Source organism: Vidua chalybeata, chromosome 12 (genome assembly GCF_026979565.1).
Source record: "Vidua chalybeata isolate OUT-0048 chromosome 12, bVidCha1 merged haplotype, whole genome shotgun sequence".
Taxonomy (NCBI): Eukaryota; Metazoa; Chordata; class Aves; order Passeriformes; family Viduidae; genus Vidua; species Vidua chalybeata.
The window spans coordinates 11,995,366-12,274,410 of NC_071541.1; the positions used below are offsets into that span (position 1 = coordinate 11,995,366).

A 279,045-nucleotide genomic window follows, 5' to 3' on the forward strand; every position below is an offset into this window, starting at 1 on the left:
TGCAGGAGAGAGAGGGGACAAGAACGGCAGCCCAGCCCCGTGCAGCAGGGATGGGAAGCGGGGCACGGAGGGCAGGAGGGGGTGGAGGTGCCAGGCCGGCTGTGGGTAAGCCCCTGGCTGCGCTGCCATCGCCCCAGCTCTCAGCCCCACAGCAGGGCCCTGCCGCACGGCCTCCACCAGCCAGGGAGAGCTTCTGGCAGCAGCATTGCCCAAGAGCTGCTCCAGCCCTGGCGAGCTGCTGTGCTGGAGCATCAACATGATCCCTGTGCCTAGGGAACACAGCATGGATCAGGCCCTTATCCAGCATCCCCCAGGAGGAGGTGGCAGGGACAGCAGCCAGTGGGGCCTAGGGACTGTCACACCAAGCGATGGCAGGGCCTTTCAGCACTCCTGGAAAGGAACAGCCCCTTCCTCCAGGGCCCCAGTCAGACCTGGGGCAACTCTTTTATGCCTTTGTCCCCTGGAGAGCAAGCAGGGAGAAGGGAAGCAAGTTTTACTCCCTGAAGAAATGTCCATTTGCTACATCCAGCAAGAGAAGCCAGCCATGCTCCTGGAAGAGACCAGCACTGGTGTGCTACAGGAGGCTGCAGCCTCCCTCCAGGTCTGTATTTAGAAGCAGTCACGATCCTGCTGGCCCACACCAAGAGAGGAGAGATCTGCTGCATCAACTGACCTGCAGTTGTGTCCTTAGTCAATAGCTGCAGGTTTGGGAGGGTCAGAGGGGATGCCCTCACCAAGGGCTGGGACACAGGGAACAGAGGGGCCACCCTGCTCCTCAGGAGGGGGAGGTTAAACCAACCCCATCTCAGGGCTCAGCTCTCCTTGGCACTCACCCGCATGGCAAACTGTAAGCACCTCTCCAGGCAGACCAGCAGGCACACTCCCGTGGGCAGATAAAAGCAGAATGAAGGCAGTGACCCTCCGGCTGCCCAGCACAGGGAAGGCAGCAGGGTGACACTGCGCCAATCCAGCTGGAGCTGTCTTACCTCACAGGCTGAGCCTGCCAGGAGCCATGAGGCTGGGGCATCCCTGAGTGAGCTCCCTTGAGTGCTGCCAACCATGAGGGCCAGGCTCTGGAGAGAAACCCAAGCCCTGGGGACTTTCAAGAGCCAGTGACTCATCTCATCAAACTGCCAGAGCTGAGGGACACAGCTGGCAGAGACTGTGCTGCACGTGGTGATGCACAGCAGCCTCCCACAGCAGGCAGCTTTCAGCTCCCAGTCTGTGCTCATCCCATCTTCAGGTACCCAAGAGACAAGGGAAGAATCCTGCAGCCTCCCAGCCCTCTCCTTAAGGGAAGCACAGACCAACAGACACCCTTCCATGCTCACCTGACCTCTGGGGAAGGCTCTGCTCAGCCAAGGCCTTCACATTTTGTATGCTCGGCTGTTCTGGTGCTATGAAGCATTCAGAAGAGCCAGGACCAGTAACACTCCTCCAGAAAGGACAAGACCTGTCCCTGAAGCTGCAGGGTTCACAGTGACCACATTTACTCCAGCTTTATAATGAAGACTAAGACTTCCAAATCTCCTGGTCACAACGATGTTCAGCTGTGAAGTTTATGAGGTGATAAAGGCCACGCACTTCAGCAATGCTTGCTGTGACACAGGATTTCCTTTGGTCTGGCTTGCACCATCCCAGCTTTCCCAGCTGGTCTGTGACATGCCAGCAGAGGAAGTTCAGAACCCAGCTGGAGCTCAGTGTCGAGGGCACTGCAGTCACTGCACCCTCACCACTCCACAGCCCCAGCAGAGGCACACAACATCCAGGGTGGCTGCAGCTCCTGGCAGCAGCCCCCCGTGCTTGTTGCTGCCCTGTGCTGGCAGTGCAGCAGGTGACACTGCCCTGCAGGGACCTGCCCAGCACCCCCAGCCTGCACCCACACCTCCTGCAGCCCTGCACAGACCAACCAGCACCCAACCCCAACACCACTGGGAGTCGTCCAAGCTTCCCACAACCCTTCCTCCCCAGAACTCAAACAGGGTGCAATACTGGTTTGTAGAGTAGCCTCCAGAACAGCCAGCTGGGAACGTCCAACAAAGGAGAGGGTGTGAGAGTAACAAACAGCCTTGCATCTCCAGGTTCTTCCCTTCCCTTCAGGATGGCTTTTCTCATCCCTGCCTACTTGCCTGCAAGGTCATCCAAAGGCTCCTGGAGCAGCCCATGGGGCACCTTCAGCACTGGGGGAGGGTCCTGGGTCCAGCCTCATTCCTCCTCCACTGCACCCAGCCAGGAGCAGCTGAAGCCTCTTGGCACTCGTGACAGAACAAGCAGGCAGCGTGGCATTCCCACAGCAGGGAGAAGAACCTGACAGCAGTATTATCTTCTCCCAGGGCAGGAAAAGACTCTATAAGTGAAGGGCAAACACACAGTCTAGCAGTGGTCCTGTCTGGTGTTTTACTAGTCCTTCCCCTTGGAGAACATAGAGCCCAGACACCACAGAGCCTGAGAGATTCCTTGAGTTTGGTGAGGTGACAAGACACGGCACATTTAAGAGCATTCAACAGGGAACCAGTTTAATCAGATATCAGGTTTGCACCATTCTTTTCAGAATCACAAGTTCTGCATTTTTCTAAGAAATACAAAGCACTCTCAGGTTTACAGAATGCTGGTCCTGGAGAAAACAGGGAGAGAACAAGACACTAGGATACAGACACTAGGATACTGGGCCACAGAAAGGAAACTGCTCATGCCCACCTCGCCGATGGTAACAGCCCCTGCAGGAGGCAGGGAGATCCCAGGGGGTCTGTGCTGCTGCAGTGGGGCTGTGCCCTGCTGTCCCCACCCACCGAGGTCAGGATACCCCAGTGGGATTGTAGGATACCTCCACACCCCCATCAGCACAACACGGCTCCCACATACCAGAATGAAAAACCCCTGCATAAAGCCAGCTGACAAGCATCCAGGTTCATCTACTCTAGGTAACATTAAACTCAGATCCAGGGTAAGTTACTTCATCCACAAGATTAACAGCTGATTCAATAGATTGAACACATGCTACTTACAGCACATAAATAGAAGATACTTTTTTTTTTTTTTTTTAAACTTAAAAAACGTGTGATGAAGGTCTAGGTCTGACTGCCTCAACACTGCTGCATGCACACAACTATCGGCCTCACAGAAGCGGCTGCGCTGGGCAGCAGGAAAGCTGTCTCTGCATCACCTATTCCAGGGGTCACGGGACAGCTATCCTGCCCCCATGTCAGGAAATAAATATGGCACTAGCCAGGAGTGGGCTTTAATACAAACCATAGTGGTTTTCAAAAGAAATATTAATCCATAAAGGGTTACAGTTAACAGATATCATCATCACTTTATTTCTCAGAGCCAGAAATAGTGCTGAACAAACAAACAACAACAAAAAAGAGACAGAGTATGTAATTTCCAGAAGTGCAACCAGGGTACAGCGTGGCTCTCAGCGAGACGAAGGGCTTGTGCAGCTGGGAGAGGGGAGCCATGGCAGAAGATGGCAGCTCCCGCTCCCGGCGGGCGCCTGACCTTGCGACGCTCTCCGAGGGGATTTGTCACCGCAGCCTCCACCCCACCCCGCTACCAGGACCCACGGCATGCGGGAACACCGAGTACCCCAGCACCCACCCAGCCAGGGAGCTGCAAAGAGGCGACTTCACAGGGATGTACCCAAAAATAGAGACCTTAAAATAAATAGGACCAAAGCTTCTTTACAGTAGGCAATGCACTAGTTTTACCATGAACAAAAAACTAAGACTAACAGCCACTTCTTGCCAATGGAGAAACTTTTTCTCCTCTTCACGTTTTCCAGCCCCCTTCCCTCGCAGCTGCAGTGCGGCCAGGATGGCATTGCTGAGGATGGAGGCGGGGGCACGGCAGCAGCGAGTACACACCAGGGCGAGCAGGGCCAGCTGGGGGGGCCCTGCACCGTCCCAGGGCTGGCGGAGGGGAGAGGCAGCCGGGGGTGCCTGCGTCCATCCCTTTGCCAGCTACAACAATCCTCGGCAGCTACCAGCAGCTCTGCACCGTGACCTAACCACGCGGCTCCAGATGTCACCACTGCCAACAGCTGTGATCCAACTGCCTCCTCCAAAACCAATTCTTCCAGAGGGAAGAGAGGCAGAGCAGGGGCACAAGCAGGGCCTGACCTCACCCATGCTCACCCAGCCACAGCCCAGGCCAGAGGGGCTAGTGAAGGGCTGGTGGGGTGCTGCCAGGGCTCACCACCCGGCCCGGGCTGAGGGGCAGGACGGGGAACCCCAGCCCCATTGGGAGGAGAGGTGAGGCAGTGGTGAGAAGGGAGCTGGGGGCAGGGGGACGGGGGGCAGCGCTCACTTCTTGGAGCTCTGCGTCTTCTTGGGCAGCAGCACGGCCTGGATGTTGGGCAGGACGCCGCCCTGGGCGATGGTCACGCCGCCCAGCAGCTTGTTGAGCTCCTCGTCGTTGCGGATGGCGAGCTGCAGGTGCCGCGGGATGATGCGCGTCTTCTTGTTGTCGCGGGCCGCGTTGCCCGCCAGCTCCAGGATCTCAGCCGACAGATACTCCAGCACGGCCGCCAGGTACACCGGCGCCCCGGCGCCCACCCGCTCCGCGTAGTTACCCTTTCGCAGCAGCCGGTGCACCCGCCCCACGGGGAACTGCAGCCCGGCCCGCGACGAGCGCGACTTGGCCTTGGCCCGCGCCTTTCCGCCGGACTTCCCCCGGCCCGACATGGCCGGCAGGCAGCGGCCCCTCGCCCCCGCCTCTCGAGCAGCGCCGCGCACAGAGGGTCCCGGCGCCTGCGGGGAGACAAACGCCGTTACACCGCGCGGGGGCCGCGCCGTCCCCGCCCGCGCCGCGCCGCCCTTACCGCAGGAGCCCCCGCCGCTCCGCGCCGCGCGCCGCCCGCCGCCGCACTGCCCGGCCCGCCGCCGCCGCGCCGCGGATATCGCCGCCCGCCCGCCGCACGCCTCGTCCCATTGGCTACCGCCGCTGCCGCCACGGCGCTGATTGGTTACCGTGCCAATCCCTGATTTGCATAGGGCTCCCAGCGCCGCGGCCCCGCCGCGGGCCGGCGCCCAGGGCGGGCAGCGAGGCGGCTCTGCCGGCGCTCCGGCCGCTCCCGGGTGCCGCCGGTGCTCCCTGCGCCCCGGTGGCTGCTTCTGGCTGCGTCGGGGCCGAGGATGGGGGGAGGGGTGTTGGCCCGAGCGCCCGTGGGTGTCTCGGCTGCGCTGTGCCCCTTTGCCTTGCCCAAACCCGTGGCCCCTTCCTCGGCCAGCGGGACGTCTCTCCCGGAAGGACAGCAAAGTCTGAGGGCGAGGGCGATGCTATGGGGAAAGAACCCCAGATAGGGAGGGCAACCCCCAGCCAGTACTACCCTCCCTTGTCTCCTCACGTATCAAAGGGGAAAGTTTCTCCCAAACCAGTTTCCGTGGACAGGCAGGGTTGACTGTGGTCATCTCTGCACCAGGTTAGAGGAACTGCCTCAAATAGCCTTGGGCGAGCAGCCAGACTCCAGTTTAAAGGTGATGTAGCTCAGCAATAACATATCCTCATTAAACACTCAGCGTAGGGGTTTGGGTTTTTTTTTTTTTTTTTTTGGTAATGCTGCTGGTGCTCACAGTCTGGAGGGAGATAACCTGTACCCTGTGCCTTTGCATCACCCCTGCATCCCCAGGGGAAGGATTATATTCCCCAGAGCTGGGAAAGTTGAGCATCCCCCCACTCGTGCTCAGCATCTTCACTCCCTCCACAGCAACTGGAGACCTGAAATGAATTCGAGATGAGCTGGTGACCTTTAGAAAAGCTTCATGTGCAGTTCCCACTGACTAGGCTGGGGCAGCTGAGCAGCTCATCCTGGAACAAGAAGGGGCAGGCAGGGAGAGAAACTTCCCATTGTGGCTCCTGCAAGGACAGGCATCAAGGTGATAGTGCCAGCAGCCAAAAATCTATTCTGCCAGGAGCTGCTAATACAGTGATTCTCTTGCCTCAAGTCATGGTGACAGCAATGAGGAGCCAGCTAGCAACAGGCTTTCTGGATAGAAATCCTAATCCCAGCCCAGCTTCCTGTAAATCATGAAACCTGCACTCAGCTGCCTCTGTAGCACACGATGGATTCAGAGGAGGATATCATTCCAAGAGCACTTGGGTCTCCCCAGGTGTCCACCCTGTGGCTCCTGCCCTGGCTCTGCTGTCCCTCCCCAGGGATAAAGCTCAGCTACAGCCACCCTTGCAGCTCCCCAGGGATAGATGACTCTAGAGGAGCCCCAGAATCAATCCCAGGGAATATTTACCACTGGCAAATGGACATGATCCACCAACACGGCCTTGCAGAGCTCAGACCCTGAGAGCTCAGCAGTGGGTAGGTGGTTTGCTCCTCAGCAGATGGAGAGGAGGTACAAGCTCTGCCTGCAAAACAGGAGCACTGGGGCTGCAGTGGGCAAGAGGGACACAGACACGCACATGGACAAGGGCACGGCGCAGCCAGCCAGTGAAGCCCATTTTATTGTTTCCAACACAAAAGAAGTACTGATTACTAGCAAGGAATTCAAAATGTAAGGCTTTTGGTCTGTAACATCTGGCTCTGTTTACAAAATCCCTGACCTCAAAAACAACGGCCCTATGCTGTTCTGCAATGGCACTTAGGTTATCTGGGTTTTAATGACTGGCCTTTTCAAATAAGGCAGAGTGCATCCCTACCCAGATCAAGGAAATCCTCTCTAAATCTTCAAATCCCATTAACAAAATGATTGTACAAACAACGTGACAGACACACTGTTCCACAGCAGGGAAACCAAAGCCAAGCCCAGTTCCTCCCAGGTGCCACTTGACCATCTCCCTGTTTAGGAGCCATGAATGCACATAGCAATGCTGGTGCAGAACAGGGTGGATCTGGCAGATCTTCCCAGCCTAGGGTTTCCTCTTAATATTTACTGCTTGCTCCTCAGTACGGCAGCCATCTTTTGAGAGCAAAAGTATTGGAAAGGAATTTGTACAGAATCAGTGTGGAATTAAGTGGAAAAGAGGTATAAGTTTAACATCAAAAAAAGGGAAGGGAAAACCAAACAGAAAGAGACATGAACTATGGACATTGTCAGGAGGCAGAAGCTATTCCTCCCTAGCAGGCTGAGATACTTCTCAGGGTTCTCAGGGCTTTATCTTCGCTCACCTGCCAGCATGACTGGCAGGGAGGGAGGTCAACATGTTATATTCACTCCCATCAGCACAAGACAAAGCCAAAATCTTTACAGACATCAACCTTTAACAAAACACAAAGAAGAGAGACAACAACCTAGAGCAGCAGATCAACAGCTGAAAGGCTTGGACAATTTCAACACCAGTCTGTAAAGCCTTCCAATAATACCATTTCTCACTCTGCTTAGGAAAATCAGGGTAAAAGAGATGGCCAGCCATCTCAGCTGGTGCCTAAGCCTTGTGCTTCTTCGCAGCTGGCTGTCCCTGCTTCCCCAGCCACTGCTGCAGGACATCTGCGCTGGTTTTCTTGGGCGAAGGGCTGTGGATGAACTGACTTTTCCACTTGGGCAAATCGTTTTCTTTCTTCTGGGGAGAGCTCTCTTGGGAGCTTTTTAACCAGCCCAGCATCACTTTGTTGCTTGGGGTGGCTTTCACCTCCTGAATAAACAAAAGACAGTGTGAGAGAAGTCAGAACCACAGAGAGAGCAGGGCAGCCAGCAGCTGCAAGAGCTGTCCAGAGCGGGATGCGGAGGCTGGAGCAATGGCCTTGCCTGCAACCAGGCTCATCTGTGGGAGGTTCCCCAGACTGCTGTGAACAGGCTTGTTCCAAGACCCATTTCACATGGAATTTGCCTCATTTGGCAGCAAAGTCCTGGCATGGGCTGACAGTTTTATTTCTGGAAGCAGAGGGAAGGGAATCTGTCCAGGGCTCAGCACTCCAGCATCAAGCATGGGCATGCTCTGCAGACACTGCCTACTGCCACTCCTCCTGCAGCCTGGCAGCTCTGACCCAGCTCAGAGACATCATCGTGGCTGAGCTCCCCCCTGCCAAGCCCCCACCAGCACCCACCTTCTTGGCTCCCAGCTCAATGGGTGCAACACACTCAGGTGTGTTGTTGCGGATGTTGTTGACAAAGGTGGACACTGGGTGGAAAACAATGTTCTCTGTGGGCTGGATGAGTTTAACAGCTTCTTGGGTTGGCACTTCAGCAAAGTCCAGCCATTTCCTGACGGCTTCATCCCCATCCAGGATGGCTGGCATCCTAAGGGATAAGATAGTTGGAGCCAAAGCTCAGCAGCAATATGTCAGTGTGGTGGCAAAAGCCAGACTTGTAAGCTAGCAAGGAGTTGGCATCTTGGGGAAAACAGGGAAAACTGAAGCAGCAGAATGCTCTTCTGCAAGGCAGAGTGTGCATTCACTTCATGCAGGTAGCTGATTTGCTGGAAGAGGCAGAGGGGTTGACTGCCAGGCCCTGGTCAGGCAGGGAGACCAATTCCAGAAAGTGATCCAATTCCAACTGCCATCCACAGAGCACAAAGATGGTGATTTATGGAAAGGGCATGAGCAGTCGGTAATGTTGTAGCACTTCTGCCCGAGAGCCGGAGGAGGCTGCTGCACTCTGTGCCTGCGTGCTGCCAGACTGGTGTCTAGCGGTGCAGTTCTCCTACTTCATCCCCCTCCACCCTGCAACCCCCTTGCCTGCTCTCACTTGCCTGTGATGGATGAAGCTCACATCCTTGGAAGCATCCACAGTGATGATGGTGTAAGTGTACAGCATTTCTTCTCCCCCTGGTGGCTCCCAGCAGTCAAAAATCCCAGCCATAGTAAGCAACCTCCATCCTTTCCATTCTTCATCTCCCTCCATCTCCTTGTCCTGCAGGAGAGAGGCCCCACTGTCCTGGTCACCATGGTCAGCCAAAGCAGCACAGGTTTGCCAGTGCTGAGGCAGGTCAGCAACTCAGATCTGAGTCATGAACAGAACTAATCTGAGGCTCTCCAGGAGTCTTTCTACTGATTTGAGGTAACTCCAGGAGAGGTACCAAGATTCTCCTCTTCCCACAGGCAAGCCAGTGTTCTCCTCCCCATCTGAATATTCCAGCCACTGGTTCAGCCAAATGAAAGAGGTAGTGAAACTCCCAGCCCAGTCCCCTGTGAGCCACACTGCCCACCCATGCAAATATCTGGCACGTGGGGAGCAGTGACCGTGACAGCAGGGACGCTGTGTCACCTTTCACAGCCTGGAGACCGCTGCGATGGGGACCGCCAGCCGCACAGGGGTGACAGAGTGCCGAGCCCAGCACAGAACTCAGCCCTACTGGGTAACAGACTCCCAGGGATGGGCAGGGTAGGAGGGAAGTGGGCTTTTCCCCAGGCAGCTGAAGGGAGCAGGGGCCCAGAGCTGGGTGCAAGTGCTGAGACACAGCAAGGGACTCCATACCACGGCATCCTTGGTCTGGGGGAAGTAAATGAAATAGGGTTGCTTCCCCCCACTGTGCTGCTGCCACTCATAGAAGCCATCTGCCAGGACCACGCAGCGCTTGCCCTTGAGGAGAGCACCCTGGGGAGAGACAGCACAAGTGAGCAGTGAATAGCAGCCTCAGGCAGCCTGCAATGCCAGAAGGGCTCCTGCAAACACCCAGCCCTCTCACTCCCTCCCAGGACTTTCCTGAATTGCCCCTGGGACACACACAAATGCCACCACTAGTGTGATGTTGAGCTTTACCAGTAACTGCCTTTCCAGTTCTGTTTTAGTGAAACCTCCCAGCTTTGCAGTACAGGGACTTGCTCTTCTGTGCAATGGCAAGTGGTGACCAATACTGGCCTAGCAGATGTTTCTGCCCTGGTTTTGCTGACTACAAGATTTCTTGTAGCAGGACACAAAGGTGGCAGCAGCTCACCTTGTAGGAGGACTTGCTCAGCATGGTATCACTGCGGCAGTTGGAGGTGTTGAACTGCAGTTTGGAAGGGTTGTCCTGTTTGAACCAGGAGGGCACCAGGCCCCAGCGCATGTCCATGAGGACCCGCTCGGAGGAGTCAGCATCCTTTTGAATGAACAGAGAAACACCTCAGGTCAGAGCAATGTCACAGAGACCCACAAGCATCCCCACAGCTTCACAGAGGTGTTTTGGGAAGTCCTGTGGAGGTGGCATTGCCCCTAAAAGAGGGGATCTGGCCAGCATCTCTGCCAAGAGAAGCTGGGGCTCACTGCACCTCCAAGCCATGCAGAAATAGCCACTAAATTATAACCCTTTGCATATTCTTAACAGCCTTCATGTAAGAATTAATCTTCAGCAGAAAGCACATGAGTATTTTGCAGGAATAAAGAACTGTCTCTCTGTGGCTCACCCAACTCACTGGAAGAATTAACACAGCTTCTTTTTAGTGGAAATGGCTGGAGACATGAACTCCCAAGCTGTTGAGTAAATAGCCATGTCAGGCTGGTGTCAAAGTCCTCAAAGCCTCCCCTGGTGACACCGAACATCCCAAAGGGGCAAACCCCTCACTTTCATTTTAATAATGTAATTTCTGCTAACCTGGTGCACTTTCACTGCTTGTGCTTTGCATATTACCTGCCTTTGGACAATGGAAACAGTTTGTGGTTTTCGATTCTCCCCCAGCTTGCTCTCACTTTCTGCCCACAGCTGCCGGTGCTGGCAGTGCCTGCTGGGCCATTTGCTCCCAAAGGACTGCAGCAGACAGACACACAAATACACCTACTCTAGGTGTGGGTACACAGGGACATGTACGTGTGCAGTTCTGTGAAGTCTTTCAGAGCCTCCCTCAGGGCAGGAGTGGCAAAAAGGGACACCCTGCACCCCACCAGCATCCCAACAACTTCAACAGTGATGGACAACTAAGCAAGCATCTGCCTGTGACCTGTACCACACTCCCTGCCCCATATTCCTCTGCTCCATCAGCTCCACTGCCTACTCTCAGGGGGATGTGGGACCCCTAAAGTAGGAAAGGAGGGCATGAGGCTGATGGCATTGCCCACCGAGGGTCCCACCTGATCACCTGTACCAGTAACGGCTGCAAAGTGCAGCTGCCTCAGCAGCTGGGGAGGGAGAGCACAGCGGGTTCGGATCGGGGGGTTCCGATTGAGCACACCCCGTTTCACCCCGCTGAGCGCCAAAGAGCAGCAGTTGGCCGGGCACCCTTTCTGTGTGAAACCAAATGAGCAGCACCAACAGCCCTAGAGGATGCCCAGGTCGGCCGGGGGAGGTCGTGTGAGGCTTAAATTATGCGGGACAACAGTCACCACAGGTGTACAGCTACTGTCCTGCTCCGGAGCTGATTTTTTTTTTTTTCTCTCTACTCTTTCCTAATACCAACATGACATGGACACACGCCGCAAAGTTATGAATTAAAAAAAAAAAAAAAAAAAAAAAAAAAAAGAAAAAAGAAAAAAAAAGGTGCCTCAGGAAAGCCAATTAAAACCAGCAGAGCAATTACAGACATTTGCAAAAAACTCTACCAAGGCTAAGCACTTACACACATTTTTGCAGAAAACATAAACACTGTGGTGGAAGCACTGTACCGATTCCCCTCCTCCTTCTGAACATGTAAATATTAACAAGAAGCGACATTTTAGCAATTAGAAAATTCAATACCTGCCACGTACAGCAAAGCGAAACGAAACAAACCGCGGCCGTTCGGAGCGAGTCCCTCGCCCCCCGGGGAGCACGGTCTCCTTCCCTCCGCTCCGATTTGAGCCGCAAGATGCCCAGCACCCGCCCCCCGCCGGAGCCGGGACGCGGCCCTGCCGCCCGCGGTCCGCGAAGCCAGGGAGGGGGTACCTGGTGGAGGTGGCGGCGGGAGAGCAGCACGGGGCCGCTGGACTGCGGGCCCTTGTTGTAGGAGGGCTGGTAGCGCTCCTGCCGCACCCACTCGGGCTGCCGGTGCTGGCCCCGGCGGTCGCGGTAGGCGCAGGCCCGGCGGAGGTTGTCGGCGGCCAGCGAGCAGGCGGTGCGCCCGCACATCCCGCCGGCTCTGCGGGGCACCGGGCGCCGCGCTCCGCTCCCGCCCGCCGCGGGGAGGGGCTGCGGCCGGGGGCAGGGCCGGCCCCCGCCGCGGAAACGCCGGTCCCGCCCCCGACACAGCCAGGAAGAGCCACAACACTGCTTTATTGGAACGACAGCGGGAGGACAGGGAGCGGCGGCCACGACGCTCCGGTGCGGGGACAGAGCGCGGCGTAGCCGGAGATTAAAAACACGGTAATTTTATAGACAAAGCCCCAAGTACAGTTGTACTGCAGAGAACACAAAAGCTGCTGTAGTGATCGTGATCCTTATTCTGCTGTCAGTGGGGGCTCGGAGTTAGGACAGTCCCGGAAAGGGGGTTTATCCGACGGAGGCCATGATCACATCCACAGGGAGCTCCTCTGCACTGCGGGCCGTGACCTGCATCGTCACCGTGTCAGTGAGAACAAGACGAGACCGCACCAGGAGGTCATGGCCACCCCGGAACACACCTGGAGAGGAGGTGGAGAGGAAGGGGTGAGCACATTGCAGGCTGCTTTCCCCTACTAGTCTGAAGATGACCACTGCTGCAAAATCTGGCAAGTCCTAGTACTGGGCCAGGAGAGACCCTAAAGCAGCTCAGTTCCTATTCATTATAACATGCCTAGGACTCCTGCTACTGTAAAACCCATGAAACCAAAGTGTAAAATAAACTCCAGGTGAGAAGAGATCCAGGATTGTCTAAGAGCTCCGGTACTCATCTGTTCTGGTGGATAAGGCTGCTGTCTTTCCCACACCAGGCTCACTCCAAAGCAGGATGCCACAGACAGCAAAGACAGCAAATTCCACCTAGCTGAGCCTGAGGCTGATCCCAACATCCCTTCCACCACAGCACCCTCCCTGATCCCAAGACCAGTTGCTCTGCACTGCAGAGATGGAAATCATGTCAGGAACAAACCTCAAAATCCAACCCAGAGCACAGTGGACTCCATCAGGAACTCCTGTCCTGATTTTCAACAGGCAGCTGTGTGCAACCTCCCAGAGCTGCTCCTCAAGCAGAACCTCACCCCATAGCTCACCTGCCAGGTACAGTGTGTGGGAGTTCTTGTTATCTGGCACTTTATCTGACCGCTCACAGGGCTGCATCCCCAGGAACTTCACAATATTGCTCACTGCCTCTGTTAGAAAAAAATCAATAAAATGGGCTCTGTGTCACAGATGTCTTAACAGGGGTACATAAAGAGCACCTAAAAGTGACTCAATCTCTCCCTACATGTTAGAGTTCACGTTCCTTGTCCTGAGGGACACACACCACTGGTCAGAACTGTGGTTTTGGAGGCCACAAGGACTACAAAGACAACACACAAAAACCCTTACCACCATGGGAGAGTTCTGTTATCTGATGTAGCAAATGTGCAACAGAAAGAAGAGGGGGAACAAGGGCAGAAGGAGAATTCAGCTGGCTGCACTTACTGCACAGCCCTATCAGCCTGCTCGCTTCTCTGGAGACCTGAAAAGGGAGGAGATGTCTTGCAGGAGACACAAGTCTTCAGAAGAAATATGGAAAAGCCTCAGGGAGACTATTTCAAACCCCAAGGGGCTGTTCAAGGGAGCACAGAAATGGCTACAGGACAAGGACACCCTGTAAGGCATCAAAAGAACTGAGCTTTCACAGGCTTTTGAGTAAAATAGAGGACTCTGATACATGATGAAAGAGAAGAGGGTTTACCCCACCAGCCTGCTCACCAGCCTCATGTCTTCTGATGTTTTCATTTTTTATTACTGGTCTCAAGAACGGTGGAAATTCATAACATGGTGTATTCTGCTTGGCAGGGTTAAGTACAAGAGGAAAGCAAGATATTCTCTTGCCTCCACAATTCAGCCTGGTCTCTACTGGTCACAAAACACTCATTAGTTTTTTTGAAACCTGAACTAACTTATTATGATAGTAACTGCAGCTCCCTATTTAACAGCTGTGGTGTAAAGCTTGTGAGGGGTTTTTCCCCATTAGCCTTTCTGTGACAGATCTAAAGAGAGCCAGACTGGGCCTCTGGACTCTGCCTGCAAGAGAGAAAATAAGAGCTATACTGTGCTCACACACCCTTCCTTACCTTCAAGGGTTTTAATAGCAGATAAAGTAAAGGTTTCTTCCTTTTCAAACTCATCACCCACTTCATCCCAGGCTGCTCCAAAGTTTGGCTTCAGAACTCGCTGGATGTGATCAGCCACTGTGACCTCCAGGTCTTCAAGCTGGTGGTAGAAGAGGTTCAAGTGAAATATGGTTGTTCTTAACCCTGTTATCCTCAGAGTGAACTTTAGACTGGATTCCCTGAGATCAGGTGAATGTAGGAGACTGCCTCCACTTCCACTTCTGGTTTGCTACTGAGCAACTGCTAGGTCTGAGAAAGGCACAGAGATGCCATTTCCAGGGCTTACAAACCCCATTCCTGCTCTGAGCACAGCCCATTGGTCTGAGAGAGTTCAAAGCACTGGACAAATGGCCAAAACAGAGGGAAAAACAAAAGCTTATAAATAGCTGCTTGTGCATTTGTTTCCCTGAAATGCATGTAAGCTTGTGTTTTGCTTTTCTGGCTTATAATTTTGTAGGCTGGTACAGCAAAACACTGTCAGACATGTGTGATCACCTAACACTGGCACCAGGGTAGCTGAGCAGCTGCTGTGACTGCACCTGTGCAAGGCAGAACCAGGCTTGTCCCACCAGAGTATGTAATGAAGGACAGGCAATGCCCTGCAGGACACCAGCCTGCATTAATTCCAACAGTTGCTGCAGAAAAGAATCTCCTCCTGATTCTAGTTGAAATACATGGAAAAGTTTAAGTATCATTCAATTGCCTTGGTGACTGGTAGGAAGCTGAAAGAAGTGTTAACCTTGTATGTTCCATTGTGAAAAACTCTCCCCACTCTTTCTGGAAAGACAGTGACTCACTGCACAGCAGTGCCTCTAATCAGATTCACAGCAGTGACAGGCAACACACAGAAAACAGTCTCTGGAGCTAACAGGCCAAGCTGAGGCTGTGAACAACATCCCTTCCTCTCCAAGGAAGAGAGGTGCTTCTGCAGTAGCACTGCTTTCAGCAGTGTCAGTGCTGGGGAGGGAAGAGCTCCACCTTCCCCAGAATAAGAACAAGGATGGCAACTTTCCTGTGCCAGACAAGCCTCTACACAATTAACCGTGCCACCACAGGAGCAACTTGTGGAGAAAAGATGCCTGATAGCCCTCTGTCTCCACAACCCTGAGCGTGCCATTGCTGGAGCCCATAGGGCACAGTCAGCCAAACCTGGAGGATGCACCATGGCCTCCCAAAACATACATATCCTGTACAGTCAGGTGCCCATCTACAGTGCAAAAGGAGAATACTCCAAATGAGACAAAGTAAGCTCTGCAAACTCCTATCTGCATCAGAGACAGCAAGAGCTCCCTCTACATGATGCTGCCCACTTCGGTGATGGTGATCACATCACTGCTTGCAGGGATCTGAGTTCAGATTGCAAAACCCCACAAAATGACAGCAGTTTCCATGAACAGGTACATGCCCAGCTTCTTACCACATATTCATCCTCATAACCCTCGTCGTCCGTCTCACCCGTGTTGGGATCACAGTCCTTGACAGTGAACTTCATCATGCAGCTGAACGTGCAGGCCACTGGAGACAAGAAAGCAAAGGCAAAGCTCACGTTTCCACCATATCCACACTCCCCTGAGGTAGAATGGGGCTGGGAGGTTTGGGGCAGCCAGGCTCTCCCTGTCACTGCCAGCAGCACAGGCTTAGCCACTGACCTAGAGAGAGCTCTCCAACAATTTCTGTCTCTCAAGGACAAGCTATTTATTTATAATATTAAGCAAACAGTGATAAAGACAGGCTCATACAAGACATATGTACAAGACCATAATCCTCAGATCAAGTGCTATTACTAATGAACCTCACATTGTGTTGGGAATACTAACTAAACATGTCCCACCAGCACCTTGTGAAGAAGCAAGATCCACATACAGGGATCAGTTCATGTGCCTCTGAAATGAAAGCCCCGTGCACTGCAATGCTGCAGCTCATTAATCCCACTCAGCTGGGAGAGGAAACGATGAGTCATCCCTAGAAGATGGGCACTGCTGAGTGAACAGCAGCAACACGACAGGAGAGCAGTTCCAGAGCACAAACCAGGGAGGCCAAAGCACAGGTAAAGCCTTACTCATGTTCTGGACAGTGGCAAACAGGGAGGGGGATGTTCAATTCAAACAGACATCCCATAAATTCTAGTGGTTTGTCTGAAATACCCCTTTGCTACTCAGAGCATCTGGGCACTCTCAGCACTTTACAGGCATCAGCCTTCCTACGTTTAACACAAAGAAAGGCTGAAGGACATGCCAGGGTGCACAAAAGACAACTCATCTGCCAGCTCTCACAGCCCAGCTTGGCAGTACTACAGCAGAAGGGAACCAGCAGAGGAGAATAAAGGCTTGACAGCCCCCAAAACAGCAAAGACAGGTCATGCTCAGCATCACTCATGGCTGCACCCATACACAGGCTATAAATATCTGGCTGGGATGTAAGGTAGTATGTGTAGAAGCAATACAGGAAAAAAGAGTGCAGATTGTTTACCTGCTGTCGGATCCTCTTCAGACAGTGCCACCAGCGTGTAGCAGGTACTTGGCTGGTTGTACACCAGGGTTTTGGCAGGTACGTAGCCAATGACCTCATAGCCCTCTGTTGGCTCCATCTGCACTGTGACATTCTCCAGGATCTGATCATTCAGGGTGTTCGTGCAGTCAAACTAAACAGGAGAGGGGAAAGCAGCAACAGCTTGAAGCTGCTCACTATTCATTGCAGAGCAGACTTAGCTTAGGCACGGTGGGAGCCTGGTGTCAGCCCGTGAACCCCCAGCTCTCTGTGCTTCCATGGTGCACCCCGCTATCAGCTGGCTCATTACAGAGCAACTTGACTAAAGAGTGCTTATTTAAATGCTTTAGGGGAGAAACTAAAACCCTGCTGGGGAGCCCAGTGCTCCAGCAAGCTTTTTTTTTAAGGAAACAAGACTTAAAATGAAACAGTACACACCAATCCAAGGCATGCCCTCTGCAGGATCACAAATTCAGTGAGGGCAGGGATGTGTCAGATTTTGCCTGTTTCAGTTCCACCAGTTAGTATGGAACTTCTTCCTCCAATTTCCAGTAATTCCTGGCTTAATTCTTTGCTCTACCAAAATGTAAGTACTGTGTTGCCTATGTCATCCCACTTGAAGCTACAGGGACACAGTGCCTTCACAACAGATGGAAAGATGATTGTTTGCATGGCCTGAACAAGGTACAGCTTGAGCAAGTTTCAGCAAGCTTGAGGTTTTCAGCAAGTCTTGAACTTGCTGATTAGACTTTGTCCCAGCTGCAATGCCAAATCTCTTAAGCTCACACAATTGCATCTGGTGGATGGACAACAGAAATAAAGGTCAACCCCTGTGAGGGCTGTGTAAGCAGTTCTGAGCTTTGAGGAAGGAGCTGGCTAAGGACAAAACGCTGCTGCTCACAAGCTAGCAAAGGACTCACTGTGCCTCAGACTTCCTGAAGCCCAGGCAAGGGGACTGGCACATCAATCCTAACATCTCACATGCAGCAGCAGTGTGGTACAGCCAAAGCCAGGATGTACAGAAGAAAGCACCTGTGCCACAGGCTAAAACAAAACATAGCAGATGAAGAGTTCTACCCTACTGGATCCCTTTCTTGGGTACCCTTTTCAGCTTCTCAGATGTAGTAAGCTTCACTCTTTCATGCCCAAACCATAGGCTTGGGGACTCTGAAGAAAGAACACAGATCCCCTTGCCAACTCCTCAGTGAGAACAGCCCCACCTAGTGCTTGTTGGATTTGACTGTACCTGTAAGCATTGCTCAGACACACCTCCCCAACCTTATTAATTTTCTTTGGGGTTCTGCTACCATGGATAAGAAACTAAGGACTACTCATTGCAATGTCGTTCTTTGAAAACAGACTGTGGGTGCTGCATCTCTGGAAGTGTTCAAGGCAAGGTTGGAGGGAGTTCTGAGAAACCTGGTCCAGTGAAAGGTGTCCCTGTCCATGGCAGGGGGTTGACACTAGATTATCTTTAAAGTCACTTCCAACTCAGGCCATTCTATGATTCCATGATATCCCTGAGAGATGTCTTCACAATGAAGCTTTTAGCCAGTCAGGAGCTTATCTTCTAAGAGTCTTCAGCACCACACCCCATAGCTACCCACCTGGAACACCATGTGGTTGACAAAGGTATGCTTCGTGCAACGAACCACATATTCTGTCTCCAGCTCTGTCAGGGCCACAGGCTCTGGGGAAGACTTGAAGAGTGGGCCCAGCCCCCGAAACTCTGGGATGGCCCCCAGTTGCTCTGAAATAGAGGACACAAATTACTGCCTTCCTCAAGACACAAGGAGGTGTTAGCAGTTTCAACCCCCTTGTTTCAGCTGCAAGAAGCTGCTACAGCAAGGAACTATCAATCAAATACTCATAAACATTCCCTAGAGACTTTTAAAATTAAAAGGAGTCATCCTTTGCTCATAACTACTGGAAGACAGAAAAAAGAGGACTGCAGGCACCCCCACCCTCCAGGAGTGAACAGCTGACCTTAAGTTGGGAGCCCATGTCACTCCCTGCAAGAAGGTAAGAAGAAGCCAGAGGGGCTAAGGCAGGCTCAGCAAGAGGTAGCTACAGAGTTCTCACACATGGACAGAGAAGAGGCCTTGCATCAATTTACCTTGGAATATTTCTTGCCGTGTTGCTGCCACTTTCTCCGGCTGTTTCACTACAGCAACAGGGGCATTTTCTGCAAATGAAAAAGAAAACAATCAAACAAAAACAAAGCCAAAAGATTTGAAGGAGAAGAGTAAGAAATTACTAAATCAGAAAACAGATTAATGTCTGTAGAGGGATTTGACTAAGGAAAGCAAGGGAGCTCATTCTCATTTGATATAGAGCAGACACCTGTACTTGGCTTCCAAAGCAGCTTTAGAACTGCAGCAGCTCCAGTGAGGATTGCCAGCTACTACTATTATTAGCAGCTGGACTAAACTGAAACATTAATGTGGGAGCAACCAGATTTGCAGGCCTTAGTCCTTCCAGGAGATGCAATCCCACAAAATTCAAATAGGATGGAGCTTAGCAATTCTCAGCAAGCCCAATGCAGGGAATCACTAGCATGCAGGGGACCTGATTCCTCACCTGCTCTTTGCTCGATGATAGGAGCTGTTGCCAAAGGAACAGATTTCAAGTCAAAAGGTTTCTCAGAGGGCTCCAGGGTGTACTGATGTAGAGCCCTCTCCAGGCCAGGGATGGACACCGTCAACCCTGGGGACAGAAGGGACAAGTCACTGAAACCACAACAATGCCAGGTCTTTAGTTTAACTCTTGTTAAACCAGGGAAGAGGCGCAGACTTGTTTTAAGGCCTTCCTGTAGTACCATTCAGGATGTAGCCAGCATTGAGGGCCTTCTGCTTCTGCTCCAGAACATTCAGGTAGAAGGTGGCTCTGTCTCTCACTTCATTGTCATCATCCATCACACACCTGAGGGGAAAGTGGAAAACTTTCTTCAGAATCCACATGACTAAGAATCCACATGATGTTTTCACAGGGCCAGAAAAAACATGCCATAGGGGAGATCCAGCAATCTCCTAGTAATTATATTAGAAAAGCAGTAATCTGACACACATGGCTTCTGTCCACTTTGTGGTGCTGAATGCACTGGTGATCCCATCACAGGATCACGGGTATGCCCCTGCACCTTCTCAGACCCACAGGTAGAAGAGACTAGACAAGCTCTCAAGCAAACAGGGTATTTCACCCAGGATGCTGAAAAACTCTGAGGCCCAACTGACCTTCTCAGTAACACCAAGATACTGGGTAACATCTCCTCATTCTGAGCTCCAAACTTGGCAAGGGCACTTACAGCACCTGTAGCAAAAGTTATGAAAACAGAATTAGAAAGCAAAGGAATCAGCTGAAGTTTCCTCCATTTCTTGGCCTTGATCAAACATCATGTCAGAGATGCTACACCAGTAAACTGTGTACATTAGTAAAACTGTGACTAGAAAGAAGCAGAGGTGAGGTGCCTGCAAACCTTTGTCTAGTTTCAGAACCAGTGCATATTCCTTCCCACTTCTCAGCCACAGGCCGCCTCTTCCATCAATACTACTGCAGGATCTTTGCTGTACAAAATGATCTGCTCAGGCCTAGAGCAAATCACAACCCTCAAAAGCAGAGGCATTCACACACTATGGTTCCCTGAACATCTGTCCAAGGGCAGAGAACTTTTCAGGTCTGTCACTTACCTGCCCGGACTTCTTCATGCTCCAAAACAACCCTGTTGTAGATGAAGCGAATATATTTGGAGGGGTTGTTGGTTTTGGGCCCTTCCTGCCCCAAGAGGTGGAGGATACGAGTGGCCAGCACAGTGAACTCGCAGTCCTCAATGAATTCACAGAGGTGAGACAGGCCTGTCTCTTTGCTCTCTGAGTTCTCCTCAATAATGCTGATGATGCAGTCCACGATGGCTCTCTTGTATTCAAAGCCACCCTGAGGAGCAAAAGGGAAATCAGCTGGAAATCTCAAAGTATTTTAGAGACTCTGAGCTAGCCAGACAGGGGAAACATTCCTTTGAAAGGTCACTCACACTCAGTGCTTTTAATGTGTGCTTGAAAGGGCAAGGGCACTAATTCTGCTGTCACTTTTGACCCTCTTTATACCCAGAGGGCCAGCTAATATTCAAGCTCTCTTGCCAGCTCCCTTCAGACTGGCTGCCCTGGAGAAAAAATCCTAAGTCCTAACCCAAGAGTAAAAGGATTCATCTGGCTGAAGGGTTTTTAGCTCCATCAAAATCCTCTGTTGCTAGAATTAGTGCTTAAAAACATCCATATGGAAGGAGAAAAAACCCAACCCTCTCCCCTTTAGCACAAGATATCTGAGGATGAATCACAAGAGAAATATATGAAGGATTGTATCTGCCACAGCAGGACACAGTAAATAGCTCCATTAGTGTGGGATGATAGGCAATCAATACCTCCCCAGGTACAGCCACAACCTGACATGCCAGTAATGCTTGGCTATCTTCAGACATTATTTACTAATGCCCTCAATACACATCAGGGGATTAAACTGCACACTACCCTCTGCCAATTACATGCACAGTGCCGGGCATTTGGATCTTTCTAGAGCTACTTCAGATTAAAAAAACTTTAAAACAGAATGGTTTGAAGTACAAAACCACATTCAAAATTATATCATCCATGTACAGACAATCTGGGAAAGGAGAATGGTCCATTTTTCACAGGAGCAAAATGAGATGCTCCAGTTTGTTCCCAACTGAGAGGCTGTAATTGGCAGGAATGGAGGTCAGAGCAAGCAGTGGTGCCAGCTGTGCTGCAGGCATGTTGGATCATTTAGAAACAGCCTCAGCAAACCTCTGTAAAGCTGTCTTTCTGCAATTTTTGTCTGACTAAATGCAGAGAATGGTTAGAGGTACTTGTGATCTCTTCACTGCCAGAGCACAGACACCAGAACAAAAGTGGTCCTGTGTCATCAATAAATACGTTGTTACTGAATCTTTGTGTACAAGACAAAACTTCTTGGAATTTGCTGTCAAAGTATAAAAGAAAGCTGGTTCAAATGTGAAACACACATGGACTGCCAACAGATCTGCTGTTGCTTGCATTTGCTTTGAGAGTTAATAAACTCCCATAAAAAAAAATCACAGAATGAAAGCCACACTAAAAATACACCTAGCAGTATGCTTATAACTATTGTGCACAGCTGGGCATTTCTGCAGTTAGACTGCAAGCCTTTTAGAGAGAGGCTTTCACTGCACAGCCTTATCAGTAAAAGCTTGACACTCACAGGAAGTCCTGTTCATGCACACAAGCAAGGCAGGCACAGTTGTCCTGCAAAGTTACCTCCTCCCGAAGCATAGTGAAGAGGAAGTTCATGAGGACGGCGTGTTTGCGAGGGTACTTCTGACACAGAGCGTTGATGGCCTGCACCACTACCACCTGCAGGAAAAGGGAGCAAGGAAAAAACAATTCTGTTTCACCCTGCAGGAAAAAATAGCTGAATTGTATCAATTTTCTGCTGGCCTCCCTAGCCTGGAAATCATGTTTTTGTCTTTATTTATTCAACAAATGCAGTTCCAGGAGGTACAATCCTAAGAATTGGAGGAGATAGATCTTTATGCACTGGCCAGCCCCTAAAGAAAGCCTATACCCACTGGAAAGAAGAAGGAGATCTGATTTTCAGAAGGAATCTCTCCAGAAGAGAGTATGTGACTTTAGAGATGTAGGACTGAGGCATGGCTTAGGCAGACAGCCTCAGATACTTTCTCCTCCCTGCAAATATTCTGCTGCTTCTGGAAGCAGCTCCATGCAGGTTTAGAGTACACACACAAACATGGACAAAGACCATGAGGTTTCTTCAGGAATCTGGGTGTCCCTCCTCCTCCCACTTCCTTACTTTGAACTCATCTGAGATTTCTGACATGAAAGAAGAGATCTGCTTCATGAGCCGGTCAATGCTGCTCTCACTGCCAGTTTTCAGCAGCGTGGTGATGGCCAGGGTGGCTATGCTGCGGTTGGAGTCTGTCACAAGGTTCTCCAGGTCCAGATTACAGGCAGTCACAGCAGATGGGTGCTTCATGGCCACCTGCAGCACAAAGGAAGAATGAAAATCCCTCAAGAGGTGCGAAACACCCAGCTGGCAAAACCCAGCAAAACTCACTCCTTCTCATAGAAATAAGTGGTATAGACTTTGTCTGAGACACATGAGGGACATCTCAGACAAACAGCTAATCTGGAGTTAAGGTAACAAGCTCTTGTTTCCTGCAGAATTGCACCCCTTGATGAAGAAAAGCAGTAGCAACAAACCGTCTTTTATTATTTTTAACTCTCTGATTTTGCTCTATATAGTAAGAAAAGAAAGCTATGAATTCCCAACAAAAATTCAGCTAGACTAGCTGTGCAAAACAGCTCTGTAGGCAGAGGCACAGCAGTTACCAGATACTGCCATTCTCTCTTTTTCTTTTATAGTGTTTATAAGGAGAAGGGAAAAGCTGGAGCAAAAACTACCAGAGAGCAGCAAGAAGCATCATCAAGGTTTGATCCCTGTTTTACAAGGAGCTTCCTCACCATGGGAAGCTCAGAAGGGAAAGCAGTAACACTAAGACCAGTGACACTCTAGGAGTCCAGTGAAAATTATCAGGGCTTTTTTTTTTTTTTCCTTCTGTAGACTGTTCTTTGAGGTTTTATTCCAGACAGAAAGCAATGAAATGCAAGGCTGTAGCACAAGACAGAGGTTATTCACACAAAATCATCACATAATCTGACTGCCTTCTTCTGAAGTCTGCACCTCCCTGCACATGAGACACTATTGGAGCTCCCAAGAGACTGGCTCCTACCTTGTTGAGGGTACGGACGGCTGCGTATCTTAGTGCTGCTTTCGGAGAGCTGCAGAACAGCTGCAGAACTGCAAGGTGGGAAAACCAACAAAGGCAGATGTTTAGGCACTCTATTATTGAGAAGCATTTCACACCTGAAGCAAGAGCTTCAGCAAAGAGACAGTTGCAAGCATAAGGTAACTAGAAAAACACTTAAGAAGCAATTGTACCTTTAACAGATTACTCCCTTCTTCTTGTCCCCTTTGCCTTTGTCACATCCCTGCTGATAACTAACTCTTACCTACCTCCCTCTTCTTCCACAGTGCTGCTATCCTCTGCTCCTTGTGAAACTCACGTTCATCACCTTGTCATCTTTCCTATTAAGTTAATTTGAACTGCTGTTCTCACGCAAACCCTGCTCCTTTCCCAGAACTGACCCATGAAGTAACCACATTGAACACACCTTTACAAGAACAAAGCCATTCACACACACCATAGGCTGTCAGCAGCAGCACAAAGAAACAAAGGATAGAGCAGCATAAAAAGCTGAAAGTACACAAGGCCCTTGTTTCTTGAGACAATCAGCAGGGTCACCACTGGAGGCTCATAATTCCCTCACCATGACCATGAGCACCACACTTACCTGAGACAGCTGGAGCCAACTCCTTGGCAGTGCAGTTGGGCAGGTTAACAATGGCAGACGCCGCTTCATACACCACCATCTCATGCTTGTTTCTCAGGCAGCTCTCGATGAAATCAAACAGAGGGCTATCGCGGCTAAGGGACAAAAAACCCCACAAGACTGAATTAAAGCAAAGGTACTAACAGAAGTTAAGAATTCAGGAGCAGAAATGGGCAGGTCCCACAGCCCATGGAAAGGTAAAAGTAGCCATAAACTCAGATTTTTTGTCCCCAGATTTTGCAGTGGTCATTATACTGTACTTCCAGCATGCTTGACAGGCTGCCTTCTGAGAACACACCCTCTGCCTTACAGGCAAAGGGAATCTCCCTCAACTCTCACACAGGAAATGACTGTACACACCACAACTCTTATCCATCAGGAAGCCACACTGCATACATGCTAGATAAACAATTACAGAAGAGAGAGAAAATTAAGCAAAACAAAGGACAGCTATGCAAAACAGTCCAGAGAAACAAGATAGTATTTGATGTGCAAGAAAGACTCACAGAAGTCATCTCAAAACAACAATGAAGACATCCTATATTTTCTCTGCTTTTATCTAACAATAAGAGGGTAGAAGCTGCATGCTGTTCTTCAAAGACAGAACTAATGAGATGGCAAGTGAGTCTGTAAGAGGAGATGGAAGCAGAAACAGGAAGTTCTTTCAGCAGGGCAAAGGAACCTGCTCACCTGCCAGCCTCCTCCTCTAGCAGCTTGCTGGCTATTCGGATCATCAAGCAGTAGGCAAACGGGGACTTGAGGCCGTGGCGTGTGAACTTGCTGAGCATCTTGTTGACTGCCAGGCGGTCGTTCTTCCGCACATGGTACAGCAGGCCCAGAGCGTGATACTGTGCAGGGAAAGAACGTCACAAACCCACAGTGGGCTCTTTCCCCTTTTGTCCCCTCTGTCACCCAGAGGTGCCCAGCTGAGCTCCAGCAATTTGCTCCATGCCCAGCTGCTGCTGGCTATTCCCCTGGTGGAGGTGGCTGTCCTACCTGCACCATGATATTGTCACTGGAAGCTGCCTCCTGAGCCTCATTCACCCAGCGCTTTACCACATCATAACTGGTCTTCAGCAAGTGCTGAAAGGAGAGAAGCAACAAAAACCCATGAGATAAGAATGGAGGAAGCTTTGGGAATTTCAGCTTATATTAAGAAGCAATGAGCCTTCCCCATGAGCGTGCTGGCAGCAGCAACTTATAGAAGAACAAAGGATCAGCATGCAGAGATCTGGCTGTGACAGCCGCAGCCTCAGAGGTAGATGATCTCTAGCAAAGTCAGTGCCTGTCCCTCACTTCACAAAGACAGGAATAGCAACAAAATCCTGAAGCTCCCAAGATATCCAGTCCCACCACAGATGACTGCTTCCTTGCTTGATTGTCCCTCAGGCCCGTGCTGCAGGGAGTACATACCAAAGAAGACACGAGAGCAGAGCTGGACACACTCGGTACTTTGTCAACAATCGCCTGCTTCATGTAGCGCTCGATGGCCTGCAACATGGTACTCTGCAGGGAGAGGGAAACAACAGCTGATAAGGGAAAGCCATTCCGAGTGTGAAAGGGAATGCAAAGGCAAGAAAAGCAGAGTGAAAAGTGGGATGGGGTAAAGTAGGAAAAAGTGAAGGGCACAGAGCTGCCCCATGGGAAAAGCAGCACTTACATCAGTGATCTGACAGAGTGCTCTCACAGCAGGGCCTCGGTAATTGTCATCCTTCCCAGTCATGTCTTTGGTTAAGCTGGGAAAACAGGAAGCTCTCAATATGGCACTCCTGAGCCAGCAGCTCTCAAGTGCACACACAGTGCACACAGACCAGCAGGCAGCCAGCATCACAGCTGAATGCCAAGCAGGCAGCTGCAGGTCTCAGGCAAATCCCACTGGGGTGGGGAGGCAAGAGGAAAAGATCAGTATTCAGATCCTAAGCCCATCAATGAGTTTCCTGGGCTCCTGTTCACCAAGTCAGGCTGGAGCACATACATTTATCCCTGAGGCATTTGTCCTTCCTACTGAGCACTCATTCCTGCCCTTTCCCAGGGTCCTGGTCAGTGTGAGACCATCTGTGAAGAGCCAGGAGTTCATCATATTGCAGCACTTGAGAGTGGCTTCTGCCTCAGCCCTCTACAGACCCTGTACCGGCAGGCTCCTGACTCCCTGACAGGGCATTTCACTGGCATGATCAGCAATTCAGGAATGACTCACAGAGGGAATTTTGTTCCCTGGTGAAGTCATATTCTGTGCTGCTACAGAAGTAAATCCTCATCTACCTGTTGAAAGCCTTGGGATTTATGCCAGAATTCTTCAAAACATTTCAAGGCATTCAGACAGGAGTTAATGAAAAAGCCTTTGCAAAAGGGGAAAAAACAGCAGTGCTACTATATCATGTAACCAAGAGACACTCCAAACATCCATGGGCATGGGATATGGGGACACGGCATATTCTGCATATGTCACTATGAGTTTATTGTCTGTGTTATATTGGTCTTTTATAAAGGAAAGCTTTTTCCTCACCAAGGGCATTCCCTGTCATCACCCTTCTCAGGGACTACTTCAAGAAGCTGGGCAGACATTACTGAAGGGCATGTCAATATTACAGCAGGAAAAGTGAAGTGACTGACCTGCTAGTAACAATGATCACATCTTCAGCAATAGAAGACATCTCTTTGATAGTGAGGTAACACATCCTGCGAAGAGTTGGCTGGCAAGGAAATAAGCAAGAAGAACATCAGCTGAGATGAGCCCAGATAGGAAGGGATCTCAGTTTTCCCTGCTTACATAATTTTATCATGAAGATCACAAGAACTTGATACCTTCAGAGTGCCTCACTCCCTGCGCGTAAAATATGTACAAAATCCAGATTTATTAACAAAACACCTCTTCCTCTTCTAAACTCCTCAGTCTTAGGATAAGGCCATAGAGATACCAGATTTAGCTGGATCTACAGTTTCATCTTCTACTTGTCATTCACATGAAAAAGGAGAAAGCCTTGAAACTATTTGATGGTTTGGTGGTTGAAAGCCTCATGTTGCTTCAAAAGCAAGAAAGAAAACAATTTATATTCCTGAGTCTGGGGATTTCTGCACTGGTCTCACGATTTTAATGCCTTGCAGTTTGGAGGACAACTAATGACAGTGCTACTGCTGTGAGTAGGTACTAACTCCCAGCCTCCTCCAAACACACAATTGTTGACTCTCAGCAGGATATTTTAATGCTGGGCACAAAGCACAGTAAAATCCACCTGCCTACCACAATCTCATTAGTTAAATGGCAATTCAGAGAGAGGAATCTCTGCCTCAAGAGCAGTGCATACTTCAGTTAAGCTGCTACAAGATCTGGGAAGGACTAAGAAGCTGATTACCATTTCTAAACTTTCACCCTACTCTTCCCACTCAGATCAGGTAGCTTCAGACAGGACAGAAAAGCTGATTGTATAAAAATGTGTATCTCAAGGGACAACCCGTCCCACCAGGTAAATACAGAAAACCAAAGGCAGACTTACATCATTGGACTGAAACAGCTTGGTCATAGCAAAGAAGGATTCGGTAGCTTCCATGACACCAAGGTGCTCTCCCTAGTTGCATGGAAAGAAGAAAGGAAATCCCAATTATCACAACCAGCTTTGGGCCTGAGGCACATGTCTATATAGGTGTATATTTTCCCTCTCTTACCTGGTTTATGAGATACAAGATCTTGGTGAGGATGTGGGCACTTTTTCGTGGGTTTATGGGAGTCTCGTTAAACACTCGAGCCTGGAGACAAAGCACAGACAAGGACTGACCCCCCTTGCAAAAGTGTCCTGCTTGTCCCAACAACACATTGTGAGTGAGGTATGGCAAGATACTTAATGACTTTGGATCAGACTTCACTTTAATTCCTGTTAAGCATGGACCCCTTTAAACAGCTGGTTTTGCAGTCTGGGATTACAAATCCAAAAGCAATAGAGGTTTAAAGGCTGAATTGTCATCACACTTTCACCCACACTGGTCTGCACTTTGTGCTAGCTAAAACACCACTCTTCTGACAGACGAACTTGAGCTCGCTGAGGCTACAGGAGCCAACACCATTCCCAACCTCACAAGCAAACAGAGAATGCTGAACCAACAGGGGCTGGGAATTGACAGGTTCACCTGCTCTTGAAAAGAATGGCATTTCTTCAGAGAAAATTCATAAAACTGTTTAATAACTGTTTAATAACTGTTTTTAACGCACGCCCCTCTCACTAATATTGTCGTCCAAAAGAAATTTGGGGTGTCCAAGGCCAATTTCCCAATCTTCCTGGTTTGGGGTGAGCTTTCCCAGATAATTGTATTCCTCTTATTACTATTTATAGTTCACAGTCTTTAATTTGTTACAGAGACCATTTCAACCTTCTCCCTTCATCTGTCCAATAATAAAGTAAGAACTGTCGCCCATTTCTTTCAGAGCAAGCAGGACTGTTAACAAACCCTCATTTCCCTGCTGAAGTTCTCCAGTGACCTACTCAAGAGAGGGAGAGACTCTATCCAGTGGGATACACAAAGGAGATGGTCTGAAGATTTACCTCTTGCAAGACTGCACTCTTCTCCAGGTGCTGGAATGGGTTGGAATTCCCACCTGCAAAACAGAGAGAGTAAAAGTCTCTCCAAGGATAGTGCCATGGGAAAGCAAGTTTTTAACCATGCCCATACTTTAAAAACAGTCTGAGCATTTTGGGGTGATTTTTTTTTTTTCATGAACACCAAGCAATGAGAGCACCCTCTTTTAAGTAATATTAATTGGATGTCTTCATGGCAGTCAGGGAAGCCAGACATAGACTGATTAGCTGTGAAATAACTGTGCTCCACTCTATCCCCAAAGAACTATTTCCACCCCTGGGCTGGGAGCTTGCTGGCAGTTAGAGCATCAATAGGGCAGGCCTAGAAACAAAAGCTTAGACAGAAAGAGGTATCGCTTGCCAGACTGGTGAGTCAGGAGTGTTTTATCATCCCATATAAACCAATCAAAAATCCACCAGTATTTTTGGCTCTATCACTAATCAAGAGAACAAGACAGCAGACTAGATAGGCTGGACACAAAGTAACTTTAATTGTTCCACTTAACAAAGTAAACTATGCTAAATAATTAGAACCCCCAGCAATTAAGGATGAAATAATCAGAGGGAAAAGCACTATCATTCTGCATGGTCTCTATTAGATTGCTTCCCAAGCATTGAGTGACCTGCAGCTTTTCAAAAGCTGCTAGTTATTTATAAGCAGGTTTTAATTAGAACCTATGTTCAGCCTGGCCCTGGGACAGAATGCAGCCTTTTTCAGGGCTGTTCTAGCGTTTGTTCCAAAGCCTGGTCCACTAGAGAGAACATCTCCTGGGCCAAAATCTGACCTGACCCAAGCTTGAAGCATCCTAGGCTGGTGCCAGGAGACCTTTCTAGAGTAAGCCTTACATACAAAAGAAAACACATCTGCACTCTGGCTCCTTCCTGGTTCATAAAATGCCCTCCTCTGGCTCAGGAGAAGTTTGCAAAGGCAGCAGATGGCTGAACAAAACACAGACACTTATGTGAGATTGAAGAGGTAGAACAAAAGGGGAAAGAGCAAAAATGTCTCTAGTATGAGTATGAAACAGTTCTAGGATAAATATGCTCATGTGTTCCAAAAAACCTGCCCAGCAGCCCAGTATTTCCATGGTCCAGCATGTCTACAGTCCTTAAATCAGCCATGAACAATGCTGAATCACCTCTTTATCCTTCATAGCACTAAGGATCTTGAAGTACATTGTACATGGGGTCTCAGTCCTCACAGCACCCTGCATCAGTTTTCTTCCATGGAGAGGGAGAAAGATGCAGGGAGGGCAGAAGTTATGTGTTCATAAAGTTCCTAATATTGGATAACTAACAACAAGTTATTCTGTTTTGTAGAGAAACGTAATTTTGTGGCCAAAATGACATGTCACAGGGAGTGGGAGCAGGTCATCCAAGGCTAGCAAAACCATACAAGAAAAGCAAAGACACAGAAGCAAATTAACTGGATATGTGCATCTCCTGCCAGCCCTAGCCATAGGTAATGTCAATACCTTGATGGGTGTGGCAGGTGCAAATGAAGAACAGCCCCCAAAACTAAAGCCAAGAGCAATTCCCCTTCAACAGTTGCCTCACTAAATTCTCTGCTTATCAAGATGTCACTGGAGGCCTTGGAAAAGGGAAACAAGGGCAAAGCATTTCATGTCCATTAAGATAAAAAGAAAGCACAGTAACACAGAACAATCACCAAGATGTAAGCTGAATCAATTTGCTTCAGGACACACTGATTTGTTATGCAGAGCAAGATGTATAGAAAGCTTCATAGGAAGATGAAAAATATACTACAAAGCTAAACCATGAAAGGAAACACTGTCTTACGATGCATCGTTTCCACCTGAATTACACACCACATAAAATATCAACCTCTTCCTTACTAATCGGCCTAAAGTTTTGAAAAGTCACGCAACCACTTCATGTTCCCTTGGTGCTCTCAGATTTTCTGATCCATTGAAATTAGCAGTGATTGTGGGGCCAGAAACGATGAACTGGATTCTACCTGGCTATAGCACCTGGTTCCAGAGCTGGGCAACTGTGAACAGGGCTAATGTGCTCAATATTTAGTCTCAGGCTCTGCACCTGGTGATGTGGCAGTAACCTCGATGTGCTGTGCCGACGCAACCAGTTTAGCCTCCGGCTGCAGCTGCGAGAAGGAGGCAGCAGACTGCTCTAGTGCTCCCACAGTGCTCCCCACTGCGTTCCATGCGCACCAGCAAGCCCCCGCTGCCAAGCTGGCACCGAGCCTCCCCTCCCAGCTCCCTGTGTCCCCCACAGATCCCCTCATTTCCACAGGAGGGGTCTCTTCCCTCACAGCTCTCCCCGTAGCCACGAAGGGGTCCCCCTCACCAATGCCCTCCGTACCCACAGAGGGGTCTCTCCCCTCACAGCGCCCCCGGCCTCCCCTCACCCGACTCCTCGTCCTTCTTGTCGAACTTCTTCAGCATGGTGCTACCGAGCGGCCTGTCGCTGCAGCCCTCCGGTCCCGTGGCAGTGGCAGTCACAGTCTAAGTCTAGGTCTAGATCTCGGTCCTGGTCCCGATCCTGGTCCCACTCCCGGCACCGCCCCCGCCCCTTCCTGCCCCCGCCCTTTCTGCCCCCGCCCTTTCCTGCCAGCCTGTCACTGTCACTGCGGCCGCCACACTGCGCAGGCGCAGAGCCGCCCCCCGGCGGGTGCAGGGCGTGGCGCGGAGCCGTGACTGACAGGGAGGGGGCGGGGCCAGTCGGCAGCGGCGCGGTCTGATTGGCGGAGGGCGGGGGCGGGGCTGGCGGCTCGGGGTTGGGGTCGGCAATGGAGGGAGCTGGGGCAGGGGGGCCTGGGGACACTGGGACTGCAGGGGACACTGGGACACCGCTCGGTACGTGGGCTGGGACAACCCTGGGGACACTGGGACTGCAGGGGACACTGGGACACCGCTCGGTACGCTGGGCTGGGATAACCCTGGGGACACTGGGACTGCAGGGGACACTGGGACACCGCTCGGTACGCTGGGCAGGGACAACCCTGGGGACACTGGGACTGCAGGGGACACTGGGACACCGCTCGGTACGCTGGGCTGGGACAACCCTGGGGACACTGGGACTGCAGGGGACACTGGGACACCGCTCGGTACGCTGGGCTGGGACAACCCTGGGGACACTGGGACTGCAGGGGACACTGGGACACCGCTCGGTACGCCGGGCTGGGGCAGCCTGGGGACACTGGGACTGCTGGGGGCACTGGGACACCGCTCGGTACGCTGGGCTGGGGCAGCCTGGGGACACTGGGACTGCAGGGGACACTGGGACACCGCTCGGTACGCTGGGCTGGGATAACCCTGGGGACACTGGGACTGCTGGGGACACTGGGACACCGCTCGGTACGCTGGGCTGGGACAACCCTGGGGACACTGGGACTGCTGGGGACACTGGGACACCGCTCGGTACGCTGGGCTGGGACAACCCTGGGGACACTGGGACTGCAGGGGACACTGGGACACCGCTCGGTACGCTGGGCTGGGGAGAGCACACGGCCTGCGGCAGGAGGTACCGGGGAAACACTGGTGATGGGGGTCCCGGAGCTGGGCGGGGGAAGGGCACTGGGGAGATGAGGGGGCACTAGGGGCAGAGGGGGCTGAAGTGTAGGGACACACTGGGTCTCGGGGAGGACAGATGAGACACTGTGGCAGGACATGGAAAGGAGGAGATCCTTGCAGGCTCAGCATCCCAGGAACAATTGGGAGTGGCAGGGGAGAACTCCCTTCTGCGAGATGGACAGTTGTCACTCAGGCTGCCTGCCCTGGAGTGTCCCACTTGGATGCACCAGCTCTGGCAGGTCTTCCTATAACTCCTGTCCCCCACTGTTACCGGCACCCTGTCTCTACCCTGGCCCACAAACTCAGGCTCAGCCCCACAGCACACACCCAGGGGGTGCAGGGGGGTATCTCAAGGGGGCAGGCACTGCCTGGGCATCACATAAGCCTCAGGTCAGGCAGGGATGGCAAAAAAACTTTTATCCACCTTGCCACCTCACCCCAACCCACCATCTGCTGGCACATCCCTTCCTGAAATCTGTCCCTTCCATGGAATGTGGGGTCACCCCAGTTGCTTCTGCCCCTTTCCCAAAGCCAGTGCCCACTCCACAGTGCAAGGGCTCACTCACCCTGCAGCAGGTAGTCTTCGAAGAGCATGGCTGTGTCCCCCACCAGCTCCAGTGGCCCCCCTGCAGGTGTCTCCCGGCCTCAGCCTCGCTTGCACCACCCTGTACTTTGCACGGGGCGGCCGCACTCTGCTCTGCACTGCTCTTATCTCCCAGCTGTGCTCAAAGCAGCAGCTCCAGTGGCACAACACGGTCTCCTTGTTGCCCCTGGGCTCCCTGGGCCCGCTCCACCGTTGGTGCAAGGTCTGACACCCCTCATGTGGAATTTAATGACCTCCCGTGCTGGCCCTGGCCGAGCACGTGCCCTCACAGCATCTCTGGGGGAAGGGAACACAAAATGGGAGTGTAAAGGGGTGCAGAACAGGTAAAAAGCACAAGTTGTGTTTGATGCCACATTTTATTGTGCACACTCGCTCAAAACTCCAGCTTTGAGGCTTGGCCAAGCTTTGTGGAGGATTTTGTGTGCTTCAGTCACCCGAGAGAGAAGCAGCACCCAGGAAAAGCTGCTTGGCTGGATCCAGCCCCTTTGGAGACATGCAGGTGGTGGATGAGCAGGGAGCAAAGCCAAGCATAGAAATTCCTGTAGTGCCTTAGGGCTGGGACCAGCTGTGCTCACGCACTGGCCAAGGTAAACCCAGCTGTGTCTTCTCCAGTGGTGCTGAGGTGAGAGTTATTAAACCAAATCCTCCCATGGCTGCTGCTTGTGCCATGAGCACTGGGACCATGGGGATGAGGTGCCATGTCCAGTCCCCTGCACACCAATGCTGCTCCACGCCTCCCTCTGCCAGCGCCCCGGGCAGCCCCGCTGCCCTCTCCAGCCCTGCTAGATGCCAGCCAGGACAGTTTATCTCCTGCGCCCGAGGCGGGCCATCAGCTCGGCATTGGCAGCCGCCTTGGCCTGCAGTTCCTTCTCTCTGGCCAGGTCGAGCAGGATTTTCAGTAAGTGAGTGTGGACATCGAGTGACAGGGACACCTTCCTCCCCTTTTTCCTGGGAGCCGCTCTCTTGGTGGCTGGGCTCATCAGCCAGGGCAGTGCTTGTCTTTCTGATCCCTCTAGCAGAGGCAGGCTGGCTTCGTCTGGATGAGACCCTGCCCCAGAGCCATCGTCACCCCTCCTCATGTTGGAGGGATCTGGCAGCATCTTGTTATGGCTGGTGCTTTCCTGCCTCATCAGCTTCCCTCCATCCACAGTCTGGGGGGCTGGCGGGAGCCACTCACGGCTCGGTCCCTTCCAGGCTCTTGCTGGTGTTCCCAGGAGCACCAGGAAGGAGAGCAGCATGGCCGGGGGTGCCTGCGGGGAGCACGTGGCTTGGCATCACCCCCATCACCCTGCCACGGCCCCACAGCCCCCCTGGCAGGACACGTCCCCACCAGGGTGTCACCCACAGAGCCCCTCCACTCCCTGCACCAGCTGGTGGGGCTTCACCCTCCTTTCAGGAGCCCTTCATTATTCCACCCTGATTTTAACCCTCTTGAACAGAATGGGGAGTTTTGGGGAGGCTGAAGGGGAAATGGGAAGCAAATCACCTGGCTGTCCTTGTCCTTTCACACAGCCCCTGGCCAGATGCTAGCCATGCCCTCAATTTCACACCCTTCATACCTTTGTCACCCAGGGAAGGAGACAATCCTGCTCAGGAGGGTGCCTGCCAGGGTACTGTGGCTGCTCCCCAACCCATTCCTGCCCTTTGGCTAGGGAAATGCCTGGGGTTTCAGGGCTGGGCGGGCAGTGGAGCTTTCTTCCTCCCACGCCTCCCCTGGCAGATGCCATTCCCCACTGCGTTGCTGGGCTCTTTGGGGCAAAAGCCACCCACCAAGGAGGGACACGAGCCACTTGGACTAAAATACACAGCATAGTGATGGCGCTGGGGTGACGGGGCAGGAGACTGGCCACAGGTCCTGAGTTGTGTCAAGCTTCAGCAACTTTCTCCACCCCATCCCTGGTCACAGGGAGGGCCCCAGGGATTGCAGGATGCTGTGCTACAGGGTGGGGGTCAGGGTGCTGGGATGTGGGGTGGGGGTCAGAGCAGGTGCACGGACACTGCTGCACAAATCCTGCTATATAGCTGCCTCTCTCCAAAATCAGTCACCCAGCAGAGTATCTCTGGGGTGAAACCCTTTGGAGAGTACCAGAATAGTCAGCCAGAGGTGGTTAACTCACTGCAAAATTAGGAATGAAAAGCATCTAACCCCCTGCAACCTATTGCCCACTAAAAGCCCCTGAAAAGCACCACTGAGGGCACAGCCTCACCATTTGCAGCAGGTCCTCGTCCCCTCGATGTTCAGGCAGTGCTCCCAGGGTGCAGGGACCACAAGCTGGGCATTTGCTCTGCTCCCTGCCAAGCCCTGGCTCTTATCCTGTCCCAGCTCCACCTCTGACCCGCAGAGGGGGTGACGGTGACAGGGGGAAGGTGGGGGGGGTGGTGTGTGGAAATGTTTTTAATACATTTTGCCTAATGGCAGATGAAATCATCCCAGGATGTGGGTGGGTGTGTGCCCCCTTGCAGCTCCACCAGCTGCATTTGGAGGGGGTTCCGGGAACCTGGGACAGCTCAGTTGTTTCATGTTTGACTTGCAAGATGTTTTTTCTCCATCTAATTAGGCCTCCCTGCTCCTGTCAGGCTTGGTAATCACTTAAGGGAGGGAGAGAACATGCATACTGCTGGGACCATGGGCAGACCTCTGGGCATTGTGCCTCACAAGGCCCCTGGACAGCTCCTGGTACCAGTTTGGCACCGTGTCCTGACAGACTCCCTGGCCATGTGGAGGACATATCTAGAGACATGTCACCTCCTGCTGTGCCAAACCCAAGCACTGCTTTGGCCACTGGATTGCAGGACACCAGTGGCTTGCAGCTCACCTTAATGCATTCCAACTGGGACACCAGTGGTTTGCAGGCACCTGCACCAGCAGCCTGTAGGCATTGCTGTGGGGTGAGCCCCATATACAAGGGTTTGGCTCCAAAGTTCCCCCCTTAGGGAGTGTGGGAGCACTCCAAGGCTCTTGGGCTGGGTGGGCACTGCATGGGGTGAGTTGTGGGTGCTCAGCCCCAGGGGCTGGCCAGGGCCAGGAGTCAGGGTGCCCAGGGTTCAGACCACTGGTCTGCCCACCCCCGTGGTCTGAACCGATGGGTGACCCATCTTATGCCACCCTCCCCAGGACAGCAGAGAACAGAAATAATGCCAGCTTTGTTCCTCCTCCCAGGAACAGCCAGGAACTCACACCCAGAAGCCAAAATTAGCTGGCAGCACTGATTCACACAGTACATCATGCAGCACCACAGACCCACGTGCTGACACGTCAGGGCCTGGACAGGGGGTCACGGCCTGGCTTGCATCAGCTGGGCACGTGCTGGGCACAGGGATGGGGCACTGGGCAGCTGGAAGGGGAGAGGAACCCCAGCCAGCACTGCCAGCAGTGGGCAGCTGAAAGGGCAGCCCAGCTGGGGGGGTCAGGGACCATGCCTGAGTCAAGAGCTGCCCCCAAACTCCACAGCATCTCCAGCAACACGCCAAGAAGTGTGACATCTCCCTGTGAGCACAGCTTTAATACACACCCCCCCTGCATTGGTACACATAGTCATTTGCTGTATATAGATACACACAGAGAACAGCAGTACGTGTGGGGCCACAAAGCCCACCCGGCAGCCCTGGGGCTCTGGGGCAGTGAAGGGCACGTCCCTACTCAGCCCTGGGGATGGGGGGAGGCAGGGGCTGCAACATCACTTTCACAAAGCCTTTGAGAGTAACTGTGGGTGAGCAGGAACCTCTTCTAACATAGCACCATCCTCAGGGTTTCCCTGACAGGCCAGGGGGTGCAGGTGAGATCCCCCAGATTAAGGCCAGAAGTGCTGCTGGCAGGCGTGTGAGCTGGAGGGTTGCACATGGCAAGAGACTCCAGTCTCCCCACAGGTCATTGCCAAACCATCACAGCCACAAAAGGGGAACTGGGCCCTAGTTGAGGTTAAGGTGAAATTTATTCAGATGGAGCTCATTGCAGGTGGGGGTGAGGGATGTTGTGCAGGGAGGCACTGCCTGGTACAAGGATGTGGGCAGCTCTCCAGCAGGGAGCGAAGAACAGAGAGGGAGTCTGGGGGTCTATGGGGGGCAGGAAAGGATACAAGGCTATTATGGGAGGGGAGGGAGCCCAACTATGCCAAGTCCTACCTCTGCTTCCAGAGAGAGGGAACAGGGCTAAGAACCATTCTGTTGGCAACAAATAATTTAAAAATCAAACTGAGAACGGCCCAGTGGGAAAGGGGGTTCAGAGGCTTGGTGGGAGGCAGTTTCCCATTTGACATAAATTTCACCTTAATGACAATAAACTGATATGAAATGAAAAACCCACGAGCAGCATAAAGACAGGTTAGAAATAGCACCAGGTTCCTGCTGGGGCTGGTGGGTACATGGCTGCTGCCACCATGGGCAGCCCAGCCCCGGCCAGGGCAGCAGCTGGGCCCCAGTTCCAGGCAGCCCTGCCTGCCCAGACACTGCCTGCACCTACACCTTTGGCTGCCCTCCCACCTTGCTGCCGGCACTGCCACGGGAATCTGTGGAGAGAAGCAAGGTGCTGTCAGAGCTGAGGCGGGGGACCAGCACTGTCCCCCCAGCTCTGCGTTGCTGAGCCCACGGCACAAGGTGGAGATGCTGCTGGTGCCAGTAGCTGTGCCAAGCTCTGCCTACCTGCCCCTGGGCGCTGCCCACAGTGCAGCTCACACTCCTCCTTGCTGTCGAAGCGGTTGAGGTTGCCCTGGCAGCCGCTGTAGACGAAGGGCCGGCACTCGGTGACTCTTTGGTTGTAGTACCACCGCAGGGTGTAGCGCTGGCACTGCCCCTCGTCCAGCGGCAGCCTGCAGGGCTCAGCTGTGGGGCAAGCAGCTGGTGAGGGCAGGCAGGGGCTGGCAGCACACCGGCGGTGGAGGCTGCCAGACCCACGTGGCAGAGGAGGGGAAACCCCAGAAGGGCAAGACTGAGCATGGGAAGGGTTTGGCTGGAGGAGACTCTCTATGCTCTGCCCAAGTGCTGGAATCGAGGGCAGGAGACACCACTCTGGGCAAGCTGTACCCCGGGACAGCTCTCAACAAAGAGCTGGGAGGTAGGTGGTGTGGGGACATGATGGCCACAGCACCCCTTGAAAGGATTATAGAGAGACTTTCCAAAGGCTGCTGCCACTGGGGCTTCCCTGATCTCCTGGGGCCTTTGGCATCCATCCTGTGGCTTATGACCAGAGCACAGGAAACCCGGCAGGGCAGCAGGTCCCACCAGCCCAGAACACCACCCATAACTGCTGGTGACAGGGATAGAGCACAAGGTCTGCATGGTGTAGGCAGCACAGTGATAGGAAAGGTGCAACCCTCCCAAGTACCAGTGAGAGGGCAGGAAATCCCAAATCCCCCCATACAGGTGGCACAGGAGCCCACTGCCCAGCTGGATGTGAAGACACCACCCAAGCCAAACCTGGGGCAGCTCCATGGTTTCCCCCAGTAGCTTAGCTCTCAGTACCAGGTGAGTGCAGGGAAGCTCACCATCCACTGTGGGCTGCTCCAAGCTGTCCATCTCTGGGACCTCATCGTAGTCATCCTCCTCTCCATCCATGCTGTCATATGTGAGGTCATCATTGTCGAGCACGATCTGCCTGTCCTGCCCTGGGAGACAGCACCACACATGAGCAGTCCTCACCACACACATGGAGCACAGAAAAAGGGGGACAAGGACTAAAAGCACACGGATGACACACCCTCATCCTCCTCAGTGTGTGACAACTTCAGCACAGGGACTATGTGAGCGCTGCCAGCAAGGAATGGCTGAGTGGAGAAGGACCCTGTGAAGGGGATATGGGCATCAGGGAAAAAGCAAAGGAGTCTGGGCTGCTTTCCCCTTATTTCCCAAGGGAAAACCACCCCTTTCAGGTATGGAGCAGTCTAGCACTACCCAACCCTGTTGCAGCCTGACAGGGTACGTGAACAGGGATGGTGGACCTGGAGATACCCCCTCCTCTCTCTGCACCACAGATCAGGGCTGCCATGGGGGCTTCTGGAGGAGGGACAGGCAGGGGAGGCCGAGAGAGACAGCACCCACTTGGAGCCCAGCAGGATAGGGACAGGGGAGGGCACAGGGAGGCACACGTGCCCATGTCACCAGATCTCACAGATCCTCCAGACTCTCCATCACCTGTTTGGTCATGCTCTTTCTCCTGGCGGACGATTCTTCCTACTCCCTGGGCAGAGTGGAAGCTGCTCCTGGCCTGAGCCCCCCAGCCTCCTTGGAGAGAAAGCACCCTCCTCATCCCAGCCCACCCCTTGCCTCTGGCCCTCCAATCCCACTCCTCCAGCCTACCCTTCCCTCCAGCACTGCTGAGCCCTGCAAGACCCCTGCCCCAGTTCTGACACCCAAGAATAGATGGGATACAGTTCCTGTGATCCCCTCAGTTGACCAGACCCTGGCAGGACCCAGACCCCACTGGCACCATCCTGAGCCAGCTGTCCCTGGGGATCCCTGTGCCATCACTTCTGCCACACACCATCCTTTCTCCCTGTGCAGGGTCCTACACTGATGCAGACCCTTACTGAAGGGTCATGGAGGGTGCCAGCCACCTCCAGCTCCCCAAAACCAGCGGCACACCTGGGTGCCAGGGCTCCTTTTGTGCCACATGTGTAGGGCAGGGGGATAGGAAGGAAGAGCTGCAACCTGAGTGCTCACGTGAATCCTGGTGCCGTGGGAAGTGGCCACCACAGGCTGTAGGAGAGACAGGATGGGGGTCAGGGGCAGCAGGTCCAGACCCCCAGCCCCAGGGCAGCAGCAGGGGATGCTCACCACAGTGCTGGCTCATCTCCTGCCTGACGAAGGCACGGATCTCCTCCTCCTGCCGGGCACATGAAGGGGCAAGGGTAGTAATGGGGGATGGTGCAATTCAAGACCCCCCTTTCCCCAGGGTCTAGCAGAGCACTGAGGTGAGGGCAGCCCCTACATCAGTGGCAGTGGGATGGATCCAGCACCCCTTCTCACCCCAGTGACCTGAATGCCACCAGCCTATGCTGTCTCCCTTCTGGCTCCTTACCGTCATGCCTGGCTCCCCCTTCTCCCCACGGAGCCCGTGGGTGCCAGGACTGCCCTGGGGACAGCAGAAAGGAGGTGGGAAGCTGGCCCTGGCTGGAGCTCATCCAGGCAGGGCCAGGCACCCACACACTTACCTGCTCCCCTCTCTCGCCAGGGATGCCAGGCATGCCACGTGCTCCTGGCACTGACTGCCCAGGGGGGCCTCTCTCCCCCTGCAAAGGACACGTGCTCAGGATCTGGCTGCTGGGTGCTGGAGTCTCTCTGCTCTCCCCAGCACCATGCAGGTGCTCCTTTCCCCACGCCTGCACCCCAGGGATACCAGTGCAGGTGGGCATGGGGACAGGTCCAGCTCAACTCAAGGACAAACAGGGTTGCAGACTCCTCCCCTCAGACTCCATCCCCTGGGCAGGGGGACACAAGGGAGGAACCCAAAGCTAGCAAGCTGGCAGGGCAGGACAGAGCTGGGACATGACTCCAGATGCCACCCACCCCTCACCCACTAAGGGGACTGGGCCCTCCCATCCTCACAGCCCCAGATGGGACCAGTCACCTGTGGTGAGGACTTACCTTCTGGCCCTGCATGCCCTCAGGACCTCGTGGGCCGACGCTCCCTGAGGGCCCGGGGGGACCAGGAGCACCGTCACTGCCCCGGGGACCAGGGCCACCCATAACACCCGGGGCACCCTGGAGGAGAACAGAGGGTGAGGCCAGGGGTGTCAGAGCCCCCAGCTTCAGAGCAGATGCCATGGGCATCCTCTGACCGCACAGCTGGGCATCCCTGAAAAACCAGCACTGGTGCCTTCTTATAAAGAGCAGGGAATTGTTGTCATTCATTGTTTAGTGACATAATTTAGAGCAGCACTGAATGACTCTTCTGGGAGCATCAGGCATATGCTTCCAACTAAGGCTGTATCCTGGTACAAGCAATGTGGTGCAATGCATCCCATCCCTTTCCAGCCTGCTCACCCGGTCTCCTTTCTCCCCCTGGTCTCCTTTGGCTCCCTGCTGCCCATCAAATCCCCGGTCACCCTGCAAAGAGGAAGGGACAGGCAGCAGGGGACACACGGTGGGGGGGCAGGCAGCGAGGGGATGAAGTGCCAGCACAGCTTTTCCCAGCACTGCTGTAACCTACCTTGGGTCCCATGAGCCCTTCTTTTCCAGGAATGCCTGGTGGTCCTGACAGACCCAGTTCTCCCTGGGGGACAAAGCAGATGTCCATCAGCCACCAGCCATGCTTTCCTGTCCCACTCTGGTGTCAGCGTGGTGCTTACCGGCTCGCCTTTCCTCCCTGGCAGTCCTGAGCGCCCTGGGATCCCTGGCTCTCCCTACAGCAGGCAGGAGAGAGGCAGGGCAGTCAGTCCTTCACCCCTCAGTGCTCACCCCAGAGCCACAGGCAGAGGAGGGGATGTCTGGCCGCAGCCATCTCCCCACTCCGCTGGCTGATGGAGGGGATGCAAAGGGCCACAGCCTCCAGGCACCATCCAGGCTCCTGCAGCACCCTACAGGCACTCACTCACCTTCTCGCCCTTGTCCCCATTGAGGCCACAGGCGCCTTTCATGCCCCGGTCACCCTGCAAGCATGGGAAGTCAGAGCCATGCCAAGCCAGGACTAGTCCTGGCCAGGAGAGCACTGACAGCCAGGGAAGCCAACTCACCTTGAGGCCACGCATGCCCAGGGGTCCCATGTCCCCCTTCTCCCCCCGGCCCCCGGGGATCCCATCGCGGCCAGGCTGACCCTGTGAGAGAGCACACAGCGTGACCAGGGTCTGCTCCTGCCCTGCAGTGGGGTGCCAGAGGCACAAAGACACAGCTCCTCACCGGCTCGCCAGGCTCTCCCGGCGCTCCAACCTCTCCCTGGGGAAGGCAAAGGCATCAGTCAGGGCAGGTGCTGGTGCCACCAGCATCCCTCAGTGGAGGGGCTGCACAGCTTCGTACCTTCTGCCCGCTAGGGCCACGTGCCCCAGGGAAACCCATGGAGCCCTTCTCTCCTTGTTCACCCCTCGTGCCCTGCAAGCAGAAACCCAGATCAGCACAGGGCAGGAGGGAGAGCTCCAGCCACTGCATGGCCACAGCACAGCCACGGTCACCTCCAAGGTCTGGCAGGTCCCCTTGCACCATGTCCCTGCTAGCACCAGCACACAGGGCACAGGGATGCCATCGTGCCCTGCTTCTTCTGTCCCTTGCCCTGTCAATAGCCCTCCATGATCCCCAACCCAGCAGCTCCCAGCCCTGCACAAGTTCCCCCCAGTCCTGTACCTTCTCTCCGAGCATGCCTTGCTCTCCCTTGTCCCCCTTGTCCCCTTCTGTGCCCTTCAGGCCACGCTCTCCCTGCAAAGGAGGAAACACACGGAGGGGTCAGGGAATGAGAAGAAGCTCAGACACACATCAGGGAGAGAGACTCCCGTGGGAGGAGGAATATGGGGGTTGTAAGGGGGGCTGAAGGAGAGGGAACAATATGCTCTGCAAGGGAGTGTCCCCCAGCAGGAAAAAGCTCCTCCAGCTCTTCCCGGAGGGACAGGAAGGATGGGGAGAGGGAGGATAGGGACAGCTCTCACCGGCTCCCCCTTGCTGCCCCGTGCTCCAGGCGGTCCCTCCACCACCACAGTATCGCCCTGTACACCCAAAGCAGAGAGAGAGGTGGGGGTGAGAAGGGGGGCCAGGGCTGCTGCCTGCCTTCCCATTGCCCCCCACCCCAAGGACTCACCTTGTCGCCTTTGGGTCCTGGGGCCCCAAGGTCTCCCTGTGAGGATGAGGTGAGATGCTGCAGAGATGCACAGCAGGGAGCAGGCAGCACCTCCCTGGACACCCCAGTACCTGGAGGTGCATCATTCTCCCCCCAGCTCCTCAGCCTGCAGAGTCCCTTACCTTGTCCCCACGCTCCCCACGGTTCCCAGGCACGCCCTGAGGGGGAGCAGAGAGGTGTGGTCAGGAAGGGGCCCGGATCGGGGTGCAGCTGAGGAAGAGGGGTACTTACTGCAGGCCCACGATCCCCTTCTGGCCCTGGGCGCCCATCCTCACCCTGCAAGAAGGAAGGGATACGAGAAGGGGGTTTTAGGATGGGGGCACCCCAGCATCACCCCACCCCAGGGACAGCTGCAGCTCTGGCTCAGAGACCTGTCAGGGCTGGCACCGTGAGCCTTCCTGTCGCCAGCTGTGGGGACATGGGGGGGACTGTGGCAGTACCTACCCGTGGTCCTGGGTCACCACGTTCACCTCTGGCTCCTGGCAGCCCGGCCCCTGGAGCACCCTGCCAGAAGAAGGCAAGAACTCACCCCCATCCTCACTGCCCACAGCTCCTGCCAGCCCTGCCAGGTACCCCCCATGCCAGAGGACACCCCACAGTCCCCACCACCTCTCTGGTTGCCTGGCGCACAGGAGGCTCCCATGTGCCACCATCCAGAGTGGGCTCAGCACCCTCAGGGGTGAGGGGGCTGCAGGGACACTCCACAAGAGAAGCAGCCTCCCACCTCTCATGCTATAGGGCTGCCCCTGGTCCTACCTTGTCACCCTTCAGGCCAGGGGCCCCTTGTATGCCCTAAAAGAAAGCAGAAGGGTGAGCAAGCCACAGGAGGAAAGCAATGCCAGACACCCTGCAAAACATCGCTGAGAGTCCCACCGTGGTACTGCACACTCCAGCAACAGCCTGCCCCAGGGGCCAGGGAGGTGCCAGCTGGTCCCTGTCAGCCTGTCTGAGCCAGCAGGGAAGCCAGGGCAGAGCCCACATGCCCAGGAATGCTGTGGCACCATACTCACGGCCGGCCCTGGGGGCCCCACAGGTCCCGGTGGTCCAGCGGCGCCATCCCTGCCTGGAAAGCCAATCAAACCCTGGCAGGGAGAAAGCAGGGAATGGGCAGAGGCTGTGGCTGGGAAGCAATGGGCTTGCAGGGACCTCGCTGACACTGCACAAGGGCCCAGGGTCGCAGGACCAGTGATGCCGTGTTCTGTTGTAGTCTTTACCCTCTCTCCTGGGGGACCTGGAGGGCCAGGTTGTCCATTGTCCCCTCTCAGGCCTGGCTGTCCTGGCATCCCGACAGTGCCTGCTAAGCCTGGGGGTCCTGGTAATCCTGGCAAGCCAGTGTCACCCTGAAGTAGGGACGTAAAAGATTAAGCTCCTCAGGAGTGTGCTTTTCCTTCAGCCAGCCAAGCTAGAGCATCACTGGGGCATTAGGGACATGATCAGAGCCAGGGTGACGTGGGGACAGGGGTTACCTTCAAACCTGGAGGCCCATCCTGTCCTGGTGGTCCCTGTGCACCGACACCCACTGATCCCTGCAAGGTGACAGAGAGTGTGTGGCACATCACATGGCTGGTGGGCACAGGGGTGCCAGGGCCATCATGCCACCCAGAGCATCCCCCAGGGTGGGGGATCCTCCTGGGAGCAGGGGACACGTACCTTCTCCCCTTTGGCTCCAGAGGATCCCTTGGCTCCCTGTGAAGACACCAAGCCCCCAGGAAGACCTGGGCAGTAGGTGGCAGGGGCACAGATCCCAGCCCCCACCAGCATCCACTGTCCTCAATATCCACCCACCACCCCAATATGCCTCCTACTCACATCTTCCCCAGGATCTCCTGGCTCTCCAAGCCTTCCCGGCTCCCCCTGGCAGGGAAAAACAAGTAAAAAGAAGATGTGTGGGATTATGAGCTGGGGGAGCAGCTGCAGCTGGATCCCCACACTGTGGCCAAGCAGCCAGGGAGCTGGGGACCACACAGCCCCTCCCCACTGACCCCCAGAGCAGCGCTCACCTTCTCACCCTTGGGGCCTGGCAAGCCTCGGTCACCCTTGGAGCCCTGTCAGGGACAGCAATGTTAGGGGAGAGGGGCAGCCACGGGGCTGGCTTGCCCCTCAGAAGGTGGTGGGAGGGAATAAGGTTAATGGTAGGAAAAGGCTAATGAGGGGAGATGAGGGTAATGGGAGTGTCAAGGTTTGTGGGGTGACTCACGGGCTCTCCCAGCAGCACACCCTCCAGCAGTGCTGGCTCACCCTGCAGGGGACACACGGGGGCTCAGATGTGCCCACTGCAGATGCCAGCGCCCAGCAGACCCTTGCCCACCCCAGCCTGGCTCCTTACCTTCTCTCCCTTGGCTCCAGGGGGGCCAGCGATGGCCTGGGGCAGAGGACAGAGTGGGCAGGTGAGCAGGGCTGCATGGGGATGCTCCCCCTCATCCTGAACAAGGCATCTCGTGATGCCTTGAGAGCTCTGCACTCACCTGCCCTGGGGCTCCAGCATCCCCTGGCTCTCCCTTGGGACCAGCAGGCCCCGAAGGTCCCGGTAAGCCCTGGCACAAGTGGCACAGCCCTCAGCCTTAGCTGCAGACAAGCCAGGCTGAGCTGTGTGAGGGTCCCCCTGGGATGGGGCAGGGTGAGCACCAACGTACCATCTTCCCAGGCACTCCTGCCTCGCCGTCCTTCCCTGGCACACCATCCCTGCCCGGCACGCCTGGCTTCCCGCTCTCCCCCTGCAGGCAGTGAGAGTGGGGGTGGGGTGTGGGGGCCCTACAGCCCCCCAGGCAGCCCCAAGCACCCACACTGATGGCAGCCAGATGTGGGGGCAACACACTCACCACTTGTCCCGGCAGCCCAGGGACACCCGGTGGGCCCTGCAATGGAGACATGAGCAGAAATCAAGCAGCATCCCAGGCACCACGAACAGCCAAGGGGTGGGTTTGGGGTGCTGCAAATACCTACCCCTGGGCCGGGGGGGCCAAGGGGTCCTGGCAGGCCCATGTTGCCCTGGGGGCCAGGCAAGCCCTGCAATGGAAACAGACACATCAGAGAGGGGATGGAACAGCCAGGACCTTGGCTGCCCCTGTGGGAAGATGTGTTGGGGTGGGACTGGCTGATTTTGGGGAGGCTGGATGGTTTTGGGCAGCCAGGTGGGCACAAGCATGGAGGGTATGAGTACTCACACGGATGCTGGAGCCAGGTTCCCCCGGATCACCCTGGGAAGAACATGCTGCATCAGCCCCACCACCCCAATGGACCAGCTACTTTGGTCACAGACATATCTTCATAGCTGGATCCAGGGGGGGTTCCAGCCAAATGTCTCTCCCTCCAGCCCAAAACTTCCTGAAATGTGGTCCTCCCTCCAGTCCCCAAATCTGGCAAGGCACCCTTTCCTTCTGCCAGGCTGGACACGGCAATGCTGATGCAGATGCCAACACCACTGGCTTACCTTGGCACCAGCCGGGCCCTGGGTCCCTGGTGGGCCAGTGCTGCCCTGCAGGGGACAAGGGGACATTATTGGGGTGGTGCTTGCTGGTGGCACAGAACAGGGAGGGGGCAGCAGGACCACTCAGTCCTAGCAGTGCCACCGCACCTCTGCTCTGTGGGGGAATGCCCACCCTGGCTGACATCGCCCTTGCATGACAGTCCCCTGCACGTGGTGCAAGGTGGCTCCTTACCGGAGGTCCTGGGGGTCCTGGGTCTCCCTGATTGCCCTGAAGGGAGGAAGAAATGGGATCACTGCAGAAGTGGGTTTTCCCCAGTGGGAGCAGGGGGTGTCCCCAGGGAGAGCAGACCCAGACAGTGCCAGCAGCTCTTGTAAGCACCAAGTAAGACAAGCCTGGACAGGTCCTGCTAAGATGCAGAGGGCCAAGGACCCAGCCCAGCAGCAGGGTGACCCCCACGGTTTCACCAAGCATTCACAGCCAGGAGCCCCCGGCTGTGTGCTGAGGTGGTGGGGCACAGGGACATGGGAGACACACAGACACCTACCGGGCGTCCCAGCACGCCAGGAAAGCCTGGCAAGCCCTGCAAAGAACCACATCAGAGTCAGTGGACAAGGGAAAACCCAGCACCTCCACACAGCCCTGCCTGCCCCCCAGGGATGCTCCCCATTCCCAGTGTGTGGTACCCAGCCAGGGCACTCAGGAGGGGCAGGAACAGGAAGAGATATGGGGAGAAGGAGGTGAATGAGGCATAAACGCTCCTGCTGGTGCTGGTGGTGGCTAGTGTGAGACCACAGGAGCTCCCGCAGTCCCAGCCTGCATCTCTCCATCATGTCCCTACTCACCGGCTTCCCCTCGGGGCCTGCCAGCCCTCTCTCACCCGGGAGACCCTGGAGCAAAGGATGGAGACAGGGATGGGATCAGTGCCAGGCAGGGTCCGGGTCAGCGCCAGGCAGGGGAGCAGTGCGGTACTCACGGGGTTGCCATCCCTGCCCTTCTCGCCAGGCTCCCCTCGGTCACCCCTCAAGCCACCTTCACCCTGCAGTGGGGACAGGCACAGGGTCACAAGATAGGCAGGGACCTTCCCATGACCTCCCAGGGCCTGCCAAGGGGTGTGCCTAGCAGTGCCCTCACCCAGGGCTTTTGACATGGGACACTTAGAACCTCAGACCTTATCTCCTTTGGGTCCCCGCTCGCCCTCAGCTCCTGGCTCACCCTGTGTTGGGAAGAAGACAGATGCCATCAGCCCTTGCTGCCCCCCTGCCCCACCACCATCCTCAGCCCCAGCTCATGATGTTGCCCCAGCTCAGCTGTCTCGGCTGCCCTTCTCCTTTCAGACCAGCCACACACCTTGGCTCCTTTGGGTCCGATGGGGCCGCGTTCGCCTGGGAGGCCCATCAGGCTGCCCTCCACCACGTCCACCTGTGGGCAGGGCACAGTCAGGGCCAGCACCCTGGGGACCTCAGGAAGGGCTCCTCAGGGGCAAAGCCCTCCCCAGGCCCCTGAGCCAAGGAAGTGGATGTGGCCATTCATCCCCAGAGGGGCAGACTGGCACCTTGATGATGGTCCCCAGCAGCAGCCATCACCACCTACCTTGGGCCCTGGGGGCCCTGGGGGTCCAGGCAAGCCATCCCTTCCCTGAGAAGGGCAGAGAAATAGGTTGAGTGTCAAAGGGCATGGGAGAGATGGGAGAGCAGGGCCTTCCTGGTATGGCCACTCCTGGCCTCCACAGGGCATCTGCCTGCCCCACAGAGAGCCCTGCATCCCCTCAAGAGTGGCACAAGACAAGAGGGGATGAGGGCACCATGTCCCTGTCCCAGCTCACCTGCTCACCTCGGTCGCCCTTCTCTCCTCGGTCACCCTGTGGAAACACCGTGGTGGCTGTCACGGGGCTATCCCCAAGCCCCTAGACCAGGTCCCCCAGACTTCACCTCGCACCTCCACACACACTCACCTTCTCTCCGGACCTCCCGGATTCCCCCAGCTCCCCAGCCCGGCCCGGCACCCCAGGAATGCCTGGCTTGCCAGGCTCCCCTGGCTGCCCAGGCGGGCCCTCGGGACCCCGCTCACCCACGGCCCGGCCCATGGGGCCCTGGGGGCCGGGGGTACCTGGGTCTCCCTTGTCACCTTTGGGTCCTCGCTCGCCAGGGAAGCCTAAGGAGCCCTGCAAAACAAAAGCTGCGCTGCCAGAGCCAGCCCTGAGGCGGGGCTGTGAGCCCTCCCCGAGCACCCCAGGGCTGAGCTGGCTGCATGAACCCCCAGCCAGCCCAGAAAACAGGAGTGGGGCAGTGTTGGGGGCTTGGCATCGAGCCTGGCTCCACTCACCTCTCGGCCTGGGGGCCCCCTTTCTCCTGGATCCCCCCGACTGCCCTTCTGGCCCCGCAGCCGCTCGACCACCGGCGGAAACGAGTCTGAGCTCCCATCGTAGGCACCCGTGAGCTCCTTCAGGGATGAAACCTGGGAGAGAGGAGAGAGCCACCAGTCAGAGCATAAGTGGAACCCAGCTACAGCAGCACTCCACAGTCCTGCTAACCCGTCCTAAATTGCTCAGATCCCCCACCACCTCCCATGCCCTCTTCCTGCTGCCATGTGTCAGGAAAAAGCCCCAGTCTGACAGCCAGGAAATACATACCTTGATGCCAAGTGCTTCCAGGCTACGTTCCACGTTCTGCAATAAAAAGACATTAAAAACAAAATAAGTTCCCACCACAGAGGCTGTGGATGGTTCTCTGTCCCTCAGGGCTCATGCTGCTGTTCCAGCACAGCAGGTCAGGGTAGGGACTCACCACTGTAGTCCCAGGGTCTCCACGGGCTCCAGGGTTGCCAGGTCGCCCCTAGGTTTAGAGAAAAAGAGGGAATGAGAAGATGTACACAGGTGCAGCAAGAGGGGTGAGCAGTGCTCACCCTTGGTAGGTTTCAGAGTTAACCCTTTGGTGCTGCCTGGGCAGGGGCTGTGGCTGTGGCTGGGGTGCTCGTAGCTTGTCAGGCTCGGTGCTGGGTACTCACCGGCTCCCCTCGCAGTCCAGGCTCCCCTGGGTCCCCCTGAAACACAGCAAAGGGATCAAGGGGAGCAGTCAGGCTGCCCAGCACCAACTGCAGCACCAGGGTCCAGCCCTGTTATCTTGGGGGTGGGGACTCCTGCCAGGGACTTATTCCCTCTGGCATGTGGTCCTCCCCAGACCTTTGCCTTGGGGGACTGGGGGGCAGGAGCACACTTACCTTTGGTCCAGCCACCCCACGGAGGCCTGGGGTGCCCTAGAAGACACGGAGGTGACACAATAGCACCCGGCCCCCATGGACACAGGGCAGTGCCCTGAGGGAGCCAGGGATGGGGGTCCTGCCTGCCTTGGAGCAGTCTGGACTCCAGGGCACCATGGGGGAGAACTACACACCTGGCCTGGGGGGCCAACCTGCCCTGGGACACCAGGAAGGCCAGGGGGCCCGAGGGGGCCTGGCACACCTCTGTCCCCCTGCTCGCCCTTGGCACCGCTGCGGCCCTGCCGAGAGAGCAGTGTCACTCCCAGAGTCTGGGACCCAGGTCTGTGCCTGATGGGGCATGTACCCAGCACCCCCATCACACACTCCTCTTTGGGGACTACTCACCTCTCTCCCAGGTAGTCCTGCATCACCTTTGTCTCCCTAACCAGGAGAGAAAGGAGTTGGAGGGATGCTGGCATGCCCCAAAATGGTGCTCCTGCTCCGGGCAGGGTGGAGCCACCGGGCTTGTGGGTTTCACATGGGGACGACACAGGAACTATCTGTGGGTCACCTCCTTACCTTTCTCCCATCCTCTCCTGGTGTCCCATCTTCTCCCTGGGAACAAAGGCTGCCTGTCAACTATCTCAGCATGGGTACAAACCCGAGGATGGCTCAGAGCATGGGGGTTCTTTGCCACATCCTCCCCTTATGTTGTACTGGGATCACCATCCCTCAGCATCCTGGGAGAGCCCCAAAGTCAAGCCCTGTTTCCCCTACTCACATTCTTGCCATTCAGGCCAGGTTTGCCATCCTCACCGGGTTTGCCCTGGGAGGAAAAGGAAGGCAGTGAGGGAGCCCCCCAGGCTCTCCACCAGCCAGAGGCACCAGCAGCCAGGGGTGCCTGGGCCCCACTGGACCCTCAAGGTGCATGGAAGGGGGAGCTGGGCTCAGGGCGAGCCCCACCAGACAGATCCAGCTGAGATCCACAGAGGGCATGGGACCCTAGGATGTGTCCCTAGGGTGCAGGGTGGCTGGTACTTACAGGCACGCCAGGTGGTCCCAGGGGACCCACAGGGCCAGGTGGTCCCTGCTCCCCACGCAGCCCAGGCAGCCCCTGTAGGGAAAGGAGATGGTGGGAGCACAAGGCAGCAGGGCACCCATCTGCCACAGCCAGCCCTGGGAGCAGGGAGTGTGACTGGCAGTGGCACTCTGCTGGGGACAGGGGAGGGTCTTGCTGCTCTGCCCTGGACCAAGAAGCATGGGACAGGACACTGGTCCTTTGCAAGCCTGATGGCCAAGCTGGAACACAACCTAAACCCGCCCTCTCCAGAGGTACTTACATCCCGGCCAGGATCTCCCTGCTTTCCCGGGTCCCCCTGCAGACAAGGAGGAGGTGAGGACAGGGACATTCCCATCCTGCCAAAGGCCCCCCCTCCAGAGCATCCCCAGCCTGGAGCAGAGGGTATCCAGGGGCACAGCTCCTCCCACCCCATCATCCCTCTGTCCCACAGCTCCCACCCGTGGCACCCAGGCACAGACATTCCCCCCACCTGGGACCACACTCACCCGCAGCCCAGCAGGCCCTGGGGGCCCAGGTTTGCCTTCCAGCCCATTGCGGCCATCCAGGCCTGGTGGGCCACGGTCCCCCTGTAAGAGAGCAGGGAAGGATGGTTGGAGCTTTGGGGTGGGATGGGAGTGCTGTGGGGAAGCCCTCAGCCCCCAGTCCTCTCACCTTCTCTCCTGGCAGGCCTCGGTCCCCAGGGTCACCCTACGGGCCAGAAGAGAAGTGAGCCTCATGTCCCATTAACATGAGCTGCACAGGGCACGGGTGCCCCATTCAGACCCCCATGGGAAAGGGGACACTTACCCGTGTGCCAGGGGGGCCACGGGGGCCCTCCACACCCTGCAAGAAAGAGACACGCTCAGCAGTGGGGCATGGGGGGAAAGGAGGGCATCCTGGGTGCTCAGCAGGCAGTCCCTGCACACCAGGACCCCCGGCTCTCCTGCAGAGCATCACCCATCACGCTGCCCCAGTGCCTCCCACACCAGGGACCCAGCACCTACCCTCTCTCCAGGCAGTCCAGGGGAGCCGGCATCACCCCGGGCCCCCTTGGCACCGTCCTCGCCCGGGTCCCCAGGGTCGCCCTGCCAGGGAAGGGCACGCTGGTCAGAGGGTACTGTGCTCTACCAAGCCTGTGCCAGAGTACACAGTGCTGGTGCTGTGTGGTTTAGGGCTGGGGTGAGAGGAATGGTCTCAAAATAAGAGGGACAGGCTAAAAAAGACGTGTCTGGGCTCAGTGCAGCTCCCACTGGGGGAGTGGGGGCCAGAGTGTGGTTGCAGAAGAAAGGCACCGAGCAGCACTGCTGAGCCAGGAGGCAGCTTGGCCACAGCTGGGACCACAGTGCCGCCCAGCACAGGGCACACCCGTGGCCAAAACTGTCCTGAGCCTAAGCTGGGCTGTAAAAGCAGAATGCCCAGAGTGTTGGGTTCTGCCACAGGACCCCTGTGGGGCTGGGGAGCCAGGAGCATGCCAGTTCCTTTGGAAACCTCAGTCCTACAGTGCCTCCTCCCATTACAGGGCATGAGTGTCAGCCCCTGTGCTCCCCATGTGCCTCTCAGTCGTGGTGCACATCAGCTGCACGTGGCAGAGGCATTTTTGGGCAGGGATCAACAATGATGCCAGTGGCCAGCAGAGGGTATCCCACCAGCAGCATCCCAAGGACTCGTTCATTACCTTCTCACCCTTTCCCCCCACTCCTCCGAGCCCAACATCGACCTGTGAGGCAGAAAGGAGCTGTTGGAGCACACGGGGCTGGACAGCAGCCCATGGGCAGGAAGAGGGAGGCAGAACTTACAGTTCGTCCTGGGGGTCCGGGAGGCCCCTGAAAGAAGGGCAAGGGAAGCAGATTAAGGGGAGCTGGCGCAGCCCTGGGGAGGGCACAGCTAGCTCTGGGGTGGGGGGGCCACATGTGGCCCTGCCATCACTCACTGGGTCCCCACGGTCACCCTTGCTCCCTGGTGCTCCAGGGCTGCCCTGCAGGAAAGAGGGATGGAGTCAGAGAGGGAGGGAATGGGGGACCCGTGGGGTGTGGGTCCTGTGGGATGGGGGGGGTACCCCTGGGGTAAGGGTGGGTGTGGGGCAGTGAGGTGTGAGAGGTGGTGGGTGTCCATGGAGCAGTGGGCACATACAAGGGGCTACTTACATTCCTGCCTTCAGGTCCTGGGTCCCCCAAGTCACCCTTCTCCCCAGGGGGGCCACGGTAGCCAGGAAGGCCCTGGATGGAGGGCAAAGGGAAGATGTGCATTAGCAGGAGCCACCCCGAGGCCATGAGTCTCTCCTGTGCCAGGGTGCCCAGCAGCCCTGCACTTACCCGGGGACCCCTGTCACCAGGCTTGCCAGGCAGACCCGCTTCACCCTGTGGGGAAAGAGGGGGTGAGTGGGGGGCAGTAGGATCAGAGGCAGTGGGAAGAGGGGCAGTGGTCCTGGGGACCCTCACTTACCGGGGTGCCTTCGTCACCTTTCTCTCCTCGCTCTCCCTGAGGCACAAATCAGTGGGCACCGGCCAAGAGAGAAAGGTACAAGTCACCAGCATCCCCCTGCTCCCTGCCAGCCCCCCACCTCCTCAGGGCCACGGTGCCCCACAGCCCCTTGTGCCACACTACCTCCTTGCCTCGCAGCCCGATCTGCCCAGGGGTGCCCGCTCGGCCCGGCTCCCCCTTCTCCCCTGGCTCTCCTGGGTCACCCTAGGCAAGGGAAGGGGCAACAGTCAGGGCAGAGTCTGGACAGCTGGGGAGAGAAGGGGCACAGGCTGCAGGAGCAGCCCCTCTAGAGCCAGACAGACAGACAGATGGATGGACATATGAATGGAAGGGCACTGACATCACCTTTGGGCCACTCCTGCCTGGGAGGCCAACGATACCCTGGTTGTTGGAGAGGAAGAGCAGGTGTCACTGGGAACCTCGGTGACCCCTTGCCAGGGGAGGGACCAGGGCCATGAGCTGCTGCCCCCAGGGTGCCCCCAGACTCACCCGATCGCCCTGCTCGCCTTTGGGGCCAGCTGGCCCTGGGATGCTCAGGCCAGGGGGGCCCTAGACATGAAAGGACATAGCATGGAACAACAGCACAGGCACCATGAGTCTGGGGAGGGCTGTGCCATGTGCCCTGTGCTTCCTATCCTCAAGGCGGTACTCACACGGGCACCTTTATCTCCTGTTTCACCCTTGGGGCCAGGAGGTCCTTCTGGTCCTGGGAAACCTCTGTCACCCTGGAGCAGACAAAATCAGCACCCCAAACCACCCATTTTTTTCCCCCACTGCAGCTATGGACCAGGCCTGGGACCAGGATGAGCCCAACTGTGCAATCCCCCTCCCCAGCCCACAGCCGTGCCCAGAGGGTGGAGGGCACAGCTGGGCCAGGGTTACCTTCTCTCCAGCACCAGCCACGCTGGGAGCCTGGAGGGGAAGCAGAGGAGACCATGCTGGGCACTGCCCATGGCTCCCTGTCCTGGGGCTGGGGCAGGCAGAGTTGGGCAGCGTCACTTACTGGCCTGCCAGGTGGTCCTGGATCACCCTGCAGAGAGACAGGTGTCACTGCCAGCCCCTTCCCTAACAGACCCCTGCCACCCCACTGGGACCCCACTTTGCCCTCACCTTCTCCCCCCGCGGGCCAGTCGGTCCTGGAGCTCCCTGTGGCAAGATTAGAGACCTCAGGGGGCTGGCAGAGCCTGGGAAGGTGCACCCAGGGCATGGCAGCTCCTGGATCCACACACCCACTACCCTGGCTCACCTCTCTGCCTGATGGCCCTGGGTGCCCTGGGGCTCCCATCTCACCCTGCAGGAGAGGAGGAAGAGGAAGGTGTGTGGGCATCCTGCCACCCCCTGCCAGGGTGGCTGCTCCAGGGCAGAATAGGCATCACTCCACCATGCCACAGCTGCCCCAGTGCACCTACCTTCTCACCCCCTGGGCCTGGCACACCACGGTCTCCCTGCAGAGCAAAGCAGAGGAGGCTTTCAGGGAGCCTTCCTCCCTCTCCATCACACTGCCCCCACCCCACGCACTGCCCCAGAGCTCTTCACGAGTCAGTCCTTAATCCCATCCAAGACCACTGGGTTGTGACAGCCATCCCCAGGCATTGCCACCGCCAGGTCTCAGGGACACCAGGACCGGCCAATGCCAGTCTGCTTTGGCACCCTCTCACCTTCTCGCCCGTCTCTCCCAGCTCGCCCGGTGCCCCACGGTCTCCCTGGTATAGGAGAAACGAAGGGTCAGGGGCAGCAGGACCTTTGGGGGACATCCTGGGTCCTGGCACAGAACCCAGAACCCCCTTCTCTCTGCCAAAGGCATGGCAAGAGCATCTCTTCGGTCCCTGCACCGCTCACCTTCCTGCCCTGCTCCCCCGGTGGTCCCCGAGGACCCTGCAGAGGAGAATGGAGACATTGTCACCTTTGGTGTGACAAGGCAAATGCCCAGGCTGTTCAAAGCAGGAGTGCCCTCGGGGTTTGGCTCTTGGCATGGCCAGCTCCTGCCTGCCTTACCTTCTCTCAGGAAACTCACCCTGTCTCCTGGGTCTCCGGGGCGGCCAGGTGGCCCTGGGAAACCTTCTGTGCCATCACCCTGGGGATTTGGAAAGGTGACAGCCATGCTCATGACATGGGGATGCCCATTAGATGGGAATCCTCACTGGAGAGTGGTGTGAGGTCCAGCCTCAGTGGGGAGCATTCCTGCCACCTTCTTACCTTCTCTCCCTTCAGACCAGGGGGCCCAGCAGGTCCCCGAGGCCCGGGGTCCCCAGGCAGGCCCTGCAAGAGAGAAAATCTCAGCCCCTGGGATGTGACTCAGCCCTGGGCACACATAGCCACTGCAGCCCTGATCCCCTCTGCCAACCCTGTTGGCCAAGGGGCTCAACTCACTGGGGGTCCAGGGTCCCCTCGAGGTACTGCCCCATCTACGAATCCAGGAGGGCCCTACAGAGAGAAGGGTCAGCTCCCGTGTGGTTGCGCTGAGGGCTCAGTCCTCCCCAGCAGCCTGAGGGGCTGCAGTGCCCTTGGACACTCAAGGGACCTCCATCCAGCAGGGTGGAGGAGTCAGGGAAATGCACAGCCACTCACCCTTTCTCCACGGTCACCCTTTTCTCCCTGCAAGGGTGAAAAAAGCAAATAAGGGCAGTTCTGGGCTGTTCCCATGCCCTCCTTGAACAGAAGAGGAACATGCTGGGTAGAGCCCATCATCAGTGGCATTAGGGTATGTGCATGCCAAGTGCCTCTCCCCACACTGCCCAGTGCCAGCAACAGCTCAGGCACGAGCATCTGTGTGCAGGCACAGCTGGTGAGGGCACAGCCCAGGAGCAGGGCCAGGAGGAGTCCACGGGGGAGCAGCTCCAAGCAGCTGCCTGTTCCCCCATCCCTCTGCCCACACATCCCCCAGCCATCCCCATGCAGCATCGGGGACTGTACCTTCACAAACTCCCCAGGAGGTCCCGGTAGCCCCATGGGTCCGAGTGGACCAGGGGGGCCTGGATCTCCAGGAGGCCCCCGTGGGCCAGGGATCCCAGGTGAGCCGGGGCTGCCCTGGAGGACAGAGGTGCTCCATCAGCTGAGGCTGAGGTGTGGGCTGGGGGTGCTGGCAGAGACCCCTTCCCATCCGTATTGCCACACCTACCGGCACACCCGGCTCCCCCTTCTGGCCTGGCAACCCCTGCACTCCATCCGGGATCACCCTGGGCTCTCCCTGCACGAGCAGGGGGAGGAAAAATCAGTGACCGCATGTGCCCTGTTGTGGCCACAGTGCCACAAGGCCAGGAGTCTGGCAGGGAGATGGGGACAGCCTGGGGCCAGGAGATGCCAGGCACCAAGCTGTGCCCACCAGGGTCCCCAGTGCTCCCCAGGGACCCCTGTGGGGCAGCCCCCTGTCCATCACATACCGGTTCACCTTTCTCCCCCTTTGGGCCAGTAAGTCCCATGGGCCCACGTGTCCCCTGGGAAGGAAAGATGATTATGAGAGGGGGTGTTGGGTGTGAGAAGGGTTGGGGAGGGCTGGGGCCATACTCACAGGATCCCCTCGGGGACCAGGGATGCCCTGGATGCCCTAGAAAACAACAGCTCAGGAGGTGAACACATCCCTGCCAGCCAGGGGAGTGAGGATGGGATGAGATGGAATGGGGTGGGGTGGCATGGCATGGCATGGCATGGCATGGCATGGCATGGCATGGCATGGCATCTCCAGCCAAAGCAAGCCTAGACAGTACACTTTGCCTGGGATACACACACAGGAGATAGCAGTGACCCTGCCAGCTCCTGAGACTCCCCCAGTACAGGGAACAGGGAAGCAGAGGCTGGCTCAGGGAGCAGGCAGGGCCATGGGAAGAGCCCATTGTGCAGCAGCAAAGCCAAGGGACACCCTTACTCACTGGCTGCCCAGGTGATCCAGGATTCCCAGGGCGCCCAGGGCTTCCTGGTCTCCCCTCAGCTCCAGGAAATCCCTGCAGGACAGAGGAGCATCATGCCAGCATCTGGTGTACCCCAGCACTGCCAGACTCCTTCAGTGCCCCAGGCAGTGCTGGTCCCAGCCCTGGCAGCTCAGGGCAGCCCCAAGGCAGAGCTGGGTTGCAGGGTGCCTTTCCCCATGTGCTGAGCTGGGCTGTGAGGGTGCAGTGTGGGGCTGGGCTAGTGTTCTTCAGCAGGATTTCCCCTCCAGCGTGGGTGTGGAGACCAAAGGGACAAGGGGCAGTGAGAGGCCCCATGGAGCCAGGTCACTGTGTCCAGGGATCCTGGGGTGCCTAGGTGAGGGACCAGAGGTACTCACTCTGTCACCCTTCTTGCCCGGACCCTCGGCACTCTCTCCTGGTGGACCCTGTGGCCCTGGTGGTCCTGGAGAGCCAGGAAGCCCGTGGCGACCCTGGAGACACAGTGGAGAGGACAGGCTGGGTGGCAGGTGGTGGTCAAGAGGTATTGCCTGTCTATCCCTATAGCAAGGGCTGGACATGTCCTTGCCCCACACCCACCCACTGGCAGGACAAAGGGACAAGGCAACATGAGGACATGGGGACCATGACACTGCCCTCTCCAGGGAGCTGCCCCTCTTCTTCCCCCCTCCATCAGGTTATTACCGGCTGCCCAGGGAGACCTGGTGGTCCCATACGTCCTTGCAGTCCCTGCAGAGACAAAGCCAGTAGTGAGCATCCCCTGTGAGCTGATGTTAGCATGGTTTGGGAGATGCAAACCTCCCAAAGCCACCAGCTGGTGGCGGGGTGTCACCAAAGCACTCACTGCTTCACCGCGGTCTCCCTTCTCGCCCTGCAAGGGGACAGAGGGAAGGCGTTAGAGGCCGGCACTCTTGAACTTAACTCCCCACTTGGCTTCGGCTGTCAGCAACTAGGGGTCCATGACCCACGCTGAGTATCTGTGGCACGGCACAGCATGGCACAGCCTTGAGAAGCTCACCTTGGGGCACTTCACAGTGCAGGGCTTTGGCTTCGGCGCCGGCTGGCAAGAAAAGACAAGCCTGTGTGAACCCAGGGATCAGAGATCCTCTGGCTTACATGGGACTGCTCCCCCTCCACACCCCCCCGAAGTACTCAGGCCCTTACCCTGGTGGAGATGATGGTGCAGAGGTCATCAGTGAGCTCTCCCTCCAGCTCTGCCAGGTTGCCATGGTAGATGTACCGTGGGTCCTCACTGGTGACCATGCGCTGGAGCTGCTCCCGGTCTGCCCCCTCCATGCCCACTGCCAGCACCTGGACCCCTGAGCAGAGAGCACCCTCAGCACCCCACAGAAGTCCCTGCACATCCTGATGAGACCCTATTAATCCTCACCCCCAGCCTTGACATCCCTGGCCACAGTGATGGCATCATCCCCAGAGGGGCTGTCAGCCAGAATCACCAGCACTGCTGGCACCCCGGGACGGCGCCCTGCGCCAGGACTCAGCAGGTAGGTCCTGGCAAAGGTGATGGCTGCCCCTAGAGAGGGAGAAGGAAGAAGGGACAGTCAGCAGGATCCTGGAAACCACTTCCCCAGCTCCGAGTGCCGCCCCTCACCGATGGCGTTGCCGCTGGGCTCCTCATAGCGCATGGCACGGATCTGCTCCAGCACGGTCGCCAGGTCACTGGAGCGGTTGAGGAGCAGCCAGGGTAGGCTGCGGTAGCTGTATGTGGCCAGGGCCACCTGCAAGGGTGCAGGGCAGCAAGTGGGCACCACAGCCCACCCATGACCCCCCCGTGCCCCCAGTGCTGTGGCAGCAGCCTACCTGTGTGCCCTCAGGGCCCAGGCGCCCCAGGGCGGACACGGTGTTGGAGAGGAGGGTGCGGACAGCGTTGGCACCAGAGGAGCTGTTGCGGGTGCCGTGTACTAGAAAGACCACGTCACCAAGGGCATCCCTGCAGACTGCAGGACAGGAAGGGGTGAAGCCACCACCAGAGTGGAGACAAGCTCAGCCCACCCCTGCAGGGACTCCGCAGTACCTGTGCGCTCACTGACGGACACCTCGGTACCTGGCGCGCTCCCCACGAGTGGCCGGAGGGTGAAGGTGTAGCGCTGGCCCAGGCGCAGCCCAGAGACCTGCTGGGAGCTGGCAGTGCTGGGCAGCGTCCGCCCCTTCTCCCCACCAGCTGCCATCCAGGGGACAGTCAGAGGGATCAGCAAGCCCCTGCGGGGATGTTGCCCACTGTCCTGGGGCCACCCACTCATCTCACCTGCAGGAGGGCTCCAGGAGAGGACATAGCCAGAGGCACCAGGGACTGGGGTCCAGGTGAGAGTCAGCGAATCCCTCTGCACCTCTGTCACCCGCAGGCTGGTGATGTGGCTTGGGGCAGCTACCAAGGGGGAGGAAAGGGTGTCCCAGCTTCATGGGGAAGCTCCCAACATGCTCCCTACCCAGTCCAATGCTGGGACAGTCCAGTCCCAGGATGCCCCTCTGGGCTCAAGCCATGTGTCAGGGGGCTTATGCTGCCTTGGCTGCAGGCAGTCCCTTACTGGTGATGGCAGTGATGGTGGCTGGCTCGCTCTCCCGGCTGCCTGCCAGGCTGGTGATGCTGATATGGTAGTGCCGGCCCGGTTCCAGTCCCGACAGGGCATAAGAGCTGGAGGTGGCTGGGAGCTGCTGGCTATGCTGGGGCCCCCCTGGCAGGGGCAGAGAGGGGTGAGGGGGTGCGGGTGGGGGCTGGCAGGGATGCAGGGCTCCAGCCAGCTGTGCTTACCTTCAGCCAGACGCCAGAACAGACGGTACCCACTGCTGCCAGCCACTGGCAGCCAGGTCAGGCGCAGGTGGTGCTCCGAGGCCTCGGTCACTTGGAAGCCACTGACAGGGCGTAGGGGGACTGCCTCAGCTGTGGAGTAGAGGGGCAGGCGTCAGGGGCAGGAGTGCCCAGTGCCACCCTGGGGTGATGCCCCCTGCCCCAGCACTCACGGGTGGTGACGACAACGGAGACGGGGTTGCCTTCCCGGTTGCCAATGAGTGCCGTCACCTTCACAGTGTAGGAGACGCCTCCCTCCAGGTTGGGGATGTCAAAGGAGTTGGTGTGGCCAGGAACTTGCCGGCTATTCTCCGAACCCCCTGCCAAGGACTGTGGCATCAGGACCCCCACTCTGCTGCCCTCACAGCCCGCCCCCATCCCCGTCCCACAGTACCGTCCCTGCGGCTCCACACCACACGGTAGGCAGTGGCTCCCGGCACACCGACCCAAGTGACACGGGCAACGTTGCTCCTGGCTGCCTGCACCTCCAGCTGGGTCACCTTCCCCACCTGCTCCGGCACTGTGACACCAAGAGGGCCACTGTCACCCCTGGTCACAGCCACTGTCACCAGACAGCACTGTCAGGCAGGGGTTACCTCACCTATCCGTCCCGTGGCAGTGACAGGGCTGCCCTCACGGCCATCCACAATGGCTGAGATACTGATGGTGTAGACGATGTTGGCGTGCAGCCCCTCGATGGTGAAGGTGGTGGGGTCAGCAGGGAGGAAGCGGGATTTCTTCAGACCTAAGAAATGGCTGGGATAGGAAGGGCTCCAGCACTGCTGCCACAGCACCCTGTGGTCCATACACTCACCGTCACTGCTTTGCCATGTCAGCAGGTAGCCCCCGGCACCTGGTAGCCCTCGCCAGGTGACCCGCAGCTGGCTGGGACCGGCCTCCATCACCCGCAGATCCGAAATGCTGCCCACATCTGGATACTCTGCACCACCCCATAGCACCACAGCATCACCTTGGGGAATCCAAAGGGACCCCACAGCCAAGCTGCCATCCCAAGGGGTTGCAGGGGGATAGAGACAGCTGCGTGCCACAGTGGGAACATCAATACCAGAACTCCTGGTTCTGAACCCTGACGTGGACTTACTGAGGCGGACGGTAAGCATGGCAGCACTGCCCTCCCGGCTGCCTGCTAGTGCCGAGACACGCACCAGGTAGGTGATGCCCTCCCGGAGGTCACCAAGCTCCAGCCCCGTCTGGCTGCCTGGGATGCGCCTCGTCCTCTCCGTGCCATCTGCCGGAGTAGGGCAGTGCAGTGGCTCGGTGTCAGCTGGTCAGGATCCCCCAGGTGCCACCCGTGGCCCTGCCCACAGACTCACCCTGGTTGTTGCGCACCACCACTTTGTACTCGGTGGCACCGGGGACACCGGTCCAGCTCAGCCGTACCCACCTGCCCGATTCCTCAACGAGCCGCAGGTCTGACACAGCACCCACGGGTGCCTCCACGCCTGTGAGGGGACATGTGTGGCACAGCTGGAGCGGCACAGCCTGGAGAGCACAACCCCCATACTCATCCTGGGCTGTGACCAGACAGCTGGGGGTTCTCATGGCCAAGGCAGTCCTCAGGCTGAGCAATGCCCATTGGGACATCCCTCCATGCCAAAGGCTTGGAACAACTCAGGGGACCCACAGCAACACTCACCTGTCTGAAAGGTGGTGACAGGGGTGGCCACCTCCCCACCATCATAGAGTGTGTAGAGGGTGATGCGGTACTCGGTGCCCGGCTTCAGCCCCATCAGCTGGTAAGTATTGGTGCTGCTGGGGAGAGACACTGTTCTGGGGGGCTCTGGTCCTGCAGGAAGGGAAGAATCACAGCCAGTTGCTGGCAATGGAGGGCCCACAGGGGCAACAGGCACCCCGAGCCTACCTGTGGCTCTCTTCCACTCCAGACGGTAGCCACGAGCATCACGGGCACTGGTCCAGAGCACTTGGATGGATGTGGGGCCCAGGATGTTGGTCTGCAGCATCTGGTCTGTACCTGCCTCTGCAAGAGGGACCCCATGGGCCAGGGTACCTTGTGCCACTCTGCTGCCAGCCACCAAGCCCATGTCTCTGGTCCCCGCACATGGCAAGGATAGGGGCTATGAGGGCTGGTCCCTGCCCCCTCCCATGCACAGCAGCAGGATGGCATCACCTGTACCCAACACCTACCTGTCCTCTGCTGCACAGTGGCTGTGGGCCCCTCCAGCTGCCTGAAGAGTGGGGCCACCGTCACCACATAGTCGGTGTTGGGCTGCAGCCCCACCAATGCATGCGACATCTGCCTGGCATCCAGGTCCACCCTGTGCCGGTCCTGCCCTGTGTGGGAGCCAGTGCAGCAGTCCCTTGGGGAGTTCAAGCAGCAGGCACCACCAGCTCCCTCCTGTCCTTCCTCACAGGGGCCACCAGCAGAAGGGCCACAAGCTCTGGGAGAGGCGCCTACCTGTGCGGGTTGCCCAGGAGAGCCGGTAGCCGGTCGCACCACTGACAGACTGCCAGGCCAGCAGCATACTCTGTGCTGAGACGTTGTGGACAGTCAAGTGCTGCACGCCCACCAGGTGCCCTGTGGAAGTGAGGTGACTGTCCATCTCCCACGTGAGAGTGGGGCAGGGGGCAGCGGGAAGCACCTTCACCTGCAAACTGCTGTCTTCAGGAAGCCCCCTTGCCCCTGCTCACGGATGCTAACCACACTGAGGTCACTGAGTGCAGCCCGTGCCCAGGCGGCTCCTTCAAAGCATCAAACTCGTGCAAAAGGGAGCTCAAATGTTTTCCTCTTAATGCCTTAAATACTTTCTGTGGGTTAAGACTGCCTGGGGCTGCTGAAGGAATTGGTTTGCCAAAATCTGATGCTTGCAAAGGTGTTGCCCTGGGGCCTCACCCCCACTCCTGCCCGAAGATGCTTTCCAACAGCCTCTGCCCTGGTGGAAACCACACTTTCCTCCCACAGACCACTGTACTCAAACCCTGCATTTTTTCAGTCAACATTTTCTACGTCATGGGAGGAAAGCTCCAGTGGAAACACTCCCAGAAGGCTGCAAAGGAAATTGGGAGCACACAGTGCTGCATCCTGCCCTGGGAGCAACTTTTGGGGCCCAGAGCATCGCCTTGTAGCCATGCTCACCTGCATCCCCATCCCACCCCCACAGGCAGCCAGTAGAGCACAGTGATTGGAGGAGGGCATCCCTGTGCTGGGAACCCATTCCTAACCCTGGCTGGGCCCAGGGCTGGGCACAGTACTCACGTGTCCGGGCAGTGAGGGTGGCAGGGACAGCGGGCTGCTGTGCATAGTGGGGCTGGAGCATCACCACGTACTCAGTATCGGGCTGCAGGTCGCTGAGTGTGGCTGACTGTGCGCTGCCTGTCAGGCTCTTCTCCTCTCTTTGAGGTGCTCCTGGAAGGGTGTGGGGGGCACAGGGACATAGCACACACCAGGCCCAGCAGGGAAGGGGTGTCTGTGGGCCTGCACCCTGCCCTGAGGATGCCAGTCAGTGCCAGGGGTGGGGAGCACCGGGAAGAGGCTGGGACGTGGGCCAGGGCAGGGGCACCCCCTGGAGCGCCCGAGGCCAGGGTGAGGCTGCCAGGTGTGTGGCTCCAACCCCGTCCCTGGCTGGGACGGGGGTCTGCTGCCTGCCCCCCATGTGCAGCAGTCATGGGGGCACATGCCAGGCCCCCAGCCATTGTGCACGCCCAAGCACACACCCTGAACCTTGCACAGGAAGCCTCTGGGTGTAGGAATACACAGGCTGCCTCCACACCTCTGCACACGCGCGCGCCCCACACCCAGCGCACGCGTGCCGGCTGCCGTGCTGAAGGTGGGTGGATACACACCCACAGCGCTCATCCATGCATCCCTCTGCCCAGGGGGCTGCACAAAGACAGGGGTGCCCAGGCAGCACCGACCCTCGCACGGACCATCCCCTCACCTTGCACAGTATAGCTGAGGCTGTAGCCCTGGGGAGGCTCGGGGCCAGGCTGCCAGGCCAGCCGCAGAAAGGTTGGTCCAGTCTCCACCACACGAAAATCCAGCACGGAGCCAGCACGGCTTTCTGGAGGCACACAGAAGCAGAGATGAGTCCCCAGCCCCATATGCTGTGGCACCCAATGCCTGCACTCACCCCTCCCTATGGACGCGGACACTCACGGGTTCGTGCTCGGCCAGACACTGACTCGCCGATGCTGTTGGCGTACTGGGCAGTGACAGTGACCAGGTACTCTGTCCCAACACGCAGTCCCCGTAGCACAGTGTTTGTCTCCCGTGGCCCCACGCTCACCTGGGCAGGAACAATGTTACCCCCTCATCTTCCCCAGGTCACACATGGAGCCCCCAGGAACCCCCAGGAACTCTGAGCAGTCAGGTGGGGGCACTCACCTCCTGCCTCTCTGCCATGATGGGCTGCCCTAGCCCTGTCAGTGGCACGTACTGCACCCGGTAGCCGGTGATGGGGCCACTGGCTGCTCTCCAGCGGATCTGCAGATGGTCGAGGCCCCGCTCTGGGATCTCCAGGTTGGAGGGGCCAGTGTGGTTTGGCCCACCTGTGGGGTAGCACAGAGGCTGTTAGCTCCACAGTGCATGAAGCAGAGAGGAGATATTGCTGTGGCAGCACAGATGTGTGCCTAATGGGATGGGATAGCCAGGAGGTCATTTTGGGGGTGGGTCGGGTGCTAAGGGTGCACAGTCTGGCACCCAGCAGTGTCAACACCTGTGCCCCTCAGGGAGGAGGATGGGGGCCCATACCCAGCAGGCGCAGGGTGCCCCCAACAGTCGTGCACACCCTTCGTGTTATCAGTGGCACCAGCGTGTCCAGCAGCTTGAAATCACCGACGTAGAAGAAGAAGGCCTCCGTAGGCATCGAGGCCACACGGATCAGCTCCTTGCGGTCAGCATTCTTAATACCTGTGACAGAGGGAGATGATGGGTGAAGAAAGAACCTGAACTAAGCAGAAGACTCTTTCATGTGGTGCAGAAGCCTCACTCACCCACAGCAAAGACCTTGATGCCCTGGCTCTTCAGCTTCGCTGCTGGGCCCTCGGCATCATCCTGGGACTTGCCATCCGTGATGAGAATGCAGATCTGCAGGGCCAGGAAAGAACTGTGGGATCCAGCATGGGGTCCATGGACCTGACACTTCTCCCCATGTTGCCAGGGGCATTGCTCTGCACATACCTGGGGGACCCCAGGCCGTCGCTGCGTGGGGCCAAAGAAGTTGTCAGCAATGTAGCGGAAGCCAGCGCCTGTCCGCGTATTGCCACCCTTGTAGCTGAGCTGCTGGATGGCCCTCCGGACACTTATGCCATCAGTGTACTGGGAGAATGAGAACTCCACCCTGGGGAGTGCAGGGGGACACTGTCACTTCCCAGCTCTGCCACCCTGCACCCCACATGCCCCCTCCTTTGAGCTCACCGTGGGTCATCACTGTACTGTGCCATGGCAAAGCGCACTGCCTTCTCACCCACCACCTGCACAAAGGGCCCCACCAGCTCCTCCATGAAGGTGCGGACAGCACGGAAGTTGTTCCTTCCGATGCTGGATGAGCCATCCACCAGGAAGGCGATGTCAGCCTCCAGCACATCCTCACACACTGTTGTGGAGCAGTGACAGCACTCAGGGCACAGACTGGCACTGTGGCACATTGGTGCTGAAGCACGATCTTACTGTCCCACCCAACCGTGTGGACCCAGTGCTCAGCACCTACCTTGGCTCCTCTTCTGTGCCAAGGCAGCTGGAGGATGCAGGAGCGCCGGGAGCACAGCCAGGAGCAGGAGTTGGCTGCTCATCGTGGGAGCCTGCAGGATAGGATGCTGCCACCACAGTCTCACACCAGCCCCAAGCCTTGGGGACAGCAGTTCGGGAGGTTCCCAGCATCACCCGTGCCAGAACGCCTGGCAGCGTTGGGAGAGCAGGGTGCCAGTACCGTCCCAGGTACCCCACGGCGCAGGGAGAGCCCCGCTTCGGGCCGGGACAGGCGCGCAGTAGCTGGCCCGTGAACAGCCGGTGGGGCTGTCCGCGGTGCGGGGGATACAGAGAGCGTCTGGCCCGGCTACAGCCCGGGTTCTGCCTCCGCCACCCCTTCCCCTGCCCCACGCCACGGCATCGGCAGCGGCGCACCCCGGCCGCTGCTGCACTTGGCCCCCGGCCCGCAGGGGCTCCTCCCGCCCCAGGAAGGTGCTCTAGGGCAGCGGGGAGCCAGCGTGGGCAGCCCTGCCTGCCAGCCCCCTGCCCCGCCGCTTCCACGCGCGCGGCGGCGGAGGGCGCCCGGCCCGGTACCCCCGCGATGGCTGCGCCGGCTCCCAGCCCAAGCACAGCCCGGCCCGGGCGGTGCGAGCCCCGCCGCGGGAGGGTGGGCGAGTGCCCACGGGTGCCCGCGCGGAGGCTCGGACCTGCCCCGCAGTGCCCCCCACCCGCGGCGGGACCCCCGCCACAGCTCCACGCTCACCCACCGCCCCCGCGGGGCCGCTCCGTCCCGCACCGCTCCGAGCCGTTCCGTGCCGAGCCGTGCCGGGCGCAGGCGGTGCCGGCGCGCACCGGCCCCCGGCGCTCCCGCCCCTTTATGGAGGGCGGCCCGGAGCACGGTCCGGGGGGGAGCGGAGCGGCGCGGCCCCCGCCCAGCCCGGCCGCCCAAAGGGCTTTTCCCACCCGCTCCCCTGAGAGGGAAGGAAGGAAAGAAAGCAGCTCCTCAGGCTCTTCCCGCTCCAGTGCCACCTCGAGCTGCCCCGCGGCTGCACGGCGTGCAGCGGCTCCGGGATGGGAACGAAGCAGGAGAGGGCTGGACACCTGGGAACAGTTGCTGCTGGATTTGCCACCGAGACCTCTGTGAGGGGCTGAGTGGGCTCCAGTAAGGCTCAAGGTAGTTTCCCCTCCAGCATCTGCATCTTTCAGGAAGGTGAGCAGCTCTGGCACCTGCCAGCTAGGAGCTGGCCACCCACTTCCACCAACTTCCTTCCGTCCATCCATCCATCCATCCATCCATCCATCCATCCATCCATCCATCCATCCATCCATCCATCTCAGGGGAATGTGTCCTGGAGACTTGGAGCCTGGATCCAGGCAGACCTGGATGGAGCTGCCACAGGGACTTGAGCCCCTGGCACCATCTGGGTTAAAGCCTGGCTCTGAGCACTAGCCCCGGGAAGGACACTGGTGGTGAAGAGCTGCTCCCCATGCCAGTACAGCTCCTACGAGGCTGCAGGACAGCCAGGCCTCGTCCAGGATCTTTCCTGCACACACAGCTGGGGGTACCCTAGCACCCATGGTTTAGTACGGGATCTGTGCTGGAGTCAGCTGTGGGAACATCATCCTGCCCTGCTCAAAACACTGTCTCACAGCAGACTTGTGCCTGAGACCTATCCCAGAGCTGGAGAAACTTGGTGGAAAGCCACTGGTGATGTGGCTGCAGTTGCTGGGAGGAGGCGAAAGGGAGAAGATGCCCAACAAGGCAGGCAAGGACCTTGTGTCGCCCTGGTCTCACTTTCTGCCCCTCCTGTGACTATGAAACAGTCCCCTGAGGCTCCTCCTCAGCCCAGGGTGCACCCTTGACCCTCAGGGTGCTCCTCACCCCCAGGGCACCTGTGGGACCACACTGCTCCTTGGGGCACATCACACAGCACCTCATCCTCCCCAGTGGTGCCTGTGCTCACCTGGGGTTGACCCTGGCTCAAGGAACCTGCCATGCACCCCGTGCCACCTACCCTCTGTCCCCTCGGTCAGCCCGCATTCCCTGTCCCCAGCACCCCACGTACCTGTGCCCTGCTGGGCACTGCCCCAGGGGCTCCCCTCCGGCTCCTGGCAGGGCAATGGACAGACAGGTCCAAGGGCATCTTCTTGTGGGCAGCAAGAGGAGCAAGAGTGGGGATCTCTGGGGCCCAGGGCCACCTCACAGCTGGGGGCCGGGGGCAGGGCCACCGGCCACCGAGCAAAGATGCTCCAGGGTCGGCTACAGGCAACTTTCCCAGGCACAAGCTGTTCCCAGGCAGGGGAGGAGCGGCGTTGCCCTCGCTCTTCTTAAAGGTACAGCAAACAGCGCATCCCCTCCTCTTCATTAGCCTTCCTCTCCTTAGACCTCAGCCCTGGCCCCCGAAGCTGGCGGGCGGGTTCTGAAGCTCGCCGTGCCCGCAGGTTTGCCCCTGCCTGCCCCAGCCCTGTGGGTCCGGCCGTGAGTCCAGCATCCTCAGGTCAGGACCATCCCTAAACCCTCCTCCCGCCAGAGCCCGTTTAATGAAGACAGGGCGGCCTGTCCCAATTAGACAAGGGGCTTCGTTAAACAGGGAGCGGAGGGGCCTGCCAAGGGCTCTGTGGCTGGCCCCGGGCCCGGAGCTGGTGGAGCAGCCCCACGGCGCGGTGCCGGCGACAGGGCACGGGCGCCTGGGGGTCACCCCGGCGAACGGGGGCAGCGCGGGGGCCAGCATCGCCCAGCGGGCACCGTAGGCAGCGGCACCGGGGCAGCGACATTTCACAGCCATGCCAGGGGCTCTGCCCACCACCTCGGCCCCCACGACCGGGGCAGGCACTGGTTTGGAGTGGTCCCCAAACCCCAGTCGCCCACGGAGGGCCCGGCACCATCTTGTCAGCAGTATTCCCCTTGCATGTGCACTGGCGTGGGGCACGCAGGGCTGCTGGGTCCCCAAAACCAGAGTGTCTCCGCCTCCGCGGTGTTTCCCAGCTTCCCTCCGCATACCAGGACCAGGGAAGGAATCTGCGGCCCCCGGCGCGGGACGGTCCTGCCTCTGCAGACGGAGAGCGCCAGGTGTGAGTGACTCACGGGCACCCCCGCGCCGCTGCACGCCAGTCCCTCCGGGAACATCCTGAAAGGCTGTAATCCCTTCTCAAAGCCTGGAAGGCTGGCAGCCCAGCCACTAGTCATTGCCACAGCCCAGATCTGGGGTTCCCCATCTCCCACCCAGCTTGGCCCCAGAGCATGCTGATTCCTCTACATAGACACTGAACAAAGTTTGTAGGGCTGACCCTGACCCCAGCTCCTCACCTGTACGTGCCAACCTGGTTCCCAAATGACACTCAACAGCTGGCCACATCATGAGACATTCCAGGACAGCTCCAGAGGTGGTCTTTGCAGGGCACTGCCAAGGCAAGCACTAACCCTGAGCCTCACAGGGGTCTTGACACCCCCATGGAAGGGAAGCCCCTGGTTTGAGAGTGTGGACAAGGGAAGCACAGGAGCTGAGCTTCTCCCCGCCCCAGCTTGCCAGGCATGAGGCCTCACTGCTGCCTTAGTGAGAAACAAGAAAATCTTCAGCCCCAGGTGAGGTTTCAGCTCTCTGGGACGGGATGAGTCACGCATCACGCTGAGGTACAGAGCCTGCTCACTCGTGCTGCTGTGGGGCTTTTTGCCCCCATCCTCTGCCCACCCTCTCCACCCACTGCAGCCACTGCCTCTGGTGCTGATCTGACATGGGCTGGGATTCAGCACAACCCTTACAGGATTTTAGTTTTCTGGCCCTACTGTGGTCCTGCAGAGCTCCTCACTCCAGCATGACATAAGCATTCCTAGCCTGTGGGGATGCATGGGACAGCTCTGGGGCTGCTGGGAGGGAGAAGCCACCTCTCCCAGCACTTTTACATTGGGGAGGGGAGCAGCACGGGGCTAATGCCGAGGCAGGGGAGGAGTGGAGGAGCTGGCCAGAGCCTGGAGGGGGAACCTTGTCTGCCACAGAGGCCAGTTGAGACATGCTCCAGGAATGTCTTCCAGCACCAGCCACCGCCAGCTCCATGATGTGGCACCCAGCCCAGCATGCCAGGAAAGGGGCTCCTGGCTATCACCAGTCAGCTTGGGGAGAGCCCAGAGGGACAGGGTGACACAGTGCAGCCTTAGGGAACGCTTGTGTCACCCCATGGGACAACCCAGCAACCCAAGAGACCACAAAATAGACCAGGTTGGGATATGGCCAGCCCTTACCACCTATCCTGATGGGTCTGGGGTGGGAAAAAAAGCCACGCCAGCCCTCCAGGCTGCACTTCACAAGGGAAACAGACAAAAACCTCCCAGTTCCTCTGTGCCAGAGGGGATAGCTTAGAGCACCCTCTATCCTGCTGCTACCCAAGGCCACATCCCTGTGGCAAAAGGAATCAAAGTATAATATCAGGATGAAGTCGTGACCAACGAGCTGCTCTCTCTGCCCAGCAGCTCTTGTAATGTCCAAAGTGAAGGGGATGCTCCTGGTTGTGGGAGACCTCAGCTGCTGTGGAGGCAGCAGCAGTCTGGTGACTGAAGGATGATGGAGGCAAGGTGTCCCACTGTAGCTGACCCCCAAGCTTGGGGTCAGGCTGAGCCTGCTGTGCCCCCCCACCAGGGCTCCCCATGGGGTGGGTGCCTGTCCTGGCTCTCCCACAACTGCTGTGGAGGGATGGAAAGTTTTTTCTGCCTGTAAACTGTTGTGTCTGGAGGCTGCTGCCAGCACAGCTGCACATCAGCATCGCACGAACCTGTGCTGGACTGTGGCCAGGTCCCACTGGCCATGCAAAATGGGCTCAGGAGGGAATGGTGACACCACGGGGATGTGACCCTCCCTTTGGCCAAGTAGTGCAGGAGAAGGCAGCCCTGGTCAGCGTGACTGCAGAGGCCAGACTGCTTCTCAGGAACAGCAAGTCAGGGGAGAGCCAGGCTCCACCAGGGCTCTGCCAAGGGCTGGCAGTGCTTTGCAATGGCATGGGGCCAGCATGCCAGAAAGGGAAGGTGACAATGGGGATGATGGAAGCAGGATAAGGAGCCAGCACCAGTGAATGGGGCTCTAGAGTCCCTAGTTAAAAAGCTGCCCTCAGCTGCATCCTGTGGCTGGGCTTTGGGTGATGCTGGGGATACCCAGGGAGGCTTGGACTGGGTGTCAGGGACCCAGGGGGAGGCAGGGGGAAGGCGTAAGCAGAATGCAGGCAGGGGCTGAAGTGTCCCATGCTGCAGGTGGCCACACACACAGTCTGGCTCTTCTGCAGGAATCCAGCTCCTCGACTGACTGAGGCACGAGCTGCTGCCCTTCACTTCTGGCCCTGCAGTCCCCACTTGCGGGTGGGTCCAGGCTCAGTAAAATCAACCTGCCTTGCCCTTGAGAATGGGCATGTAGGAGATGGTAGAAATGCAGGAACCAGGTGCAGCAAAGCTCCCCCCAGCACCTCTTCATGGGACCAGTGCTGCCTTTTCCTCAAGCTGACAGCCCCATGGGGTGCTTATTTCCCCGGAGATGCCCAGCCAGCCCAGCACATGCAGCTATGGAAAGGAAACTCCTGCTTCTTTGTAGGGGCAGATAAAAATTCCCTGCCTTGGGGTTATGAGGATTGAGGAGCTCCCAGCGCAGTCCTGGCTGCAGGGTTTGCAGGAAGCAGCAGGCAGTGGCTGGCAGCATCTGGGGCACAGCCGGGCGTGGAGTGCATGAAGAGACCCAGGGACCCATTGCAATGCAGGAGCGGGGACCGGCAGGGCAGAGGGAGCGGTTTCCTCTCGGATGCCTGCAGGAAGGAGGAGATGAAGGGAAGCCGAAGGAGAGCTGCCAGCCCACGTCACACACACTCGGGGCATGTGCGGGCTGGGTCGAGGTGCGCAGAGCGTGACTCGACACGCTGGGTGGCTGAGCCAGCCCGTGCCCGCCTGCCCAGCCCTGCACTCTGCGGGGCTCCCCAGGGACCGGTATTGTCGGCAGCCCAGCGCCTCGGGCCAGGCGAGAGATGCAGAGGTGAAAGGTGGCATTCCTGCAGCCGGAGCCTGGGAGAGCAGCTCGGGGCAAGGCCAGGTCACTGGTGCTTCCCTGCAGCGCCGGAGAAAGCAAGGAAATCATCTTACCTGCAAACACCAAGGTGCCACGCCTCTGACCGCCTCGAGCCCTCACCAGCATCCCTCCAAGAAGGTGTGTGGCAGATGGGACAGGTCAGGCCCTGCTGGGTGCTGGGGGGCTGTCACAGCAGGGGCTGCTCCTGGCCTTGCAAAGTGCTCTGCCCCAAATTTGGCTTCCAGGGGCACCATGGCTTCAGGGGACTGGAGGGGCACACAGGAGCAGCAAAGCAGGTGTGTCTGCAGGAGGCCAGGACAGAGCCCAGACCTGCAGAGCCAGGGCACTTGCAGGAGGAACACAGCAGCCCCTGTCACATGTGGGGACAAGCTGCCCATGAGTTCCCAAATCTTTGTCCCCCATAAGAGTGGGACAAGCACCATGAAGCCATGGCTGCCCCATCCCTCCTTCGTAACACATGCTGGGAGCAGATGGTACAGGGGTAGATGGGCAAGGCAGCACCACCTTCCCTGCACATGGAATCTGTTCTGCTGCCTAATCTTGAGCTTCTCTGGGAAATGTTGCCCAGCTCCCAGCACAGCACCAAGGACACAAGGTCAGCTGAAGGCTAACCCAGCTATGGGAGCCCCCATGGACACTGGAGAACCTGCAGGAGAAGGCAGCAGCATGGTATGGAGTGCTGGGAGGGAGTAGGGTGGTGACAGAGGCTCACAGCAACTGCCAAGCAGGGGGGAAGAAAGGCAGAGAGGCAGCATGTGGGCCTAGGCAGCTGGAGCTGTTCCAGGGATGCTGCCAGCTATGCTGCAAGAATCTGCTCCTTGCAGGAGCTTTGCACAGCTTGATGGGGCTGGGTATATTTGTTCTTTTCAATAGCAACAACAGATGCCTCCCTGGCTGCAGGAGCTCAGGATAGGTGTATTCCCAGGGGAGAAGTGTTGCCATGAGGAATACCTTGGCTATTCCTTGTGAGTGCCAGTCCTCAGGGGCCTCTATCCCAATTCCCAAGGATGGATATGCTGGACCTCTGTCCTAGGACCCTGCTGCTGCACCACAGCTCACAGAGGACTGACACTGCCTTCCCAAGACATGGAAATAACAAGCCACTAATGCCTTATGCTCCGTCCCTCCTGCTGCCAGCCCACAGGCACTGGTACCACTGGCCCTGGCAGAGCAGCACGCCAGCTTGTGCTCACAATGACAGCAAGAGACTCACACTCTGGAGCTGCACAAGAAGGAGTTTGCCCACCTCATCTCACCAAATCCAGATTTCTCACAGCCCCTGTACCAGGGAAAGGCTGTCTCTCTCTCACTCCTCTTTTGCATGATCCTGCTCTCACTTTCCCACTCCTGCATCTGGGATGCAGGCCTGATGGCTGGGATGACAGGGCGGTTGCTCAATGCTTCCTCTCTGCCTCTATTGAAGTGTTTCACAACCTGCACCAACCCTCATAAAAACTACCTGCAGCTCTATATAAATTTCTGGCAGGACTCATGAAAGAGCCCCTGTCCCACTTTTCTGGGGCTTGGCTGCTCCTTGCTTGCGCAAGGGGAGCCCGGCAGAGCCGTGTGGAGCATCACCCGCAGCTGGAGGGCAGGTGGGAGACGTGCAGCCCAGCAAGGACCTGCAGGCACGTGCTCCTAGGGAGGGGATGGCACAGCTCACACCTGGGTGTGGCAGGGGCCTTGCCTGGGACAGGCAGGGGCTCAGGAAGGGTTTCTTACCACTAGAGAGTTTGGGCCATGCTGCAGCCTCTGGCAAGGGGCTTTGGCAGGCCTTGGGCTCTGATAAAGGCATGTGGATAGCACAGAGCTCTTTTACCCACACTTGCCAATAGCAGGGGTATGTTGGCTAACAGTGTTGGGTCCCCAGCAGCTGCAGGATACTGCCCTGAATGTTTCACACATGACCAACAATCCATGGGAAGGAGGATTAAGATCTGTTTATCAGTCTGTTAGGGTGGTGAGGAAACTGCAGGGAGCCAGCACCCAGGGAATCAATGCTGCAGGAAGGGTCAGGCTCACCCCTACGTGTGGGGCAGCAGCCAGGCTGCAGGGGAAACTGCTCCAGAGGGATTAATGCAGTTCACGAGACCAGACTTGCCCTGTGTCTCTCCCCCACGAGGCTGTGCCATTGCTCCTTCAGCTCTTTGGCTGGGTGCCCGACTCCAGAAGAAAGGAATAAAAAGGACGAAGTACCCGCCCTGCCCTGTCGGGTGAATCGCTGTCTGTCACCATGGGAACTCCTCCCTCCCCAGACCTCCCCAGGATGATTTCACATCTCGTCGAGCAGGAGGGTGCGTCCCCAGGATGGCACAGGGCGGGTGGACACGTACATCCCACACAAGGACCCCACAGCTGTGGGGCAGGATGCTGGGGAGCTCCAGGGCGATGACTGAGCAGCAGGGTGAGGGTCCCAATGGCGATGGGGGTACGATCTGCATCCACATAATGCATCCCCAGAGCAGTGACAACTTAGGGGCTCTCAAGAGCTCCAGGTCCTTGCAGAAACCACATCACCAGCACTTCTGCACCCCTCTGTATTGTCACTAAGAAGGGAAGAGCACAGCATCCTGTCTCTGCCCCCCTCACCACCTTAAGGACTCACCTTGAACCATGAGGACCTCATCCTGCATCCCCCTCAGCAGAGCTGGGGCAAGGTCACCTGTGAGTCACTGCTGCGCGTGTGAGGCAGGAACAGGAGATACTTGTGTTCCCACGTCATAGGGGCTCCTGCCAAGTGCTGCACATCTGGAACAGCAATAAACAAAGCAGGGGAAGCCGCAGAACCAGAGTGGACAGCAGCCGAGAGAAGCAGGGACCTCCAGCCTTGCAGCAGCCAGCGGGGGGAAGGGGTGGAAAAAGCAGAACAGCCACATGGAGTTGAGATGCTCAAGATTCAAGCACACTTACCTGCCATCTCCTCCCCCTGACAGCCTCTTGGTGTGCCAGGGCATCCTTCATGCCAGGGGAGCAGAGGCAGGAACTTGCCACAGACACATGCTGCTCCAGTTCCTAGAGCCACTCTTCACCAAGCTTCCTGTGAGAGACCCCGGGACATGGGCAATTATCCCCTCCTGGAAATCCCACCCTCAGTGTTTCATGGGGAACACCAAGCCTGTTTCTCCACCACTACGAGCTTTGCTCAAGAGTGACATGACCTGAATCAGGGGCCATGGGTTTGGTACACAGGAATCTGTACAATGCTGAGCTCTACAGTGCACCCCGATAAACTCAGAGTGCACTTTCCTGAAGCTGAAATACATCCACTGCTAAATCGTGAAGCAACATCACTGAAGTTTCCTAGATTAAACATTCAAATGAGGAAGAAAAAAATCCCCTCCAGAAGAGCCAACTCATTCTTCCCTAAATAAAACAAATCAAAGATAAGCAGCAGGTTCCCTTTATAGCATTATCCAAAAGCCTACTCGGGATAAAAGTCACATGCAAAGCAGAAAGCAGTGCACAGTACTGCGGCTGCTTTACAAAATGCTTTGCACACCTGAGTCGCTGTGTGCTGAGGGCAGGGCAGGGGGAGCAGCTTTATTTCTGTGCATTGCACCTGGTGTCAGCACCTACCTTAACGCAGTGCCCCGAAAACCTGAATGCTCCATGTCACACTGCAGGCTCTTGGCAGAACCAGGAACAGCACTCAGATATTCAGGCTCCTGTTTCAGTATCTTAAACCGTGCTCAAACCTTGCTTCAGGCATTTAATCCAGCTTCCTTCGTCATCCTCATGCTGTCTCTGCTGTGCAGCTCTCGCACTACAGCAGGATATGGAGCCTTAAATAACCCCAGACCATGGCAGAGGCTCAGCAGTGGATGGTGGGGCACTGAGCAGGAGCAGTGTCTCCAGGGCACCTGGCAGGTGATCCAGCACAGGTACTGTTGACACCTCTTTGCACAGAAAAAAATCCCTCTTGCTCTCACAGATCAAGGCTGGGAGCTCCTCAGGCTGCCATCCCAGCATCTCCATTTTCCATTCCTGGTCAGATCCTTCTCCATGCCTCACACTTCAAATGACTTTTCTGGGCATCCCCAGTTATGGTCTGAATGGGCAACAAAGCCAAACGTCAGCCTGGCAGCCCCACTAAAAACCTCACAGCCCCGAGGAAGGAAAATGTGTAAGGGGAAAGCACAGGGAAGCAGAGACTTGCATGGAAAAGTGAGAACCATCCAATCTCTTTGGATGGCGTGTGGGGTAAAGCAGCTTTTAATGAGGGTGTTCAGGGCTCCAGCTCACCCCTTCCAGGCACACCAGTGCAGACAAAGCCAGCTCCTGCCGCCATGCCTCGTGCCTCACAGCAGCCCGGGATGGCTGTTGCTGGCAGTCAGGCCTGGATGGGCCTTTTGTCCACCGCTTTTCCACGCAATGAATACACTAAAGCTTTACACAAGGCATTTCCTTTCCTAAATAGGAAACAGGATTGCTGGATATGTGTCCAGATACCACTGCTCACTGTTGCTCTCTCGTAGTGTACAAAGTCTGAGCAGTGAAGTGCAGGAGTCCTGGTCAGGACTACCAAGCGCCAGGTACCTCCCTCAGCCTGGCAATCCTGCAGCCCCACTGAGTGACACTTCACCACCGGGAGAACCCACCCCTTTCCTGAGCAAACCACACTATACAGGGGCTGGATGGGGGAGAAAGTCCCTGGTCACAGCCACACCAACACCTCAGTCAATCCCTGCACCAGGGGTCTGAGCAGAGAAGGCTCCAGCAACACAAGACACTACAGAGCTGCACTGCTGCCCTGTCTTCTAAACCCCACTCACCTATGGTTCCCACTGCCATTTTTCACCAGCCTTGGCAGGACAGCAGGTAGAGAAGCAGGCCCAGAGGGCTGTGGGCTCCCCTCCCAAAAGTTCTCTGGCACCAAATAGTGGCACAGCTCCAAGCTTCTCATTTCTGTGAAAGCCTCCCTGCAGCTCCCTGCTTCCCCAGGACAGGCTTGGCTCAGCACCCATGATGAGTATCAACTGTACTTTCCAGGGTGGGTAATTAGCTCAGGTGAGGCAACTCTTGACAATTGGCTGCTGTGGCCCCTCTCTTGGCAAGCACCCGAATCACAAACAAGCATCTCACATATCAAAGGGGCTGCCTGCTCCACAGGCAGATCCACCCTGTACATCTGCTGGGCCCTGCAGCCCTGCACTGGGGGTACCAGCAGCTCTCCCTGCAGAGACCAGGACAACATGGAGCACTCAGCACAGGGCTCCAGTGAGCACTCACCATTTTCACTGCTAGAGTTTACATTCCTGGAATAGTTCTGTGTAGTGGAGACAAGCCACTGAAGTCCTGTGCAGGAAACTGCAGAGCCTTGCACAGGGTGCACACAGCAATGCACAGTATTATCCTTTCTAAATCCTCTCCTTTAGCAGCCAACAGATGGAATGCCAAGGTGTCATGGAGTAAAAGCAACCACAATAGCTTGAAAGAGAGGACTTAATGTGGAGAGGGTAAGACCATGCAGAAGGGGAGGGATCAAAGGCCAATCCATATACCAGGCTAAATTTATCAGCACAGACTAATGGGATCCCAAGTAACCTTCCAAGTAGCAAAATAAAACACTTAAGCCATTGAAAACTAAACTGGTCAAAGAGCCCCACTGAACAATCCTGCATTGTCCATGGAGCCAGGAAACAGATTTATTAGGTCACCCAGGCCATCTCCAGTTTCAGTGTACTTGGGATGCTTCTAGGGATGGTTCCAACTCCATCCTCTGGCACTGTCCTTCACTGGGCAGCGGAAACTGCGGGGAGGGAAGGGGAGGGGAGGGGGAGACGTCCAGCAAAAGATCTCTTTTTCAAGGTTCAGGAAAAGCTGAGATAGGACACTTCTGTCATGCCAGACATTTCCCAGTTTGGATTCCCTTGGACTGAGGCTACTCTGATGGAGGAACAGAAACACCCCTATACAGCTCCAACAGCAAGAGACCTGCCAATGAGACTAGAGCTTCTGTTCCTCTAGTATCAAAGCATTTGGCTGCCAAATGCTTAATGACACTGCACTAATTCCAGGTTACACTTCCCAAGCCCCTGATAAGGCTCAGATCATGGGTGTCTTTGCCAAGCAGGAACACTTGACTCCTGAATGGACTTCCCTTCCCCACCTTTTACATCCCCAGTTGTTGTTTACCAAGGAAAAAAATAATATGGCAAACCTTTCAATCCTTGGAGCTGGTGAGATGCTCATGTTTCTGGAGGCATGGACTGCCACAGCACACAAACACAACAGGCACTACAAGGCACAGTGCCACCACAACTGCAGCTTGAAAGTGCCAACATCCTGGGCACAGCTCAGCCTTAACTCTTAACAGGCACCCAACAGTCCTCTGCATCCAGTGCCACTCACCAGGGCATGGCTCCTCGTCCAGATCAGCCCAGATACTCAGTTCTACATGGAAAAAGCATCTAAAAAATCAATTTAAGGCTGCATAAGCCAGGCAGTCTAGCAGAGCTGCAGCCTTTAGTCAGGAGTTGGTCCTTGCTAAAGCGCTGGGAGCAAGGCTCAGCACAGCCAGCCAGCTGCTTTTCCAGAAAAACGGAGCAACTTGGAAAGCATCCATTGTTGAGGGGTTTGAATGTGTTCCTAGAATAAACTAGTAGAGAAGAGCCTGAGGAATTAATTACTCAAGGAAAACATACATTTCCATAGAGATACCTCCAAAGAAGCAAACTTGTAGGAAATGCTAAGCAAGGATCTCTTTCCTTGTATTTCTCACCAACTGCATAACGCTTTGGAAAATTAACCAGGAGGGGAAAATATATAGCAATGGAAGATAAAAGAGGATTACAGTCTGACTGCAGTCACAAAACCAAGACAGAACCATTTACTGGTTCCATAAGGCTGGAGGCGTAAGTGAGCTTGTTTAGTTGTTCAGCCCTCAGTGCACTTGTAACAAGCCAGAGCTTGTGACAATAGTTAAACCCAAATTGCATCAAGAGCATTTAACAGTTTCAAACTTGCCTAGTATACGCAATGGGTTCAGACACACTGACTCTCTGAACAAGAATCCAGATTCAGCACAAATGATTTAGTACACTGGATTAGTCTCAAGTGTAATGACTAACTCTGAGAAACTTTTACACTATTTTTAAATCTCCCTTGTCAGGGCAGAACCTGGAAATTAAATGAGAACCTCAGAGACATTTATCCCAAAGAGAAAAATCAAACAGGAATACCTTGCAGCTTCCAAGGGTAGCTGTGACAGGCTAGTGCCACCTGGTGGGAAACTTTTCTCCATCCCCCTTGCTCAGCTTTCTGTTCCATGTTCCAACTTCCCGGAGGCAAGACAACAGAGCAACAACCAGTTTAACACCAAAAAGGCACGGCTGGGTAGCTCTTCCAACTACTCAGACCTAGAGATTATCTTATGGGTATAGGCCAGTAAGAAGCTTCTCAGTTATTGCCTAGCTGAGCCTGACTACATGGAGTGTAAAAGAAGAATGTGCAGACCAACACCACCACTACACAATAATCTCTGCTCATTACTGAGCTGGTTTACAGATAATCAGGAAGCTTAAGATGAGAGGCAACACATCTCCATATAGAAACATATGGGTTATTATAACATAGCCCCTCTGGACAGATGTTTGCCTATCAACAGCTCCAGCTCCTCACATTCTATCTCCCCAATCTGGCAAGATTAGCAATGTCTACACACACCACCCAGGAAGAAGAGTTGACTACCAGCAGAACCAACTCCACATAGGACGTATTTATTTTTATACATTTAACACAGAGAAGACAGCTGCTTTGAATGGACTCAGCTTGCCCATGGTGCCCATGACATTCAGTGCCAGAGGGAACCTGTCACAGTCCACAGCTTCATTACTTCCAACCTGCAGGCAACACATCCTAGAGGCGGACCCAGTACATGCCACTGCGGATGCGGTTGTAATCCAAGAGCTGTTCAATGGGACCTGAGTGAACAGGAGTAAAGTTACTTGGAGACAGTTAAAAATCCTTGTACAGTTTCTTATGCTCTTTAAAGCAAATGGTGGCAGGGCAGCCTGTGCTTGTAATCCATAGCAGCTCTACACAAAACCAGGCAGCAAACAAACTCTGTTTGAGCAAACAGCTCAAAAAAGCTGATTGAGCAAACAGCTCAAACCTGCATCAGGAAAACTAGCAGATACCAGCTCCTGACAGAATAAGGTGTTTTCTCACACTGCCCCACAATACTCAGTACAGCTCCCATACAGGTATCAAATACAGGGAGCCACCAAGTCATTTCAACATTTCAACTTCCTGCTCAAATACTGTCTGCCTTTTCCAACCTGCTTCACTTTGAAGGCCAGAGGAAACAGCTGCAAGGAGGAGGGGAATTCTCAACACACAGGAAGGAGGCAGCAGAGCTGAGCTGCTTAGGCAGGTTTTCTGAAAGGAATTTGTCCTTGGCCAGACAGACATGCCAGAGCAGCACAGGAGAATCAGGTCCCTTCACTTCCCTTACATAAACCACCTTGACCCCAGGGTAAGGACACCTGGCAGACGTGCTGAGCCCGCACCCAGCTACAGGACTCCCAGTCTTAGTCATAGCTCCACAGCAGGCAAAGGTGGGAGGACAGCCAGCAGCTCACTGCCACTGCATCTCCATCACCTGCAAGTCTGATCTCGTGGCAAATGTGCCTTGGCACACCCCATGTGCAGAGGCAGGAGGGTATCAGTGAAGAACCAGAGTGGCATAACGAATCAGGACAGACACATGAGGACTGCCTGCAACTCACTTCCACTCAGCTCTTGGCCCTGCCTTGTTTTTTAAGTGTGTACTGATTGTCACCTACTACTCACCAACTGCAGCAAGTGCCGGGCATTTGTCATAAAGGTATTTACTGCACACATCTCTCACCGTTCTTGCATCAACAGCCTAATAAAAGATCAAACAAGCAATTAATGACTCTTCCAGCAGACCTACATTTCTCAAAGTTGCAACTAACTGTTACCATTACATATCAAGATCATTAAAAGATACTATCAGACCTTTGAGGCCATCTGTACCAACTGCCCAGCTCTGCCTGCAAGGATGGCCAATGTCCCTACACAGTGCATTCTCCTGTGGATACAGAAGACAAGGCCAAAATCGGAAGTCTTCTAAGGAATAGAGTGGCTGCAGAAATTCCACATAGTGGGACACCACTAGGAGAACTGTTACAGGAATTTTAGGTTGTGCCGCTTAGCACAGTTGTATGCCCTCTTTTTGGGAGGGACTGACTCCAGTCACAGGGACACAGGATACACTGTGTCTAAGCCAGAGATTCTGACGGTTACATCAGTGTCAGCAGGATAACCACTGGACTCCACGCAGTCTGATTAAAGGATAAGCAAGCCACGTGTTACTGCAGCAGACTAAGGCCAGACAATGCTGACACCAACCATGCTCAGGTATCCCAGCCAAAACAAATGGATACCTACAGAAATCCTGGCATCCCACTCCTCCAGAGGGATACGGCGTCCGTAGTGCAAGAGGTGGCTTGCAATATTCTCACACACTCGTGTGGTACCTGGATGTAGAAGATATTGCATGATCAGTGCACCAAGAAGCCTTCCAGAATTGCACAGCCTGATCATCGGCCAAAGCAAAGAGTAGAAACTCTAAGCATGAAATCCTCTGCTAACAAAGTACAGTCCTGATTCCCACTCTATGCAGCTCCAGCAGGAGCTACGTGATACACAGATTTCTTTACTCTTCTCCAAAGTGTTACAACCAAGGCAGACCAGTTTGAGTGTCTCAGTTCTTAGGTCACCAGCAGTAGGTCACTGCTGGGAGCACAGAAGGCTAGGGTCAGTGGCTTTGACAACATGACAGGAGGAGGGTGGAGCAGGAAAAGGAAGTTTTGCCCAGTGCCTGCCAGCAGAACTGCAATCTTTAGCACAGGTCCTGTTCCCCAGGAGAACCTCAAGCAGAAACCCTCTGAAAGCTGCACAGTGGTCAATCCATAAACCAGCACATACCATCCAGCTGAGCCACCATGGCATTTCGGAGATAGTTCTTGGCTCTTGTTACTTCTGACTCTGTGGTACTAGTGCACAAACGCATCCTGGAGAAGACATGGAAGACAACTAAAGCTCTTAAAGATGTTTGTCTGCTCAGACAGAAAGTGAATTCCTCCCTTTCCCCAGCCTCCTCAAAAATAAGCTGTTATCAACACCGCTTGTCTTGCAGGCTGACATTCATCCTTGATCTCCACAGAGCAGCAGGAGGCAAGAGCTCCAGCACATAGGCAGGGGATTCAGCAGCAGGATACATGCTGAGTTCAGCAGCCCTGGTGCTGGCTCTGGCTTGCCCAGCAGGCACAGCAGCACGTGCTGTGCACTGCCCTATCACAGGAGAGGGAAGGCGTGTCAGCCATTCCCATGCATGGCAAGCTGCTATGGAAACTGATGCTGAAAGAACAAGACAGCTCCACAGTCACTCTGGACTCCAGCTGCTACATCCCTTCTTCTCCTGCCAATGGGCCACGTCTCTGGGGCAAGGGCTCACTCCACCTGCCCCACACAGAATGGCTTGTAGCTTAGATGTAGCCTTGAACTGGTTCATGGACACAATAAGATGGACAGCCAGAAGGCTCCCAAATGCTGGCATGATTCCAGCAGCAGGTCATTCATCAGCCACAAGACAAGAGCCTGAGCAGCCGGAACTCTGCCTGCTTTGCTCAGGCTTAACAAGACAATGGAGATAAGTCTCTTGGGCACCTAGGAAAGCCTTGTCTAAGGAATGATCTCACTTGTATATAAAAAGCCCCAAAGCCTCAGTGCTAATACTTGAAAGCATGAACAAAAGACCAGAGAAACCCTAAGGGACTAAAACAGCTCCTCAAAAGCCATTCTTAGAGATTTACAGAAACAACTTACAGGATCACTTAACCAGAATGCAAGTTACCAAGAAGTTCATAAAAAGACACAGCTCTCTGTAAACTTAATATGCTCCCTTAGCAGCTCAGTCTCACACAGGAGGCTCAGATCTTGAACAGTAACTTGTGCCAAAGTTGTACTTACCACTCTCCCTGAGCACAAAACATCATATCATCTACGGACAGAGGATCAGAAACAAAATGGAAACCGAAGAGGCCGGTGTCAGAGTAGGTGGTGTTGAATGGCTCGAAACTGTGACAGAGATTATGCTTCACAGCAAGCGTAGCCAGCTTGCTAGACTGATCCTGTAAATAAGGAGATGCTGTCAGCCATTTAATTTTCAGCTTCCTCACAGCTCAAATTCTTTCCCACTGAGTTGTTTTCACAAAGACCATAGACAAGACAGAGCGGAACACTTTGCTGAAGGAGAGCTTAATTCAGAGCCTTCATGTGGTCAACAGATGAGAATCACTGCTGGAAAAGCCACAGACAATGGCCTAGGAGTCCATCCAGCAGAACCATTTCCTTTCCCAGCTGCAGATGAAAAGCTGGTATGCACACCACCGCAGGAGTGGGAAAAAAATGAGAAGGACAAGGTCTCCCAGCAGCAGGGGTTAGCACAGATATACAGGCTAGACAGATTCCAGACAATAATGGATGCAATACTGAGGTTTTAAACAAGTTCCATTTGCTCTGCAGTGGTAAGACAAGCTTACTTCATGAGACTGTATTCTGTCCTGCTTCCATCACCACCCCCACCGAATGGTTAGCTGTGAGGGTGGGAATAAGCTGCTGCAAATTCACCAGCTATACCTCTTCCACAAAAGGCTCAGTTCATTTGCCAGCATCACCTCTCAAAAACTGTCCCAGATTAGCCTCGATTACACACTTTTATTCTACTTTCCGTGCTCCTAACCCCTTCACAGTTGGAAGCTAACCACAACAGCCTCTCCTAAAGCACATCCACCTAGGGTCTCCATAATACTTCACATGAAGGATTGCTCCAGGCTTTCCCTGTTGCACTCCCAAGACTCTTACCTTGCCACCTCCAAAAGTGCGGTCGTAGCGCCCTATGATAGCATTAGCCACATTGAGGACCACGTTGTCTGGATCAGCCCACCCTGGCCCCTCCACGGCAAGAGCAATATGGGCAAGGGGCAGAGCATCATCTCTGGCACGGATCTGGAAAATCATCAAAGAGTCGGGGAGAACTGCATCAACACTGTGATCTGTCTGCAGTCTGCTGCAATGCCAGGCTGACAAACTGGGACACTTGATGTTAGTCCAGTAAAATGAAAGAATCCCAGGCAGAACTCAACACAAACCAGCTGTTCTGATGTGAGTTTTGCAGTAGATCATATGAGAACAGCCTCACACTCCTAATGAATTTGGGACCCATCTAAAACCCAACACGTGGCAGTAAGCCCCAAGAACAGAACATGGGAGCACTACCAAGATGGTGCATCATCAGCTTCTCCAACGCACACGAACAGACTTTTCCACTGAGAAGCAGCTGTAATTGGTTTCACATTCATTCCACAGTTGGGCAACAACTGCTCATTTTGATGGGGACCAAAACAACTTTACCTCACTCCCTGTGAAACGACAGCGCTTGAGGATAGGCACAGACTCCCCCTTGTGTGTAAGAGGCGCCCCAGTGAAGTGTTGCTTAGCTGCATCTACCAGTTCTCTGTGGGAAATACCTGGAAATGATAAAGGCAGAGATCTCCAGTCTCAAAACAGACTAATTTAACAAAATTGTCTGATTTTACATTAGTGATGTGAGACAAGTCTGATCACATGCTTGAAAACACTGAGGCTTACAAGAATCTAGAACTTACCTCCAGCAGCTGCCAGGACCATACGAGGTGCCTTGAAGTGAGTATCAACATATGAAGCCAGATCTGCTCGAGTCAGCCTCCTGGAAAGAACATAGAGATCCAGAATGTCAGCATCTCCAACTCTGGCGGAATGAGAGCCTTAGAAGAAGCAAGTTCACAGTGCAGAGACAGCAGTGATTGTCTTTGTTGTGGGGTAACAATGCTCTTTAGAAACAAGTCTGCACTGTGTACTGTGTTTGCCCTGTGTTCTAATTCTAGAACACAAAGAACAGGAGCCAGCAGCTAAGATGGAGAATTGAAGGTAGACTTCAATACAGACTGAAGAGTACTGAACCCAGTCACTGAGCTAACACAAAGCCATTGCTTTAATGAGCATCCCTAGCTCTCTAATTTTTCTAACAAACTGAGAAGTACAGGAGAAGGCTCAACCTGTCCCTTCCTACCTCAGGAAAGGCTTGTATGGGGTGGTTCTAAGGAATGTGTGCAGCATTACACTTTCACCAGCACCAATGGGGAAAACACAGTCAGGGCACAAGGAGAAGCCCATGGGCTCAGATCACCTCCACGTACACACTGTGCAGTCATCATGCCCAGGAAGCAGCAGCCATGCACCCCAAGGACTGCACCCCTAGACTGTGCACCACATCCAGCCAGTTGCTCACTTGATGTTCTCTGTGGTCCCTTCAACGGTGTGGGCCAGCGAAGTCCCCTGGTAAGCAGTGGCATGAAGGTAATCAAAGGTGACATCTGCCAGGTTGCTGTCCATTTCCTTCAACTCCTGAAGGATGACGCCACGCTCCTTCTCAATCTGAGAATCCTCCAGTGCACAGTTCTGCACAAGGTCACTCAGAAGCTCTACAACTGCAACGCAATTCGTATGTTAGCATGCCACTGCCTGCTACCCAGTGCTGCTGAAAGGAGACACACAGGAGTGAGCAAAAACCATGCTAGGGGAGGGCATGCAATATAACAGAGCTGAGTGCTACCCATTCCCAAAGCATCTGGGAGGAACAAACATCTGGGAGGAACACTGGTTTAGCAAGAAGGCTCCGAATCAGTTTGCCAAGCACCTTCACCAGCAGAGTGCAGGCAACATCTGCAGAAGGTGAAGTATGTCAGAAGCATGTTCTCTTCCAAATACACACTGAATCCTCACAGACAGTTTGTGATGCTTACAGCAAGGCCCCTACTCAAATCACTGCCTCTGCCCAAAACCACCCCAGAGAAGGCAGCAAGTGTCAGTACAGAGCATGAGGAGCACCTGCAAGAGCTGCACCGAGGACTCCTCACACAGCAGCTGTTGCTGACCTCAGTTGCTAAGCTCCATAAAACAACCACAAACTAGTGAATCCCTCCTGGCAATGCAGTGCAGCCTGACATAACTAGAACTCTTGGTTTAGGGACACATGAACACACAGCCTTGAAGCACCAAATCACTGCACTGCTCTCTTCAACTACCACCCAGAACCTCCAATTTACTGCTCAGCTTCAACTTCCGTCCCTGGTCTGAAGAAAAGATGCTTGGGGGTAAGAAACAGAAGCACATGCACTTACTTAACTTCCCAAACAGACTTTGCCCCGGCCATCCTACCTTTGGGCATGTCCTTGGACAAGGCTTTTATGTAGAAGGCAGTGTGCTCGCGGGAGGTGTACCCGTTCAGGTGAGCTCCCAGACTCTCCACTTCCTTCTCAAAGGCTGAGCCAGGACGCTTCTTTGTGCCCTAAAGGAAACCAGATATACTCAGTTATGAAATGAACAAACTTCCCTTTAGGTCAAAACTAAAGCAATGAAAATAACAATAAAGACTGTCCTGTGATTCGTAAAAGCCAAGGGCGGGTGCGTAAGACAGGAGATGTAATACTTGGCTTATTTCCTCTAGATAAAGAATGGCTGAGATGTATTTCGAAAGACCAACACAAACTGTCAGTAAAGTTTGTGTTTATTGAAACACAATAAAGCTGCCCAAAAAAATAAAGGCTGTCATCACCACTAATCAACACAAAATCAGCAGGAAAGGAGACAACCTATGCTGAGAAAACAGTGTTTGAACAGCACATCCCTGGAATTAAACTAAGAATAAGCCCAAACCAAAAAGAAGCAGGTTTCTAGCTATCCAAGCAGAGTCATACAGAAGAAGACAAATAGAAACAAAAGACTATTTCTAATACAGGGCCCATCTCTTAAGAAGCTAGCTAGATGCTGTAGTTGCCTATGAAGTCCCAGGCTTAGATGTCTTCTGCCCTGTTCAGCAGACACCTGCATAATTTAAAAAGCAAGAATTATAGCCTCTGAGCTTTGCTGGACCAGTAAGAAAAGCAAAGTAAAATAAATTGCAACAGGAAATGCTGCTTTGAACTCTCTGTGCTAACCTAAGAAAAAATGCTTCATAACAGTGCTCTCTGTGTGCTACGTTTTTTAATTATATTTTTTCCTTTAAGAGAAAAATCAGCAAATAGTAAATAAGAGTTACTTTTAATTTATGCATGCTTGCAAGTTGCTGCACATTCAACCAATAAGCACCACATAGGCTAGATGCTTTTTTTAGACTTATTTTCATACTGTGTGCAAAGACTCCAGGACTCAGATGACCTGATTTACACCCTCTTTCAACAGCCACAGCCTCCAAAACGAGAGGCCAATGCATGGACAGAATAGTCAGAGCAGCTCTGTGCAGACCTAGCACACATCCTCACCTTAAGGGCCATGTGTTCCATAAAGAAAGCAGCCCCGTTGGTCTTCGTGTCCTCATAGCGGCTCCCAGCCTCGATCCACAAACCCACCTGGCAGCAAAACCAGCGAGTACCAACATCAGAGAAGAAAACAACCAGCATCCTAATGGCACAAACACAACAGCAGGGACAAGAAGTCTGGTCCACAGACATTACACTACAAGAACCAAAATAAGAACAAACTAGCAACTGCTCCCTGCACATATTTTGGCTTTTTCTCTCTCAGCTTCACCACATCTGGTTTTGCCAGAGAGATAGCTTTTACTGCTCACTTACTGCTCATACAAAAACTGTAAGGCTGAGCAAATTTGTAAAGCATGAAAATTTGTCTAAAGGTGATACAACACCAGTCTGGGGCTCCTGCTGCTGTATTAATCCCACCTGCTCACAAAGAGAAGCAGTGGGGTCTCGGTCAAAAGCACTGGTTCCGACAGGGGTCAGTCCGTTTTGGAAGACCAGCTGCAGGCTAGGCAAGACCGATTGTTTCAAATAAGCCCCTAACTTATGTTAAACTTACCGTGCAGGTTGGCTGATTGGACTCCTCTGAGGCTACACGGAGGCCGTTCTCCAGAGTGGTGACCTGGGTCTCAGGGATATTCTGGAGTGTCTGGGCATAGGTGGCAGCACCTCGCTTCCTTGTCAAAGTCAGAAAAGCCGCCTGTAAAAATAAAGGCTGTCATCACAACTAACAGACTATTCCCCTCGGCAGGGCCGGGAACTCAGAGGTTTGAAGATGTGGGAAACCCCAAGGGAAAAGCCGCACGAACCGGTCGCACCCCAGTACCGGGGCAGAGAGCGGACAGCGGCTCGGTGGCAAGCCCCGCACTGGGTGACAGTGACAGCCGCCGCTGCTCCCCCCCGCCCAGCCCCGCTCCGGGGCCCGGGGGCTCCCACAGCCACCGCCGCCCGGCCCGCACCGCCCGCCGCGTCCCCATGACCTTCCCGGCCGGGGCACAGGCGGGGCCCGGCAGCCGCTCCGCACCGCGGGGCCGCCCGCGGCCCGGCCGGGCTCCCCCCCGCGCTGCCCCCGCGGGGCGCGGTGACTCACGGAGGGGCGCGGGCCCCACAGCAGCGCCCGCCCAGCCGCGCTGCCCGCCCGGCACACCGAGCGCGCCGCCATCTTCTTCTTCCGCAGGCCGACAGCCCGAGCGCGCCGCGCCTGCGCAGGGCGGGGCCGGGGCGGTGCGGGAGGCGGCCATGAGCGCGCGCACACCGGGCGGGCAGGCGGCCGCGCCCCCTGGTGGCCGGAGGACGCGGACGGGGCAGCCCGGGAATGGGAATATCGGGAATGGGGATATCGGGAATGGGGGGGTGCCGGGAATGGGAATATCGGGAATGGGGGTTCCGGGAATGGGGATATCGGGAATGGGAATATCGGGAATGGGGGTCCCGGGAATGGGGATATCGGAAATGGGAATATCTGGAATGGGAATATCAGGAATGGGGGTTCCGGGAATGGGGATATCGGGAATGGGGGTCCCGGGAATGGGGATATCGGAAATGGGGATATCTGGAATGGGAATATCAGGAATGGGGGTTCCGGGAATGGGGATATCAGGAATGGGGGTGCCGGGAATGGGGATATTGGGAATGGGAATATCGGGAATGGGGGTCCCGGGAATGGGGATATCGGAATTGGGGATATCGGGAATGGGAATATCAGGAATGGGGATCCCGGGAATGGGAATATCGGGAATGGGGGGTGCCGGGAATGGGGATATCAGAAATGGGGATATCGGGAATGGGGGTCCCGGGAATGGGAATATCGGAAATGGGGATATCGGGAATGGGGGTCCCTGGGACGGGGATCCCGGGAATGGGGGTGCCGGGAATGGGGGTCGCAGGAATGGGGATATCGGGAATGGAGATATCGGGAATGGGGGTGCCAGGAATGGGGGTCCCGGGAATGGGGATATCGGGGATGGGGGTCCCGGGGATAGGGGTCCTGGGATGGGGGTCCTGGAAAATGTGAGGCCAGCTCCTGGGGCCTGTGGGTCCCGCGGTATGGAAGAGGTTTTACAGCGACTTCTGTGAGCCAGAGAGAAGTTTGGTAAGAGGATCCATGTTAACCCCTGAAAGAATTTTCTACCATGGTCGTTGACACAGAAACCAAGAAAGAAGGATAAATAAGAGAGACCTGCAACTGTCTGTTCCAATAAGCACTTTGTTTGTCTTTCCTGACCAATGAGTAAAGTGTAAACTTATGAATTTTTTAGGAATGTATAAAAATCATGCATGCTATAATAAAACCAGGTTTGAAGCCTTCTGAAAATGGAGTGTTGCTTTTTATTGTGACCGTCTTAACTATAACACTGTGGAATGAGCATTCCAGGAATAGGGATCCAATAGAATAGATACCCTAAAATGGGCATCCTGGGCATTCTCAGAGGGAGGAATGACAGCACAGGAGTGCACAATCTTTTTTCGGTTCTTACGCAGCAGTGAAACCAGCAACAGGGCTAACACCTTAAAAATCAAAATTAACACAAGTCATCCAAGGGGTAATTCTTGCAAAAGACAAAGACTTCCTTTTGTGTTCAAAGGCCTGGAATATTTAGCTTTGGAAAATCAATTCATTTACAAATGTAACTGCAGGAGGGAGCCACCATTCTTAGAATTACCAGTATAACCTTTAGTGGGGATCCATACTTGTGATGCACATTTCAGTCTTGTTTCGTAAGAAAACAGGCATTGTTGAGTGGCTTTGGTGAAAAACATCTTAAATGTGCTTGGAATAGAATTAGAATCCAAAAGAGCAAGTTTTTAAGGAAAGCCTGAGATATTGCCTGTGATGAGATCCCTTCTAAGAGGTTCACTTAAAGGACTCAATGCTCCATCCAAATACTGGCAGATTAGTCAGAGGAGAAAAACAATCTTTTTAAATGGTCCTTTGGGAAGACAGGGATTGCAGGGGATTTGGTACTTTCTGGTCTATTGCTTACATTCCAAGAAAGAGTATTAAATACTGAAACAACCTATGGAAGGTGAAGTGATTGTAAATGTGAAAGTCCAGTGCATGGCCATCTCAGAAAGGAACCCATCAAAGCCCTTGAAATCCCAACACACAATTTGTGAGTTGGCCGTGTATGCCAGCTTTTACCAAATCACAGCAAATTGCAGATCACAGAAAGTGGCCATTAGGTCAGACACAGAATGAAACGATATGCATCAGCATCAACCCTGGTAAGTGGTATTAGAAATGACAGTATTCTTATTGACTTAGCAGAAATTTGCAATGAGTCTGTGAAAATTACAAACCAGGTAAAAGAAAAGGGGACTGATGACTACTCTGGCACAGTGTTTCTTAACAGGGATTTTCAAAATGTAAAGATTGTATCATCCGTTAATCTGAAGGAAGGTATTAAAATGACAGTAAGGAAATGGCATCAGATGCTAGAAAACCTAGACAACATACTTATAGACAGAAATGCCACTGATACACTGAGGAAATGGACACCAATGCAGCAGCATGCTACTAAACCCCAGAAATGTCCACTGCTTCACTGTCTGGCATTTCATTAATATGCACATAGCAGCTCTGCAACATTTCTACTGATCCCCTTCTTGGCAAACCATTAGTTTCTTCAGTGCCAAGATTTTAGGTACATGATCTTAGCGATACATATCTATGCCCTTCAAGTGAAACAAATTGTGGAGAGAAAATCCTGTCTGAGATGTTCAGTCATTCCATTTTCTAGACAGACTAAATAAAAAGAAAACCAAGCTATAAGATTGTGTACTTGCTATTACAAAACACCTGCTGGCATCTGAAAATAAGCTAGCAAAAATCAGCATAAATGACACTTGGGGCAAACAACCCTTTGAGGAGAATAATGGTGATAAATAAATGGTGATAAATAAAACCAATAGATTTCCAGGCTATTGAGGTACTTCAGAAAAGGCTTGAGAGCAGAGGCTGAACTAGTGGGGAAAGATTAGAGGAATCCCAAGAAAAACATGACCAAAAATCCTGAAAGATATGGGTAACTGACCTGTTTAAACCTTCAGGAAATCAGTGGCCGGTGATTTAGATAGATGATTAAAGTAACTTGCAGGTAATTTGCACCTTCTGCTCCTTTTTCACCTGTCAACATCACAGGGTGAATTGTGACCATGGAGTCAAGATTATTTGGATTGTATTTTTAGCTTTAGGAGAGAAGTATAGCAGCTGAATTACTTATTACTGATATGATACCCAAGAGCACAGATTTGACACATTTCATTCAAGTCCAGTTACAAATATTAATACTAAGAGGATAGGATTGGTCTTTTGCATTACACTCTTCTTGTTTTACAGCCTGCTCTGATCCTGGTGAAACTTTTTAATTAGCTTCTCCCTAAAAAGGAGGAAGTCAAATTAAATATCCCTCCCTTTTGGTGCAGGTTTCACATTTTGTTTGTTGAGCCTAAAATAGTCACAAATAGCAGGAAGAATTATTTCACCATTTAGGGAACCAACCTTCTCACCCTCTTTTGGGGTGAGCATCATCTGGTAGCTGAACTAACAAACTTGAGAACATAAATCTCCCTACTACTGAGAAGCTGCTGACACAGGAACCACTGAAGTTCTGTGACTTTCTCCTTTACGTTCACTAGTCAAGCTTAGAAGCATAAAATTGACTGGGTCAATCAAAGACTAATGCTAACCTAGACAGAGGTCTATGAAAAGTCCAAAAATAATCTGAGTTCTTCTTAGACAATGAGAAATGGAACCAGAACTACCAATCTGGTTACTTGCAACATATCCCTAAAACTTATTCCCTTCCATTCATCCTTAATGTATATAGCCACTGGTACAATCAGGAAAAGATGAAAGTTATTAATGTCAGCAAGGGAAGGATTATAAAGAACTATTCCTATTAATCATCATATAGGCAGTAACTCTATAATTAAAGGCACAGAAGCAGAAAAAAAATTGAATAAATTCTAGATATTGAAATTGTGGAACCAACCTTACCCCCCAAAACCCAGTATCAGCCTTCTCTTGGCTGCGAGCACTTTCCCCTCTGGTGTAGGTATGACTGCAGCCACCAGGTGCTGGTGGCTCCCCAGTCAGGCAGAGAGGGTGCTGTGACCCTTCTGAGGATGGGGAATCCTGCCCATATTGCTTCCTTGGCCACAGCCCCATGGGCCCAGAGCAGGTCATGGCGAGAAGTGGCAGAAAAGAGCCAGAGGGAGGGTGCTGGGGAGCCCACCCGCAGGGAGGCCGTCCCCAGCAGCGCCGGGGTGCAGCTGGGTGGTCTGGCCCAAAAGTACTGTTATTGAGGAAAGGGCATTGAAACCAACCCTGGGGAACACCACGGAGCTTTATTCATGATGCCAGCCCGCTGCTGGGAGCAGGAAGCCTTTGGCCCCTCCACCACCCCCCAGCCACATCCTGGCCAGATGGGGCAGGTCCATGCTGGGGCAGTGTGGAGGCAGCAGGCGGCCCCTCGGCATGACAGCCAACAGCAGCTCCGTCCAGCAGCAGCCCCATCACGGCAGCGCTCATGGGCAGGGCAGGGCCCCGGCACTCAGAGTCCAGAGGGGCTGGTGGGAATCAGGGCATCTGGGCGAGTTGGTGCCATCAGGGTGGCAAAGCCTTCCTTGCCTGCCCATCTCCTGGGGGAGACGTCTTCCTCCTGAGGGGCTACATTCTGGTGCTGCGGTCCACCTAAGGGGAGCAGATAGGGAGGGGTTGGTGTGGCTTGCCCTCTCCACCACCATGCTGGGGACAGCAGGGCTGGGTGCTCACCGAGGCCTGGTGCCGCTCCCTGCTGATGTGCACCACGGCATCATGCACCGAGGGGAAGAAGGAGTGCTTGGTGATGGCTGAACTGAAGAAGTTGCCCTGCTCCAGCTGGGCCAGGACAGATACTGTGTGGAGGGATAAGTATCTAAAGTGATGGCACCTAGCTGAGCCCCCTGCCACCCACCCGGAGCAGCCTCCTCCCGCCTCCTGTGTTGTGGGGGACACCAGGGTCACCACCAGGGACCCAGCTTCGAGGCTCAAATTGGATCCTCAGATTGGATTGGACAACCTGCAGCACCCGTTCCCTGGGGAAACCCTGGGATGGGAGCACCATGGAGGGACCCCCCAGGCTATCAGCTGTGTGCCAAAGGGCTGGCCATGCCCGGCCAGGGCTCATGACTCTGCAGATCCCCCTCACCCGGGCAGCTGGCAATGAAGACGTCCACTTCTATCTCACGGAAATCCCTGAAGATCTGCAAACGGGAAAAAACATTTTACCCAGGAAAATAAATGGGCAGCAGCCATCGGGGCACCCCAAAGGGCCCCAGAGACACTATCAGTGAGGCTGCTGTCCTGCCTGCTCCCCAGCCCCTTACATTCTTCAGGATCTTGATGGAGACGGTGTCCACAAAGTTGACGGGGCTGAAGTCCAAGATAACAGCGTAGAAGCTGGGCTGGGGCAGCCCTAGGCTGTGCAGGGTGGGCTCTGAGGGTGCACTGCTCTCTCCCGCACTCAACTCAATCACTGCTAGGCCTGGACCGTCCCCTGCATTCTGGGGAAGGGAAGGAGACCTGGTGTTATTGCTCCAGGGATGGCAGCACCCTGGTCATGGCAGTGTTCCCCTGGGCTCACCTTGGTGAGGCTCTTTGGCTGTATGAGGGCACAGGAAGTGGGTGGCCCCAGGAGAGGGTGTCCCTCTCACATCTTCACCAACTTTTGGGCTCTTTTCAGATGTGTCAAAATCCACCCCTCTCCCCAGCACTACTCTGCAGAGCTGGGCTCATTAGCTGGCACCAGGCCACCCTTTGCCCTTGCTCTTAATTCTGATTAACTTGCAAAAGGTTAATGACTTGGCAGCTCCAACACATAATCATTAACAGCCCAGCTTTCCTACCAACCTTGGGTGGTGTGACTCAGATCAGCCCCAGTGCCTTTCTCACCCATTGGCCCTAAAGGGAACTGGGGACTGTGTGGGCCACCAGGCCCATCCAGCGCACTGACAGAAGCGTCAGAGCCAGGGAGGGAAGAGGTGCAGGATGTCACTGGAGGGGTGGTCCCCTGCATCAAGGAAGCACCTTTTTCTTCTTTGCCTTTTCCTTCTCCAGTTTCTTCTGCTGTTTCTTCAGCTTCTTGAGGGCCTTCTTCTTCTTCTCAATCAGGCGGTCCACATCAATGCCGCTCTGCAAAGCAATGTGGCCCTGTGTCCCCAGCTGCCCCAACACCACTCTGTTGCTGGCAGGCAGGAGATATAGGAAGCACTCTGAGGCTGGTGGCTCTCCTACCTTTTTCTTCAGGGCCTCGGCATACATCTCCACATTGGCAAAATAGATGGTCGAGGAAGAGCGGAAGATCTTCACACCAGGGACCTCCTGCGCCTGGGGGCAGATGGGGAGGGTGCTACCCCAGGGATGGAGCCACCTGTTCCCCTCCCCTCCCCACCACCAAAATGCCCCCAGCCCCTCTTTCCAGTGAGCCACTACTGGAGATGCTTTGAACTGCCCCCCATCGCAGGCAGCTCTTCCCCCACCCCTGGTGCTGTTACCATCTCGTATTCCACCACATCCCTGTAGACATCGGTGTCAGAGATGCGCCCCAGGATGGAGTAGTGTGGGCTGCAGGGAGGAGAGCAAGGGGCTGAGGTCACCACAGGCTCCTCCTGTCCTTGGGATGTGGCACCGGCCCCAGCCCCGGGGTACTCACAGCTGGGTACGGAAGATGACCGTGAGCAACCCAAATGCCACCGAGGCCGCCAGGCCGATGTCCAAGTTCAGCAGGAGGGTGGCTATGAATGTCACAACCCAGACCAGCTGGAGAGGGGACACAGTCAGCTGCAGCACAGCCTCTCCACTGGCACCCACAAGCCTCAGGGAGGGTGGAGAAATCCTCTCCAGGAACAGGAGCACAGCCCCAGGGCTGGCCAGCACCTTACCAGGTCCACCTTGTTGGACTTCCAGAGAGTGCTGAGGTCCTTGAACTGCTTGAACATGCCCTTGAGGTTGACAATGATGATGGCAGCTAAGATGGCCTAGGAGAGAAATCTCTACAGCTATGAGGAAGCTGAGGGCAAATCTCTTTGCTGTTCCCCTACCATATCACCACACTATGGGACAGGCACAGGTGTGGGATGTGACACTGAGGCTGTGGGACTGGATGTACCTTGGGCAGGTCCCGGAAGAGTTCTCCAATCTTCAGAATGGTCACCAGGATGACCAGGGATGCGATGACACCAGCTACCTGCGCAGAAGGAGAGCGGGAGGCCAGGGGTGAGTCCCCACTGCTTGCTGTGCTTCCTGCCCCCGGTTCAGCCCCGGAGATGGAGGCAGCACTGCCCAGACCTACCTGGCTGTTGCACCCTGTGCTCTCCTGTACCAGGCTCCTCGACATGGAGCAGCTGATGGCAAAACACTGGAAGAAGCCTCCTAGGAAGTTGCAGAGGCCCAGTGCAATCAGCTCCTGCAGGGACAGAGCAGTGGCAGGGGAGCACCATGCTTTCATCTGGCTGCAAGAAGGGCAAGATTAGCTTTCACCAAGGGTGGGGGCCCTGTGCCTCAGAGCATCACCTGGTTGCTGTCCACTTTGTAGCCATGTTTCAGGGCAAAGATTTTGCCCAGGGAGATGCAGATGGCGTAGCCTACCACAGCAATGGCAAAGGCATTGCCTACCACCTGCCCAAAGTAGCTCATGTTAGGGACCACAGGTGGCTTCAACCTACATTCAAGACAGAGATGGGGCTCAAACAGGGGTGCTGTGGGCAGCACGGTGCCCTGGCACAGCCCCCTTCACCGTCAGGCCCTGCTCACCCGCTGGGGATGTTGCCCACCACAGAGATGCCAAACTTGTCTTTCAGGTTGACCCCATAGGAGATGCCGGTGGAAACGATGATCTGGGGGAGAATGACTGCAGTGAGGCAGGGTCTTCCTGCACAGGGACTGTGGTGGAGGAACACATGCCCTGGAGCTGCACTTGCCAAGTAACCCAATCCCACTGCTCCCCACCCTGAAGGGGACAGGGATACACCAAGGATTCCTGGATGCATCCCCACAGGAGGCTGGGGCAGCTCTGGGTACCGTGATAAGCTCGATGGGGATGGGCATGGGCAATTTGGCAGCAAACTTGTGGTTGAGCTCCTTCACAATCAAGATGGCCACCATGGCAATGATAGCAGTCACCAGGGTGCCCACATTGGTGTCTGGCAGCTTCTTGCAGAGATCGATGACAGTCTAGAAAACACAGGAGGAGAGAATGTGCTCAGGAAAGCAGATGCGTCCCCAGTAGATTTTTGGAGGCCTCTATGTGCCCCACAGTGAGCACCAGGGGTCCTTGGGTGCCAGCAAGCCCCCACTCACCACAAACAGCGAGAGCGGCCCTGAGTGCTCGCCTTGGGAGACTCCAAAAACATTTTTGAGCTGGGAGATGAGCACGTGCACAGAGGCAGCAGTGGTGTAGCCACGCACCAGCGGGTCTGAGAGGTAGGTCACCACAAATCCAAACTGCAGGAGGCCCAGGGCCACCTGGAAGAACAGATGGCAGAAATAACTCACAGGTTAAGGTCTCCTGTTCTCTGCTAGACTAGGCTGGGACCACCTTACCTGGAAGATACCTGTCAGGACAGTGATGGTGGCCACCAGCTCCACCCTGGCAGCGTCGCGCAATTCCTCATTGACTGTTGCATTGCTGCCATTGACAGACTCCAGGAAGTTCTCGCTGGGCATCAGGGAGTCTGTCAAGCTCCCGATCATGACAGAGATGACGGCAAAGGGACCTGAGAACAGGCAGAGTGTGGGCAGGGAGCCCAGTGTGGGCACCAGGACCTCTCTGAGAGGACCTCCTAAGGGGTCATCTCCTCTCTCCTTAGGCCAGGCTTAAAGCACACACACTATACTTTGGCTCTGGCTTGGCCAACCCCCTTCTTGGTGGAGCAAAGAAAAAGCAAGAAAGATTCCCCCAGCTGTTGATGTGGTAATGCAGTACCATGGACCTCCTTGCTCCCTCCCCACCATTGCTGTGCAAGCACATGGTCCCTCAGCTCACCCACAGAGTTGTGCCTTGACGTTCCGAAGAAGAAGTAGAGGAATACGGGGTAAAAGGAGGAGTAGAGACCCGTGACCGGCGGCAGCCCAGCCAGCAGCGCATAGGCAAGCCCTAGAAGGGAGAAATGTCACCAATGGCCAACCCCTGACCACCCCACCTGCAGGGGGCCCCTGGTAGCCGGGGCATGGCATCACTCACCCTGGGGCAGGTGCATGATGCCCACACTGAAGCCCGAAACAATGTCCCCCAGGAGCCAGTCCTTGATGGGGTAGCGGGGCAGCCAGCGCAGGAATGGCAGGAACCGGAACAGCAGGGACTTGGCAGCAGAGCCCGAACATCTGGTGGGGAGGGAGCAGGAGCTGAAGTTGAGCACGAGTGCAGGGGGCTTGGGGACATCAGTGAGCGTGGATGAGGCCCCATGGGAGGCAATGGGACCTGTGGAACCATCAGCTCCATCCACTGGAGCCTGGTGTCCTCAGCAGGGCAGGAGGAAGGGCAGGAGGCAGGGAACAGTGTCTCAAAGATCACTGGCTGGTTTTAATAAATAGGAGGAAGCAGAGCACGCACCTGACTGGTGGCTCCAGGCAGGAGGACAGAGTGGGGACATGGGTATCTGGGCAAAGGGAAATGAACCCCCAGGTCTGCAGCTCCGTGTGGTGGTGGGGCTGGGGTGCAGAATGGGGCAAGGTGGGGCACACCTTTGTGTGGGGCAAGGTCCAGGCTGGCCACATGGTCTTACCTGGTCTTGTGGAGACAGCCACGCAGAGAGGGTTTGGTGGGAGGTTTCCTCTGTGCCACCTCCTCCAGTTCAGCCTCACTCAGCACCTCACGGGGCGCTCTGTGGCTCAGGGCCATCTCTGCTGCCATGGCCACCTGGCTCTCTGGAACGCCAGTCCACTGCAAGGACACAAGGGACAGCTCAGCTGCATTCCCACGGCCAGAGGCAGCCAGCATCCCACCCACCCTGAAGCCCCTCCTCCAGCTCCACTTGGCTACAGAACCATCCCATCCTGTCCAGGTGGGCAGGAATGGCCCTGAGGAAAGGCACTAGCCGAGTTTTGGGAGTCCTGAAGCAACAGCACTGGCTCAAAACGGAGAGCAGTAGGCAGTCAGCAGGTGGGCAGGGAAGGCTCGGCAATCAGTGCTGCCCACTCCTGCCCCACAGCAGCCCCATCCACCCCATCCACTGAAATGCACGAGTGGGGTCTGCCAGCAGAGCTGCCTCGGCGGGGCTCCCTCTCCACCTGCCCATGCAGGACCCACCTCGGTGCCAACCACCTTCCCCTCCGTGTACTGCAGCAAGGCAGGGCAGTGGGCCAGCACAGCTGCTGAGCAGAGCCCCATCCATCCCACAGCCCCATCTGCAGACTTTGTCCTTTCCCTTTACACATGAGGGAAGCAGGAATGTGAAACCCCGGCAAATGTCACGGCTCACCATCCCTCCAACAGTGCCCTCCCTTGACCCCTGCAGTGCAGGGATGAGCCTGTGAGCAGAGGAGCTGGGCTGAGGTCTCACCCTTCACAGAGCTGGGATGGTGGGTCTGAGGAATCCCTGTACAAATCTACAGTTTGTACTTGCACAGGGATCACTCTAAGAGCTGCACCATCATGCTGGGCCCACCCAGCTGGTGGCCTGATCAGTCTTAAGGTGTTCATCCATTTGCAGCTGGACCCACAATCCCCTCCCTGAGTGCCTGGGGCTGTGCCAGCCTGAGTCCCTGTGTTACCCCCAGCCCTCCTACCTGCTGTGCTCAAATTGGTCAGGAGCCACCAGTCAGGTGCGTGCTCTGCTTCTTCCTATTTATTAAAACCAGCCAGTGATCTTTGAGACACTGTTCCCTGCCTCCTGCCCTTCCTCCTGCCCTGCCGAGAAGCTGCCCCGCTTCCCAGCCCCATGGTTGCAGAGCACCCACCATGCTCCCCTTGGTGCCCTGGTGTGCTGGCTTCCCCAGCTGTAGCACACCCAGCACTGTTACCACTGTGCCCAGAGCCATCCCGTTCTGGGGACTGTCTACTACAGTCTCAGCTCCTGGTCTCCAGCTACATCCAGGATGCTGCCATGCCTGACCACCCACGTCATGTGCAAGGCAGGGAGCTTCTTGCCACTGGGCACAACCTGGTGCCAACCTCCTGCCAAGAGCTGCCTCCCCAGGGCACTGCTGTGCCCCTGTGGCTCCCACAGATGTCCACTCCCCAGCCCATGCCCTGGAGCAGGAGTTGTGACCAGGACAAGAAGGGTTACCCGCAGCCTCTGGTCATGGCATCCAGGGTATTTTCCCCAGACCCTTGCTTACCTGCTGGAAACAGGTGTGCTATGCTCTGTGGACTACCCTGGTCTCACACAATTCGCACAGACCCAGCCGTTATCTTGTTCCAAAGGTCCCCCGCGGGCGCTATAGTCCCACTGAACCCATCACACCTCCCTGGGCTGTATCACAACCTAGAGTTGGTTGCAGGGAATTTCTGAGTCACATTTGGCCCAGGCCCATGGGGATACGACAGCGGAACTCCAGGCTCAAATTTCTGACTGTTAGTAAGGTGTGCACAAAGGCAGTGGGCAGGGCCAGGCATTAGACAATCCTGGGTTCCCTGGATGGTGGGATGGGGCTGAGAAGCAGCAGGAACGGTGACATCCAGGACCACAATCTCCAGAGTTGGAGCAACTTGTCTCCATCCCTGGTGCCTTGTGGGGACAGCCTGTGGCCACCTTGGCTCTCTCTGTGGTGAGCACAACCCAAGTCCCACAGCTTTCAGTGAGGCTGAGCCTCTTCCCTCAACCCATCCGTGGCCCTCCCTGTCCACCCTCATGTCCATCAGCTGTCAGGTAAAGGCATGTCCAACAGAGGCACCCACATATGACTGCTGCCTCGTTTATCCACTCCCCATCATTTATTCACTCCCCCAGCACGGAATGAGGGGCCATCACAGGGCTCCTGCTCCAAAGCAGATAACACCCCATGTCATTTATTGCCTCTTTATCACTGCTCCCTGTCCCCGCCCATGCCATTCCTTCCCTCACTCCAGCCTCCAGCCCCGCACGTGCACCCCAGGCTGGTCACTCTGCCTGTGGCACCTCCTCGCCACTCCAGCCCCCACAACAGCTCTCCCTGGCCCTCACCCCCCAGCCAGCCTCTGGAAGGGCTGCAGGACAGGACCACAGCTCCTGGCACTGACAGTGCAACTCCTGAAGGCTGCCCTGAACTCACTCCCAGCAGCTCAGGTGACAGAGCTCTTAAGGGACAAAGGGATGACAATTGATGGTGACCTTTGCTCAGGGCGCTGTGGATCAATGCTGCCCTTTGCTCACCTGCTATTTCCTCTTCAACAAGAGGGGAGGGACGGAGGGCACCAGGATCACGCTCAGCCTTCTCTCCCCACACTTCCTTCTCCTTGCTGGCAGCTAGCTTGACCCTGCTGAGGTCACGCAGCCTTTGGAAAATGGATCTTCTTCCCTTAGCCTAGGTCAGGCTGGCGGTGCTGGCAGCTGCCAGGAACGAACCCCACAGCTCACCACGGCCACTGTGGCATTGCAGCTCTGCCAGCCAGGCCTGGAGCCACCGCACACCACCACAGCCAATCCCATCTCTGGGTGAAGCAGCCTGGACACAGCCCAGTTCAATCACCTCACCTGAAGTCCCCGTCCCCTGGTCACCTTGCCTCAGGCCACAGTGACTCCCAGGTAGCCTAGGAACTGGCTGTGAGCTCCTGCCCAAGCCCCCTCCCAACATCACCTCGAGCTCAGGTGCTGCATCCATAGCCCCAGCCATGAATCCCCAGCAGAGGGAGAGACAGCACAGAGGCCAACACCATTTTATAGACTTTTATTTCCAAATCTGGCGCTTCCATTATACACTTTTACACAGCCAAAGGGGGGTGTGGGCATCTCCCCACTCCCTGCCAACAGAGTCAGGAGACAGAGAGAGGAAAAAAAAACCCAACCAAATCCCCCAAAGGAAAAAATCCAAACTCAAGGAGGATGCTCCCTAGAGCCCAGGTCACAGCACTACAATCAGGGACCAAGCTGCAGACTGGTCTGCAAGAAGCAGATTTCTGCTTCTTGACTGGCCCAGCTCCACAGGGATGGCCACCAGCTCTGCAGGGATGGCCACCGTCTCTGCTGCTCTCTTCTTTTTGGCACTTGACACTTGCTCTCCATTTGGCAGCAGCACAAAGAGCCCTTGTGCCCAACTTGGCAGAAACATGGGCCCTACAGCGCAGCAGGGACAGGATCCCAGGACTCTGGTGCTGGCACTGCACAGCCGGAGAGAAACTTGTAAACGAGCTTGTTTCCAAAGGCAAAGATGGGCAGCATGGAGGTGCCTGGCTGCTCCCAGCATGTGGGGCCAGCAGGCTTTCCCTCTGCACACTGGTCCCAAATGGCATGTAAACATGTCAGCAGGCCTTTCTCTCATCCTTGGGAAAAGGATGACAGTGAGCCTGCCTCATCAGGGCTGTGCTGGGGAGCCAGGGCACCCCCAGTCACCAGCCCTTCTGTTCCCTCCATACTCTCCCCACTGACTCGGGGAGACAGCCAAGAGGCCTTGGTCTCCCTAGAGGCATGAGGACAGCAGCATGGGTCCTCTCCTGTAAACATGTCAGGCTGGGCTACAGTAAGATGCCACGGCAGTGTGGTAGTAAGGCAGTAAAGAGCACATGGTCATGCAGCCCTGAGAGCACCTGGGGGGTGAAAAAGGGAACATGCTGGCCCTGCTGAGCCGAATGCCCTGGCCTGAGGCTGAGGTAGGCACAGAGGAGTGCCATCTCACAGCACAGCCAGGGGTAAGGCCCCAGACCATTTGGGTAGCCTGAATTTCTAGAGAGGGCAAAGTGCTGTTTATCTCCATCTCCCAAAATTCAGGCCACTCTGAGCTGGAGTCCTTTGCTACTCAGCAGAGAGCAGGTGTATACAGAGCTCCCAGGAAACCAGCTATATACAACTCTTGAGGGCAATGCTGGACCCTAAAACTGGAGCCACATGATGCTCCTGTGGATGTTAGTCCTCTGCAGAGTGAGGACTGGCTCTGGGAAAAGCCAAGCTTGCTGCTAAGCAGGGCAAGGGTCATCCAGCTCCTTTACCAGACCCACAAACCAACAGAAGTTTGTTCTGTAACATGCAGGTTAAAGAGCACAACACCCAGTGGGTAAAAACACAGTGCTCACTTGCTGAGCCAAGGAAACCAGCGCTGACGAGAGTGGGACCATCCTGGTACAGGACAGGACTGCACAGCAGAGCTTGTCTCCTTCCCAGCAGGTTCCTAGTGCCGAATTTGCTGCCCCGTTCACACGTGCTCTCGCTGGCACACAGCCCCAGCTCACAGACGGGGCAGCCCCAAGGGGTGGTCCCATGACAGGGCAGAGGGAGGCCTGGCTGCAGGGGGCTGAGGGACACCAGGCAGGAAGAGACAGAGTTTGGAGCTGCACAGTGGGAGGGCAGGGGGGGCAACAGGGCCAGCTGCCCTGCAGGGGGGATGGGACAAAGCAGTGCCAGCAAAGCCTTAAGGACTGCCTGGCACTGTTTCTCCAGTCCACTGGGATTATGGTTCTAGTAGCCCCAGGGAAACTGGCATGGGGCTGTTGGTGAAACAAATGCTCCAGGTCCTGGGAACATACCATCCGTAAAAATAACCATAGAAATTTCTCTTCTCTCTGATTACAAAGATACAAAAGGATAGAAAACCCTCCCTGCCCCCATATCCTAGGCTCCATTTCTGTCCCTCTGCCACTGCCCACCCTTCACACACACACAGGCACACCCCACACACAAAGAGCTCGCAGAGAAAGAGCTTGGCCCCAATGGGTTGGAGATGCCACCCTTGCCCAGTACTACCTGTCACACCAGGCAGGTGATGGAGAGCACAGTGGCAGCTGAGAGCCTGGAGGCTCCTGACAGTGGGTGGTGTGGGCTGCTGGCCCCTGAGCCCACAGGGCAGGGGAAAGCAGGGTTGGTTTTGGGCCTCTGGCAACCATCAGTTCTGGCCCCTGCTCCATGGGGATACCAAACCTCAGCTGGCAGTGCCTGGTGAAGAGCCCTGCTTCTTCCATCTCTTTTGTGATCAGATTTGGCCCCTCAGGAATGGCCGTCGTTTCTCATTATTCTTCTCAGAGGAAAGAAAAACAGTGTTAAGCCATGGCATCTCTCCTGGGGTCCAGCACCCTTTCCCACTATGCCTGATGAGGACAGGGCAGAAAACCTCTCCTGTGCCAGGGCAGGAACAACTGTCTCCGAGTCCCTGAGATGAGGGAAGAGGGAAGGAGGGAAGGAGGGATGGGGTGGGGTAGGGTGGGGTGGGGTGGGAGCAGTACCAGCAGGGAGCAGAGCTAGAAAGAAAAAGTGACATACTGGAACGGGATGCCTGGGGAGAAATGTGGCTGGGGAAGGCAGGGCTTCCCTAGGACTTGGGCTCCCTCCTCTCCAGCCAGCCTGGCCCTTGCATACATCCGTTGGGACTTAGAGCCAGCACTGACCAAGGGATCAGCCCGGAGGCCAGCCTAGCTGCACAGAGCATCTTCCCTGAGTACCCACAGGCCACAAGCAAGGGCCATCAACTCTTGGGCAGAGAGGACAGACTCACATACACAGAGGCTTTTGCTTGTGCTGCGGTACAAGCATCTGGAGCTGTCACACCTGAGGCTTCTCCCTGCCCAGTCACTCTTCAGTCCAGGAGACACCTGCCACTCACCCAGGGAGCTCACCCTTACTCAGCCCTCTCCCTCCAAACTAAACACCTTTGGGAAGAAGCCAGGCAGGTGGACAATGCACAAGATCAGCTGAACAAGACCCAGCTGAGGAAGGAAGGAAACTACTTACTCTGAGTCTGGTGACAGCTCTGAAATGCTGTGGGAGGTGACAGAATGAGGTGTTGAGGGACACACTGCAGAGGGCGTTGAGGTCTGCATGGCGGAGGGGGTGGCGGTGGTCTGGGGGCCTGAAGGTGTGCTGGAAGATTGCACCGAGGACAGGACGGAGGAGTTAAAAGAAGCAAGGATGGAAGAAAGGATATCTAACTGTTCAGTGGAAGGATGTCGGCTGGGAATGGCCTCCAGGTTCTCCCTAGAATGCTGTCTCCTTGACAGCGGTTCTAGGCTTTCCCTAGACAGCTGCCTCCGAGGGAGACTCCCCAGGTTGTCCTGCGAGGGCTGCCTGCTAGGCACTGTGTCCAGAGGCTCTCTGGAATTAGATCTTCTGGACAAAAAGTCCAGCTGCTCCCTTGAAGCTTGTCTAGCTGATGCTAGCAGATCCCTTGAAGGCTGTTTTCTAGAAAGCAAATCCAATTGCTCTCGAGAAGTATCGCGACTTGGCAACATGTCTATTTGGTCTCTGGACACTTGCCTACTTGGCAATGTGTTTAGCCACTCTCTAGAGACTTCTCTTACTGGCCCACAGTCTAGCTGCTCTCTTGACCCAAATCTGCAGGGTAAAGTGTCAAGGCAGTCTCTGGAGCCCTGCCTCCGGGGCAGTGTGTTCCCATGATCTCTCTGACTGGGCCTAGCAGCAAGTAGATCCAAGTTTTCCCTAGATGCATGTCTGCTTGGAATACTTTCCAGGTGTTCAGTAGATCCATGCCTGCTGAGGATAGTGTCCAGCTCCTCTCTGGACCCATGCCGACTGGGCACAGCTTCCAAGCACTCTCCTGAGTTGTGCCTGCTCAGCTGCTCCCGGGACATCTGTCTCCTCATCAGCATGTCAAGCTGCTCCCGGGATGAGTATCGGCTGGCTGGCTGTGACAGACTGCCGGCCCCAGAGTAGATCCTGCCATAGGAGGCAGCGGGGACAGCCCTGTGACCCAGCGTGGATGTCTTGTACCACGTCAGCTCGTTGGTCATCCTGCCAACGGATGGCAAGCCCTGGAGAGTTGGAGGGTACTGGAGGCGGTTCTTCAAAATCCCTGCACCGGACAGAAAGAGAAGTCAAATATTTGCACAACAGCAAGAAGAGCAGGAAAACCAGGGAGACATCTCCCCAAGGGCATGGCCACACAGATCTGATGCTGAGCTTTCAGTGTCACGTCAACCTGAGACAGGCAAGGTCACCCTTGCCCACTTGCTCCAGATTGTTACCTTTTCTCTGCCGTTGGGTCTGGGTGAGGGAGTTCTCATCCCCACTGGTCAAAGCCAGGTCTGGCTGATTATTGTTGGCTGCATCCTTATTGATGTCAAATCCCAGCTTCCGCTCAGAGCCCCACTTCTGCAGGGAGCAGGGATGAACCTCGCACTCGCCCAGAGCCGGCCAATACGACATGAGGTCATTGCCATCCACATCTGATGAAGGACACAGCAAATCAGGCCCCAGAGAAGAGGGAGAGAATATCTCCATGAGCAGCAATTGAGCCATCACAAGACAGGCATGGCCTGACCCCCAGGGAGCTGAGCTCATTCTTTTCCCTGCCAGAGGCCCGGGACTTGCCTTTGGGAGTGGTGTTGGCAGGGTTAGTGAGGAGGCGTTCGCTGTGTGCCGCCCGCTTGAGCTGGCGCTGGAAGCGGCCCCGCAGGCGAACGTTCTCCTCGCTCTCTGAGGACGGGATGGAGAGGCTGCGCTCTTCATCCAGAGACAGGTCACTGTCCGAGTCCGAGTCCTGGTCTTTAGGAACATGGTGTGTCAGGGAGACATTTGGAATGAAGGTGGGAGAGGTTCCTGCTGATGGCACCAGGAAGGCAGAACCACCCCAGGGTGACCACGCTTGTGAGTGTGCCTTACCCTTTGCTGCCCCTCCCTCAGCAGCAGCCTGCGCCAGCTCCCTCGGCCCTATCACCAGGTATTTGTGAGAAGAGCCCCACTCCATCTCATTGCACCTTCCTGTAAGGCAGCTGCAAATAGCACTAAGACCCCCTCCGCCTCTCTTCCAGGTTGAGTAAACCCACGTCCCTTAGCCTTTGCTTGCCTGTCCCACACGCCAGCCCCAGCTGGTCTAGCTCCAGTGAGTCAAATGTCTGTGCTGTACTGGAGAGCCCAGTGTCCCCAGAGATCCCACAACAGCCCATGTCCCCTCTGTTTCCTCCCCCATTTCTACCCCCTTGGGGACCAGCTATGCCCTTTGCCATCTGTCCAGGAGGAAGCTGTGCTAAATGACACAATGGCTGCCTCTCTCTCCTATCTACCATGTGTTTGGAAGTCGCAGCTGAACATGGGGTCCAAGATGTAACCATACAGCCAGAGCCTGCACCAGGCTATCTCAGGAACAGGGCTGAGCCTTACCTCCCCCAGCATCACGGTGGAACATTGCCATGTCAATGTCCGTGGGGCCGGCGTGAGCCAACAGGCTGTGATCCAGGGCTGAGCCCTGACGTACTGCTACGTTGTCTCTGAAAGAGAGGAGGCTCAAACTGTCACAGTGGCAGGAGCCTCTGGCTCTGCCCAGGCACTGCTGGCCCCCAGAACCCTGGCTGCTCCCTACCTGAGGTAAGCTCGCTGGCTGGAGTGGGTGCGGGCAGAGCGCACGCTGCTCACTGAGGACACCGTGGAGGCCCCCAGGGTGATGCGGATGAGCCCGCTCTCCTCAAACAGTGCTGTGTTGTTGTAGGCGTTGGGGCCCTGGGGAGGAGGAGAGGGCATGTGCCCTGTTAAGGAGCTGCCATGGCAGGCCAGGGAAAGTGGGGATATCCCTGTCAGCTCCTGTCCCAGACATGCAGGCTGAGCCCAGCACCCGGGGCTGCTCTGCTCTCACCCACCTGTGTGCTCCTCGTGGCCTCCTCGCTCTGCCCCTTCTTGCTGAGGCAGGCCAGCTGCCATGCCTCCCGCACCTCCTCATTCAGTACACAGAACAGGACCAGCACTGCCAGGCCCTGTGGGGAGACATGCCATGAGAGACAGCCCATCACTGCCAGCTGACCTGCTTGCCTAAAGTGCCAGCAGTGGGACAGTCCCTGTGTGGCCACTGGACTGGGATGCACCAAAAACCCCCAAATACCAATGACAGCTAACACCTATAGTGGTCATGGATAAGAGAGGAACAGGTGGGGTGTCCAGCTGTCTGGCAATGGCCAAGGAGCAAATGGCAAGGTCCCCCGCAGCAACATTAGCCCCAGCGGTGGGAGAAGGTTGGCAGGGTGCTGCCATGGATCATATTTTGAGTGTCCAACACCTCCATCACATTCTCTTACTCTGCCCTCTCAGGACATGGAGGTGCCTTCCCTCCAGATGGTACTTGTTATCCTTTGGATGTTACCTCTAAACCAAATGCCTTGCAGCCACCTCCTGCTCTGTGTGACTGCTCACCACAGGCACAGCAGCAAGGAGTGGCAGGAGTCACTCAATGCCACAAGGGTGACAGCACAAGGGACAAGGAGCTCAGCGAGATGTTGGGAGCTCAGCACAGGGCACCCATTCTCCACAGATGGCCGTGGGGACCACAGGGATGCTCTCCTGGGCTGACCCATGCCCTCCCCAGCAGAGGCTGGGCAGTTACCTGGAGGCTGCAGAGGACAGTGTAGAAGTAGTGGAAAGCCAGGACACTGTTGTTGACAGCCAAGAGGCCAAAGAGCCAGGTAGTGCTAATAACTAGAAGCAGAACAAAGGAGCTCCGTAACGTCATGCTGGAGAGAGAGAGACAGACAGGGACATAGACACACACCGAGAGGTTAGTGTGTACTGTTAACCTACAGTCTAGTGCTCACAGAGATCCAGAGGGGAAAGCTCCTGCAGAGACCTCCCTGCTGTGCCCAGCACTGCAGGCACATCCTGCACAGTGGCCCAGCTTCCCCTGACTCCCAGGCCTTCCCTTCTGGATCACACATGGCAAACACAGGAGCCAAAATGACACAGGTCATTTCAAGCCACAGAGAGCTCAGCCATGCTCCAGGGCTGGCTCAAGAGGGAGTGGGGAAAAGGTCTCAGAAGCATGTAGGAGAGGAAGAAATAGGTGTTCATAGTTGATAAGGGCTGAGTGCTGAATCCAAGCAGACACAAGAGGTGGCTGTGAGGGCAGGTGGTGAAAAAGGACCAGTTGGGAGGTCACTGTGGAGATGGGGACATAGGAACCAGAAAGGATGAAGTTCAGGAAGGATTAATGTGGCTGGCAGGTGCGGGAAAGGAGAGTGGCTGCAAGGCTGACACTGATGCACAGAAGGGCCCTCTGCGATGGTAGAAGGAGGAGGATGGTCACTGAAAATGCTAAAATCCACCAGCTGCCAGAGCTCTGCTGGGAGTTTGGCCACTAATACTCACAGAACCGATTTCTTCTTGGTCTCCTTTTGGCCTGGGGAACAGGACATCTTGGCCACAAGCAGGAACATGACCCCATTCATCTGAAAGTGTTGGCACTGATTAGAAGCTGTGCCAAGGGCTGGCTCTGACCTGACCTCCCCAGTGCAGACTCCAGGTTCGCCAGGCCCTGCAAACATCCCCTCCTTTCCCCTTCATGCCCAAGCTGTGGCCTCCCCCAGGTTTGGCTAGAGTGAGGAGGGACAAAAAGAGGGCCTCTAATTGAGGGAGAGGGACACAGAGAATGGGACAGGCAGTGGGCAGCCAAGGAGGGTTGAGTGCCCATGGTGCAGAGAAGGGAGGCAGGAGAGGGTTGTGGGTGAAACAGGACAGGGTTTTACCACAATGACGACAGTAATGGGGCCTGCAAAGCTCCAGACCAGCTTATCATGAATGGAAATCCAGCAGAAGTCAGGGTTCCCGTAGCCCTCAGGATCCAGGCCAACGGCCAGCCCTGCAGGAGGAAGGGAGAGGTCAGGTCCAGACCCAGCAGCCTTGGATTTGTCCAAACCATGTCAATCTCATGCCAGCACTGTCAGCAGTGAAGGGGCTTTCTCCTTTCTCCTTGCTCCTTGCCCTGTGCATAGGCTTTCCCACCACAGGGGGAAGGAGCCAGGACTGTGAGTCTCAGCAATAGCGATTTTATTTCCTTTTCCTCAGGTGTCCCTGACACAGCCCAGTCCAGGAGACATTCACTGCCAGCAACAGGTCACCCAAGTATGCAGGCTTGGGAAACCAAGAGACTTTAACTACAAGAACTGAGGAGATGTGCTGAGAAATTACTTCTCCTTAGGAGGCAAGATGATAGCCCTTGATACGTGATCCCCTGACCACCACAGCACTGCTTGCTGCCAGTACTGCTGACCATGGCAGGCCCACCCTCAGCTCTCCACCCTAGATGAGCTGGGCAACACCAGGTGGTCAGGAGACTGCTGAGAAGCAGCACAGCTGGTTTGGGTGTGGCTGTAGCACAAGCAGCTCTTACCAGTGATGATGGCAGGCACTCCCCAGCCGATGGCGTAGTAGAAGCGCATGGCCCCGAAGTTGACGTTGCGGGCTTCGGTCTGCATGCGGTAGATGTGGAGGCCCTGGACGAAGAGCCAGGCGAAGGTGGAGAGGAAGAAACAGTGGAGGAGGATGGCAATCACAGTGCAGAGAAACTGGGGAGACAAAACTGACTTAGAGGTGGTGCTGCTGTGCCAACGCTAATGGCATCATTCACACGTCACCCCCATGGGTGAGCTTGTTCAAGCCCACAAACCTGGTTCTCAGTGCGGTCGATACCCAGGAGAAAGAGCAGCTCAGAGAAGAAAAGGGTGACTGATATGTTGGAGTGGATGCCACGTGTGTTGGACTTGAGGCCTTTGAGGCAGGTCAGAAAGGAGAAGGTCAGCAGCAGAGACACCAAGGAGAGAGACACCAAGGAATAGGTGACAATTGCCAATGTCTCCAGATCACCTTCCAGTTGCTGCAGCAGCAGAGAACCAAAGGCAAATAGCAGTGTTAGGGGCAAACACAGGAAGCTTGCAGAACTCTCAAACTGTGTTTGTGTCCCACATGGAATTTTTTGCCTTTGCTGGGACCCAGCTGCTAACAGTCCCCACCATCACCCACAGTCCCACAGGCTGAGGTTACCTCTCGGTGCGAGCTGTCCATCAAAACTCCAAAGGTGCCAAACTGGGAGCACTGGCAGTGGACATGGGTGGTATTTCGGTACACAAGCTCGCAGTCCCTGGCTGTCCAGAAGCCAGAGTGGTTGGTCCTGCAGCCACCAAAAAGCAGAGTGCACTTAGGAGAGAAGACACACAAATCATGAAGAGGGGTGACTGACAAGGCTCTTCTGCCAGCAGATACAACTGCACTCCTAAAGCAGAAATACTGGAGCCAGAGTGTGGATGTGGCACTGAGGAAAATGGATTAGTGGTGGACTTGGCTGGGTTAATGGTTGGACTCAATGATCTTAAAGGTCTTTTCCAAACAAAATGATTTTGACCCTGCTATGCCCTCCCAAAAGAAACAAATCCCATTGGAGAGGGCGGAAATCCCCACGTCCCACTGCTGCTCAGGGAAACTTGGGGAACGAGGAGGTGTGCGGGGAAAGCAGCTCAGAGAGAGTGGCCCAGTCATGCTCAACTCACAGGTTGGAGTGGTTCCACTGGACACAGAGAGGTTTGCTCCTGTTGGCTGTCTCCAGCAGGTAAAATTCCAGCACAAGAGGGGTGTCCAGGGGTCCTTGCAGGAAGGTGTGATTGCTGAACACAGACACACTCACAATGGGGGAGTTCATCACAGGATTCTTGGGGAGCCTGCAAGGAGCAACAGAGCTCTACCATCACTATTACTGCATGGCAGCTACAGACCCCCAGAGACTTCTCAGGTGTCCTGTTCTGACATCTCAGAAGGAGGAGCTCTGCTCAGTCTACAACATGGAGCTGGGAAACGTGGCACAGAGCAGCACCAAGGCTGGGAATCAAACCCTCACCATTGCAGACAGACTTGGCAACTGCCAGAGGGAACAGAGTAGAGTCCAGCCAGCCCCTCTCCACTGGTGCTGCTGGGGGCAAAGGGGAGGAGGATGTACCTGACACTGCGGCGATCCACTTGGTAGCGTGCAGGCAGCAGCCCCCCAAGGGTGCGGTACATGATGAGGATGACCACAGTGAGAGTGGGCTCGGGCTCTGGCAGCGCCTGCCTCGGGGAGGAGTTCTCCACAGTGTAGTTCCCTTCACCCCCAGCCAGCGTGGGCACTGCTGTGGGGACAGCTGGGGCACACAAGGGGGTGGTGAGAACACACAAACACACACACACACACACAAGAAACCACACACACACCAGTGTGTGCCACTCTGAAGACAATTTGCAAGGTCATCAGGAGCCTTTGGGACCTGGTGAATACGTGTAAAGCTCAGGATCTCAAGGTTGGCTCTTGGACCCCTGACAAAGACATGTTTTAGTAGGGTATATGCAAACTAAATGGCTTTCAAAGGTCCATTCCAACCCAAACCTTTTTATGATTCTACATCTTTCCTGCCAGCTGAACCCACCCATGTTGTTTCTTGAGTGATGCTCTTGTGCTCACCTTCAGCTTTGGGAGGGCTCAGCACCGACAGTGGCAGCACCACGTGGGTGTGGGGGTCCCAGGCGGGCTGGCCCCGGAAAAGGCTGCTGTGGTAGCGAGGATAGCGCCGGCGGATGTGGGAGTGGTTCTCCATGCGATCGATGCTCAGCACTGTGGAGGAGCAAGGCAGTGAAAGTCACCTCTAGGGTGGGCACCTGGAGAGCAACACAGTGCACCCCAGGATTCAAGTCCCTGGCAAAGGGACCATACAAAACACAGGCTGAGTTGGGGCTATGACCTCTATTTGGGCATGACACTAAATCTCAGTACCCACAGTGCTCCTTCCCAGCCCAGATCCTTGCTCTGCCATAGGGCAGACTACTCTGGCCACCAAGGCCAGCTGCTTTTCCACTGGAGACTGGAAAGTATCTGTGAGCAGGGAGCACATTCTGGGCTCTGCTAGCTCTTGGAGGTCAGCTAGTCCAGGCAGGGATGGGACCAGGACATCTCTCAGAAATGCCTCCCCATGTTAGAGAGAGCCATTAAGGGCATTATCAGCACACTCCCTGAGATGCAGTGAGATGAGAAAGGAACAAGGTGTGAAGGAGGAGTGTCCCTACACCACCTCAGCCAGCTCCTACTCACTGATGTTGGGGGTGACGACGCCGACGGGGTTGAGGTAGGTGAGTTTCATGTTGCTGGCCAGCGTGCCCGAGTAGTCCCGCAGCTGCTCCATGAGGCTGGCGCTGCCGTGCTCCCCGTGTGGCAGCATGGCCCAGTGCTCCCGGTTCTCGGGCGCCAGCACAGAGCTGCCTGCACGCAGCAGGTTCTGAATGGGAGAGATGTGAGAACAGAGGGTGAGCATGGCCTTTGGGCCTCTCCTGACCACCCCCAGACTGCAGCACTGTGCTCTCTGCACAAGGGCTCCGGGAGAGAGGTACTTTCTACTATCATGGGCTTCCCCGCTCAATTCTCATCAACCAGTGCCCTGTGGAGACATCTTTCCTCCATCCTTGCCATGAGGGACCTGCCAGTAGCAGTATGACCTCCCTTTGCCTTCCCAGGCTGAGCAAACCCAGTTCTCTGCTTCTCCTCAACCACTCTTTGCTCCAGCCCTGACCACGCAGGTCTTGCTTCCCACACTGCTGATGTGAACTGAGGAGCCCAGTGCTCCTGACAGGGTCCCACCGCATCCTCAATCCCCTCAGAAACACAGTGGCTGCTAAGACAAGCAGCAACAGAAGCCACTCTGGTCTGGGGAAGGACTCACCTCGTTGAAGTGGGCATCCTGTGTGGCTGTCAGGCCAAAGCCGCGCTGCTGGCTCTCGAAGGCCATGAGGCGGGACAGCAGGCGGAAAGCAATGTGCACGTCATTGCCAAAGTAGTGGTCCATGTGGTCTGTCACAGCCCGCAGCCGGTGGGCCAGCTTCTTGGCTTCAATTGTGTTGAGCTCAGTCTTGTTCCTCTCCAAGCCCTCTAGCTGTCAGTGGGGAGAAAAGAGAGGGTTAAACAATTCAGCAGGCTCCTTACCAGGAAACTGGGATGCTGCAGGCCCTGCTGGACACAGAGATTATTTCTGAAGCCACGGCAGAAGCCATGGACACTCACAGTGGTGGTCTCTATAACAGGGAGAACATCTGGCAGAAAACCAGCCCCCAGCAACACACCAGGGTCTGCACTGGCCTGGCTAACCCAGTGCCATTCATGACAGAGGCCAAGCAGATGAAAGGACAGGGCAAGGCCCTGGCAATACTTCCCTGGAAACTCTCCTGGCTTCCCTTTCAATTCAGCATGATTAGATGACATGATGACATTCAGCCTAGGTGACACAAATGTTGAATACACTTGCCTGGATATTTCAAAGGGATTTGTCCCTGACAAAATCAAGGGGGCTACAGAGGTCTCATGGAGCAGACAACCCACCTACTCAGGGTTATTAATTTTCCCCTCAAATACTCTGGCAGGACACACATAATTTCTGAGGGGGACACAGATTAAGTGAAGCCATATGAACCAGCTCAGACCACTGCTCCCACAGGAGGGATTTGGGGGAAGGAGGTGAGAAGAGAAAGGCACTGAGCACTGTAGCAAGGTCCTCTCATACCCCAGGCACCCCTGGAGAGCTGAGTGCTTTGAATTCTGGCTGTGAGCCCTTGTTCAGAGGGCTCCTGCTCTGTCAGGGCTGCAGAGCTGAGAGGATTACCAGCACGGACAGCTCCTTGAAGGCAGGTGAAGTGCAGTTGAAGAGATCTGGCTCCAGCCAGCCCTTCTCCTCATCACAGTGTCTGATGGCTGCACCTAAAACAAGAAGAAAGGGCTTGTTGAAAATTCAGCACAGGAGACATGGCTGCCCTGCTGCATCCTCCCTGCAGGGATCCTTTGCACCAGCTAATCCCAAAGAGTGGCACTGACAAGTGATGGGGAGGGCCTGTAACACCTCAGGGCCATCATCCTGCTTTGCACCAGTGCAACCCATTCTACTCTTGGTTTGTAAAACCTCAGCAAGCTGCTGCCATCCCCTCCCTCCAGGAGCTGGGTGCCTATGTGTGTTTTGGGGCTGCACCACGCCAGATGCCATCACACAGGATTGCAAAAAGGCCTGACTTGGCAGGACCCAGGCTGGAAAAGCCCAAGGGGACATGACTGTGTCCTTAGGCACATCTGACCCCAAGTTATGAAAGCCCAACCAGCTCTAGGCATCCCCCAGCTGACAGCCTGCAATGCCTGCTGAGGTCCTGCTCTCCCTACAGGGCAAAGCCACCCCAGGAGCACAACAGCCCTGCTGTTGGGCTGGAAAATCAGCCCCTGAGATGAGCCCCTTCAGCCAAGGGGGATGGAGGAGTGGGACCCCAGTGTGGAGGATCCAGCACTGTGGGTTCAGTATGCAGTACCAGCCCCCAGTCCCTGGTTGGAGCTCAAGCATTTGTGTACAGCAAGGGAGTTTCCAAAACTGAATGGGATGAGATGTTAACCACCATGAAAAACACTGCTAAAGCCAACACGGAGAAGAATGTTCTCAGCTGGGTGTGTCACCACAAACACTTTGAGCAAGAGAAACCAGACAACCCCAGTGTACCCAGCAGGACTGTGGAGCAGGTCCTCCTGGGCACAGCATCAGGGCACAGGAGCCCAGCCAGGTGCCCATGGCTGGGAGAGGGTAGCAGGGGAGGGCAGGGAGAGGAAGCTTAGAGCAGACTCCAGCTGCTGCTCAGAAAAGCCTCAGGGACAAGCATACCCCCTTCCACCACCTCCAGCTCCTAGCAGTCCTCCCAGCTGCAGAAGCACAGAGACCAGTGCCATTGCAGCAGGGAGCAGGAAGAACAGGAAATCTCCATACTGATGGCATTCCCCTTGCACAGAACAGAGACTGACTCAGATGCAGATCTAGGCAGAATCTGACCCCCAGGTCCCTGTGCCTTCCCCTTCCAGCCAGGCAAAAGGAACAGGACCTTGTGCTGTGCCTGTCCATCAGTCCCTGCTCCTGTCCTACCACTCCCCACTCAAGTAACTTCCCCTTCTTCCACCCCACAGCCATTCCTCCTGGCCTCACCACCCACTGTTCACCACCAGCTCCTTCCCCGCCCAGCCTAAGCAAGCGAGTACCATCCAGGAGAGCCAGCATCCATCCCAGCCAGGGAGCAGAGCACAGACCTGCCCAGAGCCAACACTGCAGGCTAGGCACAGAGGGTGGCAAGGGCTGCATGCAGCTGCAGCTGGGCTTGTGCTGGTTAGTGAGCTGGGAGCAGGGAACACTGTGTAGGAGCAGTGAGACCAGGCAAAGCATTGGGAAGACCCTTGGCAGCTCCAGAAGCAGTGGGGAAAGCGCAGGGGTGTGCAGGGTGTCAGGCAGGGAGCAGGGAGGGAAAGCCATGTGTTGCAGCCCTTAGAGCACAGGGGGAAGGAGATGGGAACAACCTTACCTGCACCCCTCAAGCCTGTGCACGGAGGGCGAGAGAACCGGGGAGAGAAGCGACAACAGTTAGGAGCCAAACCTGCCTCCTCCGGGGGCGAACGGCTGGGGAAGGACAGGGTTTGTATTGTCCCCTGGAGCTTGCACTGCCCTACACTCCCAGACACCCTGCTGACACCTTTTCTGTCACTGAGGACAGCTTTGCCTCCTCCAGCTCAGGATGCTGACTCCTACCCAACATTCACCTGACAGCACACTGTGCCCCGCTTCTCTTGCGGGGCACACAGGGATAAGGCTGGTAGAGCCACAGCAAGGCACTGTGCCAGGCCTGACCTCAGCCTCAAGCCTGGTGAACCCAAAGAGCAGCAGGAAGAAGACAGGGATCAAGACTGAGGGAACAGCACAACCCCGTGGCTGGGTGATGGGTCTTACACCCCATAGCTTTTATCCAACCCCAGTCCTATGGCCAGCACCCTCTGCTCTCTGCTCTTCCCCAGGCTGTGGCATTTCCTCTTCCAACTTCCTTCTCCCAAACTTCAGGCCCAGCTGAACAGGACTGGGATAGTGCAAGAAGAGAGTGATATTGCCAGGGCTGCTACAGGACAGCCAGGCTGCCCCCTCCCCTCTCCATCACATCCCCACTCACCCAAGGAGCCTTTGGGACACAGCACTGCAGCCGAGAAGCCAAACTTGGTCTGGGGCCACCACACACCTGCCTTCAGGCTTTTGGGGCAGCCGTCATAGAGCACTGTGGAGACACAATGGTCACAGGGCCAGGCCACTGACACCAAGCCCCGTGGCACAGCTGCCCACACTCCTGTGCCCACACTCACCCTCGCAGCCGCTGGGCGTCACCTCAGCAAAAGGGCTGTCACAGCTGTTGCACTGGCGGCCAATGACCCCGGGCCGGCAGTGGCACCGGCCAGTCTCCCTGTCACAGGAGCGCGACGTGGAGCCCACGGGGTAGCAGTCGCAGGGCAGGCAGGTGTCACTGCCTCTGGGGCGGTAGTGGAAGTCCTGGGAGGAGATGGGGACAATCATCAGAGAGCCCAACAGGACAGCAGCCAAGGCTGGCTGGGGAACCCCTGGAGCCAGAGAAGGTCAAGGCATTCCTGATTTTCAAGCACCCCACTGCCCCCATCATCACCATGCTGGTCCAGGAAGGCTGTACAGAGGAGCTGAGCAGGGATCCAGCCCAGATATGGGCACACAAAGCAGGACCTGGGCAACTGCCAGGCCTTTGTGGGGGGACAAGGAACAGCATCAAGAACAAGCAGGGTTTCAGAGAAGCCATGATCCATGTCCCCATTGGCACAGCTGTCCCTCACCTTGCAGTGGCACTGCCCGTTGGTTTTATTGCAGTCGGGGTCAAAGCCCTTGTTCACATCACAGTTACAGGGCCCACAGGTGGGGTTTCCCCACCAGCCCTTTGGACACTGCTGGTCTATCCTAGGGAGAGAAATATCTTTGATATTACAACAACCAAATTCCCCAGGCCTTGTTCTGCCACCAGTCAGCAGCTCCAAGGAGGAAGATGGCACTGAAAAGTCCCTGGTCACATATCCAGGATGGGAGGCCAGCATGGAGCCAGGCCCAAAGGCCATGGTCCTGCCCTGTATCTCACCTGTGCTCACAGTACTGCCCAAAGAAGTTCCCACTGCACTCGCACACGTAGCCCAGGCGTGAGCCCGGCTTGCGGCGACACACCGACTTGTTCTTGCAGGGGTTGAGATGACACGCATCCACACAGTCCCCTCCGTAGTACCCTGAGTGTGGACAGAGACCACCGTGTAAAACAAATACCTTCTCCCTGAGAGGTGTCGGAGTACCTCTCCAGAGGAGTGAATTCAGGGGGCTCAGGAGGGATTCTGCCCTCCAGAAAAATTGATGAGTGTCTGACAGGGATGTGACTTGCCCAAGGCATGGACAGGAGAGCTGTCACAGGCCAGGAGGGAGTCACAGGGGGAGAGGAGAAGATAAGCAGGCACGAAGAGCAGAGGAGTGGCAGGGTGCTGCAGGTCCTACCTGGCTGGCAGACACAGGAGTAGCTCTGCCACTCATCCTTGCAGACACTGTTGGCTGGGCAGGGGTTGGAGTCACAGGGGCTTGGTACACTGCAGCCAGCCTCCACCCGCAGGGCATGGTTGGGCTTGGGCAGCACGATCCCGGTGACGCTGTCACCCAGTCGCACACCCTGCAGTGCAGGTGACAAACTCACAGTGAAGCCAGGACAGACACACGGGGCTCCAGCTTCCACAAACCCCCAGCAGCAGCCACTCGCCATCCTCCCTATTTAACGCTACCCCATGGCACCTCAGAGCCTTGAATGCCCAGAGGAAGAGTGACAGCAGCAGGATGGATGCTGGCAGCAGCTGCCAGACTTGCGTTTCCAACTATCCACATAAGAGACCTGCTGAAAAGGGAAGGCTCAGAGCAATGGACTCACCTGTATGCAGCCCCTCAGCCCATTCTGCACCTCGCCAGAGCCCAGGACTCCCCCCACATGCAGGTGTTTCACCTTCAGGCCATGCAGTTCATTTCCCACAACCACCGTGTCCTGCAGAAGGGAGCAACATGAGGCAATGGGCACCAGCCCTGGCCCAGCCCTCTCAGGGGGTGCAGAGGCACAGCTCTGCCTGCGTTTACCAAGCATTCCCCACAGTTCCTGCCCTGGTGCCAGGGTCTTAAGCAACACCTACCTGGTAGAGCCCAAAGTCCAGGGTGAGGGTGATGACGTAGCGTGAGTCTCGCCCGCTGTGGACGTCCCGCAGCTCCAGCTGGAGGTCGTGCCATTTCCCATCACTGAGCTGCAGCTGGTCCAGGAGGAGGCTGGTGCTGCGCCCCGACCCCCTGCTCACCATGAAGGAGAGCAGGCCCCCAGCCAGCTGCAGAAAGGGAACAGCAAAGACCTCATCAACTCTGGCTGCTTCCAGCCGACCATCCATCAAAGCATGGGCAAGGAAATCCATGCCTGCTAAATGCCTCTCCCCTCAACTACCCTCTGCTTGGGATGGAACCAGCAGGGAGAACAAGGTCCCCACGCTCTCCTGGGGCAGACAGCAGCAGAGGCTGGACCACAGTGCTGTGGTTGAGGCTGTGGCCATACCTGGCAGAGCAGGGTGGTGTACTGGCCTGCGTGGGCCTGCAGAAGCACCCCATCCTGCTGGCGCGTCCGAAACGCCAGCCCCAGGTACCACGGCACTGAGATCTTCACATCTGCCTTGAAGTCCCAGGTCAGGACACTGTTGCCCTGAAAATAGTGGGCATGGTGCATGGCTGGAAAGGAAAGTGGCAGTGAGGAGAAGGGAAGGGCACTTCACAGGGAGCACTATGCAGGGACAGCAGAGTTAGTTCATCTCACATGGATCCATTATTCTGCTTCCACAGCAACCCCAGCACAGCCTTGCACCCCACCCTGCCTGTGCCCAGCACTGCCCACTCTCACCATGGCGACAGTCTTTGCCCCCAAAGCCAACAGGACACAGGCAGGAGTAAGTCCCCCAGCTGACAGAGCAGGTGCCGCCGTTCTTGCAAGGGCTGGAGTCGCAGAACGTGTGCTTGGCATGACAACCTGGAGGTACCAAAGCCACCTGTATCAGCCTCAACCAGTTCACCACCTCCCCCCAGCCCACATGGAAAGGCACTGCTGGCTGCTGGCCTTTTCCCAGGCTGTCAGAGGGGCAAGCCCTGCTGCTCAGTGTCTCCACACAAACCCTGCCTGCTCAGCTCTAAGGGTTAAGGCTGTTGGTGCTCCTTATGCCAGAACAAAGATACTGTAGAGCTAGACTGATGATCTGGCATCTCCCAGGTCAGCCAGCTCAACGGGCTCTGGACTTGGGATCAGGAGACATTCCCAGAATGTTAGTTGAGGTGGGCATTGGATCATTTAGAGGGATCTGAAGGCTTTGTTCTCCAGTAAGAATCTGCTCAACTCCAGCTGTGGTGTCACCATGCTGCTACAGCCCAGCAGCACTGCTGTGTGAGAAGGAGAATCCATTCCCTGGGCAGGGCTGGCAGGAGCAGGGGCAGCAGTACCTGCAGCAGTTCCATTGTTGGCAATGTAGGAGGCCAGGTCGATGCGTTTGCTGTCGATGAATAGGTCTCTCATGCATCCCACGAAGTCCCGGTGAGTGATGGGGAAGTTTTCTGGCAGGTTGGGGACCCCTCCAAGGAGCAAGGGACCTGTGAGGTCCAGGGACCTGCAGGATCAGAAGCCCAGGGCTGTAAGAGGTACAGTGACCTCACCTCAGTGAGCTCCCCAGTGCACAGGGCTGGGAAGCAGATCTCCTTAGGGACAGGCACACACAGCCAAAGTCCTGGATGTGAAGGCCTGGCTCCACAGGGGACCACCTCTCCCCACCACAGCAGTTCCAAGGAACTCACTTTTTTGAGCTGGTCTGCACACCTTCTGCAGCACAGGAGTAGTTTCCAATCTCGCTGCCAAATTGCAGGGCCACTGAAGCATCACATTCATCTATTGTCAAGATGGCCACCTTGTCCTTGGAGGGGCCCTGCACCACGCCCAGGGTGCTGACCTTGGGCTGAAAGCAAATGAAGAGCGTCAGCAGCACACATGCCTAAGACCCAAGCACCCAAGAGTTCACACAACAGCAAGGAAAGGCCTGAGCACAGCCCAGGCTCAGCTGTGCTCCTGGACGGAAACCTCCAGCTGAGCCCAGCGAGCAGCACCAGAGAGGGACATGGGCAAGGACAATGCATGCAGCACATTCCTGCAGCCTCCAAGTGAGGTCCTAAGTGTCAATCTGTCCCTGTACCCAGCTGTCTGCTCCACTGCATCCATCCCTCTACCTTCTCTCCTGAGCCCCTGCCATGGGACAGAGCCAGAGAACAGGAGAGCCAGAGCTGCTCACTTGTGGGGAGAGAGAGCCATGAGTGTTGGGGACAGCTGGGGCACACGTACCTTGTTGTAGTAGCGGAGCTGCAGCGTGTGCCACTGCCCATCGCTCACACCCCCTGGCAGGTAGGGGCTCACTACCGTGCTGGACTCTCCTGAGGAGACAGGGGTGATGGCAGGCTGAGGGAAGCCAGACAGCCTTCAGATGTTCCCACCCTTCCTAAGGCACCAAACCCACTGTGCTGCTGACGGACTTGTGAAGCTCACAGTGACACAACAGGACAGAACAGCAGCAAAGAGACAAACACCAAAAGGGTTTGTCCTGGTTTGTGCTCACCGCACTCCTAAGCCCAGGGAGAGTCCTGATAGACACAACTCATCTCCTGTGCTATCCACTGATGCTCACCAATACCTCTTAACCCTGCTTCCCTTAGCACAGGTTCCATCCAGGGCAGCATTTTTCCCTTCCCACTCAGGACAGACCTTCTCACAGCTCCCATGACACAAATCCCACAACAGGCAGGGCCAAGTGTACCTGTGGAGTATTTCAGCTGGACCTGCCCCTGGATGATCTCCACTGCCAGGAAGTCGTGCCTCTCATTCAAACGCCCATTGTAGAGCAGGAGGCCGCCGGGCTCCACAGTGCTGAACCTGGGGCAGGGTAAGAAGAAGGAGGGCAGGGTGTGTGCAAGGAACACGTGGAGACCTCTCTCCCATGGCATGCACCAGCATCCCAGCACAGGGACACTAAGACCTGAGCATGGGGGCCAGGCATGGAGGCAGAGAGCTGGCAGCAGCAAAGGGCAGCAGCACTGCAGGAAGGCATAAGCTGATGCCAGTGCAGATTCAGAGCCCTTTGGCTAAAGGTGCCAGGGCAGCCCTGTGGGGAAGCAAGCCAGTAACACAGGGGTGTGGAGAGCATCAGGCAGTTCCTGGATTGGCCCAGCGTGCTGTGCACAAGAGCCACCAGAGCAGGGCCAGCTGAACCAAGGATGCTGGTGCACAGTGGAGGAGAGAGAGAACTCACGAGAGGGCAAGGGTGAGGTGGAAGCGCTGGCGCAGGCCCCGGAACATGATGAAGGATCGTGGTGGGAAGGAGCGCGTGGACACCTCGCAGAAGGGCGTCTCAAAGCCGCCCGCTGGGCACTGGCAGCGGAAGCCGCCGTCGGCGCCGTTGGTGCAGGTGCCACCGTTGCGGCACACGCCGGGCACGCACCGCCCCGCGCGGCTGTCCACTTCACAGTTCTCGCCTGCAGGAGCAAGGCCACAGGCTTGGGACGCGTACACAGCAGCCACCCACGTGCCCCTTGTCTTGGGAATGCAGACTTCAGCCTGGATTCAGGGCAGGGCAGCTGAGGGGAAGGAGTCTGTGGGGCAGCTAGGGGCCAGTGAAGGATATGATACCCCAAGTGTTACCCAGGCGTTCCCCACAGTAGCCACTGAGCTAGCAATGACTGCCAGCCCAGCACAAGCCACTGGGCTGGATGTGATGCCAGGTCTGGCTGAAGGGACAACTTTGGATCCAGTACAGCATGGGAATGAGACAGGAGGGCACTGGCCACAGCTGGGCTGCACAGTCCTAAGAATGGAGAAACAAGCCAGAGAAGTCCTGGTAATGCTGAGGGTGCCTCCTTGGGCCCTGCCACCACACAAACCTTGGACAGGCATCTTAGTCCTGTCTGTGGGGTGTGGGGACAGCCCAGTGCCACTGAGCTCCTGTCAATAGCTATAGAAGTATCACCCATGGCACCGGGAGCTTCCAAACACTGCATGCAAGTGGGAACCACATGGGGAACAACAAATACCCTGGCACCTTGCTGGCATGGCTAACAGGGATGCCCCATGCCAACTCAACAGTGCAGTGCAGGGCATCTGTCAGCCCCTTTTCCTGTGCTATTCCCACAGAACCCAGGGAACCGCTCAGCTGAAGTCCTACGCCCCAGGCCCTGCTCCATTACTTGCTCCGTGATACACAAGGAGGATGAGGAGACAGCATGAAGTGACAGGCAAATGAGCTCATTAACCCTTCTGCTAATGGCTGTTCACGCTTCAAATGCCGGAGGTTAATTACCACTGACTCTGCTTATCTCACCAGGAGCCACCTACAGAAGAACTCCAGGCAGCCATCTGCTGCCATGCTCCCTCCCAACAGCGAGAGCAAGGCAGGGGATCCATCCTCAGTAGCCAGAGGCCACCTCCCCACATCCCCCAGTTGCCAGTTCTCGACAGCCTGTAGGGAACTTGCGGCAACCAGACTCTGGCTGGACTGTGAACTCCTCTGCCAGCTCCCCCCAGCTAGGACCAGATCTGCCTGGATCAGATCCTGCCTGGTGGGGCACCTAGGCCCAGCCTCCCCTTCTGTTCTGGGTGGGTTGCAGCTTAACCACTGCACATGGGGCCAGTGTGGCTCCACACCTCTGCCAGACCAGCTGAAGACTGGCACAGGCTGAAACCACAGACGGACTCCAACGGTCCCAGAGCCCATCACCCTCCTAGCATGGGGCACAGCCAAGAAACCTCCTGTGCTCCAGCCTAGCATAGTCTAGCTTAGTCCTCCTGCTCTGTGAGAAGGGGTGGAAAGTGATGGCCAAGGTCCCCAAGAGTCCTCCATGCCAACTCCCTACAAGACAGATTTCTATGGCAACCTCAGCCCTGCACATGCAGCACCATGGAAACACAGAGCTGGGAGCAGAGCTGGACCTCTGCAGGCACAGAGAGGCTCTGACATTCACTGCACTGGTGGGAAGAGCACCTGCCACGGTGACAGCAATGCCAAGGGACGTTCCCACCCTTCCCCCAGGGCCCCAGCCCCAGCACTCACCGCTGAAGTGCTGGCGGCAAACGCAGGTGTATCCCCCCTCCTTGCGGGTGCAGATGCCCCCGTTCAGGCAGGGGTTGGAGTAGCACAGGTTGATCTCCGTTTCACAGTAGTCCCCGGTGAAGCCCTGGGGGCAGCGGCACCGCAGGCCTGCGATGGGGTGGATGGGCCGAAAGAGGGTGGAGTGAGAGGCGATGAAGGGGGCGGAGCTGTCAAACTTGAGGACGGAGATGCACTTCATGTAGTTCTGGCAGGGCTCCCGCAGGCACACGTTGTCGTCGAAGGGCAGCACCTCCAGCATGGAGGTGCCCGTCAGCACCATGCGCTTCATGTACAGCTGCTCCTGCAGCTCCTCCGAGCTGAAGTAGCGCCCGCCCCACGGTGCCAGGGCTGAGAAACTGACGTTGAGTACCGTGCCCCCCACGTCCGTGTCGTTCTGGATGTTGAAGATGAAGATGTCCTCCTTGGGCGTCGCAAGCACGGTGGCCACTCCTTCCAGAAAGGTGGACAGCAGCGGGGAGAGGAAGCGCTCCTGCCACATGTTCTCCAGCCGCACCGTGATGCTGTTGGCCAGCATGTCCTCCGTGATGATGATCACGCGCAGGACACACTGAGCTGTCACGCTGTGGATCCCGTCTGTTGGAAGGAACAGGAACACGCTGCAGGTCTCTGCCTGCTGCTTGGAGGGTCTCCTCCCTCCCAGCCCAGGGCAGAGCCCTGCACCCCAGTGTGGCCCCCCACAGGTCCGAGTCCTTGGTAAGGAAGCTTGGAGCCACAGCCTCAGAGGCTAGCGGAGGGCCACCTGGGATGGAGGGGGAGTGGCCGGTGTGGCTGCACCTTCTCCCCCCCATCAGACTCTCCACTGAAAGAACTCTCAGGTTTTCTCCTTGTCCTGCATCTCGGCAGCAAACTGAGCTCTCAGGAACAAAGGTGCTCAGGAACAGAAGGAAGTCCCAGCAGGAGGTTTGGCAAACACAGGAGCTGATGCCAGGGCCTGGGGTGTTTTGCTTCCCTGCTGTGCCCTGTCTGCCTTCCCCATGCTGCCTTTTCCTGTGCTCTCCTGCCATTTCCTTCCTCTCTCCTTCAGGCTCTCCCAAGCTTTTGTGCTGGTCTCCTTGCTTCCCCCCTTCTCACCATCTGCTCTGCATCTCTTCCTCTCTCAGCCCATCTCTGGTTTGTTTAATTCTCTTTAATCTCCATTTTCCTTGGAAACAAACTCCTTCCCTTTGGGATCGCGCACCACATGAGCAATCTCCCAGGCAGGAGCAGAGGAGCACGCAGGGACACGGGAGCACGCCTGCCTGCTCTCTCTCAGGACCTTGGCCAGCAGCAGCAGCAGCTCACCCACCGCACATCGGGTGCACTGCAGGGGCACGGGCAGCACAGCACAGCCCAAATGGGCAATCGTGCAGCGTCCATGCTGGCAGATCTGTGGTCACGGGCAGTCCCCGCCCCACCCCACCTACCCAATTCCCAGAGACCCAATGGATCCTGACACCCCAGGATACCCCAGACACCTCTGCTAGCAGCTTTGGCTGGGAGAACCAGGTGGGAGAAGCCTGTCTGCTGACACCCAGGAGAATGCCTCCAGGTGATAACCTGGTCCCCTCCTTCTGGGCCTCCAGCACAGGCTCCAGCAGGCAGACCCAGACTTCAGCATGGCAAGGCAAGACTGTGCCAACCTTGGTGGCCCCAGAAATGCTCGATGGGGCTCATCAAGAGCCTCACTGCTCTTGAAATGAAGCAATCCATCTTGCAGCCCATTGCCAGCACCCCAACGCTGGTGCCCCATGGGCATTAGCAGCACACAGCTGTCACCTGTTGTTCCCATCACCGACCCCACATTCACCTGAGAGCCTTAAACCCCCACGTTTCCCTGGAAAACTGGCTCTCCATCACCATACCAACACAACAGTTACCTCGGCACATCTCAACAGTGACTCCCACGACTAATCCTGGACCCCAAGCCTTGCTGTAACCTCCCCTGTGTGCTTCACCTCCTCAACCCAGTGCAAGGAGGCACGAGGAGCAGCAGGATTCCTGGCACCCCAGTCAGCTCCATCCCTGCTGAGGACCAGGTGTGCAAATGCCAGCCGCTTGTCCCTCATCCATGCCCCAGCTCCAAGCCTCACGTACAAAGCTGCCTTTCCTGTTCTTCTCTTCCCATGGCTGCTGTGCTGCAAAGCCTTTTGATTTCCCTCAGCCCCGTTTGAAGTTTGCAGTGCAGAAGGATTTACAAATTGAAACATCTCTCTTTCTTTCACCTCTCTCTACTCTTCAGAAGGTGAAAGATTTCAAGTGACCCTGCAAATTCCTGCACAAGCAGCAGCCTGCACACAGGGACTGGTGCTCTGGAGATAAGGCTGACTCCAGGCTGGGGGAGCAGCAAGCCAGGAGCTGATCTCCTGGAGGAAAGGGGGGTTGCTTCTCTCTGAAGTCAAACTGCTCCCATCCCATATGGAAGCAAGGTAAGAAAGCACCCTCTGTGTGACACCCTGCCTGCTCTGGCACGGAGGGCAGCATGAGCAGCAGCAACAAAATAATTCCATTCAGCATCTGGTTGGACATGCCAGGGTATCTAGATCTGTCTGGGCTCAGGCAAGGAACTGGCATCATCACCTCCATTGCCCAAGGCACGTTCTCTTTGCAAGAGGCTCATGGGGTACTGAGACCACCCAGGCCCTGGGAGGCAGGAGTGTGAGGAAAGCCACAAGTCACACTTGGCACAAGATGCTCCCCAAGCCACCATCAGCCTGGCAGCTCTCCCTGAGGAACCACCTGGTGAGACAGTATCCCAGGATGCCATCACTTCTCCACACAGCTGGGTCGTGTCCCAGCTCACTCTCGTCCCCTCCCCTCCCCTCTCCCTTTGTCCCCTCCTCGTAGTTGGCCTCTCTGGTCAAGGCAAGCTCCCTCCCCTCTCCTCTCCAGCTCACCCAGAAGCAGCCACAAGGCCTGGGGACAGCTCTTGCTCCCCCCAGCAGATATCTGCCTGATTTATGGCCGTTATTAAGCCTTGGCTCACACGATGCTGAGGGCATCCTGAGGCAGGCTGGAGGCCAGTAATGCCTCACAGGAGCAAGGAGCCTGTGCCTGGGGAAGAAAGCGAGTTGGAGGGTACCTGATACCTTTGGCATCAGCCAGGCCACATCAGGAAAGCCAAGCATCCCTTTCCCAGTTCCCCACAGTAATGTGGAGCCAGGCCTGGCCCCACAGCTCTCCTCAGTAAGCCCCCCTATAACACTGTCCCACCCAAGGCTGCTTCCCCCCTCCAAACAGAGGGAAGCAGATGGTTAAGAGAATGACCCACTGCAAATGGGGAAAGAAAAAAAAAAAATAAAGCTACCAGAAGAAAGCCCAAAGCTGGCTGGAGGCACTGACCCCCCATGGGAGGCATTTTAATCACGAATGCTCAGCCTTTCTGATTAAATCCTGTGGCTGGAGCACTGGTGCCTGGTGAATATTCATGCAGCAGAGTGAGGAGTCCTAGAAACACAGCTACAGGGAATGGAGCAAGGAAAAGGGACAAGGGTCTCTAACCCTAGTGCTCAACAGCATTGAGCCATTGTGTTTGCAATTCCAAGACTGACAATTACCAGCTTCAAAAGTAACGAAGCTAAAGAAGAGCTCCATGTCCTCTTCTGCTGAGTGGCAGCAACAGTGTCCAAGAGAGCAAAAAGCCACTATTCTGACTGCAATGGCAACTCCAGAGGTACACACAAGGATGCTCTGGGGACAGGCAGGGTGACTTTCATGTTTGCAGGTGAGGAACAGTAAACACTTCCAGATAGAGAAGGCAGGAAAAGAGACGGGTATCAGTACAGCCAACATTCCTCACCGCTGCTGAAGGGTTTTGGCAGACCTCTCAACATTTTGATAATACTTTACCAGTTAAGAGATCTTAAAAGTAAATCAGGCTCCCATCACCCAGCACAGAAGATGAATGCCATTCTCCTGCAGCTGAGCCTCCTCACTTACCACCAAGCCCAGAGAAACCAGTCTGAAATGGTTTGAAGTCAATATGATGTCAGTCTCTCACACTGCCCCGATTTCACAGTGCTGCTGGCCATGGACAGCCCCTCCATCCCACTGTCCTGCATCCTCAGCAGCCAAGAACAGATTTTAGTAGCCAGAAGTGTCCACACGTCTATGAGAAGCTGAGGTCAGTTTTGAGGCTATCAGCCCTGCTGGAAAGGCACTAGTTTCTGATGGCCCAAGTCTTCTGCCTCCTACAAGGGGCTGAGCTAAGAATACACACAGCTCACAGGCAGGCAAAATGGCCCCTTGCCCTGTGTTTTCGGGGGATTCAGCCTCCCTCTAATGCACCATAAAGGCAAGGAAGCTACGTCCTCCTAGGATGCTGACCCTTGGGGCACCCACGTAGGTGCTACTGCTGCTCCCAGCAGCAGGAAGGTGCTCTGTCAGGCACAGTGTCCGGGGCAGACAATGCAGCCAGGTCTGAATGTCCTGGCTGCCAGCTCTGCAAACCCACCCTCTCTCTGCACACAGCAACAGCATGGGGCCGGCGGAGCTGCCAGCTGGGCGGGGGGCTTCCAACAACAAAGACTGAAAAACCAAACTAGACCTCCACCTCCACAGCCAATATAAAAGCCAACAAAAGGCCTATTTCCCAGCATCTCACTTCCCTCGCCAGAACAGCTCTTCCCCTTCCATCTTCTCCCCTCCTTGAGCACACCTCTCCCATTCTCCCTTCCCGCTGGAAGATGACGACATTCTAATTGCAAGGGCCCCCTTGCCACGAGGCGGCTCGATACAGGACTTCAGGATGTGATTGTCTCCTGCCTTTGTGCAGGGTTAAGTGTGTGAGGAGGCAGGGCTTGCATAAACATACTGGGGCAGAAGCTGGAAAGGTCAAAACCACCCCCACCTCCAGCAACGGGCATGTGTTCGCCTGCAGCCGCTCTCGGCCAGCCCTGCGGCTACAATTAGCCCCCACGGAGCCCCAGCCCACTGCCAGGCTGGTGCTGCTCATGCAGGATTGCCTTGAACAGGTCTCCTTTTAAAGCCCTCGCTCCATCTTTTGAAAGAGATCCTCCTCTCACAGAATAAGCCAGACTGAGAGAGCTAAAAGGGAAGGCAGCTGGTAGCCGATGGTCAGGGGAGCATCACAATTTACAGTACGGCTCCCCAGGCACTCCTGACAATTCAGTGCTTGGCCCCTCCAGAGCACTGGAGCTCTTGCCCTCCCTCCTGCAGCCGCTCCATGGTTCAGCAATGGACAGATGCCTCCATTTCAGATCATGCATCCACCAGCTAAGAAAGGCTAGTGGTGAAGGCAAAGCTCAGGCTCTGGGAGCCCCAGCTCCAAACCCTGGTTGCCCACAGGCAAGCCTCATGGTATATCTTTGTCCTGTCCTCAGCTGGGCTAGAGAGCACCCCAACACCCCACAAAGCCACCCCTAGCTACAGCTAGCATCTGCATTTGGATACCCCAACAACAAACACTATGCAAGAGTTCCAGGCACTGCACTCAGGCTTGTCACAGCTGTCCCCTGAACACTAAGCTGGCTGCATAAAGGTGGTATTAGGCTTTAGGAGCCACCCTGCAACGCAAGTGTTGGCAGGTGCCACAGCCAGAATCTGGACTGAACTGTATGCTACCGGCAGATGGGTGTTTAAGCAGGCTCCTTCTGCACTGAGCTCAATCCCTCCCTCCTGTGCAGAGCCAGGGAAGCATTCAGTCCTGGCAGAGAGAAGGGTCACCTGGGCTTGGGAGCAAAACAGTGTACCAGCCCCTGGGCCAGCAGCCTGGCCATCCTGGGAACTGCCTCCTTCCTGGGCCAGCACCCTATGGCACACAACGCAGTCTGGCTGGCCACAACACCTCCAAAGGTGCCTGACTAGCAGTCAGAAGTGATCTCACAGCTCAGTAACGATGCTTTGTTCTTGCAGACCATTTCCAGCCTCGGCCCCTTTACAGAGCACTGCTCAACAGTCTGCCTCCCATGGCACCTTTCACACCACTCCAGTAGTGTTCTCTGACCGGAATGTACTCCCAGTCCAAATCTTGTTACCAGCCCCCAACCCCCACTGCAAAATGGGCTTCCCCAGAGGAACCTCACAGAGCCCTCCAAAGGTACTGTACCAAAGATTTAATGATTTTCACTACCTACCTGTGACAGTCATCAGCATGGAGGCCACAAGTGGACGGTTGTTGTCCAGCTTACGGCTCAGTCTCAGCTCCCCGCTCGATTGATTTACAATCAACAAGTGTAGTTCATTTCCCCGCTCAAAGGTGTAGAAGAGATGGTCAGATGCATCTGGGTCATACGCTGGGACCTTCCCTATGACCCCCGAGGGGAAGGTGTTGGATTTATTGGACACGTAGTTATTGAAGAGGATTTGGAAGTTCTTCAGAACAGGGCTGTTGTCATTCTGGTCAATAAGTTTGATGTGGACTGTAGCTCTGCTGACCAGAGGGGCAGAGGTGGCCTGCACTACAATCACATATTCCGATTTTGTCTCATAATCCAAGTCTATCAAGGCTGTGAGCTCCCCAGAAAAGATGTCCATCTGGAATATCTCAGGGATGTTGCCTTCCACAATTTGGTACATGATCTGGGCATTGGGTCCCTCATCCGGGTCAACAGCTGTGATTTGGGCCACCACAGAGCCTACAATGCTGTTCTCCTTAACCAGGACCTCAAACTCTTCAGCAGGAAAGACAGGGGCATTGTCATTCACATCCTGAATGGTGACCTGGATGTGCACAGGAGTTCGCTGAGGAGGGATGCCCCTGTCCACAGCGTAGGCAGTCAGTTCATAGACAGGAACGTTCTCGCGGTCCAGCCTACGCACAGTGCGAATGATCCCCGAGGTGGGCTCTATGGTGAAGTCTCCATCCCCATCCTCCCCGTTCTGGAAGGTGTACTGCACTCGCCCGTTGGTGTGGGCATCCCGGTCGGTGGCAGAGATCTGGAGCACGCTGGTGAAGGGAGGTGCGTCCTCAGAGATCATGCCCTGGTAATGAGGGCTGACAAACTGGGGGGCATTGTCATTAACGTCATTCACCATGATTTCAACATATGTGGTGTCTGCCTTCTGGGGGATCCCATTGTCCTTGGCAGTGATAGCCAATGTATACGTGACCTGGTCCTCATAGTCCAGTTCTGCCTGGAGAGTGATGGCCCCAGAGTCTGGATCAATACGAAACTGAGGGACATTGTCTTCTAGGTAGTACGTGATGCGGGCGTTTTCCCCCACGTCATCGTCCGTGGCACTGATCACCACCACGGTGCTGCCCACAGGCCGGTCCTCGTTGATGCTCACGGAGTAGTGGGCACTCTGGAACACAGGCCGGTGTGTGTTGGCATCGGTGATGTTGATGTGAACGTGGCAGTTGTCACGCAGGGTGCGATCAGAGGCTGTCACGGTGAGCACATAGCGCCTCTCCTGCTTGTAGTCCAGTGGCAGAGACAGAGTGATGAGCCCCAGCCCACCTTGCGTGCTGATGGAGAAGCGGTTCCGTGTGTTGCCTCCTGTGATCTGGTATGTGATGGCACTGTTCACGTCCCGGTCAACTGCCGTGACGCTGAGCACGCTGGTCCCCACAGCTGCATCCTCGTTCAGGCGGATGAAGTACTCCTTCTGGGTAAACTCAGGCCGGTTGTCGTTGACATCCATGACAGTAATGGTGACGCTGGCCGAGGCGGATAAAGATGGAGAGCCATGGTCATGAGCCTCTACCCCAAAAAAATAGTGCTCGACCGATTCCCGGTCCAAGGGCCCACTGACTGTGATCCACCCCGTGGCACTGTTCACCACAAAGGGCGTGTCAGCCGAGACCCCTGTCAGTTTGTACTCCAGGCGCGAGTTCTCGCCGTAGTCTGCATCCACGGCCTGGATGTGGATGACAGAGTGGCCAAGGGGAGCATTCTCCAGGACGGAGATTTGAAAAGGGGTGCTGACAAAAATGGGGGCATGGTCATTGATGTCCACCACCTGGATGCTCGCCATGCCAGTGTTGTTAGAAAGAGGAGGACGCCCTGCATCCTGAGCCCGGATCCTCAGGGCGTACTCCCGCTCCACCTCAAAATCCAGGGGGGCCACCACCTGTATTTCCCCAGTGACACTGTCAATGGAGAACTGGCCCCGACTGTTCCCACTGATGATGTTGTAGTGCACCAGCGCGTTGTTGTCCTTGTCCAGGTCCGTGGCGGTGACACGCAGGATCTCGGTGTGGGGCCGTATGTCCTCCCTCACTTGGACAATGTAGCGCTTCTCACTGAACTGAGGGATGTTGTCATTCTCATCGAGGACCGTGATGTAGACCTTGACAGTGGCGGAGCGGGGCCCCGGCTCCCTGCCCTGGTCGTTGGCTTCCACCACCAGGGAGTACTTCTCCATCTTCTCCCTGTCCACCGGCCCGCTGGTGGTGATGAGGCCGGAGCGGGGATCAATCTCAAAGATGTCGTAGGCAGCCCGTTCGTTGACAAAGCGGTAACGGATGTTGGCATTGGGCAGGGAGTCGACGTCGGTGGCCCGCAGCTGCAGGATGGGGTATCCCTCCTCAACGTTCTCCCGGATGGTCTCCCGGTACTCGCCCTGCTCGAAGACGGGGTCGTGGTCGTTGCGGTCAGCCACAGTGATGGCCACCATGGCGGTGGCGGAGAGCCGCGGTGCCCCGTGGTCAGTGGCCGTCACTCGGAAGTAGTGCAGGTCCATGCTCTCGCGGTCCAGGGCCTGGGTGGTGGAGATGAGCCCGGCCCGCGGGTCGATGCTGAACAGATCCCGCGAGCGGCTGTTCATCAGCGCGTCCATGGAGTACACCAGCCGCCCCGCCTCGCCCCCGTCGGGGTCCTGGGCCGTCACCGTCACCACCGCCGTCCCGGCCGGCTGGTTCTCCGCCACCTCCGCCTGGTAGTTGTACTGGGGGAACAGCGGGTGGCGGTTCGGTGCTGCGCGCCGGCCCCGCCGCCCCGGGGCCGGCGCCGAGACCAAGGGCAGCGGGCGCGGCTGGGCGGCGCGGGGCGCGCAGCGCGGCGGGGACCGGCGGCGCGGCGCCGGGGGCAGCCCCGGGGGCACGGCCGCCGCCCGGCACGGCACGGCGGCGGGACAGCCCCAGCGAGCCGCCGGCCCCCAGCCCGCCGGCGGCGGCGGCGCGGTGGCCCCCAGCCCGGAGGGGAACAAAGGGAGCAGCAGGAGCGGCAGCAGCACCAGCAGGAGCGGCGGCGGCTCCCGGCGCCGGCGGCGGCAGGAGCGGCTCGGGGCGGCCACCGGCTCCTCCGCCGCTGCCATGGTGCCTCGGCGGCCGCCGCCCGGCCCGGGCGCACGGCGATGGGCTCGGCGCCGCCCCCGCTCGCGCCGGCGATGGCCGCCCCCTGCCCCGCCGCCGCCGCCGCCGCTGCTGCTGCCGGGGGTGGCGGCGGCTCCTCCCGCAGCCCCAACATGGCTCCCGCCGCCCCGCCCCGCCGCGCCCCCGCCCGCCCTGCGCCGCCATCTTGAGCGCGGGCGGACGGGCCGCGGGCGCTCCGGGCACGGCGGGGTGGCCGCTGCCGGCCCGGGAGCGGCGTGTGCCGCCCGCCAGCAAGCCCCGCGGGCTCAGCGCTGCCGGCCAGGTCTTCGCGAGGGGCTGCACCGGCCGGCCCCGGGTGAGGGGCTCCCGGAGCGTCCCTGCCAAAGCTGCAGGGCCCGCGGACGCCGGAACGCCGTGCACACAACGCGCACCTGCTGAGCCCGCCGACCCGCTGCTGCGGCACTGCCGGTGCACCAGGTGCCAGAACGGTGTCCGTGCCCGAGGAGAGCCCGCGGGGACAGCTGCCCTGCCGTCGACACAAAGGGCGAAGCAGGAAAGTGCCGGCGGTTAGGCGGGAGGCACTGCCATGCCTTGGCAGCCCCACGGGCCCCTTCCACTCCCCCATGCCCATCTGGAAGCAGCACCACGCTGGGCATCTGCAAGGATGTGTGTTACTGTGTGAATGAGGACAGGCTTCCCCGTGTCCCGCTCCTCCAGGCGCTGCAAGTGGTGTCACAGCCCCTGCCACCCACTCCCCACCCATGGGCACCCGAGTGTGTGGCACAAACTTAACTGTCCCACTCTGCTTCCCTGACACAGACCCCAGCTACCAACACCCACAAGCTGTGGCATAATCACCAGATGGAAAGTTTCAGATTTTGCTTCCTGCATCCCCGATATATTAAAAAAAAAACAACAACCAACCTTATATTTTTCCAAGGAAAATTCAGTTTGAGGCCCTTGCGTTACGGTGATTCATTAATGCATCAGCCTCGTAATTTAGCTATTGGTTTGATTCAATCAACTCAATCTCACCCTAATCCACTGGAGCTCATAACAGGGTTTAGGTCCTCATTAGTGTTTCATGTGCCATGGTAGAGGGACATCCTTGGCCATGTCCTGCTGAAGGAGAGGGCACAATGGGGCAAATGCTAGGGAAGAAAGAACTGTGTCAGAGAGGAAAATAGAGCAAATCTGGGAGATGGGGGGAGTTTGGGATGGGGCAGGGCATACATGGGACGCACTGTGCCTCCATGCACATCCTAGCTCCAAAGGGGCCCTCCCACCACCTGCAGAAGCCAAGGCCTGGCCACCACTGGGGAAGCCACAGGGTGGGCAGAGCAGGCAGGGCTTGTCCTTGACCGGTTTGCTTGTGCTAACCATGTGTTCTAGGACCATGACCAGAAGTACCAGGCAGGCCCTAAAGCGGTGGCCAGTGCAGCTCAGCATTGCCACAGAGAAGTGCCCCTGGTGCTTACACAATGCTCAGGGCTGACATCCAGTGAATGTGGATGTCTAACCCCTGGAGAAGCCAGCATGTTAATTTATGAACTCCATAGGATGGGTAATCTGCTGTGATTAACTCCTCAACCACCACATAACACCTTTGGCTTGGGTGGTCCAGCACCAGCACTGACAGGGCTATGGCCATACATGGCATAGTGCGCTCTCAGGGGATTTACGTTCTCCCCTACAGACCCTTAAGTATCCACTTGAGTCCTCCCAGTACTGTTAGGATAATGCCAGAGCAGCCCTGGCCCTGCACACAGCTCACCCAAGAAACCTCATTTAACATAGGGCAGCTCATCACTCACGTGCAACAGGAATATGCTGGCTGGATCATACATCACACCTCCTCAAACTGGGGATGTGCCATCAGGAAACCAAATCAGGAGAGAGGCAATACTTTTTAAAAGTAATGAAGGCTTTCAAGTTTATTTGTTCTAATTACCCAGCTGACAGCTCAGGGGAGGAGAAGAAAATTATCAGGGTATTACTGCCACAAAGTAGTTGTGATTGAATCATTCCAGACAATAAGCAGAAGCACAGGTCACAGGCAACGTATCACTCCCTTCATGCCAGCCCCCAACACCCCTCAGTGTTGCACCACAATAAAAACACCAATACGAGGAGACACTGCTCTAATTGTACATTATTACAGCAAACAATCTTGAGTGTCTCGCCTACATGGAGAGCAGGACCTGCTGAGCAGGCTGGGGACAGTGAGTGTACATGCTGCAGTTTGATTCCCTGTGATGTGTGAAGGCCCCTCCTGTGCAGCAGGTGCATCTCTCTGCCTGCAGCCCACAGCCAGCTGCCCCCCAGCTCTTCCAGCCCTCGGCTGTGGTGGCAGCAGGGTAGTGGGACAGAGGGTGTTATGCTACTGTGCAGTTGGGATAGGGTGAACAACCCCATGGACAGCAATGGCTCTGGGATCCCAATGGGAGCCACCAGCTCCGTGGTCTGGGCTCCTGGCAAGCAGAGCCACAGGTCACCACTGCTGGGTTTGGCTGGCACAGCAAAGCCTGTGCTGTGTCACTGAGGGCAAGTGCCAGATGAACATCTCACCACAGCAGCACGTCATGGGCCAGCATCAAGCCCCAGCAGCACTTGGAAGCAAGCCAAGGTTGGCACAGGGGCACATGCAACCATGTGCTGCACAGGAGAGCCACCTTGGGGGACACCCCAATGAGCACTGGCAGCCCTTATGTGTCATGACTGACCCCAGGTGTGCAAATTGCACACTTCAAGGCCACACGCCTGGGGACTTTGGAGACACGGGCCAAAGAGGCAGGAGCTGGGACAGTCCTGGCCCTGATTCTGCAGGTAGCTGTGCTTGATGCCATGGCTACGTTTGGAGTGGCACAGCTTGCATCTGGCATTTACACCCCTGGCCTAGCAGGGCTATGCCCATGGCCTGGCTGGCTCTATTGGCACAGAGTCAGAGCAGAGACCAGCTTCCTGCTGCCAATGCAGTGCTCTGCCCAGTGGCTGCTGTCCTCCCACTGCAGAACCCCTGCCATCCCAGGCACCCCAGAGCTGCAGGCACGGGCTGGGGTTTGGGAGCACACGTCTGCAGCCACAGCACGATTCATTGCACTCGATACACACCATGAAACCCTTCCTTGCCTGGGCTCGCTGCTGTGGCAGCTCCGCTGGGAGCCAGCTGAGGCTGCACGTACCTTGTGCAAGTGAACTGTGAGTCCAGCTCTGCCAAACCCTTAATGTGCAGCAGCGATGCTGGGCAGGCCCCAGGAATGACGGCTGTGCCCCTTACAAGGGCTGCTGCCCTCCACCCTTCCATGTCAGCCAGCAACATGGTAGAAAAAGACAAGGCAAGAATCTGAATGAGGGAAAACCCACAGCATTACCCCTATTTGGAGATCAGCACCCAGTGCTTTGCCTCTGTGGGCAGCAGGCATCCAACCACTCCTGATGTTTTGGTGCCCCCACGACAGGATTGGGCAGGCAGGGCTATACTCACAGAAGTCCAGTTTAAGACATTTTTATTCTTTTGCAGGTTACACTTAGTGCTTAAGAAAATACAGGATCCCTTTTGACATTCATACATTTTTACAGGGAAAAAATAGGTTTCTCTACTAGGGTGATTATTAAGCTTGGGCATTCCCAGGCTGACTTTCTTGCCCCCCTTGGCTGCCAGGCCAACACCCTCTGTTCTCAAAGCATCACTGCCCCAGTGGCCAGTCCAGGCCTGCAGAGCTTGTGTCATCCCCTCAAACTAACAAAAAAAAAAAAAAAAAAAAAAAAAAAAAAAAAAAAAATTAAAGTAAATACAGTGCCCAGTATTTCCAGTTTCACAGCTTCTACACTGGCTACTGCAAAAGAAGACCTGGAGACAGGGAGTGACCACACTGTGCACACAAATATCTAAGAGACCCACATTAGTGTGTGTGACTATCTGGACCAGGGAAGCAGGTTAATCCCATTTGCTAGAAACCTAGAGGAAATAAAAATAAGGGTTCCCCACAATTAGCGTAGTCACAAACAGCTACTGGACACCAGGCTCACGCTGCCATGGGGACAGGGAGGGCAGCGAGGCAGAGCTACGATGAAGCTCAAGGCAAGAAATGCACGCGCTTCATGAACAGAGCGCACCTGCCCAAGGGCAGCCCCTCTGCTCGAGACAATGCTGCAACAGAGGTGGCAAGTGGCAGCTTCACTTGGCAGGACACGTCTTGGTGCTGTGTCCAGCCAAGGGCTTCCCTAAGGGCAGCGTCATCCGCATGGCTCTTATTTCTAGGCTGCCACAGTGTGCAAGAAATTCAGATTTAAACATCACTATAGAAAGCAGATTGAAAAGCAGCTGCTGGGGTAAGACCTCCATGACCCAAGGTGGGCTGCTGCCCAGAGGCAAAGCGGAAGGCTAAGGAGAGAGTGAAAGGCTCACTAGACGAGGCGTTAGACAGCGAGCAGCTACTTTCCCTTGGCAGGGCTGCACCACTTTGGCACTAGCAGCAGGAAACAAAACAGATGTTACAAAAGCTTCTTCCAAGCACCAGCAGACTCCACTTGGTCACTGCAGGGAGAGAGACGCACATGGAAAAGAAGTGATACTCTAAGGCAAAGGCCTTTCTCTTCAGGACCTCGGGACACCAGTGCAGCTAAACATCCCCCCATGCTGGCTGCTAAGCCCCCACAAGCTCTCTGCCCTTCCCACTAACACCAGCTGCCCAAAGATCTCCTGCTGAGTCCTGCAGGCAAACCACGTGCCAGCACCCACCCTGCTCCGCCTGCCCCGGGCACCAGGCCCCGGGGGCACCCCACACCCTCTCTGCCACTGGCGCTTCCAAAGGGCCGGTGAACGCTGTCCCAACCTTAGGCCTCACACAGAGGGATGTAAGGTATGAGCTGTACTGGGAGGGAATGGGGAGGAAGTGTCAACAAAAGACATAGTCAATCCAAGTGGTTCAAACTCCAGTCCAAGCTGAGGAGCATTAGCTGGTACCAGAAGAGATTTCTGGAAACTCCTTATAAATCTCCAAGATGATCAGTTTCTCCATCTGGCACTGCTGGTCCTCCTCCTCCTCGCCCAGGATGCGCTGCAGGATGCCCTGCAGGTCAGTGAGGCGGTGCTGGTGCTGCAGATAGGGCGTGGAGCGGATGATGGCATGCATCAGGGACAGATACTCCATCCTCAGCTGCCAAGTGGGAGGGGAGACAAAACACAGAGCACAGTGAAAGATTTGAAGTGAGATAAACAAGCATGCCAGCCTCCATTACAGCATGAGCACGGGAACAGCTGCTTGCTGCTGCACCATCAACCAGAGCACAACTCCAGAGGCAGAGGAACCTGCTTTTCCTTAAGTATCATTAGTAACTATGGAAAACTCTGCTTTTCCCACAGCAAGAGTGCTGCTCCTCCCCTGCCCTTCAACACATGCACATCCCCCACCTATTGCAATGCCAAACAAGACAGATTACTCCTACTACTACTACTCACAGAGGGTCTCTCTTCCCAAAGGTCCTTGGTAGAAGTGTGCAGACCACCAGAAGCCTGGCAGATCTTTCTTCAAATATGCTGGTGTGCCAGGCAGGATAAATCCTCCCTCCCTCCTCAGCTCCCAAAGTTGATTTAAGCACCCAGAAATGTTGTGACCACCCCAGACCTCCACTCTTGCCTGCACCAGCAGGCCCCATGAGGGGCCAGGAAAAACACCACTGCTTTGGGACTGTGCTCCCTTCCCCAGTGCCTATGGGTTACTGTGAGCACCTTGTCTCCAGGGGAGAGATCCGCAATCTGCCGCACCAGGATGTCTATCAGGACCATCATGTCTGTGTGATAGAAGATGCTGGCTGTATCCTTGCTGGCAAAGATATCCTGTAGAAACTTCAGCACTGAGTGTGGTGGCTGAGGCTGATGCTTGAAGATGCAAACTGGGTCATCTGGGGGAGGCAGAGAGACTGTGCTGAGCCACACGTTCCCCATTGCTCCTCTGCTCCATCTTCAGTGCACTTCCCTTCATTAGACCCTTTAGAGAGGAGGCTGCCCTCCCTGCCCTCAGCCAGCCACTCCCTGCTCATGGACAGCTTTGGTGCTCAAAGATGTATAATCAGGATGGCAGCTCTGCAGGCTACCAAGATGAGAGCAAACTCATTACGATGAGCATTAATCACTGTTTACGTTTCACTGACCATCCCAGGTGAGAGCGCATTAGCACATCGCCTCTCAGTACCTCCTGGCTTTGCTCAACAGCCACCACTCATTTTCTCCCTGGTTTATTAAAGAGGGGTCCAATAACCCCTCTGAAAAGCCCATCAGAGCCTGTACCAAAAACAGGCTTTCACCAGAGGCCAGGCTAGTATTGTCCCAGACGCAAGAAAAGAAACACATCTAAGTTGAAATGAGCCACCACATCCTGTTCTCTTGCAAAACACATCCCTGCAGACTCCAAGAGGGGCTCTGGGCCATGGCAGCTCCTCCAGCAGTTGTCAGAAAGGCGGGCAGAACAGAAGCATCTTCATTAGGTTGTGGCCCCCCTCTTTCTTCTCCCAGCTCCACACTGTAAGGTGATCTCTGCAGGGAATCTGGCAGGGAAAGGGCTAAACAAAAGCTTTGGGAGGAGGCCAGACAGAAGAGCACTGAGGTGCCTGCTGCCCTCAAGCTGATATAGTGTGGAGACAGTGATTTGCAGCCCCAAAGAGAACCAAAGCCAGAGTAAGATGAGCTGCATGCATCACAGGATGGGTTATTTCCAGCAACTCAACAAAATGAGTTCTCTCAGGCAGCAAAGCTCCTGGCTCCAGAAGGTATTAGAAAGCACAATAGTGGCCTGCAGCACAGGCTGAAAGACCTGGCACCGCTCTTCCTGCTGAGATCTCCAGCGTTCCAGCAATCTGCTCTGCAACAGCTCTACAAGTACACTGGATTTCACTCCGTGCCTGAAGCAGACACAAAGCTAACCCTCTGCTGGCAATTCAGAAATGGAAAGTTCTACTCTAAGCAGCCTTTCTGAAGACAAAAGCTCCCTCTGCATCTGTCCCCCAGGGCAGATGTTTGCCAGCACAGGTAGAGGTTTCTATGCCAGCACATACTGAGTCCTCTGCCTGTCCAAGGACAGAAGTGGCCCAGGACCAGCTTTCCTCCCAGACAAGAGCTTGCCCATGGCAGCTGGTCCAGTCTCTGAGATGGAGCTCATCTGACCCAGAAGTATGGAAATGGCAGACACTCCTCTCTCCCTAGATGTCATTAGCCATTACCTTATTCCTTGTGCAGCTCCATCCTCAGCAATGCAGACTGTCACACTCACAAACTCACCAGGAAGCAGCACAGCACAGCCTGAGCTGACAGCTCCTCAGCTACCTGCACCCCGACATCCACGAGCACGGCGTGTCTCCCCAAGCATCTATGTGCACCCCCTGCCAGGCATGTAACAGTGCCACACACACTCACCTCCTCTGTTCAGCAGCAGCAGCAGCTTCTCTGTGAAAGTCTTGACGTTGGAGTGCTTGCTTATTGTAGTCATGATCACACTGTGTTCTGGAACTAAAGAAGAAACCTGTTCAGCATCTCCCTTTGTCTCCTGAAGACCATGGTGATAAAAACACAATGGGTGGCTCCTATTTCACATCAGTACTCTGGGGTGCTTTGCGGAACCACAGTCTATCAGGGCTACAAAAAGTTTCAGGCCACAGAGTGGGTGGGCAGGGAGAGAGAAGGTGAAATAAATCTGGAAACAGCACATGAAACACTTGGGACTTGGTGCTTTCTCGGTATATCTGATTCATGTGTGGGTTCCCACCTTGCCAAACACTGGGAAAATACCTTGCAAAGGCTTTATGTTGTCAAACATTACCTCTGCTCACAACCCTCTGCAGCCAAGGGCTCCATTCTTTGGTACCTTCTTCCTTCCTATCAGCAGTACCCTTCTGGAACTCTGAGTCTTACAAGTAAGAAGGGTCCCAGGAGCATCGCAGAAGAGAAGTTTTTCCCAGCAGTCAGCACCGTGCTGTGCAAGAGTACAGGCTGAAGACTTCTAGGAACTGTCCCCCTGCCTGGTCTGGGAGTGATTTGCTGTAAAATACACTTACCCTAGCAGAGGCTGTGTCTCTGTGTGTGTGTGAGTGTGCACACTCAATCACACAGTGTGGCTATTTCTGTGGCCTGTAATATTTCACAGGCTGCAAAATGTTTCAGGATCCTGAAGGGTGTCAGGGTGTCAATATAATATGCATTTAGGAGAGTTTTTGAACTAATGCTGCATCACTGAACTGCATGATAGATGAATCTTGCAGACACAGGGATAAAAAATTCAATCCACCATTAAGCAATGTGAACATTCTTTAACATGCTCTTAGCATCAGAGAACAAGTCACTGCTCTCAGCTATGCCCCAGGTGGGCAATAATCCCCAGAAACACACTGTCTGTCATGCATTACTGCCTAATTACAGTAGCCAGAAAGGATATGGGTAAGTGTGGGAAGGGGTAATGAATGAAAGCAGCAGAGATATACTTAATCAATTTCTGTGCAATCAACTTTCACATGAAATTAGAAAATTTTGCATAAGTTTTAATGACGCACAACCCAAAATAACAGGTAAATGTTTTGCTTGGACATATTGTTGCTGCTTTATCCTCCCCTCTCTCCAAAAAATCAAGGATAATGTAATGAAATAGATCAAGGGTAAATAATTAACTAAGGACAATTGTAGCAACAGGAGACTGGGCTATGGAGTGGCCTCTCTTTGCAGGACCTGGAACTACACTCCAATCTTCCAACAGGCTTCAAAGTGTGCAGGTAGAGAGAAGGAAGATGCTCTTTCCTAAGGACCTGATCTGCTGTCTGTCCTTGTGGAGCTCAGCAGTGCAGGGAGGAGAGAGAACAAGGACAAAGAGGGGACACCACATCTCAGGCCAATTCTGAAGGGCCTGGCCTCAACAACTCGGCACTGAATGAGCTTCAGGCAGTGTAGACAGGGAAGCAGAAGCTTTGCCAAGACCCACAGAAGGCAGAGGACTTTTGTTCTGAATTGGTATCAAGAAATGCCCACTGAAGCATCTTCTCTCCCAGGTCACCTGTGCCTATAAATTAACCCCACTCATGCTCTGCAAGTACACCCCAACAGCTCTTTTGAATGGGTACTGTGGAAGCCCAGTGACAAATCCACTGAGCTGCCCAGAGCTGCTGGGCAGGGGCTCTCAGACCATTTTTTCCTCTAGGGTTTTGCACTATATTTAAACACAGTGTAAAGCCAGAGACTAGGAGAGCTGGTTGGTGGTTATAGCACCATCAAGACCCTGTAAGATTCTCCCTCCCCATTTTTCACACTCTCACTCCAGACCACTGAAATCCTGCCAAGGCAGAGCAGCACCAGTTCAACCTGGAATGTGGAGATTGAAGGCCAGAAGGACGTTGACAAATAAATCAGGCAGCTGGTCAGTGGTGTCCGAGGGCAGCCCGTCCTCAATCACATCCAGCAGGAACTGCACAAACTGAGAGTTGAGATGTTCTGCACAAGGAGAAAAAGGGGCATTTACAGCACAGTGAAAATAAACCAAGCAACAAGGGACCATCCAAGCCACTTCTCTATTCTTTTATGCTTAAAAACTATTAGTGTCAGCCTCCAGGGAATGAAGGGCTCTTCAGGTGGACTAGATAGACCACTGAAGCATCTTGGTGTGAGACAGTGCAGGGGATTGCTGAAATTTGGTACCCCAACTGGCATTTTTTTTTGAGTAAACAAAACACCAAATCCTGCTCTAGCTGTTGTAGAACCAATGCCACGAGTGAAGGCTTCAAAGTAGGAAGAGATTGGCATTCTTGACCACTGGTTTAGTTAATCTCTTTTTAAAAACCCTAATAAACTAGATCATTAGTAATAACCCAGTTTTCAATTCAGCTATTAGGAGAGCTCAGGAGCTCATGCAAATAAGTCCACCTGCAGGAAATAACTGCCAGGGTTACACAAGGAGAGAAAAACAGGAGGTGTAGAGGCTCATTCCAGTCTCTACTGCAGCACTTTAAATCTTGTACAGGTTTAACCAGTGTTAAGCTAAAGCTGCTGACGAGATACTTGTAAAAATCTCTACTGCATTTCTAGGAAAATCAAGCCCAGGATTTCCCAAATACAACACAGCCGTGGGAAGAAGTGGGCAGGGCTTTCTGGCTGAAATGAAAGGACAGAGGATAAAACAGGGAGAATATTTGCATTTCATAATTGACCACAATACCCTTAATCATCTCCACATTCCCTAAAAGCCTGAACTACAGAGGGCTGCACTATCCTGCTAGAAGAGAGAACAGAAAGAGGCCACACATTATGCAGCTGACAGCCTTAGTGGGTGTTTGTGTAGGGATCTGGGATCTCAGCCTCATCAGCAGACAGTCCCCAAAGCAAGTAAGAGGTGTGTGCTTTCACACAGGCCAGCAGTAAAACAAAATGCCACTTAGTCACAGGGATGGGCAAATCCATGTTGCCTGCAGCATGGCATTCAGTCCTCCACTGCTCTAACCCAGATCTGTGCTGCTCTTTGGAAATCTGGAATCTCAGCCCAGTGCTTCAGCTGCCAGGCTCTATTAATAAAGAACAGACCCTACTCTAGCTGGGCCTTCCACAAAGCTGTCCCTGGCCTTGACCATCAGGAGAAGTCCCTTCCCTGTGTCTGCCAGCATGCCCCAGACATCCCATCACAGCTCTGCTATGAGCACAACCCACTCTTACCATAGTGGTGATATGGCAGGGGCTCCCCCATGGAGAACATCATGGCCAGCACCAGTGCAGAGTAACACATCTTTTGATGATCTGCAAGCCAAAGGTCCTGTCATTAGTTCTTCCGAGGACGTGAAACCTTTCCCCAGCTGCAGCTGGGATATGCACATTTCACACAGGCATTTAACACTGATTAGCCCACTCCTCATTCCTGTACTGACTGAGCAGTAAGGGTGTTTTTCCTCATTTTAGCACACCACACGCCTTCTGTGCCGTGTGTTTCCAAAGCAATTTAAAAATAATCATAACAAGACTCCTCTATTTTTTTCCCCTTTCACTTCAGAGGATCTGGGCAAACTTGATCTGAATAATTAAAAACCTCCCCTGCACAGTCCCAGGACACATCCCATAGTTATGTAATTATTGAACCCAGAAAAAGCATCCATCTGGCCAGCTCAAAATACTGCCTGTTCCAAGCAACACCACCCCCAGACAGCCGTGCTGCTTGTTACCATCTCTGTACTGCTCTACTTTTGCTACCTCAGCTTTGCCTGAAGGTATAAAAGGACCCTGGGGAGACCAGATCACTGCTCAGGCTGTGCATCTGCCCACCTCCCAGGCCACACATCTCCAGCACTGATACATCTCACAGCCTGCTAGTCCAACAGAATTTTTGCTGGCAGCAGCTATATGTGAATGCTCCAAAGAACCCCTGCCAGTGTCTTTCCTGAATTGTAATTAATGGATACCTCTCAATAAATATTTGCAGAAAAAAAAAAGTCATCAAATAGGGTCTGTGCCCTCATCAAATGTAGACTCTGTCCAGTTAGCAAGTCTGAAGGCAATAGGAAAATGAGTATTATTTAGGTTATCACATATACTGGCTAAATAAATTCAACTACATCTGCCAGAAAGAGCCCTGGGGCACAAGGAAACTACACAAGGAAGGTATAATTATGAAAAACTGACTAAAACTACTTTTCATCAGAGGAGAAAAAGGCCCCTTCAATCTATGATGCTTTTCCTGCCCATACTGCTGCCCTGCACAATACACACCAGTTCCAGTGCCACCTCCAAACCCTTTAGGATGTTTCACTTCTCCATGCACAAAGCAACCATCTCTAAGCATCTGCACGCTGCAGTTTGGCTTTGACTGCACAGGCTGATGTCTTCAATGTCACCACTTACTCCTGGGCTTGGCCAAAGGACTTGCAACATTTGCAGCTCTCAGGTTTACTGTCAGCATGTGGGAAAAATGCTATTGAGTCATTCCAGCCCCATGCCCCCTGGAATGTCAGCTCTGCCAGCAAAGCATACTCATACTGTCACAGTTCCACACAACGTCTGAGTTTTAAATCAGCAACTACTTTGAGTAAAAATAGATCATTTGCAGCTTAACCAGATACTACAGGATGAACAAGATTAAGAGTTTGCAGACCATGTGGCAGCAAAGGAAGGCTGAAAACTGATGTTTACTCTCTGTAAACAGAGAGGGGGGATATTTAATGACTTAAATATAATTCATACTTCTTATATAAGAAGTTCTCAGCTATAAGGTGACAGTGATGCCAAAGCACACTGTAGCAGAAAAGGGATCTGACAAACTGTTCACCACATGATTCCTTCATTCTTTCCTCCATGGCTCTCAGAGGAAGGACACTGCAGTAGATAGACACAGGGAACTGCTGTTTTCATGTTCCTAGAAAGACCTTCTTTTGTCAACAAAACATTTTCTCTCATCACATCAGGAGCAATGAAACAAAGTGAGAGCCAGAAGCCAGTGATAAACATGGCAGTAGCAAATATGGAGGAACAGACTAGAGATGGGAGGGAAGAGACCAGTTTTACACCTCCTTGGTCCATCTGCCATTAACTGATGTCCATTCATCTTGGTTAACAATAGTCTACATGACTAGGAGGCAAATCTTGTTGTATTTCCCTAAAGATGACAAATCAAAGAATGCTGAAACCAGCCAGAAACCTGAACTTGGGGCAAATCCAGATGAACCCAGGACACACACTGCACAGGCTCTACAAGTTTTTGGGAGTGCCCCAGCTGCAGCAGGACAAGACTCCAAGACTTACCATGCTGAAGAACAGAGAGAACAGAGTAAGTGTCAGTCAAAACACAGTTTTTGTTTTTTTTTTTTTTTACCTTACAGAGCAGCACCAGTGGCTGTCAGAAATTAAATAGTATCAATGCAGCTCTCCTGAAGCAGAGGGACTGCTGACAGACTGATCAGCATCACTGAAGTAGTCATGACAGGTGGGAGAGATACAGCTGTTTGTTTACCAGCCTGCATTGCTGAAAACTACTGAGATAGTGGTGAGAAACTGCAATCATGTATGAAAAGCATTTCTCAGAGGCCTTTGAAAACCTTGCTTCCACCTTCTAAACACAGCAGTGTGAAATATGGGCACTGGGAGCAGACACAATTGTCTATGACTGAAGGCAGAAGAGCCTGACAGCTGACTTGTATGTAAACCGTGCTGCAACAAGGGAGAAAGTCATGATTACAGACTGGATTATCCCTGTCTGTTTTCTTTGGAATTGTTCTGGCTAATTCTGTCTTGCTGTGGCTTATTATAAGGTGTTCTAAAGTGGATAGATGTGCAGGCCAGCTGCAGCAGAGGGAAAGAGCTGTCCAGAAGCAGTAAGGCCCAAACATCTGCAGAACTGGCCAGCAGCCAACATGCCTGCATCAGTCCCAGGGTAAAGTCCTTCTCACCAAAGGCACCCAGCATCCACAGACAGAGCTTCTGCCTCAGCTGCTCTTCTATAATAAGCCAGGAGGGATCCCACAGAGCTGCTGCAGCCAGTTCCAACTCCCCAGTTGTGTAGTGTTGGCACTGACTGCTCTGGCTGCAGTCACCCACAGAAGGGATTAGCTACTCCACAGCATGTCACGGATCAGCTGCTATTCCCCAGTTTTTAGTACCAAAATAAGCTCAAATCATTCTAGGATTCAAGGTCATGCTTTCACACAAGCTGGCCATTTACTGGCAGCACATTAAGCTGTAAAGCACCAGAATGGCAGGAGGGAACTACTAATGCCCTGAAACACCTCTGAAGGACAGACGCATTTGGGCCAAGGATTGTTACCCCCCTGCTGCCCCACTGTGAAGGCTGAGAGGAGTGGATGATGCACAGATGCCATTGCACAAGTGCCTACCATAAAGCTTAGCACAAGGAAAGAAGCACAGGATGAAGACGCTGATTTGTGAGGCTCCTGTATCCACACAGTGGTCTGTCAGCAAAGGAGGAGCAGGTTTTCACCTCCAACTGGACCACCTTACAGCAAGGAGGGAAAAAACCCTCACCTTGAGATGATGCTAGGGAAAGATGATGCAGGTCGGCAGCTCAGAGGACACAGTAAAGTCACTTCTCACCCACTTCCACTGCCACACTTTTAGGACCCCAAAGCAGAGCTAAGACTTGCTGAGAGACAGGCCTGCTTCAGCCCAAGGACTACCTGGAGATCAGCAGAGGTGTGCAGAAGTCACATAGGTCAGAGCTCAAAGCTCCATACCCACCCACCAAGAGGCTGAATCAGCTGTGCTGTCTGGGATGACACAGCCCCTGGCAAAACACAGCATCACTGCAAGCAGGCAAGGAGTAAGAAGGGTGACCAGCCTACTCTGCCTGCACAAAGACAGCTCAGGAACAGGGCAGGAGACAGAACCCTGTTTGGGAAGGTGCACAGGATGCTCACTTGGAGACAGTCTTTGTGAATGAATGATGGAGGCACAATGAAGTTTGTTTTTGGCAGCACAAAATCAGGAGAAATGCTGCCACAGGAGCACAGTCACAGTCCCATAACCAAGTAGCATTTGCTTCTTGGGCAGTAAAACCTCAGCCTGGAGAAGATGCTTCTCAGGCATAACCAGATTAAAAACCAAGAGTGTGGTAAGTTCACAGCACAGAATTTATAAGCAGCAGTAACAAAAAAGGAAGCATAGCCAACACAGGAGTAATACTTACAGTCCTACACCACCAGCCCTTCCCCCTGCCCTGAAATGCCACCCGCCTCACCTCTGAAATGCCTCTACTTCAAAGCAGAGACAAGTGCAAAGCCTCCTGCAACAGGCTTGATTTTCATCTCCCATAGCCCTTTCCAGACACTAGATGAGCCCTGTTCATGCTGCCCAGCACAGTCAGGTTGGCAGTCTGTGGTGGGATGCTGGGGACTGGAGTGTCTCTTATGCAGGTTCAAAGTAGTCATCTAGGACATTTACTTGGCTCACATAAAACGGATGGGACAGTCCCTGTTCTCTGCAGACCTGTCAACCCCTACACAGTCTCATCATCAAATAATACCCCTCCACAGCTTCATGACACCCACAACAAACTAACAGACTGCAAACAGGGCAGAGCAAGGCTGCAAACACCAGGCTCTTCTGATTTGATCCACGTGGTCACTCAACAGCTACTCTAATTGTGGGTCACAATTAACACAAGACAATGGATTTTCAATGTCCTTTTAAGAGAAATATGCCACTGCCAGCACTGGTGGCCTACAGACTGGCTTCAAAATGGGGAGCAAAGCTGTGACTGTTCAGGACCAGGCACGTGTGGGGAGCTGGAAGGTAACTCCAGGGGAGTATTACTACATGTTCACCTTACTCTTGGGCTTTTTCCCAGCATGTGCTTCTGGCTGCCCAGAAATAAAGGACATTGGGCTAAGCAGGAGCTCTGAGGGCACGAACAACATTCCTGTTAGCAGCAGGGACAGGTCATCCTAACAAACGGAGGAGTGTGAAGCAGAAAAACATGAGGGCAAAGCCTAAGTATGGAAAGCAAAGAGCTGGGAAAACCTGGGCCATGGCACTATCCTGCAGAGGACCAGGACTGCAACGCTAACAACAGCACTACCATCTCTCTTGGCACAGTGGTGGAGAGAAGGCCTTTCCTTTAACCAGCACACATCTCATTCACCACAATGCAACACCACAAAAATTTGGTATAGAAAACTGGAAAAAATTCTTTAAGGAATTGCAGAGATCTTCCCTGAGATCTGCAAGTGTCTCTTGTCAGCATTATGAAACAAAACTGGAACAACTCAAAATGTGTTTTAGGACATCTACAAGAAGTGACACAGATCATTAATGGCATGTTCAAGAGCTGGAGGGCCTCGCACCGTTGGACTGAAACATCCCTTCCTGTGCATTCCCCAGTTACAGTGTTAATAACCTGAATAACTTTAAAACCAGACATCATATGCCCCCTGAGCACTGGGCATGTGGAGCAGCTGGGCAATGGGGGGCCACTACTGCTGCTGCAAATCATGTAATGGGAAGACACATTCCCAGGGCCATGGGAACAGCAGCTCTGGCTCACCCTGTGTGTGAGTCTGCATGTCCCGGGCCAGCTCCATCGGCAGCACGGAATTCACAAGCGTTGAGATAACTGCAGCATCCAAGTTGCACATGGCTCCAAAGCACTTCAACAGCAGCAGGCGCAATGGCACCCTGTGTTCCTGCAAAACCAATTTTTAAGATCAAACCATGTCCTAGAGGAGGCTCACTCTGAGGCAGAGACACAGCTTCTAGAAGCTCCTGTTGTTGGGAAGCCACAGACTTTCCCAGGATGACAGAAGCTCTAGAAGCTTTTAACAACAGTACAGGAATCACTTTTACAATAACATTCACAATTGGGCTGGCTACGGGTTGTTGGCATGTGTGGTCACAGGGCATGTGGCAGCCAGAGCTCAGATCTGAAGATGAGTCCCACATCATCAACTGAATCTGGTAACACACCAACAACCCATACCTGTCCCCAGCAAAGAGACTGAATGTGCTGGGTAGTCAGGATTCTCTGAACATGCAAAGGTTTTGTGAACACTGCTCTGATTAAGGTTTCCTGACAAGGTAACATTTGCAAGCTCTCTTGAGAAAGTTTTGGGACATGCAAGGATTCCAGCAAAGATGATGCTCAGCCTGCACCTCCCATGCAGCAGCTCTGATGCTCTACTCTGAGGTAACCTGCATACTCTACCTTCAGCCAACAACTCCAGGGTTCAAAGAACACAAGTGAGCCAAGCCCTGGCACTGGGAATGACAACAGCCAGGACAGGACACCCAACTGGTCCCTACCTGGTCAGGCTTCCTTGGAATTGTGGTCAGAGAAGAGCAGGCAGTGAAAATCATCAGGCTCTGTTCGGCCCAGCCTGCCTTCCCGCTGCTCTCAGCTATGCTACAGCCCCCTGACACTGAGATCTGGGTTCAGACAGAGAAGTGCTAGATGAAAGCAAAATGCCACAAGACTTGATGTGCTTTAGCTGGGGACTTAGAAACAAGATGGGGACAAGTTTTTTACTCCCACAGAGTCCTACAACATAACATTCCAGGAAGGAGAGGGGCAAAGCAACACTACATAGATGTTTAAGGCAAAACTTCCATTTCTTCCTCGAAATTGTTTTCCTCCCTCACTCCAAAGGCTTCTACTCATTACGTACTTTCCTAACCAGAGTCATTTACTAATGCACAAGAATGCATCAATTAAAAGAAGAGCAATCACAGCCTGTCAGATCTCCCAAGGTATCCTCTGAAATCCTTCCTCTAGATACCAGTGATGCCAGTGCTGTCCCTCAATGGGCTGGTAAAAGCAGCAAGCTTTACCCTTGCCAAGTGCTAGCTACTGCTTCAAAGTCTACAGCATCTTCTGCTCTTTCACACAACTTTCATGCATAGCATTGACATTAGCCAGCACTTGAAAGGAATATGCTGCAGTTTCAGTGAGACCACAGAACTGCCCTATCCAAGGGAAACATCTTATATACATTCATTGTACCAACCCTGCTCTTTTGCATCTTCAGGGAAATCTTAAAAGAAGATTTGGTGCATTTTGCCACCTTACCATCTGATAATATGCCACAAGGGACAGGACAGATTCAAACTCATTCTTCTTGCACATCTTCTTGCAAACTTCTGGGTCTGCATCTGTCTGGAAGAAGAAATTGACAGGTAACCCAGTGACACATCAAAACAGAAGGTGCCTGCTGCAGGGACCTCGAAGGAGGCCACTTGCTTTCAGATCTCAGTAGCCCCAACATCTTAAAAAGAAACTGAAGGCAGAGCACAAAAACAGGTGAAGAACCATCACCCTTCATCATCACTCTTCACCATCAAAGTGGATTCTTGAGAAATGCCTCTGCCATAGAGCACGTCTCAGGCTGAAAATATCTAACACGACTCAAGCAGCACCCGATTGAGAGCATCACACAGTTACACAGGGCAGCTGCAGCACTGCTCCCATCCTGAGATTAACATCTTCTCCCACCCCTAAGTTATGAGGAAATGGTTGCACAAACTCCTACTTAGCCTTGCCCTGCAGGCCCACAGCAAGGCAGCACAGGCTGTATGCAGAGTGACAAAGACCCTGGCATTTATTACAGAAAACGTACCTGTTTTCTCCAGAACTGGAGAGGACTATAAAGTAGTGCCAGAGCAAACCCCACACCAGTACCCCTAACACAGACCATGTCACTGCACTGAGTGCAGATCCAAAATCATCCCTGGACACAGACGGCCTTGTATGTACTAGTGAGAGCGCTGGGACAGTAATCCCACTGCTGTTCACCATGGGCATGTTCCTCTCCTGTATGCAGAGATGTGTGAGATGATTTATACTTTCTCACAAAAACAGCTTTAAAGCTCGCTTTCAAGGCAACCAAAGAATGGTTTTACATTTAATGAGCTTAACCCCACAGGTACCTCCTAGCAATGGAGGAAATCTTAAGTGGAAGATGTTTTACATGGGCTTAGGAGTGCAACAACCCTCACCAGAGACTTCCAGGTTTTCTGTGGCAGGGCAGGTTGGGTTTTTTGGAGGTGAGGGTTTATAGCCTCTTGTGATAGGTAAATACCAAAACTACCATGAACAGCTCAATAATGCTTTTCAGAACAGCTCTGTAAGGTGGAATGGAGAATAAAGGCAGCTCAAGAGCACTGCAGAGCCCAGAGAGAAGGGTAGGGCTTACTGACACTAAGGATACCCAAGAAACCTGTGCCCCCCAAACAGCAGATGCAGTGGCAATACAGCGGTGAAGGAGGTAAAAAAAAAGGAACTTCACCAGTGCTGTCTGCTCTGGTCTGCCAGTAAAGAGAGGAATTTACTCACCAGGATGTGAAGCAGCTCCTCCAGGTAGCAGCAGATGACATTCTCATCCTCGTAGAGCGCCCAGCTGCGCTGCTGAGCATCGTCCTTGTGCCTGGCCAGATCTGCAAAGATCACCTCCAGCCGCTGCTCGTCGTGGCAGATCTGGCCCGAGGGCAGCCCCGCACTCAGGTTCTGCACGACAGCAAAACCACTGGTTAGTGGGGCCCTGACAGCTGGCTGTTGTTTGGGTGCCTGTTTCCTGCAATCTTGTCTCACAACTGGCAGCTGACCTCATTCAGTCAAGAGCTGGCAGTACAAAACCAGCTAGTTTATGACACATGTTATTTCAGATCTCATACTTTTGGAGCCTCTACCCTTTGCAGATTCTGGAAATCATCCCAAGAATGGGAAAAGCCAAACCAGCCCAGTATGGGCCAGGACCACTGCCAAGCAGTAGCAGAGCACCCCCAGTAAAACAGACATGTCCTGGACAGCAGACCACCATACTGCACAGCTGCCTCTAGGCAGGAGAAGTTCCCTCTGCTGCCCACTCCCTCCAGCCTGAAAGGGACAGATCTGCCCTGAATTCATGGCTCAAGAGCAGGGACTTGTATGGTGCTCTCCATGCCAGCTGCTCTAGGCCTGGATCCTCTGCAGCAAGAACAGGAACCAACTCATCATGGGCTGCTTCAGTTTTGCTTCATTCCAAACAGCAGAGCTCCACTGCTCACCGCATCTCTGAAGTGTGTAACCACTCAGTAAACCTTACTGCACACATTCCATTCTCAAACTACTGTCAACTGCATCCCCACTACTTCTGCCTCACACACAACCCTTGCCATGAAGGTCTCACTCTTCGGTTGCCTTTCCTTGGCTCTTCCTCTCCTTCAAGAAAGAGGGGAGTGGTGAGGGTACATTTAACCCACCTGAACAGCCGCTGTGCTCTGGGATTTAGGATAAGCCTCTAGGACCTAAGTATATCACATGAATCACTTGGTTTCCTGAAAGCAAGGCAAGAAGGGGGGGTTCAGTACATGGAACTGAGCTGATCACAGGTGATGTGCCCAGGCAGCATTAAGAGAGGTAAGGACTAATTTGTGAAAGAACTTAAATTATATACACAAGGGTTTGGCAGCAGTGACAACAAGCAGCAGGAGGTCAGCAAGATGGAAGTGAACCAAGCTGAGAAATTCAAACAACAGGGAAACCCACTCACTGAGACCAAATTCCTAAAAATTTTTGGATGAGGCTGTCTTACCACATGCAGCAACAAGTCATGATCACTCAGTGAGAAAAGGCCTTTATAACTTACCAGCCAGGAACCTGGAACCTCAGAGAAGTCTTAGTCCTTCCAACAGGCTGGCTGTGCAGGCAGGGGCAGCAAGCCTTTAGGCAGACTTCACTTTGGGAGCAGAGCAGATAGGTTTTGTATGGAGACACGAGCCCATGTCTTGTGCCAGTTGTGACATCTGCACATGGATGGCCAAGTGCAGGAGCTGCACCCTTCCTGCCTATCCCCACCCTCCAGCCCTCTCTGGGGAAACCACTCCATGTTTAATAGTAATGTCTTGCCTGCTTTATTAGAGACAGAATTGTTAGTCATTTGCTTTGGGGTATGAATTAATTTAGGACTTCAAGTCCATGCTTCAGTTATAAAATAAAGAAGTTTTCTTGTGGCTGCTTCTTACATAATTTTTGTCAGGCAGGTAATGAAGGAAGAAGCATGTAGGTTTAACACAAGTCTCTGTACACTCTCGAAATTTTGGGAAGCTGTGAGTGGCCTAGCAGAAAAGCAGGTAGCCAGCTGTAAGAGAGCACAACAGCTTTCAGGAGCTGAGTACAAGCATAAGAATTTCCCTCTGAATGGTGATTTATCAGAAGCAAATACATTAAGATACTTGCTTCATCTTGCCATCCCTCTGCTTCTCCTTAGGAGGACCTACAGCACTGCAGTGTCACCTGCCTGTCCTCGAGTGTCCCAGCTGCCTGGGAGAGGGTTCTCCAGTATATGTCTTACATCCTCCTCACCAGAGCACTGCAGGGCCAGTCCTACCTCAATCCACTGCTGGGACTCTTTGGATGACCATTTTAATGAGTATTCATTTTAATGATCCCTCTATTCAGCCTCTTAGCACTAATCTACTTTCTCCAATCCTTCATCTGCAGCTCTTAATGACTCCACTGAGCATCAAGCTTGGATGGACTTGGATGAGATCAATCCATTAACAAGCTACTCCATCTGACCATGTAACTACACCTCACACCGTCTCAGTGCACTTTCAGCACCATTCTCAGCCCTCCCATCACCAGGGCCAGGTCTCTGCTTATTAAACATCCTCTCAGCTACTACAACCTGCAGCATCATCATATGGTCATTTCCAGGAATCTGCTGGAAAGCCCATAAGCAGAAGGAGGTTTCAGTATTTCTAACAACGCCACTTTGCATTATCTTGCTGTTTCAAATAGTTCCCTGCCCCCAACCCACCAGAACAAGCTGCTACAGGGATTTCAGTCTTCCTGAGCAGCCCAAAACCATTTTGGAACTTTATCATACCCACATTTCTCAGAGGTGGCCACATCTGCCATGCAAACCCAGCTGCTGTCCTGGCCATTTCTTCTTTTCCCACTCCCATGCCTCCCTCCCCACAACCCCACCAGCAAGTGCAGTGGATCACCAGTACCATGTGTACACACGTCTTCCCTCCAGATGAGCCCCAAAATCATATAGCAGGTTTTCAGACACATTTCATGGGGACTGCTGTGGGAATTCATCCATCCTCTGGGCAGCAAACCATTCCCACAACATTATCCACAGAAACCACACAGCTAACACTGGTCCCAACACATGCAGACCTCCATGCTCCTCAGCAACTGCTAAATGAGATGAAATGTGGTGCAAGAAAGATGCCTGACTTCAGCTAAGCCAAATGTCCTAGGGCAGGCCTTTCACTCACACACACTTTCAGCAGCAGCAGGTCTGCTCCCAGCCATCCCAGCCCCATCCAGGGCAGGTGAGCTCTGCAGGGAGGCAATGCTGGCCATGCACAGACCTGTGGGTGTCACAGGGAGAGAGCAGCACGTGGCTTTCAACCCCCATGTTAGCTGTGCCTTGGGAAGGACTCTGCAGCGTTCACTGTTCAGGGCTCCAGAGATGTTCTCAGCAGCCTTCTGGAGGAGTGGAACCATCTACAGCTGAGCTGGGATAGCTGCATGCAAAGACTCTGCCACAGACCTTCATAAAGGCTCTACCAGAAATAACCATGGAAAAGGCCAAACTAGGCACTAATGTACTCTTCCTGCCCTCCAGATTCCCTTTTGTTACACTATTTCACTGAGGAGGAGTCCTCCTAACAGCCCAGCCAAAGCACTCAGCCTTGAAAGCACTCACCCTGCTGACCTTCCCTTGTTTCTGGCCAGTGTGGGGACAGAGCTCCCCTGGGGAGACGCTGAGCCCCAGAGCAGCCTTTGCGTCTTGTCAAAAGCAAGTCTCCTGCAAGCAAAGCTGAATCAACAAATGAATGGGAAGGCAGCTTCAGAGGAAGGAGAGGGTTTCAGCCACATTAGCCATGAGGTTTGTCAGAGCTTGTTGAGGACAACAGGTACTGGTGATGGTCAGCTGGCAGCAGGTCACAGCGCAACACTACAAGGGGAACCCCCTCTAGAAACACACCTCCCACACCTACTTTATGACTTGTTCCTCCATCTCCAACACATCCAAGAATAGTTTTACCTCACTCAGCAGCCTGGGCTCAACTAGAAGACCAATCTACATTACACATCTCTGTCAGCAGTTTTCAAGCTTAAGTTTAAGGCAACTAGAAGATGGGTCTGAGTCACAACTACAACACAGCAATGTGATTTTAATAAAAAGCAGGTAAGTGGTTTCTGAGTTCTCCCTCTCAAGGTGCAACTAGCTTGAGCATTGGGCTTCTGGTTGTCTCACACTAAGTTTAATAAATCTGCAAAATTCCAATCTCCTTAGACATGACATTCCCTCCTCCCTGATGGGAGATAATCCAACAGAGCTGAAGGCAATCACATATCACCAAAACCTACTAATGCAAGTGATTCTCCAGAAGCCCAAAGACCAGGGAGCATCTTTACATATGCCTGAATTTCCAAGGAGTTCCCATGAAAGCCAGCTCCAGTTTGGACAATCACAGCAATGCTGCCTTTGAAAAGAGGGGTCAGTCCCTTTGTGCATCTCACCCAGTCACTGTGACATTTATCAGGAGCTAGCTCATGGATAAGAAGAGGGGCCATTTCCAAGGCCAGGCCAAATGATGACACAGGGAAGCCAACCTGGCAGGTTTGCTCCTGCAGATCCCAAATAGTATGGTACCTCTGAAATACCTTTCCTAAGGTGTGAGCTCCTCAGCATCCTCCTTGTCTCTGCTGTTCCTCCAACTTAATCTTACATTGCCTCTCGAAAAGCAGCAGCAGGATGCTGTCCCAGCATCTTTTATTCTCTAAAATCACATGCCTGTACAGACTCCACACTGGAGGAGCAGCAAGATAAATAAGACAGAAGTACTAATCAACCTTCAGAAGGCACTGGGGATAGAAGAGAGGTAATGGATTCTGGAATTGATTTAGTAAACCAGTGAGCTGACCTTAAATTAAGACTGGAAAAGGAATAGAAAGGATATAACTAATTAAAGAACATGATACAAAAAGTTAAACAGGTATGGTATCTACTATGAGCAGACCAAAGCTTTAAATCAAAGCTGATATCTCAGTCTGTTTTAGGGAATAGAAGAAAAACCTTGAAAAATATGCAAGAGATAAGTTGCCATGTATTTGCATGGACTGGGGAGTAGAGGGATTTTAGAAGCTACAAATTAAAGAAAAAAATTCTTTGACCTAGAACTGACAACTCAGCAAAAATTCTACACATAAATCCCTGTGGAATGACTTGGTATAATGAACAACACAAAGTCAAAAATAATAATTTGTACCACTAAACCACACTAGTGAAGCTACAGTAGCACAGCCACCCCCCAAGTACACGTGACCACTCTTCCAACTGTCAGAACTAGTCTTCCACACCAGGTGAACAACCTTACCTGGGACCAGGCCCCCACATATCAGCAGAGCTACATCATCTGGCTGGGACACTGAGAAAAAATGCACACCAGATCTACAACATTTACACCTGAGCACTGTGCAAGCCCATCCAGGCTCTCCTTCTGAAAGCAGTACTGCTCAAGATAGATATGATGAGGTATTATAAGATGGGACAGAATCTTCTGCTGTGTCTCCATACATTATTAGTCATTTTAATATCTCATAGATATCAGTTACCAGAAGATCCATACTACTCCCTGCACCAGCATCACCTTCTTCTCATCCTTTTCAGGCTGGTGTGCAGCAATGGCCATGAAATTGAGGCTTTCAAATCCCCTCTGCAGAAACTTGGCAGTAAATAACTTCTGTGGAATTAAGCTTATTGTATCCTGATTACAGGTATTAATGATAAAAACAATACTCAAATCTTGGACAAGGTGCAAATATCAGAAAACTGAACTTCTCAGCATGCAAGACAGAGCCAGAACATCTGCTTGAAAACAGCTAAATTTTTTTTTGCTGAATCTAGATCACACATTGACAGGGCTTTGTTATTGGAGAAGGAACCAATTAACCACTGGGTTATGGCCACAGAGACTTGATGATTGCTTATAGGGTCCTCTATTTAGTACAAACAGTCAACCAGATTATGATTTGATGTAAAATTTGAATGTCATTAGTTCTCCATATTCAAATGCCTCCGAACAGTTCATTATAATCTTGCTGTTAGCAATGGAATTCCAATCTTAGAAGTTTATATGATGTGCACTCCTCTGGGCTGCACTAAGTGAGAGCTGAAATTTATTATCCCTCTAGCTAAAGGAGAGGGCTGCCCAGGTGCATGTCACCATTTCAGTGACTGATGCAAAAGGAGAAAGATAGGATTACTTTGACATAAGGTTTATTTAGAACAAGCTCAAGATAATGCTCCAACTCAAGGCTATGTTGTACATCTGCAGCTCATCTAGGGAATAAACTCACCTGTTTTCCACTTCTCTGCTAACAGTACTAGGACCTTAAATCCCTGGTTCCCCTGGCTGGATATTTACCCCCATATAGCACCTTTCTTTTGGGATCTCACTGCGTTTCTCATCCCAAACATCAGGAGCTCATTGAGCTCATAACACCTTATCCCTGATGCTCAGAGGTGGTGTGCAACACTCCCCCCTCCAGCCTCATACACGTTACCTTACTCTCCACCACGGAGATGAGGATCTGCTCCATGATGCTGCTGGTTGCGGGGACAGAGGTCTGGATGTGGCCGATGACAATGCCAATGGCCACACGGGACAGCTCGTAGCTGAGGTGGGTGTTCCTGCGCACCAGCTCGATCAGTTCGGCACCAATTGTCTTGGGCACGGAGGCCACCAGGCCACTGGGCTCTGCTGGCAGCGACTCCACCCCAGCTGCCTTCTTATCCTCCAGGCAGAGGTTGCTGAAGGCATCCAGGCTTGCAGGGGGAGGCGGGGCAGTTTTCTTTACCTGAGAAGTCTTCTCCCCATCCACATTGTGGGACCTCTGGGTACCCCCTTCAGCTGGCGGTGCTGGGGCAACCCTCTTGGACTGGGGAGATTTGCTGGTATCCTTTGGGGAAGTCCCATAACGGGAATGGGTCACAGAGCCGCTGTCCAAATTGCGCGTGATCGTGGTGTGGACACTCCGGCTCGGGACAGGGGGTGGGGTGTTGGCAGGACTGGAGGTGGCTGTTGGGACAGCGGTCTCAGATACAGAAGAAGCAGTGTACAGGGTATCCAGGGATGTCGTGCTTATAGAGGAGGCACTAGAAGCTGACCCAGGAATAATTTCAACAGCATCTGAAAGGGAACAATTAAACATGCCTTAGCAACAGCATCAAAGGAAAAGAGAAAAAACCCAAATTGTTACAGCACAGTCCATTAAAAGGCTCATTGTGCATTCGACCAGAGCAGTTTAACTCCTCTTCCTGCCTCACTTATCTCAAAGCAAAATTGTACCAGTTCTCTCTGGAGCATTCCCACACAATCACCTCTTTAGAAAGGGGAAAGCTACTCTGCTGAGATGAATACCCTTCAAAGGGGTTAGTGTTTTACACAGGGGAAGGGAGGGAGAGACGGACAGAACTAAGGGACAGAAAACTATTTTCCCCCTGGGTTAGGCTTTTTCTGCATTAAGGATGTAAGCCCTCACTTTTGAAAGATGGCGCCTCAGAATTGCAAGACACAGAAGGCTTCACACACAAGCCTGCACCTCCCTCTTGCACAGACCTCACACTTAGCACTGACAGTGGAGGAAACACTTGACTGACAACCTCTTTAGTCCCTCCCTTTCAGCACTCTCCAACATTTGATCACGAGCCCTGCTAGCACCCACTGATTTCACTAGCCTCCACACTATCTGCTCTACTGTATTTCTCTCCCCACTTCTAGTTTTGACTAGCTCTAGAAGTGGGAGTCCCACCTTCCAAGGGAAAAAATCCACAACAAGCAAAGACATATTAAGATTTTTTTTCCTTTAACCTGGTCTTATATATAGTTTTGGTAAATCTTATCCATTAGTTTCTAGTGGGCAGAAATGTATCTGAGTTCTTTCCTGACTATGAAAACAATTACTTGGACAGAGGGCTAGCTGGAGCTTCCCAAGAGCAGCTGGTGTTAGAGCTGAAATAAAAGGAACTGTACCCCATGGGCACTCAGCTTTCACAGAAGGCTGTTACACACACATGCCCAAAGGAAGGAGCAGTGGGACTGATGTGAAATGCCTTTGCTGCCCTTCTGCAACGCCAACCCTTCCTGCTCCATCAGTGCTTGGAGGCCTCCACTAGTCCATCCACCACTCCTCCCAAAGTAAACACCACCTAGGCAGAAAATTGGGCCCTTCACTCCCACACAAGTTCAGCATCCTCCTTTTTCCTCCTTCTCACAGAGGATCGTTTGTGACTCATAGCTCCCCCTATGCTTCATTAAATAATGAGTTGAAGGAAACTGACCTTTGCAAACTCTCACTACTCCAGTGAAAAATGGCTCAATACCATTAAGTACCATTAAGGAAGCTGGTGCCAGTCCCAGGTCTCAATTACCTGCAAGTCAATAGCTCTGCCCTGCTCCACACAAGGCAGGGCTGCCCACACGAGTGGGCTTGAAATGGGCTGAGTGTCAGCAATGGCATCACTGTCACAGCACAGCAGAGCACTTGGGCAAGCTGGCAGCAAGTCAGAAGGATAAGCACTACTCTGTCAGCCCAACCACACTGAAGATGGAGAAGCTCCAGCCCTGACCCCATGGTCCTGCTCTCAGGTGTTTCTCACTAGCTGCTCCTCTGCCTGTGGGCAGCACATAGGCAAATGTGTCCCTGGTATTATTACTGCTCCTTATAGGCACCAGACACTGAGATAATGGAAATCCAACCACTGTACAAAGAAAGTGCTCAACAGATTGGGAGTCAAAAACAAGACTTGAGACTGCATTAAAAGCCAGGGAGTTCCCTGGTGAAGGGACTCCACTGCACCCCACGGGAACGCTCCCTCTGCCTTGTTGGGAGACAGCCATGGTGTCTGTGGGAGAAAAAGGATCTTAAACCACTGACTTAGTGCACTAGCCAGACTAGCCACATGAGCAGGTAGAGAGTTGCTCCTTGGAGAGCCACAGGCACAAAAGGAGCAGGGAGATATGCTGGAACTCATCCACAAGCTGCTCAGACCCTCCCAAAACAGAACAGGCTTGAAGGAGCACTGGTCACCAGCTCAGGACCACTAGCATTAAAACCCATAGGAATCAGGCTGTATACATTTTACAGATATATTTGTAAGGATATAAACCATATCAGAATTTGGGGAATGGATAAGGATGCTCATCTAAGCACAAAGCAGAAGCATTCAGGCCTCGTGGCTGTTACATCACCCAGTGTCTGCTTCATGTCCAAGACCTGGAGAGCAGCTTGTCCTTACTTTTAATGGGAGCAGCAATTTGTGTGTTCTTGCGCTTCTCTGGAGGTGGGGGGGTGACAGGAGCAGCACGACGAGCCTGTGGTGGGATCTGTAAGGAAAGATTTCAGAGCAATCAAAGGAGGTTGACAATAAAGATATTCTCTTTATGAAGACTTCTTTCTCACATGCATGTGTAGATTTGTCCTTACATCTCTCTTGTCATTTGGGGCAGTTTTCTCAGGAGGACAGATGCTAATGGGCAGCCTCCTAGAAGAACAAAGCAGGACTCAAACTGACTTCATCCCCTCCCTGTGACAGGCGAAGCAGCCCTTGTTTAATTGCTGTGTTCAGAAGCACATGGCACATATGTCGTGTAGACCTGTCAAGCATTTACTCCTCCTTTATTCCAAATGCAATCCCACACACTTACCATGTCTCTACATTACTCTCAATAGCTCCACAGAGGCTGCAGAGTGTGTATTTACACACTCTTCTGGAGAGATCCATTACATCAGCTACAAATACCCTTGCAGAAAGACAAAGTCAAGGACTGGAAACATGTAAATGCCTTTTCCATGCTTTCAAAGCTATTTCTGCTCATGCAGGGAGAAAATAGGGTTTGACCCTCTGTGCAATACTATGCTACCTATAGCAAGACTCACTGGGAAAAGCTTTGCCAGAGAGTTACACTAACTCTCCACATCTGGGGTTTCTTGTGCAAGCCTCTTCTTCTAGGATTGCCAAGCCAGCAGTGTAGAAGTCCCAGACCCAGACCCTACACTCATCTTTTCCTGTCAGATCTAAACACCATGATCAGCAATATCACATTCACCCACAGTTACTCCAGTGAGGTGCAGCCTCAGAGTTAACCTCTAATCAGTAGGGCATCACTGAACACAGCAGCCAAGCAAGGTGGGAGCACATTGCATCAATACACAGTCCCCACAGCCCAGCAGCTCAGGGCCAGGAGACTCTGCTTGGGACCTCTCAGGACTGCTTGGATTCAGAGCCTGCTGCCTCAAATGTGCCTCTGCTTTTATGGGATACTGCAATCACTGTCTGTGGACAAACCTCCTAGGGGAGAACAGGAAAAGAAAGGAGGTGATGGTCTGAATGCCTTGGCTAACCCAGCTTTCAACCATTTGGAATCTACAATGACATTCAGTCCATCACAAGTGAAAATTTTCCAGGTTTGTTTAGCCCTGGAAGAGAAGTTTTTCTGTGCCCTGTCCTTGCTGAATAGACCTATATAAACACCACAGAGGGCACAGAGCTCTGCCACCCCAGAGTGAAAATCTGAGACAGGCCCCTGAAGGGTCTCTATTTTACGTTAGCTCAGAAGAAGGAGAATGAAAAATGTATTTTTTTCCCCCAGATCCAGGAAGGGCAAAAACTTTATCTGAAATGGGAGCAAAGATATTCCTATAAATAAAACACCTTCAAAAGCCACCTCAAATATTCAAGACTCTATGCCAAAAGCTGACAGTGTGCTCACAGCCCATGTCTAGATCCACTAGACAAATGAAGACAGCAGTTTGCACAAAGACTTTTAAAAAAGGATCCCTTAGTCCCTTTCCCACCCAACACCAAATACATCCAACCTTATACCATGTCATATAAAAAGTCACTTTACGAGTGCCTTCAGCCGGTGAATTAGCACGAGACACTGCTGCAGACTCCCTGCCTGCACACTCGGCTCTTGTCAATCCACCCCACATTGTTCTCTGGATGGAATGCTATCCAATACTTGCATACAGCTTCAAAAATTATCTGTGTTGGTCCAAAAAGAGACTGCACAGCTGAGAGAGGTCAAGCAGATCAGGAGGGGTCTCTGCATTGCCATGGTTGGCAGACTGGCCCCAAATCCAGAAAGCTCAGCTGTGCTAAAAGCAGAGCCCTGTCTGCAGAGTGCTGGAGCTGACAGCACGAGTCAGAGCTGCTTGGCATGGCACAGCCACCATTACTGAGGCAGTGGGATTTAGCAGACAGGCAGGCTCAGAGCTTAGTGCAGATGCATGACATTGTTTGGAGATAGCGAGGGTTGGGTCATTCTGGAGTATTTCCATGGCTTCCAAATTTACCACACAAGTTTAACAATTATTACAAGATAGTGCTTAAATTATTAGATGTACAGACAATGCTAGCTCAGCTCCTGCCAGTTTAGACAGCCACAACACCACAGTACAAGTGGCTGTGAGAAAAACATGAAGCATCATAGGAATTTCCCTGTGCTTGCCCAAGCCACGTGACCAGGAGCTGTAACTGATGGCCATCCCCTCCCTCCACCCCACAGCCTAGTCACTACTTGGGCCAACAGGAGGATGTACAACACCAAAACCCCCATAGGGAAACCCTCCTCCTCTGTGCAGCTCCATGCACAAAGTGACCATGCAGGAGTTCTTGAAGTTCAGATCCCACCTGTCCAGAGGGAAAAAGATGAGGGACTTTACCAAAGGTTTTAAGAGAAGCAACTGCTGTGTTGAAACTCTCCCTTTCACGAGGCCTCTATTAGGGCACTGTGAACTTCCTCAAATGCACAGATTATACACATCTGCTGCCTGTCCTTTACCCTTTTGCAAGGACTGATAGCAGGCTGTGCTCCCTGCACTGCTCGAAGACAAGAGCTGACTTTACCACAACACTCCCATTCCCTTCACAGCCAAGCAGGCAGAGAACATCACCACTCTGACTCCTGGGAACAATGTTATTATACTAGTACCCTTAAACAAAGTAAGACAACAATAAACCAAATTAACAATCGCCCACCCACCACCTCCTCCGGGAAAACTCTGCCAAGCCAGACACACTGGTCTGTAGCAAAGGTTTCTGGAGATGAGCATCACAAACTCACTGAGCATGCACAAATGCAGCAGACTAAAATACTCCAAGAGCCCAACCTCCACCCTTGGCAGCTGGTATGGCAGCAGCCCCAGCCTCCCACCTTATGCTGGCTGTGGAGGAGCTGAAGCCTCAGCTGAGCCCTCACCAACTACTGCAGCCAGTTCAGTCCTGGGAGCAAAACCACTGAAGGGAAACTTCAAATTTTGCTTAGGTTTTCAGATGCAAACAGTAAATGCACTTGGAAATCCCAAGCAATGAAAAGCACATGCCAAGACCTCTGCTCCTCTGGAGCTAGTGAGAAAGTTTAGATTTCAGTAGGTCTCCTCTTAGGCTACTGCATAACCAGTGGAAGAAAGCAATGCTGCTTCCTCCACTTTGTATTTTCAAAGCACTCAGGAAATCCACCAAGCTGTTAAAATCTCAAGGAGCCCTTTCAGCACAGGGCTAAGCTGGAAGCTCTTCAACTGCATCCTCAGTGCCACCCAGACAGAAACAGTTCTTTGTCAGCCAAGGAAATTCGTCTTCCTCCTTTTTGGCAAGCCACCAAACCACAGACCAGATAAAGACAGGGAATCAGCATGGAGAATGGGCTGTAAGGTGCCCCATTTGCTTAGCCCATAATGTACAGGCTTGAGAATGGAGCTAGTTGGACTGCCAAAGAACAGAAATGAATACTGAGGAGAAAAATGGGGTTTGTAGCAATTGCTGTGTTCAGCCAGAGTGAGCCAGAGCTACCGTTCATCTCCCCTAACTCACAGTTCTTCAAGTGTAAAACAAGCCTCATCTGCTAGGGGTGACAGCAGATCAGTGCTTTATAAACACAATACCACCAAACATTCAGCCCAGAGAGATGAAGAAAAATTACAGTGCATGTGTTCATCTGTAGGAGGAATGAAATGCTCATCCTTGCTTGGCGCCTTTGGCCCTAACATCCAGCTACACCTACACAGGGAAATCTGGCACATCATTCTTCCCTAACAGCCACAGCCCCATCCTGGGCTGCTACTTTGAAGCCTCACTGACGCCACACTGTAACCTTGGAACTGCATGTCACTAAGATAAAAAAAGATCTGCTTTAAGTCTTATTTCCTGCAATTTGCCTTTAATTCATCATGATAAGCAACCTTCAGACAAAGCAGGATCTTTGGGGTTTTTTTGGCTTTTTGCTTTGTTTTGAGTAGTATAAATAGGCAGCCACAGCAGATAAAATGCTTAAGGACCAACGATCTTGTGCAGACATAACAAGGGGGAAATGAAACAGTGCTGAGTGCTTGGAGGGAGCTCTACTGTTCATGTCAAAACTGCTTTTCAAAGCATTCTCCAGGGAACCTGCAACTCTTTTAGAAAGTTGCCAGGAAATAGTCACACAGCATGGAGTGGATTTCACATGTTACCATAAAACCATGGACCCTCAAGGATTCCAAAAAGCATGACAAGTGAAAATGGCAGAGGGACTGTTCCAGATTTCTTAGACACTAACACTTTACACTGCAGTAATCCCAGGTCAGCAGCACAAACACCTGATTTGTAACTTCAGCTGCAAATGCATTTTATTCACCAGGAAAAGAAACATCACACTACCAAAGGAGGAACCTAGCAAGTGTCCAGCCACTGTTACCTGATAGAGACCTTCATCCTCCCCCTCGAACTCGGTGTTGGGAAGGCTGTGGTGCCGCTCGTACCCAGTCCGGCACACCCCGTTGGGCTGCCGGGACACATCCAGGTGGTGATCGCTGGAGGACTGAGTCATCACGGTCCCCTGCGGGGTGGGAGAGTGGCTTTTACGGGACACAGTCTCCTTCCGGTGATGGATCAGTTTTCTGAAATGGAATGATGACATCAGGAAGGGCAAAGCTCAAGGGAGTGACCATGCTGCAACATTTAAATTATTTTTAATGATTTATTGCATTTGGGTTATATATACCAGAATGGACTACATTACTCTGAACACCAGCTCCAGTTTCATTAACAACTAAGGAAGCACTTCTGGGGGAGGAAGGAAGAGGCTTTGCAAAAGCCCATAATTTATTCATCAGTTCACTGGAGAAAAATGCCTCTTCCTCGGGGGAGAGTCACATATTGCATTGCAAGCTTCAGAAATTGCCTGTACTTCAGAATTGCTGTTCAACAGAGATTAAACCAGCATGCCTCAGCACAGAGTCTGAGGTGTCAGAGAAAACAAAAATTCTCCTCACAAGCAATTATTTGAGAATGTATTAAAGACCTTGGGTCACATGCCAAAAACCTTAACAATTCCTGGCTGGTAAAGCAGAGAAAATGCAGCCAGAAAGGTTAGGGATTTCTCTTCCAAGCCTACAGTGTGGCTGAGAATCTCCCTTCTTGGCATGCACAGAGATAGAGGAGCAAGGCCAAAGCTCTACTTTGCTGGACACGGTTGTCAGGAGGAGCAGCAGCAGCTCAAACACTGGCAAGTTCTCTGAGTGCAGCAGCACTTTGCAGCACAGGAGCTCAAACCAACAAAATCCAACATCCCCCAAGGACAGAATGACACTGTGACCACCCTCCATCTGCCAGCTCTCCCAGATGCCCGTCATACTTACTGGAGGACATCTCTCTGCTCCAGGTTGTATTTCCCCCCATTCTTCATGGCTGCATTGTGCACAGCCTCAATGGCACGGTCAATGGACTGGAGAACCACATCCTGCTCCAGCACCTGAAAAACAACATCCAACATGTTACTGTGCCCTTCAGCTGAGGTTCTTTTGCACCAGAGCTTATGGCACAGTGAACTCCCAGAGTTTATGTTTAAGCATAAACTTGTTACAAGCACCAAAGTCCCTACAGGGAGAGCAGAGGCAAAGCTTCAGGACCATGCAGCAGCCTTGAACATTTAGCCTGCTGCAGGGAGGTTTTCAGATCCCACTGCAAAGCCAAGTTTATCCCAAGCCAAATTATTCCTGCTCTTGCTGCCTTCCTGTGGAGCAAATTCACAACTGTGAATGTGACAGTTGAAATCTGGTGGTCTCCAAAGTCTATTGGCTCTGAATGATTTTTTTTTTTCCAGGCATGGTGACTCCACCACCTCCCCAGGCAGACCATTCCAGTACTTTATCACCCTTTCTGTAAAAATCTTTTTCCTAACATCCAACCTGTATTTCTCTTGGCACAGCCTGAGACTGTGTCCTCTCATTCTGTCAGTTGCTGCCCGGAGAAAGAGACCAACCCCACCTGAGCACAGCCACCTTTCAGGGAGTTGTAGAGTGTGATAAGGTCACACCTGAGTCTCCTTTTCTCCAGGCTGAACAACCCCAGCTCCCTCACTTGTTCACCAGCCTTGTTGCCCTCTGGACACGCTCAAGCGTCTCAACATCCTTCCCAAACTGAGGGGCCCAGAACAAGGTGCAGCCTCACCAGTGCCAAGTACAGGGAAAGAATGACCTCCCTGCTCCTGCTGGCCACACTATTCCTGACACAGGCCAGGATGGCTTCTTGGCCAGCAGGGCACACTGCTGCCTCATGTTCAGTCAGCTGTTGACCAGTACCCCCAGGTCCTTTTCTGCCTGAGCACTGTCCAGCCATGCCGTCCCCAGCCTATAACCTTGCAGGAGGTTATTGTGGTAAAAATGCAGGACCCAGTACTTGGACTTATTAAATCTCCACCCAAGCTGTCACAGCAACATTTATTCCTCCTGCCAGCTGGTTTAGTACTTGTTACTGCAGTTAAAATACACAGCAGCCTTGAAAGAAGAAACACCAAAGATACCTCTCCCTGGGCTCCCAGCGGAGGCTGCAAGGGGAACAGGAAGATAAAGCAGGTTTCTACACTTGTGACAGTCTAAAAGGCTTTGTTTATCAATAGTTGATATGCCTTCAGGAGAAAAGACCTTTACAGGACTAAGGCAAAAGGCAAAGGACACACTACTGAGTCTCTGAGCCACAGGTCTCCCATAAGCTGCCACTGGTACCAGCACCATCCGTTCAGTCCTGCTGCTCCAGCCTCAGCCCATGCACATGGGGAGGAGGGGAATGCTCAGACTCCAGTGCCCACTGCAGCTGTTTGAACACTAAATCCCTCTTTCACTTGCTTTGGCCCCCCCTCGGCGCATCAGAGCAACTATTTATCCAGCCAAGCAGCAGCTGGATTCTCATCAAGGATGCCCCTTAATTGGCCTTAGGGGGCTGCAGAGCACAGAAGGGAAGTCCTCCCCACCAGGGCCAAAAGTGCCTGCCTCCATAACACTGGCATGCAGTTTCCTGATAACATGCTATGTATTATTTATATCGTGGTTAATTGCTTAAGCAAATGTGAATTAACAACTACCACAGACTGTGGGGAATAAAACAAGGTGTGGATGAGATGAGAGACCTCTTCTGCAATACTCAGCTTTGAAAAATTTAGGAGGGCTTTTTTTTTTTTTTTTTTTGTTGGTTTGTTTTCCCAAGAAAGATAGTTAGGGAAGAAAGCAATTGGGGAAAACTTTAAAAATAAAACCAAATCTGTTAAAGTATCAGGTCAAGAACAAAACCAATACTCAGAATTCAACTTTGGGATGAAGCCTCCAAGCAGCCCCATGTGGCCTAGGGATATGGCCTAGTGAGCATTTCATCACCTCTAACCACAGAACTAAGGAAACGGAGCAAAGTGTATTTGAATTCATTCCAAGGAGGGTTGGAAGGAACAGCAAGTTATTTCAGTGAATTCACCTCATTTTCTGAAAAGATAAGAGAAAATTACAGCAAGCTGCATGCTCTCTCTGGGAAAGGGGAGCAGTGCAGAAGTCTCCAGCACTGCTGTCTCCAGGGGAACGTCAGTGTTGCTCTGAGTGCCACAGACCCCTGCCCTCTGCACTCCCATATGAGTCCCCACCCAGTCCCATCCTCCGCAGTCTTCCACACTTTCACCCACATGGGTTTAAACCCTTTCTCAGTCTGATCATCCCAAGGAAGACAGTGGTACAGAGCACTGAATCCTACTGAACAGCTCAGCATCTCTGCCCTCTTCCAGGGAGCACATCAGTGCAGTCCACAGGAATCCATCCACAGGCTGAAATCATAGAAGGGTTTGGGTTGGAAGGGATCTTTTAAATCTTCTAGTTCCAACCCCCTACCATGAGTAGGAATGTCACTCACTAGACCAGATTTCCCAGGGTCCTGTCCAACCTGGCCTTAAACACTTCCAGGGATGGGGCATCCACAGTTTCTCTGGGCAACCTCTTCCAGAGCCTCACCACTCTCCAGTTAAGGAATTTCCCCCTAATATCCAATGTAATCCTTGCCTCTTACAGTTTAAAACTGTATCCCCTTGTCTTAGCACTACCTGCCAATGTAAAAATCATTGTCCATCTTTTTATAAGCTCCCTTTAAGTACTGGAGGCAAGGAGGTTTCCCTAATGCCTTCTCCAGGCTGAACAATACCACTCAGCCTGCCTCCACAGGAGAGGCTCCTTGCTGTGCAATGCCATTTACTATGGAGAGGGTGCTTTCTTTCTGATAAAACACAGCATTTTCACACTAATGCAGCAGTGCTGTGACAACTGGCTTTTAACTGCTGTGCCCTTTCTTTTTGTTTCTGTTCCCAGACTTCTATTAACAAGGCCCTGTCAAAGGGCTGGAATAAAAAAGCAGCATTAACTTGCTACTTGCACTTTATGACATTGTTGATGCTGCTCATAAACCATCTCCCTTGCTCAGCTGAGTTGGGAGGGTGCATGTTGGGTGAGGGGGGAAATGGCAGGGTCTTCAGCACAGGAGCTGCCTCGCATTCTGGGTTTGTAGGACACCCACCATCAGGGATCCCTTGCATCATAGTCATAAAGTTAAAAAATAAATGTCAGTATCCTGCATAGATCATGTGATTCAAAGGATCTGCACACTCCTCAGGTTAACCAAAATGGCACTGCTTTGTTTAAAGGGGGATGGATGAAAAAGCACATTGCAGTTGAAATGAGCACAGGCTGCAAGGGGCAAAAGTCTGGTTTGCCAAGGTCTCACCTATGATCTCCTCCTCCCTAGGACTTGAGGGATTATGTGCTCACAGCAATTCTGGGCAGTGCCTCGCTTTTCCCCCCGTGCAATCTAGGGAGATCAGTCACTCTGCAGGACAGGGGAATCCTGCTTGTATGCAGTACCCATTGCTGAGGATGCTGGCAGCTGGGACACAGGCAGGCAGGGGTCCTCACACATTCACAGGCAGCCCTGGCCACACACGGCTCTACAGCCTGCAAAGGAGAGGCCACAAAGTGGCAGCAAGAGCAGAGCCCTGGAGTGAAGGCAGGGCTGGGTGCTCCAAAGTCCTGCAGAGTCCTGTGCTGCAGTCCTGCCCCATCCTATGCTCTGGGCTACAGAGATGAAACCCTATTCATAAGCTAAGGCTCACATGGAAGCAAGGGAATGCATGAAAAGGGCATTGCTGTACAGAGGGTTGTCAGAGGAGACGTACCAAGCAAAGCCCAGGAATTCAGCTGGATTTACTGAGACTGCACGGTGGGGGTTGGCAGAGTCCTGAGCAACCACTGCAGCATGCAAGCTGTTAACTGTGTCCTTCACCAGTTTACTGGCTTGCCAGGCACAGCCACAGCCATGCCAGCCACTCTGGGAAGGCAGAAAAGGTGGCAGGGACAGGGCAGGAACATGGCTGTGACAGGGCAGCGATAGCAGTGGAAAGCACTGGCCCTCACAGGGTGAGCACAGGAGTCTCCTTGGCCAGCGTGGAGTGATGGTGCCCAGGCCATCACAAAGAGGCACCAACCTTCTGCCCGACATACCAAGAAGATCACGGGGTATTTGCTGAAGTATTGATAACACATTCCCACCAGTGCTTCACCCCAGAAAGGAGTGGCTGCCATCCCCTCTATCAGATATTTCTGGTTTAATCAAACAACGCTGCAGCAGAGAAATGCTGGGCTCTCTATGCAGCCTGTCTCCAGCAGCCTGGCGACAGCCAGCAGCAGGGGAAGAGCAGAGAAGTGACCCTTGGTGATCACAGGCCATACTGGCTATGGGCACTGTATCAGAGAACCAGGGCTACCACCAGCACCCCACAGGCCAGCTGCTCTGCAAGGAACATGGTACTGCTCAATTAGAGCCACGACTGTCAGCCAGGAAACTGAATTTCTTCCTTCATAGTCTGGTGTAGGAGAATCACAGAAGCATTAATAAATCATTATTTCCTCACTCCTTGCTAATAACAGAAGCAAACAAAGGATATCCCCAGAGCCTGCTGCCAATTTCCTCCCCACATGATGAGGACAGTCTTAGACCTCAGCACTGCCTTGGGGTGCTTTGCACATCCCAGGGTGGTTGGGGAAGATGTCTTTCCCAGGGCCAAAGACAAGCTTTTAAGAAGTACCCTTCCAGAATGTCTTGTGAGTGCCTAAAGCACGGCCAGCACAGGCATGGCCCTGCAGAGACAGAAATGCATCTATCCCTGTGCCTCACACTGCTCTCATCCTCACTGCCCCAGGAGCAGTCTCCCCAAAAAGAGCATACCTGCACAGGATGTGTCGCACAGGCTGGTGAGAAACCCAAGCAATTCAGAAGACACTACAGGTGTCCTTGTTGTACAGGCAGCACACCCTCCTCTCCTGCCCTCCCCAAGCTATCAAAAATGTTGTCCCCTCTCTCTTTGTTTGTAATCTTTTCACGTGTACTACTGGTGTTGTTTAAATGCATTCACATAGAAGAACTTGCTCAACAGTCTAGAATAATCATACCTTTCAGAAAAGCATTTTCTAGACAAACAGGCTGACAGCTGCATCAGCTCAGACAGGCTGAGCCACTCTTTGTGCACAAGGCTCCCACATTTATGAAAGTGGCCCATTAACTTATGGCAGCCTTTTCTTTGCCTCCACAGGGGGCTGATCCAAGAAAACATAGATTTTTTTTTTTTTCTCCTCCTACCCCCCCATTCATTAGAGATCAAGGGCATTTACTCTTCTGCATGTGCAGGAATCGGTGCCCTCATGCCTGCAGCTGCCTCTGCAGCCAGAGCGGTGCCCAGGCAGGGCTGCTCATCTTCACCCTCATCTCATTGCCCCAGCTTTCACAACATGACAACAAAGGACAGACAAAGTTTTGTCTCTAGTGACAGCTCAGTTTTCATGCAGCTGCACTGACACGGACCACTGGTGAAATTAGTATATTTATCCTGCTGGCATACACAGGCACAGGCTGGTTCTTTGTTACACAAATCGGAGAGGAACGCCACCTCTTAGGTCACATGCCCTTCACTCCCAGTCACCGCTAGACTGTCTGCATGTTTATTCCTTCCAGATTGAAATGATCGCGGCACCAACGTACAAAAATCAACTATCCTTTGTCTGTGGCAGAGTGATGTGCCAGATCAGAGTTCTTCCTTTGGGACCACACAGCTCAAACAAATGGGCTGAATTTTGGTTTTTTGCATTGCTGGGGAAAACTCAGCTCCTTTCCCTTCCCTTTTTGCAGCCCAAATCAGAAATTTTTAGTCCTCAGGCTGTTGGCTAAGAGAGATGCATTAACTTACTCTTGCCAGCATGAAAATATTGTGCCTTACAGCACTTAAAAGCACACAACAGAAACGCAAGTGAAACAATGGGCAACTGCCCTGGTTACTGAGCAAATAAGATGAGTAAAGCTCCAAACAAACCTGCAGCATCTCTGACTCGCTAGCGAAAAAACAAAGACATGGCTGAGCTCTCCTGACAAAGAGGCAGCCCAGAAGCAGCCCAGGAATTCCTGCTGATATGCTACAGTGCGTTTCTCACGGATCGGTGTTTTTCCACTGTGTGCTGACAGCAGCGGCTTGAGCAGACAGCCGGCACAAATGGGAAATGAAAAGAAAGGATAGCCAGGGAAAGGGCTTAAGCTGTGCAAATCACGCTAAAGCAAAAGCCAAAGCTCCTGCCAAAGAGATACACTAACTAGGGACAGTACAGGCACAAGAGGCATTCAGAACAAACAGAACCCTGAAGGCAGCAGAGGGATGCACAGCAACCAAACCTCAATCAATTTCTCTCCCAAGAGCAGGAAGCCTCGGAGTCAGGGAGAAGGGGGCAGAGATAGGCCGAGGGACAAGAGAATGCATGCAACCCAGCACTGCATGCTTGTACTTCCTGAGGTAGAAATGCTTCATCCTAAGTCTCTCCAGCCATGCTCAGACCCTGTTTACTGGCCACAATGACCAGAATCGGCCACTGATTTCTTCACCTCATAATTTTGCACTCTCCAGTAACCAGAACACATGTCTCCAGTCTAAGAGGATAAAAGCAGAGACAAATTTTTAAAATAAAACAATCAACATATATATCTTGCTGTTCCCTGCTGCCTTTATTGTTACTGCTCTCAATACTTCAGGGACTTCCCTGGTTCAGCCTGCTCCAGACAACAGAGGATCCTAAAGTGATCCTCTCTTTAGGATCACCTGTTCAACATAATTTTTGCACACAATTGTCAAGTCAAGTCAGTATCTGACACGATCAACATGTGCAGGAAAACTTACATTTCTACTGACACATACATAAATATAAAATGTATATACATACACTTGAGTTATCATCTGCACTGAAAAAGAAATAGTAGATAGCCTATGCTTTGATGAAAACTCAGGATTATGAACCAGCATGTATCAAAGTGAAAGGAAACATACTGCAGGGCAGCACTAGAAGTATACCAAGACTTTTGACATATTAGCATTTGAAGTTGAAAAAAAAGCCCAACAGAAGGAGTTTTGCCAGACTTTGTGTAGTCTTCAGTTTGGTAGCCCAAAAACTGCTACAGATGTTATTTGCTCACCGAGATTCAGCACAGCTCCAAGATCACTTGCACACAATTAGCACAGGTCTATAAAACAACCCCTGTATTAATTATGATCAAAAATGCAACTAATTTCTAAGTACCCAGAGTGTTGGGGAGAGTGCAAGGTGCTAATCTCAGCCATCTTTGTTTTGATTGAGTTGGCAAAAACATGGATGTGGGATGAAGATCCAGCCACAGAAACTCTCTTTGCAGTTAAACAGACTTGCCAAGAGCTGCCAGAACGAGGAGCAAGGTCAGAGCCCAGAGGAGAGAACAAGACTGGAAAACTCTGCAAGTCCTGGCTCTTCTTCTGGCATTCAAAGAGGAAGGCTCAGGTTCCCCCCACAATTTATTTCCATAGCAGAGATTGTAGCAAAATGCCAGAAATGTGACAGTTATATAAAACATAGGATGAAAAAATTCAAATGTCTGCCACGATCAAGAGAACTCTTTCCTTTCCTATTCACCCCTGCCTTGGAGCACATTACAGTACATGAGGATCAAGTAAGTAAAATGTCCAGGGATCAAGCAGGAAAAAATATGCAATTACGTTGTCAATTCAACTGATGCCCAAAGACAGATGCAAAAGAGCCCATATGTACATGTTAACCAAAAGGGACTTTCCTCCTGCATTCCACAGACTGGCACTGATGTAACAGCTTGCAGTTACATGTTTGAGAAAGAGGTAATAACTCGTGATTCATCTTGCACAGGAATTTATGGCTTATCAGCTTTTCTTCCCAAATCCTCCCTGTCCCATGACCAGCACTCTGGTAAGAGTCAGAAGGCAGCAAACTGGAGTTGTGATGTGCTTTGGGCATAATAACTGTGTTGCCCAAACCTAAACCCCTGGGCAAATTAAAAAGTGTCTCTTATACAGACAGAAAATGGGGAAATGCCAAATTAATCGGAGCTGCTGTCTCAGTCCCAGTGAACATAGGAAGACAGGCAGCAGACTCAAGTGTACATCCTAGGAACACTGGCCAGGCAAGAAGGAGAAGGGGCAAGGAAGGTGCACAGGTCACCATCCAAGGAAGTGCAGAGCCTGTGGGCTTGGCATGAACGATTTCAGTCTGCCAATGGAGAACAAGTGCTGCTTTCTGGTATCCACCGATGAACCTGTATGTGTATATGTACTTCATTAAAACAATTAATGAAAGAAAAGAGATTCCATCCTTAAGAGGCAACCACAGAAAAATCATCAGCTAGTTTTAGTCCTGGACAGTTGTAAATTGCACAAAATAGTAAACCAGACATGAATCCCCAGGATCTTTTGAGTAGCACCAGGAGCTGGCAGACCTGGCACAGCCTAGGCTCTTTCCTGCTAAGCTGTCACTGTGAGCTGAAAACATGTCTTGCATTACTGTGAGCAAACCTGAGAGAGGCCCTGGAAAGTTCTCCCCAAAGATCACTCTAGTCAGGAGCACTTGCTGCTGCAGGATCAATTAACAGTCTGGATAGAAAATAATTTTTCTGTGTTTTGGACTCTACATGCAGAATGAGCATTGCTTCCTCTGCCACGAAGGGACACAGCTCCCCTGCACGCTGTGGCAGGACATCTACCCCTCCCCTCCTCTACCACAGATACTTGGTGCATAAAGAGATAACCTGGCTGAAAGGCCCAACAAGGGATCATCTCTGGCTCCAAAAAAGCTCAGGCCTCAGCTAAGAATCAACATCTTAGTCTGGAGAGCAGATGTGGGAAGAGATAAAAGAAATATTTTTGACTGAGAGACACTGTTTTACAAACTATAAAAGACAGGTGAGTTATTATAGAGGCAGAAGTGTCTTACACACACCCTGACAAGCATTCAAGACTTCTCCCCAGAGTTTGGATGCAGATTCTGTGGTTACTTTCCTGGGAATTGAGAGGAAGGATCTTGATGTGTGCCCTACCAATGACTGGATGGTAAGATACATTGAATCCTAAGTTATATTATTTCTTCGGTAGCTGTAACATTAATAGGTAGCTTTAACCCCATGCTGTACATATCTACTAGTAGTCTCTTTTTGTTCTTATTCCTGTGTAGTATTAGTTTAAGTCTTATGTCTGTTAGTTTTGTGTCTATTAAATAAATAATTCACTCTATAATAGACTGAATCATGCATTATTAAATAACTTGTGAATGAGAGTGGATTTTGGGGTGCTGGCCACCTCAATAAAGCTACTGTCTGCTGCCAGAGGCCTGGGCAAAAGGCAAGGACTTATCTAAACCCCATCAATTTGTAACACACACCCAAAATAAAGAGAAAGCCAGCAGGGCAGGATCAGAACAGAACACACTAACTTATAGAGAAAACCCAGCATTTTCCTCTGTAATGAGCATTTCCCTTCCTCAAATTACTGGTGCATCCTACCTGAAACTCAACTTACCATGTTGTGTGGTCAGATCACATGTGCGACCTCCTCCAAAATAAAGTGACCCTCAGATCACCATGTGGAAAAACCTGAGCATTTTTTACCAGGAATAAAACTGCTCCAAGCAAAAACAGAATGGCTGGGTTTATGCTGCCCCCCTGTTCAAAGACAGCAGCTCCACATTCTTATGGAGCAAAATTCATTCGAAGCTGGAGGGATCATTTGCCAACAGCACTTTTACTATCATCCCTTCACAAAACTCCTAGGCACAAAAGATAAACCAAGATCCTTGAGATCTTCTCCTGCTAATGTTGTTTCAGGCCAGGGACCCAAGACAGCAAACATATTTACAAGGTCTCTCCAAAGCAGGTGCCCATATAATGTTCCCACAATATGGATCTCAGAAGCAACTTTACTTCTCTCCACAGCCCCCTCTGGGTCAAAGGAACAAAGATTTGAAACATCAGTACTGGGAAACCCCAGGATACCCAACCAGCTTCTCCCCAACATTTTCAAGCTGTACTGAACAGCTCCCACCAGTGTGGAAGAAACACATCTCCTCTTTGGTGGGGACATATTTCCCAGCATGGGAAGACCAAACAAGTCCTCCACCTATGCAGAAAAGCATGTTCAGACCCAGCAGGCTTCTTCCAGCCACTAGGATCATTCATGACTTTAGACTGGAACAAATTACTCATTCTGGGATTCAAACAATGTAACAACAAGACTCCCTGTAAAAGATAACCCTCACATGCTCATTTGCTTTCAGGTGGGCCACAGTAAAGATATGGCAAGAAGGAATATCCTCCAAAAGAGGATCCTGTGCCATGGGTTTTGGTAGCTATATATTTTAACATGTTCACAGTAGCACTATGGAACAGGGGATGTTATTCATGCTTTTGGATTATCAGTGCTATACACTAGAATTACATGAAGTTAGGTGTGCCAGTTAATTATAGCAAAGCCATTTAAAGACTGTTGAGGGTGCAGGTGTAGGGCACCAAAGGGAGGAGGTATCAGAGGGGTTGAAATACTCCATACACGTTGCACTGTCAAGAGGGAGATCATGCTAATTGGTCACAGACAAAATACCCAAGCATGCACACATCCTTGTTAGCTAAGAGCTGCTTCTGCATGCACATTTATTCTTGGTAAAGTGGATTTCTGCTGATGTTTCTGTTCCTGACTCTCACCAAATCCAGCAAGTCAATGCAATCATGCTTTATGGGGAACATGATAAAACTAAAGCTAATTCATACCCCAAAACCAATGAAGATACCACTGAGATCTGCAGCAGTGTCCTACACCGTTATATGTGTGATCATTAAAACAACAGCACAAGCTGAAATAAACCCCAGAAAATTTTGAACTAAAGATCCTGCAGTTGTTTTTGTCTGGCAGACAGCAGAACACTATTTTTCTGTGCTGCAAAACTTCAACAGACTGACAGTTTCCATTGACCTACAAAAGTAGCTTGAGAATTTCAAGTTTAGCTCTGTTTACCAAAGGAATGAGGCTAACTTGCTGTTATCTTCAGATTCAGTTCTAGAACAAATTCTGGGGTTTGTTCAGTGGGTTTTTAAAGGGTTCAACTGGATTTGCTGACATTTCACCTATAAGGAAGTAAGAGGTGAGTCACAGAAGAAAAGCAACTCATTAGTGTCCCACACTATCTTCAGGAGAAAACCAGCCTCTGCTTTAGCTGCAATTTATAATCCCATCTCCTTTTGCAGCTTAGAGTAGCACCGGCTCCTCAGAAAACACAAAGAAATGGGGACAGGAGGGGAATGTCCTCGCAAGACAGTGTGCTTCAGGCAGCAAAACAGCCATAATCCTGTTTTCCTCACTTCCTGAGGCAGTGAACAAAAAAACCTGCCTTTGTTAGACTGTTCATTTCCCATGAGCAAAAGTTGCTCCCAGCTCCCATGGCTCATTACAGGATTGATTTCTTGCATCTGCTTCTTCTCGTGCCACATTCACCTGTATCATCATCCATCTCACTCAGAGGCATCAGCGAAAGCAAACCACTGTATTTCAGGAAATCTTCCCAGCCCATACTGTGCGGGACAAATCTGCAGGAATGGAGATGGCCAGGACTCAGCTCATGTCCTGCATGCAGGTCTGGAGCTGCCGAACAGCAAGCAAAGGGTGACAGTAACTCTGAAGCTGTGTGGTTTGCACAATTCATGTGCATGTTTTCTCTCTCCTGTCCAGCAGGCAGGGGCACTGCAGCGGGCACGTGGGAGAGGAGGACGGGCGAGACAGCCGCGCTAAGCCGTGAAACCGCGCCACGCCGCAAAGCCGCCCCGTGCCCGGACGTTTTGTCACCGCAGTGCCCTGCAGTTGTGCCAAGCCACCACGCAGGTCCTGCAGAGGCTTCCTTGTCACCTGCACAGAGCCCCTATAAAAGGGGCACCCAACAATAACATTTGGCTGTCATCTCATGAACTTCAGTGTGTCCTGTCATGTGCCTGTCTCCAACATCAGCGACAATCTGGAAAGGCACAGAATTCACCGAGTTCACACAAAAAGGAATTGTCACCACATCAGATTCAGAGGCCACGGAGGCTGGCATTTGTCTGCTCAGTGCAGAGCTTCAACTTGATGTCTCTAGGCGGCCATCTGGTTTCCACAGGAGCTGCCCTGGTTCTTATTGCAGCATACAGACATTGACTGAACTCTGCTAACAAAGAGCCCTCCATCCCAAAAACATGTCCAACCACTTCCATCCCCCAGGTGCAAGTGGGTGAAAGGCTTGGTCCATCAAGGCTTTCTTCTCACCTCCAGAGAAAGAGGATGAAGCTCAGAGGCTGAGCTCAGCCTCCCAGCAAGCTCAAGGGCAGTGGAGGGGGAGCAGGCAGCAGGAACTGTGGGAGATGATATCCCAGCTACATCAGCAGCTGAGGATGTATGGCCTCAGGCACAAACCTCATGGATAAGCATTCAAAGACTTTTTCATCAAGACATCATCCCAGCAATTCCTGCCTCCTTGTGGGTGAGTGTCTATCTCTGCAGCTCTTGCCTCATCTTCTCCCTCAATCCTTTGGTTTTTGTTCAATATAATAGAAGCTTTGGATTGAGGCCTGCCGTAAGGTTTTCATACTACAAGGCACTGTCCCTACTTGTAATACAAAAAAAACCCAATAAATAATTAATAGTTATTACTTAGAAAATACCTAATCTGAATTTGAAACCTGTGATTTAGCAAGAAATGACCCACAGCCTGGAATTATCTAGCATAACAACAGCTTGATTTAAGAAAAAAAAAAAAAAACAAAACTACTCTTGAGCAGCTGAACAACGTAAAATACCAGTCTCCAGTGGCATTTCCACCAGTCTCCACTGGCATGAAAAAGTCAACACCTTGCAGACCACTTTCACACACACCACCCCAGCCTGAGCAACAAAGGGAGACAAAGCAGCACAAATCTTTCCCTTCCCCCCACCCCCAGCAGCATGACAGGAGATCCCTATTCGAAAGCACATCCCACTAGCATGAAAGCCAGCCTGAGTCAGAGGAATGGGTTCATGGCACTTGCATCAGGGTGACGCTGCCTTTTTAGCTGGTCCAGATGGACAGGAGGAAGGACACGAGCTTCACAAGAAGCAAGCAGCTTCCAAGGAGGAGTGACAACTTCTTCTAAACAACTTCAACAGGCAAGCAAATAACTAGGAAAATCAAACCCATGGACCTCCCAACCTCATTCTATAAAGCTGACAAAATCTTACTTCCCCTTCTTGCCTAAGCCTCGTGCTAAAACAGGACAAGTTTTATTTCTTTGCTCCCTTGAAAGGGAAACAAACAGCTCTGCCACACAAGCTCTGCACTGCAGGGCATGAACACAGATGATCTCACATGAAGCTGAGCCTCCTCTCCCAAGGTGGTGGGTCTTGTCTTTTGGACAACTCTATTTGCCCATTAGCACTGACAGAAGTTCCCACAGAATAGTGCTCAATATCCCTGTGGTGAGAGTGTGATGGGGGCCAAAGGGGAGCAAAGACAAACAGATGCAGTCATGAACCGTGTCCTCTGTTCCGCTTCTCACATGACAAGCTTCAAAACCCTGGTTTTAAAATCAAAGGTTTTGCCATGTGATAAGTCAAGACAAATTAGGTTTGACAAGACCCTCTTTTAAAGGTCAAAATTCGATTTGTGAGCCAGTGGCTGGGGAAGCAAAGTGATGCTCCTCCAGATGCAGGACCAGGACCCACAATTCCTGCTGCGACTCAGACCTGAAGCAATGAGGTCAATCAGGGTCCACAGAAAGAATTTCCCGTGAACTACCATTTCAAATGAGAATTTTTCCTCTAAATACAACAAGGATTTTTCAGATCCAGGTGCCAACTCAAAGAAAAAGCACATACTGGGGTCCTCCAGGAGTGCCAGCATCCACTTCCCTCTGGAGAGTGTCAGCCCTGGAAATAAGACTTCCTTCCCACTAGAAGTTGGCACCCATCACACAGCAGTCTGCACACACAGCTACAGCAACTCTGGGAGCCAGAGATCACCAGCCCTGCAGGACCAGCTGATTCCTCAATCCAACACCAAACACTTCTAGCCCTTATAGCCCCTGCAAGCCTGCACAGAAATATACTTCTTTAGTGAAATAAATTAAGTCAACTCTTACTGATATGGCCAAGATGAAAGCCTCAATTTAAGTTTTGTCTCAAAAAGAAACAAAATGCACATGCATTTTAATTTAAAAATCTCAGCACACAGAGAAGTTCTCTGTTAGAACTTGTGGCTTGAAAAATTTTGGTTATGGCAGTGGCCATGTAAAATGTTAGTATCTGTGAAGTCTAATTTTCTTGCAGACCATCCAATGCTATAATTGCATACTAAGGCTGCTTGTACTTCCCTCCTTATAAAACCCTTCTGGAATTCGTACTTCTTCCAATACCCAGGCTGACAACTCACACCCTGAATACATAACCCTGTCTAGGAACAACAAAGTTTAAATTGTTCATGAGGGAGTAAATCTGGGATGCTCTTATAAACTCTGTTTGTTTTTATGTACATCTGAAATACAAAAGGAACAGAATATAAAGGAGGTTGCTTCTGCTCCAGAACCAGAGCTCTCAACAGACAGGTTCAGCTGTTTTTCATGTTTCAACCATTGACAGATGTAAACACCCACTTTACACCGTGGGATTTGACCTCCCCCATGGGCATTAATATGCCCAAGGCTTTGCAAGGGATCTTCTTAGGTCAGACAGTGACCATGATCTAGTCTGCTTTTGTCAAAGCCTTTCCTGGTTTACAGGCTGCCCCAAGCATGGAGGTTACTCTTCTCTTCCAAGGAGAAGGACTCTTCACATTGTTTTCCCATCATCACTAACAGAGCCCATTTTTCTCCAAGGACAAGCAACATTAATTTCTCCCAGCTCTTCAGTGTCTTGCTCCCTCTGTACTTCACATAGAGCAACAATCACAAGAAAATCAATTTCCATGAACTTTCTGGTTTATTGGTTTCATATTTCTTTCAATACAAATCTTTCCTCCTTTTTTTTTTTTTTCAGTTTGTGTTTGTTTTTTCTAATAAGAGTTCACGTGATGGGATGCTGAAAATCCTCAAAGAACACACAAGAGTGGGATTGTGAGAAGTGATGCAGAAGCACAAACAGAGCAGGATGTTCCTAGTTCAAAGCTGGCAGTTCTTCCTTTTGCAATAAAAAGCTCATCATCATCCAGATGTAAACAAGGAAAGAAACCCAGCCATCTTCTCCTGATGAAAAGCATTCAAAAACCATACAGTAGGCAAAAAAAAAAAAAAAAAAAATCACAGATTTGATCAGTAAAATTGCAAGGTAACAGCGGGTGATCAAATGTGCAACACTGTGAAATGCTCATAGCCCAGCACTAGAGCAGAGGTGCAAATGGCCTGGCAGACACTATGACCCCGCAGGGAAGTTGGGAACCAATTTGTGTCTGTCTGCTCTGGGCAAGTGCCTCTTTAAAGGCTGGGAAGAAAATGGCACATTTCCTCTTTCCAATCTGCCTCCTCACCTTGCCCTTTCTCCAAAGCAAAGAGAGCTGCAGCCACATTGCTCACATGGACTCTCAGACATGTCCCTACTGCCAGATCTCTTCTGATCAAAGCAGCCTTCATTTTGTTCAGCCCTGAAACAGGCTTAGTATTCCCAGCCCAAGAGAGCCATCCATGCATCCACCAGTGTCATTCCACCCATGACACAGGAGCGGTAAGACCACACCACCAATGCTGCTCATACCTGGGTGTCCAGGCCACAAAGACAAATTTTATCTGGTATCAAAAAACCCAACTATTTTAATTGGAGTAAAAATGAGAATAATGTGTCTTCACAGCCAAGACTAAAGATCATTACCATAGCTCTACTTTAATAATTCTGGACCGTGAAAGATTGTAGATCTTCTGGCTAAAATTTCAAGTGTTTAGCTACAGTAATTAGAAATGGTTACAACTCCCTTAACTGTGTAATTTAGTCTCAAGAATAAAACTTAATCTCAAAGCACAAGCAGCTCTAACACAACAGCATCTCTGCTATGGTGAGACCCCAGAGAAAAATGCTTCATTCTTTCACTTTCTCGCATGTGTCAAGAAACGCAGCCTCAGTTACAAAGCACTACCAGCTGCTCATTCTCCAAAATAAAACTTTATTTTTAGCCTAAGCACTTACTCAGGATCTGTGTGAGTATTGCAATTAAGCTCTCACGCCCATTGAAAGCTCTGTCAAACCTGCAGCAGATGACAAATAACGCTGCAGGCTCCAGCACAGGGGACAGTCCGTACAATCACCACCTGTTCAGAAACAACGAGAGCAACTCTGCCAAGGGGCAGAAGCACCAAGTTTAAAGTTGGGTTTTAAGCAGATGGAGGGAGAAACTCTTATAGCAAACAACAATTGCCAAAACTCAGTTTCCAGCAAGCCCAGGGAGGTTGTAGTATCTCCCTCTCTGGAGACATTCTAAACCCACCTGGACACGTTTTCATGTGTCACTGCTCCAGGTGGCCCTGCCTTTGCAGGGCGTTGGACTGGATGATCTCCAGAGGTCCCTTCCAACCCAAACTATTTTGTGATTGACAATGTACAACCAACTGGGGAGCTGGAACTCGATCTTTAAAGTCCCTCCCAATTCAAGCTATTCTACGATTCCAACTGCGTTCCACAACCATCACTGTCTCCATGGCAGAGTGGAAGGTTTGACACTACCTGAGCTGCCACAGTGATCCTACACAGCACCAGCCTTGGCACATGCTGCTCCATCCCTGAACCAATGCACATGAGATCCTGGCAGAGAAGCAACACAATTACAAACAAGGAGCTTTCCAGCAAGCCAGTGAACTGAATTAACTGAGAGTGGGGCTCACAAGAGCAGAGGCAGCTTAGGGGAAGGCTGGACAGCAGGGCTGGGTGTAAGATGTGGGATCAGGCTGGAGGAGTGGCCATGAGCTGTGAGACCCACATGCTGAGCCCTGGCATGCCCTGGTCTGCAAGAAAAGGCAGCTCCTACAGTACCTCACTCTGCACCACACAATTCCAGTCTTGAACCCAGGTCAATGCTACAACAAGAAATAGGGCAGAATGGTTTGGGTAAACAGAGAGTGCTCAAATTTCTCTCCCTCACAGAAACCTGTCTTCTTTGCAGCTGGGGAGGTGACACACCACTCCTGTGCCTGCCTAGTCAGGACTACCAGTACTCTGCCACTACGCACTTGCTCGTGCTGCAGGAGAATTTTAGTTGTTGCTAGGCTGCACAAAGCAGTCTCTTATTTTTATCACATGTCTGTTTATTCTTGTAGAAAAAGATACTGCAAACAGCAATCCAAGGCATCCTCAAAATGCTTGTTACACTCTTTGCTTGGCTTCATTTTCTCACCAGACAGTCCAAAGCCTCTTGGCCATCAGCATACACACCTCTGCACCCAAACAGACCTTTCCTTGCTCCTCCAGAGGTACAATGTGGAAGCAGGAATAGAGACTCAAAATCCACATTACAAACAATTTTCCACTTATTCCAAATAAATTCAAGGTAATTTTGAAAAGGATATCAACATTAATTTCAAAGCTGTTTCCAAATGGCTTAATACAGCTGGACAGCTAATTTGTAACAGCCAACAGGCTAAACCATTTCCACTTCATCAGGAAACATCTCCCTGTGAGTTAGCACTTATTTTTGCACCCCTGACATTTACCAATAGAGTATTTTAAAGCTGCCATTTCCCTCCTTGGCATTTAATGTTAAGACTTTCATTGACAGGCAATGCAGCCTGGGTCAGTGCAGACATGAGACATGACAAGATCAGTTGTAGTGCCTGGTGAGGCTGAGAGCTGAAGCAGCCCTGCTGCTCCTGGATGTGGGTCCCACAGCAGGAGCAAACCACCACAGCCAGCCCCTGTCCTGCCAGGAGCAGAGCAGATCAGCTTTCCTGGCAGGCCAAGTGTCACCCATACTCAGCATCCTCCAGGACAACCACTCCCTCTGTGCTCCTGGTGCTGCTGTGCCACAGCCTGAAATCTTCATCCAGAGCTGGAATAACTCCACATTCCCATACAAGTTTCCAGGTTCCATCATAATAATAGCAACATAGAGCTATTTATCCCACAGAAAGGAACCTTCTTATTTGCTAGACTTAGTATTTGTCCCTTCCTGACACTGAGTGAACCTCCTGTGCCTAAGCAAGCTTTCCAAATTGAATCTTTTACAGCTGCACATAAAGGTTTGAAAAGCCTATCTTCTGGAGTGACTGTCTGACTCCAGAGGACACCCTAAGCTCCATTTCAATCTCCATTTTAATGTTTTTCTGCCACTCATACATCACTTAAGCATCAGCACACAGCTAGAGACAAAACACCAACCTCATGCTGACAGGCACCTTGCCGTTCAATAGGAGGGCCTGGCACTTGAGTGGACAGTTTTGCTGCAGCAGTATTCACCTGGCATTAGATATTAGCACATTTCTTGCTCCACCAGTAGCTGGAGGCCACTACCCTTGTGCTGTCACTGGCACAGTGCTAGCTAGATACATGTTTTCACTTGTCTGGCAGCAGCACCTGCAGCCCCTGAGTACACGACCTTGCTGGGCACTATCGTGCCTGCTGGTGTCAAGGCCTCCCAAGATCTCCACCAAGGACACGCAGAGCCAGGGCAAAGCCACGTGTGAGGCCACTGTTTCAATAAGCAACTCTCTTTGTGTGCGGTCCACAAGCTGCCCCATTCAGCAGCACAGCCCAGTCTTCCCCTCTTGCTGCTTTACACCCTCAGCATCTATCCCCAGAGCAGCACTCGACTTGAAATGACTCTTAATAACCCAAACAGGAGCTAAAAGGGAACTACAGAAGAGTAAAATCAGCAGGAATATCAGCTGAAGTTGGGCATTTCTAATTGACTCAAATTAACTTCACATCATCTGTACCTTCTGGTGCTCTGGCTGGGCCCCAGCTTGTTACTTAGGGGTATTCTAAGAAGGATTTGTTGGTGGAGCTATTTCCCCCCCCTACAACTAGCTCTCTTTTAACAGCAGTACTGAGCCACAAGGATTTCAATACAAAATCCTGCAAGAAGACATCAGGCAAAAATAAGCATTAAAAAAATAACTGAGAATTATTTTTTTCTTTTAGAGAAGCTAAGGCATCAATATCCCATATCTATGAAAGCTGAGGAAAAAAAAAAAAAACCCTGAAACGCAAGAGAAGCTCAGAAGAAAATGAATGTTCCTAATAGTGCACAGCAGCTCAAGCCTCCCTCGTGAGCATCCTCTCAGCAGGTTGCTGTGAGGGGCTCTGACTGTTCCCCAACCTACTGCTCACCTGGAACCTAACTGCACTGCTGAGGAAGGCCAAGCTCACCTTTACAATGGTGACTCCTGTTGGCCACGCTCTCTCCCTGCTAACACCAATCATTAGCGGTGCTTTTCCCTGCTGTGATTGGGGCAGCATTAATTACCCCCCAAACCGCTGTCACTAATTGGTCTCTGTGCCCTTATTAAACCAAAACTGGGTGACAAAATGTTTGCACTCCTCCTGGACACTGAGCAAACAGTCTCAAGCACACTCTCAGTGAGCAGATGCTTTCTGCCATGAATAAACACATGTTTTGACTTCACATCAGCTCTTCAGAGCTGGCAAGATGCAACAACAGAAAGTCAGTCACAGACACGCAGGATGACTGCATCTGCAGAGCAGATCCTGCTGCTTCACACATCATCAACAAATTCAGGTGCTGGAAATTTAATGGCCAAAACACAGATGAGCAGATGCAGGGCAGACTGTTTCCCACAACAAGGTCTAAAGGCATTTGGGAAAGTTACAGCTGAACTAGAGAGAATGCCCACAAAGTCATCAGCATTCTGCTTTAATACCAGTGCATTACTGACATGTCAGGAGTCAGCCTGGCAGACTGCAAGCTGTGTTGAGGCTGTAGCAAAATATGATGTTAGAAATGAATGTAAAGTCATAGAATTAATACTTTTCCTGTAAGATTCTGAGATGCATACTAGCAAGGTACCTGCAAGAAACACTGGTACGAGTGAGCAGCCTAGGAGAAGGCTCCTGCACCCACAGCAGTGAGAAGACGTCATGCCACACAAGCAAATGAAGCTGAGACTGCAGAGAGGAAACTCATGAGCAGCAACCTGGAGCTATGCCACTGTGGGGTTTTAAAATCTAGCAGTTAATAAGGTCTTTGCTCTGTAACTAAATAGCTCCTGTAAAGAGCTTATTAAGGGCTTATTGATACACAAGATGTCCCCTTCCATCAGGCCATCCTGCAAGGCTGCAGAAGAGCCCCAGCTTCACAGGATGGATGGACCAAGTGGCCATCAAAATGACCTGGTCTTGCCCTGACACACATACACTCCTGCTAATGCTTGTCTCACTGGAGTGTTCTGCAAAGCCCACACCCACACTTACTTACAGACTGAGTTACTGCTAATCAGAAATTCAATGGCATCTGAAGGAGCAGCAGCAGCACACTAAAATAAAGAGGGTTGTCACCATTTTCAGACAGATGCCAAAAGGCCCCTTTTAACATTCACACGCATTTCTGTGCGGTTACCCATTCACTAATGCAAAGAGACTTCAGCACCCAGGTCCCACAGCTATCCTGTGGGCCAAAAGTACAAAAGCCCCCATGAATTAGCTCTATATGAAATGCCTATTTTAATTATAGAAGCCATGTTCCTCCACTAAGCAGCTCCTGCACTGTACAAGTTACATGCCACCTCTTTCCCACGACACTTGCATGGCACAGTGCTTACACCCCAGCAGCAAAAGGTGTACTCCATCCTCTGACCCCAGCTAGGGCCACAGCAGGTGTTGGACCTTGGGTAATTCCCGGTATCACCAACTTGGCTGTAAGTGCTGCCATGGCAGGCAGTTGCCATGGCTTCTCCTGGCCCCCAGGACAGCAGGGGTGTGCTGTGGGTGTCGTGGTGTGTTAGTGGAAGCAGGACAACCACCCCTCACTATCCTTGCAGTGTGGGAGTACCAGACACACGGAGCCCCCAGGCTGAACAGCCAGCACGGAGATGGTCATAGGAGTGCCACTAACTTACACCAACCACGGCTGCTGGCCAGGAGATTCCGGTTTACCTGTAATCATGTTTACTCCGGGAAGGAGAATCCCCCTCAGCATCTCCCAGGGATGCTCTTATCTTCCTCTCCCAGTTCTGCAGGAGTAAACAGCCCCTCAGACTTTCAGGCCCGGGAGATCCGTATCCAGTATCCAGCCCCCTTCCTCCGGATGAGCCTGCTGAGGTCTCACTTTGTCCCTGACCCGCAGGGCTGGTGCTCCCCAAACCTGACACCACCGGAGATGAATCCTGCCTCCTGCCACTACGGGATTCCCATCCCACAGTGTCCCAGACTGTTCCCGCCTGCTGCAGACACTGCAGGGGCAGCCACGGCCACAGAAATGGCACACCCGTTTTCCCAGCCGGGCCAGCGGCTCCCGGGGAAGACCAGCGAGGGACACGAGCGGCTGGGGCTGCGCTGCTCCGAGCACCGGGCTGTGCCCTGCACCGCCCCGGCACAAACCCAGCCTGGGACAGCCGGGAAAGCCCCGCTGCCTGCGAGGGGCCAGGGCAGCGCCGCCCGGCCCCGGGACCTCCGGCAGAGCCGCCCCCCGCCCGGCCCGGCCCGGCCCGGCCCACCTGCAGCCGCTGGAGGTAGGAGGCCGGCGCGTAGCCCGTCTCGCCAGAGCCGGCGCGGGTGACGAGCCACCAGTGCTGGTTGCTGCGCTCCAGCAGCAGGAAGGTCTCTCCGGCAGCGAAAGGCAGCGAGTTGGGCTCGGCCGAGCGGAAGCTGTACAGGGCCCGGTACATGGCGGCGGCACCGGCACCAGCAGCACCGGCACCTCCGCCCGCCCGGACCGGACCGGGCCCGCCCCCGCCAGCCCCGCCCACACGTCGCCGCCGCGCCCCGCCCCCCCGCGCGGTACCGCCCCCTGGCGGCGCGGCGGCGCCACTCCCCCGGCCCCGCCCCGCCCCGTGCCGCCCGCTGCGCCGGCAGGGGGCGCCAACGGCTCGCGCAGCGTCCCTGAGGCGGCAGCGACCCCGGCACCGACCCCGACACCTGCACCGGGGACTGACCCCTGCACCGACCCCGGCACCGACCCCGGCACCGACCCCGACACCGACCCCGGCACCGACCCCAGCATCTGCACCGGGGACTGACCCCGGCACCGACCCCGGCACCGACCCCAGCATCTGCACCGGGGACTGACCCCGGCACCGACCCCGGCACCGACCCCAGCATCTGCACCGGGGACTGACCCCGGCACCGACCCCGGCACCGACCCCCGCACCTGCACCGGGGACTGACCCCGGCACCGACCCCGGCATCTGCACCGGGGACTGACCCCCAGAACTGACCCACGGGACTAAGGCACGGGACTGGCCCCCGGAACCGGAGCACTGCCGCCGGGACTGACCCACGGGACTGACCCTTGGCACCGACCCCCGAGGGGCCGTTGGCAGGATCCATTAAGCACGGGCGCTTCCCCGGCACCGGCCCGTCTGTGTCCCTCCTCAATCACAGCTGCCTGGGTTACTGCCGGCTCCTGGGGTCGCTGCTCCCGCCTACCGCCCATCGCCCACCGGCGCCTGGCCCCTCCGTCCCCACCGTGGCCCAGCTGGCCACAGGCACATGGCTTCCCCACTAAATCCGCCCGTCCCGGCGAGTGCCCCCGAGCAGCCCCTCCTCTGGAATGCCATATTGCAGCACCCGGTACCACTGAGCCCCCGAAGTCCTTGTGTGCCCGCCAGCCCCACCCTGGGTGCCACGAGGGCTTCCCCCAGCGAGCTCCCCGGGGCCGGTCCCGTTCCCCACCACTGCCCCAGCATGGATCGGGACACGACCAGGGCTGGCTTTGACCCGCAGCGGACACAGTGACCTGGCACGTGGCCATGGCACAGCCCGTCAGGCCTGGAGTTCTCCATGAAGACACAGCAGCCCCCAGCCCCATTCATCTCCTTTCCCCATTCCAGGAGAACAACCCTTTGGGACACTACCCCAGGTAGCCCAAGACCCCTGCAAGCTGCCCCACCTCCCCAAGATATCAGCAGCTTCCCTTGATCCTTGCTGCCCAGGGATCTGAGCTCTTCTCACTGTCCCAGGGAAGAGGGTGGCAGCCCTGCAGGGCATGGTCCCCCCTCCCTCTTCCCCAGACAGGGCTTTCTCCATCGTGCCCTAGGAACAAGACAAATTTTCCACCTGACAAAGCCAGCACAGACAGCCTAGGAGCAGGGTGGGTGGGGACCTGGTTACAGCACCCCAGTGGGACTAGAATATACTCCTGCAACCAAGCCCACCACAAAGATATCCCTCACCCACGCTGCCCAACCCTGCCATCCTGCTGGGATGCAGGGATGCAGAGATGGAACAGTCCACAGATCCTTGCTCACAGTTACAAGGGGTTTAACTCATCCAGGAACCGTTCCCAACCCAATCCAAACAGTGGTAATACAATAAAAACCAGGCTTGCAGTGGCCACAATCCCCTGCCTGCTCCCAGCACAGCCCACCCAGGCCCTCACTTTTCCCAGCACTGGCAGTGAGATAATTCATTCTGATCCTGGTTACGCAGGGATGGAGGATGGAGTGGGAGTGAGCGGTTGCCTAGACTCCCCCACTGCGGCGGGTACCGGGAATCACTGCACTGAGCTGAAGTTGGGCACGCTCAGGCTGAAAAAACAGCGGGGTGCTTTAACTGAGAACTGTGAGATGTAATTGGGGCTGAATCCTTCAGGAGCCCTTCAGGCCTGGACTTCCTGCCTGGTCATAGTCCCTTCCAGATGCCCAGCAGGGAACAGCACGATGGTGGGCAAGGGCTGGGCAGCCGGGGATCACCACTGCAGGAGAGAAAACGTTCCCATTTGCGGAGCCATCTGCATCCCACGGGAACAGGATTCTCTGCTTGCCCGTCCCCTGCCCAGTTTGGCTGCAGTGTTCAACCTGCCGCTGTGTCCCCACTCCAGGTGAGCCCTGGCCATTGCCTGGCACAAGCCCAGCTGTTTGTGCTGGAATAACGGTGCTTTGTTTCCACGAAGTTGGCAGCACAGGCTGTGCTGGCAGGCAGAGATAGCTGAGGGGGATGCAGGCACCCACCAACCACCTCCCACGTGCACAGCAGCAGCAGCTCCCCAGTCTCTTCCTGTGCTCAGCACAGCATCCCAGCTCTCCCAGACAGTGACTGGGAAGGATTTCCTCTGTAAAGACCCCCTTCTTCTGCATCTGGGTAGAATGCAGAGCCCAGGACAAATTCCTGCTGCTGAGGAATCAGCTCTGAATTGCAAGTGCCAGGTGATTTATATTGGACAGGGAGGGGCAACGAGCAAGGATCCTGCTGCGTCACTTGCAGGTGACTTTTAAAGCTGAACTTGAGACCTCAGGAAAATAATACTTGCATCCTTTGCCCTCAGAGCCTTGGGGGACTTGGATCACTGTAAGCCGTGAAGGGCTCAGTGCATGCGTGGCAGCCCCCACACTCCTGTTTTCCTCCAGAGCTGTGGAGGGGAAGTGTTGCACAACAGCATTCATATGATTGGAACACAAACTTGCCAGCTCCACATACACTTATATAATTCTGCACTGTCTGCTTGTCAACACGTTGCAAAACAGCAGTGGGATCAATCGCTCCACTTTTAGGTATACAAATATTATTGCACTCCCACCAGCCCTCTCTGGGTGAAAAGTCATAGGGATGTGAGGTGTTGTGAGGACCCCAGGCCCAAAGTCCCAGGGACAGTGTTTTCAGTGTGTCCTTCAGGGACTGGGGTTGTCCAAGGCCAGGATGGCCAGGCATGTCCTTATTTCCCAGTGTCCTGATAGCCCTACCTCCTGGAAAACCTCACTAAAAGGCTGTAGATAGGACCGTCCAATTGCAGACATCACTATCACTTCCAGAAGATCTCACCTTTCCAACCACATTGACTCCCTTACGGGAAAAGCCCCCAAACCTGTGCTGCCTGCCAGCAAGCTGGGAAGGGTCCTCTGCTGGGCAAGAGCAAGCCCTGCTCCTGCCTCTTGCAAGGAACACAGTGATCCGTGCTGAGCTCGAAAACACCCGCGAGGCGCTGCTCTTTTGACGGCCGCTTCCCCATAGCGCACAACATGTGGAGAAGCCGAAGCTGCCGGGGCAGTGGGTGGCTCTGGGACCGCTCTGTTCCGCCTGCCTGCCGGGCCGAGGTGCCCGCAGGCCTCCTTGCGCAACGAGTCCTGCACAAAGCCGGGGCTGGCTGGGGCCCAGACCCCTCCTGTGGCCGGAGGAAGGAGCAGCCAGTGCCTGCCAACAGCTGCACTTCCTAGAAACGAAGAAGACAGAAGGTCGGGAGAGTTGAGGGATGGTGGAGGGGGGGCCGGGGTATGCTGCGGGAAGGATTGAGGCGCTGCAGGTTACAAGACAAGCAGCATACATCCTAGCATGCTCTGTAGCTTCTCTTCAGAAAAACAACCTCTTTGGCTTCACACAACAGCTCCCTGTTCTTTGTTAAACTCTGCTCACATCCAGACCTGATGAGCCCCTTGCCAACCCACGTACTCTGTGGGCCGGCACTGCTCCTTCCCAGCCCTCCCTGCCGGGACAGCTCTGCAGGCTCCAACGCTGTGCTGTGGAAACAAGTGGCTCAGGACAATGCCACTTTCTCTGCCACCAACCCAATAGCCAGGCAGAATGCATTTGGAAGGTGAGGGAAGTGGGGCACAGGGGTAAGGTGCTTGGCAGCAAGAACACCACTCCCTGGGCTCCCCAGGCTGTCCTTCCGGCTGCAGGGCTGCTGGGTGAAGGACACTCCTGGCGTCACATCTGTCTCCAAGCAGGCCAATGCTGCCTTGCCCAGCACCACCCTGCTCATGTCCTTTTCTCGTTGCATGTGGGAAGAGCTGCAAAACATGGGGTTGCCTGGAGTTTAGCAGTGGATCCTGCCTCTGTGGGCTGTAGGAGCTCCTCTGCTTCTCTTTCAAAGAGAAATTGAGAAGACTCCATGGGGTCAATGCAGCCAGTCACAGCTCAGCTGGTGGGGACACTGCTGTGGTGCAAACCCAAGAAAGAGAAGACAGAGCCCGTCACCTCATCTGGAGCTGGCAGCCCAGCATGGCAGGCAGCAGCTTCCACCATGTGAGGCTGTTTCCAAGGGTTACCCTTTGCTGCCCATATGGTTTGTGGGGCAGGGAGGGAAAGGGACCTGCTTACATCCTTTCCATGAAGAGGAGCCCTGGGCTGGTGGGTGGTGCAGCGGGCCCTGGTGAGCAGGTGAGGAGTGCTGGGATGGGGACCCCACTAATGGAACACGGTGCTCAGCCTGGTGGGGGCTGTCCCCAGGGTTTGCTCTGCTTTCATTCAGGTGTCTGAATTACAAGCTTCGAACAAAGGCCAGGCAACAGAGAGCTGGAGGAGGCCCCTTAGCCAACCCTCATTTCCATACCATTGAAGGAAGGTGGCTTTGCTCCCAGACAGGGACAAAAGCCATTCAGCCCCCATTGCCCTGCCCTACATGGCTCCAAGGCTTGGGCACCATTGGAGATGGCCACAGTGCAGTGCAGGACCCTCACCCTGTTCCAAGGATGGATCCATGCACAGGATGGACAGACAGTGGCCTCCAGTCCCACTACAGCATCACCAGTTCTGTTAGTCTCCAGTTAAACAAACTTAAGCCCACCACCATTAGAAACAGGGAAGGCACAGCTGCTGGGCCACACACAGCACCCGCTGCCTCCAGCAGTGAGTGCCCCAGAGGCATCAGGGCGCAGGGTCCCTCTGCCCCTGTGTGCTGAGAACCACCCACCGTGTCCCCAGTGGCTCGGGTTTGAGCCCTTTGCAGACCCAGAGTCACAGAGTCAACCATTCTTCCCTGGGCAGGGAGCACAGCAACTTTGGGCTGCTGCCCTGTGAGATGTCACTGCTTGGCAACAAGGAAATACTTTGTTCTCGCTCCATAAAAGGCATTTGTGTGTCCCTCCCCACTGGCACAGACCCAGCTCAGGGGAAGAAGTCCAGCAGCTACTCAAGAGGCAGCAGCACAGGATGGGGGCAGTGCAGGGACAAAGGTGCCCTGTCCTCCAGCAAGGCCAGGGGCTGGCCCCTGCCTCTTCTTGCTTCTGCCCTGCCCAACCCCAGTGCCAGGGAGGCTACCTACCAAAAGATCCTGGCAAGCCCACAGAGCACCACTCACCCCCCACCTCAGTCCCCAGTGCCCTGCCAGCAAAGCAGAGTTCAATTCACTGGAGAAACCGGTGCCAGCTGCAGGAATGTGTTTCATCTTTAGCCAGCTGATGCATGGCATTTCCCATCAGCCACCCCAGTTTTGGGCTAGAAGTGACCTATTTATGTAAGGTAAGCTCTCCACAAGCCTGGGGCTGGTGCAGCATCCTCCAGGGGCAGCCATAGGAAAGCAGGAGCAGGTGCCTAGGGGTCTGGACCACATGCTGTCTCTCACCCAGCCTCTGAGAAGTCACCAGTGCAGGGTCAGGCCCAGCACACTGCAGCAACCCTGGTCAATGGTCCTGCTAGGGCAGGGCTGCCAGGAAAAGGTGGGTCTTCTCCAAGCATCAGGAAGCAGACAGGGAGGAGACCAGACACAGGGGAGCCTTGAGGAACAGGGACGTGAGCTCAGCATTGTCCTCCACAGAGCAGAGGCTGCAGAAACTACAGAATGGGGGCTCCCTGCCAGGGCACAGGCTGTTCCAGCTCCTGTCCCCCATCCCAGCAGCAGGGCTGCTCTGTGGAGGTGCCTCTCCCACACTGCAGAGCTCCCCAGGACACATGAGGGAACCAGTGTAGCTGTCCCTTCCCAGTGCTCTTGCTGGCACAATCAGCACAGAGGGAAGCTCACAGGCCAGGGAGGACCAGAGCTGTGGGGAGCCATGCTCAGAGCATGAACAAAAGCCCTCAAGTCTATTCCTGAGCGCAACTGCTGCTCTCCCATTATTCCACCATTCTGTCTTTTGCCATGGTCCAACAGGCAGGTGACCAAAACCAGCCTCCCCAACCCCTACTCATCCTATTTCTGTCCTCCAAGAAGCCCAGGCACAGGGCTGGAGAGCCATTTACAGGGATTTACATGCAGCCATTCCCCCCGCAGCATGTTGGCAGTTACACAATTGCCTTTCCACAAATAAGGAATTGCTTGGAGGGATGTGTGCAGAACAGCATGGAAGGAAAAAGAAACCTGCTTTTGAAGTTTGCAAGATAGTATCCGATTTAGAGGCACTTGCACAGGGGTTGCCCCTTTTTTAACCTTCAAGGATGTGGTGCAAGGAAGGGATTTTTCCTCCTGATGGTTTGCTGTTACCTAACTCAAAGTAACAAACTAAAAAGGTCTTCTCTGTTCTTGCTCCCTCCCTCCCAGCTGCTGCAACCCAGGAAGCTCCCAACCACCTTGTTGCTTTGGAGCCCTGGCACAGCATCTCTTAATCCTCAGTCAATATTGGCAAAAGGATTTTAGCAGTGCTGGCCTGAGCCCACAGGGGCAGGTCCCTTCACCTTTCTGCAGCAACACCAATTGCAGCTGAGGGTTTGCTATTATTCTGTATGGACCCCCTAGTACTCCAAGTCTGCTGAAACCAGGTCTAGCTGAGCTTACCCCGCTGGCAGTGTGCCTGCAGCTCCCTGCCTGCACCCAGGGCCACGTCTGCAGGCTTGTTCTGCAGCTTGCATCAGAGCAAATGCGATTGTTCTCATCGGATTTTATGAATTCCCTCCAGAGCTCCTACGTAACACAAGTACATTAGGGGACTTTATCCCTGCTAATTTCAGATGACAAAGTCAAACCATGTTTCAGATGAATCTGCACAGGGAGGCTTATTCATAAGTAGCAGCAATGATAGGGGACTACAGTGCCTGCCAAGAGACTCGTCATGAGCTCATTAGCAGAGGACATCACATCCTAAACTGGAGAACTGAAAACGAAACATCACCTTGCAGCCATGGCCCCTCTCTTTGTGCTAGGTGCATCTTGGGAACAACAGGCAAGAGGCATTTTGCAGTTGAGATGCCGAGAATAAATAGCCCCATCTTCCCCTTGCCCAAGGGTTTTTGCAGCCAGTGCCAGGAGTGGTTCACAGGGCCCTGTCAGCTGCACTCACCACTGGAGTCTCATCCAGAAGCAACATACGTCCTGTTCATGCTGGACAAGCCCATCTCAAGGAGACAACAGCCCATGTACTGGCATAAAATACTGAGGTGACTGCAAGACCTAAAAATATCTGTTTAAAGCCAACATCAGTCAGTGCCTGAACACTGTGGAACAACACAAACCCAACAAAAACCAAACAATAAAAGCCCACCCACAAACTCATGTACAAGGAAAGGTTAAAAACATCCTTAAAAAAGTACAAAGGAGCACAGGTGAGCCATCAGACAGACTTTGATCAAGGAGAACTTGATAGCAACTGCTGGGGAATATGAAACTGAAGCTACAGGGCTACAGCCAACTGATAGGGATGACCTTCCACAAGCAGATCTGCAGCCTTCTTGTCACATCCCACCTCTTCTCTCCTAAGCAAGCCTGCAAAGTATGGGCCAGGGAGATGATTCACCTGACTCTTCTGCACAAACTGACTACTTCATTCTGGTTATCTGTAACAAGAACTTCCCCATTCTTACCTCAGCACTTCCACACCCATTTTTCTCTTGCACTATCATGATGATGTGCAAACCTCTCAAGGGGAGAAGTTCTGTATCTAAAAATGGTTAGATAAATGCTCCTTGTAACAGAACCGTTGGCTTAGTTACTCTGTTACTTCAGTTGCTCACTACCCTCTCACATTCTGATGCTTCTTTCCTGTCAGTTTGTTCCAAGTAAGATTTTAAGCTGCTTAAGGTTCTCCTCAGGCCTGGCAGCTCTGCCCTGGGTGCTGCTGTTGCAGCTATTCCTGTTTAAGTTTTACACGTTATGCCTCAGCTTAGGTTCAATAACATCTATAGCTCTCTAGAAAGAGGTTACGCAGCCTCTTTCTAGATACATAAGACCAGGGAACAAGAAATAGACTGTCGATTTCAAGAGCAAGTTCTCACTGATCAGTCCTCCTTCTGGCTGGAAGGGACCTCTGGAGGCCTCTCAGAATCTGTCTTTACCCCATCTATGCAGGCTCTTTTGTCCCAGCCCCTCCTCAAAGGGCAGGTGCTGGGCCCTGCCAGCTCAGTGGCTCTGCTGGGCTGGCCCATCACTCTTGACAGCAGGCCCAGGACAGATGTGCTATCCCACAGGTGGTCTCATGAGGCAGGTAAACCTTGCTGTTCATATGATGCTTCTGCATTACACCAGGCACCAGACATCTGAGCTTCATCTCCTCCTCAGTCACCAGCAACAACGGAAGCATCACTTACAACGAACAAAAAGGATTTTATTGGAACATATACACACAGGGATAACAGAGGTATCTGAGTAATCAAATATGGAATGTTTAAGAAAGTTAAAATAAATAAGGATACCAAGTTTTGCCAGTGCTAGGTCCAGCACCAATGTAAGTAAATGCCCTCTGAACAAGTCTGACTCTGACAGGATTATCCTTGCAGAGCCTGTAAAGATTCCTACCACCAGAAAGTGGCCAATAATTTTGGAATACAAAGAGTCGCAATAGTGCTTTCTACTGATGTGCATTCACACTGTTTATTCACTACTTTCGTCTCTTATTTCTTTAATAATATCTATTAAATTCTGGAGTCCAAAAACGTAACCCGTGTCTTGGCCCTCATGCACCACACTATCTTCTCCATAGTACTTGCAGGTTGTGTGGGCAAAGTCTATCATGCGGACATCGACAGTACTGGCAGTTGGTTTGTAGGCATAGGCTCCTGCTGACTCATCTGAAGATTCCTCTGAAAGGTCCTCTAGGTCCTCTGGATCCGAGTCAACGGCAACTTCCTGCCTTTCCTTTCCATCATAGATGATCAGCAAGGAGCTTGAATAGAAGCGATAGGACTCCTGTTTCTCCAGCACAGACTTGAGTTCAGTAAGTTTTTTAATAACGGACTCAAAGAGTTCCCTGCGCAGGTATTTGCCGTTATGAAAGAACTGGTAAAGTGCTTCTTTGAATCCTTGGACTGAGAGTTTTCTTCCGTGGTATTTATTCATGAACATCAGCTGGCCAGTGCCTGCCTGGTAGACCTGCATATACAAACACAAGACAAGAAAAAAGGAATAGTTAAAATTGCTGGTACATTAACATCAAAGCCTTGAGGGGACACAAAAAAAATTTAAAAACTAAAAAAGCATGCTCCTTAATGCTTTTAAAAGATGACATACTAATCTCTAAAACTGCTCTTGCACAATTATAGAAATTGCTATCAACTGATCCAGCAGCGCCTGTGCAACTCAGAGGAAATGGAAAATTCCTTCAGTTTAGATTTGAGCTTTTCCACCCAGAATGTAAGAACAAGGACTTTAAGTGAGATTAGGAAAGCTGCAGCCAAGATCTCCAAAGTCCAGCTTGTACCACAGCCACTCATTCAGCTCATTACCTGCCTCTGCTCTAGGATGTACCATTTGATTCTCAGAATGCTGAGATCTGAGTGACAGCAAACATTCCTATACAAAACTAAGGTGTACCCCATAAACATCTGTGTTTGAAGAAGCCAGAGGTGCTCCTGCAGAAAAATGCCTTCCTGCAGGAAGACAAAGGAGAGTGGTCTATACAACTGATAGTTCAATAAAGCCTAAACATCTGGGCCAAGAAAGGATTGCAGGTGCTTCCAAAGCTCCTCTCTGTTTTCCAGCACAGGTCAACACTGGAAAGTGAACAGTGGCAATGCCCTGCTCAAATCCCAGTACACTGTGGTTAGAAATGCGACTCCCACACTTTCATTTCTGCCTCATGTTTTTCTGTGAATTTCAGCAGTGAGCTGAACACCACATATGCCAACAGTCCTGCTATGGAACAAGTCCTAGCAAACACTGCTAGCCTTCCTGGAATCTATTGGATAGGAGGAGAGAAGCTTCAGGAAAAAACTCCAACACAAACATGTTGTTTCCCATTTGTCACTCTAGGAATACAGAAACAAGTAAACAAAAAAATCAGGTGAAAGTCCATACAATGTCTCCTCATCTGGCAACAAGTCTTATCACATTTACCAAGCACTTCTTGCCTGCACTTTGCAACAAGTCTACTTCAAGCAGTGAAAGATCTGTGGCTGTTCAAAGTTACAGAACATAATTGATTGCTTCTTAATATTTTAACAAATTTCCACATGCTTAATTCAAAATGCATATAACTGGCCCCTCCTGTAAGTGTTCCCTATACTATCCTGAAATGTTAATTGAATCAGTACTTTTAACAGTTTTGAACTGCTGATAAGGTGCAGGAGGCTGTTTCTGTGTTCAGAGCCTGCACTCATTGGTGCAGAGCATGGGTTGCAGGCTGCTCCTACAGATGCTGCCACCTCCAACTGAGCAACGATACTCAAAGTCCTCACTCCCATCTGAAGGAAAGGAAGCACAGCAGCTCAAGGGTAACAACTTGTGAGATGACTACATAAACCCTAAACTCCAGTAACAGAAATAGGTGCAAGACTGTTGGCCGCACACGATGAGTTCTGCTCTCACCTGCATGCCACAGACGCGCACCCCGATCACGGCCGAGGTGCTCTGCTGGCACTTGCGGATCTGATTCGCCTTCTTCTCCTCGGACGCGTCGTCGCCGTGCTGCCGGGTCCCCATCTTCAGGTCCAGCACACACGGAACCTCGTAGCGAGACGTCAGGTTCTCCAGCAAAATGAATTCTGATCAGTTAAGGAACAACCCTCACAATGAGGAATACAGATTTTAAAAACATTACCACAGATTTTATAGTGCTTCACTCTACACTTTAAGGATATCCAAAACATGCCTAGTATAAAGTAATCTAGAAAAATTACAGTTACATAAACTTAAGACGCCCTCTCTCTTTTAAGCCAGTTCCAGTTTTACTGGTCTAGAGCCTAGTGAGTTTTCACATTAAGTGAAAACCAAAAGCAGAGTTATACAGAAATATAATGTGGCGGCTGACTTTGAATTATGACATATTTCCAGTCTAGCAAGAGACTTTTTTCTGTGGGAAGTGAAGATTTTGTGTGTTTGTATTACCATTCAAAAACAGTAAAGCATTTTCATACCATCATTACAACTTTAAAATATCTGTATTATTACCATTCCAAAGATATCACACACTTTTTAGGCAACTGAATAATAATCTACAGTGAAATGGTGAGAGTACCAGCCAAAAATCCTTTCAATTTGATCATTTGTTAGTCATAGATGTTTCAGTAATGCATCACCGGAACTCTTCACACTCAGAAATTTATTTGCCTCAGTATTTAGATACTACTGCTTTTGCAGGATATATCAGTTGCATCCAAGCCTACAGCAAGATCATTTTTTGATAGAATGTTCAGGGTGGAGATGTTTGTCTATGAATCCACAGCACAAAACCAATGTGCTTCAGCCTCCATGGATTCAGTCAATTTTTTGTTTCTCATGCTTCAATCCTACATGACTGTTTATATTCAACTTTTGTTAAAGCTCATCAAAGACTACTAGAAGCAGAAACTCCAGGCACTGGAACATCCTCTCTGTTTAAGAAACTGATGAAAAGAGGAAGAGGATACTGGTTTTTAAGATCACCTATATCAAAATGGTAATAAAAAGTGACAGAACCCATCTGCTTTGAAAACTCTCACCTAGAAACCGTTTCTGTGGAAGACACCAAACACTATGCTGTAAAACATGTCCACTAAGCCACAATGTGAATATTTTAATTGAGTTCTCTGGATTTCCTAGCTTAGGTAGTTTGTTACGTGCTGGAAAAGCCCATTTCTAGAAAGTGCTGGCAAACCCTTCAAAGATGCCAAATAAATCACAGCTTCAGAGAGTCTCTCAGGACTGCAGTTAAGCCTGCTCTCTTATCTGGAATGTTCAAGAAATAAGAGGCAGAGCCCTACTCCTTCCATTGTTATGAGGTACTTTCAGGAAAGGATACTATATTGATTTCGGTGCTTTGCATTTTCCTTCATCCGCTGTAACTGTTGCTGGTGACATTTCATGCTCCAAGGATTATGGTGTTTAAACTGAGAACTGACATTTCCTTTTTTCTCTACAGTGTAATACAAGACTTCAGATTTCTTCAGCCACTCAAATTCTTCCTCCAGTTTGTGACTAGAAAAACAGAACAAAGTAGCAAATTACAAATCAAGAGGAAAAATAAGCTCTTGAAGAGGGGTTGTCAATGGATTTAACTTGACAATCTATTTTGCTCAACTTCATTAACAGCAAGCAAAAGCTTTACTTTCCTCTCTGTACATGTGAACAAGATGCCCATGAGCAGTGTTTCAACCATTACAAAGCCACTTCCATAGTAATATAAATGAGCATACAGCCAAATGTAACAAAACACATAGCAATTCTACTTATATATCCTTTAGCTGTGTGCATGGCTTCTATGAAGTAATGCAAGAGGTAGTGATGCACTTTAGGGTTTATCCTTTGCTAAGGTCACTGTTTTTAGCACCACACATCACAGCTTATGGTTTATGGAGGGCACAATTAATAGGAATGAACAAGGGAAAATGTCACTAGCAGGGATAAAGCAGGATTCCTAACAAACTATGCCATACATAGTAGCACTTAAATATGTTTGGGGTTAGTTTATTTTTAACTTTTTTTTTTTTTGCAGATGGGTGAATGCTTTTTGTTTGTTTGCAGAGGTGCTTTTTTGTGGCTGGGTTTCTTTGGTTTGTGGCTTTTTTTCTCTTTCTGAAGCTTCAAAAATAACTTTGGGAAACCTGTTTCAACTGACCACAGCAGAAAAAAAAAAAGGAAAGACTCAACTTAGCCTTTACTGAGGGCTAAGGACATACTAGTTTCACTAGTGAATTTGTCTGCACTGAAAAGCTCAGGAAAAATGAAAGAAACGAGAGACAAAAAGAAAATGAAAGCAAAAAGAGTTCTAGAGAATTTTCTGGAATTCTGGAGACCAGAATTTGACAGTTAAAAGTCAAACTTACCTTTTCATTTTTTCCTCTTTCCTGTGCTGCCGGACCCACTCCTTCGATATCTTCTCATTTTCTAACAACAGTGTCTTTTTGTTAGTCCAGCGCAATAGCTTACTTTTGGGTTCACAGTCAGAGTTATCTAAGTTTTCTAAGTTATCGTGGTCCCCGTTCAATGGATATGCTATTAGACATAAGTTTCCATCTTCATCCTCTTCAAAGCTCACTGATACTACACCTGAAGAGAAAAAGGACCCAGACAGTTATGAATTGCTCAAGTGACAAGCAAGCCTTTTAGAACGCGTTCTTTTACACTAAGAATACAGCAACTTTATTTTTTCTCTTACCCCAGTCCTTAGTTTCTATCTTGCCACAGGCCAAACCTCATCTGCCAACCTAACAAATATCAAAAGAGCTAGACAAAGATGACACCTCACAAAAAACGATTTATCATATTGGCACAACAATGATACAAAAGGTCATTTTCTCTCTCTGAGGCAGTCAAGTAACAATCAAATAATAACAGGACACAATTTCAATTAATAAAAGTTTTTATTAATTTAAAAAAAATCTGACTGGTCTGATTCTAAGTGAGATGTAAAACATGTGTTAACATCTTGCAGCGAAGAGTGACCTGCACAAAATAAAAATTCACACTAAAAACTTTTTAAATTTTGCATGACAGCAAATCAAAAAGCACTTCTCCAAACAATACTTGGTTAATAGATCCCAAAGGAAAGGAAAGATGTGCAAGGAGAGCAAAACAAGGGAAATGTCACATTACAACAGAAACTAGTCCAAAAGCTTCCACTTAAAATCACCATGTTTAATTATACATTTTCTTCTATTTTTTGGAATATATTTTATTGATACCAGTTATGCAGCAATCTTGTGGAATAATTGACAAAAATGCAATACAAAGCAAATCTGTTTGTGGTACAGAAACATGCTGAACCTCAAAAGCATTTTTTCTCCTCATCCTCCCCTCAGGAGTCTCTAGAGGACTGCATTGTATTTTAGGAGTCTTAGTGGAGCACTGACAGATGTGCCCAGTACCACATGAATAAGTCTGAGGGGTTAATGGAGAAGCCATAACAATTATCTGAATTGTTTTTTACTTTGTTTCCCAGTCCTCTATTTCAGATCAATCAGTCTGCACAGATCTTGCAGCTCATCACTACCTGGGGGAGAGGTCTCGGTGAGAGACTGGAATTCCCAAGCTGGGCAGGCAGCTCCCAGACCTGCAGTGGCTGGGGCAGGGAGCACAGAAACTCTGTCCCGCTGTCACAAAGGAAATGACAATGGGGAAAGGGGTGGGGGAGCAGCTAGCAAATGGCTTCTTTGCCTTTACTCTGGAAAAAAAAAAAAACAGAGGTGGACCAAGAGAGGCCCCTTCCCTCTAAATCCCTCCCCATACTTTCCTGAAAGCCACATAGACTAGTACAATTGTTCTATTACATTTTGAAAAGTATCATTCAGAGATCCAACAAGTCCAACAGAACTTGTAATTAGACATGGCAGAAAGTCTCTGTAAATGAGCAGAGATTATTAACTCTGAAACATCACTGAAGTCTTCCATCAGTTTCACAAACAGAACACAAAACTTCACCCATCATGGCTATTAAAACCAACGTGCTTTAAAAAGCAATTGCATTTTAAAAAAAGTCCTTCCGACATATTATTTATTAATCATCCAGCAGTTGAAGGCATAGGAGAAAGAAAAAGAAGTATTCCTGTTAACTGGTTCAATTCTTAGGAGAACTGGAATTTCCACTCCTACATAACTTCTGACTCAGCCTCATCACAGCTACTTGATCCTTGCCTACCTAAATGCCATGAATTTTCATTTCCTTAATGGCAGAAATTACACTGCAAGTATTCAACAAGACACCTTTCTGGCATGTACTTATTGCAATTGAAATGAAAGTCAGAGGAGAAATCAAAGCACAAAAGAGACCACAACTAAGCTCACACAAAACACTATTATCCATCCTTACCAAATCCTTTGTAAACAAACATTAAACAAGTGGCAAAAAGAAAAAAAAAATTTTAAATCCACAAAAAAAAGCGCAGATAATTACTGAAAATGTTCTCAAGCTGTTAGCTACTTACCTGTGCCTAAGGGAGATATATGGGCTATCACCAGCAGAGTTGCTCTACTCTAATGCTGTTAGTCAGCCCAAACACCAACTTGGAAAGCATTTCCACCCTGCATCTCCACAGCCTGCCTCAGACAACATCAAAATACATGAAAAAAAAACCCCAAAATCTCTTCCACACAGAAGAGATTTCAGAGAGAACAGAGAGCACAGCACACTCGCATTAACAGAAAGGAAAAGCCCAACCCCATTCAAAGGTTTGGTAACTTACCCTCATATTGTGGAGTGAATTTACGCATTTCTGTTGGGAGAGTCTCGTAGAACTGGTGTTCTCGCTGAATAAGAGGTTTACAGATGGTCTTGTCATTAAACCGGAGGACACAGGAGTGTCCTCCTACTTGGTGGACAAAAGGCTCGAGTAAGACTCCCTTGGAATAGTGCTCCACTTCCATTGCTCCAAATGCTGGGCTCATCCTTGTAGCACATTAGACAGAAGACGGCGGCAGCAGTGAAGGCAGTCAGAGCCTGAAGCCTCCGAGAGCCGCAGGTGCTTACTCTGATTCAAAAGTCTGTCAAGGCAAACACAAGAGAGCGGCGGCCGTCAGAGTCCGCGCGCGGCGGGAGCCGAGCGGAGCCGAGCGGAGCCGAGCGGGGCCGAGCGCAGCCGAGCGCGCGCGGCTCTCGCTCCGGACGCGGCCGACTGCGGGCGGGCGCGGGGCGCAGCCACGCAGGCTCGGGCGGACACGCCCCCGCCGAGCCGCAGCCAATGGGAGCCTCCGCGGGGGCGGGGCGGGCGGCGCGCACGCGCGGAGCGGCGGAAGGCGCGCCGCGGCCAGCGCCGCCCGGCGCTCCCGCAAAGGCGGCCGAGGAAGCCCAGCCGCGCCTGCCGCACTCCAGCGCCCGACCGCCGAGACAGCCCCCCTGCGCAGGCCAGCCCGAGAAACCGGGAATTAACACCGAGTGTGCAATTCCTCCCTTCCAGGCAAGGACAACAACCGACCGACGTCCAGGGTGGGACGTTTATTTCACCGGTTCATTCACAACAACATGTCAGATACCGAAAATATTACACAGCTGCGAGCCCTTCACGGGCAAGCCGTAATGCTAATGTGCCATTTTCCAAGAACGCTTTCCCCCCCTACATTCAGCAGAAGGCAGTGTCTGTGCTAGCTGCATCCAAAAGATCTGCCTCTGTACCCTGTGACCGCACGCTGCTCGGTTCTGGCCAGACACCAGTTTCACGTAACCTGCACTTCAGAACTTCAGAAAGCAATTAAAGGAGCGACGCTGAAAACTAAAACATGACTGTCTTGTTCTCTGCCTTCCAGTAAATTTTTAAGTCGAGTTACTCTAATTTTAGACCAAAGCTTTAATGATTAACTTTTTGCAGCTAAAAACAACCTCATACTCATTTTGCCCAAAGATAGTTACACGAACAATAATGCACTTAATTCAAAGAGACTACAAAGTGTTCTAGGTCACAGGTCTATTTTTATTTGTCCTCCTTAGATATTTAACAGCTTTACATTAACTGGAAAAGCAGAGACCTGCAGGCTTAAAGCAGCAGCGCTACCAGAAAGAACTACAGACGCCTACAGCATGTCCTGGACATAAGAGCATTAATTGAATTAAACAACTAAACTGCTTAAAGAAACAACAGATTGATCAACTGAATGAACTCCAGGTCCTGGAATGTTTACCTGTGACTAAGGATAACAGGTCACTAAGAGCTGAACATGTTTTTTTTTGGTGGGGTTTTTTGGCGGTTTTTTTTTCCCCCCTTCTTTCTTCCAGGAGTCTTATTTGACAAAACATTATCAGGTTGTTGGGTTTTCCCCCCTCCCCTTCAATCTGGAATGGTATTCCTCAGAAACAATACTGTCTTCTGATAACGTATATCATTAAGATTAGAGCAATATCAATAAACTTTCTCTTTGTACTACTTTTAATTTCCTAGTCTTCTTTTTCTAATGCAGCTTCTACATCACCAGAGAATTTTCTAACCTACCTCAGCATCAACAATTTGGCAACTCAGCGACACACATATAAAAACCTCTCAGTTACACCCCAAACACAAGCCACTTCAAAAAAGCCTACCCAACTGCACCAAGCTGAGCAACCCTGGAGTGCCCTGACAGCGCAGAAAAGCCAGGTAACCATGCCTGTCCCCAGGTCCAATGTATCTCTTCAGCTGCCACGGTCAAAAGGGAGCATTCTTGCTGCTCCAGAGTCACAGATTTATTTCTCCATGGCTCCCCAAAGTAGCACCCACTCTATGCAGAGCCACACTGCTCAGGCTCACCTGCAAGCTGGCTTACCAGCACATGTAACACACTTGGAGCTGCCTCCAAACACACACTTGACAAGCCACATTACCTCCTGAGTAAACTCTGAGAATTGTTTCTATTTTCTCTTACAGAAATTATAAGCATCAGTCTGTATACTGCAGCAGTAATTTTACAACTCTTGAGTTTTCCCCAGGATTTTCTAGAGCCAATAATGCCTCCAGTCCTCTGGAATATCCAAGGGAAAGCCAGAAGTGTGCCAGATTTCGCTGGAGGTGCATTTCACATGTACATGATTTTGAAGTGCCAGAGCTTTACACTGGCACAGCCACATTTAACAGCCTTGCAGAACAGCAGCAGTACAAGAGCCACTTTTCCCAAGTCAGCATCACCACTCTGTGGCTGCCTTCCTAATTACCCCTGATACAGAGACATGGATTGCCAACTGCAGTGATTCAGACTGAGAAAGTACCTTGCAACATCTTTTAACCTCAAACACTTAAATTTGTCCCAGTCCTCCTGCATTACAGTTGCATCAGGAGTTAAGTCTTGAAGATATTTATGCCATAGAAATGACTCTAGCAAACATAATCTCCAACACATAATGTACACCTTGTTTACCCAACACATCTTCAGGGAGCTCATTAGTAGCAGCTCAACTTGTTTGCTTCCACGGATGCCCAGGTGGTCTGGACAATACTTGTATGCAGACTGCACTGAGCAATGGAACTGCCAAGCACAGAATTGGACAGGACTACTCATTCTACTTCACCCTTTCCTGAACAAGTAAGATCTGGCAGCACACCACACAGTGTAACTTCCCATTTGAGGAAAAAGAAGGCAAGTTTTTAGTGCTCTGATATTATTATACAAATTATCTGAAAAGTGATTAGAAGTTATGCAGTATTTAGAGAGGGGTGGGGTTTTTTTGAGAGAACCGTTAGAAACATTTGTAGGTAGTCAAACACAGTGTACCCAGTTGGCTCTACAAGACAAATGTGAAACTACCAGAAATAAAGGGGAAGGCTCACACAAATGAAGATGAGTTTACTGTGCCTGTCAGTTCTCCTTCTGTTTTTATTTTCCAAAAACTACAACGCACCTCCCCCATGTTCCATTTCTATGACTGAATTTTTGTAGTACATATCCCTGCTGAAAAAGCTCTATTAATACAGCTCTGCAGCAGAAACTCTGTGCAAGGACTGCTGAACAGAGTATCAGCAAGGAGGTCCTTGCCATTAAGCCTTTAGCCGAGCTCCTTAATTGTGCAAGGCAACTTAGTGCCTTTTTATGAACCGAAACCACATCAATGTGAACATAGTAACAGTGCTCAAGAAGACAGCAGCAAGACCGTCATCTTGTCAACAATTTAGGTTTCAATGAGGCCTTAGTTTTCACTTTGATCAATTAATATATTTTAGCCATTCAAGAAGCACTGTTTAGCTAATAAATTCAGTCTCTTTTCACCCACTGAAATTCTTCTCACTTGAAAAAAGGTTTTGAATAAGATCCTACATATTTTCTGCTCCATGCCTTAACATTACCATTACAAACAATCAGGATTTGTTTATGATTTTGGCTTTCCTTCATATTTGGAATTTTGCCATTCAGATTAACAGGGCCTGGAGCACAGCTGTAATGCCCATCAGAAATGCTTTGCACTGTTTCATTTATAAAAACTTTAATTCCATAAACAGCCTCACAATAAGCCAAACTGGTTGCAGTTCCTTACAAATAAAAGCTTTGACCTAAGACCAACAGTTTCAAGTGGCATTGACGTTGACCAGCACAAGCACAATGCAGTTCTTCGCTGCCTTTCCTCTGATTCTACACCCAGTTTGTTCTCAATGCTCTTCGGGAAAGAAAGAGCCCAGAACAGCTGGTTTTAGGCAATCTTCCCAGACAGCAAATGCAGGCTCACTGTACCCTGCCCTTTTCCTCCTACATGCTTTTAAGTGCATTTGACTAGTTTTTGTTCAAACAACACATCAGCCTAAAAAGTAGATTTACTAACTCTTCACATGTCAAGCATTTTAAGAAAAAAATCTGACATAACTTGAAGGAGCAAATAAACATGTGCCTAGACACAGCAACATTCGCTTGAGCAGTATCATTCCTACAGTAAGCAGCAAAAGATGTTTAAAACCCAAACCTGCAAACCAGAAGTGACATTTATAGACCCCTTATCCCCATCACGTGTGACAATGACCATCAAAAGAATACCACAATGAATTCATGTTTTCAGGCTCTTAACATTAATCTCAGGTGACGGCATTCTTTGGAAGGTACTTCATGTCATTACAGATTCTCAACTCAGTCCCACACGTAATTGCATTAATGAACACATCCTTTAGAGAGCACAGGTCTCAATTAAGCAGCAGCTTCTTCCTTCATAACAATCTCAAAAATAATACACCTCCTGCCAAAACTTTGTAATGATAGAACTACTGATGCAGAGCTGCCCTTCTGTTAAATCTGTTAAAACTGGGCTTTCTCTAGTGCAGACTTTTTGCTTTGGATGGTTAGCATCTTCAACTCCACAGAGCCATAAATCAGCTTTACAGGGACAGAAATAGCAAGGCAGCAATGTCTGCCTGTCCTTTTTTCTCAGTTCACTGGGGAGTGCAGAGGAAGCTGACAGGGTGGATATCCGCAGAGCAGAGCTGCTGCAGAGTGCTGAAGCAGACAAAGCAAAGCCTCTTCCCCAAGGTTCCAAGGTGTCGTGGTTTGACACTGGCACAACACTAGGCACCCACAAGAGTCACTCGCTCACCCTGCCCTGCCACAGCTGGCAGAGGAGAGAAAACAAAAATTAACAAAGGTTTTACAAGTTGAGATAAGGACCGGGAAAAACACTTCAAGGGCAAAACAGGCTCAACGTAAGGTTGCAAAGTGAATTTATTACTAAACAGAATCAGAGGAGGATAATGAGAAGTAACATAAGCCCTTAAAACACCTTCTCCCCCCAGCTCCTCCCTCCTTCCCACTTAACAGCACAGGGAGACAGGGCATGGGAGTTTGTGTCAGTTCATCACAGAGATTTTTTTCCACTGCTCTGGGAGGAGTTCTTCCCCTGTGAGGCCATGGGGTCTCTAGCATGGAGACAGTTCTCTGTGAACTTCTAGAGCAGCTGGACTACAGCACCTGCTGCAATGTGAACTCCCCCCACAGGCACACAGTCTTCCCAAAACTGCTGTGACATGGGTCTCTCTTCCCATGGGGTGCAGTCCTCCAAGAACAGGCTGCTCCAGCCTGGAAGCAGGGCCCTCTCTCTCCACTGGGTCTTCCACTGGATCACAGCCTCCTCCAGGCATCTACCTGCTCCGCCATGGGAAACTCCCCTGTGGGCTGAGGGTGGATCTCTGGATCTCCTGTGGATCTCCATGGGCTGCAGGAGGACAACCTGCTTCACCACAGCCTGCAGAGAAATCTCAGCTCCAGCGCCTGGAGCACCTACTCCCCTTCCTTCTCCACTGACCTTGGTGTTGCCATGTTGTTTCCCTCATATGTTCTCACCTCCTCCTCTTCTCTGACTAGAAGCAAAACTCTGTAACTTTGTTTTGATTTCCTTCTTAAATATGTCATCACAGAGGCATTATCAACCTCTCTCATTGGCCCAGTTTTGGCCAGCAGCATGTTCAACTTCAAAGCCATCAGAGATTGGCTTTGCTGGACTTGGTGGAAGCTTCCAGCAGCTCCTCACAGGAGCAATCTTTGTGGTCCTCCTGCTACCAAAAACCAGGCCATGCAAAACCAATGTACAAGAAAACAGAGGAATGGCACAGTCAGCCAACAGGAGAAAAGAGTATCAGTGACCTATTAGATCAGCCAAAGGGAAAGCTGCTTCAGCCCAAAGAACACTCAGGAAGAAACAACAAAGCTGAGAATGGACACAAAAAGATGCAGATAACAAGGTGGAAAACACATGGTATATTTTTGAGAGCCCACCCCACCACCTGTTTCATGCACAAAATTGAAAAGTTACTTGAAGTCTGAGTTGGTAAGTCATACATTGCTCAAAGAGAATGACTTTTCACAACTGAAGCTGTGAAAAGAGCCTACAATAATACACCTATAAACCAAGAATGGTTACAGGAATTTTACAAGTCCTCGTATGACTGAGCTACTTGTTCTGTTACCAATAATGTGGGACTTTACAAATAGCAAGGTACATTCCTTGAATCAAAGAAAGCAGAGGATGCAAATTTAGAGTATTAAAAGCATTAGATATGTTAAACATGCTCAGGTTCAAAGGTCTTGCACAGCTTGTGATTAATTTTTATGAAAAATCAATGCCATTCCTCCACACAAAACACTTGTTTTATTAGTAAATATGCCCAGAGTAACATTAGTAATGACTTGCTTCTAACATTCACTCTACGGACTGCTTGGCTCAGAAACTGAACTTACTCTGATGTGTTCTGCTTTTAGAAGTTCTTAAGATTAGAATGTAGATATTAATATTCTCTAGTGTCCAGTCAGCTGGACACAAATTTGTCACAATTAAAACAATTATGATAAATGAGCTCTGCATTAATTTATCACAATTGTTTTAATCAATTCCTGATTTTGAGGATAAATTATACCTCCACATATAATGCAAATCCCACATTAGGATACTTTTGGAAGCCTTCTGTATCTGCAATAGAATTAATATAACTAAATAGTAAAAGCTATAGTTTATAATTTTTAACTCATTGAGACGGAAATGAAAAGCCCACATAATAACATGCTTGTATTAATCCTACAGTTTTGAAAACACTCTTAAGAGCAGCCCTAAATTCTGCATGATTACAAAAAGCAAACATGTATTCTGGTAACTAATTTGGAGGAAAAAGTTTATCATTGGTAGAAAAGTGCACTGACGTTGTCAGTTCTCAGAATTTTTTTTATTTATAAACAAAAACAAAAGTATTATAAGCAGCAAATAATTCAAATTTAATAAAGCAGTCAATAGTCTTTAGTACCATGAGGAGTAGAGGGACAGTGTCATAGCATCAAGGGGGAGGAAATACTAGAGTCTTTCTTTAAAAGAAAGACTGGGGGAGGAAAACCCCCTTCTTTCTCATTAAGTATTACTTGAAACAGGTGGTTGTGATGACAAAATGATGCTGAGCTGTAACTTTCTATGCAAGTCAAGGTTATTTAAGCTCTTTTGCAGCAAATCAATCAATTAATGATCATTAAGTTACATGACTTGTACTCGGGGATGAGTAAGCATGATGTTTTGTAAAAAGACTCAGCAGAACACTTGCAAACTCAAGAGTAACCAACTCCTTCGGACCTACATATTCAGTCTATGTGTGCATTCCCTTTGGAAGCAGAAACACTTTTACTATAGCTTTTAGTGGTAAATCATGAGGGTGCTGGGAGTCAGTCACTGTAGTAGCACATCTATCATCACCACCTACAGTCACAAAAAGCCAAGAAAGACCAAATTTTTCTTATTGCATGCAGTGCGCTTGGGCTAGACCAATAAAAGAAGCCACCTGCTTCTTAAAAATATTGATATAATGTCTTTTTTTTTATTATTTATCTTTACTAAATGGCTGGTAACTGCAGCACTACATTGCTGCAGTTCAGAAAAATTAAGTAACATCTCCAGATAAATAAGGAAACAAGTGCCTTGGATTAATTTCACAAATTAAGGCCTATGTACTGCAGAGGCATACTGGTTGTCCACAGAAAATTCTGAGCTGGGAGGGACCCACAAGGATCATAATTTACTTAATCATGCATAACAGATGGAATCTAGAAACCCAGAATTATACATGAACCTGTGCACAAAAGTCCTACAAAAAAACGTTTGCAAAACCCTTTGGGAACATGATGACGCCACAGCAGTCTTGGCCCATCAAGTTAGAAAGCTAAACCTGTTTTTAACATTAGTTTTAAAAACACTAGCAAACATTTAACATTAGCAAACAGAAGATTCCCACCAAGGAAGAACACATTCTTCTGTTTTCAAACTGCCAAAAAATACCTTGAAATGCCCTAGCTTCTTCTAAGGATGTCACATCTCAAGGTAACTCCTAGATATTTCTTCCACTCCGAAAAGAGAGGGACAGTCCAACAGCAGCTGCAATGCCAAAGGACTCGCAGCTGCTACAACAAAGTCCTGTTCTGTTGTTTCTCAGGAGTGTAAGACAGGACCCTGAGATATCCTTTCTTGTAACCAGAGTATCAAGCCTTATCTATTCACTAAGAATTTTGTCCGTAATACAGAAACCAAAGACCACGCACTGAGATGTTGAAAAATGTATAAAGACGCACTTTTTCAATGCAACACATTTTTTTAACTAGCAACATGTTTAACCTATCTCCTTTTAGTCCCTAAACATGGAGTTCTAGTTTTGTCTTCCTTTAACTATAACCCAAACACAGACATAAACACTGCCACAGAGGTTAAGACATGTATTTATCCCTGTATATATTTAACACCATAGCTGCAGAGCCACCTCCTATACCAAAAAGACTTTTAAATACAGCTTTAACAGATAAGAATTGTGAAACATTAGGCATAACATATTGAGGGAGCAAACTACACACAAACCAATCTGAAGTTGCATAATGTTCCATGACTATTATTCCTCACACAAAATTATTATTCCTATCTTCCTTAAACCAGGTCTACATTATTAGGAGAAACTCAGTTCCCCAATCCTTTTGCTTAAGAAAGCAATACAAGTCACAAAGGCCATCTCCAAGAACTTCTAGCTTTTTCACATAAGCATGCACAGCAGCCCCTCAGCTGCAACTTCTCAAAATTCAGCAGGGAGGTTATGTGCCCTGTGCAATTGATATTTCAACATCTAAAAAAAGCAGCAGTTTTCAGTTTTCTGTACACCATTTGTAATCTGTAATCTTAACTCCTACATATACAAAGTTTTGGAAAAATGCCAGTTTTACCTCTCAAGTAAAGCTATTTTATCTCCCTGGAACTAAATTAAAGCCAAGTTACAAGTTACTAAGTGTATTCAGACAGAAAAGAGCATGCAATTCTGACCCATGTAGTTTTTTCAGGGATTGTGTAATTTAAGAACCAGTCTCTTTTCCAAGTAAAAATACCATGGAAACTAAGAAACCTGAACCACCAAAACTAAGCTACTTAAACTTCCTATTTAAAAACGGATCCATCTTAAAATGGTATTCTGGCATCAGCGGCCAAAATCACCAGTTGCTACAAAAAGACAGTACTGCCCTTTGTCATGGAGAAACCGAAATAGCACTCAGCCTTTAATCTTCTGAAAATATGACAGCAAGAACTAAATTGTGTGGATTACACACATGAAAGTATTATTCAAGACACCAACACCCTGAAGAAATTCCAACATTAAGATTAAATAAATCCAAGGCTATGCCTGTCTCATTACTGTGAATTTAGCAGTCTGGGAACTGTATTTCAAGTCACTCAATGGAAGAACGTGGAATCTTTGTGACCAGCCCTTCAGTTGTGACCCATTTGCCAAATATGATAAGAAAAATAATGTTCATATAGGACAAGTGTCAAGTCCCTTTCAAAGTCCACCCTCATTTAACCACACAAAGATTTTCTCTCTGTGTAATTCCTTTAGAAATCCCAACCTCTAATGCTTTTTATACCATAAGCACTAGGGGCCCAAAGGACAAGATTGTTAAATTAAAGCTTTGATGCCTAAATCCTACAATCCAAGCTAACTCCTTGAGCAAAAATTTCCAAAGGAATGCACAGCAAAGATCATTAACAAATACATTATATGAAGAATGGTACCCTAAATGCACAGTTACCTATTTCATGCTTCTCATTTATGTGTATACTCATCTATACCATCAATACCCCTCAAAAGAAGTTTAGTCCCTTTATGTGGAAAAGGATTGAAAAGTAGCCCAGGAGGAGATAGTCATCATGTTTTGAAATGCCCATCCCCATTTCTAACTGTAGTTCTACAAATATAGGCTCCAAGAATACTTCTGATGACTAAGATAAATGGGGCTTTTGCTCCAGAACATCTCACATTAATAAGATGCATTTAATATATATTTTAGAACTGCATTTACATTTCAAAACATCTCAAACTACTGCAAACACATCTCAATTCAGATAACACAACTCAGATTTGCGTCTTAAAGGGAAGAGTTTGTATGATTCAGTGACCTCTACAGGCTCTTTCCCTAAAGAGCTGAAAGTAACTGGGACCTAAGACCTTGAACTCCCTGCAGGGCTGTCAGTGCAATTACAGAAGTTCAAATGCAAAAGATAGAGTAGAATAATTTCCATGTGCTCTTTGTTTAACTGCCGCAGATTGGATGAGAGCAAGTAAGGACAGGAGGCAAGTCTTACAAGACTGACTCTCATGTGGCACAACAAAACCAAGGGGAAAAAATCTAGACTGTTTCCCCTGGTAAATGCAACTCACTTCAAGAACAGTTTCTTCCCATGAAGAGGACCTTTTCTGCAAGTACACCTGCACAGTACTTAAAAAATGCTTAAGGAAATTATTTATGTATTTCATGTTTCACTGTTCAGTGATCTCCCCTTACACCATCTGGGGCCAATTACAGGCTTAGCATAATAATCACTGACAAAGAATTAATCCATTTTAATCTCATACAGTTTACATATTCAAACAGCAATACAAAACCACTCGAAAAAAAATCTTATCAATTTCAGTAATCTAGAAAAGGAAGCTTTATCGGGAGCTTGGCTGTATTGCTCTTATCCTTGCAGCAGGCTGAAATGCATTTACTGATAGACAAGAGCTAGCTAGTTTAAATAGCCCAGGCAATGGGATACAGCTGGAGTATGTCTTTTATTCCCTGTTGCTTTAGAGGCAATTTTTATAGTAGTCACCAAGTGTGCACTGTACAACTGTCTTCAAAGAGAAACCATCACTCACCAAAAAGGAAAGCAGCAGACCGGACGATTGCCAAAAACCTATTTTCTCTTCAAAATTCCATAACATAGCACCACCATCCACAGTGTGCTGATGTTCCAATTCTGCATTTCCAAAAAAACAACACACTATGAGGGGGGAAAAATATTTCAAGAAGTCAAGCTTATGAAAAAAGCATTTTATTTTTTGAAAGCAAACATTGCACATAGTGATGTTAAAACATTATTTACACTTTAAGACATAATCACAATACAGCACTTAGGTTTAAATATGTCAAAAGCTTTGTTTAAATGGAACTTGAAGTCAGTCATCCTCTCACCAGGCAATTCATTGCAGCTCCATCAGCACTGACTTCATCTACCTTCACACTAAAGACTACTTATCTAGCTCCACAAATTCCAAATGACACCCCCAACCTTTTTGTTCCCTCCTCGTTGGAAATGACACAACTTTTAAATTTTTCTTATGTATCTTTGTCAGGGTTATCCAGAACTATACCCTCAACTTTAATACTCACAGATGTCTCTTCAGAAAACTGACTGGTTCTATTAAGCCAGAACCAATTTTCCTAAGGTATCTTGAACAGATTCCCAGTTGCAATGACAGTTATATTAGTAGGAACACACCTACCCATCAATTTAACCTTGTATCTTCCATTCAATTGAATCAACCTTCTGAAAGTGGTAACACCTTAGAAAGATAAAGATGATGCCTATCATGTCAGACAGTTTCACATCTCCTTTCTGTAACCTCATTAAACTAAATTATGTCATAAAAAAAAATCAATTGTCATCACACTGTCTCCACATATTCAAAGCACAAGGCAAATAAATTACCATTTTTCTGGAAAAAGATATGAAAAAAGAAAAGAGGTCATCTTCAATAAGCATGAAATTAAGCAGCACTCGAAATTCCTGATAAGGTTTTAGGCAGTGTAGAAAATTTCTGCATCACAGCACTGCACAGCTTTTTGGGTATGCTTAAAGTCATATGTGCTTCAAGAAAGTAAAACCATTTTTGCTGTGTTCATTCTAATAGAGACTTTGGCATAAACCCCCCAAACCCTTGCTTTTTCTAATGAAAAATAACTTCAATAATTGTATCTTCTGTCCCTGAGTTTGTTCATTTTAAGTCTCAACAACCTGGGGTGCTATTAACCAGCTTAAGCAAGTCATTCAAATGAATTTTTTCCTCCTTCCAACCTTCTGGATGCCAGAAGACAGGGACCAAGAGAGGCAGTACAGCTGAATGTGTGAATTCAGTAGTTCCCTGGTCTGTTTGGGCTCTTAACTGGCTGATGAGCACGTGTCCAGCTCCAAACCAGGCACTGCCTGTGCCACCACCTCTTGCCCTGCCATCCATCACAGCACACACACCAAACAAGACTCTCAGTGGTCAAAGCCATTTTATGAGCAAGCCTTTCTTTATCCAGTAAAAATGCAGAAGTGGGCAGTAACTGGTTCCAGCTGTCTCCAATACAGAATCCTCCAAAGGCAGGAGCCATCCAGGCAGAGGGTCAAAGGCTGCATGTTGATAGCTGATAACAGCAGAGTGGTACGTTCTGTACCTATTATGAAGATTATCATTCCCTTATTCTGACACAGCTGTCTTTCAGAGACACAGTCAGGGCTGCAATGGCTTTGTACCACACAAGCCAAGAATTTGCAGATTTCAGATTTCAAGCTCTGAACACCTGATTAAACACAACCAATGACAGACCTTCCTTTGAACAAACAATTTTGTTTCCATTATGCCTTCCAGTATTTCAGATTTGCAGGAGAAATTTCTAGCTGCTTGCAGCAAGTGATACAACATCATACAGCTTTTACAGAGGTGGTAAAGAAAGAACTATTCTGCAATAAAATAAGTTACTATGAAAGGCCCAAAATTAACATTCTAATGAGATATTTCTAACAAAAGTTACAGAAACACGTATCTGCAGCTATACCTTAAAACTCTTAAAATATAACCTCTTGATATTTGTGAACTATCCCTGTATTGTTTCAAAGATGCAATGACCTTGGGTAAGAGAGGAAGCCACATAAAAGAATTAGCAAGAGGAAAAATCCTCTCCCTGCAATGGAAAATTTTCATCTCTTCAAGCAAGGCAGAGATGCTCAGCCGGACCTGCGTTGCCTGGAGACCAACGGCAGCTTCTTGCCAACAGGGAGGAGCTAAGCATCAGCAAATTCAACAGCTGATAAGTGGATGAACTGAATGAGAGGCGGCAAGGTTTTTCCACACGTCAGTGTAAAAACCTGACAGCTTTCAGCTAATGGTTCTAGCCCATGCTCACTAGATAAATAAGAATTATTATGAATGTAAAATGTCAGCTTAAGAAAACTTCAAACTGCTCTATATTTGGCTCTTACCCTCACACTTTGGGTACAACTAGAGCAGTAAATACCACACACAAGATAAAAATTTTAGCTGCACCTCAGTTTCTCCCCTTTCAATCTTTGGATGCAGTATTTGAACTTTTGGAATATGTTCCTACCCATTAAACAAGTTATGTGTTTAAGCAAGGGTGCAGAAACATTAGGAAACCAGAGAATTTAATCAAAAATGAAAAATCTATACCTCAGCTTAGCATCAAAAACCACATCAAATCTTGGTTCACTTCTTTGCCCCCAGCCTTTCCCACGTGAAGCACAGCTCCCCAGGAAGACCAGCATCATGGATGTTAGAGAGGAGACACTTGTTTTGCCTATTCTGGTCCTGGCCCTGCTCTCAAGCTCAAGCAGGTGTTGACCCAGCTGCAGGAGCAGCACTCCTGGCCTCAGAAACACCCCAGCTATCTCCCAATTTCTAAAGACCATCAAATTAAGAACCATTGAAAAGAACTGACATTTAATACCAGTTACTCCAGAATTTCCCTAGATCTTATCTAGTTCAATTCACTCAAAATACTCAGATGGTAAAGAACTAGAGATTTCTAAAGAATGGTTTCTATTTAATTTATCCCTGTGGGTAAATTCCACAAAGATATTCCACGTCACTAGTGAAGCAGATCTTTCACTGCCAACCTGACAGCACACACAGCACCCTGCCTCCAGCTAACCCAAAAGGGCAGACATTTGTGTGTCACCACTGCTGACAGACTGAGACACCCCCAGTGCCTTCCTCTACCCTACAAAATTAAAAGCATCCCCAAAATACCCTCACACTCCCCAGCTGACTAGAGAACAACTAAAGCAACACCAATACCACTGATCTGGATGGAAGCCCAACCACTGACAGGCAGCAAAGAGGTTCTTTGCTGAAGAAAATCATCCTGATTTTTCGAAACCTCATGACTGACAAATGTTAAATCTTTCTTCAAAGCAACTGGTAGGGAAAGAATTTTTCTGAGTACAAAGCCCAGGATTTGTATGACTGACCACTGTCCAATTTTCCAGCTGCTTCCAAACTACCACCACATAGTTGCGACAGCTCTGATCTACCTTTCCTCCAGTGGAATCAGCAACATAAAGCTTGTGTTGCTTGTATAACTGAAGTACCATAGACAAGATAACAGACTGTTACTTCAGAAAGGTATAAAGATCAAAGACAGAAAAGGCAGAAAAAGAGTTTTTCAATTAAATGAATGTAAATTTATGAAAAGCTACACGGCCAAGTTTCACGACTGGAATTTCTTACAAACAAGTATATGTGAATGGCTGTAATCCTTCTCATGATCCTTAACCAGGAGACACTTCTTCTGAAAAAATAATCTTAAGTGTTCAGAAATTTTCCTGAATTCTGGCAGTTAAATCACTGTGTTCTTCCTTATTTACTGAAGAAAAAAATATAACAGCAATCTGGAAGATGTTAAATCAGCAATAGTAAACAAATTAATCAGTTCATTTTTAAAACACATATATTTATGTGTGGATGCATGTGTACATCCCGTTTCTATTCCTTAATGTTACCAATAAGTCCTGAAAATACGCAAATGAATTCAACTTAAAGAAAACTTTACAAGTCGGTTTTGTCTCATATGAGAAAAATTATGAGCCAAGAGACCAATTCTTGGCCAAAACCACCCTGATCTTGTTATCCCCAAGTATCAGATCTGAACTGTTCTACTACCATTTCAGTGCTGCATGATGAGTAATGACCAATAATACACCACCTGACTAAGAAGTTAAACCAAACATTAATATTCCAGAACCAAGTATTAAAGCAAAATTCTAATTACAGAATTTGAAACAAAACTGTCCCCTTCGATGTTCATGAAAAGCACAGGGGATACATTTCTAAAACACCTGAGCATATGGGACACATTGTGTCAAAAAAAAGGGGGGGGGGGGAAAAAAAAAAAAAAGACGGCCTAGAAGTAGAGGGTAATTAAATGCCAACATGTATCAGGAAAGATATCAGTGTTAAACATGCGTACTTTTCACAGCGGAGTTAAGGCCAAGGGCATATCAGGGTGTAACTACCAAGAAGTTGTTATTCTATCAACAACGATAACATTTATTTTTTAAGCTGGATGCCTATTTCCAAAGCCTCAACCGTAAGTGTTTTTATTTAAACCGTCTGCAGCTCCCAAGCCACGTTAAAAAGGTATTACAAAATCGTGATCTTCAAAACAGTTCTTAACAAGGCATCACCCAGAACTTCCAGATTACAGAGAAAAAGGGCATTCTTGAGCATCACATCCACTTATGCAACACATCCCGCAGCAGCCCTTTTTCATTTGGAACTACTACCGAGCGTAGCAAGCAGCAGCACACCCATCACACGGGCAAAACGGACAGACAACGTCTGCCGATGCACAGAACTGCTGAGCAACAGCGTGAGGCGACCCCCAGCCCGGGATCAGCAGCCACGGAAGATACAACTGCGGCCCCCCCGCGCCGAGCGCGGGCCAGCGCGGCCGGCAGCCCCCACACCGCAAGCCCCGCGGGGAGCGCAGGAAGCGCTGAGCGGACGGGGATGCTCCGCGAACGCTGTCACCGCTGTCCCCCACCCCGGCCATACCCGCATCCCCGGGCTCGCTCCAGGCCAGCGCCCCCCTCCCCGCCCGCTGAGCCCGGCAATGCCCCGAGGCCGCCACCGAGCATCCCCCTCCGGGCACCCGCCCATCCCCACCTCGCCGGGCCAGACACCGATGTGCGGGCGGGCGGAACCGAAGCTATTCCCTCAGCGGCGACCGCCCCCGGGGCAGGAGCAGCGGCGGGGGGAGCGGGGCGCGCCCATTACCTGGTGCTGGGCCGGCGCCGGCGGCGGCCTCAGCGCTTTTGTTCCTCAGACGTCAAGATGGCGGCGCGGCGCGTGGCCGGCCCTCCTCGCTCCGGCGCGCCCCGCCCTCCCGCCCGCCTCTCCATTGGCTGGGCGCGCACCGCCGCGCGCTGATTGGGCGCGGCCGGCGCCGCTGTTGCCAGGGGAGCGGGGCAGGGGCGGCCGCGGCTTTGGCTCTGCTCCGCATCCCGGCCCGGCCGCGCGCCCCTCCCGGGGGAACACGGGCCGCGGGGACAAGCGACCCCTCCGGGTCTGCCAGCGGGCCCTGCCAACGCTCCGCGAGGCACACACAGGCCACGGTCTCCGCCCGAGCGGGCAGTGCTGGGCAGCCGGCCGCTGGCCCCGAGCTTGGAGGCACCACCCAGGCACGCGCAGGCTGGGGCCTGTCCCGTTCACCTCCCTGACGTGTCGGTTCCACCTCCGCAGGCCGCAGCAGCCATGGACAGAGCTCTCCGTAACTTGCCCTCAGTGCCTGCTTGAAAACCATTTGTCCCCTGGTGTGCGACGTTGGTGTCCCAGTTGGGACGGGCCCGGGGCATGGCTGCAGGGCTCCATCACAGCTCGCCCGCCGAGGAGGTGGAACATCTGTACAGCCCTCGAGGCAGAGGAGGCTCCTAGGGCTGTGTGCTTGAGCTCACTGCACATCCTGTGCTTCTGTTTCTGAACGCCACAAATCTCAGGCAAACTAAGCTGAAGGTCCTGGAGGCTCCCCCCACTCAGCCTTACCCTGGATGACTTTTTCAGGCCAGTGGCTGATGCTCAAAATGCAATCACAGTCATCAAGGTTTGAATGCAAAGCGTGAGCTGCGGGTAACAACAGCCACCATCATTGTAAGGAAAAAAGAATAATGAGATAATTGCAGTTTAAATTACTAAGCAACAGTCTCTCTGACAATGAACTTAGTAACGCTCTGCCATCTATTTAATCACACTAATGAGACAGAATAACTCCACTTAGATACAAATTACTCTGCATTCATTTAAATAAAGGTCAGAGAGCTAAAAGCCACACAAGCCACCACACTTCTGCTGTACAACACACCCAGCAGCAGGCAACCTTTCTTTCTAGATGGGACCCAGCCTTTCTGGCTCTAAGCTTCCAAGGCAGGGCTGCATAGGGCATCTTGCTCAAACCTCCCACTTCTGCTTCCCAGCTGCCTGCCTGTGTGTGGGCCTTGGGCTTCTCCAGCTCAGGAATGGCTCCTTGGTTTGGAGAGGTCAGCACTGGTTCACCAAAGAGGTTTAGAGGCCAAGAGATCTCTAGTTTCTAATTGTTCTAAAGTAAAAGCATGGCTAGAGTCTTGTGTAAGAGACAATTTTACCCCATAGTTCTCATTGCATAAAATATGCCTCTTGTTCATCAGACTGACAGTCAAAGCCAAACAGGCCTGCTTGGTGACAGTGTTCTCATTTATCTGGCTGGTACCATGATTACCTTAATATAAAGATCTGTTTTTGTGTGTCTCTCTCACCATTTAACCTTGATAACTTCCCTTGGATATTAAACATTTTGTTTCAAAACTATGCCTCTTTGGGCTGAAGCTGGACTTGAGAAGGCAGGTCTGTAATTTGCTGAAGAAATCTGACTGGCAGTTATGACTGGACATTGACACATGCTACTGGTTTTAATCTGTGTTCGCAAGTCCAGAGCTAGCCCAGGCTCACATCTGATTTATGTTCCCTTGCCACAGGGAGAGGGGATCTGAGGTGACCATGGGACCCTTCCCCAGTGGGTGGCTGCATGAGCCCTCCAGAGGCTGGGAATACTCCCCCATGCTCACAGCAGCAATAGGTTTCCTCAAGCCTCACTCCTCGCTGCACTTTGCGTTCCTCTTAATTAGCGGGGGAGTAATTCCAGCCTATTCGAGTTACTTGGCATCTCCTGCCTCCTCCACGATCAGCTTCCCCGATACAGTTCATGCCTGTAATAAGATGTCAGCAATGAGTTTAGCTTGGCAAGCCTTTCATTCCCACACTGCTCTTGCCTGCACATGTCCTAGAGTCACTTCCCAAACTTCCAGCCCCCCATCCCATCAGGTCCAGGATGAAGCTCCAGCTAGCTGTGCTCCTAGACACACAAGGAAGGCTGATCCTTTGGCTGCATGACCAGTGACGCTGCAGTCCAGGTGACCCCACAGCACTTCTCAAAGCATTTTCCCCTGAGCAATGGCATGAGGTCAGCGTAAGGAGCTTTAGCTGCAGGAGTCACTGCAATAGCAATGCAACTCAGCCCTCCTCCTCATGGCCAGGACAAAGGAGATGCATTTAAGCCTGTGAGGATCTGCTCATGCAGGCAGTTTCTCCCACTGCCTAAAGCATTCACAAAACAATAGGGAACAAATATTCCCATTCCGCAAACACCTTCCTCTCCCTTGTGTACACTGTGTATATATACACATATGTACAATTAAGTGCCAGACAGACAGTTTAAAGAACAAGCACTTCCTGTTATTTACCGAACTGGTACAATACAGGAAGCAGCAGAGTAAGCTTCTCCATCTCGGGCTGGAAAATTCACAATCCAGAGGACACACCTTCAAGCATAAAGTTAATGCATTTTTATTTTTATATCTCCCTTGCTAAGGATCTAAGAATTGAACCTTTTACAGAGAGCAGTGGACTGGTGTAAAATTCCCTGATTCAGTATTATTCTTACCATTTGAGGGTTGAAAATTTTCATTTATATTAAAATCGAGACCCTGAATCAAATAAATATAAACCTCCCAAAATTCAACCACTTCTTACCAACCTGGTTTCAACCCAATACAGTGTTCTAACTGCATATTCCTCATCAACAATCTTAATCCCATGCTCTGTCTGCATGGTGTCATCTGTGCCATTTTTACGTGCCTGTGGTAGCTCAAATTAATGCACATGGTTCTAGTTATTATTTACTTGCAAAACATTTCATCAGAGGATGTGTCTGATTCAGGGCTGAAAAAGCCAGGCCACTAAAGGAGGACAGTGCTTAATGAAGTAGCAGGGAAACGTCATGCTTTAAAGGTGTCTTGCACGGAAATAGATTCCATGCTCTATCCTCAATCCTCCCAAGGTCAAAAATAATAATTATGAGTATGGGGCTAGGAGAAGAAGGATAGCAATGGATTGTGGTTTTTTTGGCATGGGGCAGCAGCAAAGCCAGCACTTTCTGTTACTCCTGAGCAGTTACATATTGATGGATGGGTCACATAAGAAAAACACAACTGGACTTTGTTTACTGGACAGAAGCACAGCTCTGCAGTTTCTCAAGAGCTACAGGGTTGTAGGACTGACAGCAGCTGCTCCACCAGGCAAGGTGTGAGGGACTGCCAGATCAGTGCTTTCCTGGAAAAGGCTATGATTAATGCAAAGGGTTTTCTCCACCCCAAGTTCCTTTCAGCTGATCTGACCAGGCCCAGGAACCACAGGCAAAAACCATCGATAATTTATGATTTAAGGTTTAATTTGTTGACTGTGCATCTGGCAAGCAGGGAGCACCTGTGAGCCACCTATGTTGGTAATGGGGCCAGCAGCAGTGCACTGCTGGGAAGGGACTGAGTGTAACAGCCCGGGTGCCTGTGCTTGTTGGGTTTCTGCAGGACTCTGAACTGGCTGTTTGTGCCCATGTCCTGCTGCAGCCTGTCTGCTCTGCTGCCTGGGGAAGAGGAAGGAGTGCAATCAGAAAAGAGGGCAGCAACGAAGAGCTGCCTCTGAGCCAGGGACACACGCAAACCACTACCTAGCCTGACACAGGAGATCTTCAGCCTCTTCAGAGAACAAGGACTCCTGACAGACCCACTCCCAAATCCACTCCTGTGGGTTTCAGATGAGATCCCCAGCCTCAGAAAGCTTGTCTTGCCCATCTGCCATACAGCACTCTGGAAAGAGTGTCCATGGGCTGCTAACAGAGATCTGTCTTGGTCTCCTGACAACAAAATGCCACTTACAGCTGTGTCCCCTCACTGCCCTCCCTTCACCAGTCCTGTCTGCCCAGGCTGTAACTCTCCAGTGGGACTCCTACTTAGTGATCTGCTGCCATGGCAGAATTCATGTGCTATTGTAGCATAAAACAACTTGCCAAAAAACACATGAAAAGAACAATACAGAGATAGCAAGTCCCCAAAGGTTAGGAGAGGGCAGAGGGTTTTTTCCATACAATATTTTCTAAGTTTTCCTGCTGGGCAAGGCAAAGCCTTTAAATGCACAGACAGGACCCCAGCTCCTGGTGGGCATTGGTAACACTGAAGGTACACAGCCATGGCCACCCTGGCACAGTGACATCACCCACACATGGTCTTCCAGCAGTATTGGGAGGCTGTACTGGGAATCTGTCAGGCTGGTGGGCTGTGTTTGGGGCAGCAGACTGCAGCCAGAGTGAAAACCCAAATACACAAAGGTTTGGCTGAACTCCTTACTTCTGCCTCCCATGTCAGTGCTGTGGTGCTCTGTGGGTGACCATCTCAGCTGCAGCTGAAGCCAGAAAGAGCTGGCAGTTTCAGTTTCCTCTTGTGTTCGTAGGCTGCAGCAGCCCCGTCCCCCTGTGCCTGATTTCCTGCAGCTTCACTGGCTGATTCTTCTTCTTCTGAGCCTCCCTTAGGCACTCCTTGGTGATTAAGTCCCTCTGCTCCTTTCTCCATTCCACAGGGCCAGGCAGTGGTACAAGGGCTGTTCCAGCAGGCATTATTATTTGTGGGATACTAATGTTTATCATGGGGGTGCTCAAGGCCAGATCCCTGTGTCTGGGATTGCACTTTCTGCTCCAGGCTTTGGCCAGAGACCTCAGTCTTGGTTGGGGCACCCAGACCTCGCCCCGCAGCACTGCTCTCTGCTCTCTATATGGTCACAATTTCATGATTTTGCCTTCTGCAAAACAGGCCCACCTCCCCAGCATGCACAGTAGCATGACTAAGAGCTGAAACTCCTCCAGTGAGCATTTTGGGAACTTCCCAAGCTGGGTGATACTGGGCTTTGGCTGGTGTCCCGCAGACACACGCCCCACCACACCTACCCACCTGGTACTGCCAAAATGTCACCAGCACTGTTCAGTGCAGACTATTTAGGGCAGGGGTAAGTTAGTTCAGATATAAACATCAATCAAGATAAGTAAGCTTGTCCTTCAGCTGCTTTAAATCTGCCACCCCTGGCCTTTGAATGTCATTTTTACTTCTGCAGCCACTTTGCACAGCCTGGTTTTGCCCAGAGATACACCACAAATCCCACAGAAGCGGGGGCAGGGCTGGTCTCAGCAGACCTTTTGGGAGGTGCCTGTAGGCAAGAGAGGTCAAAAGCTTTGTCTCAGCAGCTGCAGACATCCCTCATTGAGTTCCTCAAATAAATAATTGGTTAAAACTTCTCATCCCCATTCAACAGACTTAATGCTTGCAAGATTTTACATCAGTAAGTCAAATAAGAGAAATAAAAGCTGGCAGAAATAGCAGTTGAGAGGGGACTGTCTGTATTTCACACATCACAGGGCGCCTTTTTGTGCAGGAAGGAAAGTGCTTCTGACGCCTCACTCACCACAATCTATCTTGCTGCAGGTGGGCCAGGTGTTGTCTGCACCTCCTTTCTCACAGAAATCAAGTGTGGCTCCAGCTTGACAGCACAGATTTACCAGCAGCTCTGTCCCCTGCCCACCAAGTCTGCAGAAACCAAATAAACACAGGCTCAGGCTGCAGACACTCTGGCACTAATGCCCCACTGCAGGAACCAAAGCCTCCCTCCTTTTCCCTTCCACCCTTCAGTGTGCCCCCAGAGGCACTCCCCACATTGCTCTTGCATTTTATCTCCTGTGGAGGAGCTTGGTTGTGGGTTTCCTCCTGTTCCTTCCCCTTGCCTGCTCCTCCTGTTGGTTTCCCCCTGAGCAGTCATGCATGTTACTGCAGCCATCAAGGAGGAGATGATGTTGTTGAAGTCAAAATATAACTCCATATGCCTTTTAGCTTTGCAGTTAAGCATTTTCATCCCACCTTGAAGGGGAAAACTCTGAGGTCTACTCGTATAAAAAAAAATTACAACTAAATCTCTTTAGTCATGGAAGAGCAAAATCCTTCCCTTCAATGGATTTGCTCCCCCTGAAGAGGTGATGGTGCCAAGGCAGAGCCCACAGTACTGCAGGGCAGGCTGGCAGTGGCTGTGAGCTCCACGACTGAGTCCCCTTGGGGCCATGGCCTGGAGGGAAGCTCAGCCTCATGTGATGGGCACCATGGAACAATGGGCTGAGCTACTGCAGGTTCCACAGTTAGTTCATGGGGGCTTCCCAAGCAGATTGCTTCACTTGCTAGCAGACCAGTCCCAAAAAAATGCTGTAACCTGAGTGTCCATGGCTGTGACTCACAAATTCCTGTCCCTTGCTGAAGACTCTCAGTCCTTCTCTACCATCCAGCTATTGTTTTCTCCACCAGCTCTCCATGGATAAGAATGCAAGCCAGAAGACCCACATGGGAGTTGAGAAGGATGGGGATGAGCAGACCTGTCTCCCAACTGGGATGAACAAACTCCATCAGGTCTGCAGGACCCAGGGAGCTGGCAGCAGCAAGTGCTCCTGGCCCATCGCCCCTGCAGCAGCAGCACTCCAGGCAATGCCAAGTGGATAGACTGAATCAGCACTGATTGGGAATGTAATTTCTTGTGAATTCAGTCCTCCCATCTATCCCTTCCCTGCAGTTTCTCATGCTGCTTCAGGAACTCTTCCTCAGGCTATTTTTAGTACCTGATTACATCACTGACATCATCTGCTGCTTTGAAACAGGCAGTGGCTGCAAACATCCAGGCATCAGCAACCGTGAGCTGTAAGGTTGTAAGGATGGGAGCTTTGTCACACAGCCAGCAGACAACCAGGCTGCACTAGCCTGCTGCTGGATGGAGCCTCTCAATCATGTCCAGCAGGGAGGAGGAGCACCCTGCCACAAGAGCCCCTGCTTCCCTCGGGACCGGGGGATGCTTTCTGACAGCACTGACATTGCCTAGCTCTGCAACACCAAGCAAGTTAATTAATCCTCTGTGCTTCTCCTCTTTCCAAAGAGAGTGTTATGTTGACCTACTTCTTATAGAGAAATTTGCAAAGGGTTTCAATGCCCATGATGAGCAAGTGGCACCAAAAGCACTAATTATGCCAGCTGTTCACAGAACCCAGACCACTGCTGAGCCAAAACAAGAACATCATGGCTCTGGAGCAAGTGAAAGAGAGAGCTGCTACAGCAGGGAAGTCATGATTTCCAGCCTGGCAGCTGGCTCATGCTTTTGGGCAAGAGCAGTTCACGTGCTGACCGGCCACGTGGAAGGGTGGCTCAGCTTGTAAGGTGGCACAAGCAGCCACGTGGCAAAGAGGAAGCTTCAGCTGACATCCCTTTGCAAAGAGGACATGGAGGTCCCTGCAGCCCCTGGGTGGACAGCTGTAGGCAGCTTGCCCAGGGCAAGTGATACAGGCCTGGGGTAGCAAGGAGGGGCAGGGGATCTCCATGAGCCCTCGGCATGCCAGAGAGGCTGCAAATGCTTGGCGTGCTTTCCCAGGCACGCTGACGCTGTCACTGTGTGTACCAGCACCTCCGGGGCCCTGCAGGGGCTGCCTGAGCCACAACAGCTTTTAACATCTCTCCTCCTCACCTCTCCATCTCAGAACTTCCCTGGTTGCCAGCTACAGAAATCTGTGCCAGAGCCATTAGCAGAAATTAGGAAATAAGGGGATCCAAACTCTCAGCACCCTTACCCAGGGACATCCCATCCCATCTGCCCTCCTCTTGCTCCTCCTGCATCCCAGCTGGTCAAAATCCCTTTCCCAGAAGCATCTGGCCAGAACAAAGGCTGAGCTCTTAAGGAGGAAATTCTGAGTTAAATTCCTTTCTCCCAAGTCATTCGCAGAAGGGAACAGCATGTTCTCCCAGAACAGAGATGACAACTTATTGGCCTCCTGCTGCTCTCCAGCTGCCTGTCACCACGGGGCTAAGGCTCTCCCAGTGAGGCAGCAGGAGGGGTTGGCCAATGGAGAAGGACTGGAGGGTGTGTCACGGTGCCTCTGCACAGGGAAGGGCTGGCAGGGGGTGCATTGTCAGTGACATGGGGCAAACACCTCACCAGAAAAGCTCATCATCCCCCAAAGGGGAGAGGCTATAGAAGGTCATCAGAGATTTGCAAAGATCCTCTCCATCTCCCAAAGGAAAAGGCACAACAGGAGATTACAGATTATGTGTGAGCCCAACATAAAGCAATTATCAATAAAATTCAGAGAATGATAGAACATCCCTAGGAGTGGACCCACAAGTATAATTGAGTCCAACTCCTGATCCTGTACAGGACAATTCCAAAAAGTCACACCATGTGCCTGAGAGGATTGGGAACTTTGTGATCTCTGGCAGCTTTGGTGCCATTACCACTTCTCTGGGGAGCCTGTTCCAGTGCCCAGCCACCCTCTGGGTAAAGAACCTTTTCCTAATGTCAAACCTAAACCTCACCTGACACAGTTCCATGCCATTCCCTTGGGTTCTGTCACTGGTCATCATAGAGAAGGGATCAGTGCCTGGCCCTCTGCTTCCCCTCAAGAGGAAGCTGTAGATAGTGATGAAGTCCTCACAGTCTCCTCTTCAGTTATTAGTGAGGGATCAATAATCAAACTCAGAATTAAGCAGAAGAACTGAAGCCTCATTCAGTTTAAAACCACAGCTATATGAAGGCTTGAACTACATCCCAATTCATATGAGTTCCTCTGCAGGAGTACTGAAACAGTTAAAGCAGCCCAAGGAAGCGGTTAGTTCTGAATTTACATTGAACTGCTTAAAAAGTAAACACGGAGTAAGGGCTGCAGGCTAGCCAGCAGCTGTCACTGACCTCAAAATCAAAGATGTTGTGGGCTGATCCAAAGTAGGGCAGGCTTCATAAGCTGAGTGAGCGCAGCAGCCATGCTGGAGATGGGAGGAATGTGAGCTGTGTCTGGCATGGAGCAAGGCAGCTGCCCCCCTTCCTAGGCCAACCTGTCAGATGGTCATGGAGATGATGAAGTTTGCCGAAAAAAATATTCCTGATGATTTTCTCTGTCTCTCATCTCAGAGATGAGGCAAATGCTGCCCTGATCTGGGCAATCTGTGCAGGGATTATTAAACCAAACTCTATCTGGGCCAAGGTTAATGAAAAGAGCCTGCAAAATCCTCTTGGCTGCTGTGTTTTGGTTCCCTCATTGCAAGCAGCTTGGCTCTGTGCCAGCGGGGAGGCACAAGGCTGGTGGTGTGCACACGTGCCGGGAGCCACAGGGAGCTGAAGGGGCTGGCACTGGCTTTCCCATCCTTAGGAAGGTGACAAGAGGCTCACTTCATGCTTGCTTGTGAAGCCTGTAGCACACCTCTGCTGACAACTGGCCGGGATTGTTGTCACCTGTTATCACTGTCACCCCACAGGGACACAGTTCATGTGGCTCAGCCAGGGCTGCTGCTCCAGTCCTATTTGCCCTTTCCCCAGGCTTTTGGAGCACAGCTTGTGCCACCCTGCCATGGTTGGTGCCACAGAAGCAATCCACAGCCAATCAACACCACAGACAGAGCATCTGTGTCATGTGCAGGTACCCATCCAGGACAGTTTTCCTTAACCCCCTGAAGAGTCCCAAATCCTGCATCTCTACTGGGGCAGCTTCAAGGCAGCCTCACTCTTGTGGGCTGCCCTGGGGAGGATGGGAAGACACACTCAGGCTTTTTTGCCCCTTATTTTAGCTGAACAGAGAAGTTCTTCAAAGTGTGAATTTGTGGTTTTTAATTTTCCTACCTTTCTTATCACTGAGAGCTTTGGAAAGGGAGAAGTGGGAACATCACAGCATGAGCTTACACATCTCTGCCCTGACAGACTCCTTATCACTGGAGCAGTTTCCAGCATCTTAGTTAAAACCAGTACGTCTGTGACCATCAATGCAAAGCAAAACTAGGAACAATGGCACAGCAGTCATAAGGGCAATAAGGATTTCTGCTTCTACCAGCTTGAGGCTGCCCTGATCCTGCTGCCTAAATCTGCTGGGAAACCCAGACTCTCTGGTCCCAGCCTTTTCCCCAGGGCTCCCACCAGGGTGCTTGCTTCCCTTCCAGTGCCAGCACCTCAATAAATACTGGTTGTTCTGATCAAATTTCTCTCACACTGGCTGGTGACGCCAGCCCTGCTGGCAAGTGATCAATTCCCTATTCTCTGAGTCATGCAAATTCATCAAAAGTCACCCCAGATCCATAGAGACAGGCTCCTCAAAGTGTCGTAGTAGGTTCAAGGCAGAGCTTCAGTGGTGGCCCATGGCCTGGAGATGCAGCACCATTCTTGGTATATCAGCCATCTGCCCTCATGCATGGCAGGTCCATGAGGAGGTACTGCAGTTGAGATAAGCAGAGCCCATACCCCATCTTTTGTCTCTTCAACATCCTCCCTTCAATAAGGGACAATTATCTGTTTACTTAAGAGCAAGGGTAATTAACCACCCAAATGGTGACCAAGGAATGCAAGAATCACAATAGTCCCTATTATGGAACACATCCATTTAATGGAGATCATTGTTCTTCCTGGCCTTAAAAACCTGGCAGCACACCCCAGAACTTTCACCCACTGAGACTGGCATCAAAAACCCAAGGGAACTGGTATCCCTCAAGGACAGCGCTGGGAAACAAGGCTAGCTGATCCACACTTTCCGTGGCAAGACCAGAGCAGGACAAAGCCACCAGCTTACCAACATTTCTGTTCAATATAGGAATCAGTGCTCAAGGTTTCCCAACCCAGAAGATCACTGTGCTAATTTGAATGCTGTAAATATTTGACTTTCATCTGCAATTTAACCCCGCCTGCATGCAGCTGAAAGTAATTTCTCAGTAAAAAGCTGACTTCACTGTGCCTCAGGCTGGGAGCTGTACCATCAGCCCCCAAACTCTGCAGAGACTGCTACCAAGCAGATATCCCTGGCACCACAGTGATCACTCTCAAGGTCAGCTCAATCCTGCCATCATTTTCAAGGTCCTTAACTTCCAGGTGTGGATTTGTATGGAGGAGGAGGAGACCAAAGGCCCCATAATCTCTGCTAACGCTGCCATTCTGTCAGAGCTGTGGGCTTTGCTCATCCTGCTCCCCACCTCGCAGCCTTGCTGAGGATATTTATGTCACTGGGCCACACTTGTGAGATGCTGGTGGTGTCATTGAGCTGCATTTGGCGGACACAGCAGCCACCTGTGTTTACCCACTCCTGTCTTGTGCTGGCACATACATGATTACAGCTTTCACTTTGAGCCGCCCATCTATTTATATCAAACGCCTTTGAGCAATGTGCTGACGCTTCCTGGGAGTGTTGCTGTGCCAGGCCAGCCAGCCTGGCACCTCCTCACCAGAGATGGCTGCAGGGTGACTCGGTGCACCTACACAGCAAAAAAAAAGCTCCTGTGATGGTCTTCCTGCCATCCATGACACACTTACAAGGCTTTGAAGCCACGTTTGGGAAATATGCTGGATTCTGCTAATATGCAACTGAAGCATGGGGCACCAAGTGACTGCATCATCTCTGTCCATGGGACAGGGATCTGCCATGCTGCCCACCTGCTCTCAGCTACCGTGGAGCAGCCTGAATGGGTCTGCTTTGCAGTTCCAGGACAGTGGGAGCCAGGCAGTGGGGCCTGACACACAGCAGTGGGATTTTGGGGTCAGCACTTGGAGGTCAGAAGAGATGTGAGCAGCAGAAAGGGATGCTGTGATGAGATTTGGTCAAAGGCACCCTCAGAGCTATTGCCATCAAAAATAAAAGGAGGAGACAGACCCAAACAAGCTCACCCACCCACTCCCATTCCCAGAACCATACGAAATGTTACACAACCATGCTGGGAGGCTCTCTGCTGACGTCACACCTGGGCAAGAAATGGTAAGAGCTGGGCACATGTAATCAGGAGCAAACCCTATTTATAGTGCCATATAATAAGCTACATCTGAGAGAGAAGATGAAAGGGAAGATGAGTCAACAGGGTAAACAGCAATGAACTTTCCTCCTAGCGGGGCAGTCAGATCATGTAATGAGAGACATTACCAGGAGAGCTCTCCCCAGCAGCATTACTTCCAGTGGATAGAGGCTGACAGCCACATCCTGCTCAGGACACATCCAACTCCCACAGAGGCAGCCCTCAATGCACCCCTGGGGAGAGAGGCAGTGGCTGGGAAGACCCAGCTATCCAATTATGGCTCTTTAGCATCATCCTGCTCATCAGCTCCTGACATTCTCCTTTCTGGAGGTAGGGAGAAGGTGGGGCCTTCAGCATCTCCTGATTAGCCCTGCCTTGTGCACCCATGCTATTTGCAATGATCCTGTGGGGATTCTGTGTCCTCATCCAGGCATCAAGAGCTCACACAAGGAGAGGGGATATCTCAGGAGAACCACATTTCAGGAGAGGGGATGTCTGCCCCTAATGCAGCATAACCAAGGTTAGCTCCAGAGAAAAGCAGTCCTGAGCTTGGCTGGTGAACCAGCCATGTGCTCCAGTGAAGCAAGGGTTAACCATTGGCAAGGGTCTCCTTGGACACAGTCCTGGGGACCACCAAGTCTCCTCACCAGCTCAGCAAGCAGCCCCTGCCCAGCCTAGTCACTCACGCAGCTAGAGGCTCACATGATGCTATTTTTAGCCTTCTCACTCAGCCTTTCATTCTAAAGCCACCCATGAGAAACATTTCCATTTTATCATGAAAACAACTCTGCTGCAAAAATAAATTATGATGACATCAAAGTGCTAAAATAAAATAAGAAAAGAAAGGCCTCCTTACACCAGGGAGCAAGGAGAGCAGAGGGGTGGCTCTGCTTCTTCCCAGCAGGATGGGAAGAAACAATCTCCTGAAGTTCTTTCAGAACAAAATAACAGTGTAGCAAATGAGAAAAGCACATTAAAATAAGTGAGGAGAGCTGCAGGATGAGTGGATACACTGGCAGCGATGCAATGAGCCTTCACGGGGCAGATGGGTCTCCTCCATCCAGGCTGGGGTGGCTATGCATGGATTTCACCAGGTTGCATCCCAGGGTAAAGTCTGGCTGCACATCACCCCACTCTGAATCCCCAAGAACTAATGAGCACCAGCCCTTGGCTCCTTGCACCTTTCCAGGTCATGAGGAAGATGCTCTGGTTAATGCCAGAACTATTGCTAACCCATGGCATTGGGAATGCAATGTTTCTGGGCTGCAAAAACAGCTGTAGGCATGCTGGAATCAGGGAGGGGTTGCAGCCAGTGCTGCCATCCTGCTGCTGTGCCAGCTAACAGCATGTGCCACCTCCCTCAGCTGGCAAAAATGGGAACACCCCGAGCATGGGCTGCTACTGGGGTCACCCCAACCTCTGTACAGTCCCCCATGCCTTGAACTGGAAAGCTGGGGGATGTCCTGAAGACCCTCTGTGTTTTTTCATCATCCTTGAGACCGCAGGAGCAGCTGCTGCGCCACAAACAACCATACCACGCATGCCAGTCCCACACCCGAACACCTGCCTGTGCCAAACACAGGGCAGGCAGCAGAGATGCCCTTCTGCCCTCATAACAGCCCCAGGCAGCACAGCCCTTAAATGAGGGCAGGGCATGAGCCAAGAGTCTCATCTCCATTTGATATCACAGTGGGTGAAACCAAAACCTCAACCCAAAGTGTCCATTACCTAATTAATGGGTTATAATATGCCTGAGGAAATACACCTTTCCCAGACCAGTGGCAAGGGCTCTTGCAGGGGAGAGGAGGCAACTGCCCAAGTCCCCACACCAGTATTCTCATGTATACACAACTGGGCAGGAGCAAGTTCTGGGTTCAGCTGTGCTGGTTTCAGCAAGTCAAAGCCTTCAGCCCTCTGCAGAAAACACAGGGGAAGAAATCCCTAGAGGAGCAAGCCCACTGCCTGGGCCCCCAGGACATATGCCTCCACCCTCACAGCACCCAGGGCACAGCAGGGAGGGGGAACAGACAAAACTGGCTGTCAGCTGCCAATGTTCTGGGGAGAAACCACGGAGAAGTCACCCTCCTGGGCTGGTGACACACAGAGCAAAACCCAAACCCTCTGTCCCCGCACACTCACAGCTCCAGCCGGCGTGGGGCCTGCATGCCCCGAGCTAAGCAGGCTAAGCAGGGACCATTTAACTGTGGTTTGTGAGACATCCCACTGTGCTGATGCAGAGGGAGGCAATGGTGTCCCACACAGGCTCGTGATCCCAACAGATGTGATATCACCTCCCTGCTGTGCAGCTCACTGGGGACCAGGCTGTGCTTGCTTCTCTCAGGGCAACTTGAGTCAAACATGTAATGATTTTCCAGGAAAAATCCCTGTAATGCTCCCCCTCCACAGCCATCTGATGCTGGAGCCAGCCAATGGCTTCTCACAGGAACTCACCTGCTCCAGGGTCCTCTGTCCTGGGCAGCCAGGTAGGGCTGAGTCACTTCTTTTTGGAAAACGTTGCAAATTTACCTGAATGGGAAGGGAATGCCGAATTACCCAGGCTCCCTCCTTCCTCCTGCCCCTCCTCTGTGCATCAGGGCTGGCACCCCTCAACTCTCTGCTCCTGTTAGCAATTAACTGTACTTAGTGGAAGGTCATTCCTCAGTCCAGTTTCTCAGAGAAATGCCCTTGGGGAAAATGCCCATGTGTTGTATTACTAACAATGACGTCAGCCTATATTCACCCCGGAGGAGTAGGCTGGCAGTGACACAGGCATGGACAGCCATCAGCGCAGTGTATGCAGTTCAGCCTTGAAAAATGTCTGTCTGTGGTGAGACTGGTGAGGGGCACTGCTGCAGCTTGGGGGGTATGTCTGCACAGCTCTCCTGTACCCTCTACTTCAGGACTGTGCCAAAGAGAAAGTGAGAAACTGCCTTGGTTTTACTCTCCTTGCGTTAAAGAGACATGCTATCTGGTTATTTTAAGAAGCTGGCATGGTCAGATGTACATGTGCTTTCTCTGAAGTACTGACCTGTGCCAGCTGCCCCCCAGAGCCATCCAACAGAGGTGCAGATCTCAGGGTTGTGGGTAGCTCTGTTTGCTTTGGGTGTTGTACATGCTCCTGTATTCCTTGGTATCTGTTCCTGCAGCTCAACCAGCTACCATTGAGGTTCTGACCTCCCCGGTTCCACATTCCCCTTTGCTCCAGTTTCAGATAATTTCAGACTATACTGGATAAAAATATAGACAAGCAATTAATCCCTTTCTGAGAGGTGGGACATTCCCCACTCTGCAGAAAACAGGTGAGGATGTGAAGCCAAACCCTGCCAACATGAAAAATCCTGAGCAAGTAAGGTCTGACTGACAGGTCCTGACTGGCAAGGCAGCACATTTCTGCTGGTAAACACAGGGCTGAAGTTCACCCCTTCCCAAGACAAGTCCTCTGTAGCTCAAAACCCGTTCACCAGCTGGACCCCTGTCCTTGCACAGCCAAGGCTCAGCTCCAGCATTAACTCAGAAACAGCAGTTTCTAGTGCTTGATGACATGGGGCTTCTGTGGCCTTTGGTGCATGGTACCCATGGTGTCCCACCATGCAAAATTACTTTGTCCTGCTGACCATCCTGTTATTAAGTGCTGACCCCAGAGGCAAAATTTCAGTTGTTTTCGACCACGGGATAGCTGCAATGGGGCTGGAGCTGAGCAAGATTGAGCACCATACCTAATGGAGAATATCCCAGCAGCCACACAGAAGCAGCCCCAGAAAACCTGCTGGCTGGTTCCCATCCCTGTCCTGCCCCAGCAGGCTCGATTGGCTTCCATCCTCTCCAACACACTGCAGGGGCTTCTGACAAATATCTCCTGGTAGAGTTGACGCTGGGGGCACTTCCCAGGTGCCCCTCAGAGCACACAGAAACTTGCCAGAACAGGTTTGCAGTCCAGGACAGCCCGTGCTGTTCCCACAGCAGGTACGGATGTAGCACGCTCCTCCCCGCTGCCCAAACACATCCGCTCCCTCGTTAAAGCAGCTGGTTTCGTATCCGGCTCCCTGCGGTCACACCTCCGTGGGCGGGTGCCAGTGGCACGGTGACACGCCGGAGGCCTTTCAGCAGCCTTGTGGTGACGCTCAGCATCAGTCGGAGGTGGCACTTTCTGCCAGCTCACCTGGCAGCACGGGGAGCTGGAGCCACCTCCGCTGCCTGCTCTGAACCACGCAGCAGCGTTGCCCCGCTCAGGGCTTTGCCTGCCCGGGGCACACCAAGGACCTGCAGCAGAAACACAGCCCAGGGGGATGTCCTGCAGTGGCAGCACCTGGACCCCTTCCTACAGCATGTCTGCTGCCAGGCCAGGGGCATCACCACCCCACATCCCTCTGCAGCCTTGGCAAGGGGGTTGCCAGGGTGTGCTGAACCCAGGTTACACTACCAAGGGTGGTGACATGCTACCAGTGCCAACATCCATGCTGGGGACAACAGCCCCTTAGGGCATGAGAAAGGTGGGAGGTGACACTTCTCTTCCTGCAGTTCTGGCCACACATATCAGTTTTGGGGGGTCTGTGTGTCTCCCCACATGGCCCATTTGGGTCCAAGCATTCAGTCTTGAGCACAGTGGGCAGACACACAGACATATAAACCCCCTGTAGAGCACACAAGCAGATCCCTCACTGCAAGCACCCCAGCCATGCCCACCCAGGATGCAGGTTGGACCTGGCTGCTGGCACTGGGCTCAGCACGGAGCAAATTATTGCACAATGTTGGAGCACTGTGGGTTTCCTCCCTCCTGCTGCCCTGGATTTCACCCCTCCCTCCCTCCCAGGCCTGCCCCAGCTCCTCCAGCTCCAGCTCACTGGCGTTCCTGGCTCTATTTTAGTGCACGAGACCAGTTGTTTCCCTGTCAGATGTTCATGTTTTTATTTGACTCCCTTTCAGCTTCCCAAATTAGCACAGACAGCGTCCTGCATTGTTTGCCTTGGAAGAAGATGCGTTGCCACAAATTATTTTTGATTCAAGTAAATAAAACCTTTTCTCTCTTTTTTTAACCCCTGTCCTCTTTGATGTTGGTGGTTAATTTCAGTGCTCAGAGAGAAGCACAAGGGCACTGGCAGAGGCCCAGCATGAGGCACTGGGGACACCGTGGACTCCCTACCCTGTCACTTCTGCAAGGCCAGCAAAGGCCCAGCCCTTCTGCAAAGGGCTGCTTGCAACCCCAAGCCCCAGAACAGTCCCAGGCTGTAGTATCACTCCAACAGCAGCACCTACACCTCTGGTTTCCAAACCTACTGGCCAGTGGCACAGCAGCTGATGCAGTGCCAGCCTGCTCTGTCCCTCCAGCACTGCTGCTGCATGTGCCTGCTGGTGCCAGGGCAAGGGCCAGGCTCCCCACTGGCACACTGCAGATCACTGCATCATTTCCCTCGCCCAGCATGCCAGCACAGGCACTCCACGATCTGGAGCAGCTGGGGAGAGAGACAAGTGGGCAGACCTGTGGCTGCCACTGCCATCAGGCATCACCCAGGTGGGCCAGAGGAAACCACACCTTGGAGCTGGTGTAAAATGTGCCAGCTTGACATCACTGCCTGGTGACATGTATGAGGACAGATGGCCATGCCGTGAGGGGACAGCACCCATTCCCAGCAGGTACATACAGCTGCAAAAGAAGGGATTTGATCCAGTTTGGCTGTTCCAATTGGCTAAACCAGGAGATTAACCAGTGTAACAATTTCTTCCTAACCTGGAGGGAACAGCACAGGTTCCTATTCCAAATGCCCAATTAGTTGCTCTCCCACTTCACTGACCCGCCCAGCCCTACCATGTTCCCCTCAGACAGTTTTTTTTTTTTTTTGCTGCCTCCATCCCAAAATTCCTCTGCATTTGCAGACAGGTGAATGCACAACTCCTTGGGGATAGGGAGAGTTGGCACAGGGGAGCATCAAATTCTGGGGTGAAAGTATTAAATTATAGGGTGCCGGGAGCCAACCCTTGGTGACCGTGGAGCACCGCAGGGGCTGCAGCAAGCCCTGGATGGCACAGCATGGCACAGCACATCAGTGTGGGTGAGACCATGGGCAGCAGGAGGCCAGGTAGGACCCACACAGCAACCCCTCCAGGCCAGGCCCTGCAGCTGTAAGGGTGCCAGAGGATTTTTGGGTAACACGTTGGGCAGGCCCCATGTCAGAGAGAGTGCATAGTGTAGTATTTACCCAGCTATTTCTGGGACCTGTTTTGCAATGGGACAGAGCCCCTGCCCCCATTGGCACGCAGCTGCCTTGGGGGCACAGCCCTTCTCAGCATGGCCAGCGTGGGGGGTGCCAAAGCAGCAGCTTTGCAGCCTGGTGCAGAGACCCCCCCCTTGCAGTGGGGTCAGCCCTGACAGGGGACAGTGCCCCCACTGTGCTCCACACCCTGCAACCCAGCTGGACATGTGCGTGGCTATTTATAGCTGGGACTGATGTTGATTTGGATCAAGTGGAAGATAACAAGGTTATTTTTAGTTTTATCTCTCAGCTTGTGAAGGGAAATAGGCTTTGCTGGCTCAGACAGGCGCTGCCCAACCTGTCGAGGCACAGTCAGGTTCTGGGACAAGTGACCCCAGTGTCGGGCTGGAGAAGGGACACACTCCAGATACAATGAGGGCACAGAGGATGCAGTAGAAGAGGCCTTGATGGACTGGTCTCCATCGTGCCACCCTGCCTGCCACCTTCATTGAGGGAGCAGCAGCACAGGGACCCCACAGCTCCAGAATCTCAGGTCTCAAAAAAACCAGAGCCCACCATATCTGTGCCCCTCAAGCCCCTCCATCCCTCCTGACAGGGTGGGCAGGTGTCCAAGGGGATCTTGTCCCTCACTGGGACAGGACGCTGGCACTGCACGTACTTCTGGGAAGGCGGTTTCAAACCAAGAGCTCCAGCCTGGCAACATCCAACTGCCAAAACAGTTCCTTTAATTACAGAGTCCTGACACCAGGCTGAGAGGCATCTAAAAATATCAAAAAATACTAACTCACCCTGTAAGGCGGCATTTAGCAGAGAGAGCCACCAGAAAAAAACAAAGCAACAGCAAGGGAGGCTTTTTTCCATTGGGAAAGCTCATGAAGTCACCATGTTCTCCTCTAAAATGCTCCAGTGAAACCACAGCTTTGGAGCAGGGGCCAGACAGCTTCTCTATGGTTGCATATTCCCTTTGCTTCAGCTCCCTGCATGAACCCTGGGGGCACAGGGTACCAGCAGAACAGGGTCTGGGAGAAGCAAAAGGATGCCACAGGTCAGGCCAGACTCATCCCACAGGGTGCCAGTAATGCCATAATATCTTATATTTCCTTTTAGATTTTATATTTCCTTTCTGATTATGCAGAGGTGATGATGTGACTGGGTTTGGCCACATCTAAAATGATTTCAGCAACAACTGCCTCAGGCGGTGACCTGTCTCATATGCTGCCAGCCCTACAGCTGAGACGGGGAAAAGCAATGGGCAGTGGCAAATAAAATTTCAAAAAGGCCATTTCTGGGCCATTGTAACACCACATGGTGCCAGTCAGCCCAGCCTGTGGCAACAGGATTGCTTTGCAAGTGCTTGGAGAGATTTAATGGTCAGAATTTGGTCATGCTGAAGGCACACTGGCAGGGCTGCAGGGGGATGGGTGTCTGGCACCAGGTGTTGTCAGCTCTGGCATGGAACCTGGAATTACTTTGGGGCAGATTTCTGAAGGACATGGTGATCATTAAATATGAGAGCCTGGAAATGGGGAACCAGCTCCCACTGGTGACAAAGCTGGAAGAGTCACTCCAGCTGCAGAAATGGTCCCAGCAGTCTGATCCCCACCTCCAATGACTAAATCTTACACAAACTGCTTCTGTTTTCCCCACAAGTACTCTGAGAACCTCATTGCTGCTGGTATCTGGGAGGGAAACAAGGAGACCCCGCTCTCATCACCCACCAGTCTGTCCCTTCACAAAGGGAAGGGGACAGGACACCAGCTGTCCTCAGCACAGGGAGAGGCGTGTGTATGGTGGGACCAAGCTTTGACCACAAACACGCTGCAGAGGGACACCAGTGTCACATCCCATCCCTGCAGCCTGCGACTCAAGGGCTCAACCCAGGAGAGATCCTGGTGTGGTTCAGCTTTTGATTTATGGCAGCTCTTATCAAGAAAGCTTGCTGTGCTCTTTAGAATGGGGAAGACACAGATAGGACTGTACAAAGGTTTCTGCCACTCTTTCAGTCGCTCCCAGCACCACCATTGAGAGGCTGGCACTTTCCAGGGCTATTCTCACAGTCGTCTCCCTAAGGGTTTGTGCTCTCCAGAGCAGTATGATGTTCCCATCCCAGGAGCTGGCTGAGAGCAGTGCAGTAGTTTGCTCCCTTTCCTGGGGATCCCTCAGTTTCTTGAAGCAACGTGAATAACTCCAGCTGAACCCACTGGCACAGTCAATAACCTTCCTGTGTGTGGGAGCCACTCACAACCCCAGTGCTGACACAGAGTTTTAAATACATGGTCTCGCCTGTGCAGAGCAGGCAAGAGCATGGTGCCTGGGCACACTGCCTGTCAACCCTTGGTGGCCTTGTGTACACCAGCCTCCCTCGGTCATCAGGGCAAGATATCAGGCTCCCTGCTTCCCTGCCTGGCACAGGATTGCATGCGGGAGATCTGGAACTGACCCTGAGCTGACTGTTGGCAGGCACCTCGCTCACTCAATTAAAGGCAAACCCAGAGAGAGCAGTGTCCCAGGACTGTGGTGAAGTCAAGTGACAAGTGTTTGGTTTGTGGCATGCCCAGCGCATGAGGGCACAGTCACCTGGCTCTTGGGGACACTAGGGATGACCTAAATAACAGCCTGAAAAAGCTTTTTGCAGGCAACTATTCACTGCCTCATCTGATCCAGAATTCCCAACCCAGCCACGGACACCTCCCAGGAGCTGCCTTGCATGGTGGGCCACTGGCATGGTGGGAAGGGCTGGAGGCAGTGAGAGGGGAGAACTCCTTCCCCATGGCACTCATCCAAGAGCAAGAGGCCAAGGAGAGCACCTGCCCCGTCTCACAGCCCTGCAGTGCCAGCCACACACGGGTCACTCTCTGCAGCTGGTGATGCCACCAGCTCTTGGTGCCCAGCACATGGAGATGGGGAGAGCGTTGCCCTACACCCCACTGGTGACAGAGCACCCCAGCCCAGGGATGGCAGATGTGCCAATGGCACCATGAGCATGTGGGCTTCATCTCTCAAGGGCCAGGATGCCAGGCTCCTGCCAGCATTAGCAGCTTCTCCAGGGGTTATTTTCCCAAATGCTGCCCATGCCCTCTGAACCACGGACAGCATGTCAGCCACACATCTCTTGCTCCGGCCCCTTGGTTTTGCAACTTTTCCCTGCTTCCCCCCTACTCATAACAAACAGCTTCACCTCAAGAGCTCAGTGGCCACACCCTACATCCCTGTGCCTGCTCTGGGAACCACAAGCAGAAACACAGTGAAATCAGGGGTACACACAGAGAAAATGCCTGAAATCCAGTAAATATGGGTCTTGATAGAAAGACGCTGGTTAGAGCACAGTGCTGTGTCTTACTCCTGGTCTCCAGCTTCACCCCAGGACCAGCGAGGAGAGGACCAAACTGGAAGTGGGGAGTAGGGAAGTGGCATTTGGCAGGTTTCAGAGCAGAGTGGAGCTCACATCTCAGTCCTGTCTGACCAGGAGCCTGAAGCCACATGGGCAGGGTTCACGTGGGGCTCTAGACAAGTGGGATGAGATCAGCTGTCTGTTGCCTCCAGCACAAGGTCTGGAGCAGGGGTGTTGGTACCCAAAGCCCAAGGCCCTGTGTGTAGGGGATGGATACAGTGAGCTCATACCCTGGGCTGAACTATTACATAAGAGCAGAAACACATGCGGGCTGCCAGGCAAAACTGTAAATGATGTTTGTGCCAGAATTCCAGCTCCAGAACCGGTGGGACTGGGGAGTTGTGCTCAGGAGAAGGCAGGACTGGGCAGGTGAGGGCAGCTGGGGTGGGCACAGGGAGCTTCTGGAGCAGGACACAGCACTTCAGAGCAGACTAGGCAAGGTTCATGCCCCCTCTCAGCCTGTACTATTTAAATTCCTTGTTTGTGAAAGCAAGACCCAAAACAAGCAAATAAATATTAACTGAAAAAACAAAAGCCCTGACAAATCTCCCAAAAATTCTCTACGTGGGCTGTGCAGGAGTTGCACAACAGGAAGAAGCTGTTGATCCCATTTCTGTGTGCTGGCGCTGCACTGGCCTCCACCCAGAGCTGCCTGCTTGGGTTCAAACACAGCTAAACCAAAGTCAGACACAGACAGAGAACACTGCCAGGTAACCTGTGGACAGGTGTGACTCCCACTAACTGAATCCAGGTTGGTAGCTCTTGAGCACTGCAGGGAAAAATGCAGGAGCCCTTCTGACCACTGAGAACCAAGTTCTCAGGTTGCTCAGATTGGAACTGCTGGCAGGGGAGTGGATTCTGAAGAGAGATGCAGAGAGGAGAGGAGAATGCTGCAGGGGCTCTCCTGAGCCGTGTGGGATGGGAGGCCTGACATCATTTCTCCAGGGACAAAGGGAGTAGATACATCACCCCACCTCCTCCAGCCCCCCTGGAATGGGATGCATGAGCTGACACTACTCCCAGCAGTGGTGGCCTGGCTCAGCACCACCTAATTTTCTTTTTTCACATCCCTCACATCGTCCCCCTCTGAGCCAGAACCCATGACCACCAACATTTGTGAGCTGGTGACAGCATCCCCAGGAGCACAGAGGGGTTTGCTTGCAGGCCAAATTGAAGGTCTTGCAAAACAGGTTAATTATTTAACTCCTTGCAGGGGTGGCTTGCCCTTAAACTCCAAAGTCTGGTCCTCTTATGGAAGGAGAGAATTTGGCCCCAAGAGCACCCAGTTCCAAGCATGAGACAGGAATGCTGGGCTTTGCCCTATGGACGAGTCACACACGGCTTGGGGACGCATATAGGACCCAGCTCCTACAGAGAGAGACCAGACCCTGCCCGGACATCAGCCCAAAGCAACGAGCTGGACCCCATCCGGGTGCAGTTTGGAGCAGGGGGTGCAGCATTACGGCTCTCTCTGCTCCCCCCAGAGTGCTGCAGCAGCTCCCCATGCTGGTCCCTTGCTGCCACCTGGTGCCACCTTGCCACAACTGCTGGGGAGCCGGGATGCTGAAATTTGGGATGCCACGAGCATCGAGGATGGGAAGCCCCTGGACACAAAAGCACCGGTGAGGTCCCTATTCTCAACACCCATGGTTCCAAGCAGCCTCGTGTCCTCCAGCCTTCACCTGGATCTGCAAACAAGCCAACGACCTCTCCTGCCTACAGGGTCAAAGGCAGGACTCCAAATATTTCCCAACCTCATGGACACCACCAAGGGTTATTTACGCTAAGGCAAATATGTTGTAGCTATTGGATCTGGTCCCCATGGCATCCCCGAACAGCTTGGGAACGGAAGCACAGAGCACCTGGAAATGGTCAGGGTGGTCAATAAGAATTAGTCATGCTACTCCAAATCAATTTTCTTTTGCAATAGGACAATAGGTCCCGGAAGCAGAGAGAGCAGCAAGGACTCTATTTCTTTAGTAGGGGTTTTGCTCAGTAAGACTCTGTCATAAAGAAGCTCAAGATTAACCCAACCTGCAAGATGGCTGCAAAACATGCAGCAAAATTCTTTTCATTAGTTACCCATGGTTCCCTGTGGAAGGAGGAGACAGTGGAAGATTCTCCACAGCTCCATCAGTGGCTCAGCTGAAACTGCCCCAAGGGGATGTACTGGAGGGCTGTGGTAGAATGCAGGTGATCTTGGCAAATAGACCAAAAAAGGGGGTGGCCAAAGGAGGATGTAGTTTCGGAAAGACTTATGCAGTATTCTGCTTCCAGGTGTGAATTACCCGTGTGCAAAAGTAGACTGGGGACCAAGGTTGCACGAAAGGGTGACTCATAGGCTGAGCCACCTCAGTTGAGGTGGTGGAGGGGTTGTTATTGTTACTATTTATTTATTTTAAACCAAACTGACTGGGATGTTTACCCTTGAAACACTGTCGCAAGATGCCCGTTGTTTGAAGCCAGCAAAGTGTAAGCCCAGGTCTTGTGTCCAGCTGCCTGCATTATCCCTCCAGGTACAGCAGCAGCTGGCAAAGCCTGCAGGGTTTTATTCTGGACACAGGAGATCTGTGAATGTGAAAGAGGGAGCTGCAGGGAGCTGTGAGCACTCTGCTAGCATCCAATGGGAACAGGAGAAGTAATAAATTTCAACACAGTTTCAGGCTATTCATTAGGATGCCCTCTGAACCCATCAGCTCCTGGGGAACTGTGGTGGAGTGTCCAAAACCAGTGGGAACATTCAGGGAACTCCAGGATGGTCTTGTGAAGATTTCTCCCAGCTCTACATTACTACGATTCCATGAAATGGCTTTGGAGCAGCATGGACTGCTCCTTCAGTGCACAGACAGACGCTGACCTGGTGCTTAGGCTCTCCTGGGCATTCCCAGTGCTTGGGTGCCAAAGGCAGAGGCCATGGCGAAGCCTCCCCTGCAGCTGAATGTGCCTGTCCCTTGAGAGGACTTTGTGCTATCCACCCACGAGTGCAGGTCACCTGAACAGAGGCGAGCCAGAGCCGGGCCAAGGAACTCTGCAAACCCAGGGGAAGACAAATCCCAGCGCAGTTACCAGAAACCTGCCCGCTCCCCCAGCGCCCCCGCGCAGCTTTCCCGGAACACAACCAAACAAACAAAATCAGCAGGGCAGCACACCAGGGCTGGCCAGAGCAAAACGGAGGTTTCTGGGAAAGAGCGGGGTTCTGAGAGGGTGAGATGGCACTGGCTACTGTGTGCCTGACTCCTGGCAACCACCGCAGCCCTTGTCACCTCATCAGAGCACCCTGATCGTGGCTATTTGCTCCCACCACAGACCTGGATGCTCAGCAGCAAAACAGTTTGCTCAGAGGCAGTATTCGATTTTTTTTCGAGCCAGCCCCGTTGTGTTTGAGAACCTCTTTCCAGGATATTGTCAAACAGCCTTAGCAAGATCCCTGTCAACCTAGGAGCCTTTGTATGAAAGGAAAACGGAGGTTTGCTCTCCATGTCTGGAGCTGCGGGCAGAGGCAGCAGACAGGCAGCGCTGTCGGGCGGGGAATGGCAGGGAGAAGTCACCGACTGCTAGCGGCTCAGCGAGTGTTTGCTGAACAATCCCAAACCGCCCCCAAGAGGCTTCTGTTCGGAAAACGGCGTTCCAGAAGGAAAAACAACCAAACCCGAACCCCCTGCCAGATCCTGTATGGTTTTTCTTGTATTGGCTGCAAGTCAATACAAGATGCAAGTTGGCGGGTCCTGGCAGGGGACCCTCGTCATGTCACAAGGCAGCCACAGGGAACACGTGCCTCCACCACTGCAGGGACAGGGGTTTGGGGCTGCGGTGCCCCTCTGCAGTGGGTGAGGGGAGCCATGCTCCACGACAGCGCCAAACCACAGTGCCAGACCCCCTGAGCATCACTCTGCCCTTCAGAGGGTGCTCTGTGCAGACATGTACTGGTGAAACCCTCCCACAAGACAGCAAATGTTAACTAATCTCCTTTGCTAGGGGAAAAAAGGGGAAAAGATGCTTTTCTACTTCAGATGAGCATCTATCTGCAGCTGTGTGGAACAGGACCTGCCCAGGGTTCCCTGAAGATTCATGTTCCAAGACCATTACATTTGCCCTTTCAGCATCAACTGGGCACACACCAAGTACCCAGGTACTTGGCTGCCACCAGCTCTGTCCCTCCTGCTCCCAGTGACACTCCAAGAGCAAGTACCACCACAGACTTGGATGATCAGCAGCAAAACAGCTTGCTCAGAGGCAGTATTAGATTTATTTCAAGGCAGCACTGCTGTTTTGGAGCCTCTTTTCAGGATACAGTACAACAGCCTTATCAAGACCCACAACAACCAAGGGCCTAAGCCTCACTTAGCTTTTGTGTGAACCTGTACCTCCATGAGCCTCATGACCCAGCCCAGCCCCAGTACAGACCTGGTTTAGCCACATGGTTACAAGGAAAGCAATACTTTTACATCGGGCAACAAACCAAAAGGACACCTCCCTCCTGCCAGGCCAGGATGCCCAGGCTATGTGCAAGTTCCCAGTACCTGGGCTTGCCACAACTGGGATCCAGTAGTTTCCTTGTGGTTCCATCAGTTCTGCCCTCAAGACACAAAAATCCACCAGGAGCAGCCCAAGCCTCTGCCCCTTCCCAAGCCCCATAACCAGCCTAGAGCCACACCCATACCTGGATGGTGATGAGGGCTCACTGGGAGCTCAGTGCCAAAGGGACAGCAGCCAAAGCCAAGGGAGTAAGCCTTGTTTGGTGTGGGGCTTTTCTGGCTCCCAGCAGGAAATGAGGGTTAATGGGAGCAGCAGCCAGGTGTGTTTGCAGGTGCAGGCAGTTTACATCCCTGCCTCTCCAGTAGGCTCAGCTGCTGTGGGGCCCCCTCCAATACAGACCTGAGGATTTTTATTGCTGAACTACAAGAGGCTGCAACACATGATGCAGATGCCCTGAACTGCCCCTACCTGTGGGGAAGAAGCCCCCTCCCACCTCTGTGCTGTGATCATTAATAGGGTCACCTTGATGCATGCATCAGTGGAGCAGTGGCAGGGCACAGGCAGGGGGACTAGAAGCCAGGAAGATGCTCCTCAGCTCTCCCTGCAGCTCCTCTGGCAAACAATGCAGCTGCTGAGCCTCAAGAGCCTCCTGGGGAAAGGAGAAATGCAAATACTTTTGCCTGAAAATTGATGTAATGCTAGTCCTAGCACAGTGTATGAATTCAGTAAGACTTGCAATAATAGGTGAAATTGGTATTTAACAAGCTTGCAAGGGTTTTAAGAGGAATCTTGGTGCTTAAAACCTAATTCTCTTGCCTGTTGAGGTTTTATTTTCTTCTTGAGTGTTTGGTGCCACCTTCTCCTACTAATATGAAAAAAAGGAAAATGCGTGTTGTCATTGAAAAATGAGACTTGAGCCTTCTGTGTCTTCAACATCTCTTTCCATTATGAAATATTCCTTGAGCCAAAACCTGCATCTCCCAGAAATGTGGGGAGGAAAGAAACAGCAGAGCAAGATCCCTGTGTCATCCCACACCACAGCCACCTTCTTCTTCAAAGGAAAAAATAGTCATTGCACCATGGACTCCTTAAATCACTAGATTTTAATAGCCATATAAATCCTTTGCGTACAGCAATCTGTGGCATGAGAAACCATATAGATACTAAACAAGTTTTTCTGGCTTTTACCACATAAAACTACCAGCAATTTTGTTCTTTAAATCAACTCCTGTAGTAGAAACAATACCAAGCAATTAACAGCAAATTTCAATTTTTTCTAAAACAACAATGTTTCTTCTCTTAAAAAGAGCCAAGAAGCTGACAGGGAGTTTCAGATGTATGTACAGATCTGGGTACCTCAGGAAGCTGTCAGCACCACAAGCCTGTGTTCCCAGTCAGGAGGGGACACTCTAACAGCACCCACTGTCACCCCTGAGGAGGGCTGGGGGTGACTGAGAGGTGACAGCTGCCTGCTACTTTGCCTTTTAGGGCACCACACACTGCCTTGCCCTCCAGCACCCACTGGTCCTGCCTGAGACCTGGACCGGCGCTCTGTCCCTGGACAGGCAGGGAGGGACCACGCCTGGAGAGGTGCAGGATCCATCCCTGAACATTACCTTGCAGCCTGTAAAGTGCAGCTTGCCTGTTTTGCCTGTTTCTACCTATAGCTTCACTCGGTCAGGAGTTGTAATCATGGAGAGGATGCAGAAGTACATTGTACCTTTCCCCACCATGGCCCAGCACCTCGTGGGCTGACCCCTCCTCACCATTCCCTGTGCTGGTCACACACAGCCCCCTCCCACCCCTCACGCCTGTTCCTGGTGGCATTGGCTTTTGCAGAATTCACAGAATTCATTAAGAAAATCGTTATTTACATCCAGGTGTTCAGCAGCACGATGTGATAGAGGAGCTGAGACAGGAGTTCACCCTAGGTGGCTGAATCACATCCTGGCCATGGGCTTATTGCTGACTCGGGCTCAGGGGCCGGATCACCCTGGGTGGTTCCCATTGCCCCAGCTCCACAGCGCTGGCAAAGCTGCTGCCTGCACCCCGTTGTCACTGGCTGTGTTCACCCTCAGGTAGAACCAACCCTGGGCAAGGTGGGCTGTGCACAGACACCACGCCCTGGGCAACGTTAAGGCATTACAAATACACAGGAGCTATTCAGAGATTTAGAAAAACCCACTCAGAGTGTAAACATTTTTGCACATACAGTCATTGGACTTCCACACATGAAGTTTTCTGTTGTTTTCTGGATAAATCATGAGATAAGGAGCTACACAAAGAGCACTCAAGCAGACGCCTGGAGCACTTGGGGGTTCTCGTACAGCACAGCAGCATGCAACACGATGGACTCTAAGTAATAAAAATATTGTTAAGTCTCAGTCTCAGTCCAGGATTCCAGATATCTTCCTACATTTCATATATAGTTTAGGTAAATGTCATGAACAACTATGTGCCGGTAACCCAGGTAAGTTGGGTGGCTGTGTGATGAGCACTGGGTGATTTCAGCTCATTTCTACCTTACCTCTAAGTAGAAAAGGGAGATACTCTGCTTCTGTTCCTGCATCTATGGAGGTTGCTCAATGACCCCAGGTTGCTGTGCCAGTGGTGCTATAGGTTTAGGTATCAGTGATTCTGCCTTCCTCAGGGACTTTGGCACATTGACCCCAATTCGTACAAGATCCCTGAGAACGTATCAAAGCTTCAGTACTTTACAATTTAACCTGGCATGGGCACTTGGCTCCCTGCCACGCTCACGCCTGCTTCTTGTTGTTGTCTATGCTGTGCAGCAGCGCCAGGAACTCCAGGATGAGGTTGGCTGTCTTGCGGGGCCGCTCCACCACCACTGAGTGCCCACAGTTCTCCAGGATGTACACGTGGCAGTCTGGAATAGCGCTTGCTAAAACACTGGCACCAGAAACATCCAGGACCTGGGTGGCAGGAGAAAAAACAGTCACTGCCACAGTCAGAGATGGGTTTTGCTGGACACTGCAGAAACCCTGTTGGGGTCCAACCAAGATGTGGAGCAGGGATGCAGACACAGTCCTGTCTGGGGACAGGGCAGGGAGGCTGCAAGGTGCCAGCCTCAGCATGCAGCAGGGAACTCTCACTGCATGCTTTGCAGCTGCTGTCTCAATGCGAAGGTATCATTGCAAGCAAATACTTGCATCTTTGCATTTATAGAGCCCTCTGCATGCCTGCAGCCTGCTTCCTCCCACATCTTCCCTCCCACTCCTGCCTCTGAAACAAATCCTAAGATTTTGCCTCGAAGCCTGCCCACAAACAGCACATCTCTTCCCAGTTGCCAGGACAACTCTCTTCACTCACACTTTATTCTTCTTCCCAGCCCTTGCCTGCTTCAGTGCTGACACCTGCCCCCCACCTGCCCCCTAGCACTCCCCAGCCCTGGCACTGCCCTCTCCTCCCTCTGGAAAGCTGGCTGTCAGCTTTCTGCCCATCACCCTGCTGAGCTCCTGTGTCTAAACCCACTGGGGACCCAGACACACGTGCCAGCTCCCCGCAGAGCAGTGCACAGCTCAGCAGCACAGCCCCCACCGTGCCCCTGTGGGTGGGCACAGGCAGAGATGGAGACAGATCTGTGGGGGATGTGCAGGGGGCTGCCTACCTGGTCCTGCTTTCCCCAGATGACCTGTGTCGGTGCTTTGATCTTGCTCATGTTCTCATGGAGAGAGTGCCTGGACTTTTCATCCACGATTTCTAAAAACACTAATGGAGCAAGAGAAGAGTCAGTCCTACAGGGAGATGTTTTGCCTTCCTGTCTCAAAGGGTGCCATGTGGGCCAGTCCTGCTAGTATCCCCTCACTGGGAAACTCATGCAGAAATGATGGACTGTCCTCGCCCAAGCCCAGCTGCAGAGGGGCCCTGAGCCAAAACATCTCCTCATAGGAACTTGTTAACCCAGATAAAAGGGCGAGGGTGAAGCAACAACCCTGTCACCAGTGGGGGTGGCAGTGCATTGCTACTGGTGACCAAGATGTGTCCCCATATCTGTTCCCAGCCCCCTCCCACCCTCAGCAAGAAAGCACGGGGATGCTGGGGTCCACCCATGTGCCAGGGACATGGGGGCTGGGAACAGCTGGTCCCCAGGCCCCGGGGATCCTGCTGGAAAGCCTAGTGAGGAGGCTGCCACCATGCACTTACGTTTCCGGTAAAATTCATTGTGTGGGATGCGAACGTCAACAAGGCCCTGGAGGATCTGCAGGGAGAGAAGAGGAGAGCTGCTGGAGGGGAGCCATGCCCTGCACAGGGCTGAGCGTGCCCAAGAGCACTCAAGAGCAGCCCTTGTCGCCCCAGCAAGTCTGGCCCCAGCATGAGCTTCTTCCTAAGCATGTGGGGCTGTTGAAACCACGCTTAAGCAACATATATTTCAGCAACAAGTAATAGTGTCTTTTATGATGCAGTCCCAATTTCTGCCCCTGGCCAGCAGCCACCTCAGCCATGACTGCACTTTTCTTCCTTCTTGTATTCTTTTCCCAAAATCATCAAAGGTCTTGGCACTACTTTACATTTTCTTCTTACTCTCCAATCTACTCACTCCAGACTTCCTAAGGGAAACTAGTTTAATAGCCAGCCCCTCACCAAGTTCCTCTTGCTTGACAATGATGTAATTAACATTTCCATTTCTTTTACTTAAAAAGCAGTGAACAATCTCCCTCCACATCAGACAACAGCTGCCTTAGTTATTTAATGCTTCCTGCCAGCCATATAAAAAACCCTTCCACATCCCAGCCTGCTGCCAAAAACCTCATGGGAGGAGGAATTCCAGCAGGGACTGCCAGAGGGAGCTTGGAAAAGAGGGTTTGAAGGACAAGTGCTGGAAAAATGCAGTGAGTGGGGCAGGGTGTGTCTCACCTGGGTGATGGCAGGGTTGGCAGCTCTAGCTCTACTCCCAGCATTGCCTCAGTTGCCACCATGTAGGCTCAGGGAGAAGCAAACCTTCTCACCACCTCCAGGCTCCCCTTTCCCAGCCTCCACAACCAGTGCCAGCGTCTCACCTGCTGTGGCACCTTGAAGCGAACGTAGGAGCAAAGCTTCAGCATGTCTGCCATCTCCTCGGGCGTCGAGGGGATTAAAGGGATCCTGTCAATGCATTTGGACTCCTGCAGCTCCCGGAGCTGCTTAATGAACTTGCTGTCAGTGGTACTTGGCAGGCCTGGGTGAAATGAGAAGGGGTGAAATCCAGATGAGATCCCCCCAAATAGCCCAAATGAAAAAGCATCCTTGTACTGACATCCCGCATCCCTGCCTCTGGCTTCCCGCCTGCTCACTCTTGGAAAAAAAAAAATGTAAAAAGAGGGGAAGAAAACATCTGTACATACAGCCACTTCAATATGCATCCAGAGGTACCCAGCCTCCCTCGTGCTCCAGGGCTTGGCATCCCCAGAGGCTGGCACAGCACAAGGTGTAGACATGCATGACTACTTCAGCAAAAGCTATAGTGCTTATTTTTATGTGGTCATCAGATGCAAACACTAGTGCCCAGGCTGCCACTGCACTGGGTTGGATAGAAAATTTCAGCAGCCCCATCTGCATGCACCACTGAAGAAAAATTCCCCAGCAATTTAATCCTAAACCTTTCTGCAGCCCCCACACAGAGGTTTCACATCCAGAAACAGCCAGAGAGGCAGTCAACACTTCTCCCAGAGGGGAGTGGGAACTTGACGCCCCCAGAGCCTGGTAGCTAGGTAACATTTGCTTTGTTTCATTCCTTAGTGCGTATTTGGAAGTTGCTTTCCTTGTGTGGGAGGGGAAAGGAGCTGCTATGACAACTGGGATGCAGCAAAGCCTCCCCGGCACAGAAGCTCTCTGCCTGCTATGCCTCCTGCAGCATATCATGCCCAGGCTTCCCTGAGCCCCCTGTCCAGGGGATGGAGGGGATAGAGGGGACACCCTGCTGACCTGTGCCCAGCCCTGAAGTGCTCTCCCCACTGCAGGCACCCAAAGGTGGGAGGTCAGAGCTCTCCAGTTCCCAAAGCCCTAGGCAAAGCACACTAGGGCTTTCAGGAGGCCAGAATGGGGAGGCCATTCCTGTTGCAGTCTTGAATCCCACTCCTGAACTGAGAGGCTGCAGACATGCTGTGTAAAATGCCTGCCATCCCAAGGGGAAAGGCATTTTCCTCCAGAGCAGAACTTGTCCCATTTTCCCTAGTCCTGACTCCAACCAAAGCACAGTGGGGCAAACATGAAACCCCTGGAGAAGAGTAGTCAGCACAAAGATGTGATTTTCTCTTGTGCCTTGCCAGAGATTTCCAGAGTGTAAATACAAATAATTTCTAAATGCTTTGCACTACACATCTATGCTGCCTACAGAACAGCCCTGGGCTTTTGCACCAGCTTCTGCTTGAGCTCTCTCTGTCTCCCCTCCCCTGCCTTGCCCACCTGCAGGACAGATGAGGGTCAGGCTGCAAATATCTTCTGGGTACTGAGCAGCATAGACACCAGCAACATTTCCCCCCATGGAAGTGCCAACCAGATGAAAGGGCTTTCTGTTCAGCTTGATGCACTCCACGAACTGGCAGGGAGCAGAAGGAGTGTTGTTAGGAGAGAGGAAACAGCAGCATGGGGTCAGATCATTAGAGAAATTCAACTCAAAAGCTTGAGGCTGGCAGCTCTGGCTGCCTGGGAAGGGAGAGAGTGAGGCCACACAAGGCAGACTCACAGGGCTCAGCATCCCTCTTGTCCCCACGTCCCTCACGTCCCCACGTCCCTCTGCAGAAGTGATGTGATGCTGGAGCTTTACCTGGTGTATTCTCTTAGCTTGCCCACTAATGGAGTAATCATCCAAGTCTGAGCGGGTCGTACCCTCGTGCCCAGGCATGTCCACACAGACCAAGTGCAGGTTCTTTGGCAGGAACTGAAGAAACAAACCAGGAGTGGTTATAGTGCAGGGAAACTGCTCCAAAGCCCAGGGATGGCAAGTAGGGAGCCCAGGTGGGAGCAGGGAGGGGTCACTCTCCTCCTGGCAGCCCTGACTGCTCGTGCACCAGAATAAGTCAGCTCGTGTACCAAGGATGACATGAGGAGAGAGCTTGGCCAAGACTTGCTTCCAATGGAGGCAGCAGGTGTGTACTGCTTTTCCCCTGCAGCTCTGCATGTTATAGGGTGAAGGGATGCAACAAGAAATGGGCATGGAGCTAAGCAGTGTGTTCCTAGCATGTTACAGCAGTCATCCCATCCCATGCATGCAATTACTGGGCCCCCCACACTGCCCCCAAGCCCAGGACCATCAATTTTCAGTAAGGAGCAACATGACAGAAACGGAATCCCACCTTGACTATGGACAGCCACATGTCTTTGTGGGCTGAGAACCCATGTAACATCAGGATGGACGGTCGGTATCCAGGCCTTCCTCTATAGGAATAACAAAACTGATAGTCATCGTAGTTTGCATATCTAACCTGCATGCCCAAGGCTCGGCGCCAGTACCTGGAAACAAGGAGAAAACACCAGTGAGAAAGACAAGACCAGGGCCCAGCCATGATATAAGCCAGGTGACAAGTCTGAAGGCAGGCACAGATTTTTTGGCTTCCTAAGGCCAGTTAGGTTGGGCTCTCACTGGTGCCATAATGGGACTACTAGAATTAACCCTGTGCATCTGGTCCCTGGACAGGTGTAGTACTGGCTGCTGGCTGCACTGCAGATGGTTTGTGGAGACACTCTGTCTGTTAAGAACTTTAAACAAATACTCTAAATAACTCATTAAGCAATGGAAATGGGCCAAAATAACAATGGTAAAAGAGAAAATGCCCAAAGGCTGATATGAGGACAGAGACTCAAGAGAGAGGGGCAACACACATGGCACAGGATGGGCAGGCTAAGGGAGACAGTTCTCCCAGGTGGATAAGGTGGATCTGTCACAGGGTTATTTGGACACAGTCCTGCGTCAATGGGAGTACATCACCCCACAGATAAGCACATCAGCTCCCAGCCAAAACAACCGTGTGACCCTGGAGCACCAGAGAAACCCAATTCCCACTCACCAGCTAGACAGCCTCTGAAAATGTATTTAGACACACACAAAGGACTGGAGTGGACCATCCTTACACTGGGTTTAGCACCCCAGAAGATAGCAGGCTAACCCCAGTGCTGTTCCTCTAAAAGCAGAGGCAGACAGTCCTGCCAGCATATGCCTGCAGCCTGCTCAGAGGATGCAGCAAAACTGCTGGCCAGAGGGACCTGGACAGAGATTATCGGTGACACTTCGGACACATGACGTGTACGTGCAGCCCAAGGCAGAGAATGGGGCCACTTTGTCTGCAATTCCCCTGTGCTCAGATACAACCCTTGTCAGGACAACTGCTGGGCTACTCCTGGTGGCCAAGACACTGGCAAGTACTTTTATATGCCGTATCAGAGTTTATTTAAGACACAAGAGCAAGGTCACCAACGCTTCTGGACTGTCCTACCTCTCTGCCCACTCAAAGCTTATGCATAGTGAAATCCTCTTTTAGCATAATCTCTTTTTCGAGGGAGTTAGTGGGACTTAAGCAGCATCTCAGCTCTGTGCTGGTCCTACAAGGAGAGGTGAATTTCTCCCTAATAAGTGTCTTAAGAGTCCTTGCCTCAAAGGCACTGGTGTGAACTACCGATGGGCAAGATGATAACATTTTTAGCAACTGATCCTAATGGATCAATTCAGCAGAAGGCAAAATAATCTGTGCAAAGCTGAACTGATCCCTCACAAGGTGTTAACTCACTTAGTGGCAGCAGCTAAACTGATTAACCCCTGTCGCAGCACAGGCAGAGCGGTTCCAGGGCTGGGGTCAGCGGGGCAGCCCTGGATATCCTGCCAGGCAGGAAGGCGCATTAGCGGCAGGGAAAGCAGTGAGGCTGTGGGTGAGGGGGCCCAGCGTGACCCTTGACTGCACCAGCTGAGGACACAGACTGGCAGGGAGAAGAAGGAGGGGGCAGGGAATTATGGAAGAAGGGAGAAGCTCCCCCCAGGACCTCCCAGGAACAGTGCGGCAAAGCTGGAGCTGCATGGGGCTGAAAGACGAGGGCAGCATGGCATGCCTGGATTTTGGAAACACCCCTGAGCTGAACTGTGGGAGCCACCATCTACCAGCAGCACATGAGGGCAGCCTGACACGCTGCCTGCTCTGCCTGTGCTGTCTGGCTGCTGCTGCCTGCTCCACGCTGGGGGATGAGACTCTGCCCTGACTTCTGAAGGGAGTTACTCCCGGTTTTCCTTGCAACAAACCCAGAGAGGAAAGCTGCCAGTGGGCTTATCACTGATTTCCACGGACAAAGGAGGACTGAAGGATTTAGTGCTTGCCTCCTGGTATCAGAAAGGACAAGATTCAAGGGCATAAGGAAAAGCATCCCTCCATCTTCTCTGATGCTCCATTCCAGAAGAAAAAGAGAGGATGAGAAAAGCCTCATCCATAACTACTAATGAGGGAAAGTCTCTGTCTGCTGAGCAGGCTGTCAGCTGGGATGGAGCATGTGAGCCCAGGGACACCCACACCACAGCCACATTGATGAGGTGGGAGGTCACCAGACTGCCACAGCTGCCAGGCTGGTGGATAGGCTGCAATGGCAGTGCTTCTCCTAGTCTCAGTCCTGTCCTTGAGGAAAGCAACCCAAAGAGGTTTGGAGAGATCTTGCAAGCTGGCACTGCAGTGGCACCCTGGCCAGCTGCCCCTTGGCACAGTCAAACCCCTGGGACAGCAAGAGGCCTGACAGACATAGGCCTCCGCAGCAAAAATGCAATAGGAAAATGCCATTTTCTTCTCCCAGACATGTTTAAAGCTGCACACAGCTGGCAAGGCCCTGGAGGACCTCAGGTCACCTGCTGTTATTGCTGTCAGGGGCAGGAACACCCAGCTCTGTCCACACCACTGTGACCCGTGTGTGTGGGGGCCCTGCTCGGTGCGGGGCTCGTGCACTCACCAGTAGTAGATGCGGATAAGCGCCGAGGGCCAGAGGAGGAATGAGGCCACGAAGGCCAGGATGGGGATAGCCAGGGTGCCACCAGCAATGACAAACATGTTCAGCATATCCAGGTCCATGCTGCTCTTCACTGCTCAGCCTCACCTGCCTGCATTTAGGGAAAGTTCTGAGGTTAACCACCAGAAATTACAACAAGTCATTGCTAAATGAGAACTCTGCTGCCAGATGAGGAGGAAAGCAGCTCTGCAAGAAGCAGATATCCTTCAGGAGCACAGCAATGTCTCCTTCAGTTTTAAAACCCACCTATTTCTTCTGCCTCCTTAATGGATCTAATCATTGCAATGTTATCCTCTCAGGAGAGCACATCTCAAACAGGCAATGAGCCTCCTAACAGGCAGGGAACATGTCCAGGGTGACAGGGCACAACATGACCCTTGGGACACTTTGCAGACACAGGAAGCACAGCCCCCCGAGGGGTGCAGGCAGCCTTGGCAGCCTTTCCCCCCACCATGCGTGCAGGCAGCCTTTCCCCCGACAGGCGCAAGCAGGGCCAGCTTCAGGCAGGCTCCACGCTTCCTTTTGGAGGCAGGCATCCAGCTCTGTCTCCCTTGTCTCCCCCTGCCTGATCTCAAATCCCCAGCACACAACCACTGACCTAGAACTGGTGGGTTGAGCCCAGCTCTCATTACCGCTCTACACAGGCACCAACTAATCAAGGAAGCAGAGCCTATTAATGGACTCGGGAACAGAAGGAAACAACTTGGCAGGGCACGCTTTAGTGTCCAGCCCTTATCAGAAACAAATTTATCCCCACCCACACAACCTCACTTCTGCCTCACATTTTGCACTTCCTGTGGATAACAGGTTCCCATCCCTGCTCCCCAGCATCTTTCAGACAAGCCTCAGGGACGGCAGGTGGAGGACACTCGGAGCAAGGGCAAGCTCTTGCACAATGTCATGTTTGTCCCTGAACTCTCCCTACTACAGGCAGCTGGGATATATTTTTCTCATTAAGAGATTAAACGCTGCCACACACATATCTCCTCTAATTCCCCCTGCTAACCAACTCATGGCTCCCTCTTTCCTCGGCACTACACTTTTGTCCCACATTTGTAAAACGAAACCTCCTCAATGCCTGCTCTCCCACCAGCCACTCACCCCCCACCACCACCTCCACATTTCTCCGTGTCAGGACAGTCAGATTTTTTCCAGCTTCCTGCAAGACTCCCAGTGTGTGCGGTATGTGATGCCATGAAACAGAAACACAATCACCACAGTCACAGCGTCCCGCCCCCAGACACCGTCACATTGGACCCCCACGGTACACACAACCCTGAGAAACGGTGTACAGAACCTCTGAAACATCAGCCAGAATTGCCCCCTTCCCGCAGGGAAAATAGGAATAACTAAAATTTGAGGAATACTGTAAATATTTCCACCAGGCACCTCCTTAACAAAGCTAAACCTCATTTCCGTCTTCAAGCCTCAACAAGACGTCGTTATTAATTTAATTAACATTTTGTAGAAAGATCCTTGATGTCAGCATGGCTTGTTCATAGATAAACATTTTATGCAACCGATAAACCTTATCCATGCGAGCAGGGCTGCGAGGGAGCTCGCCCTAGAGCACTCGCTGCCTTTTGCTATGTCACTAAAACAGGGTAGAAATTAAGCACGGGAAATCGCCATTGTTCCCATTGGTGACCCCTAACGAGAGAAGGCTGCAGGAAGCAAAAAGCGCGGGATGGTGGAAGACCCTGTGACACGGGATCACCACCTCCGCCTCCATCTCCACACCACTTTTAAAAAGCTAAACGAGGAGAAATCCTTTTAAAAAGCTCGGCTTACCTTGCAGAGTTCCCCTCCTCCTCTCGGCACAAGTCCTGCTCGCTGTGGGCAGCGGCAGTGTCTGAGAACACTGTCAGAAGAGGAAAAGAACAAGGTCAAAATCGCAGTCCTGCTTTCACTGCTCCCTTCAGGCTCGGCGGCCCGGTGAGTTTGAGGTATTTAAGCCACCAGCTTCCCTTCAAGACGTCTCATATTCACCTTCTGACCAACCTCTCCCCTGTTTATGTAAATATGGTCTTTTGTACAATAAAGCCCGCTGAGTGCACTTGTTCCAAGCAGGAGCAAAGTGCAAGCTGCCATCGGGGAGGAAGCGAGAGGCGCGGCGGGGAGAGCCGAGCCCAGCAGCCCCGGGCAGCGCTGCGCGGATCCAGAGCCGCGGGCTCATGCTCGCCCTTCAGGTGATTACTGCTATTAGAACAAAGTCAGCTAAGCTGCTTCTCATCCCCTTCCTCTTTGTCTTAAAGGTAATTTTCCAAGCGCTCTCCGCGCCCCTCCCCTCCCCCTCCCGGAGCCTGCCCTGTGTGAGACGGGCTGAAGCGGAGCGCAGCCGCAGGAAATTACTGGGGAGGCAGCAAAATGCTGGCCTGAACTCGCTGGCAGATTTTGGCCGTGAAATTCACGGGGGACGATCAAACAGGTGCACCGGAGCCACGCGGCATGAGTTCTGAGGGCTGCTTCAAGCCAGAAAACCCCTGAGAGGTCCCCTTGCCACGGCCGCAGGTCCAGGGGCAGTCGGGGGCTGCCGTCCCCATCACGCCGGAGCATTTCGGCAGGGCCATGGCAGCCACCCCTCACCACGTGAGCCCCGGCGTCCAATGCTGGCCATGCACACCCGGCAAGCCCCGCTCAGGGCCCCGCTGGCCACGGCTGCCTGGGGGGTTCAGGTTGCGCAGGCAGCCTCATGGCGCTTCCGAACCTCCTGAGTGGTCAGAGCACCGTCACTGATTTCCATGGCTAACTCCGATGCAGGAGAATGTCAGCAGGCTCAGCTGTGCAGGCAGGGGCAGCCACCATCACCACAGTCCCCAGCACCCGCTTCCCCTTAAAGCCACCCCTGCACCCATCAGTGCTGCAGGGACACTGGCTCGTGGGAGCACCCACAGTGGCAATGCCCTGCCATGGTGCTTTGCCCATCCGGGAATGATAACCCTCCCTGCTGCACTGAGACCAGGCACCATCACCCCAGGCCCAAGCACAGTCCTTTGCTACCAGTTAGAGAATAGCTTTTTAAGCTGCTGTGGGTTTAAAAATAAAACAAGCCCTCTGGTAACAGTTGCAAGTCTTCATACCACAGCTCATCCATCATTCTGAGGTGCCCTGTGACCAAGAGTCACAGCAAGTGGCTCCAAGTGTTGCTACTGCCTCTCAGAAGTATCCTCACACACTTCATAAATTAACTTGGAAATATCAATTAGGCGACTCTGATAAATGATGTGTGATCATGGTGGTGGTAACACCAAGCACACTGAGCACATGGCAGGGCATGGGATGCCAAACCAGGAGCACTGGTTCCCATACTGGCAACAAGCACTAACCACCACAGCCTGCATCCCACCTGGGAGGATCCCCAGAACAAGGCACCCCAGGTAAGGGGATGGTCCCAGGACAGATGATAAGGGGAGGCTCCACATCTCCATTTGTTTGCTATTTCCCTCCCCTGTGTCAGATTCAAGCAAGGATCTCAACACCTGCAAAGAGAGGGGCCAACAGATGGAAGGGGTCTGTGGGTCACTACAGAGGACAGCATGTTGGGGACATTCCCTCCTTCTGAGGCCATGGAACAAGGGTATTTTTCCTCTTTTGAGCTCAGTGTGTCACTCCGGGGAGGCTGGGAAAGACCCAAGAATGCCACTCAGGTGTATCTTTAATTTTTTTCCAAGCCCCACAAGAGAGGGAGCAGCAGCACAAAACCCACCCCAAGGCAGAAGGCCCTTGGGTTGGAAGAGGAAACTGGCAGCTGATGCACTGGGCAGCCCTGAGAAAGGCCAGGCAGGGATTTCACAAAACAGGAATCACATGTATGCCGTCACTGCCAACATTCAGGCACAAAGGCTGTCTTGGGCTGTGATCATCGGGACTGGGCTGCACAACTGCTGTTGCACCCAGGGTTTTGCTCAGCCCACCTGCACCCAGTGCAGTCCATGCCTCACTGATCACTGAATCACTGAAAGCTAGGCAGCAAAAAAGCATATGCTTTTGGGTATTTTTTTAAGATCTGAAAAGGAAAAAGCATCAACCAATTTTAAGATCCCACTGCAAAAATAAGGGGCTTTGAGGGACTTTGATGACTGAGGTGGGCCCCCTAGAAGTCCTCACTCACAGCACTAACCCTATAAAAAGAAAAACCCAAAACACGCAAGTGAACCCTTTCTCTTGGAAACTCCCTCACCCTTGCATCATCTGCAGCCTGAAAAATAATATTGACTGTAAACGATGACATAACAACTGTTATGATTACCCAGTAGTTTGCAATGGGATCCTTTAGGTGCTAATCACAGTGAAGTTATAGTTTAATATCTATTAATATTTGAAAGATCTCTGTCTGTCAGTCAGCTCTCAATCTTAATCCAGCCTCTGATGAGCCAAGAGTGGGAAATGTGCCCTTTCACCTTCATTTATTTATAGATGGCAGCAATGCGATCATTATTTCTGCAGCAGTGTTTCACCAAACGTACATCTCTGAGCCATTTGTATCTGTGCAGCACGGCTCCAACACGAGCCAGCGAGTCTGGGCTGGTCCCTGACCCTGCTGCTGTACCCCAGGCTTGGAATATGCAGGGACAAGCTATCAGCATCACTGCTAGCCAGACTGGGCACAAGGTGGATGAAAAGCATGACCCAAGCAGGCTGTGCTGCCAGTCAGCTGCTGGTTTGGCAATTCATAATGCGCCCATCCTCCTTCCGGACCCCGTCGCCATCCTCATCCTGCCGCACACGCACGCAGCAGAGCATGCACGGCACATCTGATGTCACGAGTGTGCTCGGACTCAGTCGTCTCCTGGGGAGGGGGTAGGAAAGAGTTGGGCAAGGATGAGGTACGGGTATCCAGGGGTCACTTCTTGGCCTCTTTTCTCAGCACACAGCCCCCCCAGCCCCCCCCCAAAAGCATCCTCCTCTGGCAAAATGACAGCATCCTCCGAACAGCAGCAGCTAGGACCATAGAATCCTTTAGTCATAAAACGGTTTGCTTTGGAAGGGACCTTAAAGATCATCTTGTTCCAACCCCCTCGCCACCAAATGATTAATTGTTGGAGGAGGGGGGGAAATTAAAGGCAAATTAATTAAATCTTTGAATATATAGTTTAATGTTTTTCTTGGATTTCGTCTTTGCTCGCGATCTTCTGCCCACCCCCTGCGATACCACAGCTGGGACTGGGGAGACCCGGACGCCGGAACGGCCCCCCCTCCTCTCACTTCCCTCCCGGTCCTGTCATTGCCACCGTCAGCCCCGCATCCCGCCCCATCCCCCCGCCTCTCACCGTGCCGATCCGAGCCGTGCCTGGCCGTAATGGCAGCGCCGGGCGGCGGAACGCGGCGGCTCCGCTGCGCCCTCCCCCCGCGCCGGTGCGGCTCCGCGGGGCGCAGCGGAGAGGCGGGGATGCGGCTCCGCGGGGCGGGATGCCGAGGGGGTATAGGCGGGACACCGCTGGGGTGAAAGGGGGGTGAGACAGGGGCGAAAGCGGGGCTTACAAGGCGGTGAAAGGGGGCGTGTGATGGGGCTGCTTTGCCCATGACAAAGGAGACAAGGGGGAGTCTGCAAGATGGCTGCAGTGGGGCATGCAGAGGGACGTCAGTGGATGTGCAAGGGGGGGATGCAACGAAGCTGCAAAAGGAATGCAGGGGAGAAGTAATGGGGCTTCCGTGGGGATTGCAACAGGGGTGGAAAGGGGGATGCAGTGGGAGGATTCAGTGGAACTGTGATGGGAATTCAGTGGGGTTAAAGCAGGGGGTGCAACCGGGCTGCAGTGGAAGTGCAAGCGGTATATACGGTATAACACGGGTGCTAGGGCGACACTGGGGGTACAGCAGGGGACACAGAGTGGCAACAGAGGGATGTGATGTGACTTTAGTGGGGGTGTAAGGGAGAGGTGCAAGTAGGCTGCAGGGGGTGGGCAGTTACACCAGGGTTTGGTTTACCTTAACCCTGGGAAGATGATTCACCCCGCCGAGGCAGCGTTCAGTCACTTGCAGGATTGCAAACAGCCTCACCTCGTGAGATGTAAAAGGGGGTATTGCAAGGGACACGCAGCAGGGAGCCAAGAAGGATGCAATGAGGCTACGGAACTCTTACAATGGGGTTGCCATGGGGATGCAACAGGGATAAAATGGGAATGAGATGCGGCAGCAACAGGGTTACAACAAGGAGACACAAGGGTGGATACAACCGGGGAAGGGGCGAGGGGGGGGGGGGTTGTTACAATATTACAATAGGGATGTCAAGGGGATGCGATACAATTGCCACAGAACTACAAAGGAGAATGCAGCGCTACACCCCACAGAGAAACCTCACAGCCCCCTTGCATGAGGCCTGGGAGCAAGCTTGGGGTGGGGGACAGCTGTTCCCAGGTCTGGGCGACGGCTGTGGTCAGGGATGTTCCCATGGGAAGGACACAAAGGTTGAAATCAGAGCATCCCACTTATAAAAATCCTATTTCAGGTGTTAAAGTTATTCTGTCAGGTTACAAATCTTTTACCTTCCCAACAGATGACACTGCTATCAGGAGCTGCATTTCAACTTGTATTTTAAAATCTGCTCTGATTTTTCCTAAAACTGCCAATTGAATCCTTTTGCTATAAGCAAAATTACTTTCATTCCCCCTGGGTCACATATCAGGCTGGTGTGTACCTTTAAATTATGCCAAAAAAATTATGAGAAAACTTAATTAAATTGGAAATTAGATCAGCTCCTGAGTAAATGCAAACTGGGTCAAATCCTCACCCCACCTATGCTCTGATAAAGGCTGTCCCTTTGATTTGGCAGGGTGGGGAAGGTGAGATAATTGGTGTAAAGGGCTTTCCAGGTCAGAGTTTACTACAATAACCATAAGCTTTTGATAACATGAACTTCAGAAGAGATTTATAACCAAAAATCAAGGGGTTTAGGTGGCCTGGTGAAGTTGAGGCTCAGCCTGTTTTGGGTTTTCTTTCTCAGTCAAGCTAGGCTAAACAAAGCTGAGTTTCCACTAAGGTGAGCTGGGTGGACATGAGAGGTATTTCACAAGCCTTCAAACACTGTTTGCTGTCAGAGTTGTTTGCTCAGCTTTCTCATGCAGGGCCCCAGGCTGCCGCGGGACACCTGCAGGGCAGTGCTGACTCAGAGCAGAACCATGGATTACCCACCCGATGGTTATTCCAGGCCACCTGGTGGGGAATGCCCCTGCATACAGTCATAGCAAATGGTGGTGCTTAAAATAGAGAAGCTGAAGCAGAGGCCTGTGGTGGTTTTGTGTCGAAACACGGCGCGAGCTAAGCAGGGAGCCCAGTCCTGCAAGCTCAGTGTGCAACCACAGGGAAGAGTCACTGAGAGTCTCCTTTGGTGGTGATGGGCTCCTCTGATCCAGCCATGCCAGGACAAGGCCCCAGCTTCAGCAGGTGCCAGCCCTGCTGAGGGAGGCAGTCTGCAGTGCCCTGGTCACTGTGCCAGGCAGGGGCTGAGGCTGCTCCTCTGTCCCAGCACAGCAGAGGAGATCGTGGGCACTCGAGATGGCACAGGGGGAACAGGGGAGAGTGCAGGGCACGGCTGGGCTCCCTGTGCCTGCAGAGAGCAGATGAGCCTCAGGCTTCAGAGGAAACCCCAGCAGTTCTGTGGGCACCTCCTTAGGACCCTGCAAGGCCATTTTTGGGATGGCTGCAATGTGGCAAGCCCAAATTAAAAGCCAGTGCCTGCACTGACCTGCCCCATGAGTTTTGTTTCTTTTCTCAGCCCACAGACAGCTCATCACACAGCTGTGGCAGCTGGCAAGGACTGAGTCACCCCTTGGTCACCCTCTGAGGCTGCTGGCACTTTGGAGCCCAGTGGCCCTTAGCTGAAAATTACTCATTCCTGACACCAGTGTCAGGAGCTGGGCTTCCCACTGGCACAGGAGCACAGCTTTGATCCTGTGAGCAGGACAGACAACGACCACAACAATGACTTATGATCCAGTGAGGAACGAAATGTATCTCTAAAACAGAGCAACCACATGATAAAAACCCTTTAAAAATAATCGGAAATAGCTGTTGTATGGCCCCAGAAACCAGGACATGAGACTTTCATGTAAACAGTCTTGTTTTCCATAGGAAGGTGGAAGCTGTGGCTGGATTCAGTCCAGGATGGCTGTGGAGAGCTCAGACTTCTTCCCCACCAAGGCGAGAAGCAGCATTGCTCCACTAGGTGAAAGGTTTCCATATTATTTTCCACTGCTGGGTGAGGAATCCCCAGGGCACGTGGTGAGGCTGTTTGCAATCATAACAAGTGACTGCACGCTGCCTTGGTGTCCTGAATCATCTTCCCACGGTGACTTGTCCCCATCTATTTCCACTGGCACAGTGGTGGCCCTGTGGCAAGATCCATGAGCAATGGATCCATGAGCAATGGATCCATGAGCAATGGATCCATGAGCATGGGAGAGTGCCGGGGCAGGCGGGTGCCCCAGAGCCCACCACGGGAGCTGCTGTTGAGGAAGGCCTTGCCATGCCCTGAGCAGTGCCACTTTAATAACAGAGCTACAGAAATTCATCTGATAAGATAATTCATCTGATAAGATAATCCCAGGACAAGGATAAGATCTCGGCTCAGCATGGTTGCAAACTGCAGCTCTGGGTGAGCACAGAGGTAAAAAACTCCTCTGTGCACCACCTTGAGCAGCCACCCTCTCACTGTTCAGGGGCTTCGTTGCACAACCTGGGACAAACACAGGAACGTGCTCCTGCCATTTAAAACATTATAAAGCAACACCTGCTTGCCTAATAACAGCTTTAAAAAATGCTTTATTGACTCTGCTCAAAGTTAATGCCTATATTATGCGCATTTTAATTACAACTTTAACTGCTAACAATATGGGTGCACTTATTGGCACAAAACCTTATTTGGTGGCTGCAATATCTTTATAGAGGATTAACTTCAAAGCCTCATCTTGTCGTCATGCATGAAAGCCTGTATTTCAGATTACCTCCTGCTCTCCTACAGCTCAGCTAAGCAGTGTCCTTCAAGAAACTGAAACATCACGAGGCATTTTTCCTTGGACTGCCTTGTAGTGGGCAGGCTGTTATGCTTCAAACCACTAACTGAACAATACTGACATATTAAGTTGAAAAAGAAAACCCTATCAGAGTCCTGGACCAGCAAAGGAATTGTGCCTTGACAGTAATTAATTAAGTAGAACACTTACCTTCCAGAATTATAAATAAAAATTGAGTATCAAAAATTTGATTCAAAACATTCCACGTATCTTGCACACCAAATACTTTTGCCCTGCATTGCACTGAAATGCCTGAGGGTCACAGCAGGACAATATTGCCATTATATTGGCACTGAAACCACTTTCCAAATGACCATATATGGCCTGCAGCACAGCTATGAACTTTAGCAATCCAAAACGGCTCAAGTGCTTTGCTACTTATTAACTTGAAAATCCAGGAGACTGTGATAAAATACTCTGCCTGATGGTTGTGATGAGGTCACCAAGAGCCCAAAGGTCATTTCATTTGCCCAAAGGAACCCACTTTTATGGTGATGGCATCTTTGGGGCTGGCCCTTTCTGGATCTCCCCCATCATAGCAGATGTTGTCAGAGAAGAAATTTGTGTAAAAATTGTAAAAAATAAGAGACATGCAACACTTTAAAGCCTGCTATGTGGAAGTGGAAAACAGAGCTGTGGTGGCTCCTGGGGAGCACCAGCCTGGGCGTGTTGGTCCCCACACTGCCCCTCACACCCAACATCGCCTCTGCCCATGCTGCCCCTGGTTCCCTGGAGCCAATCTCCTCTTTGGAGGAGCAGGCTAATGGGGATGTCAAATGGGGCAGCAGGGACACCCCGACAGACTGGGGCTCAGGCAGACCAGGGCAGTCTTTGCACCCTTCATTGAAAGGCCACAGCAGCACTGGTGTCCCCAGTGCCAAAGCCCTGAGCAGCACACAGACACCACATCTTTCCTACAGAGAAGAAATGAAGCTTCAGCCAAGCCCCAAGCACCCCATGGGTGCTCCCCCCTCATGGAGCATCCCGTGAGTCATTGCTGCCCTTCAAGCCCAGAACAGGCTTCCTCTGCCAGAGCAGAAAGGGATGTGGGCTGACCCTGCAGTGTCTCCCTCCAGCCCTCCCAGGGAGGCACAGGAAACCTCAGAGATCCTCTCAGTCCATCTCTGCCAACAAAAACAATTCTGTATGTTCCCTACAGGCAGCCAGGGCTGCAGCCAAAAGGAAACAGCTGTGCCTGAGGGGAGAGGAGAAACTCCCACATGGCTGCAGGACCCTCACGCCCTGCTGTCCCGTGGGCACCCTAAGCAAGCATGAGATACAGGGACTCATCTCACCCCAGCCATCCCACAGCACCTTCTGGGCACTGGGGAGAAGCTGGAGGGCTGAGCTGCTGCTCAGGGGTAGTGACACACCAGCCACAGCCCCCATGCACCCAGGACAGGCTTCACCAAAGGGCCCTGGGCAGCCCCTGCTCACTGCTTGGGGCTCCTGCCCAAATTGGCTTCTGCCTTACCCTCAGCCTCCTTAGCTGCCTCCAGTGTCCTGGGAGCAGGGAGAGGCTGAGGAGGGGCTTTATTAATGAATGTTCCACAGGTGCTGCTCAGCTGGACAGGGTGTCCCTCACCTGCCATCATCCCAAGTGGGGACAAGAATCCCAGACTGTGTGGGTTTCACCAGCAGCTTCTTGTGCAAGAGCAGGGCAGCCCTGAACTGTCAGCGTTCATGCACTCACACGAAGCATGTTTTATGATCTGATAAGGAGCAAAGAGGACATGCACAGAAAGTGCAGTAAACAGGGAGTAAAGTGCTGCAGAAAGGAACATGAGCTCCCTGTGTCACTCCCCACAGGTCGACTGGCTGCTGTTTGTCCCCCTGATAATGCCTGGGGTGGAGGAGAAAGGGGTAACTGATATGCCAGGAGCCCTGAAGATAAACACAGCACTGACAGCCGTGGTTCAGGGTCAAAGTCTCCATGGGCACCACAAAAAAACACTTGCTCTTTGATGCCAGGATAGCCAAAACAAGCCTGATTTTGGGGAGAGCTCTGGGTTTTGATGACTCTGACCCTGAAGCTGCAGCTGCTGTCGCAAGTGCTTGGCTCAGGCTGAGCTTTTAGCAAGGTTAAGCTGGAGATTTACACCCCTCCAAGGCTGTCACTTTCCCTCCTCTCTCTCTTTGTTTCTTCCAGAGCCTGTCCTGCCTGGGGACAGGTCATTGGAGACCCAGAGTAGAGGAAGCACCACCTAATCCCTGTTATTTTGGAGGATGGCCTTGCCCACTCCCCAGGTAGCTCTGTTGGTTGGCAATCACTGGAGTAATGTGGTGACACGTCCCTTGCTGGCAGCCAGTGCTCCAAGCTCCAGGAATGCCAAAAGGGATTTGTGGTGCCTATTCCAACACCTGCAGCACATTCCCTGGAGAACTTGCCTCCCCAGCAAGCCTATCCCACTGCTTTCAGCTGTGCCGTGTCTTTGGGAGCCCTTCCATGTGCTGTGCTTTGTGCTGTCTCCATCTGAGCCTGTGCAGTTGGTTCAGTGTTGGCAGCCATGTCCTGGTGCCTCTGGATCTAGAGGCAGCAGGGTGCAGGCAGGCTGGGTGTTCCTAGAGAAAGGAAGGAGGATATGAAAGCACCCTGTAAGCACAGGGAGAAAAATTCAAGACACTTAAAGATGTCATTTAGCTTGAACTCTTGTTACAACTCCTGCCTTTATAACTTGATTGAAGGCCAGCAAATGCATCTCTGGCTGAGGGCTGACACATGGTGGAGGATTAAGAGGGTAGAGGGGTGATTTCCCTGCAAAAGCCACCTCAGGGAACCAAGCCATCCCACCTGCAGCATCCTCACTCAGGTGTTGTTTTAGCCAAACTCGTGTGTCCCCTTCCACCACACAGCACCAGGCAGACTCACATGCACAAACCAAGACCCCTGTGCTGGGGACACATGGCCAGGAGTTTGAGGGCCAGTGCTGGGGCATCATGTATCTTACCATGGCTGCCTGGCAGTCCCTTCCAATGGGTTTCTGGTGCCCTCCAGAAATCCCAGTCTTCCCCCCTGCTGCTTCTCAGACCCTTTCATCATCCACCTCATCCATCTCTTGGTCTTGCCCACTGTCCTGGAATGGCCCAGGGAGCCTGGTCCTAGTCTAGCACAGCCCAGAGTGGTCCAGCTGGTGCCCACCCATGGCAAGCATCCCACAGCTGGTGTCTCCCTGTGGGGAGGGATAGTGGGTTCTGCTGGAGCCTTTGCTCTGCCAGGATTCCGAGGTTGGCTCAGAAGAGCCTGTTTTCCCCGCAGGCAGAAGTTCAGAGTTTCCATGCTGCTTTGTGCTGGGAGATGGAAGTGAGGGAAAGGAGGAAATGGTGATTCCTGTTCACGACTGACACAGCTGACTGCTGGGTTTGACCTCCCAGCCATAGAGGGACGGATGCATAAACACACACACGTACTTCTTTATAGGCACGCTCGCAGCGACTCATTTTGCCCAGGTCCATGAAGATGCTGCTCTTCTTCTTACTGTCACTCTTCCATTTCAACCCATCTCTGAGCCTAAAAATCTGCTCCTTCAATGTGAGGTCTTTTGGAGAAACTAAAATAGCCAGACCTGAAGTCATCGATGCTGTGGTAAAGGTACGTTTGTTTGCCTGGATGAGACAGACACTGAGCTTTTAGTGTTTCTTAGATGCACAATCTTGCACTTTTTTGTCTTTCACAGTTAAATATCAAGCAAAAAAAAAAAAAAAAAGAGCTAATTATTTTTAAAATATCGTACTCTTAAAGTAAAAATCAGCCTGTGGTTGAACAGAATGTATGTTGTTATTTTAGCCTTCATGGGAATATAACAGAAAAAATATTTGCTGTTTCCTTTGGAAATTGAGTTGCAAAAGGAGGAAAACAATGCACAGTAAAAATAATTTTCACTTTAAATCCACAAGACTTTGTTTTTTGATACATTATTTACCTTCTTTATGCGCTAATTATTCTCAAATATTCCTGTCTAATTAAACCTGTTCTCAGGACAGCAAATAGTATCTGTCAAATTAGAGTCTGGTAGAAATTTGAAAAACCAGTTTCTGTAAGCAAGCCCTCACCATCAGGCTGCCTCCGTAAAAGCTGGAGAGAACCCTGGTTTTGAAAAGAACCACCTTTAAGACTTGTAGCTTTGCCCTCCAAGATGTCACAGTGAGGGAGGACAAGGGGCTTGGCATTAGAGAGGTGGCTGTGTGTGCAGAATGGCACCAACGAGGAATGGCACCATATGGTTGGGTTGTATTCCCTTTATTGCAAACTGGCAGAGAAGAGTGGTTTGCTTGGCTTTGCATTCCCAGACCGTTCTTCCTGTACTGTCATCACTGTAAGCAATACATACTAAATATATATTTATATATGTAAATATATATACTAAATTCTGAGGTCACTTAGATAATTGTGGGTAAGTTTCAGGGGGCAAAGAGGGGCTTTTTTTTCCCTGACAAAAATCACCCACAAGGTTTAAAGAAAAATGAAACCAGGGGCAGAGGGAAGCCTCTGAGAATGCTGGGCTTTGGGTGAGCTGGACTTTCCCACGGGGAATCCCAACAGCAGCTGTGGGAGCTGAGCCTTCAGTCCCTCTGAGGTGTGCAGTCCCCTGGTGTTGGGACCCCACTTTCAGGCAGGGTATTTCTTTGGGCTCCAGGGGTTATTTCAGAGGAATCTGCAACAACCTGAGACAGGTGAATGCTTACCGTGGGGAAGGAGTGGGGCGGGGCAGAGGCAGCAGTGGTGGTGATGCTGGAATCAGGCTCACGGGAGTGGTTTTTGCTGCCCCTTCCCCTCCGCACTTCCTCTTCAGTGTCAGGTGCCGAAGTTTTTCGCTAAATCTGAAACTCTTCTGCTCCCGGGTTCCCTCTCCCAGTTCCTGCTGGGGTATGCAGCAGCTCTGAAAGCAGAAAAGCTTCGCTCCAGCCGCTGCTCCCCTCCCACGACCCCAGGCTGCATGCCACTTCTTTCTCAAAGGACTTCCCCATGCCTGTAACCACTTCTTTCTAACCCCTTCCAAATCCTCTAAACCCAGGCGTGTGCAAACTTCCTCCTACTCCTTCCCTTGCAGATCGTTTCCCGCTGTGACATCATGTTGCTGATGGAAATAAAGGACAGCAAGAACCGTGTTTGTCCTCTCCTGGTGGAGAAGCTCACCAGGTAGGGTGGCCATGGGCAAATGGACAAATACTGGGAAAGCTGCTTGGCAAGAGCCTGTGCTCTGCCCAGTGCCACTTCACTGGGGCAAAATCTAAGGATGTGGGCTCTGTCCCAGTGTCAAGAAGGACCAAACTCTGGCAGTCTCACTGAGGGACAGGAGCAAAGGCAGCTCCACACCACTGTAGAACACGTTTTTAAATCAGTATAACCAAGTTAAATTCAATTTGCTACAGAGAAGCTCCCGAAGGAGAAAATGAATAAGGGGAAATGCCCTGACCGGGCTGGCATCAGGCTGCAGCAGGACAGCCACCTTCCTGCAGGACTCGGAACTGCTTTAGATTAGGGATTGCTTGCCTGGACAATCCAGACATCCAGAGGAAATAGCAGTGCTCAGCTGGCTGGACATGATAACCAGATAAAGGAGAGACTGCAATGAGCAGGGAGAGGGTGGAGTGAAGAGCAAATGATAGAGCAGGGGTCCAGCTCCTGAGAAGGGTTTAATGTCTGTAGCCATCTGCTTCAGAGGTCAGGCAGGCAATGCCCAAACCCCTGGGCACAGGCAAAATTATCTCGCTCTCAGCCCCTTGTGAGTGCAGAAATAAACTCAGGAACATCACTTTCCTTCCAGTCAGCTGAAGGGGCCAAAGGAGGAGTACAGGTGTGTGGCCAGCAAGAGGCTGGGAAGGAACAGCTACAAGGAGCAGTATGCCTTCATCTACAGGTGGGTGAGCCCCCTCTCCCAACAAGCCAGCCCCTCCCCCTGCTCTCTGGGGCACAGCCCCTGGAGATGGGCTGGACGTGGTGGTGGCTTTGCTCTGAGGGAGCCAGAGAGTTGCAGGCTGTGCAGGTGGGCTGGGCTGTGCCTGGATGTGGGGATCATCCCAGCACAGACACCTGTGTGTCTGTATCCATCCCAGAATATGGCCTGGGGCCCAGGTCAGAGCACGGAGTCGGTGTTAGACACTCAGTGAGCCACAAGTGACATCCCCTATCCTGTTCATTCTGCTGCAGGCAAGATCAGGTATTGGTGAAACAAACCTACCAGTACCCTGACACCCAGCCTGGGGATGAGGATGTCTTCTCCAGAGAGCCCTTTGTCATCTGGTTGCAGTCTCCCAAAACCGGTGAGGTGTTTCAGAAAGAAGTCATTGTCCCACTGTGAGCCAGCACAGCAGCACTGGCTGCAGCCGAGCACGTCAGAGGGCAGGCTCCAGAGGCTGCATCCAGACCCCACACTGCTTTTCCTCCTAAGAGCAGCATTTTCCCTTCAGGGCTGCTGCCCCTGGGAAATCCCACAGCCCTGCACATGCCCTGCTAGGAAAGCCTCTGCTGCTGCCATGGGCAGTGGATTGGTGGATGCATTCCATGCTGCTGGCATAGCCTGGGAGCAGTTCCTGTCTGGGTGCTGGGTCAGGATTTGCCTGCACTGGCACAGCTCCTCAGGCCCAGCTGAGTGCCTGGAGGGGGTCACTGTGCAACCACAGAGATCACCCTGGCCTACAGTCAGAGCAGAAGCTGTTTCTCCCTCAGAAAAAAAAAAAAAAACAAACCCTTGCTTAAAAGTCAGTCTCTGTTCCTTTGTGACTCATTCTCTGTTTAACCATTACATTTTTCTTGTTCTTCTGCCTTGTTTTGAAGCTGTCAGTGAGTTTGCTATTATCCCTCTGCACACCACACCAGACACAGCAGTGCGGGAGATTGATGAGCTCTATGATGTGTATTTAGATGTCAAACAGCGCTGGAAAATTGAGGTTGGTTGCCACATCTGTGTCACCAGTTGGGCTTTGGTACTGAGTCACTGGCCATGTTATTCGCTATTCAGAGCTGAAAACCTTAAACCCATTGACAATGCACCCCAGGTTTTAAATATCTCTTAGGTGTATTTTCATTGAGCTCTCCACATTTTATACAGTAAACTTGATCACCTAATAAAACTATTACCAGCATGCCCTGATGTGCCCAGCAGAAAGGAGAAGCCCCACTGCATCCATGGACCATAAAAATCCTCAGTGGTCTTCTTTTGAAAAGCTGTGCTCATGATTACATTTGGAAACCCTCCTACCTTCCAGAACTTCATCTTCATGGGGGACTTCAATGCTGGGTGCAGCTATGTTCCCCAAAAGCAGTGGAAGAACATCCGTCTGAGGACTTACTCCGAATTCCTCTGGCTAATTGGTGACAAAAATGACACAACTGTGAAGAACAGCACCAGATGCCCATATGACAGGTAAAGGGCTCACTGCCAAACCACCCACTGGTTATGACTCTCTGAGAGAAAAATTGTATTGAGAGGTGTCAGTGACCAACAGAGGAAACAAATTAACATGAGGCCATCAAAGACAAAACAGTGTCCAGGGGAAATGTGATCCAAATGCTTCTAGTCAGGAGCACAAAGCCCTTTCCAGACTGGACTGGGCAGGATTTACACAGAACCAGCCATTGCTGTGGCTCAGCTGGGGACAGAAGACAGGACAGCCAGCAGCACTTCTCATCTGCAGGGAGCCCTGCAGACAGCTGGCAGGAGGTGCTGCTGCCTTCTCCATGCCAGCTTTGCACCATGGCTTTTGCTCTTATGTTTGTAATTTGGATTGACAAATGCACAGTGAGGCTCTGCTTGGAGAGGGGACACTTCACCTTACCCTGGACATGTGGCAATCCTGTTGCCACTGCAGTTCCCTTGGCAGGGACAAGAGTACATCTGCTAATAGAGCCCAGAGTCCTCTTGAAGGATGAGTTTCTGGGTCTGAGCAGGCCTTCGCTGATACCTCAGTCATTGTCCTGTGATTTTTGTATCCAAAGCAGGGCTTTGAAATTTGCAGCATTGTTGGGTGGGTTTAGTCAGAAGTCATTTAGTGTTGGCTTCCGAGGCCAGTGCACACCAAGATATTTATGTGCCTCGCTGCCAAGGAGGCACCTAAAGGAGCTGACATCGCTGGGTGGGCAGTCCATGGGTAAGGACAAACCACACATAGCTGTGACTTCATCAGAGCCACCTCTCTGGCCACCAGCTTAGTGCAGTGCAGCTGCCACGGGTCATGCACCTCATCACAGCACCCCATTCCATTGCTCCTTGCAGGATTGTGGTCAGGGGACAGAAGCTCATCCAGGCTGTGGTGCCACACTCTGTGAACATCTTCGATTTCCAGGAGGAATTTCAGATGACCGAGGAGCAGGTAGGCACAGCACAGCCTCTGCAGCAGCAGGGAAGGGCTAACACGGGAGCACAGAGCCAGCAGTGTCCAGGCAGTGCTGAACACAGACCTGGCTGTAAAACCAGGCCACTGGTGACCATCACTCCCCAACTGCAATGCAATGCTCACGTGCCACCACGCCACATCCAAGCACTGCACATCCAGGGGGGGCTTGGACAGATCACAGGTGGCTCCCAACCCTCTGTGCTGTTGTCTTGCAGGCGCTGGGAGTGAGTGACCATTTCCCAGTAGAATTTGAGTTAAAAGCAAAAGGTGGCTTTTTCAACTGGCTGAGATCAAAGTTTTCAAGGAAGAGGAGACCAAGGAAGAGCCGCTCATCAAGACCATGAGCATACCGAGTCCTCCGACCTGGCATAGAGATACACAGATACCAACAGATCTTGTAGAAGACTGGTATAGAAATGCCCACAGCAAGTGCAATATTTAGTGGGTAAAAAACCACAAATATTTTGTTGAAGTTCAAATATTTTGAGTGAGAAGGCAAATTAAGACTTCACGCTGCTTTTTCTTCATTGTATACAGAAATAAATCAGCTAGAAGCAGCATATTGTACTTGCTGTGCTGGTCACAAATGTAAGGAGCTACTGCAGGGCTAAAATATTTCTGTGTGCTTTACCTGCAACACCTGAAGGGCAGGGAGCTCCACATGTTGCCACGGGCTCTGGAGCTTTGCCATTCCTCTGTAGGGGCAGAAGGATTAAAAAAGACCTGTTTGCATCTTGTGTGTGTCTGTGTGTGTGTGTTAATGCTTCAGAGCTGCAACCAGTGGGTATGATGTTGTACCTGGTGGTTTGCAATGTAGAATATTGCTGAATTTAGAGATTTCTCAATGCGGGGTTTAAATTGGTCAGAGCATCCAGGGATATGGGAAAGACAGAAAGAAAAGACAGAGGGACAGGCAGTGAGAGCCCCTTTTCTGCACTGCCCAGCTCGGGGCAGCAGGAAGCTGATGGTTCTCACCCCTGCCCACCTGCAGACCTCAGGTGAGACGTCCTCAGGATCCCAGGTGACACTGCTGCCAACAGAATGTCATAAAATTCACATCAAAATCTGATTTCAGCATCCTGGCATGGAAGTGAACTGCACCCCACCTCGAAAAAAGAAAAAATCTCCATGGCAGCCCAAAGTCCTCTGATGAACCAGATTTTAATGATGATTATTTAATGTAATGGTGCAGCAATCTGTTTTCCTAGCTCAGCCCACAGGCAGATTTTGTGCAAACCAAACCCTGTCACACAGATGGCATCTGGGGAGTGGGAATAATCCAACTGTTAGTAGAGACAAATATTCATCTCCCTTCATCAATGCACCCCAGGCTGCCTGCTGAAAGGGCAGGGAGGGCAGGTGAGTGAGAGAGGCTTTGTGGGGAGGAAAACAATTTGGCATTTGTGAAACCCACTGTTCAGGGAGAAGAATTTGAGGAAAGAAACTAAATCAGAGAAAATTATCTCAGGAGGTTGTGTGCAAGGCAGACAACAAATCCTCCAACTTTTAGTAGCAATTAAAGTAGAAATTATACAGCATTTTGTATGCTCCCTCACTTACACTGCAGTCAACACAAAGGAAAAAGCCTGATTTAGAACAAATATTTACATTGAGATTTTTATAGAGATGCCACTGTCTGGCTGACATCAATGATGGTTCATGTGAAGGCTGAAATCAGTCTGAGTCTCTGGCCTCACATCTTGCTTCTATGTAAGTACTTTCTGTCTCCTGGCTTTCAGAAAGGAGTAGTGCACAGAGAAAGAAATCACCCTCCAGAAAAGCAATAATGGACACATTCAGTCATGAAAAATATCTAATTACAACTAAGTTTTACTGGAAATATTTGTCCTTGCAATCTTTGGTATAGCCCTTTATCCAGCACTGGAAAATAAGAGATGTGGCCAGAGGGCAGCCTCAGGAGTGATGTCAGTGGCTGCTGGTCCAGAGCAGTGTGCTGGGTTTGGCTGGGATGGAGTGAATTGTCTTCACAGTAGTTGCATGGAGCTGTGTCTTGGATTAATGCTGAAAACTGTGTTGATAACACAAGGATGTTTTTGTTGCTGCTGTGCAGCCCTTACACAGAGTCAAGGCATTTTCTGTTTCTCACCCCACCAGCGAGCTGGCTGGGGATGCACAAGAAATTAGAAGGAGTTGCAGCCACAGCAGCACTGACTCAAGAGATATCCCATACCAAATGGAGTCCTGCTCAGCACTCAAATCTTGAGGGAGAAGAAAGGTTCATCTTGCAGAGATGCTGAGCTTCTGACCAACAGAGAGACATCTTAATGCAAAATGATGCTCCTCCATGGAGAGCTGGGACAGTTTTGTGGGATTCACAGCAGAGAGCATCTGCACTCACATTGTACATTTGATAGGGGCTGGGAGGTGTCCCAAACTCCTCCTGTCAGCACAGTCTGTCTCTCTCGATATTCATTAGACAATATTATAATTACATCCTAAAATATTTAACAGCTCATGTTGTCTCTAGATCCCCCCGGCGAGGATCATTACCCAGCTGTCCCAACTGCAAAGGGGTTTTAAGTTGTTCCAGCCTGCAGGAGCCTCAATATATTCTGCAGCCAGAACAAAGTTTCTCTTTTTGATGAATAAAGCTTCTTGAGCTTTATTTATGATCAAACAGGAGTTTTTCACTGGGAATCCAAAATTCCTGGAGAGACTTTGTCTCATGCAAGCCAGATCTCAGATCACGGCTGGGAGAGAAACAAAGAGGCTCTTCAGAAGCAGAAAACTGTTTCCTCACCAGCAGCCCTGTTCACAGAGAACACAGAGCAGGGGGGGTTCAGCTGAACAAAAAGTGCTAAGACCCCAAATCCCTCAGGTTGGGGTCCTTGGGAAGCCCTTCTCCAATGCATCCTCACTTCCCACGGACCCAAGGTCTCCACTGCCCCGCAGAGAGACTTCTCCCCAGCCTACAAAAGGGGTCTCTGCTCCTCACCACACAGAAACCCACACGAGAAAGGTTTTTACTGCCCTGGGGGTGTAAGTCTCTTGGCAGGCAAACCAAGAAACCCCCAGGCACCCACAGCAGCAGCCCAAATCCATCTGCCTCATCTCCACAGCCTCAGTCATCGCCGCTGGGTAGGTTTGTCCATCTGCACCTTCACCTGAAGAGGGCTCCTGGCCTCTTCCTGCCTTGGCACTGCTCCCCACTAACCCACAGCCCTGACACCTCTCTGCCTGTACCACAGGGTGAGAGACCCTTTGGCCCAGAGCAAGGCTCTGCCTACCTCCTTTTGCCTCTTCTGAGCTACTGGCAGCAATGAGGACACAGGGGAGCTGGTACAAAACCCCACAGGGACCCACCTGGCTTCTTCCTTCAGGGTCTGTAGCTAATATCCAATCTAAACCTCCCCTGGTGCATCTTGAGGCTGTTTTCTCATCCATCCCCCACCTGGCTACACTCTCCTGTCAGGTGTTTTAAAGTGATAATGTCCCTCCTGAGCCTCCTTTTCTCTATGCTAAACAACCCCACCTGCTCCAGCTACTCCTCATAAAAGTTGTGCCCCAGACCAGATGTACACACATACAGATGTTTGGCCGCATACAGATGTGCAGCAAACAACTGAGCTGCAGCCCCCAGAAGGGCTGTGTTGTGCTGTCACACAGCAGGGCTGGTGGCACTGACAGCAAAATCAAAGAGCTTACCAGTGTGATAGCAGCAGCTGGTCCAAGCTCGGCTGGTTCATGGCCCCCTCAGCCTTTGGAGGGACTGGGAGGAGCACTCGTGGCCCAGGCTGGAGCTGGCCACTCACTGATCAAGCATTTGCCATGGAATAGGACCACGAGTGGAGCAGGGCCTTCCTGGGGCATGAGTGCTCATGTGGCACTCTAGGGGAGCTTCTCCCAGTGCTCCTGTAGCCCAGAGCTCAGCGGTCCTCTGTGGGCTTTTCTCTGCCAGGCAAGCCTGGGAGAAGGAGAGAAAGAGGTGAGGGCAGCACTCATCTTTCTCCTGCCTCTAGTCAAAAGAAAAACAATTTAAAACCCACTTTCCCCCCCTCCATCTATGGATGGTTAACAGCAGCTGCAAGCTCCATCAGCCCCCTGCCCAGGGTAAGGCGGTTTTGCCTCCCTTAGGGCTCCTGCCCGGCCAGCGGAGCCGGGCACACGCGAACATTACCGGGCCCCCTCTAGTGGCATCGCGGTACGTCCCAGCTGTCCGGGGGGTTCCCGGGGAACTCACACCCCCAGCACGGCCGGCAAACCCAGCCGCGGCAAGGAAAAGGAATTTCACCCTCCTCAGCTGGGAGCTCGTGGATCTGCATCACCCCACGTTCTCCACGCAGACGTTTCCATTCACTGCGGACAGCCCATGGCTGACCCCAAGGAGCCCCTGGGCCCACCGTGTTTCTACATTAATTTTACAATAAAAAGGGAGCACTTTGTTGGCTTGAGGTCTGGTCTATTCATTGCCCACAGTTATTTAACCAGGAAACATGCTGTGATGAGCCTCCCGAGGTGGCAGCAGCTCCCAGGACCAGGCGCTGGCAGGTTACAGGGCACATCCACCCCCGGGACCCCTTGGTGTCCCTGCCCTACCTGCACCAGGAGCACAGGGGCAGCTGGCTTGGGCCAGCAGTGACCACAGCCTTTCCTGCGTGTCCAACCCCTTGAGATGTCTCCTAGTGACTGTGCTTCTGCTCTTTGGTGGTTTGCACCTGATTTTGGAAAGACGTGAGACTGTTCTGGCACCAGTGCCACCATCCCCTGTCAGTAACAGATGCCACCAACCCCTTTTCCAGTGTCAGGGGAAACTGCAATCAATTTGGACCAGAGGCTCTTTCTGCAACCACAGAATCACAGAATATTCTGAGTTGAAAGGGACCTACAAAAATCATTGAATCCAACTCCTGACCCTGCACACAACCCCAAAATTCACATCATGTGCCTGAGAACATTGCCCAAAGGTTCGTGAACTCTGACAGAATTGGGGCCATGACCACTTGCCTGGGGAGCCTTTTCCTGTGCTCATTCACCCACTACATGAAAAAGCTTTTCCTAATATCCAACCTTGACCTCCCTGAGCTGGGTTTAGCACACATTCCTCTCTATCATCCTGACGGCTCAGGGACACAACCTCTGCACTTTCACCTGGTATAAATGCCCTATATATACAAGTGCCCTTTCTCTGCAGGCTGGTTTTCCAGCCAGTGTGAAAAACAAGGTTAAATACTTTGTGTGTAATTTTAAATATAGAGTCTCAGCTGTCACTGTTTGCAGGGCCAATTTTCTGGTAGAGAGAAGACAGATTTATAAGAATTAATTTCCATATTGGCAAAGTAACAAAAAACCTTCCCTGAAAAGTTCTGCAAATGCTGGCATTGAGATATGACGGCTTTCTGTGCCTCTCTATTGGGAGGAGAACCTGACCCCAGCCATTTTTGGGGAAGCCAGATGCAAAATCCCACCCCCCAAACAAAACACCCTAGCTGGACATCACTGTCAGAAGGAAATATCCACCCTGGCAAGGCCAGCTCCTCCATGGGGCCCAAAGGACTCAGCCTTCCAACTCAGCAGGGATGTAAATATTTGCAGTACCAAGGTCTTGCAGAAAGGGAGCTCAGCACAGGAAAGAACTGTCAAACATACCTCTAGGTCCTGCTAGATCATTTTTTCCTATTTTTTTTAATCATATATACTAGCCTTTCATTCATGCCATTTAAAAAATGTGCTTTAAATCTCAGTCAAATTAACAGCGACAGGAGCTATAAATCCAACCTGATTTAGTGACAATATTTCTTCTAAGCATGCAATATAAATTCACAACTATGAAAATTAACTCCCAAAGTCTGAGAAATTCTGAAAAGCCATTTAAAAGCCTTTTCTCAGGAGGCCCTGGGGAAACAGCCCCACACAAAAGGGGGGGCCTGGCAGCAGGGCTGTTTTGATAACCTTCAGTGAAAGGGACCTGACAATAATAACCATTACTGAAGGCTGTGGAGGAAAAAAAATTTGTAGCTCTCCCTGCTGCTTTTTCAGCTCAGATGGAGCTGTGAAGGTATGGCAGCTGGGATAGGAATATCTCTAAGTTGCTGTAACACAAGGAAAAGTTACTTTTAAAATAAACATTTGTTTAGAGGAGTTTGGGAGTTTGATGCTGAAATGTTCAGGTATCCAGTGGGTTTAGTCCCAACAAGGCTGGATGCTCCAGTGCATGTTCTGCACTGCTGCTGTCGGCAGCAAAATTCCAAATACTCCTTTCTACTGCTCTGGTTGTGGACAGGAGATGCAATAAATAAGGAAAAAAAGTAAGAAAAAGAAGATCCTCCAAGCACAGATAAACACCTGGGGATGCTGCCAGCAGCTTTGCAAGGGCCCTTTCTCCTTGTGTGCCAGAGCTGTCCCTGACCTGGCAGAGGACAACGGGGCAACCAGTTTCACTTGGCTCACGGGAGAGCATGGCACAGCCAGCTGTCGTAATAACAAATGGTTTGGAAAGCCTTTCCTCAAACAAATAAAAAACACTGTGTAAAAAAGCATCATGCCATTCCCTGAATTAAGTTTCATGCAACTCCTTCCCAGTTTCTGTCAAGCAATGTCTGTAATCACTTTGGATAGGCTTTTCCATGTGATTTATACATAGTTTGTTCCCTTTTTTTCCAGGTGAAAAAAAGTGCATTGTCTGCACTGCAAATACATTTCAATGTGGAGTAAAATACTAGTTAGAAAAGAAAAATCAAATAAATTAAAAACAAATAAATGCAGAAGCTAGAAGTGAGTAGTGGAAAAAAAAGTTTCTGGATTAGAAATGTCACAATCTGACTTTCAATAGACAATTAGAGGGAAAAGTAATTTCAGGGTTTGCATAATCTTACCAAACCCAGAGCCCTGCTAAGCCACAGCCCTAGCACCCACACTGTCAGTGCACACGGCTGATATCAGAGCAGGTCAGGGCTTTTTGGGGGTGAAGGGAGATCCAGCTTGGACACACAAAGTGCTCTGTACAGGCTCAGGCCTGGAGACTGACCATTGCAGCAACATGGACAAAAAAATTTAAGTATACTGGAACAACTTTACACATATAAATATATACACACATATATATAATGATTAAAGGATTAATTATATAAAGATTTAAAATAAATATTAATTATGTAAAGATTAAATAATTTGAACTATTACATAAGTAGACTATTTAAATAATATTAAATATTTAAAAGTGAAAGTTATTAAAATAATTTAAATTCATATATTTAATTTATTAGAGATACTCAGAGCTGCACAAGGCAATATGCAATTATCAGTTTTGCATGCAAAAAACCTCAGTATATGAGGAATTTGCCATGCTGGCTGCAGAGATGGCCATAAGAAACACAGAGACAAGGCTCTGGACAGCCAGAGTGGTCTGAAGAGGGAACTCCAACAGCTCCCCAAAGCAAAGGAGAAGGCCAGTGGGCAAAAAGTGAGATCCCAAGGTATGGCAGGAATAAGCACAGCCCAGGGTCAGGGATGGCTACAGGGCAGACTTGAGCTGCAGGATGAGAAGGACAGGCTGAATGTATGGGTTGTGAGGAGCTCCAGGACATCATCTCCAAAGACCCCTTCTCTGTGGCCATTGAGATGTACCAATGCATCTCACCAGTACCAGGCAGGGGGCTGGAATGCTCTGGAGTTACCATCCCATGGCAACAGCTGTGCTGCAGGGA

At 52.2% G+C, this 279,045-nt stretch overlaps 11 protein-coding genes across 16 annotated transcripts; 1 reads left to right on the plus strand and 10 right to left on the minus strand.

Annotated features, from left to right (window-relative positions):
- Window positions 1-2,489: 2,489 nt before the first annotated feature.
- On the minus strand, window positions 2,490-4,857 carry LOC128794254 (histone H2A type 2-B). The gene is made up of 2 exons (XM_053953998.1): window positions 4,820-4,857; window positions 2,490-4,748 (listed from the first exon to the last, which is right to left on the minus strand). The coding sequence occupies exon 2, from the start codon at window positions 4,680-4,682 to the stop codon at window positions 4,302-4,304; it is 381 nt and encodes a 126-aa protein (XP_053809973.1). The 5' UTR covers window positions 4,683-4,748; window positions 4,820-4,857; the 3' UTR covers window positions 2,490-4,301.
- Window positions 4,858-6,422: 1,565 nt separating this feature from the next.
- HMCES (5-hydroxymethylcytosine binding, ES cell specific) lies at window positions 6,423-11,976 on the minus strand. The gene is made up of 6 exons (XM_053953560.1): window positions 11,722-11,976; window positions 9,823-9,966; window positions 9,363-9,482; window positions 8,638-8,798; window positions 7,994-8,186; window positions 6,423-7,581 (listed from the first exon to the last, which is right to left on the minus strand). Exons 1-6 carry the CDS (start codon window positions 11,902-11,904, stop codon window positions 7,375-7,377), a joined length of 1,008 nt encoding a protein of 335 aa, XP_053809535.1. The 5' UTR covers window positions 11,905-11,976; the 3' UTR covers window positions 6,423-7,374.
- Window positions 11,977-12,028: 52 nt separating this feature from the next.
- COPG1 (COPI coat complex subunit gamma 1) lies at window positions 12,029-31,086 on the minus strand. Its single transcript, XM_053953559.1, has 24 exons — window positions 30,932-31,086; window positions 28,513-28,565; window positions 27,641-27,721; window positions 27,472-27,543; window positions 26,591-26,670; window positions 25,638-25,713; window positions 25,391-25,483; window positions 24,974-25,060; window positions 24,668-24,825; window positions 23,939-24,072; window positions 23,317-23,384; window positions 22,377-22,565; window positions 21,824-21,919; window positions 20,207-20,450; window positions 19,754-19,829; window positions 19,339-19,442; window positions 19,101-19,226; window positions 18,637-18,705; window positions 18,128-18,270; window positions 16,503-16,674; window positions 15,451-15,548; window positions 13,995-14,133; window positions 12,963-13,061; window positions 12,029-12,395 (listed from the first exon to the last, which is right to left on the minus strand). Exons 1-24 carry the CDS (start codon window positions 30,966-30,968, stop codon window positions 12,265-12,267), a joined length of 2,625 nt encoding a protein of 874 aa, XP_053809534.1. The 5' UTR covers window positions 30,969-31,086; the 3' UTR covers window positions 12,029-12,264.
- Window positions 31,087-36,184: 5,098 nt separating this feature from the next.
- Window positions 36,185-67,112, minus strand: COL7A1 (collagen type VII alpha 1 chain). 2 transcript variants are annotated; one of them, XM_053953448.1, is made up of 120 exons: window positions 67,037-67,112; window positions 64,993-65,083; window positions 64,701-64,878; window positions 64,464-64,623; window positions 64,277-64,370; window positions 64,035-64,193; window positions 63,669-63,832; window positions 63,441-63,570; window positions 63,223-63,345; window positions 62,541-62,690; window positions 61,743-61,862; window positions 61,472-61,618; window positions 61,188-61,304; window positions 60,963-61,112; window positions 60,640-60,768; window positions 60,408-60,554; window positions 60,120-60,245; window positions 59,907-60,050; window positions 59,700-59,825; window positions 59,479-59,625; window positions 59,270-59,398; window positions 59,046-59,192; window positions 58,766-58,885; window positions 58,535-58,681; window positions 58,321-58,457; window positions 58,112-58,238; window positions 57,890-58,033; window positions 57,664-57,818; window positions 57,518-57,559; window positions 57,344-57,370; window positions 57,184-57,228; window positions 56,880-56,972; window positions 56,485-56,556; window positions 56,127-56,162; window positions 55,999-56,052; window positions 55,737-55,805; window positions 55,532-55,645; window positions 55,187-55,213; window positions 54,989-55,042; window positions 54,815-54,877; window positions 54,633-54,692; window positions 54,458-54,493; window positions 54,277-54,321; window positions 54,028-54,063; window positions 53,865-53,909; window positions 53,729-53,764; window positions 53,622-53,648; window positions 53,501-53,530; window positions 53,272-53,343; window positions 53,108-53,167; window positions 52,964-52,999; window positions 52,742-52,822; window positions 52,580-52,615; window positions 52,450-52,494; window positions 52,282-52,353; window positions 52,068-52,112; window positions 51,934-51,960; window positions 51,813-51,854; window positions 51,142-51,222; window positions 50,945-50,980; window positions 50,810-50,845; window positions 50,644-50,724; window positions 50,418-50,453; window positions 50,120-50,191; window positions 49,859-49,903; window positions 49,657-49,692; window positions 49,483-49,518; window positions 49,272-49,376; window positions 49,099-49,134; window positions 48,886-48,921; window positions 48,666-48,713; window positions 48,512-48,547; window positions 48,205-48,336; window positions 47,834-48,043; window positions 47,705-47,740; window positions 47,473-47,517; window positions 47,230-47,301; window positions 47,051-47,095; window positions 46,856-46,918; window positions 46,725-46,769; window positions 46,427-46,462; window positions 46,114-46,149; window positions 45,885-45,929; window positions 45,619-45,651; window positions 45,398-45,460; window positions 45,274-45,309; window positions 45,088-45,168; window positions 44,920-44,988; window positions 44,781-44,816; window positions 44,652-44,693; window positions 44,455-44,499; window positions 44,264-44,308; window positions 44,105-44,140; window positions 43,921-43,980; window positions 43,669-43,794; window positions 43,465-43,536; window positions 43,211-43,246; window positions 42,899-42,958; window positions 42,686-42,730; window positions 42,577-42,612; window positions 42,416-42,451; window positions 42,267-42,323; window positions 41,968-42,039; window positions 41,647-41,718; window positions 41,530-41,565; window positions 41,367-41,447; window positions 41,229-41,282; window positions 40,983-41,036; window positions 40,844-40,906; window positions 40,678-40,740; window positions 40,279-40,395; window positions 39,846-39,923; window positions 39,713-39,766; window positions 39,469-39,517; window positions 39,355-39,390; window positions 38,827-38,916; window positions 38,393-38,476; window positions 38,181-38,300; window positions 37,339-37,518; window positions 36,185-37,205 (listed from the first exon to the last, which is right to left on the minus strand). In XM_053953448.1, exons 2-120 carry the CDS (start codon window positions 65,072-65,074, stop codon window positions 37,156-37,158), a joined length of 9,078 nt encoding a protein of 3,025 aa, XP_053809423.1. In that variant the 5' UTR covers window positions 65,075-65,083; window positions 67,037-67,112; the 3' UTR covers window positions 36,185-37,155. The 2 variants fall into 2 exon arrangements, with proteins under 2 accessions (XP_053809423.1, XP_053809422.1); XM_053953447.1 differs by lacking the exon at window positions 67,037-67,112 and adding an exon at window positions 65,738-65,757 and having other exon boundaries at window positions 39,277-39,390.
- Window positions 67,113-78,728: 11,616 nt separating this feature from the next.
- On the minus strand, window positions 78,729-87,610 carry LOC128794242 (cytochrome b-c1 complex subunit 1, mitochondrial). The gene is made up of 13 exons (XM_053953983.1): window positions 87,500-87,610; window positions 86,969-87,109; window positions 86,416-86,502; window positions 85,313-85,442; window positions 84,384-84,582; window positions 83,722-83,801; window positions 83,468-83,583; window positions 82,919-83,062; window positions 82,025-82,185; window positions 80,981-81,066; window positions 80,441-80,529; window positions 79,820-79,895; window positions 78,729-78,948 (listed from the first exon to the last, which is right to left on the minus strand). Exons 1-13 carry the CDS (start codon window positions 87,569-87,571, stop codon window positions 78,884-78,886), a joined length of 1,446 nt encoding a protein of 481 aa, XP_053809958.1. The 5' UTR covers window positions 87,572-87,610; the 3' UTR covers window positions 78,729-78,883.
- Window positions 87,611-91,761: 4,151 nt separating this feature from the next.
- SLC26A6 (solute carrier family 26 member 6) lies at window positions 91,762-97,301 on the minus strand. The gene is made up of 19 exons (XM_053953585.1): window positions 97,174-97,301; window positions 96,633-96,772; window positions 96,435-96,545; window positions 95,993-96,165; window positions 95,750-95,914; window positions 95,471-95,623; window positions 95,204-95,286; window positions 94,964-95,111; window positions 94,743-94,856; window positions 94,560-94,637; window positions 94,333-94,428; window positions 94,104-94,210; window positions 93,946-94,015; window positions 93,686-93,778; window positions 93,479-93,583; window positions 92,779-92,955; window positions 92,601-92,655; window positions 92,186-92,307; window positions 91,762-92,104 (listed from the first exon to the last, which is right to left on the minus strand). The coding sequence occupies exons 1-19, from the start codon at window positions 97,299-97,301 to the stop codon at window positions 92,081-92,083; spliced, it is 2,142 nt and encodes a 713-aa protein (XP_053809560.1). The 3' UTR covers window positions 91,762-92,080.
- A 2,938-nt stretch (window positions 97,302-100,239) lies between these two features.
- CELSR3 (cadherin EGF LAG seven-pass G-type receptor 3) lies at window positions 100,240-131,530 on the minus strand. Of its 2 annotated transcripts, XM_053953582.1 has the most exons (36): window positions 128,407-131,530; window positions 122,276-122,908; window positions 120,482-120,704; window positions 119,990-120,105; window positions 119,521-119,609; window positions 118,983-119,140; window positions 118,635-118,798; window positions 118,045-118,170; window positions 117,706-117,875; window positions 117,299-117,484; window positions 117,046-117,156; window positions 116,625-116,793; window positions 116,224-116,365; window positions 115,928-116,048; window positions 115,433-115,616; window positions 115,246-115,347; window positions 114,610-114,624; window positions 112,893-112,987; window positions 111,960-112,169; window positions 111,335-111,518; window positions 110,711-110,860; window positions 110,213-110,393; window positions 109,770-109,937; window positions 109,267-109,393; window positions 108,893-109,099; window positions 108,617-108,791; window positions 107,973-108,085; window positions 107,596-107,675; window positions 106,838-106,964; window positions 106,101-106,214; window positions 105,827-105,963; window positions 105,628-105,734; window positions 104,839-105,012; window positions 104,493-104,693; window positions 103,243-104,320; window positions 100,240-102,529 (listed from the first exon to the last, which is right to left on the minus strand). In XM_053953582.1, exons 1-36 carry the CDS (start codon window positions 131,528-131,530, stop codon window positions 102,502-102,504), a joined length of 9,489 nt encoding a protein of 3,162 aa, XP_053809557.1. In that variant the 3' UTR covers window positions 100,240-102,501. The 2 variants fall into 2 exon arrangements, with proteins under 2 accessions (XP_053809557.1, XP_053809558.1); XM_053953583.1 differs by lacking the exon at window positions 114,610-114,624.
- Window positions 131,531-135,017: 3,487 nt separating this feature from the next.
- Window positions 135,018-186,560, minus strand: NCKIPSD (NCK interacting protein with SH3 domain). Its single transcript, XM_053953617.1, has 13 exons — window positions 186,330-186,560; window positions 164,666-164,778; window positions 163,723-163,924; window positions 159,285-159,372; window positions 156,551-157,176; window positions 150,317-150,487; window positions 149,054-149,140; window positions 147,536-147,674; window positions 142,210-142,290; window positions 140,869-140,997; window positions 138,940-139,032; window positions 137,260-137,432; window positions 135,018-136,687 (listed from the first exon to the last, which is right to left on the minus strand). Exons 1-13 carry the CDS (start codon window positions 186,498-186,500, stop codon window positions 136,484-136,486), a joined length of 2,277 nt encoding a protein of 758 aa, XP_053809592.1. The 5' UTR covers window positions 186,501-186,560; the 3' UTR covers window positions 135,018-136,483.
- Window positions 186,561-194,996: 8,436 nt separating this feature from the next.
- Window positions 194,997-218,168, minus strand: IP6K2 (inositol hexakisphosphate kinase 2). 2 transcript variants are annotated; one of them, XM_053953613.1, is made up of 7 exons: window positions 218,080-218,162; window positions 212,896-212,996; window positions 202,006-202,303; window positions 199,651-199,873; window positions 198,627-198,802; window positions 197,216-197,391; window positions 194,997-195,781 (listed from the first exon to the last, which is right to left on the minus strand). In XM_053953613.1, the coding sequence occupies exons 3-7, from the start codon at window positions 202,205-202,207 to the stop codon at window positions 195,284-195,286; spliced, it is 1,275 nt and encodes a 424-aa protein (XP_053809588.1). In that variant the 5' UTR covers window positions 202,208-202,303; window positions 212,896-212,996; window positions 218,080-218,162; the 3' UTR covers window positions 194,997-195,283. The 2 variants fall into 2 exon arrangements, with proteins under 2 accessions (XP_053809588.1, XP_053809590.1); XM_053953615.1 differs by lacking the exon at window positions 212,896-212,996 and having other exon boundaries at window positions 218,080-218,168.
- Window positions 218,169-245,149: 26,981 nt separating this feature from the next.
- ABHD6 (abhydrolase domain containing 6, acylglycerol lipase) lies at window positions 245,150-259,422 on the minus strand. 3 transcript variants are annotated; one of them, XM_053953881.1, is made up of 10 exons: window positions 259,307-259,422; window positions 255,828-255,897; window positions 253,980-254,127; window positions 251,357-251,513; window positions 250,828-250,941; window positions 250,467-250,599; window positions 249,083-249,240; window positions 248,229-248,283; window positions 247,693-247,793; window positions 245,150-246,997 (listed from the first exon to the last, which is right to left on the minus strand). In XM_053953881.1, the coding sequence occupies exons 3-10, from the start codon at window positions 254,096-254,098 to the stop codon at window positions 246,821-246,823; spliced, it is 1,014 nt and encodes a 337-aa protein (XP_053809856.1). In that variant the 5' UTR covers window positions 254,099-254,127; window positions 255,828-255,897; window positions 259,307-259,422; the 3' UTR covers window positions 245,150-246,820. The 3 variants fall into 3 exon arrangements, with proteins under 3 accessions (XP_053809856.1, XP_053809857.1, XP_053809858.1); XM_053953882.1 differs by lacking the exon at window positions 259,307-259,422 and adding an exon at window positions 256,389-257,147; XM_053953883.1 differs by lacking the exon at window positions 259,307-259,422 and adding an exon at window positions 256,026-256,369.
- Window positions 259,423-266,421: 6,999 nt separating this feature from the next.
- On the plus strand, window positions 266,422-272,131 carry DNASE1L3 (deoxyribonuclease 1 like 3). The gene is made up of 8 exons (XM_053953711.1): window positions 266,422-266,636; window positions 268,096-268,184; window positions 268,813-268,905; window positions 269,196-269,308; window positions 269,823-269,935; window positions 270,254-270,411; window positions 271,261-271,357; window positions 271,597-272,131. The coding sequence occupies exons 1-8, from the start codon at window positions 266,499-266,501 to the stop codon at window positions 271,723-271,725; spliced, it is 930 nt and encodes a 309-aa protein (XP_053809686.1). The 5' UTR covers window positions 266,422-266,498; the 3' UTR covers window positions 271,726-272,131.
- The last annotated feature ends 6,914 nt before the right edge of the window (window positions 272,132-279,045 follow it).

Excerpts from the sequence above, each read along its gene's own strand:
- NCKIPSD (XM_053953617.1), bottom strand. The coding sequence starts at position 186,500 with ATGTACCGGGCCCTGTACAGCTTCCGCTCGGCCGAGCCCAACTCGCTG. Across the intron at positions 164,779-186,329 it reads CCTACCTCCAGCGGCTGCAG|GTGCTGGAGCAGGATGTGGT; the intron begins GTGGGCCGGGCC and ends GTTGTTTTTCAG. Across the intron at positions 142,291-147,535 it reads CATGCAGACTCACACACAGG|ATCATCAAAAGATGTGTTAC; the intron begins GTGAGCCAGAGC and ends TTTGGCTTGCAG.
- HMCES (XM_053953560.1), bottom strand. The coding sequence starts at position 11,904 with ATGTGCGGGCGCACCGCCTGCTCGCTGGCCGCCGACAACCTCCGCCGG. Across the intron at positions 9,967-11,721 it reads CCCGCCGCCACCTCCACCAG|GATGCTGACTCCTCCGAGCG; the intron begins GTACCCCCTCCC and ends TTCATTCAAAAG. Across the intron at positions 8,799-9,362 it reads CCCAGACCAAGGATGCCGTG|GACAAGGAGATGGAGGGAGA; the intron begins GTATGGAGTCCC and ends TCTCTCCTGCAG.
- DNASE1L3 (XM_053953711.1), top strand. The coding sequence starts at position 266,499 with ATGAAGATGCTGCTCTTCTTCTTACTGTCACTCTTCCATTTCAACCCA. Across the intron at positions 266,637-268,095 it reads TCATCGATGCTGTGGTAAAG|ATCGTTTCCCGCTGTGACAT; the intron begins GTACGTTTGTTT and ends CTTCCCTTGCAG. Across the intron at positions 271,358-271,596 it reads TTCAGATGACCGAGGAGCAG|GCGCTGGGAGTGAGTGACCA; the intron begins GTAGGCACAGCA and ends GTTGTCTTGCAG.
- SLC26A6 (XM_053953585.1), bottom strand. The coding sequence starts at position 97,301 with ATGGCAGCAGAGATGGCCCTGAGCCACAGAGCGCCCCGTGAGGTGCTG. Across the intron at positions 92,956-93,478 it reads AAAAGGCAAAGAAGAAAAAG|AATGCAGGGGACGGTCCAGG; the intron begins GTGCTTCCTTGA and ends TCCCTTCCCCAG. Across the intron at positions 92,308-92,600 it reads CTTCATTGCCAGCTGCCCGG|TATCTGTCCTGGCCCAGCTG; the intron begins GTGAGGGGGATC and ends CCCTCCACACAG.
- COPG1 (XM_053953559.1), bottom strand. The coding sequence starts at position 30,968 with ATGCTGAAGAAGTTCGACAAGAAGGACGAGGAGTCGG. Across the intron at positions 27,722-28,512 it reads AGAGTGCAGTCTTGCAAGAG|GCTCGAGTGTTTAACGAGAC; the intron begins GTAAATCTTCAG and ends CTTTGTCTCCAG. Across the intron at positions 27,544-27,640 it reads TCTTGTATCTCATAAACCAG|GGAGAGCACCTTGGTGTCAT; the intron begins GTAAGAGAGGGA and ends CCATGCAACTAG.
- LOC128794254 (XM_053953998.1), bottom strand. The coding sequence starts at position 4,682 with ATGTCGGGCCGGGGGAAGTCCGGCGGAAAGGCGCGGGCCAAGGCCAAG.
- COL7A1 (XM_053953447.1), bottom strand. The coding sequence starts at position 65,074 with ATGAGCAGCCAACTCCTGCTCCTGGCTGTGCTCCCGGCGCTCCTGCAT. Across the intron at positions 50,981-51,141 it reads CTGGACTGCCTGGAGAGAGG|GGTGTGGAGGGCCCCCGTGG; the intron begins GTAGGTGCTGGG and ends TCTTTCTTGCAG. Across the intron at positions 46,919-47,050 it reads GGGGACCCAAAGGAGATAAG|GGTGAAGGTGGCTTGAGGGG; the intron begins GTCTGAGGTTCT and ends TCCCCACTGCAG.
- ABHD6 (XM_053953881.1), bottom strand. The coding sequence starts at position 254,098 with ATGGACCTGGATATGCTGAACATGTTTGTCATTGCTGGTGGCACCCTG. Across the intron at positions 250,942-251,356 it reads TGTGGCTGTCCATAGTCAAG|TTCCTGCCAAAGAACCTGCA; the intron begins GTGGGATTCCGT and ends TTGTTTCTTCAG. Across the intron at positions 247,794-248,228 it reads CAATGAATTTTACCGGAAAC|TGTTTTTAGAAATCGTGGAT; the intron begins GTAAGTGCATGG and ends TTGCTCCATTAG.
- LOC128794242 (XM_053953983.1), bottom strand. The coding sequence starts at position 87,571 with ATGGCGGCGCGCTCGGTGTGCCGGGCGGGCAGCGCGGCTGGGCGGGCG. Across the intron at positions 86,503-86,968 it reads CCAATCAGCCAACCTGCACG|GTGGGTTTGTGGATCGAGGC; the intron begins GTAAGTTTAACA and ends TTTTGCTGCCAG. Across the intron at positions 80,530-80,980 it reads CATGGTGGCTCAGCTGGATG|GTACCACACGAGTGTGTGAG; the intron begins GTATGTGCTGGT and ends TTCTACATCCAG.
- CELSR3 (XM_053953582.1), bottom strand. The coding sequence starts at position 131,530 with ATGGCAGCGGCGGAGGAGCCGGTGGCCGCCCCGAGCCGCTCCTGCCGC. Across the intron at positions 117,876-118,044 it reads GGGCAAAGACTGTCGCCATG|CCATGCACCATGCCCACTAT; the intron begins GTGAGAGTGGGC and ends TTTCCTTTCCAG. Across the intron at positions 112,170-112,892 it reads TCAAGGAGCTGTCCGTGCTG|CTAGAGGGCTTGGAGAGGAA; the intron begins GTAATCCTCTCA and ends CCCCACTGACAG.
- IP6K2 (XM_053953615.1), bottom strand. The coding sequence starts at position 202,207 with ATGAGCCCAGCATTTGGAGCAATGGAAGTGGAGCACTATTCCAAGGGA. Across the intron at positions 197,392-198,626 it reads AAAGCACCGAAATCAATATA|AATTCATTTTGCTGGAGAAC; the intron begins GTATCCTTTCCT and ends TTAACTGATCAG. Across the intron at positions 195,782-197,215 it reads TGCGCGTCTGTGGCATGCAG|GTCTACCAGGCAGGCACTGG; the intron begins GTGAGAGCAGAA and ends TTGTATATGCAG.